Below are 209,345 nucleotides of genomic sequence, written 5' to 3'. Positions count from 1 at the left end.
ACGTGCAATTCCATTACCTATAACATATAGCAAACAATCACATAAAAGCTATAAGCCAAAAGCCAGATATGTGCAAGCCAACAACCTATCCATGAGACAGGTACAGTCAGCATACCTTACAATGGCATCCTTGTGCACTATGAGACATACAAAACCAGCTTTACATTTTAATTATAAAACTAGAAAACTTACAAAACAAACTATTTCATCAAAATTTACTCAAGGAGCACATTGCAACTGTTAATATTCCATAATGTAGCAGCTCCAGCACCTAAATGTTTTCTGTCACTTAAATAGAAAACATAAATCTCACTTAAAGCAAGTTTGATGCTTTCTTTTTATCAATCAAGTCTTTCCTAAACAACAAAATATTACAAACCTTCAACAATGCTTTTTTCAAGCAGTTCACCATAATACCGGCTTCTTACCTGTCTGTGGCACAGTACAAAGTCCATACATTACTAGTTTGTGATTCAAGAAGCCCAGATCACAAGTATGATTTAGCAAAACACCGACCCTCCTCCATAAGTTCTGTGCATACTTACAATTCCACTTTACGTGGAGAGAGGTTTCATCCATAACACAGTCACTTCTTGGACACCAGTCCTCTCCTGTGCTGATAGGCTCTTGTCGGTAGACAATCCTGCATTACCATCAAGGCTAAGTATTTTAAGCAGTTCGAGAGGTAAGCGCAATTAAACAACATCCAACATTCCAAAGACTTAGCTTCTGTATAATTTGAGACTGGACAGACTTGTTCCCTATTATTCAGATGTTGTATTATTTCTTTAGCATTATCCAAACAGTCTCTTTCACAATTCTCTAGGGAGTACTGTCGAATGATCTTCTCAATTAATACATATTGCCTTGGTGGGACAAGCAACACTGGTACTGTTAAAGGAATTTGTATCCATTGGCGTTTCTGGAACAAATGTCCTGCTGCATACTTTAGGAAAAAAGAGCAGGTATTCTCAGTTCTTTTAATCATCCTGAAGCACGGGGAAAAGAAATGCAGATACAAAATGTTCATAATATTAGGTATCCCTTTGCATCAGAACTTTTTTTGTTTATACATAGTCTACCTGCTGACTTTTTTTTTCGAGCTCCAAATAAACTGAAAGATTACTCTCTGAAGATATTTAAGACGCAGTTCACTTGGAGGGAAGACTACATTGAAGTATAGTAGAATTGGGATTATTATGGCTTTAATGATTATTATGGCTTTAATTTGCTTCCAAAACTCCCAACTTTTTTCTAGACTTTTGCTTTGACTTCCTCTCAACTCTTTTGACCGTTGTTATTGTCATCAAAAATTACTCCAAGTATTTTTATCTGCTCTTTTTGTATTTTTAGATACAGGATATACTTTTCTCCTATGGCAAAGCAATCACACTTCGTTTTATTACGACGAAAGGCAGAAGCTTGATAAAAGAATTCCGCAATTTGTACAGCTTTCCTCAATGCAGGTATTGTTATACACAAGATTGTGACATCATCCATGTAGGCACCTGTTCTAACAGTAAGTCCATTACCACCAGGTATAAAGACACCCTTGATTACCTTGTCTTTTCGTAGTAGCGAGAGTAGTGGCTCCAAAACCAAAACCTTGCTCAACTCCGGAAAACAAAGTAATTTTTCCAGACAGAAAACCATTAATAAGAATTTGGCTGAAGGATTCTTTGTAGAGAAATTATATCTTTTTTATTACAACATCTGGAAAGTTAATTTGCTTCAGCACCAACCACAGAAACTCATGTGACACTATGCCATATACTTTGAGAAAGTCCAAGGATAGTATGGCTAGATCTTGTTTTCTCTCATTCTGATACCAGATACAGTCTCTTATTATGTTGAGATTTTCCCATACTCCTCTACCTGGGACTGCACATACTTGATCTTGATGTATCACTTTGTCACTTTTTTAATCCGGTTCACAAGCAATTTGGCCATAACTTTGCAATCCGTATTTAGGAGTGTGATTGATCTCCAATTTTCTAATTGCTATTTGTCGCCTTTTTTGTATATTAATGTCACAATACCTTTCCTCCAAGATTCTGGCAACACCTCTGTATTTAAAGATTCCTTGAAGATAGCCATCAGGTCTCCTTTCAATACATTCCAGAATGTTTAATAATAGTCTACTGAAAGTCCATCAGACCCTGGCTTTTTTGCGAAAGCTTTAAAGACAGCATTCAATTCTTCTAGTGAGATATCCTTGCAGAGCATTTCTTGCTCCTCTCTCTCCAGTTTGTTTTCTAAAGAGTTTAAGGCATCTTTAACAAAGGCTTTATCTATTTGTTTATATTAAATAGTTCTTGATAGAATTGTTTGATTTTTTAAAGCATTTCTTCCTTCTTTGTTTCACCACTGATATTTTATATTACTGTTTTTTTGCCCAGTTGTTTTTTTGAAGAAGAATCTTATGCATTTTTCATTAGCTTCAAGCTGCTTCACTTTGGTATTAAATATTATTATTTAGCTTTTCTGATAAATTGCCTTTTTAATTTCCGCTTTTGTTTTCTCAATCAGGTCTGAGACATTGATGCCTCCATTTCTCATCTTCAGGTAAGGCCGCATGCACACAACCGTGGTGTGTTTTGCAGTTCGCAAATAGCGGATCCGCAAAACACGGATGGTGTCTGTGCACGCTCCGCAATCTGCGGAACGGCACGGACAGCCTTTACATATAACTGCCTATTATTGCCCTGCTCAGGTTATGTGCTGAGGTCTGCCAGGTTAGCAGCACGTGTGTAGTTTTTTGTTTTGGTCTTGGAATTGAGCTGTATCCACCTCCCTTCAGGTGCACTGGGTGGGGTCGTTTGTATGAGTTTAAATTACGCCCCTTTCCCATTGTCCTGTGCGGGTTATAGCTTCTATCTTGTTCAGTGGAAGGAAGGAAGGATTTTCTGTTTCTGCTCAGTAACAAGATAAGTTGGTTTTGTTTTTCTTGTTTTCTGTCTAGGCTGTTAGAGAGACGCCTGCCCCCTCCAGGTCCTGAGGAAGCAGGCTGTCTCTTTCCCCCTTTCACCATCTTAGGGATTTTAGGGAATCTTCAGCCTAGGCACGGGGTCATGTTTATTCCCACCTTTAGGGTCTGAACGTGGGCACATAAGTGTAGGGAGAGCTGGTAGGGATTAGTCAGGAGGTGACCTTGATGGTAGGGATTAGTCAGAAGGTGACCTTTATCCCCAGCTTCTTGCCTAGACACTTGTTTTGTGGTCTTCTGTGTATCTTGTATCCTGTCCAGCGTGTGACAAACGGATGCAGACAGCACCCATTGGAGTGAATGCGACCGCATCCGAGCCGCTAAAACGGCGGCTCGGATGAGGACCAAAACAACGGCTGTGTGCATGAGGCCTATGTCTGTAGTTTGGTATTAAGATTTTTGAACCACAGTTTTTTCTCTTTTGCTTTTTTTATTCCAATTTTGAGGAAAAATTCTTTAGTTTTGGTTTTTACATATTCCCACCATAGCAATATTGACGTGAACCTTTCTTTACAACAAGTCCATTCTTTGTAGTTTTGAACGAATACCTTCTTTACAGCTTAATCATTCAATAGATCCAGATTTAGCCTCCATACGCCTTTGCCTTTTCCACCTTCATTTACTTGAATTTGCGCTAGAAGATATTACCGTTCAGGGACATTGTCACAGGCTTCAGGACTTTTGAAATGAAAAAATAATCCAGTCTTGATTGAACTAAAGAGTTACTCCATGTGTATCCTGGGTCATTGTCCTTTACATTACTCCAAATGTCAATTAAATTAAAGGGGTTGTTCAAGTTATATTTATTGATGACCTATCCTTAGTATAGGTCATCAATATCAGATTGGCGGGAGTCCGACACCTGGCACCCCTGCCCTGCCTAAAGAGAAGGCGCGTGCCGTGCCAGCGCTGCCTCCTCTTCACTGTTTACCTTCTAGCCATTGCATCTGCAGCAGTGAGCAGGTGTAATTACACCCAAGCTGTCCCATTCATTTCAATGGTACGGATCGCTCCAATACAGCTCACAAACTAAAGAATCTTTTGAGATATTGTTTAACTTTGAAATCTGTCCGGAAGCTTATGAATAAAGCAGACTTATGGACCGGAAAGTATACATTTTTTGTCACCTTCAGGGAGGACCCTGGACGAATTTGAGGATTAAATCACCCCCCGTCAAACTTCCCAATTGGAAGAGACAAAGGGTACATTTATTGTCCAGGGATGCTGGAATTTTTTCAAAAGTGTCATCAATTTGGCCACGTACAAGCCAACTGTAAAGCGGAGGCAGGAATTTGCAGGAAGTGCAAACAGGCAGTGCATAAAAGCACCGATTGTCAGAATGTAATTATTTGCAACCTGTGTAGGATGGAAAGCCATGCCTTTAAAGACTGTCTAAAGCGTGGTAGAGCTCGGTCCTATGCAGATGTTGCCGTAGGCAAGGGACCTACAAAAGAACCGGAGGCCCCCAAAAAGGCTGAAACCCTGAGACTACAAGCGTACCTGGAACATCCAAAGTGCTGATGAAGAGTGCTCCTGGAAAATCTGCTTCTGCAAAGGTGGCAGGGGAACCTGCTACTGACGATGGAGTGAAGGGGACGATCGCAGGAGACAAAGCCATGTTCTCAGTGTCAAAAGAGCATCCCGTTAAAGTGCAGATGAGAGCCACAGTGGCTTAAGACCAAGCGTGACCTTATCTGATACCATGCACATTCTTCAGTTTGAGAGCTTAGCATCACCAGAGCTATTAGTTCCACTTATATCAAGTAGTTCATCTAATGAAATGACCTGATACGCAATGCTTTCCTACAAAATCATCTCACAGAAAGTGAGAAATTTTGAGAGAGCTCAACAAAGAGAGCTCCTTTTGTATGCAAAGAGACTTTTTATTATTTGAAGTTTTTCTTAATGGACAATGTTTGGTACACAAAAAATCTCCTCCCTTAACGTAAGGAACATTAAGAGAGCATCTAAAAGAGCTGCTGTTTTGGCTAATCTGGAGACATCAACTTTTTACAAGAATGTGGAATAGAATACTCCCCAAACTACGCAGATCTAAGGGAAAGTTGGACACAAGGCCATTCATTGTAGTGTGAGGACAACAATAACAAAGCTACTGGAGTTGGAATACTATTCAAAGGAAATAGTTGCCAAATTATTTCATACATGCAATTGATTTCAGGAAGAGCTTTATTAGTAAATATTAACTTTAATGGCAGAGACATCAAATTACTAAATGTTTATGCTTTACCTGAACTTCATGAAAGAGATGAGATGCTATAGGACATACAACCTTTCTTAGCTGGCCAATCACCAGTAATCATGGCTGGAGACTTTAATTGTATCTTAAAAGAGGAAGGACAGAACTGGTGAGCAAGTAAGAAAAAGAGACAAATAAAAGTGCAGCAACCTAAAAATATGATTTTGGACTTTTATTTAATTGACATTTGGAGTAATTTAAAGGAAAATGGCCCAGGATACACATAGAGTAACTCTTTAGTTCAATCAAGACTGGATTATTTCTTCATTTCAAAAGTCCTGAAGCCTGTGACGATGTCCCTGGAAGGTAATATCTTCTCTGATCATAAGTTGCTTCTAGCGCAAATTCAAATAACTGAAGATAGAAAAGGCAAAGGCGTATGGAGGCTAAATGTGGATCTATTGAATGATGAAGATATAAAGAAAGTTTTCGTTCAAAACGACAAGAAATGGACTTGTTGTAAAGAAAGGTTCACGTCAATATTGCTATGGTGGGAATATGTAAAAACCAAATCTAAAGAATTTTTCCTCAAATTTGGAATTGCAAAAGAGAGAAACAGTGGTTCAAAAATCTTAATACCAAACTACAGATTTACCTGAAGCTGAGAAATGGAGGCATCAATGTCTCAGACCTGATTGAGAAAACAAAAGCAGAAATTAAAAAGGCAATTTATCAGAAAAGCTAAATAATAATACTTAATACCAAAGTGAAGCAGCTTGAAGCTAATGAAAAATGCATAAGATTCTTCAAAAAAAAAACAACTGGGCAAAAAACAGTAATATAAAATATCAGTGGTGAAACAAAGAAGGAAGAAATGCTTAAAAAAGTCAAACAATTCTATCAAGAGGTCTTTAATAAAAAAAAAAAAATAGATAAATAGATAAAGCCTTTGTTGAAGATGTCTTAAAGTCTTTAGAAAACAAGCTGGAGAAATAGGAGCAAGAATGCTCTGCAAGGACATCTCGCTAGAAGAATTGCATGCTGTCTTTAAAGGTTTCGCAAAAACACAAAACGCCAGGGTCTGATGGTCTTCCAGTACAATTACTTAACATTCTGGAATGAATTGAAAGGAGACTTGATGGATATCTTCAAGAAAGCTTTAAATACAAAAGTTTTGCCAGAATCTTGGAGGAAAGGTATTGTGACATTAATATACAAAAAAGGCGACAAATCACAATTAGAAAATTGGAGACCAATCAAACTCCTAAATACGGATTACAAAGTTATGGCCAAGTTGCTTGTGAACCGGATTAAAAATAATTTGTAATTGGCAAAGAGATACATCAAGACCAACTAAGTGCAGTCCCAGGTAGAGGAGTATGGGAAAATCTCAACACAATAAGAGACTGTATCTGGTATCAGAATGAGAGAAAACAAGATCTAACCATACTATCCTTGGACTTTCTCAAAGCATATGACATAGTGTCACATGAGTTTCTGTGGTTGGTGCTGAAGCAAATGAACTTTCCAGATATTGTAATAAAACAGATATCATTTCTCTACGAAGAATCCTTCAGCCAAATTCTTATTAATGGTTTTCTGTCTGGCAAAGTCACTTTTGTTTTCCGGAGTTGAGCAAGGTTTACCCTTGTCGCCCATTCTGTTTATTTGTGTTTTGGAGCCACTACTCTCGCTACTACGAAAAGACAAGGTAATCAAGGGTGTCTTTATACCTGGTGGTAAAGGACTTACTGTTAGAACAGGTGTCTACATGGATGATGTCACAATCTTGTGTATAACAATACCTGCATTGAGAAAAGCTGTACAAATTGCGGAATTCTTTTACCAAGCTTCTGCCTTTCGTCGTAATAAAACGAAGTGTGATTGCTTTGCCATAGGAGACTGGAGAGAAGTATATCCTGTATCTAAAAATACAAAAAGAGCAGATAAAAATACTTGGAGCAAATTTTGATGACCATAACAACGGTCAAAAGAGTTGGGAGGAAGTCAAAGCAAAATGGAGTTTTGGAAGCTGTGAAAATTAACAATAGAAAGGAAAAATGTAATCATTAAAGCCCTAATAATCCCAATTCTACTGTACTTGAATGTAGTCTTCCCTCCAAGTTATCAGTGTCTGAAATATCTTCAGAGATTAATCTTTCAGTTTATTTGGAGCTCGAAAATTGAGAAAATCAACAGGTAGACAATGTATAAACAAAAAAGTTTGGAGGCAAAGGGATACCTAATATTAAGAAAATTCTGTACCTGCATTTCTTTTCCCTGTGCTTCAGGATGATTAAAAGAACTGAGAATACCTGGTCTTTTTTCCTAAAGTATGCAGCAGGACACTTGTTCTGGAAATGCCAATGGATACAAATTTCTTTAACAGTGGAAGTGTTGCTTGTCCCACCAAAGCAATATGTATTAATTGAGATATTATTTGACAGTACTCCCTAGAGAATTGTAAAAGAGACTGGATAATGCAAAAAAAAAAAAATACAACATATGAATAATAAGGAACGAGTCTGCGAGGTCTCAAATTATACATGAATCACGAACTGGTAATGTATTGACTTTGTACTGTGCCGCAGACAGGTAAGAAGCAGGTATTATGGACTATGATGAACTGCTTGAAAAATGCATTGTGGAAAGTTCGTAATATTTTGTTGTTTAGGAGAGACTTGATTGATGAAAAAGAATGCATCAAACTTGCTTTAAGTGAGATTTATATTTTCTATTTATGTGACAGAAAACGTTTAGGTGTTAGAGCTGCTACAAAATTGTTCTATAATTGAACTGGCTTTTTGCTCTTTTATTGAACAGCTCTATTGCATGCCAATGAGTCCTCATATTCATGAGCTCCAGTACTCTCCCCACCCACCTGTTCCTGATTCTAGTAGGAAAAAAGTGGTGGTGAAATCTGTGAGCTCGTGGGTATGATGATTGATTGATTTGCTGTTAGGACTTATTAGGACTAGGGATGAGCGAATCGTCTTCGGATGAAACAGTCGAAGTTGATTCGCATGAAACTCCGATGAGCCGAAGTTATTGCTTCGCAAAGTCTTGTGAAACTTCGCCCAATACCTTCATAAATTAATTTGTACTGTAAAAAAACATTTCCCGGACCCGAGTTTGGGAAATAGTCGATTTTTGGGGTGTAAAACACTTACTTTGCACTTGCGACACAGAAATACAATTGTTTGTCTGTTTGCCAATTTGTTGGTTGACTGTAAAAAAATGAGGAGAACATCAAATAGGGGACGTGGCCATGGTTGAGGTGCTGCCATTGTTGGTAGTGGTTGAGCTCCTGCTGTAGGGGGAGGATGTTGTCAATCTGTGCCAGACGACAGGACGTCCTGTGTCATTTCATAGGTCCAAATACCGCTTTACGAATGATGAGGCCAGAACAAGTAGAGGCAGTAGTAAATTGGATGTCTGACAGTGCCCCCAGTTCCTTCACATTGTCTCCCACCTGGTCCCCTTCTGAAAGCGCAGAGTTGGCACCGGCAGTCCAATGACATCTTTCACCTCAACCTCTTGCACATCAGCCAAGCAGTCTGAGCCCCAAGATCATGCAGCAGTCACTTATGCTTTTTGATGACTCTGATTGTGGGGTTCCTGTGGGCCATCCACCTAGAGAAGAGACTGATGTCCAACCACTTATGTTTGAGGATGAGGATGTGGGAGGACCGCCGCAGTGTGTCTGATCATGATGATGAAACACAGGTGTCAGCTGCTGCGGCTTTCTGCACTGTGCAGACCAGCAAGGAGGGCAGGGGTGAGGAGTGGGTGGAAGATGATGTGGAGGATGATGAGGTCCTTAGCTCACATAGCATCCAGGTCATCAGAGTGACATGTGCAGTTCGGAGGAAGAGCTTGGGGTCATGCAGCACCAGCCACACAGCAAAAGAGGGAGCAGGGTGCAAAAGCAGAGTGGCCGCCCCCTAGCCAGTACGTCTGCTACTGCCTAACATGCCGAGGGACAGAGCACACCTAAGCCAGCTAAAAGGAGTTCCCTGGAGTGGCAGTTCTTCAAGCAATGTGCTGATGACAAAACACAGGTGGTTTGTACGCTGTGCAGTCAGAGCCTGAAGTGAGGCATAAATGTTCTAAACCTGAGCACCACCTGCATGACCCGGCATCTAACTACAAAGCACGAGATGCAGTAGAGTAAAACACGAAAGATCTGAGACTCCTCCTGCTCCCTCTTATGCTGCGGTCTCACCCTCTTGCTTCCCCTCTGAAACGACAGGGCCACCTGTCACCTGTCAAAGTGAGGATGTGAAAGCAACACCACCACAACCACCAGTGTCACTGAGCATCTCCACATTGTACCACAGAAGCATTCGGCTGTCCATCCCCCAAACACTGTAAACAAAGAGGAAGTACCCTCCTACCCACCCACGAGCCCTGGCCCTATATGCCAGCATTTCAAAATTCCTGGCCTTTGAAATGCTGCCATTCCGTCTGATGGAGATGGACAGTTTTAAAAACTTACTGACGGTGGCCGTCCCATGGTACGTGGTTTCCAGCCACCACTACTTTGTGCTGGTGGGCCGTCCCTGCAGGAACAAATGCCTGAAAAAATCTGGTGTGCTCAGCGCAAAGCCATCAGTGGCAAGGTCCACATATCAGTGGTTATGTGGACCTTGCCATTAAGCATCGTCAGGAACGTTGTATCTCCCTAACTGTCCACTGGGTAAAAGTGGTGGCGGCTGGGCCTGAGGATTGCAGGACATTTCTCTGTGCCTCCTGTTGCCTCCGCCTCCGCTTCCTCCTCCTATTCCTCCTCACCACATCAGCGCAACACCACCAACTTCATCACAGCCAGAGGGGAACGACAGCAGGCTGTCCTGAAACTCATATGTTTGTGGGAAAAACCCTACACCACGCATGAGCTGTGGACGGGCATGGAAGAACAGACCGATGAGTGGTTGGTGGCGCTGAGCCTAAAACCCGGCCTGGTGGTGTGTAACAACTGGCGAAATCTCGTAGCAGCTATGAGCCTAGCCGATTTGATGCACATCCCCTGTCTGGCGCATTTGCAGAGTTTTGCGGTGCAGAGGTTCCTGGAAAAATTAACCGAATATGCAACAGCTGATGCAGAAAGTCTGGGCCATCTGTGGACACTTTTGGTGTTCTCACCCTGCTGCTTCTCGACCGTCCGTGCTGTAAGCGTAACTTCTGCCTTCCCGCTCAATTACTCATATGCAACATACCCACAAGATGGAACTCCACCTTGCACATGCTGGAGAGATTATGCGAACCGCAGCAGGCAATAGTGGAGTTTCAGCTCCAGCACGCACGGGTGAGTCGCTCTGCAGAACAGCACCACTTCACCACGAGTGAGTGGGCCACCATGCGGTCATGTCTGCCATGTTGCGCTGTTTCAAGTACTCAACCAACATGGCCAGCGGCGATGACGCCGTCCTCAGCATTCTATCCCACTTCTATGTCTCCTTGAAAATATGCTTCGGGCAATGATAGATGAGGATGTGGCACAGGAGGAAGAGGAGGAGGAACAGGGATCATTCCCACAGTTATCAGACCAGTCATCCACAGGTGGCTCGGAGGGTGGGTTCCTGCACCAACCGTGGCCAGGTACACAACTGTCCAGCCAGGACACCATTTTGGAGGATGAGGAAGATGAGGAGGATCTGCGTTACGCAAATCAGCTCATGGAGCTGACAGGCGTGATACAGAGGACACATACAATACATCTCCCATGAGAACCTGGCACACATGAGTGACTAGATGCTGCAGTGCCTGAGCAACAACCGCCGGGTTGCCCTCATTCTTACCAGTGCTGATTACTGGGTGGCCACCCTGCTGGATCCCTGCTACAAGGACAACATTCCACCCTTACTTCTGTCACTGGAGTGCTACTGATGGCATTCCCACCTGACCACGGGAGTCTAGTGGAAGCACAAGGCGGAGGAGGAAATCGCCAATGCAGCTGGGGCACCACTAGCACCTCTGAAGGGAGGGTTAGCATGGACGAAATGTGGAAAAGCTTTGTCAGCACGCCATAACATCCAGCACCACCATCTGATATTAACTGTTTCTGCAAGAGGCAGTGTTTCAGCACATATCTGCATGTACTGACTGATAGGTCTGCCTCATTTAACTTCTGGGTCTTTAAATTGGGCACATGGCCTGAACTTGTCCTTTACACCATGGAGCATTGGCTTGCCCTGCGGCAAGTGTATTGTTCGAATGTGTGTTTAGTCAGACCACACATGGAGCATTGTGCACAATTCTGGACTCCTGTGAACAAGACACCCAGCAGAGCTGGAGAGGGCTCAGAGGAGGGCTACTAAAGTAATAACTGGAATGGGTGGACCCCAGTACCCAGAAGGCTGAACTTGGACTGGATGGACTATTTTCAGTCTTATAAACTATGGAGAACATTTATTAAGACCGGCGTTTTAGACACCGGCCTTAACAAAGGCCTGCATTGATGGTGGATCCACCACAGTTATGTAGAGGAGCCGGCTTCTAAATGTAAAACAAGCTTCATAGCTGTCTTACATTTAGACCATTTTCTACACCTAAAACAGGCATAGAAAATGGTAAATGAGAAGAGCCTGCTGGCCTGTCCCCTTCCCGCCTACACCATGCCAACTTTTTTTAGTCCTGGCGTGAGCATATTTCTTTTTAATAAATAATCCCCAATGCTACTATGTTACTATTTGTGTAATAGCATATGCTGTGAAACTGTTGTTCAACATTGTTTGTTGAGGTTGAAGAGATTCATGCAATTGTAGGGTATATTGAATATTTATCAATTGTCACCAAAATGTATTGAGAATTAGGCAGCGGACCATAGATGTGTAAACTCCTACGTACTTCTTCTCTAACAGTTTTAGGTAAAGGAGACATTTGTAAAGGCTCAGGTCTCGTTGAAGGTTTAGTTATCTTAAAAGTGGAGCAATGTTTTATCATGTTCTCTACCAAATGATCCATGTTTGGAAACCATACTTTTTCCTGAAGATGTTTTTTTTTTTGTACCAACAATACCCAGATGACGTTCGTGAGCAATCTGTAGTACTGAGTTATACAAGGCTTTAGGAACAGCCAACTTAGTACCTTGGAGAATGAGGTGCTCCTGAATGACTGAGAGTTCTGCTCTTATACTTGAGAATTATTTGAGCTCTTTGAGGTTTATTTCAGGATCTGTACAGTTTACCATCTGACTCTCATAAAATAGATCTTAGCTCACTGGACTCACATCCACAATCAATTCATTGCGTAATGCTGGGTCAAAGTAAACAATTGTTGTTGTTTAGCATAGTTCATTTTTATTCATGTCAAATGAGGTTTGGCATCTGAAGACAACCTTGTTTTGCGAGTTTGTGCGCTAATTATTCAAAAACTTTAGATATATCTAGCACATTAACTGGACATCCCAAGAAACTAGCACACTTCACTGGCATTCTGAGGAATTTAGGTAGTTTTTATCACCTAAACCTTTTTTGGATCAGGCTGCACTCCCATTGCAGAAAAAATGTGACCATAAAACTCCTGAGAAGGTTTTTGTTAAATTCACATTTCTGCTTAAGGCTACTTTCACACTAGCGTTCTGCTGTCCGCTCGTGAGCTCCGTTTGAAGGAGCTCACGAGCGGAGCAGAAGGCTTCCGTCCAGCCCTGATGCAGTCTGAATGGATGCGGATCCGCTCAGACTGCATCAGTCTGGCTGCGTTCAGCCTCCGCTCCGCTCGCCTCCGCACGGCCAGGCGGACAGCTGAACGCTGCTTGCAGCGTTCAGCTGTCCGCCTGGCCGTGCAGAGGCGTGCGGATCCGTCCAGACTTACAATGTAAGTCAATGGGAACCGATCCGCTTGAAGATGACACCATATGGCTCAATCTTCAAGCGGATCCGTCCCTCATTGACTTTACATTGAAAGTCTGAACGGATCCGCTCAGGCTACTTTCGCACTTAGAAATTTTTCTAAGTTATTAATGCAGACGGATCCGTACTGAACGGAGCCTCCGTCTGCATTAATATGATCGGATCCGTTCAGAACGGATCCGATCAAGCACAAGTGTGAAAGTAGCCTTACATGAGTCCCTTAGATGCTAAGCACCCAAAAACTGCATATAATGCAGAACTGTGTTCATCTTGGGTTTTGCCAAAAACGAGAACATCATCACTGTAGTTGAAAACATTAGGAATAGAAAAAGAAGAAGAATAAGAAAATCCTTTTATTGTCCTTCAGTGGAGAAATTTGGGCATAACAGCAGCATTCACATTCACAACAGGAGCAAAATAAGAGTAATTAGAAATTAAAGCGTAAAATACAAGAAAAATATAACACAGAATTTACTTAAAAATTTCACTACTGGGTTTCTGGGAACAGTGGTGGTTTTAAATCTTAACCGTTGCTGGGAGGAAGGACCTCCGATAACGTTCCTTTGTGCACCTAGGATGCAGCAGTCTGTCACTGAAGGAGCTCTCCATCTCCACAACAGCTTCATGCATGGGATGGGAGACATTTTCTAACAATGATGTTAATTTTGCTAGAGGTCTTCTGTGACCCACCTCCTGCACTGAATCAAGGGGACAACCTAGTACAGAGCTGGCCTTCTTGATGAACTTATTTAATCTCTGTCTCTCAGCCACAGATAAGCTACTCCCCCAACAAACCACACATAGAAACATAGAATGTGTCGGCAGATAAGAACCATTTGGCCCATCTAGTCTGCCCAATATATCTGAATCCTATGAATAGTCCCTGGCCCTATCTTATATGAAGGATAGCCTTATGCCTATCCCATGCATGCTTAAACTCCTTCACTGTATTTGCAGCTACCACTTCTGAAGGAAGGCTATTCCATGCATCCACTACTCTCTCAGTAAAGTAATACTTCCTTATATTACTTTTAAACCTTTGCCCCTCTAATTTAAAACTGTGTCCTCTTGTGGTAGTTTTTCTTCTTTTAAATATGCTCTCCTTTACCGAATTGATTCCCTTTATGTATTTAAAAGTTTCTATCATATCCCCTCTGTCTCTTCTTTCTTCCAAGCTATACAGGTCCTTCTCAAAAAATTAGCATATTGTGATAAAGTTCATTATTTTCTGTAATGTACTGATAAACATTAGACTTTCATATATTTTAGATTCATTACACACCAACTGAAGTAGTTCAAGCCTTTTATTGTTTTAATATTGATGATTTTGGCATACAGCTCATGAAAACCCCAAATTCCTATCTCAAAAAATTAGCATATCATGAAAAGGTTCTCTAAACGAGCTATTAACCTAATCATCTGAATCAACTAATTAACTCTAAACACCTGCAAAAGATTCCTGAGGCTTTTAAAAACTCCCAGCCTGGTTCATTAGTCAAAACCGCAATCATGGGTAAGACTGCCGACCTGACTGCTGTCCAGAAGGCCATCATTGACACCCTCAAGCAAGAGGGTAAGACACAGAAAGAAATTTCTGAACGAATAGGCTGTTCCCAGAGTGCTTTTTTAAGGCACCTCAGTGGGAAGTCTGTGGGAAGGAAAAAGTGTGGCAGAAAACGCTGCACAACGAGAAGAGGTGACCGGACCCTGAGGAAGATTGTGGAGAAGGACCGATTCCAGACTTTGGGGGACCTGCGGAAGCAGTGGACTGAGTCTGGAGTAGAAACATCCAGAGCCACCGTGTACAGGCGTGTGCAGGAAATGGGCTACAGATGCCGCATTCCCCAGGTCAAGCCACTTTTGAACCAGAAACAGCGGCAGAAGCGCCTGACCTGGGCTACAGAGAAGCAGCACTGGACTGTTGCTCAGTGGTCCAAAGTACTTTTTTCGGATGAAAGCAAATTTTGCATGTCATTCGGAAATCAAGGTGCCAGAGTCTGAAGGAAGACTGGGGAGAGGGAAATGCCAAAATGCCTGAAGTCCAGTGTCAAGTACCCACAGTCAGTGATGGTCTGGGGTGCCAAGTCAGCTGCTGGTGTTGGTCCACTGTGTTTTATCAAGGGCAGGGTCAATGCAGCTAGCTATCAGGAGATTTTGGAGCACTTCATGCTTCCATCTGCTGAAAAGCTTTATGGAGATGAAGATTTCATTTTTCAGCACGACCTGGCACCTGCTCACAGTGCCAAAACCACTGGTAAATGGTTTACTGACCATGGTATTACTGTGCTCAATTGGCCTGCCAACTCTCCTGACCTGAACCCCATAGAGAATCTGTGGGATATTGGGAAGAGAAAGTTGAGAGACACAAGACCCAACACTCTGGATGAGCTTAAGGCCGCTATCGAAGCATCCTGGGCCTCCATAACACCTCAGCAGTGCCACAGGCTGATTGCCTCCATGCCACGCTGCATTGAAGCAGTCATTTCTGCAAAAGGATTCCCGACCAAGTATTGAGTGCATAACTGAACATAATTATTTGAAGGTTGACTTTTTTTGTATTAAAAACACTTTTCTTTTATTGGTCGGATGAAATATGCTAATTGCTTTAGATAGGAAATTTGGGTTTTCATGAGCTGTATGCCAAAATCATCAATATTAAAACAATAAAAGGCTTGAACTACTTCAGTTGGTGTGTAATGAATCTAAAATATATGAAAGTCTAATGTTTATCAGTATATTACAGAAAATAATGAACTTTATCACAATATGCTAATTTTTTGAGAAGGACCTGTACATATTAAGGTCTTTTAACCTTTCCTGGTAAGTTTTATCCTGCAATCCATGTATTAGTTTAGTAGCTCTTCTCTGAACTCTCTCTAGAGTATCTATATCCTTCTGGAGATATGGCCTCCAGTACTGCGCACAATACTCCAAGTGAGGTCTCACCAGTGTTCTGTACAGCGGCATAAGCACTTCACTCTTTCTACTGCTTATACCTCTCCCTATACATCCAAGCATTCTGCTGGCATTTCGTGCTGCTCTATTACATTGTCTTCCCACCTTTAAGTCTTCTGAAATAATTACTCCTAAATCCCTTTCCTCAGATACTGAGGTCAGGACTGTGTCAAATATTCTATATTCTGCCCTTGGGTTTTTACGCCCCAGGTGCATTATCATGCACTTATCCACATTAAATTTCAGTTGCCAGAGTTCTGACCATTCTTCTAGTTTTCCTAAATCCTTTTCCATTTGGCGTTTCCCTCCAGGAACATCAACCCTGTTACCTATCTTTGTGTCATCAGCAAAAAGACAAACCTTACCATCGAGGCCTTTTGCAATATCACTTATGAAGATATTAAACAAAATTGGTCCCAGTACAGATCCCTGTGGAACCCCACTGGTAACATGACCTTGTTTTGAATGTTCTCCATTGACTACAACACCATAGAATACGGCTGATGAGGTCTTTAGGAGCATCCCCTGCACTCCAAAGGACCTCAGTCTCCTCAACAGATAGAGTCTGCTCTGACCTTTTTTGAAAAGAGCATCAGTATTATGGCTCCAGTCCAGTTTGTTGTTCAAGTCAACACCCAGTTACTTATAAGAGTCCACCACCTCAATGTCTGTTCCCTGTATGTTCACCAGAACCAAAGCAGAGGGCCTTTGTCTGCGGAAATCCACCACCAGCTCCTGGGTTTTGTCCGCGTTGATCTGGAGCTGGTTCCCCTGACCCCAGTCTAGAAAATTCTGTGTCCCCTGTCTGTACTCTGAGTCGTCCTCACCTGTGATAAGGCCGACTATGGCAGAGTCATCAGAGAACTTCTGTAGGTGGCAGCCTAGGGAGTTGATGGAGAAGTCTTCAGTGTAGAGGGTGAAGAGGAACGGTACCAGCACAGTTCCCTGTGGTGCCCCCGTACTGTAGATCAGCTTGTCAGAGACACAACCCTGAGATTTAACAAACTGTTGGCTTCTGTGAGGTAGTCAAGTATCCAATGTGACATGTGGTGGTCCACTCCTGCCATCTCCAGCTTGTCCCTCAGAAGTCCAGGTTGGATGCTGTTAAAAGCACTGGAGAAATAAAAAAACATGATCCTCACAGTGCTTCTAGGCCTCTCCAGGTGAGTTAGAACTCGGTGTAGGAGGTAGATGATGGCATCATCTACCCAGATGCCAGGCTGGAAGGCAAACTGCAGTGGACCCAGTGAAGACCTCACCAGTGGGCGAAGATGGTTGAGAACCAGCCTCTCGGGGGTCTTCATCAAGTGTGAGGTCTGTGCTACCGGCCTGCAGCTGCAGTGCTGAGGTCTTTTGGGTGTGAGGTCTCTGGCACTGGTACCACACAGGAGGTTTTTGTCCAGCATAATATTTTTCCACGTAGGTAGTGGTATCTGAGATCCATATGGGAATATTTTCGTGTGGACAGTTTGCAGGACAGGCTGCATCTTCAATGTCTTATATGTATTATTGTCTATAATATTCACTGATGCTCCAGTATCAATTGTAAATGCAATGTCCGTATTGCATACAGTGATGGTAACACTTGGAGAATGTTCTGATTTAGTTGTAGAGGTAATGAACAAATAGTCATCAGTTGTGGATGTCTCCTCTACCTTCTGGTGCAAGATTTTTCCATTAGCCTGTTTTGATTGATTTAAAGGAGGTTTGGTGGTGATCTGCACAAGACTGCAAAATGGTTCTCGTTGCCACATTTTCTGCAAGTCAGTCCTAAAGATGGACATTTCTTGGTATGGGGAAAATCCTTCCCACCCTGGTAACATTTTGTTTCTAGGTTTGTTTATCTATTATGCTTGAGATTATGCACATGGAGATGGAATTCATCACTCTTTTCCATTGTAGCAGCCTAAATATCTGCTATTTCTATGGCATGAGCCGATTTGAGAAGGTCATGTAGGGAGTTATGTTGCTGCAGTACTTTGTGTCTTATGGTGGATGATATGCAAGATACAATTACATGTGTTAAAATGTCATCATCAACTCTGCATAAGCATATCCATATGCCAGTTCTCTTACGCGTGTTACATATGTAGCTGTCTGATTCTTCTGGAAGCTGCTTGGCAATCCCAAACTTGTATCTCTGATATCTGATGTTTTGTTCAGTGTTAAAATACTCTAGGGCTTTGGTGCAGCTACTGGTTGTGTCAGTGTCTGTGGCAGGTAGTGTGCTGTGTATGTCATACACTTCTGTGCCAGCATAATGCAGTAATAAAACCCCTTTTTCTTTTATTATCTTTAAAGACTATTGCTTCCAGAAAGTTAGCTAACCTATTCAGCCTTTTTCTCTAGGTATGAGACAGGTTATTGGTATCAGTTGTGTAAAATTTTGGGAACATATGCAGATAGTCATTTTTGCTCTGCTCAGCAATGTCGCAGGAGGTACAGTAATCGTGCTGTAGTGGTGGCATGCAGGTTTCTGAGGAATGTCCTTGTATATGGCTATGTTTATTGCACACACCTTGGTATATGATTCATATAGAATGGCAGTCAGCACTTACTGCAGCAGACGTCTTATTCTTTGCTTTGTTGCCATTTGTGATATCTTCATGACATACAGGCACTCGGGGATAAAATCCAACAGCAACTTCTTTTTATTAGAACTTATACATTCAGCACTGCATCCTACATATACCTTTCTTCCATCCCACAGCAAACCTTACTACTTCCTGTTTCCTGTCCCATGCACTCTTCCTTTTACACAATCCCGACCAATGGTGTATATGTATGGCGTTGTGGGAAGTGAGTTCCCGACCAGCAACGTAATAGTAGGCCGGAACAGGAGCTGTGCTTACCTAATTAGTGGAAGGGTCGTGTGGCTTGAAGCAAGCATATTTGTGCTGCTACGCAGTTATAATTTATATAGTTTAATTCATTGAACCATTCAAATATTCTATATTTGGTTATATGCTTCTATCTAGTGGCTGTTTTTGGTAATGCACTTGTTTTTCTGTTCATGATATCTGTGATCATTTCCTTGCTCCACCCCTTCTTCTGTGCACTTCACTTCTTGTATCTTCATACTGCTCCAGCATATGCACAGGTACACATGTATTCATATGTACGCTTACAAAAGCAGCATCTTTTGACCGCACAATACCGGAATCCATCTGTTCTGCTGTACTCTGTTATCTGGCTTACAGAAGAAAGCAACTTACACGGATAAACTCAGTGTTGGTGAGTTCAAGCTATCTGATAAGGATTGTCCGCAGTGATTATATCTGCTTATACAGGCCAGGCATAGAGGTCTCACTAGGGATAAATCGCTATTACAACAATCGGAGTCAGAATAGTCAAAAGATGCATAGAATTCCTACAGCCTGCTGTGTATATGTGTGTGCTAATCTGCAATCAAGCTCAGTGCCATCCGCCATCTTGTGAAATCACATGGTCGCACAAGTTTACTGCAATTGAAGTGAATGTTGAAACTGTTTCTCTACATTGCACTGTGTTACCTCACCTGTCTAAGCTGCTGTTTGTATTCTTAAAGAGACAGTACCATTTTTTGCAAAACCTTAAAAAATTTCTAGACAAGGCTCTGAACACTCCTTTATGGCTGAACCAATGCAGATACACCATGCCGCTAAACCCGCAGATGTACAGGGAGCAGATTCTGCCATATATTACCAAACAGAATGTAATACCCAAACGTACAATAAAACCAACACAGAAACTCAGAGAAAACTATCAAGCCACTAGAGATGAGTTCTCAGTAATCTGTCGGACCTCTGGGACAGAACCTCACACCGCATGTCAGTTTTGTCACACTCCAATGATCAACCAGATGAAATAAGAGACTCTATTTGCTTTGTATGTATGCTACCAGCAGCTGTCTGCAAAATACTCATCCTTCTTGCAGGACTCTAATATAGAGGATTCTTCAGCAGAACTGACCAGGACAGATGCACTGAACCAACAAAGGGATCTCACAGTGCAAAATGCTAAGTTTAAGGCAGAACCCCGCAATACTCAACTGCAGGAGACCAGATCTCACAGATCCACCACAACAAAGCGCACTGCACTTTCTTCAAGATCCTCTCATTCCAGAAGATCAACATTAAGCAACAAGTTAATAGAGGCCCGCGCTGATGCTGAATCAAAAAAGGCGCAAAGCTCCTTTACCAGAAAGCAATCAGAGATGGAAGCTCAAAGGACAGCTCAACAAGCAGCGATGGCAGCTCATCAAGCCAAGATGGAAGCTCAAAGCAAAGCTCTCCAAGCACAGGCAGATTCACAAATAAAGATTCTGCAAATGGAAGGGGAGGAAGCAGCCTCCCTAGCAAGGCTGAAAGTCCTTGAACAAGCAATGGGACAAGCTCCAAGATCTAAGTGACCTCCTCATGGAGCTAGAATTGGCAAAGACTGACCCACGTCTACTTGGACTAAGCTTCCTGGACACCACTCATGGTGTCAACCCAGTGGTGTCTAAACTGCCATACGGCCTAAAGAGAAATGGATACAAAAGAGACTATAATGTATCCTTTCCTCCATTCTCATACTTCTGCAGGTTCATTAGTGATCAAGCCTGGATGAGAAACTATCCCAGCTTCAGCTTCAGTGAACCCAACATGCCTGCTTCATCCTCACCATCATCAAGGTATTATAATACAGCAGATAAACGTAGAGACTTAAATAGAGTAATATCTGTTAAAAGGACAGACATCTCACCCTTCACAACCTCACCTATTGATCATGGCTTTGTGGATGACAGAGATAAAGACTCTAATCGTCAGTGTCCTATTCACAAGAAGCTTCACCCTCTTAAGAAATGTTGTGGGCTTAGGGAAAAGACTTTACAACAGCGCAGGGAGATTCTCCAGAAACTTGGCATATGCTACAAGTGCTGTGATTCTTATAGCCAAGTGCACAGAATGTGGTAGCGAGAGACATGTTACAGTCATGCATCCTACTCCATTTCCAGACAGCCCACAGCAGCTTCCTACCTTGACTCCCATCTCAAATCATGGCAGCGAGCAACAAGGTCCTGCTCCAACCAAAGGTAATGTCTCTTCTTCATGTACAGAAGTCTGTGAAGAAGGCAAGGACCACAAATGCTCTGCCAAGATATGCCTAGTAAAGATATACCCAAAGAGTCATCCTGAGAAAGATGCTAGGATGTATGCCATAATAGATGAACAGAGCAACAGATCCCTGGTTAAGCCTAAATTCTTTAAGATCTTTGGCATAGAGGGTCACACAACACCATATACTCTCAGAACCTGTTCTGGTCATGTAAATACCTTCAGAAGAAGGGTTGATGGGTTCATGGTCTCTCATATCAACGAGGGAGAGGGCATACCCCTAACAGCGTTAGTCGAGTGCGACCAGATACCAGACGAAAGGGAAGAGATTCCCACTCCAGAAGCTGCATATCAACATCCTCATTTAAGGCACCTTGTTGATGAGATTCCTGCATTGGACAAGAGTGCTGAAATCTTTGTCCTGTTAGGAAGGGACATTCTCAGAGTACATAAAGTACGTGATCAGTGCAATGGGCCTGACGACGTCCCTTATGCACAAAGACTTGACCTAGGCTTATTTATAGTGGGCAATATATGCTTTGACAGGATGTGTACGCCATCTGATATCCACTCCTTCAAGACTTACGTGTTGGGAAACGGACGTGCATCCCACTTCAAACTGTGCCCTCACCATTATGAAGTAAAGGAGAAGCTTCTTGACATCATCCAAGTACCTGATGTTACTCTTGTCCTTTGCGATGACAACCTAGGTACCATAGTGTTTTGTACAAGTGAGGACAACAAAATAGCCTTGTCAGTTGAAGACAGAGAATTAATCAAAATAATGGATAACAAATTCTTTCAGGATGAGTCTAATAGCTGGTTTGCACCATTACCTCTTCATGCTACAAGGGCCAAACTCCCAACCAATCATGAACAGGCTTTATCCAGATTCAACTCAGTTCAACGAACACTAAGGAACAGGCCTTAAATGAAGGACAATTTAATCGCTTTTATGAAAAGGATCTTTGACAATGATCACCCCGAACCAGCGCCACCACTTCAAAAACACGATGAGTGCTGGTATCTGCCTTTCTTCGGAGTGTATCATCCATGTAAGCCAAAACAAATCAGGATAGTATTTGACTCCAGTGCCAAGCATCAAAGTGTATCCCTAAACAATGTTCTTCTCACTGGCAGGAATCTAACCAACAACCTTGTAGGCATACTTATGAGATGTAGAAGAGAACCAGTTGCCATAACTGCTGATATTGAACAGATGTTTTACTGCTTCACTGTGCGCGAAGACCATAGGAACTTTCTAAGGTTTCTGTGGCACCGTGACATCGTGGACAATGATATTATTGAATTCCACATCAAAGTACATGTTTTCGGAAATAGTCATTGATGGAGAAAAGGAGTATGGCGCGTATGCTCGACACTTTGTTTAGAGAGACTTTTATGTTGATGATGGACTTAAGTTTTTACCTATAGATAAAGAAGCCATAGACCTCCTCCAAAGGACACAAGTTATGCTTTCTGAGGCTAACCTCAGACTACACAAAATTGCATCAAATAGTGTTATTGTTATGAAAGCTTTTCAACCTGGCGATCATGCCACAGGGTTTAAGGACTTGAATCTGGGAATGGACATGCCACCCATACAGAGAAGTCTGGGCCTACCGTGGGACTTATTAAAGGACACTTTCAGCTTTCAAGTCAGCTCTACAGACAAGCCATTTACCAAGCGTGGTGTTCTGTCAGTGGTGAACAGCCTATACGATCCAATGGGATTTGTGGCTCCCATCACCATACAAGGTAAAGCCTTACTTAGACAGCTCTCAGAGTCTATTAAAGATTGGGATGCTCCACTGCCATCTGACAAGCTTTCATTCCTGGAAGCAATCTCTACACGCCATCTTTTGACCGCACAATACCGGAATCCATCTGTTCTGCTGTACTCTGTTATCTGGCTTACAGAATAAAGCAACTTACACGGATAAACTCGGTGTTGGTGAGTACAAGCTATCTGATAAGGATTGTCTGTAGTAATTATATCGGCTTATACAGGCCAGGCATAGAGGTCTCACTAGGGATAAATCACTATTGCAACAATCAGAGTCAGAATAATATTGGAGGAGATTTATTAAAATCAATGGGGTGACTTATGAAAACCATCTAAAGAAAACCTGTATGTAACATAGTAACATAGTACATAAGGCCGAAAAAAGATATTTGACCATCTAGTTCAGCCTGTCATCCTGCAAGCTGATCCAGAGGAAGGCAAAAAAACAAACAAACTGTGAGGTAGAAGCCAATTTTCCTCACTTTAGCGGAATAAAAAATTCCTTTCCGACTCCAATCAGGCAATCAGAATAACTCCCTGGATCAACGACCCCTCTCTAGTAGCTATAGCCTGTAATATTATTACGCTCCAATAATACATCCAGGCCCGTCTTGAATTCCTTTATTGTAATCACCATCACCCCCTCTTCAGGCAGAGAGTTCCATAGTCTCACTGCTCTTACCGTAAAGAATCCTTTTCTATGTTTGTGTACAAACCTTCTTTCCTCCAGACGCAGTGGATGTCCCCTCATCACAGTCACAGTCCTGGGGATAAATAGATGATGGGATAGATCTCTGTACTGACCCCTGATATATTTATACATAGTAATTAGATCTCCCCTCAGTCGTCTTTTTTCTAAAGTGAATAACCCTAATTTGGATAATCTTTCAGGGTACTGTAGTTGCCCCGTTCCAGTTATTACTTTAGTTGCCCTCCTCTGGACCCTCTCCAGCTCTGCTATGTCTGCCTTGTTCACAGGAGCCCAGAACTGTACATAGTACTCCATGTGTGGTCTGACTAATGATTTGTAAAGTGGTAGGACTATGTTCTCATCATGGGCATCTATGCCCCTTTTGATGCAACCCATTATCTTATTGGCCTTGGCAGCAGCTGCCTGACACTATTTTTTGCAGCTTAGTTTGCTGTTTATTAAAATTCCTAGATCCTTTTCCGTGTCAGTGTTACCGAGTGTTTTACCATTAAGTATGTACGGGTGACTTGCATTATTCCTTCCATGTGCATAACTTTACATTTGTCAGTGTTAGGCCTCATGCACACGGACGTTTTTTTTCACGGTCCGCAAAACGGGGTTCCGTTGGTCCGTGATCCGTGACCGTTTTTCCGTCCGTGGGTCTTCCTTGATTTTTGGAGGATCCACGGACATGAAAAAAAATAGTCATTTTGGTGTCCGCCTGGCCGTGCGGAGTCAAACGGATCCGTCCTGAATTACAATGCAAGTCAATGGGGACGGATCCGTTTGACGTTGACACAATATGGTGCCATTTCAAACGGATCCGTCCCCATTGACTTTCAATGTAAAGTCTGGAGTTCTGTTATACCATCGGATTGGAGTTTTCTCCAATCCGATGGTATATTTTAACTTGTAGCGTCCCCATCACCATGGGAACGCCTCTATGTTAGAATATACTGTCGGATATGAGCTATATCGTGAAACTCATTTCCGACAGTATATTCTAACACAGAGGCGTTCCCATGGTGATGGAGACGCTTCAGGTTAGAATATACAAAAAAACTGTGTACATGACTGTCCCCTGCTGCCTGGCAGGTGCTGCCAGGCAGCAGGGGGCAGACCCCCCCCCCCCTGTTTTTAACTCATTGGTGGCCAGTGGGCCCCCCCTCCCCTGTTGTTAACTCGTTGGTGGCCAGTGTGCGCACCCCCCTCCCTCCCTCCCTCTATTGTAATAATAGCATTGGGGCCAGTGTGCGCGCCCCCCCAACCCCCCCCCCCCCCTCCCTCCCTCTATTGTAATAATAGCATTGGGGCCAGTGTGCGCGCCCCCCCAACCCCCCCCCTCCCTCCCTCTATTGTAATAATAGCATTGGGGCCAGTGTGCCCCCCCCCCCCCCCCGATCATCGGTGGCAGCGGAGTAGAAGATTCATACTTACCTGGCTGCTGGCTGCTGCGATCTCTATGTCCGGCCGGGAGCTCCTCCTACTGGTAAGTGACAGGTCTGTGCGGCGCATTGCTGTCACTTACCAGTAGGAGGAGCTCCCGGCCGGACGCAGACATCGCAGCAGCCAGCAGCCAGGTAAGTATGAAAATCTTCTACTCCGCTGCCACCGATGATGATTACAATAGAGGGAGGGAGGGGGGGGGGGTTGGGGGGGTGCGCACACTGGCCCCAATGTATTAAAACAATAGAGGGAGGGAGGGGGGGTTGGGGGGGCGCGCGCACACTGGCCCCAATGTATTAAAACAATAGAGGGAGGGAGGGAGGGGGGTGCGCACACTGGCCACCAACGAGTTAACAACAGGGGAGGGGGGGGGCCGCACAATGATATTCAAACTGGGGAGGGGGGGGTCTGCCCCCTGCTGCCTGGCAGCCCTGATCTCTTACAGGGGGATATGATGGGGTTAATTGTACTATCATATCCCCCTGTAAGAGATCGGGTGCTGCCAGGCAGCAGGGGGCAGTCTTGTACACAGTTTGTAGTGTATTCTAACTAGAAGCGTCCCATCACCATGGGAACGCCTCTGTGTTAGAATATACTGTCGGATCTGAGTTTTCACGAAGTGAAAACTCAGCTCTGAAAAAGCTTTTATGCAGACGGATCTTCGGATCCGTCTGTATGAAACTAAAACCTACGGCCACGGATCACGGACACGGATGCCAATCTTGTGTGCATCCGTGTTCTTTCACGGACCCATTGACTTGAATGGGCCCGTGAACCGTTGGCCGTGAAAAAAATAGGACAGGTCATATTTTTTTCACGGCCAGGAAACACGGCTCACGGATGCGGCTGCCAAACGGTGCATTTTCCGATTTTTCCACGGACCCATTGAAAGTCAATGGGTCCGCAAAAAAAAACGGAAAACGGCACAACGGCCACGGATGCACACAACGGTCGTGTGCATGAGGCCTTAACCTCATCTGCCACTTATCTGCCCAAGTCTCCAGTCTATCCAGATCACTCTGTAGTAGTATACTGTCCTCTTCAGTGTTAATTACTTTACTTTAGTGTCATCTGCGAAAATTGATATTTTCCTATGCAAGCCTTCTACAAGATCATAATTAAATACATTGAAGAGAATGGGGCCCAATACTGACCCCTGAGGTACCCCACTAGTGACAGTGACCCAATCTGAGTGTGTACCACTAATAACCACCCTCTGTTTTGAATCCCTCAGCCAATTACGAGCATTCTCATTTTATATACTAACCTTTCATGTGGTACAGTGTCCAATGCTTTGGAGAAGTCCAGATATACGATATCCATTGATTCCTCATAGAAACTGATTAAATTAGTTTCACATGACCGATCCCTCATGAAGCCATGCTTATATGGTGTAATTTGCTTATTTCCGTTGAGATGCTCTAACATAGCATCTCTCAGAAAACCTTCAAATGGTTTACCCACAACAGATGTTAAACTTACCGGCCTATAGTTTCCAGACTGTTTTTGACCCTTTTTGAATATTGGCACCACATTTGCCATGCGCCAAGCCTGTGGGACATTCCCTGTCAGTATAGAGTCTGCAAATATCAGAAATAAGGGTCTGGCTATGACATTACTTAATTCCCTTAGGATACGGGGTGTATGCCATCCGTGGCGATTTGTCTATTTTAATCTTTTTAAAGGGATTCTGTCACCAGGTTTCACCCCCTCCAGATAAAAATATGGTTATGTTCAGGGAGCTTTAACCATTCCTAATGTGGTCTTATAAATGTAATCTGTAGGCTCATATTGCTAAAAATACGCTATTACTAACCTGTCAGTCATAAAAATAAAGTGCCCAAGAGGATGTCAATAGCTCCAAGCTGCACCTCTCACCTGCTGCCGTTGGTGCCCAGCTCCGCCTCATAATCTTCTGTGACGCCTCCAGCTCCTCCCTCCTCCCTCTGTAACATGCTGTGAAAGCCCCCTGCTCGCTCTCTCTCCCTCCCCCCTCCTCCTGCTGCTGTAACATTGCGATGTTACAGAGGGAGGAGGGAGAGAGAGCGAGCAGGGGGCTTTCACAGCATGTTACAGAGGAAGAGCTGGAGGCGTCACAGAAGATTATGAGGCGGAGCTGGGCACCAACGGCAGCAGGTGAGAGGTGCAGCTTGGAGCTATTGACATCCTCTTGGGCACTTTATTTTTATGACTGACAGGTTAGTAATAGCGTATTTTTAGCAAAATGAGCCTACAGATTACATTTATAAGACCACATTAGGAATGGTTAAAGCTCCCTGAACATAACCATATTTTTATCTGGAGGGGGTGAAACCTGGTGACAGAATCCCTTTAAGTCGCTGTTGTATTTCTTCCTGGTTCAGACAGGACACTTTTAAAGGGGAATTTGTTTTTACATTCAGCATTTCATCTGACAGTTTATCCTCCTCAGTGAATACATTGGAGAAAAAAATATTTAACAAAATTTGCTTTCTCCTCGTCGCTCTCTTCGACTCCCCCCTAATTACTCTTTAAAGGGCACAACACAGTTTTCATTTCTTGTGGTGCGCTTGAAAAATGAAAATTGTGTTGTAATTTGTTGCTGTGGGCAATAAAGACAGGTTTTCTTTAGACAGGTTTCATAACTTACCCACTGTTTTTAACGTCCTGTCAACAGGACTTTCTTTTCTGTCCTACATAACGGAAACCAGACAGTTCCGTTATACTTGCCCATAGACTTCTATTATGACGGATCAAAACTGAATGCCTCTAAGGCCCCTTTCACACGAGCAAGTATTCTGCATGGGTGCAATGTGTGACGTGAACACATTGTGCCCGCACTGAATCCGCACCCATTCATTTTAATGGGGCTGTGTACGTGAGCATTGTTTTTCACGCATCACTTGTGCATTGAGTGAAAATCGCAGCATGTTCTATATTCTGCATTTTTAACGCAACGCTGGCCCCATAGAAGTGAATGGGGCTGCGTGAAAAACGCATTGCATCTGCAAGCAAGTGCGGATGCGATTTTTCACGGATGGTTGCTAAGAGATGTTGTTAGTAAACATTCAGTTTTTTATCGCAAGCGTGCAAAACGCATTAAAAAGCATTGCACTTGCGCTGAAAAAAATGAACAATGGAATGCAATCGCAGACAAAAACTCACTGAATGCTGACAGACTCCCTTTTAATAACAGTGGTATCTGTCCTGGTTTTACAGAATAAGGCTTCATGCGCACAACCATATTTTTCATCTGAATGCTATCCACATTTTTTGCAGATAGCGTGCTGACCCATTCATTTCTATGGGCCATGCACACATCAGTTTTTTTGTAAATCTGTTTTTCAGTTCCGCAAATGAATGCTCTATTCTTGTCTGCATTGCAGACAAGAATAAATAGCCCTTTCTATGGATGGGAGTGAGAAAACTATGGAATGCACAATGTGTATTTCGTGGAACCATTTTTTGTGGACCAAAATGCTCTGCATCCCTGGCATATGTTTCTCTAGGCGTTTATTTTGCATTATAGGAAATATTGACTGATATTCAATTATTGTCTGTGAATGTTCTCATTCATACAGGTCATGGTATATCAGTAGTAATAAAAGCAGCTGGACTTTTTTTGTTAATTCTCAATTAGAATAACTTGTACAAAGAATCTCTGGCTGAACCTAACAGAAGGTAAGACTTTCAATGCATTTGCATGACTGAGGCTTTGCAGTGTCATCAAGCTGCATTGGGAGAGGTGTTAGAACAGTACAGTAAGTGGCAAACAATAGCTGTCACACCACCTACGTCTCTGTTCAAACTTGGTTTCTCAATTTCATTATAAATAGCTTTTTTAACACTTCATTTGAGCCAATCCTCCTCTTTGTCTAAGATGCAAACCTCACTGTCATTAAATGAGTGTCCTCAGTGGTTTCTACACAGCATAGCATCCCAGCATTATGCCAGCAGATCATGGTATGTTAATCAACAGTATCTAATAGAGTCATGGGGGGAGATTTATCAAACTGGTGTAAAGTAGGACTGGCTTAGTTGCCCATAACAACCAATCAGAGTCTACCTTTTTATTTTCCAAAGGCGCTCTGAAAAAATAAAAGGTGGAATCTGACTGGTTTCTATGGGCAACTAAGCCAGTTTTCCTTTAGTCTAGTTTCGATCTCCCCCATGGTGTATACAAAGTTCCTGTAAAAGTAGCTACCTATTCATGTGGCGAGTTTGAGCCCTGGGACCCCACAGTTCTGACAGCAAACATATTGTGATAACGTAGCAATAGTAATAGTTTGGCTGCACTTCAAAGTGAGAGTGCTAAGTAATGAAATCAGGAAAAGTTTCATGTATACAATTAGCACCTAATAAAGTTGTGTAGCACCCAATAAAAGCACCTAATAAAGTTGTGTAGCACCCAATAAAAGCACCTAATAAAGTTGTGTATAAATATGAGTCATTCTGTACTGATAAATATTTGATAATTAAGGCTACTTTTACACTAGCGTTGTTAGAATCCTGCAGGCAGTTCCGGCAACCATATGCAAACGAATATCTTTTTTCCCCGGATCCGTTAGAGAGATCCGGTGAAATACCGGATCCGCCTCATCCGTTATTATCCGGTTTCAAACGGAATAACGGATCCGGTATTTAAAATTTTCAAAGATCAAAAGAACCAATTTCAGATGCAAATTGTACAGTGGCTATAAAAGACAACTGAAGGCCGCATACCCCTCAGATGCTGCCTCAGAAGATAGCAAACATGATGCCGGACCACATTCAGTTTGGATTTCAGGCTCTAATCCTTGTTTCCCGCTGGAGGAGACATCTTCGAGCCAGACGGCGCCGTCACTATTGGGTGCATCCGATCACTTCTGCCCAAATGAGAAGGGGTGCATTTGAAGTTCTTTTTCCCGTACTGCGGAATTATCCTGGGAAGTTTTTTAACTACCTACGGATGAGCGTCTCCAGTTTTGACGATCTGCTACAAAGGGTGTCTCATTGCATAGAAGGACAGGACACCGTCTTCCGTCGAAGTATTTCACCTGTAGAAAGGTTAATGCTTACCATAAGGTAATAATAATTTTTATTTTATTTTTACATTTTGCTAGTAACTATTATTTTTGTATACTTTTTTAACATAGCTTTTCCGGGTTCAAAGCTGAACCCAGAAATATAAACCCAGAGTGTGCTTGGCGTGCATGCTGTACCTGCGCTCCCTGGACTTTGTGTGGCTGTCATGGCCCATAACAGGTAGGAACTAGTGTTAGGGACCACTCATGAAGGCGACCTTGACGTGGTGAGTGGCTTATTACACTTTGGCCAAAATGTACACCAATGCCTTATTCAACATCCAGCATAAAGGCAGGGCAGAATGCTGGTTGCAGTGTGCGATTGCATTTTGTGTTTTTGCGATTATAGCTAAATGATAAAGTACATAGAAGATATACTATATTGGACTGTAGTATTCAGTTTAAATTGCAGTGTTGGCACTTTGTAATAAATAAGTGGGTTTTGGGTTGCAGTTTGGGCACTTGGTCTCCAAAAGGTTCGCCATCACTGCAAAAGTGTGTTTATTGATTTTAAAAACCTGTTTTGTAAAATTTGTTTCAGTTTATTAAACTTTTTTTATACCATATACTGAGTCTTTATGCATATATTGATCTCCCCACACTGGAGGAGCGACAAATACTACATAGCATCATAAATCAAAATAATGCTATGTCAATCCCGTCAGTGCTGGGAGGTCAGGCCGGGTGCTGCGATGTGGACTCGCTGCGGGAGGAACGCTCATCTGCAAGGGGCCATACCTGTTCTTTTTTTTTCAATACAGAGGGGGCACAGAGGACTTTATTACTTTGGAGGGGGCACAGAGGACTTTATTAGTAAGGAGGGGGCACAGAGGACTTTATTACTATGTAGGGGCACAGAGGACTTTATTAGTAAGGAGGGGGCACAGAGGTCTTTATAACTATGGAGGGGGCACAGATGACTTTATTACTATGGAGGGGGCACAGAGGTCTTTATTACTATGGAGGGGGCACAGAGGTCTTTATTATTATGGAAGGGGCACAGATGACTTTATTACTATGGAGGGGGCACAGAGAACTTTATTAGTAAGGATGGGGCACAGAGGTCTTTATTACTATGGAGGGTGTGAGACAGTGACAGGTCTCATGCAGCTTAGAGGAAAGGAAGGGGTGGATAGTGCGGTCCACACCCCTATTCCACCACAGGTGAGGCAAGCTGGAGATAATAAGGGCTGGCATAAAGCACCTCCCAGGGTGTCAGCAAGGGGGAAGTGTTGTCTTGGGACAGAGACTGTGACCGAGGCCTGGAGGCTCTGTGAGTGTGGTCTCAGCCAGGCAAGGCTGAGGGGCCACGAGGCTGGGTGGTAGCCTGGAGTTGGGGACGTAGCGACGCCTGGGAGGGTCGCAGGGCCATAGTCAGGCAGACTACTGAACCCAAATCCCCCACAAGAAACAGTTAACTGGAGACAGTGGGCATACTGTGCTCTGTACAGCCAGGAGGCTGTGGGACATTTGGCTGACAAAGCCGCATGAGTTCACAAGGTGTGAACTCTGACCTAAGTGAGTCAGGAAACTTTGTGTTTAGTTAGAGCCTGGACGGGCGAGTGTTTATTATTTTGTCATCTTGTTGTTGCTGGTGTTGCACAATAAATGCAATGTTTGGACATTATATACGTGTCTGGTGAAGTAACCTGTGAGAATGACCCCCAGAGAAGAGCTAAACCCCCACAATTGGTGTCGGATGCGGGCAGGTGTCCCTGCTGAGAAGTAAAAGTGCTGGAAGCCTGCTAGTTTGCAGGAGCAGCGGCTGCTGGAAAACTGCTGGTGTTAATCTGGACTTTTTTTTTCTGTGGTGCAAAGTTTGCAGGATTTAAAGGGCCAGAAGCCAGTGAGAGAGATTGACCTGTGGAAGTTTTTTTTTTTTTTATGGCGACCTGGATGAAAGATGGTCCGGTGTGGCGGAAAGTTCGCATAACGGAGGTGATGTCCTCTGGGGGAAGTGGACCGGTTTGGCGGAAAACCGAGGCCACTGAGAAAGTAATGAAGCAGCTGGTGCAGGAAACAAATGCCTTGTTGAGGAAGCCAAGTGCTGCACTTGGAGAAGCTGCTCTGAACTTGCTGGAGAATGGAGTGCGGGAAAAAAATAAGTATGCCGTTGCCAAGGGCAACCGACGGGAAGAAAGTGAGATGGAGAGCGGTGCGACTCTCAGGCGTTCCGGTATTCCCTGGCAGTGGGTACAGAGTCCTAAAGTGTGTGGCTGGAGTGACTGTCCGGAAGGAGACTGGAGTCAAGGTGTTTCCGATGGCAACGACTGCACCGAGGAGCCTGTGTGTGTTCAGGTGACCAGGAACCAAGGGTTGGAGGTTCCCAACATCCTGGATAAGGAAGATGACTGCTGTGGAGACATGCGTACTGCAGTTGGGAGCGCCAAACCCGTGACTGCTGTGGGTAAGAGCGTTCCAGTTGTTTCTTATGCAGCAATTAAAGTGACAGGCAGCAGGGATCTGGAGGTTGGGCATGTTGCTGACCAGTGCCCTAACACCTCAGAAGCCCTGTGCTGTGGTATGAGCTGGCAGCAGTTGCTATCTGCCGAGCCAGTGGGTGTAAAAACACCAGGACTAGAGACTGCTACACAAATGTGTGACCTTGTGGAGAAGGGCAGTCCAGTCCAGGCGTTGTTGGATGCAGAGAGCCAGGTGATCCTGGTACCTGCCAGCCAGGTGGCTGAGAACTATGTGCGGGACTTTCATGGAGTTAGCATGAACTGTCCGGTGGTTCTCCCTGAGTGTGAGACTATGGTGACAGAAGGGACTAAAGTGACACCTAGAACCAATGGTGCCAAGTTATCTGCATTGCCTAATGAAAATGTGAAGTTATGCAAATTAAGTGATAATGATAACACCCTTTTTTCCTTGCAGGCTGTGATCAGGAAAAGAGGTAACCCTGCTGGCTTAATTGTATATGTGGCAGGGATGTTGATTGAAAGTGAGGCAATGCTAGAAGGTGTTCCACATGTACTAGGTGCAGATAAGCCGTCTCCACAGTGTTCTATGGTTAGTGAGCCTGAGCAAGTGCAGGTGGTTCTCACTGAGGGGGTGTCTCCAGTAAGAACTAGGTTTTGTGGACCAGATGTTACAAATATGTTCATATATGATGCGATGTTGGGCTGGGACATTGTGTCGTTGTTATGGGGTAAGGTAGACACTTCTGCAGATAGTGAGGAAACTCCTGCAGAACCTGTACCTGTCCCTTTAAGTGAGAATCTAAGAGAGCTGCACTTTGACCTGCATGGGGAAAGAATATTGACCATTGGAAACAATGGTGCTGGTCAAGTGAAAAGTGATGGTGACAAAAGTGCGGAAATGCATAAGGAAAATATGTCATATGAAATATGTGGTGACAGTGATATACCTTTTCCGTTGCAGGTTGTGGTCAGGGGAGAAGCGCCCCCTGGTGGTAAAAATGTAAATGATGATGAAACTTTATTTTCTGCATCTGCTATGTTTCATGAAGCGCTATATGACTTAATCAAAAGGTTTGAAGACATGCATATAAGTAGTGTGGAGCAAAGCCCAGCTCCAGCCCAGTGTTTGAAAGTGCAGGAAAATGTGATGGGGTTGGAGGGTGTACCGCATGTACCAGAGGTGGAAGTGCAGTCTCCACAATGTTGGTTGGTTACTAGGGAAGTGTCCCAGGTGGGGATTAGCTCATCGGTGCCCCTAGAGGTCAGAATTAATAATGACACGAGCGGTATAGGTGACGTATGTGCTGTGACCGATGGCAACCCAGAGAGTGAAGCTACCATGTCAAGATCCTGCGAAACAAAGGTGGTTACTAGTAGCAACCAGACAGTTATATCTGACGAGATGGGAATTAAGTCGGGTGACGTCAGCCTAGTGTCTGAGGCCCATGTCCAGGCAGTTATAGATGACCTGACACGACAGTACAGCTGCAAACAGGAGAAGTTTGACTGGCTCCTAGCTGAAGTGAAATACATCTCGGCTCGATATGGTGAAAAACGTGACCAAACAGAGACTGATGCTTGGAAAAAGGAGACCAAGGCCCTCTCCTTGACTAGAGCCCTGGAAGAAGCGCTTGATGAGCGTGCTGAATTGGAGAGGCTGAACAAGCAACTCAGAGCAGAGACGGAAAATCTCATGAGCTTAAAAGATGAGTTGGAGAAATCGAAGGGTGCTCTCGAGCAGCAGGTGGAAGGTGAGAAACCTGAAGAGGAGAGTTCTCTGCAAGACGTCATGAAGCCAGATCCTGTTAAAAATGGGACTGGAGATGGTGGCACTGTGGTGCTGGCTGTGGCAGAGAAGATGGAAGATGCTTCTGCTGAACCAGTTGATGGGGCTGATGTGAATGCCGAAGACCACAGACCCGTGGTAGCGTGTAGCCCAGGCCTGGAAAACGTCCCCTCTGCCTACAAGGCCTTCCAAATAGCCAGCAGCCTGCTGGGGAAGAAGTACGAGGAGGTGAACGATCAGTTTTTGGATCCGGGCTATTACGATGGGCTGTATCTCCTGACTCCTCCCCAAAAGGAGAACAGTATCCTGGGTGAGCCTCTGGAGAAAATGACAGAAGACGAGGAGTCTGCTGAAGACCCTGGTGCCTCCTGCCTCGGTGAGAAAGAGGGGGAGGAATTAACAGGGCAAGTGTATGGTGCCATGTCCGAGAAGGGTGAGAAGGTGGTCAAAGAGACTGGAGACTTTGAGAAGACAAAGGCTGAAAAAGTTAAGGCCGATGTGTTGGTTGACGTGAAGTCCCCAGGTGCTGCAGAGACCAAAGTTAAACCAAAGGGAGCCGCTGCCAAAGTGGAAAAAGCCACTAAAGGAGCAGAGGTCTCTGAAACTGCCATCGTAGCTGGGGTAACTACTGCTGGAAAGAAGGAAGAAGTGACCCAGATGCACGTAAAAGAAGCGAGTAGGTGCAAGCATGCTCTGCTGAAGGAGCCCTGCAAAGCAAAGGAGAAAGTGTCGGGACATGACCATGACTGGGAACAGTTCAGTCAAGAGGTGCAGCAGTCCAAGAAAAGACATGAGGCGCATGTGCGGGAGCCAGAGGATCAAAAAAGAGAGAGGGATCAAAGAGTGCATCATTATCACACGGGAAAGAGGAAAAAGAGTATCTGGCCATGAGATGGGCACTTGAGGCCGTTAGGCAGATTAGATTGGGCAAGAGGCTAGTTTGGGTGATAAACCAAGCTCTGCTGGCGTGGGTCTGGCAGAACAAGGGGAAGGTACGTGTCAACGAGGTTCCTGGCCTCGGTGAAATAAGAACCGGTAATTTTCAGTGTCAGCAGCAGCTAGTGCTCGCTGACACTGGGTTACTTAGTGTGGCCTGTAAAGCCAATCTGGGCTGGTTCTTATTGGGAGCAGCCAAAGAGCAGGGTGGATGGCTGTTCCCCACGTCCAGGCCAGGTGGATGCCCTCTCACCAGCCTCCCTTGGTTATGCAGGTGGTCACCCTCACGGGCTTGAACAAAGGGAGGGGGTATGTGAGACAGTGACAGGTCTCACGCAGCTTAGAGGAAAGGAAGGGGTGGATAGTGCGGTCCACACCCCTATTCCACCACAGGTAAGGCAAGCTGGAGATAATAAGGGCTGGCATAAAGCACCTCCCAGGGTGTCAGCAAGGGGGAAGTGTTGTCTTGGGACAGAGACTGTGACCGAGGCCTGGAGGCTCTGTGAGTGTGGTCTCAGCCAGGCAAGGCTGAGGGGCCACGAGGCTGGGTGGTAGCCTGGAGTTGGGGACGTAGCGACGCCTGGGAGGGTCGCAGGGCCATAGTCAGGCAGACTACTGAACCCAAATCCCCCACAAGAAACAGTTAACTGGAGACAGTGGGCATACTGTGCTCTGTACAGCAAGGAGGCTGTGGGACATTTGGCTGACAAAGCCGCATGAGTTCACAAGGTGTGAACTCTGACCTAAGTGAGTCAGGAAACTTTGTGTTTAGTTAGAGCCTGGACGGGCGAGTGTTTATTATTTTGTTGTTGCTGGTGTTGCACAATAAATGCAATGTTTGGACATTATATACGTGTCTGGTGAAGTAACCTGTGAGAATGACCCCCAGAGAAGAGCTAAACCCCCACAAGGGGCACAGAGGTCTTTATTACTATGGGTGGGACACAGATGACTTTATTACTATGGGGGGCACAGAGGTCTTTATTACTATGGATGGGGTACAGAGGTCTTTATTACTATGGAGGGGCAAAGACGACTTTATTACTATGGAGGGGGCACAGAGGGCATTACTAATAGGAAGGGGGCACAATGGGCATTTCTACTATGGAGGGGGCACAGAGCCAGAGGGCATTACTACAATGAAGGGTGCACAGTGGGCATTATTACTGTGAAGGGGGCACAATTGGGATTTCTAATATGAAGGGGGCACAATGGGGATTATTACTATGAAGGGACACAATGGGAAAGCAGTCTATTTACTGTATTTTTGGGGGGAAAATGCCCCTGTGTCTTATGGGGCGAATACTAATGAGTACCGGAGGACCAGGAAGCACAGCCTGACAGCAGGAGAAAGAGGAGCGGCAGCGTCCAGGAGCAGGAGAGGTAAGTGTTTTTTTTATTTTGTGATCTGAGGCTGAATTATGGCCGGGGGCTGCTCACATATGGCTGGGGTCTAAGTACATATGGCTGGGTGCTGTGCACATATGGCTGGAGGCTGATTATATGACTGGTGGCTGATTATATGACGGGGCTGATCACATATGGCTGGGGGGCTGAGTACATATGGCTGGGGGGCTGAGTACATATGGCTGGGGGGCTGAGTACATATGGCTGGGGGCTGAGTACATATGGCTGGGGGCTGAGTACATATGGCTGGGGTCTGTGCACATATGGCTGGAGGCTGATTATATGACTGGTGGCTGATTATATGACTGGGCTGATCACATATGGCTGGGAGCTGATATGAGGCATGGGGGTCTCACCTGAAGGGATGATTATTGGCTTTTTACCCAAGGGTGGCCATGTTTCTGACACTGTGCTACCAGACATGTATCTAAAAATAACATATAGTGCTGCCCATAATTATTCATACCCCTGGCAAATTTTGACTTAAAGTTACTTTTATTCAACCAGCAAGTAATTTTTGGACGTGAAATGACATAGGTGTCTCCCAAAAGATAACAAGACGATGTACAAGAGGCATTATTGTGGGAAAAAAAAACATTTCTCAGCTTTTATTTACATTTGAGCAAAAAATACATGTTCCGCACTGTGGAAAATCTCAGAGGACGTGGTCGGAAGCCAAAAGTGACACCGGTACTGGCCAGGAGGATAGTTAGTGAGGTGAAAATGAATCCAAGGATCACCACCAAGGCCATCCTGGTGAATCTGGGCTCTGCTGGTGGCAATGTCTCAAGGCAGACAATCCAACGGACACTGCACACTGCTGGGTTCCACGGATGCAGACCAGGAACACAAAAGCTTCCTTGGCCTTTGCAAAAGCTCACCTGGACAAAGAAGAAGACTTCTGGTCTTCTGTGTTATGGTCAGATGAAACAAAAATTTAATTGTTTGGTCTCAATGATGTTTCCTTCATTTGGCATAAAAAGGAGAAGCCTTCAACCCAAACACCATCCCTACTGTCAAACATGGTGGTGGGAACCAAATGCTTTTTTTTTTTCAGCCAATAGACCAGGGAACCTAATCACAGTAAACGGCACCATGAAAAAAGAGCAATACATGAGGATTCTCTACGACAGGGGTGTCAAACTCAAATTCATCGGGGGCCGCATCAGCAGTTTGGTCACCCTCAAAGGGCCGTTTGTATCTGTAGGACTATGTGTCCACTCTTTATTATCATAAATTATTGTCACTGCATTCAATTATTACTGTTTTTTGTAATAATGTAAGTAATAACTAGCTCTGAAAGCTTGACCTGCAAGCGCTGACTGGGGTCACATAGCATTATACTGATTTATGATGCTATGTAACCCTTACAGTTCTGGAATGTGTTGGATAACACTGACATAATGCTGTCAGTGTTATCCAACACATTCCAGAACTGTAAGGGTTACCGTATTTTTCGCCCTATAAGACGCACCGGCCCATAAGACGCACCTAGGTTTTTGAGGAGGAAAATAAGAAAAAAAAATTTTGAACCAAAAGGTGTGCTTTTGGTGGGTTTTGAACTAATTGTGGTCTGTGGATGACACTGTTATGGGGGATCTGTGGATGGCACTGTTATGGGGGATCTGTGGATGGCACTGTTATGGGGGATCTGTGGATGGCACTGTTATGGGGGATCTGTGGGTGACGCACTGTTATGGGGGGATCTGTGGGTAACACTTATGGGGGATCTGTGGGTGACACTTATGGGGGATCTGTGGGTGACAGTTATGGGGGGGATCTGTGGGTGACAGTTATGGGGGGGATCTGTGGGTGACAGTTATGGGGGGGATCTGTGGATGACAGTTATGGGGGGGATCTGTGGATGACACATATATAGCATTTTATGCTATGTGTCATCCACAGATCCCCTCCATAAGTGTCCCTGTAGTAGTGAATGACCCTCAATACAGGGCTGGGGGCCGGCATCTGCTTTTATAATGACAGCGGGCCCCGTGCAGTGACTATTCTACTACACGGGCCCCGCTCACCGTATAATTGTATCTCTAATAGTAAATTGTTATGTACATAATCGCATAATGAGCGCTGTGTATTACCGGTACTTACAACTACAAGCGCTCGCCGAGAGGAGGCAGGAGGCAGGCTGGGAGGACAGGCGCTGGCAGCGTGAGTCATACGTCATGCGCCCACGCCGCCTGCTTCATTCATAAAGTGGGCGGTGCAGGCGCGTGACGTATGACTCACACTGCCAGCGCCCATCCTCCCAGCCTGCCTCCTCCCTCCTCTCGGCGAGCGCTTGTAGTTGTAAGTACCGGTAATACACAGCGCTCCTTATGCGATTTATTATCACTTCCTGCATGGGCCGCCTGCAGGAAGTGATAATAAAAGGTGAAGGCTGGCGGCCGGCGGCGGCTATGCGGGCCACATGACGAGGTCTGGCGGGCCGGATTCGGCCCGCGGGCCTTGTGTTTGACACCCGTGCTCTACGACAACATCAGGCAGTCTGCAGAGAAATGGCCTTGGGCACCAGTGGACATTTCAGCATGACAATGACACAAAACACAGCAAAAGTGGTGAAGAAATGGTTAGCAGACAACAACATTTTGGAGTGGCCCAGCCAGAGTACAGACTTAAATCCAATTGAGAATCTGTGGAGGGAGCTAAAGATCAGGGTGATGGCAAGAAGACCCTCCAACCTGAAAGATTTGGAGCGCATTGCTAAAGATGAATGGGCAAAAATACCTGTGGAGACATGCAAAAAGCTGGTCTGCAATTATAGGAAGCGTTTGATTGCTGTAATAGCCAATAAAGGCTTTTCTATTGATTATTAATAAGGGTATGGCTCATTTTGGACTGGACACTTTTGGCTTAAATGTAAATAAAAGCTGCAAAATTATTTTTTTTCCACAATAATGCCTCTTGTACATCGTCTTATTATCTTTTGGGAGACACCTATGTCATTTCCCGTCAAAAAATTACTTGCTGGCTGAATAAAAGTAACTTTAAGTCAAAATTTGCCAGGGGTATGAATAATTATGGGCAGCACTGTATTGCATATGCAAAGCATCTCTGCTAACAAAAATGGCTTCAATTTTAGTAGCAATATTGGAATTGGACCTATGCTGATTAGCAAAGGGTTGCCTTCTGAGTCACATTTTCTGCTTCATCAAACGGCTTCATAAAGGCAAGAAATATTAGAGAATAAACACCCTGCAACTATTGTTGAAAGAACACAAGCTAGAGGTGGCACCATTATAGTCTGGGGGATGTATTTGTGGCATTCTCTGGGCCCACTCATCCATGTAGAAGTCACTCTCAACTGGCTTGGGTATGAATCCTTTCCTTGCAGATCACACACACCCATACATGCGGATTGTCTTCCCTGGGGCGGATGGGGTCTTCCAGCAGGACAATTCCGCATGTCACACGGAAAGAAATGTCTGACATTGGATGGAAGAGCATGAGCAAGATTTCCTAGTACTACCCTGGACCCTTATTTCCCAGACCTGAACCCAATTGAGAGTCTGTGGGACCACCTCGATCTCCATGTTCACTCTATGGATCCTTGCACCCTCCAGCAGTTGTTGGGATGCACTGCAGTCAGCATGGATCCAGATACCTGTGACAACCTACCAGGACCTCACAGAGTCCCTCCCAATCCGTCTAGCTGCTATCTGAAATATGTCCATTGTTGTAAATAACAATGTACATATTTCTAAAGAAGATTTCCACCCAAATAAGGACATTGGCTGTATATATGAGGACTAGTGCTCCCACTGCCCTACTCACTACCTAGGGCTTCTTTCAGGGTAAGCCAGGGATGTGGCACGTGATCGCCATATGGGTTAACAGCCTGTCTAGGGATGTTAGGGCAGCCAGGTGCCAGTGCTAGGTGAGTTAGGGGTCACCACTCCTCCCTCTCCCTAGTAAAAGGGTACTCTCCTTCCCTCCCTCTGCGCTGCATGTCTGTTACCTGCCTTATAAGATGTTATAATAGTGTTCCTGTTGGCTTGAATTTAATGTATTGTAATATATGTGTTTTATGGTTCCTGTTCATGGTTATGAAACATCCTGAGGATCTCATCAATTTCTAAGTTTTGGAAAACTGCTCCCCCCTGCATTGCTGGCTGCTTCTTATTGTTCTCTCCCAGGATTCTTAACCCCTTCAGCTGCACAGACTCAGGGCTGAAGTGTTTACTGTGTAGCTGCATGAAGTGAGGAGACAAATGCTGGGCAAAGGAGCGGAAAGAGAAGTTCTGCAGAGCATTGCAGGTAGGGGGAAGATGCTGTGTGTATCAGCAGTGTCATTGTACAGATGGGACTTGTAGTCCTACATATACAATCCTGCTGAGTCTCCCAGCAGGCAGACATGTCACTCAAGGCAGCTCTTGTATCTACTCCCTTAGCAGTGTCATTATACAGCTGGGACTTGTAGTCCTACACATACAACATGCTGCAGAGTCTCCAAGCAGGCAGACATGTCACTCAGGGCAGCACTTGTATTCACTCCCTTAGCAGTGTCATTATACAGCTTGGACTTGTAGTCCTACACATACAACATGCTGCTGAGTCTCCCAGCAGGCAGACATGTCACTCAGGGCAGCTCTTGTATCTACTCCCTTAGCAGTGTCATTATACAGCTGGGACTTGTAGTCCTACACATACAACATGCTGCTGAGTCTCCCAGCAGGCAGACATGTCACTCAGGGCAGCTCTTGTATCTACTCCCTTAGCAGTGTCATTATACAGCTGGGACTTGTAGTCCTACACATACAATATGCTGCAGAGTCTCCCAGCACTCAGGGCAGCTCTTGTATCCACTCCCTTAGCAGTGTCATTATACAGCTGGGACTTGTAGTCCTACACATACAACATGCTGCTGAGTCTCCCAGCAGGCAGACATGTCACTCAGGGCAGCTCTTGTATTCACTCCCTTAGCAGTGTCATTATACAGCTGTGACTTGTAGTCCTACACATACAACATGCTGCTGAGTCTCCCAGCAGGCAGACATGTCACTCAGGGCAGCTCTTGTATTCACTCCCTTAGCAGTGTCATTATACAGCTGTGACTTGTAGTCCTACACATACAACATGCTGCTGAGTCTCCCAGCAGGCAGACATGTCACTCAAGGCAGCTCTTGTATCTACTCCCTTAGCAGTGTCATTATACAGCTGGGACTTGTAGTCCTACACATACAACATGCTGCAGAGTCTCCAAGCAGGCAGACATGTCACTCAGGGCAGCTCTTGTATCTACTCCCTTAGCAGTGTCATTATACAGCTGGGACTTGTAGTCCTACACATACAACATGCTGCTGAGTCTCCCAGCAGGCAGACATGTCACTCAGGGCAGCTCTTGTGTTCACTCCCTTAGCAGAGCAGGGGGAGGGGTAGAGATTGTTGTTTTTGCAAGTGAACAAAGGGCCAGAAAAGAACAAGGAAAATGAAGAAATAGATATTTTTTTGCCTAAAACTTGCTTAGCTTAGTTATATATCGCTGACCATCAGATTTACAGTGCTATATTTTTTTTCCCATAACTCAGACAACCCCTTTAAATAGCTATGTCAATTTGTATTCATAACAACTAGCATGGCAGCATTCCAATTTATAGACACTGATTAAATGCTAAAATTCAAAGAGTTATTATGAGAACGCTTCTAATGTCCTTTTGAGAGCAATAGGTTTCAAATCATTCTATGTACATTTGGAGTGTATGGGAATTTTACCAAAATATGTGCCAATTTTAGGGTTCTCCACTCTTCCCCAAATGAAGAATCTTGTATGCTCAATGAAGCACAGCGCCCAAAGTCTTTTCAACATGTCATAGCAGTCCCCACAGATCCCCTGAAAATGTCTACAGACCGTGTCACAAAAAGAAAATACGTTTCATTTCTCTTAAACTCTTTCGCTGTCGAGGATTTGTATAAAACATCATTGGGGTAATGTATCCAGCCATCGAGCCTGTACAGTGGTTTTCTGCCTTTAAAAGTCCCACATTTTTTCACATAACATTTTTGTGCAAAATGTGTAAATTTTTTGGATCTGTGACTACTGGATGGGAAAGTTGGTGTGGTTATCTAGCCGAGTAGTTGTAGGTTAGATTTATCAAATGTCACAAAAAAATGTAATATCTGTCCAGTAGGGGGTGTTATTTTCAAAGAGGTGTCACATTTGCAATGTGTGACATTTGATATATTTCGCAAAAATTACGGCAACACAGAAAAACTGGCTTTAAAAAATCCCTGAATGTTTATGCTGCTGGAATTAAATTTTATTTATTTATTAGGTTATTCCTAGCCGTCTGGGCAATCCCACAGTCATCCCCAACCACTCCTTGTACTTGTTCTGCTACTTGCAGGCTGCGCGGGCATGAGTTCAGAACTTCAGTCACTTCGGTCCGCAATTCTGTTCTGCGGCACGTGATCCCGCGAGACCCGCCACAGGAGGTCACAGGTCTCGTGGGATCATGCGCCGCAGAACAGAATTGCGGACCGAATTGCGCAGCCTGCAAGTAGCGGAACAAGTACAAGGGGTGGTTGATGGGTTCCAACTTCTGTGATTAGTTTATAGTTTGGGGGGTTTGCCTAATTTTAAATTAGGCTGACCATAGGTTAGGATGATCTGTGGGGTTGCCCAGACGGCTAGGCCCTTCACTGTAGTTATTAACCCCTTTCAGCAGTCCCCCATTCACTAAAGGGAGGACTGCTGAAAGGGGTTAATAACTTCTGTGAAGCCCCTCCCCCAGTGGTGATGAGGGCGTGGCTTCATGGGGTGGGGCGTGGCTTCACTTGGGCTCGTGCCCCGGATGTCTTCAGACCCTAGCAACGCCCCTGTTTATCTCCTCCAAAGACGTTACATGGATTTCATGGCTAAAATATAATGAGCAGAACTTAGATCATCAGCTTAGAGCCACAATCTTAGCTCTGATGCCAGGCTGTAGCTGCAGTATTCAGGGCACAGCACTCATTTGAAATTGGGGAACAGCATGAAAAGTTTTACTTCCACTGACATTGGGAGAAAAGACCACAGTCTGTTGAAGCGTGCCAGTGACCATAGGGTGCATAAACTTTTGTTCGTATAACCACCACCTCTTACCAATCAGCAAAGATATGTGTGAGCGGGATCTTTTTCTACTAAAGAGTAGAGAAGATGAGTAGTTACACATGAAACCTCCACTTGTCCTCTCCATGACTGATATTTATGGCATCTGTGTTGTGGAGATTATGGGATTCTTGCATGTTGATGACTTTGTGCATGTAGACATAGACTTACATAGTGAAATGTATGCACTTTTCCTGGAACCCATGGCAGTGAAATAGTTAAACGGTTCAATGTAAAGGTGAGTTCAGATGCAGATTTTGAACATATTTCATAATAAAGATCCACAACAAATCACCTAAATGTGGTCTCAACCATGGCAGAGTGCCATCCCCTCTACGACTTGTTATATGCATCCTAGGTAATTTTTATTTTCTTTTTATAGTTGCATAGATATAATTTGCAATAATAGAAAATCCCACCTTAAAGAGTATGCTCCACAAAATATTTTCTACATTTTTCAAACCAGCACCTGGATCTAAATAGTCTTGTAATGGCATTTAACTAAGATGTAGCATAACCACTGAGTTATTTGATAACATGTATCTGTCTAGCACCACCTGCTCTTTTCCTTATCTCTCTGTCCACTTTGCTGTGATGGACACACATGCTCAATTCCATCCTTCAACTGCCACCAGCTATATCCTCTGTTAGAACCTGTGAGAGTTTTAGGGAGAGGGCTGCAGCATACAGGACACACCCCCTAAGCTGTGACAGTTACAGGGAGAAAGCTGTAGCAGAAAAGATACACCGCCTGAACTGTAGCAGATACAGTGAGAGAGCTGTGGCAGAAAGGACATGCCCCCTGAGAAAGAACATGCCCCTGAGCTGTGATAGAGAGAGAGCTGTGGGAGAAAGGACATGCCCCCTGAGAAAGGACATGCCCCCTGAGAAAGGACATGCCTCTGAGCTGTGCTAGAGAGAGAGAGCTGTGGGAGAAAGGACATGCCCCCTGAGAAAGGACATGCCCCTGAGCTGTGCTAGAGAGAAAGCTGTGGGAGAAAGGACATGCCCCCTGAGATAGGACATGCCCCTGAGCTGTGATAGAGAGAGAGAGCTGTGGCCGAAAGGACATGCCCCCTGAGAAAGGACATGCCCCTGAGCTGTGAAAGAGAGAGAGCTGTGGGAGAAAGGACATGTTCCCTGAGAAAGGACATGCCCCTGAGCTGTGATAGAGAGAGAGCTGTGGCAGAAAGGACATGCCCCCTGAGAAAGGACATGCGCTTGAGCTGTGATAGAGAGAGAGAGCTGTGGGAGAAAGGACATGCCCCCTGAGAAAAGACATGCCCCCTGAGAAAGGACATGCCTCTGAGCTGTGCTAGAGAGAGAGCTGTGGGAGAAAGGACATGCCCCCTGAGATAGGACATGCCCGTGAGCTGTGCTAGAGAGAAAGCTGTGGGAGAAAGGACATGCCCCCTGAGATAGGACATGCCCGTGAGCTGTGCTAGAGAGAAAGCTGTGGGAGAAAGGACATGCCCCCTGAGATAGGACATGCCCCTGAGCTGTGCTAGAGAGAAAGCTGTGGGAGAAAGGACATGCCCCCTGAGATAGGACATGCCCGTGAGCTGTGCTAGAGAGAAAGCTGTGGGAGAAAGGACATGCCCCCTGAGATAGGACATGCCCGTGAGCTGTGCTAGAGAGAAAGCTGTGGGAGAAAGGACATGCCCCCTGAGATAGGACATGCCCGTGAGCTGTGCTAGAGAGAAAGCTGTGGGAGAAAGGACATGCCCCCTGAGATAGGACATGCCCGTGAGCTGTGCTAGAGAGAAAGCTGTGGGAGAAAGGACATGCCCCCTGAGCTGTGCTAGAGAGAGAGCTGTGGGAGAACAGACCCTCCCCTTGAGCTATCAGCTTGATATACATCTAGCAGATTTCGTGGCATAACCTCTTTAATATTTTAACAAAATCATACTGTAAAGCGAGCTTTACATCTATATATACCTTCACAAGATAGCAAACAGTTATGCAACTTTGTAAAATGATCTATCAATGCTTCAAATTAACGTAAGACCTCATGATCTCTAAACAGAGGCATACATGATATTTAATGCATAGAATTGTAAATGCAACATAGAGAGCAAAGTCATTGGGAGACAAGGTTGGATATGAGCTCAGAAGTGTCCGTTATTATCAAAGAGAAGATTTTCTATAATTATAGAAAGGAACCTGCAATAGGCTTTTCTGTACTATGTATCTAAACTATTTTTCGACAAGAGTGGGTTGGCTTCTCACTTCATAATTAGCCACTTTGCGGTAGCAATTAGTTCACTTAGAAGAATACATTGATTAAAATGAAACTAACATAGAATTCTATTCTCCTTGAGGAACAGACAGTGCTTGGCTTCTCGGGTCATCAAATCTATCATTTGTTGTTAGCTGCATAATCATGAAAATCCCATATGACAGGATCCACAAGAGGATAATAGAGGACACAAGTCCCATCCAGATTGCAGGAGTGAAGAAAGACGTGCAGTCACTCGCATACGAGAACACGTTGTTCTTGATGTTAAATCCTTGAATCTGCAAGATACATTGCATATATCAAATGAGTGTTATTATACCGTAGGATCATTTATAGGTTACGTAAGGTCTAATGAGGAAATCAGCATTAAAAACAGATACAGATATGCAACCACTAGAACTTCCTGAATACTAATGCCTGTCTTTATACTTGTGTTTGCCCCTTTTGGGTGCATTTTACCCCATTCCTATGTGAAGTGTGGACAACGTGCAGTCATACATTTGACGCAAAATATACGGTATGTCAATATATGGGGCCTACTTCTTTTTTGGTCATGTTTAGGGAAGTGCAAATAGTTAAAAAAAAAAATCAGCTGATTCACCTTATTATCAGGCTTTATGTTTTTTGGGTTTCCACATAAGAAAGACAATAAGGCTGGGTTCACATCACGTTTTTGCCCTACATCTAACATATATGTTTGGGGGGATAAGGATACAAAAGCGTAGTACACTATGCTTCCCCATCCTGCAGAGTCCAGTAAAAAGAAAAAAACATACGTGGAACTCTATGGTGGCGGATGCCTCTATATGGAATCTGTCAGAGGCGTCCATTTAACGTATACGCTCTTGTATACATTAAATGTAAGATATAAATGTGACGTGAACAAGGCCTAAGACTGCGTTTTTCACAGGGGTCTGACTCATTGGCCTCAGCAATGCACTGAAAAGACCAGTGATTGGCCGCAGAGGTCACACGTCAACGTGACATCACTGCTGCAACTGGGAAGACAGAGCCCCGCTGGGGTAACTGGCGCTGTGGCACAGAATGTGTCAGGTAAGTAGTCATCTATTCTTTATTACATGCCAATCCCCTGAATGTAATAACTAGTGATGAGCAAAGTATTCAAAAATTCAATTCGGCTGCTTTACAAAAAAAATCGGAAGCGCATTTCTTTTTAAGTAGTGGGTGCAATGACAGGGAGTGGTGCAATCCCAATTCCCGTCATTGTACCCCGCAGATGCCGCGTTCATACATGATAGCGTCATCTGATATTAATAATAGAGTGCACAATAAAAATAAAAAAAATAATACTTACCTGATCCATTTGCTTGTGACGGACCATCCGCCATGTTGCTTAAAGGTTTGGCATGAAATCTTGGGCGGCTTAAGATGACGTCATCATGCCGGCTTGTGCGGCGACGCCATACGTCATCACGCACGGGATTTCGGCCGAGATCTTCAAGGAAGATGGAGGCTGGTCCGTCACAAGCAAATGGATCAGGTATTATTATTATTTTTTTTACACTATTTCAGGTTAAATCGATATACTACCGCAAAGCACAAGGAAATCCCGCTTCGCTGCAAATCAAATTTATCCTGAAATTTGGATCAAAGTGCACTTCATGGACTTCAATTCTCTCATCATTAGTAATGACCACTTTAACAGGGACATGAACTGAGACAGACTGGGCCCTTATCACCATCGCTCTCAGATAAACAGGCTGCACACCTAAAGTTTCAGTGTCCTATAGCAGTGAACTGTCAGGATAGCGGTCCACAATTCTTAGTGTCCATCAGTGTGGGGGACCGCGGCCCATCTGACAATTCACTGCTATCAGGTGTCAAAGCTGACGAAACAGCAGAGGCTAAGAGGAAGCAACAACCAGCACCAAAGTCCCTGACGGGACCGCTGCAAACATACAGTTGTATTTCTCTGAGGATGAGGCAGGTCCTGTTTAGCTGTTATACTGTCTCATGTATTACATTTTAGCTGAATTAAATGGATTTGTGTCCTTGGAATACCTTAATGTGTTAGTTTGCTTTAAATGTTGTACCTTCTGCTAACCTTGTTCCAGTCTATACAGCAAAGCTTACTAGTGAGCAAAAGACTACAGAAGTCAAATTATCATGACAGCTGTAGTGGCAATTGTGAAAGTTGGAATGTTTCCCTTTCTATGTGTTTTAATATTTCAGCTCATTTTAGTTAATATTAAAGGGGTTTTGCAATCACAGACAATGGGAGCATATTGCTGGGATATGCCCCCATTGTCTGATAGGTGCGGGTCCCACCTCTGAGACCCACAGCTACAACGAGAACGCAGCAGGGAAAGATGATGGAGGGCACACTGCGCATGCGCAGCCATCCTCCATTCATTTCTATGGGGCCGCCGAAAATAGCTGAGCGCTGGCTTGGCTATTTCCGTCGGACCCATAGAAATGAATGGGAGCGGTGGCTGCACAATGCGATGCGTCTGTGATGCGAATACCCCTTTAAGGACTCATTTTGCAGAATGGGTGCAGTTCAAATGGGCCATAAAAGATGCGGACAGCACACTGATGCTCCTTTCCGTGACCCCCAAAATAGATAGAACATGTCCTATTCTTGTCCGCAGACAAGAATAGGCATTTCTATTATGGGTCGCCCGTTCCATTCTGCAAATTGCGGAATGCACACGGGCAGCATCCGTGTTTTGCGGATCCGCAATTTGTGGACCACAAAACACAGTGTGGTCGTGTGAATGAACCCTAAAAAAAAATACCTAAAGTAAATAAACTTTACAGAAACCGCCCGACTATTTGTGAACACCAGTTGTGTGAGTCAACAATAAGACTTTTTTGCCTCAAAGAATGTATAGTTGTAACCTACAAACAATCCCATAACATTGGAGACCCTGACGCACCATTTTGCTAAAAAATTGCAACCCAATACTTTTTATGCAATAATTAAAGGTGTTTTCTGGGATTAAAAAATAAGATTAACAACAGTAAATGTGATGAAATAAAATAAATTAACCACCGCTGACCTGTTAGATCCCCAAACACTACACTGCTGACGCCCCAGTGGTTCCCAGGAGTAATGGTTATTTAGCACATTTAGTCGCAGCCAATTTTTTTTTCTTCTTATGGAAAACCACTTTAAGCTTTATTAAAGGTAAAATATTAGCTTACACTAATCCAAAGCAAAAATGTGTTTCAAGTACATTTTGTGCAGTCCACATAATCTATTTTATTGTGAGCACAAATGATGCTAATACTTTGTGTATTATGTTATCTAAAGTTACACGAGGTCATGAGTAATGTGTTGTAATGGAGTCATTCGTTTTTTTCCATTTGTAACTTTTACTTATAGGGGCCGTGTCACTTCAGCAAGTGGCATTTATCATGTAGATAAAGTTAATACAAGGCACTTACTAATGTATTGTGATTGTCCATATTGCTTCCTTTGCTGGCTTAATTCATTTTCCCCTTACATTATACATAGTTGCCAGGGGTTTCGACCACTCTGCAATCTAGCAGCAGTGGCCGTGCATGTACACGTGCCTGTCCTGGCCATAACCATGGAAATCAGCAGTGTATAAAGTGATTGAAAAATTAATCTAGCCAACAAAGGAGGCAATATGGACAATCACAATACATAAGTATTAACTTTCTCTACATAATAAATGCCATTTGCTAAAGTGACAAAACCCCTTTAACTATTTTGCTTCCAAAATAAAGACACAATGGCTGTTACAGGTATGGTACAATACCGCCACATGGATTTGGAATGGTAACGAAAATCTTGTTTTGTTATATTTTAAATAGCATATTGCACTGTATCAATATCATAATACTATTTGACAGTTGTACCTAATGTAGCTTAAACGTCACACCAGTGGAACATAGAAGCATAGAATATGTCGGCAGATAAGAACCATTTGGCCCATCTAGTTTGCCCAATATACTGAATAATATGAATAGCCCCTGGCCCTATCTTATATGAAGGATGGCCTTATGCCTATCCCATGCATGCTTAAACTCCTTCACTGTATTTGCTGCTACCACTTCTGCAGGAAGGCTATTCCATGCATCCACTGCTCTCTCAGTAAAGTAATACTTCCTGATATCCTGATATCGCACAGTGGAAGAATTTCTTCCATTCTGCAAGAATCCTACTTTTATTGGAACATTCACAAATTTTCTTAAATGATAATTTAAGAGTCTATAATGGCATCTGAGAATATAGATTTAGTGGCTGTTACTGAGACATGGTTCAATGAGAGTAATGACTGGGCTATAACAATACCAGGGTTCTCTCTATATAGGAAAGACAGGGAAGGCAAGAAAGGGGGAGGAGTGGCCCTATATGTGAAAGATAGCATAAAATCGAATATAATATAAGTTAGTGAGACAAATTTAGAGTGAGTTTGGGTTACGTTGCAGCTTGATAATCATAAGGTAACTCGTGTAGGTGATATATAGACCACCTGGCCAAATGAAAGAATTAGATGATCTACTAGTTGAGGGGATAGCTAAAATGACATTGAAAGGGGAAGTTATCTTTATGGGAGACATTAATCTTCCTGATGTAAACTGGAAAACCAAAATAGCTAGTTCTGCCAGGAGTACAGATAGTCTAAGTTCCCTACTGGGATTATCTCTACAGCAAATAGTGGAGGAGCCAACCCGGAAGTAGGCCATTTTAGATTTAGTATTCACAAATGGGAATTTGGTATCTGATATTACTGTAAGGGAAATCTTGGGATCTAGTGATCACCAGTCAGTGTGGTTTACTATAAGTACAGTGACTGAGTCACACCACACAAAAACAAAAGTTTTAGATTTTAGAAAAACTGACTTTTCTAAAATTAAATTAGTGGTATACGAGTCCCTATCAGATTGGAACAGTTTCAATGGAGTCCAGGAGAAATGGGACTACTTAAAAGTGGCACTATTGAAGGCAACAGATATTTGCATTAGGCTTGTCAGTAAAAGCAAACAAATGAAGAGACCACGGTGATACTCACAGAAGTGGCCAAAATCATTAAAAACAATAAAAAAAATGAGGATGACAGGCACATTTACAAGTTTAGGCAGAAAGAGGCCAAACAAGTTATAAGAGCCTCTAAATCACAGGCAGAAGAGAAATTAGCTCAGTCAGTGAAAAAAGGCGATAAGACATTCTTCAGATACATAAATGAAAAAAGGAAACTAAAACAAGGAATTAACAAATTAAAAACAAAAGAAGGAAGGTATATGGAAGAAGATAAAGAACTAGCTGACTGCCTCAATGAATCCTTCTGTTCAGTTTTTACAAAGGAAAATGAAGGAGAAGGACCTCAGTTAGGAAGGAAGACTAATGAATCTTTTGATAGATGTGTCTTTACAGAGGAAGAGGTTCTAGGTCAGCTGTCTAAAATGAATACAAATAAGTCACAGGGGCCTGATGGGATACACCCAAAGCTATTAAAAGAGCTTAGCAGTGAACTAGCAAAACCATTAACAGATTTATTTAAAGGGTTTCTACCACCAGAAATACTGTTATGTAGCTGGATAACATTAGCGATGCTAATGTCAGCACTACATAACAGAATGTTTTTTTACATTTTTCCCTGCAGCCGTTCTGATAAAATAAGCACTTTTATAATATGCTAATGAGCCTCTAGGTGCTATGTGGGCGTAAAATCAGCACCTAGAGGCTCCGTCTACTCACCCTTTATCCTGCCCAGGTCCCCTGTTCTGCCCGCCCTGCTCCTCTTGATTGATGTCACGGTTCGCAGCATCGCTGAGGTGCAGTGAGTGAATGATGCGCTCCTGGTGCCGGACTTCTCACTGCGCCGACTACGTCACAGTAAGGAAGCCGGCATCAGGAGAGCGGCCATCACTCACTGCACCGAATACAGAAGTGAACGGCGCAGGCGCGGGATTTCGTCAGCAATGCTGCGAACCATGACATCAATCAAGAGGAGCGGGGCGGGCAGAACAGGGGACCTGGGATTGTGGAACATCTAAAATCTCATGGATTGAAAGATGAAAAACAGCATGGGTTCACTTCAGGGAGATCATGTCAAACTAATCTTATTGATTTTTTTTGATTGGGTGACTAAAATAATAGATGGTCGAGGTGCAGTAGACATCACTTATCTAGACTTTAGTAAGGCTTTTGATACTGTCCCACATAGAAGGTTTATCAATAAATTACAGTCTTTGTGCTTGGACTCCCATATTGTTGAATGGATTAGGCAGTGGCTGAGGGACAGACAACAGAGGGTTGTAGTCAATGAAGTATATTCAGACCAAGGTCTTGTTACCAGTGGGGTACCTCAGTGATCTGTTCTGGGACCCATATTTTTTAATATCTTTATCAGCAAAATTGCAGAAGGCCTCGATGGTAAGGTGTGTCTTTTTGCTGATGACATAAAGATTTGTAACAAGGTTGATGTTCCTGGAGGGATACACCAAATGGAAAAGGATTTAGGAAAACTAGAGGAATGGTCAAAAATTTGGCAACTAAAATTTAATGTTGATAAGTGCAAGATAATGCACCTGGGACGTAAAAACCCAAGAGCAGAATATAAAATCAGTGATACAGTCCTAACCTCAGTATCTGAGGAAAGGGATTTAGGGGTCATTATTTCAGAAGACTTAAAGGTAGGCAGACAATGTCATAGAGCAGCAGGAAATGCTAGCAGAATGCTTGGGTGTATAGGGAGAGGTATTAACAGTAGAAAGAGGGAGGTGCTCATGCCGCTATTGATACTTTGGAGAGAATTCAGAGAAGAGCTACTAAACTAGTGCATGGATTGCAGAACAAAACTATGAGACAGAGGAATATGAGACAGAGGAGATATGATAAAAACTTTTAAATACATAAAGGGAATCAACAAGGTACAAGAGGAGAGAATATTTAAAAGATGAAAAACCGCTACAAGAGGACATAGTTTTAAATTAGAGGGGCAAAGGTTTAAAAGTAATATCAGAAAGTATTACTTTACTGAGAGAGTAGTGGATGCATGGAATAGCCTTCCTGCAGAAGTGGTAGCTGCAAATACAGTGAAGGAGTTTAAGCATGCATGGGATAGGCATAAGGCCATCCTTCATATAAGATAGGGCCAGGGGCTATCCATAGTATTCAGTATATTGGGCAGACTAGATGGGCCAAATGGTTCTTATCTGCCAAAACATTCTATGTTTCTATGTAATTATTATTGAGGTACAGTATAAAGGTTGTATTTAAAAGACAACCATTTTGATATTGGCAAAATAAAAAAATGACATTATGAATAGTAAAATTTACTGCAGAATGTGTTAGTGTGATTTATGCATTTATTTCATTTTCTTTGGGAAAGCACATAAACTAATGCAGCACCCATGCTTTGCTAACATGGTTATTAATTCTCCCATACATATGTATAGTTTGTTCACTGCTTTCTTTAAAGGGCTTGTCCAACTTATTTACTTATTTTACTAAAGTACCAGGAGCAGGTCTAATAATAAAAAAGTTCCCATCCTCTGTTGGGCTCCAATACAATGGCACCACTCATCTTTCACGTGCTGCAGCCAGTGATGTATTGTTTGGTTGCAGGGGTGACTTCCATAAACCACTGCAGTCAATCAATGGCCTCAGCTATCTTTTTTTCATAAACCGCTGAGGCCAGTGATTGGCTGCAGCCGTACATGCAACCAAACAATACATTGCTTACAGGATGACAGGGTGGCAGTGCTCAGGAAGAAAGTATTTTTTATTATTTTATATGGTCTCCAACACTTATTAAGTGAAAAAAAAAAATTGGGAAACCCTTTAATTATTTCTTATTTGTCTGATTTTTTTCCTTATTAAATATTTAATAATGTGATTATACAGTCAGAATATATTTTTGTGATGAACAAGAATAAACATTAGTAAGTATAACACCAATGACAGATAAGTGGTACTGTGCTGGTAAAATATATTTTCATGTATATTACATTTGTACTTACCTGAAACTCAGAAATGAATATTTCCCATGTTTTTGCCGCATCATTGGTAGGAACTAGTGTCTCCCCATACAAAGAACTTGTCCCTACTTGCTGGCAATGATAAGAGTACTCTGCAGGTGTTGAGGCATAAGTTGTCCTAAATGAAGCATTTCTCAGAATATCTTGATTGGGAATTAACATCACAGACTCTAACTTGAACCAGTTCCTGGCAGAGCCAGCGTAGAACATATTCGTCATGTAAAATCTAAAAAAGAAAGAAAAAATTATTATGTAGCCTGGACTTGTGAGGCACTTCTTGCTGTGTGTTTTGGGTCATTGTCATGCTGAAATGTCCACTGGTGCCCAAGGCCAGGTTTCTCTGCAGACTGCCTGATGTTGTCGTTGAGAATCCTCATGTATTGCTCTTTTTTCATGGTGCCGTTTACTGTGATTAGGTTCCCTGGTCCATTGGCTGAAAAACACCCCCAAAGCATTTGGTTCCCACCACTATGTTTCACAGTGGGGATGGTGTTCTTTGGGTTGAAGGCTTCTTCTTTTTTTACGCCAAATGAAAGAAACATCATTGTGACCAAACAATTCAATTTTTGTTTCATTTAACCATAACACAGAAGACCAGAAGTCGTCTTCTTTGTCCAGATGAGCTTTTGCAAAGGCCAAGCGAGCTTTTGTGTGCTTGGTCTGCATCCGTGGAACCCAGCAGTGGGCAGTGTCTGTTGGATTGTCTGCCTTGAGACATTGCCACCAGCAGAGCCCAGATTCACCAGATGGTGATCCTTGGATTCTTTTTCCCCTCTCTAACTATCCTCCTGGCCAGCACAGGTGTCACTTTTGGCTTCCGACCACGTCCTCTGAGATTTTCCACAGTGCGGAACATCTTGTATTTTTTTGCTCAAATGTAAATAAAAGCTGAGAAATGTTTTTTTCCCACAATAATGCCTCTTGTACATCGTTTTATTATCTTTTGGGAGACACCTCTGTCATTTACCGTTGCTGGTTGAATAAAAGTAACTTTAAGTAAAAATTTGCCAGGGGTATGAATAATTATGGGCAGCACTGTATGTTTTCTTAGAATTTTACACACATGTATAAGGCTACTTTCACACATGCGTTTGATGCGGATTCGTCTTGTATCTGCACTGATAATGCAAACGCTTGTATCCGTTCAGAATGGATCCGTTTACATTATTCTTTTTTTTAAAAGTCTAAGTCAAAACGGATCAGTCCCCATTGACTTACATTGTAAGTGAAGACGGGTTTGTTTGGCTCCGCATTGTCAGGCGGACACCAAAACGCTAAGCAAGGAAAATTAATAAACGAGAATGTTGATTTTCTCAACAGAAATGTAACTCATTATACAGTATATAAGGCTGTGAATTTGATCCTATGTATTACATTAACACTATTGTTAATTACCCTACAGTGTTAATTCAGTCTATGGAAATGCATAAGTAAAGCGCTCTGTTATGGCCAATCCAAAAAATTTATCATAAAGTTTTTTTGTTTTTTTTTTACTTTTTCTCATTTCAACCCCAGACTGCTGTACTTGTAGAAAAAAAAAACATGCTCACCTGCTCCCTGCTGCTCCATTCTGTTCCCATCAGTGGTCCTTAAGTCCCCATATGTAAACTGATGGACAGGGTCATATGCACCGCTTCAGCAAATGACTGGTCTCAGCAGTGACATGTGCCAAAGTGGAATGTCACTATTGGATCATGTGCCTTTGGGGAGATGTCACCGCTGAGGCCAGTAATTGGCTGCAGTGGTGCACATGATCCTGTCTATTCAGAAGTTTACAGACTGGGACCAGAACAAGAGATAGGGAGCCAAAATGGAGTGGCAAGAAGCAAGTGAGTATGTTTTTTTTTTTCCACAGGTCTAGCAAGCTTATGATAAAAAAAATTGGACAATCCCTTTAAGGCTTGAATTACGCATGCAGTTTTTTTTTTTTTGCCAAAGTCAGCAATGGGTCGAGTAGGAAGGACAAGTATTTCCCTGTCCTCTGGAATCAACTCCTGGCTTTGGTTCGCAAAACTTGACCATTTCCTGACACAGATTTTGTGTGGCAGGTACTACATTGTAAAGGGTGGATTTGAATATCTCTAGCATGTTTAATCCAGGCTGAATTTTTCTGCTACATGTGAATAGGCTTTCAAAAACCTCATTCACTTATATTGTACTGTACTATGTTCCAGATTTTTGATGTAGAACATCTATAACAAATCCTCTACATCCGGATATGTCCCAAAGTGGATGCCTAGACTTTTCATTTAAGAATTATGTTATTAAATGGAGTAAAAAATGTGGTGGAACAGAGCTTCTAACATTGAAGTCGTAAGATAATATAGAAAGGTGAAATATTCCTTTACAATTTAGGTCCTGGCTTACCTTACTTCTAAGGTGCGGAGTTCTTCAGTCATCAATGAATATACTATTGACAGGCTAAAATTACAATATAATGTTATTTCAAAAAATGTTCAGCAATAAAGCTGCATGTAGCATATAACAGAGAGAATATGGAACACGTTTATTATGCTGCTGTGCCATGTAGAATGACTTAATGGTTTTGACCTTTTTGGTACATTTTCCCTTTTTCTCTGTATGATTATAATAAAAAATGTACCACTGCAAATAAAATGTTATGCTTATGTCCTTAGGTCAAAGAATACCTAGTGTGCAACTTCAGTTATTTATATATATATATATATATATATATATATATACACACACACAGTGGCAAGAAAAAGTATGTGAACCCTTTGGAATGATATGGATTTCTGCACAAATTGGTCATAAAATGTGATCTGATATTCATCTAGGTCACAACAATAGACAATCAGTCTGCTTAAACTAATAGCACACAAAGAATTAAATGTTACCAAGTTTTTATTGAACAGACCATGTAAACATTCACAGAGCAGGTGGAAAAAGTATGTGAACCCTTAGACTAATGAAATCTCCAAGAGCTAATTGGAGTGAGGTGTCAGCCAACTGGAGTCCAATCAATGAGATGAGATTGGAGGTGTTGGTTACAGCTGCCCTGCCCTATAAAAAACACACACCAGTTCTGGGTTTGCTTTTCACAAGAAGCATTGCCTGATGTGAATGATGCCTCGCACAAAAGAGCTCTCAGAAGACCTACGATTAAGAATTGTTGACTTGTATAAAGCTGGAAAGGGTTATAAAAGTATCTCCAAAAGCCTTGCTGTTCATCAGTCCACAGTAAGACAAATTGTCTATAAATGGAGAAAGTTCTTCACTGCTGCTACTCTCCCTAGGAGTGGTCGTCCTGTAAAGATGACTGCAAGAGCACAGTGCAGACTGCTCAATGAGGTGAACAGCTAAAGACTTACAAAAGTCTCTGGCATATGCTAACAAATCTATGGTACGCAAAACACTAAACAAGAATGGATTTCATGGGAAGATACCACAGAGGAAGCCACTGCTGTCCAAAAAAAACATTGCTGTTCCACAGCAGTACTGGCAAAATATTCTGTGGCACAGCACACCCAACATCAAAACCTCATCCCAACTGTGAAGTATGGTGGTGGGGGCATCATGGTTTGGGGCTGCTTTGCTGCGTCAGGGCCTGGATGGATTGCTATGATTGAAGGAAAAATGAATTCCCAAGTTTATCAAGACATTTTGCAGGAGAACTTAAGGCCATCTGTCCACCAGCTGAAGCTCAACAGAAGATGGGTGTTGCAACAGGACAACGACCCAAAGCATAGAAATAAACAACAGAATGGCTTAACCCCTTAAGGACATAGGACGTACCGGTACGCCCTATTTCCCGAGTCCTTAAGGACCAAGGACGTACCGGTACGTCCTGACTTTAAAATCGGCATTCCGGCGCCGCAGGGGTTAATTTGAACAGGATGCCGGCTGAAATCATTCAGCCGGCATCCTGTTAAAACGCCAGGGGGGGTCATGTGACCCCCCCGTGTCGGCGATCGCAGCAAACCGCAGGTCAATTCAGACCTGCGGTTTGCTGCGCTTTTTGCAGTTTCTGATCCCCGCGGTCCCTGACCGCGGGGATCAGAAACTTTAGAGTGTCTAAAATCAATATAGTACACCCCCCCCTGCACCCCTGCATGATTTGATGGCGGCGGGTGGTGCAGGGGGGGTGTCGCAGGCGGTGGGGGCGTTGCGGGAGGCCGGCGGTGCGGCAGGCGGGATCGCGATCCCCCGCCCGCCTCCCATTGAATAATCGTTGGTGTACAGTGGGTATACCAGGGTGCCAGCACATTGCTGGCACCCTGGTATAAACGGCTGACATTGTTGATGCGATGTCAGCCGTTTAACCCTTTCCATACAGCGGTCCGTACGGACCGCTGTATGGAAAAGGTTACAGTAAAAGGGAGCTCCCTCCCTCTCCGATCGGGGGGCTGCTGTGCCTTTGCAGCCCCCCGATGGGAGAGGGAGAGAGCCCCCAGACAGCCCCCCCAGAGCCCCGTCCTTACCCTTCCCCGTCTGCGCAGTTCTGACCATAACTGAGCAGACGGGGAAGGTTCCCATGGCAACAGGACGCCTCTCAGGCGTCCTGCTGTCCATGGTGCTGAACAGATCTATGCTGAAAGCATAGATCTGTTCAGTGTAAGTAAAATACCGTACAGATACCTATATAGGTTCTGTACTGTATTTTACAGACATCAGACCCACTGGATCTTCAAGAACCAAGTGGGTCTGGGTCAAAAAAAATATAAAATAAGTGAAAAAAGTTAAGATAAAAAAAAAAACATTTATCACTGAATAAAAATTAAAAAAAATAAAATAAACTATACATATTAGGTATCGCCGCATCCGTAACGACCTGATCTATAAAACGGTCATGTTACTTTCCCCGCACAGTGAACGCCATAAAAAAAAAAAAAAAAAACTATGAGAAAATTGAAATTTTGCCCACCTTACTTCCCAAAAAAGGTAATAAAAGTGATCAAAAAAGTCGCATGTACGCCAAAATAGTACCAATCAAACCGTCATCTCATCCCGCAAAAAATTAGACCCTACTCAAGATAATCGCCCAAAAACTGAAAAAACTATGGCTCTTAGACTATGGAAACACTAAAACATCATTTTTTTTGTTTCAAAAATAAAATCATTGTGTAAAACCTACATAAATAAAAATAAAGTATACATATTAGGTATTGCCGCGTCCGTATCGACCGGCTCTATATAAATATCACATGACCTAACCCCTCAGGTGACCACCATAAAAAATAAAAATAATAAATTGTGCAAAAAAAGCAATTTTTTGCCATCTTACGTCACAAAAAGTGTAATAGCAAGCGATCAAAAAGTCATATGCACCCCAAAATAGTGCCAATCAAACTGTCATCTCATCCCGCAAAAAATTAGACCCTACTCAAGATAATCGCCCAAAAACTGAAAAAACTATGGCTCTCAGACTATGGAGACACTAAACAATTTTTTGGTTTTAAAAATGAAGTTATTGTATAAAACTTACATAAATAAATAAAAATTGTATACATATTAGGTATCGCTGCGTCCGTGACAACCTGCTCTATAAAATTACCACGTGATCTAACCTGTCAGATGAATGTTGTAAATAACAAAAAAAAACGTGCCAAAAAAGCTATTTCTTGTTACCTTGCCGCACAAAAAGTGTAATATAGAGCAACCAAAAATCATATCTACCCTGAACTAGTACCAACAATACTGCCACCCTATTCCGTACTTTCTAAAATGGGGTCACTTTTTTGGAGTTTCTACTCTAGGGGTGCATCAGGGGGGCTTCAAATAGGACATGGTGTCAAAAAAACCAGTCCAGCAAAATCTGCCTTCCAAAAACCGTATGGCATTCCTTTCCTTCTGCGCCCTGCCGTGTGCCTGAACAGCAGTTTACGACCACATATGAGGTGTTTCTGTAAACTACAGAATCAGGGCCATAAATAATGAGTTTTGTTTGGCTGTTAACCCTTGCTTTGTAACTGGAAAAAAAATATTAAAATGGAAAATCTGCCAAAAAAGTGAAATTTTGAAATTGTATCTCTATTTTCCATTAAATCTTGTGCAACACCTAAAGGGTTAACAAAGTTTGTAAAATCAGTTTGAATACCTTGAGGGGTGTAGTTTCTTAGATTGGGTAACTTTTATGGAGTTTCTACTCTAGGGGTGCATCAGGGGGGCTTCAAATGGGACATGGTGTCAAAAAACCAGTCCAGCAAAATCTGCCTTCCAAAAACCGTATGGCATTCCTTTCCTTCTGCGCCCTGTTGTGTGCCCATACAGCGGTCTACAGCCACATATGAGGTGTTTCTGTAAACTACAGAATCAGGGCCATAAATAATGAGTTTTGTTTGGCTGTTAACCCTTGCTTTGTAACTGGAAAAAAAATATTAAAATGGAAAATCTGCCAAAAAAGTGAAATTTTGAAATTGTATCTCTATTTTCCATTAAATCTTGTGCAACACCTAAAGGGTTAACAAAGTTTGTAAAATCAGTTTGAATACCTTGAGGGGTGTAGTTTCTTAGATGGGGTCACTTTTATGGAGTTTCTACTCTAGGGGTGCATCAGGGGGCTTCAAATGGGACATGGTGTCAAAAAAACTGTCCAGCAAAATCTGGCTTCCAAAAACCATACGGCGCACCTTTCACTCTACGCCCCGCTGTGTGGCCGTACAGTAGTTTACGGCCACATATGGGGTGTTTCTGTAAACAGCAGAGTCAGGGCAATAAAGATACAGTCTTGTTTTGCTGTTAACCCTTGCTTTGTTAGTACAAAAAATGGGTTAAAATTGAAAATTAGGCAAAAAAATGAAATTCTCAAATTTCATCCCCATTTGCCAATAACTCTTGTGCAACACCTAAAGGGTTAACGGAGTTTGTAAAATCAGTTTTGAATACCTTGAGGGGTGTAGTTTATAGAATGGGGTCATTTTTGGGCGTTTTCTATTATGTAAGCCTTGCAAAGTGACTTCAGACCTGTAGTGGTCCCTAAAAATTGGGTTTTTGTAAATTTCTGAAAAATTTCAAGATTTGCTTCTAAACTTCTAAGCCTTGTAACATCCCCAAAAAATAAAATATCATTCCCAAAATAATTCAAACATGAAGTAGACATATGGGGAATGTTAAGTCATCACAATTTTTGGGGGTATTACTATGTATTACAGAAGTAGAGAAACTGAAACTTTGAAATTTGCTAATTTTTCCAAATTTTTGGTAAATTAGGTATTTTATTATGCAAAAAAATTAATTTTTTTGACTTTATTTTACCAGTGTCATGAAGTACAATATGTGACGAAAAAACAATCTCAGAATGGCCTGTATAAGTAAAAGCGTTTTAAAGTTATCAGCACTTAAAGTGACACTGGTCAGATTTGCAAAAAATGGCCTGGTCCTTAAGGTGAAAATGAGCCTGGTCCTTAAGGGGTTAAACAAAAGAAAATACGCCTTCTGAGTGGCCCAGACAGAGTCCTGACCTTAACTCGATTGAGATGCTGTGGCATGACCTCAAGATAGCGATTCACACCAGACATCCCAAGAATATTGCTGAACTGAAACAGTGTTGTAAAGAGGAATGGTCAAGAATTACTCCTGACCGTTGTGCACATCTGATCTGCAACTAAAGGAAACGTTTGGTTGAAGTTATTGCTGCCAAAGGAGGTTCAACCAGTTATTAAATCCAAGGGTTCACATACTTTTTCCACCTGCTCTGTGAATGTTTACATGGTATGTTCAATAAAAACATGGTAACATTTAATTCTTTGTGTGTTATTAGTTTAAGCAGACTGTGATTGTCTATTGTTGTGACTTAGATGAAGATCAGATCACATTTTATGACCAATTTGTGCAGAAATCCATATCATTCCAAATTCAAATACTTTTTCTTGCAACTGTGTGTGTGTGTGTGTGTGTGTGTATGTGTGTGTGTATATATATATATATATATATATATATATATATATATATATATATAATGTAAAAACTACTGGCAGCACCACCTTGGAAGCAAATGAAGGCGGGTGCAAAGTCCAAGTACGGTAACTGGATCTTACCCACTTGTAGACAATGGAAAAAAATTGGACAGCACTCCAGACGGTTTCTTCAGTAAAACAACAGGTATTGTTTATTCACCCATGTGGTGGCAGCAAAAAAGCTTTTTGCTGCCACCACATGGGTGAATAAACACTACCTGTTGTTTTACTGAAGAAACCGTCTGGAGTGCTATCCGATTTTTTTTTTTTCCATTATATATATATAACACTATCTGTCCTCTGCTAGATTTTGACAAGTTTCATAGATTATATTTGCTAATATGCTAACATAAAATCACAGTGTACAATATTAACAAGAATATTAGAGTATTCTGCCTGTCATATTCAAAGTATTGTTTCTTTTCTGCTGCCTTTCTTTTCTTGATCCATGGCTCCGTTGCCAAGATATCTCCTTTTTTATAACATGCAAATTAGGCCTTTGGTGTAATGAGGGCATCTCCCTTGTTGCTTTGGTTGACATGGACAGGCAGTTTCAATGTAATCTCACCTGCCCCTATCTTCCCAATCATTCACATATTGGCTCCTGTGCAGTGCAGCCTGGTGCAGTACAGTCCAATATGTGAACGATCGGCATATAGACAGGGATTATGTCATTACTGCCTGGCCCTGTCATTCAAAGCAGCAAGGGAGGCACCACCAAAAAGAATTGGTGGGTGCAACGAAAACAACGGTGACGCCCTTGCTGCATCAAATGTATAATTTGCATAACGAGATAAAAGGTGATATCTCAGAAACAAAGCCACATGATAAGCCATGATGATAAAAAATAAAATAAAGCAGAATTATAGTTTGGTGAACTTCAGCTATCTGTCAAAGGCCTTGATTTCATAGAGAAGTCGCTCCTGATAGACCCCCTTTATGTTGGTGTCAAATTGCAAGTCACTATTCTAGTTTAATACAGAACAGAGTAAAATATTTCATGTGTCACTGCTTAACGTTTCCAGGCATCCATTTAGTTTTTTAGGCCTGTTTCACACTAACGGTAAAAGAGATCGGGCAGGCTGTTCCAGTTGGGAACAGCCTGTCTGATCCGTCCTACCCGGGCACAGCCGGCAATCCGGCCCTATTGACTATGATGGGGTATGGGGGAGATCAAGCCTCAACCCGGCAAATACGCTCAGGAGCAGCTGTACAAAAACTGCCATGTGCAGCGGTATTTGTCTGGTGGCTTCTTGGCATATTTGTGAAACAGCCCTTATCGTTGTTGTAACGTAAATGAATAAGTTTATCTGTGCCATAAATAGGTAGTCTAAAATGCTTATACTTACGTGGTATTTGTATCAGAGCATTCCGATGAACCGGTGTCTGCCGAGGGTTCTTCAAATGTAACATTTGTCAAATCAAGTTGCAGGGAATTGTTAACTGTGATGACAAATTTATTTGCATAAAGCAAGATACAAGTGACGTCTGACCCATTTGTCACATTTAGTGGAGAATAAGAAATTGAGGTATCCGTTGCCAGAAGCTCTCGTCCCTTTTTATAAACTGTGTCGAAAGTTTTAACATCCTATGATAAAATAATACACATTTTCAATCAGTTCTTCAAATCACTGGCATAAACATTTTTGCTTTACTTTTGAGCTCAGTGTATCCAAAAAGTACTGTTATTTATCAAAAGGGTTTAATAATAAATGTAATAAATAATAAATTTTAATAAGGCAAGGAGATGAGGAGACAGTATGTTGTGGAGAGATTTGGAGAAATCCTCTGGATAGGCCATCACTATCAGAATGGCAGACAAGGCTGTAAAACCCCTGTAATAGCAGGAAGAAATGAGCATTATTAAAGGCACACTACTATTACATTTTTTTATCACATATTAAAGGGGCTATCCAGGAAATGATATTGATTAATTATCCTCTGGACTGGTCATCAATATCACATTGGTGGGGGTCCAACTCCCGGCACCTCTGCCAATCAGCTGTTTCGGAAAGCACTGTACATTACATAGAGGCTATACTTGGTATTTCAGCTCCACCCCATAGACTTGAATAGTGCTGAGCTACAACTAGGCCATGTTACCAATGTACATTAATGTCACAAGGCCTAGAAAGAGGTCGTGGCACTCACGGAGCGCCAGGCCTCTTTTAACAGCTAATGGATATTGATGACCTATTCTGAGGACAGGTCATCAATATCTTTTCCCAGATAACTTTAACAGTCTATATGTGAATATTCAATGTCATTTTTCCATTCACTCAGACCAGAGAGGGAAGGGGGATGAATGACTCAAATAGAGCATCACACTCATACGTGCAAGTCCCTTATCAAGAGAACAATACAGCTGTCATACTATCTTCTTAATTCTACACATACTATTATCATTAAATCAAACTACAGCTGCAGCCCAGCAAATTAGAGTTTTATGCAATGTTGCAGAGTGCAGTAAAAAATTAAGAGAGGGGAAGTATATAGGAAACTTCTAATTATTTTTTATCCATTCCTTGCAGTCGACATTCAAATGTAATAAAATGGCCCATGTAGCCTGACAGGTTAAAACTGCTGAGGAAAATCTGAAAGATTTGGATGCTGATTGCTATTTCATAACTGCTCACTGAACTGCAATGATTTAAATAATTTATAACATTTCATTGTAGGACACAATAACATTAGGAATTTTCTGAATCAAAGTTATGTTTTAAATTAGATATAAAACGTTAATAAATATCTAACTAAAATTGGAAAACTATCATCTCAGATGACATTATTTCTTAAATACAGGGCCTAAGACAACAACCACAAAAACAGTAAAGAGGTATCAAGAGGTAGGTTAATCAAATAGGGCAGGGGGAAGAAGGAGAATACTTTCCCTGATACCGAAGACTAATACCTGTTCATGGAGTAGCAACTTGATGGTGGATGTGACCTGCATCTGCCATCATATACATCGTATCACAGGGCAATACAATATTACTATTGCAAGCAAAATGGGTAAGTACAGTGTCCAGTTCAATTATATCACAGATCCCACTATATTAAGACTTAACTTTTAATAGACAATTAAAAACATCTCAAAACAAACAATCCATTGGGGGATACTAACTCAGATTGCCAACCATGTAGACCAAAAATGATGGTAGGGCCTAAGTGGAATATAGGAAAGGGGGGAAGGGGAGGCAAAGGTCAGAAAATATGGCCAACCTCTCCCTACAATATCACCTAGACCCCTATTTTTCTGACTTACGCCTCCCCCCTTTCCTATACCCTACTTGTGCCCTATCATATTTTTCCTCCCATTATCTGCATGGTGTGTTATCTGAGTTAATATTCCCCAATGAATTGTTTGTTTTGAAAATAATTTAATTGTCTATTAATCTCTTCACGACATCTGACGTATACAGTACAGACCAAAAGTTTGGACACACCTTCTCATTCAAAGAGTTTTCTTTATTTTGATGACTATGAAAATTGTAGATTCACACTGAATGCATCAAAACTATGAATTGACACATTAGGAATTATATACATAACAAAAAAGTGTGAAACAACTGAAAATATGTCATATTCTAGGTTCTTCAAAGTAGCCACCTTTTGCTTTGATTACTGCTTTGCACACTCTAGGCATTCTCTTGATGAGCTTCAAGAGGTAGTCACCTGAAATGGTTTTCACTTCACAGGTGTGCCCTGTCAGGTTTATTAAGTGGGATTTCTTGCCTTATAAATGGGGTTGGGACCATCAGTTGCGTTGTGGAGAAGTCAGGTGGATACACAGCTGATAGTCCTACTGAATAGACTGTTCGAATTTGTATTATGGCAAGAAAAAAGCAGCTAAGTAAAGAAAAACGAGTGGCCATCATTACTTTAAGAAATGAAGGTCAGTCAGTCCGAAAAATTGGGAAAACTTTGAAAGCGTCCCCAAGTGCAGTCACAAAAACCATCAAGCGCTACAAAGAAACTGGCTCACATGCGGACTGCCCCAGGAAAGGAAGACCAAGAGTCAACTCTGCTGCGGAGGATAAGTTCAATCGAGTCACCAGCCTCAGAAATCGCAGGTTAACAGCAGCTCAGATTAGAGACCAGGTCAATACCACACAGAGTTCTAGCAGCAGACACATCTCTAGAACAACTGTTAAGAGGAGACTGTGTGAATCAGGTCTTCATGGTAGAATATCTGCTAGGAAACCACTGCTAAGGACAGGCAACAAGCAGAAGAGACTTGTTTGGGCTAAAGAACACAAGGAATGGACATTAGACCACTGGAAATCTGTGCTTTGGTCTGATGAGTCCAAATTTGAGATCTTTGGTTCCAACCACCGTGTCTTTGTGCGACACAGAAAAGGTGAACGGATGGACTCTACATGCCTGGATCCCACCGTGAAGCATGGAGGAGGAGGTATGATGGTGTGGGGGTGCTTTCCTGGTGACACTGTTGGGGATTTATTCAAAATTGAAGGCATACTGAACCAGCATGACTACCACAGCATCTTGCAGTGGCATGCTATTCCATCCAGTTTGCGTTTAGTTGGACCATCATTTATTTTTCAACAGGACAATGACCCCAAACACACCTCCAGGCTGTGTAAGGGCTATTTGACCATGAAGGAGAGTGATGGGGTGCTGCGCCAGATGACCTAGCCTCCACAGTCACCGGACCTGAACCCAATCGAGATGGTTTGGGGTGAGCTGAACCGCAGAGTGAAGGCAAAAGGGCCAACAAGTGCTAAGCATCTCTGGGAACTCCTTCAAGACTGTTGGAAGACCATTTTAGGTGACTACCTCTTGAAGCTCATCAAGAGAATGCCAAGAGTGTGCAAAGCAGTAATCAAAGCAAAAGGTGGCTACTTTGAAGAACCTAGAATATGACATATTTCCAGTTGTTTCACACTTTTTTGGTATGTATATAATTCCACATGTGTTAATTCATAGTTTTGATGCCTTCAGTGTGAATCTACAATTTTCATAGTCATGAAAATAAAAAAAACTCTTTGAATGAGAAGGTGTGTCCAAACTTTACTGTATGTACGTCGGATGTCAGGTCTTTAAAGATGGCGTCTGCTCCGGAGCGGCTAATGTCGACTATTGGCTATAATGCCAATTACTGATGTTGAACCCCTCTGATGCTGTGGTCACATATGACCACAGCATCTGAGAATCCGGAAGCAAGCGCTTAATGGGCAGGAACGCCTCTCCATGACTTAGATCAGGGAAGGCATTTCTTTAAAGGAATGAGTCTGAGCCTGTACTAGGCTTCCAGGCTCATTACTTGTATGTTAAAATTCAGGCCTGCAGGAGGCAGCACTGAATTATAATATAGCTATTTCTGTATAGGATAATGGCGAAATGACCCTATTGCAATCTGATGATTGCATGCTGTGGTCCATTTGAAAACCTAAAAAAAGTTAGAAAAAAAGAAAAGGATTGAAAATAAAAAAATATATAAAACTTCAAATCACTTCCCTTTTCCCCAAAATAAAAATACTTAAACAATGAAAAAATCAACATCATTGGCATAGCCCCATGCAAAAATGGCTGTACAATTAAAATATAAAAATATCATCCCATACAGTGAAAGGCATAGCTCCCTAAAAAAGTAATAAATAATGATCAAATACACCCCCCAAAATGGTATAAAAAAACAACAGATTTTCCAGCAAAAAATAAGCCCTCACATCATTCTATAGACATAACTATACAACAGTCATGGGGGTCAGAATATGATGATGAAAAGAAAAAAACATTTTTTTCAAAAGTTTTTATTTTTTTCAGTATTAAAACATAAGAAAAAGTATACATATGTGAAGTCAGTTTTACTGCATGTTGACAGCCATAAAATCAAAACCAATTCCACCCCATTTGGATTTTTTTTTAACAGCTTCCCACTACAGTCTATGCAATATTAAATAGTGCCATTAGAAAGTACCACATGTCCTGCAAAAAACAAGCCCTCATATGGCTATGTAAACAGAAAAATAAAAAAGTTATGGCTCTGGGAGGGCAGGAAGAGAAAAATGAAAATGCAAAAATGGAAAATCGCTGCGTCAGCAAGAGGTTAAAAGTTGTCTTAATTACAGTGGGATCTGTGATATCATCATATATATGGGGTTGTGGACTGAGTGAGTGGCTCTATAATCACATTATCTCATTGCTATTTCTCTTATATTAGCCCCCTGATGAACCCAATACATTTGCACAAACCTGAAGTACCAGCTTCATACATCTATGAGTAACTGTACATTTTTAGGTTTAACTTTGCAGTGTAGGGTATACTCGATGATTACGGGTAGGTTTGAGTGCGGAGTACATTCACCATGAAGTTTTATAATTCCATTCTCAGTTATATGGATTCCGGTATTAACTGGAATATTGTTATCTAATCATCAATTTCGTCTCAGTGATTGATGTTTTACGATAGCAATAATACATTTTAGTTCTGGGCAACTCTTCTTGGGCAACTCTTTTGTGGCATATACCAAGATTCAAAAGTCTAAAGATAACGATATTTTCACTGATATGCTGGCAAATATTGATTTACCTGAGTGAACTAAAAGGATTGCAATAAAAAGCTTCTAAATGGCATATATGACACATCAAACTATTTAAGAGCAATGTTGCACAGCGTTGCCTGTATGATAAAACAATTATGAGAAAGTATGTGACGCCAGTATTGAGTCTTCAGTCTCCTGCAATAGTGAGCGAGTATATTTTACATAGAGTACGGTACATCTTATTCAAAAATTCTGATCTGGTAGAGCAAAGGTAACCTAAGAGAAACACCTTTATAATAAATAATTAGCCAAGCACATTACCACATTGCTCCGCGAGCACAGCGTACAGTCCATGAGTACATGAGTACAGTCCATGAGTACATGAGTTATTGGTTAGTGTTGCCCATTTCTGATAAAGCTTTTTCGAACCCATTTTCTGTCACAAAATACAGTGTATTTGTTAGATCTATAAGTATGCCTTAAATTCCAGTACATTAAAAAGATTACATTCTAATAGATTAAAGATTAGATTCCAGTAGATTAAAAATATGCACCTTATAGCGAATTCACAGGGCTCCAATCAGTTGCCACGACAGCTTGTGAAGCTGCCTGAAAATCCATGCTTGATGCACAGCTCAGCAGGCAGCATGTCAGAATCCCATAGGCTACTATATTCTATTGCAGTTTATGGGACAAGTGATCAGAAGATTGCATCTTTAAGTCCCCTAAGGGGACTAAAAAGTACAATATAGAAAAACAGGTTTAAAAAAACTAAAATGTAAAATTGATTGTGAGAAAATGGGGCACGGCAACCTGCCCCACTCTGTTGGAATGGAAGAATTTTATGACTAGAATACGGGAATATGAAGCCATCTGTTATAAGGGTGGGAAGTGGGGGCGGCTCTGGGAGTTGACCTGGGGTGGCTGGTAGGGAAGGTTATCCTCTCTCCTGTCCCGCCCTTCCTACTGGAGGGTGGGGGATTGCTCGGACTTCGGTGCACTACTCGGTGACAGCCTGGGGTTGGGAGGGAATGGGGCGAGGGTATTAATTAAAGACGTTTGTGTTTTAAATGTGGTATATTTTTACTATATGATGTATTACAATGTAAACATGTTTGTATGAATTTCCAAAATGACAAAAAAAAAAAAATACATTTAAATAACCTTCCTTTAAATAATACATATAAAAATAAACAAGAAAATAATCATAAGGCTACTTTCAAACTGGGGTTTTAAATTCCATTTGTGAGATCCATTTCAGGGATCTCACAAACGGTTCAAAATGGATCAGTTCAGCCCCAATGCATTCTGAATGGATAAGGATCCGCTCAGAATGCATCAGTTTGGCTCCATTCCGCCTCCATTCCACTCTGGATGCAGACACCAAAAAGCTGCTTGCAGCGGAGCCAAACGGATCCGTCCTGACTTACAATGTAAGTCAATGGGGACAGATCCGTTTTCACTGACACAATATGGTGCAATTGAAAACAGATCCGCCCCCCATTGACTTTCAATGTAAGTCAGGATGGATCCGTTTTGACAGACTTTTTTTGACAGAGTAATGCAAATGGATACGTTCTGAACGGATACAAGTGTTTGCATTATAGGTGCGGATCCGCAGGTGTGAAAGTAGCCTAACAGGCATTGCCATTTCAACAAATGTCTGACCTTCTAAATCAACAAAATATTTTTCCTGCGAGGTGAATGGCATAACAGAAAAAAAATTTAACTGCACGATTTTTTGTTTACCTTGTCCCGCTAAAAAAAAGTCATATACACCACAAAATGGTACCAATAAAAATAAGCTTGCCTTGCAACAAATGTGTTCAACTCTGTAAACGGAAATGTAGAAAAAAGCTAATACACAATTTGTATCGCCATGCTGACCCGCAGAAGGAGAATGTCACGTCATTTTTAGTAAATGAAGTGGTTATTAAAAATATCTCACGAAAAATAAGCCCTCATATGGCTAGGTGAACAAAAAAATGTCAATGTTATGACCTTTTTGGAATGTAGAGACAAAAAACAAACAAACGCATAAACAAAAATTGGCCTAGTCCTTAACAGGTTTAAAAAAAAGAAGAAAAAAGAATGGTACGAATGAATGTGCCAGTCGTGGTGCATAGTTGTTTACTATTAACATTATGCAAAAGTACATGCCGTTCTAAAAGTTTATGTTTACTTTCAGAGGTTGAACTTTGACACTGCAAAACAACTAGGGAAAAATTCTTAACTATGTCTGGGCAATGATTTCCAAACCCATAGTATTTCATTCTATGTATGCTGCCAGACAATTAAAAGTTTTATCATTGCCTTGCTGTTAATGAAAATCTATGAATGATCTATTTTATAGAGGTATTAGGGCATGTTATGTAATAATAATGATATACTGTGACTTCATGTGCTTCCTACGTGGAGATACACATGAATGTGCTCATATGTGCACCACCCGCAATTATGAATAAACCCAGAACTGACACTGTGGCAGGTCTTCCGTTTTTCACTGTGTGTGTGCCACTGCAGTTTCATTGACAGGACCAGGCGCGATCATGTTTACACTTCCTGGGCCTGTCAATCAAAGTGCAGAGGGTGCGGCAGTTGCAGAGAGAGCAGAGCCTCTAGGTGTAACGGCAATGTCCTCTTTACTCCTAGCGGCTCATTTGCATATACTAAAACATAATTTTTCTCAGTAACACAGATGCTTTAAGCTGCCAAGCGCACATGTAACAGGTCAGCCAGTTTCATAGGTACAAATCTGCTGAGAAATGCCCTTTAATAGCAAAGAAAAGTCAACAGAAATAAAATAATTCACTGATGAACTATAACTTATGAGTTAGAATTCCTGAAATAATATGGCAAACTTTGAGTAACTATTCCTAGATATCCTGGAAGGGCAGCTTTAAAGAGGGTCCAGACATTATAAAATAAGAATCTAATAGCGCTTACTATTTTTCCTGGGCGCCGCTCCGTTCGCCCGCTGTGCCCCTGTTAAATTATCCAGCCTGGCATGCTAATTAATAGAATCGGAACAGGGAGGAGGAGATGCCAGGGTTTCTCAACGGGCGTCTCCTTCTCCCTGGCTGTAGCGCAGTCCAATCACAAGGGAGAACGTCACGGCCAGGGAGAAGGGAATTTTTTGTCTCCCTGGCTGTGACGCTCTCCTTTGTGATTGGATCGCGGCACAACCAGGGAGAAATAGACACCCATTAAGAAACCCTACCCTAGAATCTCCTCTTCCCTGTTCCGATACTATTAATTAGCATACCAGGCGGGAGAATTCCACAGGGGCACAGCGGACGAACAGAGGCGCGCCCAGGAAAAATAGTAAGCACTCTTAGATCCCTGCTCTATGCCCAACATAACGTGCTACTTATTTCATAATGTCTGGACCCATGAAAGGTCCTCTTTAAGAACACTTTTCTTCACAAGCTGTAGACTGTTTAACAATCATTATATGAGAGACAGTGCTAATAAATGACTTCACTGTAAACCGGTTAATTGTTATACAAATGGTGGAGAAAATTAGTCCATGTGTTCAGCTTCAGTTATTTAGGATTTTGGAACACTGTAACCCTAACAATCTTTCACACACACACACACACAGTAGCCATTGAGTGGCTGGTTAGAACCAGATTGATGCAGCCAACCACCCTTACAGATCACTAGTTTTCACTTAGTACAAAGTTTTCCACATTTTTCTTTGAGGTAGGGTACATAACTTAGAATGTTTCTTTAGGTATAGACACAGCATCAATGCTCTAGAAACCTAGGAATGGCAGAGGAACCACAATTAATTCCTTAATAATCAATCAGCCTGGGGAACCAGGTACTTGGTAAAGCTCCTAAGATTAGAGCAGAAGACTGAGTTAGACTATAATGTTCCCTAAGTAGGGCTACTAAAATGGACTAGAGGTCGTCCCATGAATAAAGTTATGGCATATAAATTTCATTGGTGGGACCCCATGATGCCAAGAGCAGGATGCCTTATACTCAACAAAGGTGGGGTCCCAGCAGTCAAATCTCCACAGATTTTTATGGCAATTCAAATAGATGTACATATTCATATCACTCACTGCTGTACTCTTCTTTACCAGCATTACTGACACATTTTACTGAATTAGTCAAGGGCTAGTATATAAAAGAGAAATGGAATGCACGTGGGAATTCACCCATAAAGTCATGGCTACGGTCATCTGCCTGCAGAATTTGTTGTGTTCGATCCTAAGTAGAGTTGTAATGCCTGTCTGTGTAAGGGTTTCTGCATCAAGTTTTGGAAGCTAAAAGCAGGAGTAAATTAAAAGGGTTTTCTGAAACTTTATAACGACCTATCCTGTGGATATCAGTAGGTCATCAGTATCTGGTCGGTGAGGTCTAACACCCAGGACCTCCGCCAATGAGCTGTTTGAGAAGGCACCGGTGCTCCTGTGAGTACTGTGGCCTTTTCACAGCTTACCAAGCATAGTGCCCTACATTTGATAGTGTCTGTGCTTGGTATCGCAGCTTAGCCCCATTAACTTCTATGGGGCTGAGCTGTTTCTAGGCCACATGACCAATGAACGTGTCCTCACTGGCCTAGGAAGAGCTGTGAGAAGGCCATGGTGCTACTGTACTGGTGTCAGACCCCCACAATCAGACACTGATGACCTATCCTGAGGATAGGTCAAGTACTTGACAAGGCTACTGCGTAGCCGAAACGTCGTACTTTGTTTGTGTGTGCACTCAAGGCTTCAAATAAATGACACACTGGATATGCTGCTGTGACCACCATTCTTCATTGCCTATCCTGAGGATAGGTCATCAGTTCTAAATTATCGGAAAAAGAATACATCCTGTTTCTTCTTTATACTTTTCTCCTTTTGTAATCCTCTCCTGATTTTAGCTTCCAAAACTGTATGCAGAAACCCTAAGGCTCCTTGCAGACGAGCATGACTAGATTAGGTCCGTATGCGTTGCGAATGCGTTCAGTGAAAAATGCGCGATTTCGCAGGCAAAGTCATTAAGTTTTGCCTGCGATCGTGTTCATTTGTTCAGTTTTTATAGCGTGGGTGCAATGCGTTTTGATGCGTTTTGCACATGCGTGATAAAAAACGGAATGTATACAAACAACATCTCTTAGCAACCATCCTTGAAAAACGCATTGCATCCGCACTTGCTCGCGGATGCGATGCGATTCTGACGCATCTCCATTCACTTCTAAGGGGCCAGCGTTGAGTGAAAATTGCAGAATATAGAACATGCTGCGATTTTCATGCAACGCACAAGTGATGCGCGAAAACAAATGCACATGTACACAGCCCCATTGAAATGAATTGGTCCGGATTCCATGCGGGCGCAATGCGTTCACATCACGCATTCCACCCGCGCGGAATACTTGCTTGTGTGAAAGGGGCCTAGGGCTACAGGGAAAGAGCATCGGTCTGGACATTTTACACTCTGTTTGCATGGAATCCCAATTTTTGAGCAAGAGACCTGTACTGACTAAAAATAAATAATTGAACCTACAGAATTATTTATTTTACAAAACCGATTCTTTCATATTATGCACCAAAGAAAGTAATGCATGTCTAAGCTTTGCACGCTCTAGTGTCTATAGCAACATTCATCGGAAAAGATTAAATTTGTTCTCTATATAGTACTATATACACACCTATTTGTCATTGTGTAAATATCTTCAAATTTGTCATTGTGTAAATATCCTCAAATTTTATATTGGAGTAGTTTCCACATGCCATGTATAAAATCTCATTTTTCTATTGTAAATCAAAGGTGTACTCCTCTCAAACTGTTATTGAATAATTTGTACTGAGCTGTCACATGTCCCAGCACAATTTGGAACAGGAATGATATATCAAGTCATCCTCTCACAAATCCTGGACCATCAATTTATTAGCTATATATATCGGCAAGGATGATATTGGAATATGCAGCCAACCAATGGTATTCATCATGTTCTTATTATCTGCTCTGGACATTTCAGAGATGACATGCTAATGCCATCTTCCACGGAAAATGCAACACTGTTGAATTGTAATATGTCTGCAATATTGTTTTAGCTGTTAACTGGTAAGCTGTTGAATATAAATAGAGTTAGCAAAATATACAAAAAAATTTTGCAAATGTGAATATCTGATACAATATCTACTTTGAATATATATATATATATATATATATATATTCAAGAAGGACCCGGCTTCGCTCGAGTATATTTCATCTATTTAATTTAATGTTTGTGTGTGTTGTTAAAAGATATCAACAGTATCCACAATAACAGTGACATCTACAGCACCCCGCCCCCAAAACAGTGACTCCCATAGCCCCCACCCCTTAACACTGACCCCCCACAATGCCCGTCTCTTAAAATTGGACCTCCACAGCAGCCCACCCCTTAACTTTGACCTTTACAGCAGCCTTCCCCTTTAACAGTGACTTTCACAGCATACCACCCCCTTGACAGTGACCTCCACAGGGACCCGCCCCCTTAACAGTGGCCTTTATTGGATCAGGGGCGTGTCTTTTTGAACAGCTCACTCTAAGACAGCAGCACTGTGCTGTTTCAGTGTGAGCTGCAGGGAGAAAGTCACCGTCCCTCTCAACTCTGCAGCTGACAGAAGTAGATTTTTACCTTAATTTTTTCAATCCCTATAGGCTAAGGAGTGGAGTGGTGTGGCCTAACCAGATCGGGGCATGACTTAACGGGACCTAGAAGTTTATTTTTAACTTAATTTTTTCAATCTCACTCGGCTGAGGAGTGGGAAGAGAGTGGCCTAACTGGATCAAGGGCATGTCTTTTTGAACAGCTCACTGTGAGAGAGCAGCACTGTGCTGCCTGAGTGTAAGCTGCAGGGAGAAAGTCACCCTCCCTCCCACCTCTGCAGCTGACAGAAGTTAATTTTTACCTTCATTTTTTCAATTCCAGTCGACTCAGGAGTGGGAGAAATACAGGCAGATACTTAGCCACCATGCAATACCATCAGGCTGGTATGTGATGGGCTCTAAATTTATTTTGCAGCAGAACGACCCCAAACATACAGCCAGCGTCATCAAGCACTATATTCAGAAGAACATGGAGTCCTGGAAACGATGAGGTGGCTCCACAGAGCCCTCATCTTCAAGTCTCTTGAATTATATGAAGAGACAGAAGCATATGAGCAAGGCTACATGCACAGAAGATCTCTGGATAGTTCTCAAAGATGTTTGGAACTACCTCCCTGCCAGGTTCCATCAAAAACTGTGTGCAAGTGTACCTACAATTTACCTAGATAAAAATAAACTATTAACACTATTTTTGAAAGCATTATTATTTTGAAGCAGTTCTCCATACCTAGCTAAAAACTTGGCATACTACCTGTCACGGCTGTAAGTGAGCAACAAGAACCTACACAGTGAAAAGCAACTGACCGGACCCAAACTAGGGAGGATAAAGGGTGACCCCTGTCATACCCTAAAAGCTCTCCCTAAGCTGCTCAGCCTATGCGAACACCCCAATGGTGGATGATAGCATATCCTCATACCTCGACTATATAACACCTGAACACTCTACAATAGTGAGGGGACACGACCACCGGCTCCCTACACTAGACACGGAGGGAGTCAGGGTCACCTGGGATCCAGCAAACAGAAAATCACAAATGAATGTACACTTAACTGAAGGAGCTGCGGCTGCAGTGAAAACAGATCCAAAGTCAGCAGACAATATCCGAAGTACTTGCTTCAGCAGAACACAGATCCAGTGAAAAGATATCACACAGGTGAAGATACTCAAGCGAGAGATACAGCTCAAATGAAAAGTATAATCCGCACCTCTACAAAGGAGGAGGGGTGATTTAAAGGCAACGAAATCAAACACAGGAGTGACAGCTGGGAGGAAGGAAACAGAAAGTATAGACCTCATCACAGGGGAAGAGAAACAGGGCAGAGGGAACTCCTCCAAGCTCTAGTAGTGACATCATCACAGGGGTAGAGAAACAGAGCTGTGAGAACGTCTCAAAGCTCTGGTAGTGACACTACCATATATATATATATATATATATACATACACTGTCCATTTAAAAATATATATTTTATTGGACCACCTTTAGCTTTGATTACGGCATGCATTCGCTGTTGCATTTTCGATAAGGTTCTGCAATGTCACAAGATTTATTTCCATCCAGTGTTGCATACATTTTTCACCAAGATCTTGCATTGTTGACGGTAGAGTCTGACTGCTGTGCAAAGCCTTCTCCAGCACATCCCAAAGATTCTCAATGGGGTTAAGGTCTCGACACTGTGGTGGCCAGTCCATGTGTGAAAATTATGTCTCATGCTCCCTGAACCACTCTTTCACAATTTGAGCCCGATAAATCCTGGCATTGTCGTCTTGGGATATGCCCGTGCCATCAGGGAAGAAAAAATCCATTGATGGAATAACCTGATCATTCAGTATGTTCAGGTAGTCAGCTGACCTAATTCTTGGAGCACATACTGTTGCTGAACCTAGACCTGACCAACTGCAGCAACCCCAGATCATAGCACTGCCCCCACAGGCTTGTACAGTAGGCACTAGGCATGATGAGTGCATCACTTCATCTGCCTCTCTTCTTACCCTGATGTGCCCATCACTCTGGAACAGGGTAAATCTAGACTCATCAGACCCCAGGACCTTCTTCCATTGCTCCAGAGTCCAATATTTATGCTCCCTAGCACATTGAAGCCTACTTTTTTTCTGGTTTGCCTCACTGATTAGTGGTTTTCTTACAGCTACACAGCTGCTCAGTCCCAATCCCTTGAGTTCCCTTTGCATTGTGCATGTGGAAATGCTCTTACTTTCACTATTTAACATAGCCCTGAGTTCTACTGTTGTTTTTCTTCGATTTGATTTCACCAAACATGTAAGTGATCCACGACCACGATATGTGTCTATCGGCATGGTTGTTTAAGAAATGAGAAGCAACTCATTGCACCTGTTGGGGTTAATTAACTTGTTGCTGGCTGAAAGATAATCTCCCATGTAATAATTATCCAATAGTAGGCTCATAACTATTTGCTCAGTGAAATCCAGGTGGCAACTTTCTTTTGGGACAGGCAGTGTATATATACACTACTCACATAAGTTTTGAGATATGACCTAAACCTAAAATGCACTCTTACTTAATGTCACTTAATGTGACCTCTAAACTTTTGAATACCGATGTGTAACTGTTCAATGTTTCAGTATTTTTTTTTTTTTGCTATTCTCTAACAAGGAGCTTAATGGTAAAATTCACAACAGATCTTTGACCCATGAATCGCCCAATAAATTTCCTGGTCAAATTAGAATTGGTATGTAAACAGTCCTCCTCATCATGCTGTTCACATTTTGACATCATGAGACCAAGATGATACCTAACAATTGATCAACAGTACCTCGCCATTTCGAGGCTTCAAGCAGGATGTTCTCAGATGAAAGTGGACACTGAGCTTAGAGTGCCACAGAGTGTCATCAGCATGTTGCAAAAGAGATACAGAGAGACTGGAGGAGTCACAGAAAGGCATAGAACTAGATGACCTTTGGCTATATTCCACACTGATGACCGCTTCATTGTGAACAATGGCCTGTGGAACCAGATGATGAATGCTACACAACTCCAGGCACATTTAAGGGAGGTGAGAAGCACCCAAGTGTCATGTCAGACCATTCTGTGTGCTAGACTATCTACAAGGTGACCTAGTGACAACAAATCATCTTGCATGGGCCAGGTAGCATCTACGCTGGATGAAAGAAACAGTGGGCCTCAGTGCTGTTTAATGAAGAAAGTCAATTCATGCTAAGTAAAAATGATGGCTGCCAACAATGTTGGAGACTTCAAGGAGTGCACTATGCATCATCCACTGTTTGTCCGTGGTGGTGGTGTTACAGTGTGGTCAGGTGTGTCTAGTCAATACAGAACTGCCCTACACTTTGTGAATGGTACAGTGACAAGCTCATACTACTTGAATAGCATCATTAAACCAGTCATTGTGCCTCTTCATGAATAACACAGGCCTAATTTCATCTTGATGGACAAGGTCGCATCATTAGGGAACGGCTGCTGGAGACTAGGGCACCAAACCCAAATCCGGAAAGGAGACTTCAGAAAGTAAGCAGCACTGAATATGAGCTCCTGATCCCATACAACTTATACCTTGTAATGAGTAAATTGAAGGACATCACAAAAGCAAGAAACATACAGACAGAATGAATGAAGAACTAAAGACATGGACTAAAGAATTTTAAACAAGGACATCCAGAAAAAATAAAATAAAAAAGCTTATGGAATAACAACAAGCAGACTGCTGCTGAAGAGACCCCTGCCCTCAGACAGACAACCTCCAGAAATCCAGAGGAACAGAACACAAGCCCTTCCCAAGGTAAGGGCTCTCTGCTATAAAACTGCATAAGCTGCATAAACTTGCTGATACACTATAATACAAAGATAAACATATGAACTAAGAAAAGTACTGTGACATTGGAAACGCAAAAGGAGAGCAGCACAGACAGGACTGAAGCCTCCAAGACAAAAGGTAGAGTCAGCAGGAGGTCAAGCACTTTAAATCCATATCCAAGGGAAGCTAATGAGGGTCAGAGGAAAGCTTTAAAAAAAAGCTACACTGAAAGGCAATCCAGAGAATCTGCAGATTATAAAGAACAAGGGAGCAAAACAAATTAAATATTCTTTACAGAGGACATATTAGCCTGGCACATGGCATTTTGTGGACATTACAATTAAGGACATGAACCCGGACTTGGGCAACCATATCAGAATTAGAGATGAAGAGGACTCCCAGCAGACAGTATTCACCATCAATGTTTATCACAGTGGCACCATCTTGATTCAAGGCACCGAATGCAGACTAGAGCAATTTGAGAAGCTCTTCCCCCCCATATCAGAGAGAAAGCAGGAAACTATAAAAATATAAATAACCTCACTACACAAATATGCGAGGACCAAACTCCAAAACAGGCAAAACAGCCCCCCCCCCCCCCCCAGAGACTCTCAGACAGCCCCCTGACACCCCTCCCTGGAGACCCTCATAGACTGTCTGTCCAAACTAGAAAGGGACTTCACTCTTTTCAGGGAAGAGACTCAAAGAAGCCAAGGTGTGAAAAATGAAAAATGCAAAGGACCAAGAGAAGGACTAGCCAGGCTGAAATCCGAGCACACTGCAGCCCTGTGTGATATTAAAGTATCTCTTTTAAAAAATTACAAGAGGAGAATTCACAACTTAAGGAGGAGATCAGGAAAATAAAAATATTAAATCAGCCAAAAAAAGAGGTGACAACAAAAGACACAAAAGCCCTGTCTTGCGCTGATCAAAGATAGCACTGGACACAACACCCAAGACACCAATGACAGCTACAGCCAGCCAGACCCCTCCCTCAATGCTGCCAACACAGCCTCATACAACACCCCAGAGCCCAAGCCCAAACACCAAACAAATGGCTCTTATAAACCCCCCAGTCCTGACATTGTGCTGATTATAGACTCCAATGGGAAATACCTGGACACAAAGAGACTCTTTCCAGGGAGGCATGTCATTAAGATCTACTGCTCAACTATTGTACAAACAGCAGGGGTCATTAATAAACCTTATTTCACTGACCCAAAACACCTCATCCTGCACACTGGCACCAATGACCTCAAACAAGACCAAGAAACCATCACAGACAAATTGTCACAAATGGTTAAAAGGACACAGCTAAAATTCCCCAGCACAATGATTATCCTATCTTCTCTGCTCCCAAGAAAAGACATTCCTCACCAAACAATTCAACAGATTAATGCAGAGCTGGCCTCCAATCTCAGATCATCAACAGACATACAACTGACACAGCACCTTACAATTACAGCCCACCATCTGTATAACAACAAGCACCTTAACAAACAAGGAGTCAGCCACCTTGCAAAGGAGCTTAAGGACATGGTACTTAATAGACCCCAGGGACCACAAGAAAGCCCTAACCCAACACACAGATGGCAAACTCCAATAAACTGTTACCAAAGAGAGTGCCCACAAGCATGGCAAATGTGGAGGAAACCTCTTGCCCCATAATGGCAACATGGAGCAAGGGAGTGCAGGAACATGGTGAAGATCAGAACTTTATGTAGCAATTTATATAACATACTGATGCCACATTCACAATGGCCCCCTCCCCCCAATAATACTGAGTCCTATGACAATCTCTGCTCAGGTAGACCGACTCAAAATGAAATCACTAGTCATCAGTAGCTGGAACATCCAAGGGTTGAATGCCTCAGCTTTTGGATCCAAAACAAATCATCCAGACTTTAAAAAGAGACTTGAAAACATTGATATTCAAATCCTCCTGGAGATATGGACCCAGGCAGAGGATGAATCCTTTGCATTCATGGAATACAGGGAACTTTCCATATCTTGGAAGATATAACAGAAAAGGCGGATCTCCACTGGTTTTCTGGAAATAGGTGCTCTTGCCCAATATGACTCACCCTCGTCACCTCCAGGTGCCCCTGGTTGATGGACGACGGGGGGTCTCTGTTTGCTATCAGCACCTCCGTCTTCCCTTGACTAGGGGTCCCCCATATAACCACATATTCTCCAGAGGTCCCTACTCTTTTAATATATTTTTAATATATATTCCATTTGGAGAATATATTTTTATCATCATACATTTGATTTATATATCATGTATACCTCTCTAATATATTTTACAAATATGTTATATTTTTATATATATACATATATATATATATATATATATATATATATTTCTATAAAATACTTATAAACAACTGTATTTGAAAGCAGCATAAAATTATTTATAAACAACTGTATTGGAAAGCAGCATAAAAGATAATGAAATAAAAAATAATGAAATTATTTAATATAGAGAATTGGGAGGCTATGAATAAGAATTGAACATAGAAAGATCTCCCAGAAACACAAAGAGACAATCCCGGATTGCACTCCGGTTTTTCTGATAGACCTGGACAGAATAAAAAGAGGACATGACATGAAGTATGCTTGACCACTGAGGAAGGAGCGAGTTTGCGCTCCGAAACATGTTTGGGTGAACAAGCATACTAAAATTGAAGATTATACTGCTGGAGCGCTCCAACTCATGGTAAATTGACCTATTCTTTAAAAAAGTGGAACACCGGCAGCTGAAACAAAGAAGTTAAAAGGCGAACCGAATATTGGAGGGAAGGAACTAGAACTAAACAGAGACGCCTCTATAACATGAGGGGCGCCGACTTTTGAATACAAGCTGTGATCAGAGTTTCCTAAAGATAAAGGTCAGTTTGTTCTCAGAATTGGTGCGGGACGCCGCACCAGGAGACAGCCGAACCGTGAGTAACAAGCTATCCATTGTACATAACGGAGGATTTCTTATATAAAAACGAGACTGTATTTGAAGGTGCGATCATCTGCACCGCATAAGAAAAAAGGAGATATCAAGCTATTATTCTCAGTTACTTCTAATAGCTAAATTCCCACAGTTGTTGCAATTAAGAACATTGTTGCTATATCATTACTGATACATTGTTGCCATTAAGAACATTGTTGCTATATCATTACTGATACATCGTTGCCATTAAGAACATTGTTGCTACGATATAATGATACATCGTTACCGATACATTGCATTCTCACCGTAAGGATGAACTATTGCTAACAAACCAATTATAGAGGTGACTTTTGGTGCTACCTATTGTTTTTAACAGCTGCTACCTATTGCTTTCAAATGCTGCTAATATTGTTGCTATTTATTAACTGCTATTTATTAACTGCTGTTAGATATTGCTGCTAAAATATTAACACTGTGTTTTATTTTAGCCCATAGCCACTAATTGTTATAGTATTGTTATCTATTATTTTATGTTCATATATTTTGAATCAAATAAAAACCTGCTTTCTCATGAACCCATAATTTGAGTGCCTGCCCGCCGTTATTCTATTTCTTAACTTTCCATATCTTCCCAGAAAAACAAGAACATTAAACAGGGTTGCCGTTCAGGAGGCATACTAATCTGGTACAAGGAGGAGCTTACAGAGCACATCAAAGCAATTAAACAAGGAGACAGCTACATCTGGATCAAAATAAACAGCTCCATCCTCACCTGTCAGTCTGACATGTACCTGTGTGCGGCATACATCCCCCCAACAGAGTCCCCTTACTACAAACCTGACATCTATGAGGTCCTACAAAGAGAAGCCAGCCACTTCCAGTCTCAGGGCAGAGTGCTCATCTATGGAGACCTCAACGCCAGAACAGGCACAGAAAAGGACTATCTGACCTCTGAGGGGAACACATACATACTTGGAGGAGAGAGCAATTACCAAGAACCAATGCAGACAGCAAAAAACAGCTACGACAAGACAGTAAACAAAAGTGGGAAAACCTTGTTGAACCTGTGCTGGAGCCTTGGCCTATACATAATGAATGGGCGAACAAGGGGTGACTCCCTTAGGAGATTTACTATGAACTCTCATGTAGGCAGCAGTGTGGTAGACTATGCCATCACAGACCCCATAAACATCAATGCTCTCATAGTCACCCCTGAAACACACCTGTCAGACCACAACCAAATATTGCTATACCTGAAATCCACTGATAAGCCAACCACACAGCAACCTCACCAGACCGGTCTCTACTAACTGCCACCGTCCTTCAAATGGCGCAAACAGTCTGCCACCGAAGACACCAACATGACCAACACTGCCAAAATTCAAGAACTGCTGACAAATTTTCATACCAACCCATATGAACTAAACCAACAAGGTGTCAGCCATGCAGCGAAGTACTTCAGCAATATCTTACATACCATGGCAGTACTGGCAAGATGTCCAAACCCTGGAGCAGAAACAAATAGCTGCAAAACTGAAGGACATGGAGGAGATAATCAAGGACTTTCAAAAGCCTCTGAATACACCAATCACGGTGCAGGAAATAAGAGAAAGAATAAAGCTGATAAAATGTAAGAAGGCCAGCGGTACTGATGGCATCTTACCAGAAATGATCAAATACAACCCCTCAGATATACATGAGGCACTATTCAACCTCATCCTGAGGACGGCTCCTTTCCCCAGGCCTGGAGCGAAGGCCTCATAACACCCATCTACAAGAATGGGGACCGATATGACCCAGCAAACTACAGAGGAATCTGTGTCAGAAGCACACTGGGGAAACTGTTTAACAGCATCATCAATAAAAAGATCCTCTCCTTCCTCACACAGCAGGACGTACTCAACGAAAGCCAAGCTGGGTTCATGCCAAACCACCGCACCACCAACCACATCTACACACTGCACAGTCTCATCAAGACCCATGTCCACAGCTCACATGGCAAAATACATGCTTGCTTTGTGGATTTTAAAAAGGCGTTTGAATCGGTGTGGCGCCCAGGCCTTTTCCTAAAACTCCTAGAGAGCGGAATAGGAGGAAGAACCTATGATGTCATCAAGAGTGCATATACCGGGAACCAATGCAGTGGGAAAGTGGATGTGAAGAGAAGCGCGTTCTTCAAACAGGGTCGAGGAGTCAGGCAGAGCTGCAGTCTGTTTAAATTATTTTTTTTATTAAGTCTGAGCCCAACACTCTTTAACATATAAATTAACCAACTGGATGTAGCCCTGGAATCCTCCTCAGCACCAGGCCTCCTCCTGCATTACCACGAGGAGTAGTTCCTGCTGTATGTAGATGACCTCCTGCTGCTCTCCCCAACAGAGATGGGACTACAGGATAGCCTGGCAGTACTGGAGAGTTTCTGCACCACAGGGGCACTGCCCATCAACCCAAAGAAGACAAAAGTGATGGTGTTCCAGAGAAAGAATCTAAATAAAACCTCCACCTCCCCATTTATTGATACTAAATGGCTCCACACTGGCGACCACCAACAGTTACACCTACGTGGGACTGGAGATTAACCAGTCAGGGAGCTTTAAGCAGCAGCAGAGGCCCGCAAAAAAAAAATCTGCAGAACCTTTTATGCCATCAGAAGGCAATTTTACCACCTAAAACCACCGGTGAGAGTCTGAGCAAAAATATTCGACAGCATCATCACCCCAATTCTGCTCTATAGCAGTTAGGTATGGGGCCCGATAACCTACCCTGACCAATCAAAGTGGTACTCCAGCCCAACAGAAGTCTTCCATCTAGAGTTCTGCAAGTATTTTCTCCAAGTCCATAGCAGCAACTCAAACTCAGCATGCTGGGCAGAGCTAGGCAGATTTCCACTATGGCTGACTATCCAGCAGAGGGAGCTCTCATACTGGGTGCACATACAGAACAGCAACCCCAGCACTTAGCACCATAAAGCCTCACTGAGCCAGGGAGCCGAGGCCATACCATGCACTCTGAAGCAAAGCGCCAGCAGCCAGCCCAGCCAAGACCACCAACACAGCCTGACAAAGCCCAAATAAAAGAGACCATAGAAATATGCAAGGAACGATACCTAGAGGAATGGAGGAGTGAAATAAAGAACTCCCAGAAACTCAACGTCTACCAAGCACTGCAGAGGGAGTACACAATGGCCCCTTATCTGGAGAGGCTACACCACCACAAAGACAGACAGACCCTAAGCCTGTACCGTCTGAGTGCCCACAGCCTGAAGATAGAGACAGGGTGGCACAGACAGACATGGAAGCCCCGGGAGGAGAGACTGTGTAGACATTCCTGCTACACTGCAGCAAATACGCACCATTGAGAACTGCCCACTTCCAGAGACTCTCCGCCCACATCCCGGATTTCATCTCCACAGATGAGGAAAGGAAACTCTACATCCTACTGGGGGAAGAGGAAACAACCGTGCAAATAGCACGATACGTCACTACCTGCCACCAATAGAGAAGACCATGATACCCCATGGACTGTATACCCCTTATACTGTCTCCTATACCCCCTCCCCTATGGACTGTATATCCTAGCCCCCCATATTGTCCCTAATATCCTCCACACTCTTATGCACTGTAATACCCTAACCCTCGATACCCTTCCCTTATTCCCACAACCGATCCCACCCCACCCCTTGTTAATGCTTTGTTTTGCTTTGGCAATGCTAAATGTATTTGGTCCTGCCAATAAAGCTCTTGGATTTGGTGTTGGACTGGGGTACCTCAAATGGAGTGGCCTGCACTTTCTCTAGACCTGAATCCCATTGAAAACCTATAGGACCAGCTGAGTTGCCATTTAGAGGCTCGTCACTCTGTACCCCAGAACCTCAAAGACCTGAGGGCCGCCTTTCAAGAAGAATGGGATGCCATGCCTCAGCAGACAATAAGTTGACTTGTGAACAGCATGAGACATCAAGCTGTAATTGATTCTCAAGGCCACAAGTTTTTTAGACATTGACAGTTTTTGTGGGTGTATACCCACCACTGTTGTTGGCTTTTGTTTCAATAAATTGTTTGAGATGAGGAAATCACCATTGCATGCTTCTACTTATATGCCCTACTTTCATGATATAATATCACAGTAGCGTAAAATTTCACCCGAAAGCCAAATATCCCTAACTTTTTGTGAGTAGTAAATATATATATATATATATATATATATATAAAAAGATGAAAAACAGACAGCACTCCAAGTAAAAAATAGTGGTGTTTATTCACCCATGTAGATGGCAACGTTTCAGCTCCTACAAGAGCCTTTTTCAAGCCTGAAACGTTGCCATCTACATGGGTGAATAAACACCACTATTTTTTACTTGGAGTGCTGTCCGTTTTTCATCTTTATTTGACGGGGTAAGCTGCTACATCCCTGGACCTAGCACCCTCCTTGTGTCTTTTCCGGTGCCGCCATCATTTTTCCTTCTCCATATATATATATATATATATATATATATATACTAGGAAAAATGAGCGGCACTCCAAGAATAAAAGCAGTGAACCCTTTATTCACACCGGTGGTGCAATAAAGGGTTCACTGCTTTTATTCTTGGAGTGCCGCTCATTTTTCCTAGAATATTCATCAGGGAAACCAGTCCATTCCCTTTGGGACGTGCACCCGCCTTCTCCCTCGGGAGCCAGTGCCGCCATTTTTCTTTATATATATATATATATATATATATATATATATATATATATTAATGTGCTTCAGGTTTAAGTTTACCATTATGAAAATGCTTTTAAGGGATATAAACATTTAATTTACTTTTAATGGCTTCATTCCTGTGTAAATTGCAGTAAACTGGAATCCTCTGTGCTTCAGTTCCTGTGTGATCCTCCAAATGTGTTTATCTGTGAATATAAAAAAAAATATTAGAGATTATGTGTCAGTTCTGAACAGAAATAAATATCCATTACATTTCTTTGTGAATTTAATAAATAATTAGTAGCAATATAATTAAAGGGGTTTTCTGAGAGAGTATTATTGATGGCCTATCCTCAGGATAGGTCATCAATATCTGATTGATTGGGGTCTGACTTCCGGCACCCCCGATGATCAGCTGTATGAAGAAGTCTTGGCATAATACCAGTTAGCACTGCAGCCTCTTTCTAGGCCAGTGACTTCACATTCATATACTTATTATATTAATATGAAATACAATAATAATGTTATTAGTCTTATCCACACACAGCTAATATACAAAAAAACACAATGTAAGTTGACTTGTGCTGTGGGTTTCCAATCCAGAGTGTGTCAATTTATTCTACTTGCCTTTCTAATGCAAAAGGTTAAAAGCAGAAGACCCTATGCTATTGCTGCAGCAATGCCGCTGCCCTTTTAGGCTGGCTTTTGTGGCTGCAGATTTCAGTTGGGTTCGCTGCATATTTTCCACTGCTGGGACCAACTACATGTGACCATTCCCTTAACGTTAGAGGAAAATACTTTTTATGTTACAAAATTTGGAGAACAGTCTACACTGATTTATATAACATCGATTGACTGACTATAATCAGTAGCCTCAGAATTTAGTTGTCAGACTGTCCAATCAGAATCAAAGCTACTATCAGCAGAACACAGGTATTAGTTATGCCAGTATGCATTTTGTGACTTTATTGCTGCCATTGTGGTCCATTCATAGTATACAGGTTTTTGTAAACTACTAATGGCACACACAGGGAAGCTGCCAGGAAAGGCTTGTATTTTTTCATATTAACAACATTGTATTAGCAACCTAGCTGTAATGCAGTGTCCTAATCTTTCAAAAACTCCAAACTGGACCTTCATTTTTTATATAATATAATAATAAACTTTGACTGATTCAAGCACTACAGCCTTCAAGTGGATTGGCAACAAAACAGTAGTTAAACTCTAAAAACATATTTTGAATTATAATGAAAATTTCATAATTATAAAAATGGACTGAAGACTATTACATTTGGAATGTCATTAAGCTACGAGTTAACTGCACATTTTAATAATTCATGTTGTTACATTTTGATTAAAGAGGACCTGTCACCATGAAATGCAGTGCAAACTGGCAGCATGTTATAAAGCAGGAGGAGATGAGCACATTGATATATAGTTTTAACTTGTCAATTTATACATTTACATTTAAGTTGTTTCTGACTTAAGTTGTACACTGGTGAGGTGTTATCATATCAGTGATTGATAGCACTCTCTATGTAATTGTGTATACATAGATAGCTGTCAGTCACTGATAGTTGTTCACAGGGGAGGTGTTATCAGTGATTGGTAGTATTCTCTGTGTAAGTGTGTATACATAGATAGCTGTCAGTCACTGATAGTTGTACACAGGGGAGCGTTATCAGTGATTGATAGCATTCTCTGTGTAAGTGTATATACATAGATAGCTGTCAGTCACTGATAGTTGTACACAGGGGAGGTGTTCTCAGTAATTGATAGCATTCTCTGTGTAACTGTGTATACATAGATAGCTGTCAGTCACTGATAGTTGTTCACAGGGGAGGTGTTATCAGTGATTGGTAGTATTCTCTGTGTAAGTGTGTATACATAGATATCTGTCAGTCAATGATAGTTGTTCACAGGGGAGGTGTTATCAGTGATTGATAGCATTCCCCGTGTAAGTGGGAATAAATATATAGATGTCAGTCACTGATAGTTGTTCACAGGGGAGGTGTTATCAGTGATTGTATTCCCTGTGTAAGTGTGTATACATAGATAGCTGTCAGTCACTGATAGTTGTACACAGGGGAGTGTTATCAGTGATTGATAGTATTCCCCGTGTAAGTGGGAATAAATATATAGATGTCAGTCACTGATAATTGTACACAGGGGAGGTGTTATCAGTGAATGATTGCACTTTCTATGTAATGTGCATACATAAATAGCTGTCAGTCACTGATAGTTATACATGGGGGAGGTGTTATCAGTGAATGATTGCACTTTCTATGTAATGTGCATACATAAATAGCTGTCAGTCACTGATAGTTATACATGGGGGAGGTGTTATCAGTGATTGATATCATTCTCTATGTAAGTGTGTATACATATATAGCTGTCGTCACTGATAGTTGTACAAAGGGGAGGTGTTATCAGTGATTGTATTCTCTGTGTAAGTGTGTATACATAGATACCCTGTCAGTCACTGATAGTTGCATATGGAGGAGGTGTTATCAGTGATTGATAGCGTTATCTGTGTAAGTGTGTATACAGAGATAGCTGTCAGTCACTGATAGTTGTACACGGGGAGGTGTTATCAGTGATTGATAGCATTATCTGTGTAAGTGTGTATACATAGATAGCTGTCACTAACCTTTAAAGGGAACCTGTCACCTGGATATAGAGCTGAGGACATGGGTTGCTAGATCGCCGCCAGCACATCCACAATACGCAATACCCAGTCCCCATAGCTCTGTAAACATATTCAAATTAACCTGCGATGAGTCCTGTCCCTGAGATGAGTCACGTACAGGACTCATCTCAGGTTAATTTGCATATGTATCAAATCGATTTTTTAACACAATAAAAGCACACAGAGCTATGGGGACTGGGTATTGCGGATGTGCTAGCTGCCATCTAGCAACCCATGTCCTCAGCTCTATACTGAAAATCCCGGTGACAGGTTCCCTTTAATCATACATAATAAAACCAATAGAAAAAAAATATATATATAACCCCCAAATAAATATTATACATATAGATAATATATGTGCCCACAAAAAGAAATGTGGCTAGATATATTGAAACAGATAATTGGGCATATCCTGGGCAATTATACATAGACAATACCATGTGAAAACAGTGTGGGCTATTTTGTGAATTTAATCGCGGTTCCTGTGATTTTGGAATTACACCCACGAGAGTTTGTCATTATAGGCAGTGTTGTCGGGAGATGAACTGTCCCTGGGTGTCTCTTTTGGCTATCCCTGCCTAAAAGCGGAGCACCTGTCCCGAAAGGGGCGACCCCACTTATCGGTGGCTAAACTCTAAAAAATGCCCTAGAAAGCCCTAAAAAAGCTTGTCAAAATGATTGTAGACGCATTTCCCCATTGAAGATGGTAATGTTTTGTCAGGGGACAAATAAAGTGAAGATGCTGGTAACCAAGATGATGTGGGCGCAATAAAGTGTCCAAAATCTCCCCTATTTATACCTAAAACGGTAGATGTGTTTAAAAAAGGCACTCCCACTCTCAGGGACATGATTAGCCGGAAGAGGATATAGCTCCGCCTTTCTTACGGTATAATGGAATGCAAATGCGTTCCAACATTAAAATATTGGCGCTCCAGGAGACATATTAAATATATTTGGTCATAAGCCAATACAATGTGCCCCTATTGTGCTAATACACAGACCCACTAGTTCAAAGTAGACACACAAGTAAGCTGAGGTGCCGGAATAAGCGCTCTCATGGAGAAGGAGCGACTTCCGGTAGGTGGAACACACTTCTGGTGGGTGGTAAGCACTCCGCGGACGCATCGTTTGAACCCAAGCTCACAGGCCAGATAATGATATCGTGCCTCTTGTGTTCCACCTGCTTTCACAAATGGACATGTGATATATAATACAAATAGGGGAGAGAGAGGAGCACAATTCAAGGTGCACCTATATTAAGAAAGGTTGGCCACAAAAATTAAGGATACTTGAAGTGAGGAAAGGGGATGATAAAGAAAACCCAAGAATAAAAAAAGGAGTTATACCTTTAGAGCGGGTCCCCCTATGACTATAAATGTACACATATGACCCTTCTTGGTCAGATAAAGAGACAGGTTAACAAGCGTACATAAATAAATAAGAAAAGGGACCATACATATTAACAGAAAGGGGGAACATGAGAAAGGGAGATTTAAAGAAAACAAGCAAAAGATATCTGTTCATTGAGGCCCCGCAGGCACATCGTTTTGAGACGGTGTATCCACTGGGCCTCTTTACAGAGAATCCTTTTGTACCAGTCACCACCTATAGGGGATCTACGGATTTTGTCAATTACTTGGAATTTTAGGGTCCTATAGTCTCTGTTATGATATTCCAAAACATGATGTGCTGTTTGGTAGTGACTATGTACCAGTCTATCTCTGATTGATATGCCTCTTCTATAGGTAACTAATGGTTGTGGAGGATGAGGTCACTGATGTCAGGATCAGATAAAAGGATTCCCCAATATCTCCTCAGGACACTTAGGACTCTTGAATTCTGTTTGTCAAATGTACCAACTATTCTCATAGTCTTGTTCTCCTCTTTAGAGTGAGAACTATAAGTAAGGAGGGCATGTCTATATTTTTGTAGGAAGTTTTTAAATGCATCTTTTAGGATCTCAGGAGGGTATCCTCTTTTATCTGTAGTGAACTTCATGCACGAATGCAAAATAGGTACATTCTTGTGAGCTGAGTTCTGGCCAACATAAGGCCGGGTCAAAGATAAAACAGGGTGACTTCTGTGGCAAAAAAACATATTCTTTTAGATGAGAGTAATAAAAAAAAAAAGATAAAAAATTGCACATTTGAGATATTTCCACCCCAATAGTAGCAAAAATTGGCAAAAATAAGAAATATAATTTGTCTAATATCTTCTTTTAAAGTTTGTTGGAAAGTTTGTGTATGTTACCTTATGATATATCGCATGGGACACAACTGCAAAATTACAGCCTGATCGGACATACATGTCAGGAGCAGTGGCCAGTCAAAGTAGACACTTAACGGTCATTCGTCAATTTTTTGGCCTATTTTGATGGCATGTACAAATTGAGTCAAGCCTTCTTAAGGCACCAAACTTTGCAAGGAGACTAAGCCCAAGGAGTTTCACTAGCTTGCAATTTCAGCCTCCTAGCTTAACTACTTAAGATACTATGCCTTCAAAAATTTGCCACTTTGGGTTACACCGCAAGCAGCGCATTACAGCTGGTCCATCATCAGCTGCCTGAAACTCTGGAACCAAAAGAGGCACAGATGAAAAAAAAAAAAAAGATTTCATGTAGGACCCTAGGGAACATCTGTGCAAAATGTTATTCAATTTGGAGAGGGTTGGATTTCTAGGTTGGTCCACTTGACATGGAATGACTCTGTTGTTCCTAGAGGGTGATTTGCATCCTTCTTAGCAATGCGGGCACATAGGAACATGGGACCAACACAGATGTCTTCAACTGCCAGGAGCACATGAAACAAGTCATCCAGTGTCATAGGTAAATGCAACCAACAGAGGCCCAGATGAAAAATTTTGTAAGAACAGTGATTGATAGCATTCTCTGTGTAAGTGTGTATACATAGATAGCTGTCAGTCACTAATAGTTGTACATGGGGAGGTGTTAGCAGGTATTGATAGCATTCTCTGTTTTAAGTGTCTATACATAGATAGCTGTTTGTCACTGATAGTTGCACACAGGGAGGTATTATCAGTGATTGAGAGTGTTCTCTGTGTAAGTGTGTATACATAGCTGTCTGTCACTGATAGTTGCACACAGGGAGGTTAAATCAGTGATTAATAGCACTCTCTGTGTAAGTGTGTATATATAGATAGCTGTCAGTCACTGATAGTTGTACAAGTGGGAGGTATTATCAGTGATTGATAGCATTCTCTGTGTAAGTGTGCTACAGAGATAGTTGTCAATCACTGATAGTTATACACAGGGGAGGTGTTATCAATGATTGATAGCATTCTCTGTGTAATTGTGTATACAGAGATAGTTGTTAGTCAGTAATAGTTGTGCATGGGGGAGATTGTAAGTTTAGAAAATAAGAAGTTTAAATGTATAAATTACAAATTTTGCTAAATATTTTGCCACAAAACTACATATCAATCTGCTCAGCTTCACCTGCTCTATAACATGTTGACTGCAGATTGCACTGTATTTCGTGGTGGCAGGTCCTCTTTAAAAGGGTAACAGTTTGTACAACCCGTTTCAATCTCAATGCAGAGATTGCTTAATGCCAGCTATTGTATTTTCTGCCTGTTTCCTGTGTTTACTATACCTCTGCACATTTGGAATCCTCTCTTCTTGATAACTCTAGCGATACATTATTTTGCATTCCATGGAAAAAAGTGACAACTGTAGCTATAGCTACCGATAATGTCACTGACCTTTGTTTTTCAGCAAAGAACAATCTCAATTTTATCTTAATCCAGCCTCACATTATCATTTTTATGCAGCTAAAGGCAACAACATTTCATCCTACCTTAATTTGTTAAATAACTTGACATTTTTCTTACACAATATAAGGTTGGTTTAAGAAATAAAATGCAGCCTATATATATAATTTTGAAGATAAATATTAGCTCGGAAACCTATTCGAGTATATCACTCTGTATGATACATTTTTCTTTGTGTCTTCTAAGGAGACTTTAATAATAAATTCCCCAGTGAGCATTTTTGAGCCATGTTATTTGCTAAGCGGTGTCTTGTTAGGGCATCTGCTTAGCAACAGAGAAGAGTGCACTAAAAGTGCAACAGTCCTTTCAGGTAACATTTCAGATTAAGGCCGAATGCACACGGCCGTGGAACACGGCAGTGAGCGGTCCGTGGTATCCCGGCCTAGCATTCTGCTGAGAGCAGGAGCGCAAGGCGTCATTGGCTGCTTAGACACCGTGCGCTCCGGCTCTCAGCAGGATGGCAGGCCAGGATACCACGGACTGCTCACGGCCGTGTGCATTCAGCCTGAGGCTGTCGCGTGTGTATGTGAGGAATAACAGTAGACTTGTATCTGGTATTTTTAACTGTTTTCCCCTCTGCAATATATCTGTAATGCTATGTTTTCTCTGGGCGTGGAGACTAGCTGGTATTATATCTTTCAATTCTAAGTCTCTGTAGCACACTCTCAGAAGCAGCAGCAGTAATGGTGGACAACTGGACATTATACAGCAGAAATAAGCAGTGTAGGTCTGAATCCACTAGTGACGTTAAACAGAAATTACAGTAACTCACAAACTGTAACAATCTCTGCTCCAGAGGACAGACAAAGAATGACAAAATTGCCTGTTCTTGATTCTTACATGAAGCAGGAAGGCAGAAAGGGGCTTGCCTCGAAAGACAGTGAGATCTGTGCTCTACTTAAAGGAGTTGTGCATGTTTGTGGGGTTGTGGGGAAGTGGGGGAATTTTGGCAAACTCCCCCTCCTGGGTAGACCTGCAAAGGGAACCATACTTACCTGTTTCACTACGCTGGCTTCCGGCTCCTGTGCTCTCCAGCCTCCGCTGCTCCGCTTGGTTTCCTGGATTAAAACTTCTGGTTTGACGTTGTGCAGCCAATCGCTGACCGAAGCAGTGACCTGCTCCCCTTGCATCATGTGACAATTTGTCATGATGGAAGGATAGCAGGCCACCACAGGTAAGTATGGTTCCCTTTGCAGGTCTGCCCAGGAGGTGGGGGGGGGGGGGGGGGGGGGGTTCATCAAAGCTCCTCCTCCCAGAGAAAAAAAAAGGGGCACAACCCTTTTCAATCCTACTGCTGAGATTGTCTAATACCATTTATTGTATTTTCTGCCTGGTTCCTGTGTGTACTATACCTCTGCACATTTTCTGAGTCTTTTTTTTTTATTTTTTACCTGGTTTGATTAATCAATAACTATTTGCCTGCTTCTTGTATGCTACTGTGTTTACACTTAGACTGTTTAGTGACCATTATCCTGCCTTTGTGTTTCTGTACCTTTATCTCTCTTGGTTCTGACTGAGCTTGTTTCTGTTGTTACTGTTGGATACGGTTTTAGCTTTGACTTTTGACTGTTTTTGACCCTGCCTAATATGACTACTCGTTCTGTCTGTTCCACCTGCTCGCAGCTACCCAGTGAATACAAGAGAGGATTCCATATGACTTACAAAGACCGCTGAAAGTTAACTAGTTAGGTTGCTGAGCTGGATTGTCCCTATCTAGGTGACAGTTTTTTTGTAGGCAGGGCCTAGTTATAGGGTTGTTACAGGACAAGTTCACCTGCTCTTGCTGAATCAGGTAGCTAGCACCAAGTCCTGCAGTGGATGTGCAGTTTACTGGATAGGTTAGGCTACTTTCACACTAGCCATTTGGCTGGATCCGACAGGGTTCAGCAAAAACGTTTCCGTTACTTAAAATACAATCATCTGTATCTGTTATGAACGGATCCGGTTGGATTTTCTTTAACATACTCAAGATGGATCCGTCATGAACTCCAATGAAAGTCAATGGGGGACGGATCAGTTTTCTATTATGTCAGATTGTGACAGAGAAAACAGATCCGTCCCTATTGACTTGCATTGTGGGTCATGACGAATCCGTCTTGCTCCGCATCCCAGGACGGAAAGCAAACCACAGCATGCTGCGGTTTGCTCTCCGGAATGAGAACGGAACGGAATGCATTTTGGAGCATTCCGTTCAGTTGCGTTTTGTCCCCATTGACAATGAATAGGGACAAAACAGAAGTGTTTTTTTCCGGTATTGAGACCCTATGACAGATTTCAATACCTGAAAATATTGACACTAGTGTGAAAGTAGCCTTACCTGTATCTCTTCAGTTTCATCACGCTTACATCCAAGTTCATCACACAAGCCAGCAGCAATCTCTGTGTCAACCTCTCTGCCTCTTACTGTCTCCAGCAAACCTTCCATTCTCCTCCCTCTTTTTCTCTCTAAAAAATTCTATGCAAACGGGCCCTTCAGTGAGCACATAGCCATCTTCACTAAAGAGATTTCTGAGCAGTTAATTGCAAATTAAAGCCCTTTTGCATGGGTTAACTGATTAGGCAATTATTGGGAGCATATTGTTCATTCTTGGCCATTGCCTGATTTCAGTGGAGGTATAAAATGCATTTGCGTGCAGCAATCATCTCCTGTGAATGGAGATCAGCACTCACTACCAAGCTTCGTTATCTTCATAGAGAATCAGTGTTTCTGCGCTGCAAATCACTGTTTATACAGAAAGATCTGCTGCCTAGAAAAAATGATAGTGGTGTCAGCATCAATAATGCTTTCCTCTGATGATGTTTACTTGTCCATAGGGTAATTGGTGGCACCTCTACACAGAGCAGTTATTGGAAATCAGCATTCTTAAGACCACCTTTTCCTGACAATTACTCTGTTTGTCAGCCAGTGTAAAGGGGTTCTTAGTTAAGAGAGAGGAAACAGGGAATAGTCAGATAGGCATAGCAATAAGCATTTTTCTCATCTCCGATAACATATATTACAAAGTTTCTTATATTCGCCCCTTACTAATCATTTACAAGGAAAATAATGAAACAACAGTTACTCTTGTCACTCACATTGTGAGCGCACTCTCAGTCTTGGATGATAAATTACTCTGTTTAATTTACTAAAGTTTAAAATGTTGCCATGTACATCCGCCTATTTTTTTATCATATCGTGCAGGATGTTTTTTTTTCTTTTTCTGTGATGTTTTTTGTCTGTAGCATATACGTGAAAGTGTAGCTACCTCCATGTCTGAATGCATTCTTTTTATTCAACCTAAGTGTCTGTCCCAGTGCCTTTCTATTATCCCATCTATTGCACAGGCGACTTTGATTAGGTGGTACATATGGCTCTTCCTTTCATTGGTTGCTTGAATGCACACAGAAGTAACAAGAAGCAGCACACTATATGTGCAGGGTCTGCTCTCCTGAATGTAGATGCCCAATGGCATAGAGACAGGTATTTTATAGACTAGGTTCCTGTCTGAATGAGAGCGCAAACCCTGCTCCCTGCCATTGAAACCACTACTTAAAAGGAAATGTGGTTTGTCACAAAGCAAATTTTTTTGTAAAATTCGGCAAAGCAGCTCAAATTTTTGGAAAACTTCACTCTTCACTAGTTAGGATTATCATACAAAATGGCAGAAATATTGAAATCCAGTGCTACGTCTCCAACATGTGAAGATTACTTGTTTCATTCATTGATACTGTCTGGGACTACTTTAGCAAAAGGTTATTTTTATGAGTGCCTCCTTGGATTTGTCTTACTTACCATTTTCTGCAAAGACCATAGCAGCAGAAATTTTATTCGACCTACAGAAAGGAGAAAACATATATATCTTATATATATAATATCTTATTTCATTATCACAATCATACATGCTATCAATAATGAATAAATAAAAGGCAAAACAATATATTCGTTTGGTAATAATTTATGTAGAAAGAACATATTCCAAAAAACAAAAATCACACTGGGAGTACAGCTGTGCAGTGGCCACAGTGCGGCTTGATCTACGTGGCCTAGCAAGCCGGTTACAGTGTGGCCATTAACAATGAAGGGTGAAAAACAATAGGACGCATTTATTAACGATTTACACGCTGGTCTTAATAAAGCCCTGCACTGGCGGTGGATCCGCCGAAGTTATGAAGAGGCATCGGTCTCTACATACCGCCGCTTCTAAATGTAAGATAGCTTCCCAGCCATCTTACATTTAGACCATTTTCTATGCCTAAAACAGGTGTAAAAAATGGTAAATGAGACGGGCCTCCTGGGCCTTCTCCGCCCACGTCACAACTTTTTTTTAGACCTAGTGTGAGCGGGGAAAAGTTGCAGATTGTGGTGCAAAGGAGTATTGCAGCAGCTTGTAAAGCGTATATTACACTGCCTGATTTTTCGGCAGATAATCGTAGTGTAATACTACCGCCGATTGCTCGATCTATGGGCAATCCAAATCTTTTGACATGTTAAAAAATTATTGTTTGCAGGCAGCAGATCAAAGTGTCTAATTCTGTTTCTGGCAAACCACTATACAGCATGGGGACTAGCAGTAGGATTATAGAAATTCTGACTTGAGCAGACCCCTGAACATTTAATATACAATGATTCAGAAGTCTTCAGACTTTTGTTTTTTGAAATTTTCTTGAAAATTTGAAAAATTGCTTCTAACATTCTAAGCCTTCTAACAGCAAACTGGGTTTGGAATCGCAGCATCATACACTGATAAAATGTATTGCCCCCGATGAGGCTTTGTTAATATGGCCGCCAGTAATGCGAGACTTGATTAGTCTCGTGCATGCGTTGTCACTATAAGTTGCGGCACATGCATTAATGTTTCAACTCGGATTTGTTAATAATCGTAGCGCACATCACAAACCCGAGTTCTAAATCGTAATTTGAAACATTAATGCATGCACCACGATAGTAATAGCGCATGCATGAGACTAATCAAGTCTTGCATTACTGGCGGCCATATTAACAAAGCCTCATTGAAGGCAATACATTTTATCACTGTACAGAATTGCACATTATCAGTTATGGTTTGAAACGAACATCCTAAAAAAATTAAATTACATTTACAAAATAATGCCAACATAAAGTAGACACATGGTAAATATCAATTATCTGTCTTGAAAGCAAAGAAATTGAAATTTAGAAAATAAAATTTTCTCTAAATTCTGTAAAACATATTGACGCAATTTAAAAGCAACATGAGGAACGATGTGTCATGAGAAAACGATCTCAGAATCAATTAGATGAGTAAAATCATTATAAAGTTATTACCATATAAAGTGACACATGTCAGATTTGCAAAATTAGTCTCTGTCAGAAGGGTGAAAAATGACAGAATGTCAGGAGGGGGTTAATATTATTTGACTCTTCGTGACTAATAATGGCCAAAAATAGGATAGTGATTTGTAATGTGATGGCATGTGAATACTTTGCTGTACAAGGACCTGTACCTATGAAAGGAAACATGAATAATGCAGTCTCAGAAAACCTTTAGGAAAAATGCCAAGACAATGATGCAAAATACAAAAGCAAGTCTACTAGCTAAAGTGAAACACTTTGAAGTAAGCAATAGCAGCAGGCATCAGGATGTTGTTAAGTACTGGCTCAGTGATTAGCACTGTGTGGGGTCCTGGGTTTAAATCTATTCCAGGTGCTCTACTTTCCTCCCACACTCCAAAAACATACAGACAGGTTAAAGAGTTTGTCCCATAAAAAAAATTTCTACAGTTTTCACACCAGCACCTGGATCTGAATTCAGTTGTAATTGCATGTAATTAAAAATTTAGCATAGCATCTGAGTTATTCAATAAAATGTATCTGTATAGCGCCTCCTGCTGTTTGTATTTTCTTCTTTCTTTGACCTTCTCACTGAGAAGGCCGCACATGCTCAGTTCCATCCTTCAACTGCCTCCTGAGCTGTGATAGGGAGAGCTGAGACACGCCCCCTTAGCTGCAGCAGTAAAGACCCTCCCCTTGATTTGTCAGCTTGATATAAATCTAGCAGAGCAATGAATGGGGAGATCTCCAGATCCATGTGAGGTACATGGCTGGTTCTAGCTTTGCTGTATCATGTACTGTATCATGTCTGATTTACATTAGTGATGGGATAACCCCTTTATTTTAGAATTTGTGAGTCCTAAATGGAGGCAGGGACTGATGCAAGTGATAGCAATCTTGCAACGCTGTGGAATTTGTACCATATTTTTCGCCCCATATCCCTACATCTTATGGGGTGAATAGTAATGAGTGCTTCCATTATGGAAGCACTCATTAGTACCGGAGGACCGGGAAGCAGTGAAGGCTCTGTACTCACCGCTTCCTGGTCCTCTGCTGTCGCCTGTGACCTTACGCTGTGTGCGCCAGGTCACAGCACAGCTGACGGCAGGAAGAAGAGAGAGCTGGCGGTGAGGCGCAGCGGCATCTGAAGCAGGAGAGGTAAGTGGATTTTTTTATTTTATCTTATCTGAGGCTGGGGGCTGATCAAATGAGGCATAGGGTCTGATTGAATGAGGCATGGGAACTGATATGAGACTGGGGGCTGATCAAATGAGGCATGGGGGCTGATATGAGTCTCAGAGCTGATCAAATGAAGCATGGGGGCTGATATGAGGCTGGGGGACAATCAAATGAGGCATGGGGCTGATATGAGGCTTTGGCTGATCAAATGAGGCATGGGGGGCTAATTTGAGGCGGGGTAGGTATGGGGGTGATATTAGGTGTGGGGGTCTAATCTGAGGCATATGGGTCTGATTTGAGACAAGGAGGTCTGATCTGAGGTATGGGGAGTCTGATATGAGGTATGGGGGTCTAATCTAAGTTCTGAATCGGGGGTCTTATTTATATTGTGGCTCTTATCTGAGGTTTGATTGGGGGTCATTCACATTAATGAATAAAATAAATATTTACCAGCATGTTGAAAAGGTGTTAAAATATTCTTGTTATTTCTTTACATCTATATGATATATAAGACACTGTACATAATAGGAAGTGATACAATCAGGCAGTGGAAGAAATAAGGTATCCATTTGCAGGGGACCACTGGGAACTTAAAAAAAAACTAAAAGTGGCCACATGTTGTAGGCAGGTCCAAATTGACCGAAGGCAAGCAAATACAAATAGGCAGGGCCAACAGGAATAGGTAGGGCCCACAATACCATAGTATACTGCCCTAGCAGAACCAAATACCACAGTACAGCAGAAAACATTACCTCAGCAGAACCAAGTACCACAGTGCAGTACAATATACTGCCTCAGTAGTAGCATACAGTGTAGTGCCACCAGTCAGGTCAGGTGCATAAGTACCTGATGCATAGGGGTGTAGCTAAAAGCTCATGGGCCCTGGTGCAAGAGTTCAGCTTGGGCCCCCGTCCCTCAGTGCTTGTTGGCAAGGGGCAGGGGAGCACGTAGCCTTCCTGCTGCCTGAGGCAAACATTGAAAGGGCACCCCCTCATGCTAAATATTTAACCTAACCCCTTCCCTCCAGCCAGAGGTGTAAATTGAGCAGTATGCACTTTCTATAATGCCAGTGTCTTATGTGGCACAAGGGTCTTTGGGCCCCTCAGGCTCCTGTGCCCGGTAGCGACTGGTACCTCTGCACCCACTATAGCTACGCCCCTGCTGATGCTCCTAAATTAGTTAATTTTGAGAGCATCAAATCTTCATTGCAGTCTGCTTTGGAGGTGTGGCTGACGCCATTGGTCAAGTACTCCTGATTAACCTGTCCGTCCCATAGGCTGATTTTAAGAGTGTAAGTATATACTGTATATAGCTGTAGCTGCTCTCCCTGTATTTATTGAAGGCCATTTGGCCTCAGGAGAGGTAGAATACAGAGTGGGCTCAGCATACATGTGGAACCTGCATTCCCTAAATTTAATGGAGGCCATTGTGGCACCACAAGAGGTACAATATGGCGTGGGCTCAGCATGAATGAATTTACTGTAGGCTTGTACGGCACCAGTGGATGTACTATTTAGTGTTAGGTTCCTGTCCTAAAGAGATCGCCTTGACGCTGCTGGACAGGCAAAATAATTTTGTACAAAATGGATCTGCCAAGAATCTCACATTTATAACGTAGCATTAGTACATTTTCTATAGTGAGTATGGCACTATTGTATTTACTTTATTATTTGTGTTGTGCTATTACATAGTTTTTTGCAAGTACCACAGTGCAGTACACTACACTGCCCCGGCATAACTAAATACTGTAGTGCCACCAGTAAGGTGCATAAGTACCTGATGTTCCTAAATTATTTAATGCTGAGAGCATCAAATCATTAGATACCCTACTGGCAGCCATGAGGATGGCTTGGGCCGCCCCCTAGGCATTAGCCCACTGGGAATTTTCCCTGTAAGGTCTATTGCCAGTCTGCTCATGTCCATTTGTGGTCCTTATCTTCAGCACCATGTTATATACTGTATTACTTTAGATGTGTCTTTTATGATTCCGACATATTGAACTTGTAGGTTTGGTGCGTTTATATACAGACATCTCCTTTCTTCTGCACTGATATGCCTCCACACAAATTACATTAATATTACAGTGAAATATTTACTGTACCTGGGTATAGACTGTAGCCTTATTATAATCAGGTTTGGTTTATTGTTATCTATATGCAAAGAGGATTCATTGAAATTGTCCACATTGACTATATTCCAGTCATCTTGCTGTTTCAGGTAATCTGGCAAGTTATTTACTGTCTCCTTCTCTACCGAGGGCAGAATTAAGGATGCCGGTGATGAATCCAAAATGTCCTGTAATAGATGCAAATAGTATATTACCGCCCCAGCAAGTGTATGATTACATGTATCAACACTGAAAGATTTATGTAGCACATGACAAGCAGCCAAAGTAATGTTCCATGGTCTAGGATTTATGCCTAGCCAATAACTTTCCATAAGGGTCAGCTGTCAGGCAGAGGCACAGCAAAGAGCATGAGATGGGAATGATGCATGTTACAGAAATACACCGAGAGTGACTGTACGCAATATAAATATAAGCAGAGTGGAATTAATAATCGCATGATCTAGATAATCAGTTAAAGGAGACAGAACTTACCTGGCAACTAAATGCTGTTTACCCAGGTTCTTATGTCCTGCCTCAGACAATAGACACAATAGCAAATGGATCTGTCCCCCATTGACGTTCAATGGTGTCCATGACGGATCCGATAATAGAAGATAATACAACCGGATCCGTTCATAACGGATAGAGACTTTTGTATTATCATGATGGAAGTGTTTTTGCTGATCCATGACAGATCCAGCAAAAACGCTGGTGTGAAAGTAGCCTTACCACGTCTTGTACCATTGGTGTTGTAGTAGACAATGTTTGTAAATGAACTATTTTGCCCCCACAATATCCCAGGTATATAATATAACACAAAAGCTAAACTAAAATGCTATTAGAAGGAAACATAAAATGAACATATTCCTATTTTTTACTGACTGTATATGCAAAACAAATCTTTGCATGCACCATCTGGTCTGTGTGTCACTAAGCACTCCTTTTAATGCAAGCAGGGTGAAAGTTCCAAAAAGTTATAAATGTGTATGCTCGTTGAAAGGTGGCCCCCTAAATTTCCAAATGTTTGCCCCTGCGTTCATAGAATAGAATAGACCAAGCCAGGGGTATAGCTATAGAGGGTGCAGAGGTAGCATTCATAGCATATATGGGTGCCCAAACACTGGCACCAGGGTTATAAATGGCACATGGTAGGTAAGGGGTCCTGTTATAGATTTTGCAGTAGGTCTCAGCAACTTGAAGGTCTGCCTCTACTATCTCAGCACACAGGCGAGGCCACCTTCCCTGAGAGACATTATAATCCTAGTGGTCATTTACATTAATTAGATAGATGAGATAGTGATGTAAAAGGATTATGGCAGTAGCAGAAGAAAGTCAGGGAGGGACGCTGGGTGAGACTGCAGAGGTAGAAACAAGACTTGAATGAGACCAATATATCTACTAATTTTAACCCCTTGGGTACCGGAGTTTATTTTTTTTTTTGCGTTTTTATTTTTCCTCCCTATGTTCCTTGAGCCATAACTTTTTTATTTTTTCGGTCACCTATCCATCTAAGGGCTTATTTTTTGCAGGACAAGTTGTATTTTATAATGCCACCATTTAATATGCCATACAATGTAGTGGAAAGCGGGGGAAAAAAATCAAAATGGGGTGGAATTGGAAAAAAAAAACGCAAATCTGTGGGGGGGAAATTTTTTGCAGGAGAATCTGTAGTTTTTATTGATACCATTTTGGAGTGTGAGTGACTTTTTGATCACAATTTTTTGGGGTAAGAGAATTGATAAAAAAAATGGGGAATCGGCCATTTTGACTTTTTTCCGTTACGCCATTTGCCTTATTGGAAAAATATTTTCATATTTTAATACTACGGGCATTTTCGGATGCGGTGCTGCCCATGATGTTTCTATTTTTTTGTATTTATCTATTTATTTTTTTATTCTACAGAAATTTAAATTTTTATATATTTTTTATTTTTTACAACTTTTTTTTATGGTTTTGTACCTCATGTTTGAGGCTACAAGACTCACAATTTTTTTTTTATTCTGTACCATTATGTTTCATATAGATCCATAATGGTACTAGAATTGCTTATTTCTTATGTTGGCCTGCTGGCCAAAATAAGAATTGCACCTCTTCAGAGAGACCCAGTGTATTGAAACCAATTGCCGGCACACTCTTTGGCCGCAGAGGATGTCGATAAGAAGCCTTTTTTTAGCTTTAAGATGTTGTGATCACACTTAATCATGGGATCTAAAGGCTTTAATGACCGCAATCGGCATTATTGCTGGTCGCGGTCATTAGCCACGGGTCTCTGCTGTTTGAAACAGCGGAGACCCGCCAGCCATGGCACCCACTGCATCCGTGAGTAGGCACCATGTTTACCCATCGCTCCAGTACTGGTCGCGAAAGGATTAAGGGTACTTTTTTTTCCAGCATTAAAACGCAAGAAAAACATACGTGGTATTGTTGTAATCGTACTGACCTAGAGAATGAAGTTAACAGGTCACGTCCCATAAAAATGAATGGGAAGCCCACCGCGCAAACGCTTCATTAACTTCTAGGGGACTGACGGAAATAGCAAAGCCAGCGCTCGACTATTTTTGCAAATCCCATAGAAATAAATGGAGGGTGGCCATGCATGCATAGTCTGCTCTCGGCCTCTTTTTGGGCTCTGTTTTAGCGATTTGGCCCCAATGTGTGAGATGACACAACCCCTTTAAGGGCAGATAGAATTTTTCCTATTTTTTTCTTTTAATCACCATATTCTGACCCCTTTAACTTTTTTGTGGTTATGTGTACAGAGCTATATGAGGTCTCTTTTTTTAAGTGATACCATTTTGAAGTGTGTGGGACTTTTTGATCACTTTTCATAATTTTTTGGGGGCAGGTGAAGTAACAAAAAATGGCAAATTCAGCGTATGGGATAAATATACTACAGGTATTTTGGGATCCAGTGATGCCTATAATGTTTTTTTTGTTGTTTATTTTGATTTTGGGGAAAGGGGGGTGATGTGATCTTTTATATTTTTTTTATAAATTTTTTTAGATTTTTAAAATCTTTTAAGGTGACTATAACTGGATTAGATTGCCATGTGTGGGTATATATCCTTCACAGAACAGGCCATTCACTGTTTTCCAACATAGTGCTGCCACCTGCTAACCTGTATTGGAATATTCCAGTGATAGGTATCAGAGCCTGCTTGAGGCTCCAGGCTATCACTGCAACATAACAGCTTCCGCCATCTCAGCGCCAGGGAACGCTGTTAGGGAAACCCCGTGGCTATGGCACCCACTGTACACGCAAAAGGGTGCCATCTTTAGACCTCTTTCACACGGGCATTCCGGATTTGCTCCGGATGCGTTGCGTATGCTTTGCGGGAAAACCGCGCGAGTAGGTATGCAATTGCAGTCAGTTTTTGTTTTTTTCGCGCGAGTACAATGTGTTTTGCACGCGCGTGAGAAAAAACTCAATGTGGTACCAAGACCCGAACCCGGACTTCTTCACTGAAGTTCGGGTTTGGGTTAGGTGTTCTATTCATTTTATTATTTTCCCTTACAACATGGTTATAAAGGAAAATAATAGCATTCTTAATACAGAATGCTTACTAAAATGTGGATTGAGGGGTTAAAAAATAAAAACTATTAACTCACCTCATCCACTTGATCGCGCAGCCAGCATCGTCTTCTTGCTTCTTCTTTCAGGACCTGCAAAAGGACCTTTGATGACGTAATCGCGCTCACCACGTGGTGAGCGTGGTGACGTCAGCGCAGGGCCTGCTGAATGAAGATAGAAGATCCTGAAAGAAGAAGAAAGAAGACGATGCCGGCTGCGCGATCAAGTGGATGAGGTGAGTAAAAAAATTTATTATTTAACCCCTCAAGCCACATTTTAGTAAGCATTCTGTATTAAGAATGCTATTATTTTACCTTATAACCATGTTATAAGGGAAAATAATAAAATGAATACACTTTAATGGGGTCCGGGGTTGCTTTCATCCCTATCATCTCCTAGCAACCATGCGTGAAAATCGCAGCATATCCACATTTGCTTGCGGATGCTTGCGATTTTCACGCAGACCCATTCATTTCTATGGGGCCTGCGTTGCGTGAAAAATGCAGAATATAGAACATGCTGCAATTTTCACGCAACGCACAAGTGATGTGTGAGTTCTGTCACAGGAGCTCAATACCGGAAAAGAACTGATCGGTTTTATCCTAATGCATTCTGAATGGAGACCAATCCGTTCAGGAGGCATCAGGATGTCTTCATTTCAGTCCCTTTATGGTATGTGGCCGGAGAAAATACCACAGCATGCTGGGGTATTTTCTCCGGCCAAAATTCCAGAACACTTGCGGGAATGCCGGATCCGGCATTAATTCCAATTGAGGTGTATTAATGACGGATCCGGTACCAAGGTTTCCCGGATCCGCATCTGGACCCGTCTGACAAATGCCATCAGTTTCCGTCCGGATTGCCGGATCCGGCAGGCAGTTCCGGCGACGGAACTGCCTGCCAGAATACTCTGCCGCAAGTGCGAAAGTACCCTTACTGCTGTCAGCCATGGCTTATGTGACAATGGACAGAGGTAAAAGATAGGACTACCAGTATTGTCATATACAGAGACCCTATAGACACTTACCTGAACATTATTCAGTGGGTTTTCATTACCATATGACGTGCTGTAGTATGTGAAGTCATCAATGCTCAGCTAAAAATGGGAAAAAAACATGAAACTGAGAAAACAAAAACAAGTGCATACGGTATAGATAAACTTGTAATTATATCTGTGCTTAAGGGCTCATGCACATGACTGTGTGTGCCCAGTGCCTGCACTGAGGCCCACATACAGGGGGTCCGCAATATACGGGCACCGGCCCTGTGCACTCTATATCACAGATGCGGACCAATTACCTTGAATGGGTCCACAATCCTCGAGATATAAAACGGTGCGGAGCGGACGCACAGATCCGGACATATTGCAACACTGTATGCAGGGCATGGTGGGGCAGTGCATAACAAAGTGTATACATTTTGCATAGACTGCTCCTTTATTGAAGTTACTTACGGTGTCCTGGAGAAACATGACAATGAGCCTTGCTGTTCTACCATCTTGCTGCAATAATTGATAAAATTCCTGCCTCGTAGTAATATGTCCAGCATTTACAGTTGGCGCTGTACTCCATGAAGAGCTGAAATAAGAAAATTCCTTGAGTTTAATATTAACTATAAAAAAAAAAATGATTGGCCCATTATATTTGTTTGTTGTGTTTTTTTTTTTTTTTTTTATAAGGTTGACTTCTGTATCTGTGTACAGGTAAGTACCTGGCATGGTTACAGGTACATTTTACAGTTTTGCTGCTTATACCCTTAGAACAAATCTACATCATTTTACTATCTTTCCTGATTTGATTCTGCCTAAAATACCGCTAACTGAAATGAATTACGTAGATTCCACAGCAGCAGCTATACACAGTGGCGTAACTACCGGGGAAGCAGCTGCTTCGGGGCCCGGCGCCCCAGCAGTGTGTGTGACAGTTTATTTTCAAGTTAGTTAAATATCGTGTTCAGGGCCCCTTCACAGCAGCCGCTTGTGTGATCTAATCTTACTGTCTGCTAAAGTCTCCTGGTCTGGGATTCGAACCCACAACCTCCAATCTATCAGTGAATCAGTGGCAAAGCATTTACCCTCACAGCCATAAAGGCTGCATTACAACTGATTGGGGGAAAAAAAAAAAAAAAAAAAAATACATCTATACACATGACAGCTGCCCAAACACACCTAGCACTGCTATATCTGTATATGACAGCTGTCCCTGCACACTCAGCTCTGCTATATCTCTATATATGACAGCTGCCACAGCAAACCCAGCTCTACTACATCTATACACATGACAGCTGCTGAAACACAGTCAGCCCTGCTACATCTATACACATGACAGCTGCCCCCAACACACCCAGCACTGCTATATCTCTATATGACAGCTGTCCCAGCACACTCAGCTCTGCTATATCTCTATATATGACAGCTGCCCCAGCAAACCCAGCTCTACTACATCTATACACATGACAGCTGCTGAAACACAGCCAGCTCTGCTACATCTATACACATGACAGCTGCCCCCAACACACCAGCACTGCTATATCTCTATATGACAGCTGTCCCAGCACACTCAGCTCTGCTATATCTCTATATATGACAGCTGCCCCAGCAAACCCAGCTCTACTACATCTATACACATGACAGATGCCTAAACACACCCAGCTCTGCTACATCTATACACATGACAGCTGCACCAGCACACTCAGCTCTGCTATATCTCTATATATGACAGCTGCCCCAGCAAACCCAGCTCTACTACACCTATACATGACAGATGCCCAAACACACCCAGCTCTGCTACATCTATACACATGACAGCTGCACCAGCACACTCAGCTCTACTATATCTCTATATATGACAACTGCCCCAGCAAACCCAGCTCTACTACATCTATACACATGACAGCTGCCGAAACACAGCCAGCTCTGCTACATCTATACACATGACAGCTGCCCCAGCACACTCAGCTCTGCTATATCTCTATATATCTATCTACTGTATAGCAATACTTAGAGATATATAGATGTAGCAGAGCTGGGTGTGCTGGAGCAGCTATCATATCTAAAGATATAGCAGAGCTAAGTGTGCTGGGACAGCTGTCATATAGAGATATAGCAGTGCTGGGTGTGTTTGGGCAGCTGTCATATGCATAGATGTAGCAGAGCTGGGTTTGCTGGGGCAGCTATCATATATAGAGATATAGCAGAGCTGAGTGTGCTGGAACAGCTGTCATATAGAGATATATCTGAGATACTGCTATATCTGTATATGACAGCTGTCTCAGCACATTCAGCTCTGCTATATCTCTATATATGAGCAGCTGTCATGTGTAAAGATGTACACTTAGCCAGCTATAACAGTAGAAGTCTCATATTTTTTCTGTCAGCCACAAGGCAGCTGGTATGGTCTAGTGGTTAGCTGCTTTGCCTCTGAAGCAGAAGGTCGTGGGTTCGAATCCCAGCAGAAGCTTTTCTCAAATACAAGCACTGACTCCATATAAGGACATACAGGGCGGGACACAGGAAGAGGCTGCATCGCATCGCTGACATGGAGGTAAGTAGAAGTGTTTATTATTATTTTTTTAATACCCGACTGTTACTGCCATGGGGGAGCGGGAGGCACCTGATACTGGCAGTGGCACCTGATACTGGCACATGGGGGAGGGGGGTTGGCACCTGATACTGGCACCTGGGGGGGAGGGGGGTTGGCACCTGATACTGGCACATTGGGGGGGGGGAAGAGGCACCTGATACTGGCACATGGGGGGGAGAGGGGTTGGCACCTGATACTGGCATATGGGGGGGGAGGGAGAGTGGCACCTGATACTGGCATATGGGGGGTTGAGTGGCACCTGATACTGGCACCTGGGGGGGAGGGGGGGTTGGCACCTGATACTGGCACATGGGGGGGGGAGAGGGTTTGGCACCTGATACTGGCATATGGGGTGGGGGGGGAGGGAGAGAGGCACTTGATACTGGCACTTTTTTTGTGTGGGGGGGGGGAGATGGCACTATGATACTGGGACATGGGGGGGGGGGAGGCACCTGATACTGGCACCTGGAGGGGAGAGGGGGGGTTGGCACTTGATACTGGCACATGGGGGGGGGGGAAGAGAGGAACCTGATACTGGCACATGGGGAGGGAGAGAGGCACTTGATATTGGCACTTTTTTTGTGGGGGGGGGAGATGGCACTATGATACTGGGACATGGGGGGGGAGGAGAGAGGCACTTGATACTGGCATGTGGGGGGGGGGGTTGGCACTATGATACTGGCACATGGGGGGGAGAGGCACTTAATACTGGCACTTTTTTGGGGGGGAGATGGCACTATGATAATGGGACATGGGGGGGAAGAGAGAGGCACTTGATACTGGCACATGGGGGGGTTTGGCACTATGATACTGGCACATGGGGGGTGGGAAGGAGAGAGGCACTTGATACTGGCACATGGGGGGAGATGGCACTATAATACTGGGACATGTGGGGGGGGAGGCACTTGATACTGGCACATGATGGGGGGGCATCTATGGGGACACTTACTAGCACATTATTGGGGGGCATTATGGGGGACACTAGGCCGGCAGCCTATCAGAGGCCGGACACTGAGGGGCATCTACTGGGGCACTATATATGGGGCATTTTATACTGGTACATTATGGGGGGCACTAGCAGGAAGGGGGAGAGGAGCACTATGGGGGAATTTACTGGGGGCACTATATAGGGGTATTTTATACTGGCACATTATGGGGGCACTATGGGGACATTAGCTCAACTGGGGGCATTACAAGGGGGTATTATAAGGAGAATTATTACAACTGGGTGGGCATTATGGTGGGCTTTATTACTCCCCCATGGTATGACCCCCTAGTAGCAGCACCAGCCTCTCCCTGCTCTGTGACCCCTCTGCCCCTTCTCCAAATCCTTATTATGAAATCTTTCTCATTAGGATAAAACACAACATCAGCTCCGCCGAGCCCCCGGCCAAAGTGTGGAAGTGGTGTCCGAGATCCCCAAGGGCCAAGCCAAGAAATTGTAAGTGTTCATATGAAATATGTTTATGTTATACACATATAGCCTACACTGTGCCCCACAATGTACAGTATACCTCTATATTGTGCCCCACAATGTACAGTATACTGCTACACTGTGCCCCACAATATACAGTATACCGCTACACTGTGCCACACAATATACAGTATACCTCTACACTGTGCCCCACAATATACAGTATACCGCTACACTGTGCCTCACAATATACCTCTACACTGTGCCACACAATATACAGTATACCTCTACACTATGCCTCACAATATACAGTATACCTCTACACTGTGCCTCACAATATACCTCTACACTGTGCCACACAATATACCGCTACACAATATACAGTATACCGCTACACTGTGCCAAAGGAGTGGGGTTTACACAGGAGGAGGGAGATGCGAAGCGTGCTGAGGGGGCCCTTACAAATATTTGCTGTGGGGCCCAGTCACTTCTAGTTACGCCCCTGGCTATACAGACATGCTCTGTAGCCCTTTCTTAAAGGAGTAACCCCAGGATCAATGTAGCAGGGTGCCGAAGGCCCACTCGGTCTCCCATCAGCCGCAGACCTGCTGCTTAGCTTCGGGAGCGGGGATCTGTGTTTGGCCTCGTTCCCAGGGCAGCTTTCCTAGCTGGGAGGCTCCCTGCTCCTAGGTCTGCCTTGAGCGCCGAGCTGATTACTCGGTGCTCAACTTGTCTGTCTGTCGGTCATGTGATGCTGGCCACTCCCCACTATAAATACAGGCGGCCTGCTGGCTACAGGTTGCCTGTGATTTTCATCCTATAGGCTGTGTACTTTATTGTTATTAAGCTACCTCTGGAATTGAACCTTGATCCGCCTCTTGACACCTCTCCTGCCTGCTCCCTGTACCTTGACGCTACCTCTTGGATTTTGACCTCGGCTTGTTTACGGATTTGTCTTTGCCTCTTCCCTTGTTCTGACGTGACCTCCTGGACTGACCTCGGCTAGTTGACCCGCCTCGCCTTCCGTTTTTGTTCTACCTCTTGTCCGCTTATTGTAACTTCTAAGTGGCTGTCCTCTTCCCTGCTGTCTCTTTCTCTCTGCTTGCACTTAGTAGGTTAGGGACTGTCGCCCAGTTGCGCTCCGTCACCTAGGGCGGGTGGTGCAAGTAGGCAGGGACAGGGGACCGGGTGGTAGCTCAGGGGGTGCACCTCCACTCTATCTTGATTCCCGTGACTCTACCCGTGACAATTAATGTGCCTCACATAGATCCAGAGATATCCCCAGTCATTGCTCCAGTTGCTCTGCTAGTTTTATTTCAGACTGGCAGCTCAGGAGGTGTGTCCTTTCTACTGTATCTCTCCCTGTCACAGATCGGAAGTGCCTTTCTATTGTATCTCTCCCTGTCCGTTCTGCTGCACATATCTCCCTATCACAGCTCAAGGGAGGTGCCCTTTCTGCTGCAGCTCTCTCCCTATCACAGCTCAGGGCATGTGCTCTTTCTGCTGCATATATCTCCCTATCACAGCTCAGGGGATGTGCCCTTTCTGCTGCACATATCTCCCTATCACAGCACAGGGGAAGTGCCCTTTCTGCTGCAGCTCTCTCCCCATCACAGCTCAGGGGAAGTGCCCTTTCTGCTGCAGCTCTCTCCCCATCACAGCTCAGGGGATGTCCCCTTTCTGCTACAGCTCTTTCCCTATCACAGCTCAGGGGAAGTGCCCTTTCTTCTGCAGCTCTCTCCCTATCACAGCTCAGGGGAAGTGCCCTTTCTGCTGCAGCTCTCTCCCTATCACAGCTCAGGGGATATGTCCTTTCGCTCCTGCTCTCTCCCTATCACCGTCACCTGTACATAATTTAGGCAGGTGAACCACCAGCGCACGAAGGACAAAGACCAGCATTTAAATCACCGGTCTTCATAAGTGTCCCCCATTTTTTTGGTGACACTTGGTCTTTCTATATTGCTGGATCTCCTGGTGATCTTCTGCACTCAATGCAAAAGTGCAAGATACAGTATAGAGATAATTAGTTGTACTAGAAATACTGTTAGCCCATAGCGCCACTCGAAATACGTAAAATGCAGCTTCCAGTCGTCTAGTCTGAGTACACTAGCTGAAGCAAATGTCATTACAAACGGCAGAAATAACAGCCTTCGTGTCGACAGAAGACAAACTGGCATTTGTACAATACTGGTTCATATTGCCATGGTTTACTATGACATTTACTGTGCAGCTGGGAATAAATAGTAAGGTTAATAAGACTATTCTCTAATGAATTCTTCTATTAACATGCGGATCTTGGCGTTGCTGTCACAGTAATTACATTAAAACAACTTTCTTCTCAACAATCTTTCAGGGCTTACTAGCCAGTGCTCATGATTACAAGGGTGATGTGGAATGATGGCAGGTCCATTATTTTAATAGTGGGTGTTTTATAATATTTAGTGCTGTAGAAATCAATATATAGAGTTTATCTGTGAAAGGGTTTCTCCTTATAACTGCCTGCAACCTCACTGGTCACACCGCCTCCCCGCTCTCTGCCTTGGCCTGCTCATCACAGTGTATAGTAAGGGCACCGGCCTCATTATACTTAATGCACATGCGCAGCTCCTCTGGTATCTTCACTGTGGGAGCGCTGCAGCCTCACAGTGAAGATATCAGCGGCGCTGCGCATGTACAGCACGTATAGTGAGGCCGGTGCCCTTACTATACACTGTGATGAGCAGGCCAAGGCAGAGAGCGGGGAGGCGGTGTGACCAGTAAAGGTGGGAGGGCATCGGTGACATCACAGGCAGTTAGGAGCACATGGGGGGAGGTAACGAGCTCTGTGATTGGGCAGGCTTAGGCTCACTGAATATTCTGGCTCGGGCTCTTAGGGTCCATTCACACGTCCACAAAATGGGTCCGCATCCTTTCTGCAATTTTGCGGAACAGGTACGGACCCATTAATTTTCAATGGGTCCGGAATGTGCTGTCCGCATCCGCACTTCCGTTCGCCAAAAAATAGAACATGTCCTATTCTTGTCCGCAATTGCGGACAAGGAAAGGCATTTTCTATGAGAGTGCCGGCCATGTGCGGTCCGCAAAATGCATAATGCACATTGCCGGTGTCCGTGTTTTGCGGATCCGCAGTTTGCTGATCCGCAAAACACATACAGACGTGTAAATGGACCCTTAGAAGGCTTAGAAAAGCTCTGTTGGGCACTTTGCACCCTAAGGTGTAGATAGAATAAACATTGTTTTCTGGATATAGAAAATCAGCATGGTATGTTTTAAACCACGTCTGACTGCAGCATGGTAACATTGGCATAAAGTGAATCTGTCACTAGTGACCTCCGTGTTCAGCTGTTTCCATAGACCCATGGCTGTGGTTCACCTGATTAAAAAGCCATTTCTCTTTTGTTGATCCAAGGCTGAGTTCCCAAGTTCTAATACTTTTTCTTAATATGCACATTAGATCTTTGGTGCAATGAGGGCATCACCATTGCTCTTGTTACCCACCAAGCTCCACTTATTTCTTTGGCAAACCCCTCCCTCTCTGCTTTGATTGACAGGGCCAGGCAGTGGCAAAGCAGCCAGGGAGGGACTGGCCACAGAAATGAGTGGAGCTTGGGTGTAACAAGAGCAATGGTGACACCCTTGTTGCACCAAAGGAAAAATGATCATAACTTGGGAATGGGGCATCGGACCAACAAAAGAAGAACAGCGTTTTGATCAGGTGAACCACAGCTATGTGTCTATGCAAACAGTTTTATAGGGTGGTTACTAGTGACAGAACTCCTTTAATGCTGGATTCAAATACATAGCTTTTCAAATGTGTTTTCTTCTCGTTCAAAAAGGCTCCAGCCAGATGTGACTTTAAAGTCTATAGTAAAATACTGTAAAGCCTACATGCACAGCATTATATTTTATTTTTTCGTGTTTTGTAGCACGTGGCATTTTTTCCTTAAAATGCATGCTCTAGGCATGCTGTTTTTTTCTGGCTCTTTTACCTATAGGCATCTCTGTAGGGTTTCAAATGTAGCCCAAATGTTAAAAAAAAAAATCCTCCAATATGCTTGCAAAATGCAATGGGATTTAGTTTTGCCTGCAATCAACAATGCTGAAAAAAAGTGTGTGAATGGTTGAAACACAACACAATATATCAGGAGAAAAATGGACTGAGTTGTGAAATGTAGGTTGAGGTCACTGGAGGTGACACTGAAGAGTCTTACAGTTTCTCTAGGACAGAGAAAGCAGTCATACACTCTTAGGGAAAACTACACTCAAAAAGCCTGTGGGCAGTGCAAGCGCCAGAGGATGATAACATATCTATTGGCGCTCATTTGCACCAGCCTCACTACCAGGGGTGGGATTCAAATTTTTAACAACAGGTTCCCTACTCAGCGGCGGACACGCAGCGCCATGACACACGTTCACATATACATACATAAATACACCATATACAGGGTACACAGTGGCTCAGCTATCAGGGAAGCAGGGGAAGCGACTGCTTCGGAGGCCGAGCTCAGAAGGGGCCCCAGAGCAGTACTGAATGTTTTCATTAGACCTAGGGCTACTCACAACTGCTGCACTTTATAGAAGCAGCCCTGGAGCTCCTCCCACTGAAGGTCCTTACTCGGTGAGGAGCAGATACATCTTCTCCTCCTCCTATGGCCGTTCTCATACAAACTCCATGCAAATATTGTCCTTGGTCAGATTCGATTCCAGGACCCCAGCGCTGCAAGGCACCAGTGCTAATCACTGAGCCACCATAATGTATAAATAGTTATAATGTCTTTTTTACAAAAATTATCAATGGCTATTTTATTGATACAAGAGAAAATAAGAATTTTATGCAATAAATATAATTATGCTGACTCACAGAAAGCACCTTGTGAGCATTACCCCACATCCTTAAACCTAAACGAAAAGGTGACAATTGTAGACCATATGAGGTGGTTTTGAAGTAGAGAAGGCTGAAGCATATTGGATATCTTTCTGAATCCTTATGCACACGAACATATTTTCTTTCCGTGTCCATTCCATTTTTTTGGCGGACCGTATATGGAACTATTCATTTCAATGGGTCCGCCAAAAATACTGAAGTCACTCCGTGTGCATTCCGCTTCCGTATGTCAGTATTTCCGTTCCGCAAAAAAATAGAACATGTCCTATTATTGTCCGCATTATGGACAAGGATGGGACTGTTCAATTAGGGGCCAGGTGTTCCGTTCCACAAAATACAGAATGCACACGGATGTCATCCGTATTTTTTGCGGATCCGTTTTTTGTGGACCGCAAAATACATACTGTCGTGTGCATGAGGCCATGTACTGTAAATAAGCTGGCATATACTTTCTACTGACAACGCAGCATGCTCTCGCACTGTGCCAAACAATGTGCTTGTTTCTGAGGGCACCACTTGTCTTAAAATCAATAAGATTTCTGAATGTCCAGACAATTTATGTCATCAGATGTATTTTTGGAACATTTTTCCCTAGGAAGTAAAATGTGATCACTGACATGCCGACTGGTAACACATTTAAAAACGGAATGATTGTCACCTTTTAGCTATACTACATTCTTCAAACATACATTTAAACTGTTAAATATGTTGTAAAATATCTGTCTTCTCTGTACCACTTATTGCCCAGTGCTGGACAGTGTGAGGGATGTGTAATATTCAGATACATTCCTCTGGCTAGACAAGTGTTCTACCTACTTGTTACGGTAGGGACTATTGACATCTTGAGCTACCTCAACCATTGTCCCTACCTACTTGCACAATCCATCCTAGATGATGGCCCACAACTGGTCGACAATCCCTCCTATACAGGAAGGGAGAGATGGAAACACTAGTGACAGATTGGCCCAAGCTGACTAGTACCAAATCAGAAACAGAAAAGCCGGGTCAGACCAGGAGAGACCAAAACGCATAGTCATGAAATGCAAATCAGTAACCAAATTGCGCCATAGTCCATACCAGTAGCAACAGACAAGACAAAATCAGAGAATAATAACCCGAAACAATATCAAGCCAGGGGTTGATACCAGGAAGTCACGTTAGGACGGCCTTGTTGCCCCAGTAACAGGATGCTGGTGGCGCTGCCTGAGAAGGAGCTCACCTGCTGGTCCCAGTTTAACATTATTATTCTAATGAGATCACTTTGGAGATAATCTCTTCCCTGTACAATAGTACTGTAAACTGAGAAACTATCTTTTTGCCTCTGGCTGTTATCTCTCTATGATCACTGCTAGAGAAAACTCTGTGCTTCATCTTTCTTCAGTACAGAGCAGAGAGTAGTGGCTTAACTGGGTAAGAGGCCTAAGTCGAGATTTGGTGGGTACTATCTCTCCTTGGGGAGACAACGCCTTAGTCGGTGTGAGGAGACTTATAGGCCATACATGCTCCTCTGAAATTCTGGGAAGAGCGGATGCAAATTAGCTCTTAAAGAGGACCTTTCACTTGTAAAAACAATGTGAACTAAGTATGCTGACATGTAGAGCGGCGCCCAGGGATCTCACTGCACTTACTATTATCCCCGGGCGCCGCTCCGTTCTCCCGTTATGCCCTCCGGTATCTTCGCTCTGTAAGTTATAGTAGGCGGAGTCTGCCCCTGTCCTGTGGGCATCTGCTTCTCCTAGGCTGCAGCGCTGGCCAATCGCAGCGCACAGCTCACAGCCTGGGAGAAAAAAAACTCCCAGGCTGTGAGCTGTGCGCTGCGATTGGCCAGCACTACAGCCTAGGAGGAGGAGACGCCCACAGGAGAAGGGCAGACTCCGCCTACTATAACTTAGAGAGTGAACATACCGGAGGGTATAACGGGAGAACGGAGCGGCGCCCGGGGATAATAGTAAGTGCAGTGAGATCCTCGGGCTCAGCTCTACATGTCAGCATATTTAGTTCACATTGTTTTTACAGGTGAAAGGTCCTCTTTAACAAGCTCTGCATCTAATGCCACTAGATGTGAGGCAGCTATCCTATAAGTCAATGTTCCACCCTTTAAATAGGCCTTGAGACATGACTTGGATAATAAATAAGCCAGCATCTCATCTGCAGACAGCTGTTTTGTGGTGATTACCCCTCATCATTGCAGAACAGAGAGTACCTGGACAACTTAAAGCATCATAAAAAAAGAGAAACTAAAACTAATTGAAAGTTACAGGTCATCTAACTGGACTTTTGTACAATTTTGTCGATTATAAAATGATCACTACTGAAGTTATTCACAAGTTAATGCAGTTGAATAGCAACAATATTGCAGCAGCTGACTCAGCTGATGACCTGAGAAGTGTACTTGTCAAGGCTTTCCACTGTTACGTTGCCAGCGCTGGTCTGGACCATGAACTTTCCATGTGTACACTAGTTACACAGCTCCAGCTCTTCCGTTGACATGTAAACACTGACAAGTCAAAAGCTGAATAAACTGCCTGGAATGAGTTCTCGGGTAGCGTTCACTGCACCAGGTGGAGAACTCAACCACCTTTATCTTCAAGAGGGTTTGCTTTCCATAAATACAACTTATTTATGGAGAAACAAAATGAAAAGGGACGTTCTGGTACAAGGTTATATTAGCAGGCAGTGAATGCACAGAGTATACTACATTTATCAAAGGCGCACTTCAAAAAATGCAAATCATCAAATGATAAAAGGATTATTTATTATAAAAATGATCCTTAAGTTATTAAACTATATTTCTAGCACAATCAAATTCAAAATAATTCCTAATAGGACTACTTTTTATATGTAGCACTAATACGCGGTGAATGCATAGCATAAAACATATAGGGGCACCTACTAAAGTGTTTGTGCTTTTAATAGTAAAAAAAAAAAATCCACTTTTAGAGAGTCTTGTTTTTTTAGCCACATTTACTACTGAAATTGCGCCTGTTTTGGAGGCCTTTGCTCCTCGTTAGCCTATTTTGCTTTGTAAGACTAAGGCGACATGCACACGACCGTATGTGTTTTGCGGTCCGCAAATTTTTGCGGATCCATTGTAACAATGCCTAAAACGGACAAGAATACGACATGTTCTATTTTTTTTGCTGGGCTACGGAACGGACATACTGATGTGGACAGCACACGGTGTGCTGTCCGCATTTTTTTTTCTGACCTATTGAAATAAATGGGTCTGCATCCTATCCGCAAAAAAAAAAAACTGAATGGACACGGAAACAAACAACGTTCGTGTGCATGTAGCCTAATTCAGTCATTTTCTAACTTTTCCAAACTATTTTGCCCAGTGCATAAACAGTCAAATTCCGACTCCACTCCAGGGCTGGCATACTTTTCTTCATCTGTGTTCAGTGGTGAAGTTGCAATTTCCGGGAGACATGTGACTTTTCTCCACAACGATGCAGCTTTTTTCATGCACAAATAAATTAGACCAGTCTAAGGCTTCAGTCACACATACGTTGACCACGGTCCGTGAAAACGTGGCCTGCCGTCATTGGTTGCCATGACACCGTGCGCTTCGTGCCACCGCCGCTGTACAGTAATATACTCATATAGATCATATGAGTGACGCCGTGCGCTCATGCACTCGGCAGGACTGGTTTTCACGGACCGTGGTCCACGTATGTGTGAATGAGGCCTAAGTAAATGTGAACCTGTCTAACTGAAACCCAACCACCAGAGGTCGGACTAATAACAATACACCTAATCTAATTCATCCACTGCTGTATGACTTTTAATAAATACAAAGCAAAAATGAAAAACACTTTTGCAATTTTACACCTAAAACTAGGCAAGCTTGATAAATGTGCCCCATAGACACAACAGTCAAATGAACAAATACGGTAAATGACAAAAGAGACCAATACGGAAGGACAGGAGGACTACTCCTAAGCGTTTACAATCTAGAAGTTTGTACAATAGCTTTAGTAGTCTAGACATCCATTTTATGCTGATTCTTAGATTCCGAGGCTGTTAATCAGTGGTTTAATAGCATTTGTAATGAATAAATCCACTTTAACTAATGAAAGCGAATAAGTTAGGAATGAGATTAATGAGTAAACAGTCTAGCATTAGACATGATGAATTTTATAAGTCAAAGGGAGGTGTAAAGCTGGCATAGACCTAGCTGTGAGGCCTCTTGCACACGACCGGTATGTATTTGCATGTGCATTCCCTATTTTGCGGAATGGAACAGCTGGCCCCTAAAACAAAAGTACTGTCCTTGTCCGAAAGTCCTCTTCCGTTTCCGTTCGGTTTTTGCGGATTCTGTCTGCAGTCCGTATGCAAAACCATTCATTTGAATGGTTCCGCCAAAAAAACAGAATGTGATCCGTATGCATTCCGTTTCCGTATTTTCGTTCCGCTGAAAGATAGAACTTGTCCTATTATTGCCCGCAAATAACGATCCGTGGCTCCATTCAAGTCAATAGTTCCACAAAAAAAACCACAATGCATACGGAATGCATCCGTATGTCTTCCGTATCCATTCCGTTTTATGCGGAACCATCTATTGAAAATGTTATGCCCAGCCCAATTCTTTTTATGTACTTACTGTTTAAACATTATTGTATGCTTCCATTTCCGTTAAACGGATCACAAACGGAAACCAAACGGAAAAACGGAATGGCGGAGCGGAAATACTTCTGAAACAAAAAAAAACTAAAGAAACTGATCCGTAAAACAGACCGCAAAACCATACAGTCGTGTGGCCTAATGCGGACAAGAATAGGACATAGGACACACGGAACGGAAATACAGAAACAGAATGCACACGGATTAAGGCCTCCTACACACGACCGTAGGTGTCCCGTTGCCGTATTGCGGACCGCATATGCGGATCCGCAATACACAGGCACTGTTCCGTGTGCATTCCGTTTGACTTGAATGGGTACGCAAATCCGGAAATGCGGAACGGAAGCACGGAACACTACAGAAGCACTACGGAGTGCTTCTGTGGGGTTCCGTTCCGTACTTCCTTTCCTCAAAATGATAGAACTTTCTCTATCTTTTTACGGAACTGACGGATGCCGACCCATTCAAGTTGAATGGGTCTGGAGGATCCATCCCGGCGGCTGCACGGAGGTTGCCCATGCATTGGGGACCGCAATTTGCTGTCCCCAATGCACGGAATGAAACAAAAACATTTGTGTGCAGGAGGCCTAACTTCCGTGGTTTTTTTTTGTGGACCCATTGAAATAAATGATTCCGTATATGGTCTGCAAAAAAAAACCGGAATGGGCACGGAAAGAAAATACGTTTGTGTGCAAGAGGCCTAAATTACTTACTAGCCTTACTAGCTTACCGACAACCTCCAAATGTAAGGAATATTCTGATCAGATCAAGTTCAAGGCCAGGTACCACAGAAAAAGGAACCCATCCCTGTAATATAAGAAGATGCAAAACCTGTTCCCATATAATGACAACAGATAAGATCTGGATACCCAACACACAGCAGGACTATAAGATCCCTGGGACATTCACATGTTCTACATCTAATGTTGTTTATCTGATTCTCTGCACTAAATGTCTTGTTGGAGGCCTCTACATTGGAGATACAGGACAGAAACTCCATGCAAGGATGAGGTCCCACCGCCACACAATTAAAGAGAAGAAGCTACACTTTCATGTGGCTAAGTATTTCTGTAGCCCAGGACACAATGAAGAACACATGAAAGTTCTCATATTAAAAGGTAACTTCAAATCCTAAAGAGCTAGAAGAATTTGGGAATACAAACTACACACTACAAGATCTAAAGAGTCTTCTATAGACATAGTCGGGGCACCAGGTCTCTGAGATAACATCAATTTAGAGACCATAAAACTTTCACACCCCTTATCTGATATAAAATAAGGACTCATTCTCAAGATCTTTGATATGCTGTTCTGTTGTTTTTCAAATGTCTATTCATTCCCCCCCCCCCCCCCCATGTCTCTGTTCTTATTGTATATATATTGCTGTCCCTTCATATATTCTTGTAGTACACCTGATGATGTCTGGAAAGCTCGCTATGTAACAGCATTACTTCTATTAGCCATTAAAAGACATCAAAGCTGCAATACTCTTATTTTGTTTCTCTTAATAAGAGCACTGAACTAGAGGCCTAAATGAAATGCTGATAGCTAGTGATGGCCAGTTCGCAGTGTTCCCCGACGAACACATGCGATCTGCCATCTTTATTCCCAAGCCCGGCGATGCAGAGGTAAGTCCTTACCTGTGCCTGCACCGCGAGTCGCTCTGAAACACATGCGGTCACCGGGAGCAGGCAGTTCCGAGATCAGCCGCCGGGGGGCCTTCATCGGGCTGTTCTCCGAACTGCCTGCTCCCGGTGACCGCATGTGTTTCAGAGCGACTCGCGGTGCAGGCACAGGTAAGGACTTACCTCTGCATCGCCGGGCTTGGGAATAAAGATGGCAGATCGCATGTGGTCGTCAGCGAACACTGCGAACTGGCCATCACTGCTGATAGCTGTATGACCTTACTCCTCCTTAAATATGCATGCTCCGATCAAGTTGTTTACTGACATTGGGAAAGAGGAAAAGCCACTGGCAGACAACTATGACAGCATTTATCTCATGTGGAGACAGAGGATTGAGCACAATGAAATCAAACATACATGCCCAATTCTTAAAGCAGACATCTGGGGACAATAGGAATGTTCGAGCAAAATGATTTAACGTGTGTACTTTAGCTTAATGCCATTTTTATTTAGCTTAATACTTAGGCTACTTTCACACTCGCGTTTTGGCTTTCCGTTTGTGAGATCTGTTCAGGGCCAATGAATTCTGAATGGAAAAGGATCAGCTCAGAATGCATCATTTTGCTTCCGATCAGTCTCCATTCTTCTCTGGAGGAAGACACCAAAACGCTGCTTGCAGCTGAGCCAAACGGATCCGTTTAGATAATACAAATGTCTGCATCCGTTCAGAACGGATCCGTTTGTATTATCTTTAACATAGCCAAGACGGATCTGTCTTGAACACCATTGAAAGTCAATGGATCCGTCTTGAACACCATTGAAAGTCAATGTAGGACGGATCCGTTTTCTATTGTGCCAGATTGCGTCATGGAAAACGGATCCGTCCCCATTGACTTACATTGTGTGTCAGAACGGATCCCTTTTCTATGATACAATCTGGCACAATAGAAAACGGATCCGTCCTCCATTGACTTTCAATGGTGTTCAAGACGGATCCGTCTTGGCTATGTTCAAGATTATACAAACGGATCCGTTCTGAACTAATACAGACATTTGTATCAGTGCACTGTTATCTCAGGCTGCTGCCAAGTCCTCTCCCCCGCCTTCTCCCCCGTCTTATGCTAGTGCATGTGAGGCAAGAAGTTTAGGAGAAGGAGGCTGGGTGTAGTCTGGATTACTCTTATTTACACACACAGGAGCACATTTATCAAGCTCGTCTTTTTTGGTCATAAAATTAGACAGGCGTATTTCATTCATCTGTATTTCTTTTGCCGAACATTTGTTGAAAGTCACACAGCCGTTGATGAATTAGACTAGGTGTATTTTTATTAGGCTACATGCACACGACTGTTGTGTGTTTTGCGGTCTGCAAAACACGGATGGCGTCTGTGTGTGTTCCGCAATTTGCGGAACGGCACGGACAGCCATTGATATAACTGCCTATTCTTGTCTGTTTTGCGGACAAGAATAGGACAGGTTATATTTTTTATGCGGCCCACAGAACGGTGAATGGGTTCGCACCCAAGCCGCAAAAACTGCAGCTCGGATGCGGACCAAAACAAAGGTTGTGTGCATGAGGCCTTCGTCTGACCTCTGGTATTTGTTTTTCAGTTAGACAGGTTCATATTCACTTAGACTGGTCTAATTTATTTGCGCATGAAAAAAGTTGAAAAGTCACATGTCTCCCGAGAAAAATGTGAATTCAAATGCAAAAAAAGTCACACCACCACTGAAAACAGACAAAAAAGTATAGCAGCCCTGGAGGGGAGTAGAAATTAGAATGTTTTTGTGACAAATTCAGGAGCAAAAAAGGCGCACCTACTAAATAGATCGGGAAAAAGTCACAAAAGTTTGAAATCTTCGGAATTAGTCAAAAAAATCTAAACAGTCAAACGAGGCACAAAATCCTCCATGCCTAGTAAATGCAACTAACAAAATAAGACTGTCTGAAACTGCATTTTTTAGACTAAAAACAGGAGCAAATACTATTGTTAATGTGCCCCACTGAGTGGCCATTTTGTTCGAAAGAATTTCCTAGTTAGGCCTCTTTCACATGACCGTGTGTCCCACGTGGCCGTATTGTGGGGCACCAGCCGTGTGCATTCAGCATCACGGATGCGGACCTATTCACTTGAATGGGTTAGTAAATCGGAAGATGTGGTGCGGAATGGAACAGAACCACGGAACGTGGGGTTCCTTTCCATTCTTCCATTCCGCAAAATGATAGAACTTGTTCTATCTTTTTGCAGAATGGAGGGATCGCGGAACCCATTCAAGTGAATGGGGTCGCGATCTGCATGCGGCTGGCCCGTGGGCGGTGCCTATGCATTGTCGACCACAATTTACGGTTCGCAGCACGGCCACAGGGGACACACGTTCGTGTCAAAGAGGCCTTAGTAATAGTACAAAATAGATTTGGTTACAACCATGTAATAGAATACAGAACACTAAATCTTCCTCCTCACTCAAATACAGTGTATACAAATATTACAAAGGTTTGTAGCGACAAGGAAAAAATTCCTGTTCTGATAGAAACTTTCCCTAGGGGCTCATGCACGCGACCATATGTATTTTGTGGTCCGCAAAATACAAATCCGCAGAAAATACGGATGACATCTGTATGCATTCCGTATTTTGCGGGACAGAACAGCTAGCCCCTAATAGAACAGTACTATCCTTGTCCGTAAGACTGACAATAATAGGACATGTTCTATTCTTTTGTGGAACGGACATACAGAAACGGAATGTACATGGAGTAACTTTCGTGTTTTTTTGCGGACCCGTTGAAATGAATGGTTCCGCATACGGTCCGTAAAAAAAAAATGGAACGGACATTGAAAGAAAATACGTTTGTGCGCATGAGCCCTAACTGTCAGAAATCTATCAGAGCTTCCTCTCTAGTGGAAGTCGCTATTAGGGTGTGTTCATGTTACTTTTTTCCCATCCGTTTAACGTATACAAAAAACGTATACGTTAATGAAGGATTTCTCAGCTCCAGTCCTCAGGGCCCACCTGCCAGTCATGTTTTTAGAATTTCCTTAGTATTGAGCAGGTGATATAATTTGTGTCCATGCATCAGGACCTACCACAGGTATTCATTCTGTGGTATATTCTCAAATCCTGACAGGTAGGTGGGTCCCGAGGATCGGAGTTGAGAAACCCTGCGTTAATGGATACCTCTGACAGATCCCATAGAGTGGCTTCCGTCTCCATAGAGTTCCATCGTTAAAAAAAAAATATAAACAAACATATAAGTTAACGGATGCCACATACATAGGCATCTGTTCACCAGAGTTCCATTGTAAAAAAAAAAACATATGTTAACATATACGTTTTTTTTTACCAGACACTACAAGATAAAAAGCATGGTGTGCCAGTCTACGCGTTTCGGGCAGAAGGCAATTTTAGCCCTTACTCATGACTCATAGTCATGAGTAAGGGCTAAAATTGCTTTCTGCCTGAAACGCGTAGACTTTGCATTTCTGTACCTGGATGTTTTTATATTGATCATTGAATAAAGAGCCTTTGGATTACCATCTAGACAAGCTGGACAAAATTTTCTTTTCACATACTGCTGTATTTGCTCCTAATCCGGGTGAAGGAGCTATTCCGTGCTTCAACATTGGAATCCTTGGCAGGTGAGAGCTGCTCAAACCATTTACTGCTTTGAACATTAGTTACATTGTTAATACGGTTTAAAAAAGACCATGAAGTTCAACCAAGGTATAGGCGGAGAAGCGAATCCCAGAAGGAACTTATATGTTAAATGGATGGCAAAAACAGAATGTGAGCCGACTTTTTCTCAAGCATGTAAGGCTCGGTTCACACTGAGTATTTTGGACATGGATTCCGAAAATCCGTTCCAAAAAGGCATTCAGAGCTTCCTCGTTGTTTCCAAAGGGAATCCACATGTTAAACCATTTGGAGTTCTATTTCCCTCTTGCAGTTTTAAAACCCACACTGGAAAAAAGAAGGGTCCTGTCCATTCTTGCACAGATTCTCAGTTTAGAATTTCCACTGAGAAAGAGCATGAAAAAATAGTGATGAGGATTCATCATTCATCATTCTGCATCAGGTTTTTTTAATGCTGAAAATTCTCCATGTGAACCTACCGTAAGGTAGTTATTATGACATTATAGGGAGAGGGATATAAAAGGAGAGAACTACAACTCCCAAGATGCCCAGGCTGTTATTATGGGCATCAGTGGACATTATATGCAGAGGCAGGGCTGTCTTTACCAAGGGGCAAAAGGGGCAGCTGCCCCGGGCCCAGTTGCTCCTGGGGGGCCCAAGGCAGCTGCCTCTTGAGCCCTGCTAGCCACTGCCCTGGGTGTCAGGCTGTCAGCTCTACCAGGAGTCCAGGCATCATGATCGTACTGTGTTAATGTTGTGATTTAGGACCTTAATGACATCATCACCATGTGACCAGTAACCTAGCAATTACTGGTCACATGGCTATGAGGTCATCACAGGTCCTATCAGGAGTGTTGCAGAAGTTAACTGTGGAGCTTTTTTGTGTGAAGATTACATCAGAAAAAGGTGACACTCAGGGGCTGTTATGTTAATATACTATAAACTACTGTATAGTGGGGTGCTGTATACTGTGGGGGGCTGTATACTGTGTGGGACTGTATACTGTGGGGGGATGTATACTGTGTGGGACTGTATACTGTGTGGGGGCTGTATACTGTGTGGGGCTGTATACTGTGGGGGGCTGTATACTGTGGGGGGCTGTATACTGTGTGGGGGCTGTATACTGTGTGGTGGGCTGTATACTGTGTGGTGGGTGGGCTGTATACTGTGGTGGGCTGTATACTGTGGGGTCTGTATACTGTGTGGGGCTGTATACTGTGTGGGACTGTATACTGTGTGGGGGCTGTATACTGTGTGGTGGGCTGTATACTGTGTGGTGGGCTGTATACTGTGGTGGGCTGTATACTGTGTGGGCTGTATACTGTGGTGGGCTGTATACTCTGGGGGGCTGTATACTGTGTGGGACTGTATACTGTGTGGGGGCTGTATACCTTGTGGTGGGCTGTATACTGTGGTGGGCTGTATACTGTGTGGTGGGCTGTCTACTGTGGGGGGCTGTATACTGTGTGGGACTGTATACTGTCTGGGGGCTGTATACTGTGTGGTGGGCTGTATACTGTGTGGTGGGCTGTATACTGTGGGGGGCTGTATAGTGTGGGGGGGCCTGTATAGTGGGGGGGCTATACTGCTGTACTGTATACTGAGGGGTCTGTATAATGTATACTGAGGGTGCGGTATAGTGTGGAGTGCTATACTGCTGTACTGTATAGTGTGGGGGCTGTATCGTGTATTGTTTGGGGTGCTGTATACTGTGAGGTGTTGTATACTGTGGGGTGCTGTATACTGTGGGCTGCTATACCGCTCTACTATATACTGTGGGGTACTGTATAGTGTGGGGTTCTATACTGCATACTGTGTGGTGCTGTATACTATAGGGTGCTATACTGCATACTGTGGGGTGCTGGGGTGCACTGTAACACTAGGGTGAGCCGAGCCCTGGTCTCCTTCCTGCAGAGCGGTGCCCACTTCCAGCCCAGAGCACTGATCCTGAGCCCCTGGAGTCTTCAGAACTGGAAGTATTTACAGTCATTCACTGGACTCTACCAGGGGTGTGGATTTTTTTTGTGTGTGTTGTGGTGGAGGGCGTGATTGCCTGCTAAGGTGTGGGAAGGCGGGATCCAGGGGGCCCAAGTAAATTTTTGCCCAGGGTCCAATCAATATTAAAGACGGCCCTGGCAGAGGGGTATAAGAGGAGAGAACTACAACTTTCATCATGTTTATGGGCTGCAAAACGGATCCTCCCCTGCATAACAGAAACGGGACAGATCCGTTTTGCAGCCCATAGACTTCTAAAGGCATTACGTTATGCATTCTGTCATAGAATTGCGTTATGGTCCGTGGTAACAAAATCCATAACACAATTCACCTTTTACCACCAAACGAAGCGTAAACGAATTTCATGAGCGGAAATTCGCTCATCTCTAGATATAAGAGGAGATATCTGCAGAGTATCTGTTTAACTGCTTTTTGCAGCTGCTTGCAGATGTGCATGAAGACTGGACCACGGACAAACCTTCCAGAGCAGGTCATGCTTGATTTTTCTTGTATTTCAACTTGGTTAGCAGCCCTTTAATGTCTCTGTACTCTAGGCCTTTTTGGCTTCTCAGTGTGACCATATGTTACGCAAAATCTCTAATCCAGGAACAGATCATAAAAGAAAGACGGAGGCGCAGATTTATCAAGACTGGTGTGTGCTACGCCGGACTTCATGACCCTTCACTGCTGGAGGAGGCATTTCATTTATGCAAAAATTAAATGCCTCCTCCGGCAGTCTGTGCGCCAGATTAAAATCTACTGAAGCCTGTAGGGGCCGTAGATTTCAGTCATCATTTAGGCCAGTTTCACTCTCCGCCTTCACCACCCCCTTATTTTGGAAATGCATCATAAAAACATCATGTAAGGGACTCTGCGGTTTTGGTTCCCTTGCGGGCAGATACGGTGGGGCGTCCGCATGGGCGCTGGATGGGAGGGCCGCAGGGATCTCTGAGGCAGAATTGCCGGGCTGATGGCAATACGTTGCGGCCGGTCCTGCCTCCGGTGTCTCTTGCGGGTTCCGTTCCTGCGTCCATGCTGGCACAATCCCGGGCTGTGCCGAGTCTGTTGGGCGTCCGCGTGCACCCCTGAGGGGTTATTTGCAAAGGAATGCGCGTCCGAGTGTGCGTGCATCTTATGAGCTACGTCGGCCACTGGCAGGTAAAGAATCTGTGCACAAATTCAAAGTTGATTAGGGATTTGCTGCAGAGGTGCTAATGAGTAGGATCATCGCATGACCTATGAGGGTCTGACAAGCAGCACTCTGTAATTGGCCAACAGGTGTTTAAAAGGTGATCTCCCTGGCTGACCAGTGCTCACTGTTGTCTCTACAACCTGGGAGTATGCTGGTTCATATTCACTAAGTTTGTTCCATGCATGAACGCTGTGTGTCTCCATCTAGTGCAGGGGTAGGCAACCTCCGTCTCCCAGCTGTTGTGAAACTACAACTCCCAGTATGCATACTTGCTCTGCTCTTCTAAGAACTCTCATAGAAATGAATGGAGCATGCTGGGAATTGTAGTTTCACAACAGCTGGGAGCCAGAGGTTGCCTACCCCTGATCTAGTGAATGCCTCTGGAAACCTCGTCTCTGCTCTACAGTTGCACCGCTTGCGGCCTCGGATCGGACCTTGGATACTTCACTGTCTCATCCTTAGGTATTTGGTTTCACGGACTCTTCTGTATGAACTTTAGCGTGGTCTGGCTTTTCTCTGACGTTTTCCCACAGAGGTTATTATTTGGTCTACGTTATTTCTGTATGATTTCTGGCTTGGACTTTACTGCTGTTTTTTCAATAAATCCATGTTTGTTCAGATCTTTGCTTGGGGTTCTGCAGCATTACACGCCACTTGCAGCCAGATCTAGGTGCAATGGTGTTTAGAAAGTTGCAAAACCTGATTCTCCCCCTGACTCGTTTATTTTTTTTATTTACTCACTGCTTTGGCTCAAATAACTGCATCAATAAACCAGAACATGGAAGACCGGGTTCACATAGCTAAAACAATGCCCCTACACCTCATGTTGTCATGATCATAATGTCTTTTTCTGTGATTAGCAACACCGTGCTGAACATACATAAATGCAATTCTAATCGGATTACATTGCATCACGTAATGACTGTCATTGTGTTTATCTTCAAGATAAATACTGCAGTGCAAAGCAATAAAACCCATCTCAGATAGGCATGTTACTGTTTTTATGACATTTCCATTACACAAGATTAGGGTTCTTAAAGCATGATGAAGGCGTACTTATAATGTAATGACATAAAAAATTCTGAAATGTTTGTTAGTCTGGTTTCAGATTTTTTAAATTCTTAATCGTAAATTAGATACTTACTTTATCAAGCATGTTAAAGGCGTTATCCAGCTTTGTAAAATTGTTGGCCTACCCTTAGGATCAATATTATGTTTGTTGAGGTCTGACTTTTAGAATCAGAGGTTTAAAAAAAAAAAGATTCTAGAGTAACATTTCTGGACAAAAAAGTGTTAGGTTTAAAGATGCAGCAAATTTAACAAATAACAATCAATGTTTGATAAATTTATCGCAGAGTACGCCAATGCAGACTCAAGAAAATCTGACTTCAAATATTAACCTAATGATAAATTTCACAAAATACTGATTAAGGGGTTTGATATACCAGCTTCCACCAAATACTGATTGAGGCATGCGGTATATCTGCTTCCACAAATACTGCTCTTCTCTAGGTACTTTGGCACAGGGTCATTTTGAAAATCACAGGAAGAGGAAGAGGCAGGCTGTTCCGTAGGGGTGGTAGGAGTCGGGCAGGTGCACCAGGCCGGAGCCTAAGTGGGAAGTTGGCGAAGGTGCTTGTGATTACATCAAAGGACACACCAGAGTTGGTTGAGTGGCTCTAGAGGCCTTTAGAAAATTTGTGGCCATTGGCACACCGCAATGGAAATTTCCTGGAAGGAAATATTTCTCCCAGAAGGGCATCCCAGAGCTATATGGCCACAGTCAGCGGCAATTGAATATATCTCTGGCACACCGTGTCGGTGCCAAGATATATCTGATTACAGACACGTGGTCTAGCAAACACGGGCAGGGAAGGTACATAACTTTGTTCACCCAGTAATTCTGACAGCCGTCAAGCATGTAACCCGTGGCACCTGTGTGGATTTGGTGTTAGCGCCACAGATTGCATGCAGGCCTGCCTCTTCTTTTCCTCCTCCTACTCCATCCTCCATCTCCTCCTCGGCTCACTCCTTTTCCACTGCTACCGCCTCTTCCGCTGCGCCCACCAAGCTCCCCAGGACCTATTCGATGTGCCAGGTGAGACGTTGCCATGCTGTGCTGCGGCTGTTGTGCCTGGAAGACAAGAGCCACACCGGTCCTGCACTCCTTTCAGCTCTGCGGTCACAGGCCGATCAGTGGCTAACCCCCCTCAATTTGACAGTTGGTAAAGTGGTGTGCGACCACGGTGCCAATTTGCTCAGCGCACTGAAACAGGGCCAAATGACACACGTGCTGAACCTAGTCGTGCAGCGATTCGTTGCCAAATACCCCGGGTCCAGGATGTCTTGCGGCAGGCCAGGAAAATCTCTGAAATTTCAGAAGATCTTACACGGCCATGGCTCGCATCAACTATTGATTTGATTTAGATTTCTCTTCATTCCCTTTGCAGTTTGTTGTTAATTGATAAAAATATACTAATTACACTTCCATGTTTGAAAGCATTCTTACTTTGCAGAATTTTTCCACACCTGCACAAATCTTTTTTCATGGCACTATATATATACTCTTTTCCTTATTTACTTACTCTGGCTTCGATGTGCCAACCTGACCTTTTGTGGAATCTCATTAACAGTGAGTAAACACCCTAAGGGGGGGTGACTCCCACTGATCATATCAAATATTTATACTGTCATTGTAACATGCTTTTTTTCTTTCTATAAAATCAATCGTCTTAGCAATTTAACATTCAACATGAGCATTGCTTGGTAATGACGGAGACAATGCAGACTGGAACCAGCAGAGGCTGAAGACTATTACATAAACGGACAATTTCCCATTTACGAAACCTCTTTGTTTTTGAACAAAGGATCATGTCATAACGAAGTGAGATTTTTAATAAATGCTCTGGCACAATATCAATATTAAGCAAGACATGGATTAATAATAAACGGATTAAAGGACTTTAGCATACAGACTGTTCTACAGCCTCCCGGTTTAAGCACTTCTCCAAATTTCAAATCTGCAAATCCATTTATACAAAATAAATAAAATGTTCCTACATAAAATGCAATGCAGTTGCTCTGGTGACAAATGTTGAGCTTTGAAGTGAAATTCCACTTTGCTGAAGTTACTAGAAAGTATTGCTTTGAATATCCATTCCAGTCATATGCATTCATTTATTGAAATTTAGTTTTAGGCCATTTTGCCCGTAAGATCATATCCGTTTTACGGTCCGCAAATTGCAGATCTGCAAAACACAGTTGCCAGCCATGTGCGCCCTGCATTTTACTGTTCTGCACATCCCACCCTATGTTAAAAATGTAAAAAAATAGACAAGAATGGACATGTTCTGTCTTTTTTACAGATGTATGGATGCGCACAGCACATGATGTGCTGTGCGCATTTTTTCCGGCCTCATTAAAATGAATAGGTCCGCATGCAATCCCCATTTTTTGCACCAAAAATACGGTCGTGTGCATGGGGTCTAAATTGCACCTGAAATCTAGTCAGAAAACTCCCTTTGAGGCCTCATGCAGCCCACAAACAGCGGGTCCACAATATGCAGGCACCGGCCGTGTGCTCACTGCTGCGGTGCGGAACGGAGGCACGGAACCCCACGGAAGCCTCTGTGCCTCTGCACAGCAAAAAATAGAACTTGTTCTATTTTTTTTTACGGTGCGGACGGATCACGGACCCATTGAAATTGAATGGGTCTGGATCTGTCGCAGCTGCCGCATGGATGGGGCCCCGTGCATTGGGGACTACAACGGCCGTGTGCATAAGGCCTAAAGATGATCTGTCACTTCTCCTGACATGTCTGTTTTAGTAAGTACTTGCATTCCTCATGTAATAACAATTCTGGAACATCCTTTCTCATAACTGTATGTTGTGATGTACCTTGTTTTATTCCTACTATAAATTCATTAATAAATTGACAATTGAACATTACAATTCCCTTTGTCAAAGGGGCGTGTCTTTGCTCATCTGCCACTGGACAATGTCAGAGTGTGCAGGGACACACCTCCAACTGGTAACACCCAGTTGTCAATTTCTTTATAAATTTCTAGTAGGAATGATAGAGGAGTGGCACAAGATAGAGTGATATAGTACAAAAGATAATCCAGAATCCTTTTAACTGGAACACCACTACACGCCATCCGTGTTTTGCGGATCCATGATTTGCGGAACTGTCATACTTATAGTGCTTAATGCTTACACATATTCTTTGAATCCCTGAACTGAGAGTCTTTGGTTTATCACTCTGGAAGATTGCTACTTTCCTAGGCCGAGATGTCAGCATTGTTCAATGTTGCTGTCCCAATGGTTGGGAGAACAATGATGAACTTGAATGACAGTGAAAGGTGCACAGAGGTGAACCACTGCATGGACGGATCATTTGATTAGAAGGATGGTGCATAGTGATGCATTCTGTACTGCAAGACATCACATTCCAAGCCTAGGGTGGCAAACGGTGTCTACACAAACCATCAAAAAGCGTTTGCATGACATTGGGCTACAAGCCAGACATCCAGCTACAGGTGTTCCAGTAACTTCATGCCACTGATCTCAAAGGCTATTATGTTGCATAGCAAGACAACAATGGAGGCTGGAATGGAGAGCATTCCTCTTCAGCAGTAAGTCCTGCTTTTGTCTTGAAAGCAATTATATCCATAGATTGGTCTGAAGACCATGTGGGCAACGTCATAAAAAGGTCTTAACAAGGGAACATCCAAGTGGTCCTACTTCCGGGATTATGGAGTGGAATGGCATAATGTACGGTTTCTGGACCTTCTAGTCTTCAATTCAGCTACATCAACAGCTCAGCATTACATTTTGGTCATGAAACCAGTGGTATGGCCATTTCTTCTAAGTGTCCCAGAAGCCTGTTTTCGACAGGATAACACAGGCCACATGTTGCTTGTGCTACTGTGAGCAGCCTGCAAGGTCTAAACGTGCTGCTATGGCCTGGAGCGTCTCCAAACTTGTCTCTCATTGAGCACATCTGGGATGCTATTGTTTGGCAATTGCAAAGGATCTTGATCATTTCTGTGCCCAAGTGGATTCAGCATGGCAGGACATTTCTCACGCACCATCGATAACCTTACTAATAGTATGCCAAGGCATATAAATGTGCAAGTGCGTGTATTTCTGCATGTGGAGCTCGATACTGAATACATTTTAGAATATTTTTTTCCATCTTTTTATTATTTGCATATCGTTACTGTGATTTCCTTAATCCCATGACTGTTTTTTGTTGATGTTGCAATTTCATTGTTGAGGAAGTGTACAGTAGTTTCTTCGGAATACCTAAGTGCAAAGCTTCACAATGTACTGGCATGTGTTCCAGCTAGTCACCAGATATCATGTACTGAGATATGTTTTTGTGATTGCCGTTTTTTTCCCATTTGCATATGGCATGCATTAAAATGGTATGAATAAGGCCTCATGCATACGACCGTTGTTGTGTTCCGTTTTGAAAAACGGGGTTGTTCCGTGATCTGTTTTTGTTTCCGTGTGTCTTCCTTTATTTTTGGAGGACCACCAGACATAAAGGAATGTAAAAAAAAGTCGAACAGGTTTGCCATGCAAATGATAGGAATGAAACGGATGCGGACGCACGGACGAGGATGACAATCTTGCGTGCTTCCGTGTTTTTTAGCAGTCCCATTGACTTGAATGGGTCCGTGAACCGTTTTCCGCAGAAATAATAGAACAGGTTACATTTTTTTGACGGACTGGAACCACGGATCACGGACGCGGATGGCAAACGGTGCATTAGCCGAGTTTTCAATTGACCTATTAAAAATCAATGGGGCCACAGAAAATCACGAAAAACGGCGCAACGGACGCGGAATAAAACAACAGTTGTGCACATGAGGCCTAAAAGTGATGTTTTATCATAGAGGATTGTGTTCTATGATATGATTTTTGACCCTGTGATTGTTGGCTTGTCTTTGAAACAGTGAAAGCTATGGTATTAGTTGGGTAAGTACATGGTTCGCTTAAAGACCACAAATTTAGGACATACAAAATATTAAAGCCACTAATCTTATTATTAGACCACTAGTAACCCTGAAGTTGTATACAGAATTATTTATGACATTTTTGGCTTGTCTATATTTTTATGGAATTGGAGTAAACATTGCTGAAGCTCACCCGTCCTAGTCCTTCAGCTGCATTGGCTATGTTATAATAGTCATATTATGTTATTGTTAGTTATTAATCATTTTACTGCGGTTAACAACAAATCAGGTAAACTCGATATTGAAGAACTCCCATCACACAGTCTAAGATTTTTTTTTTCACAGTAAGTGAGCTTCTATAGAATAAATTCAAGTAAAGTTTGGGTTTCCTTTCAGTACAGAAAGCTTATGAAAAATTCATCTGAATGAGATGCTGTGTCATACATTTTTCATAAGTCTCCTCCACAATCAGCAGAAAAGACCCGGACACATAACCAGATGGTCCCTTCAACTGGGAGTAATATGTTTCATACTGGACACCTTGCTGTTCTGTAGCTGACAAGAGAGAATTTTAATTTGTTTTGAGCTTCAGTAGTCTATTATCCTTAATGATGGCAAGAAGCCGGCCGCTTTGTGAGAAACATCTGGATAGAATGATTACTGACAGTAGAAATACATATTTAATCACGGTGTTACAATCAATTCTTTCACAAACATTTCAAATTGACACACGTTACACAAGACCACAGAATCGTGTGAGTACTCTGCAGTAGACCTGATGTCGGGCAGGAACTCACAGCATCATAAATCACCACAATGTAGTGACTTTGGGTCAGACAAACAGAAGTTGGTCCAGGAAATGTGGCCATGTGAAAGCAGAGGAGTGGTGTACAGAGAAGAGGGGATGTCACTGACGAGCAAGGTTTGGTTAGGAGCAGAGGGCCTAGATATCAGCACTAGATACCACCACTGGGCACTTGGCACCTCATTTTCATCTCACTTCAAACTTTGTTTTCTGGGGTACAAAAGCACAGCAACGGTAAACATAGAAATGTTTTACATGTTGTTTTTGTTGATAACAGTCCGATGGCAGTACTTATATAAGCTAAAATGAGGTGACGGACTCCCTTTAAGGCCTATTCACTTTAATGCAATCCACAAAAACCAGCACCGTTCTTAAAAGCTGGTTTGATCCTTTATTCTTGAGTACAGCAAGCACATACAACTAATCATGGCACCCCGACTATAAACACGTTTCGGACAAACTACACGTCCTTAATCATTGGTAATGATGACAGGCTGCCGGAGGTCCCACTCCATCCCTCTAAGGCCTCTTTCATCCAGCAGGTGTTCTGGCCAGCAGGTCTGGAAGACAATGCAGGGAATTGGCCAGACAAAACCAGGGTAGAGCCTGGATCTCTGCAGGACCCCATTGTAGTCAATGGGATCCGGGGAAAAGGTGGTAGTATCGGACAAGGCAGAATCTGCCGGCGTTCCCTGCCATAAGTGTGAAACTAGCTTAAAGGGAACCTGTCACCAGTTTTTTGGTGTCCTAACTAAGGGCAACATAAATAAGTGACTGATTCTCTTAGCAAAATGTTGGGTCACTTTCTTTAATTGACCCAGTCAATCTGCCAACCTCTTGTATTGAAAAGCTCCAGGTGATAATGATGAGTTATGAATATTCATGATCTCCTGACTCTCCCCGCCTACCTGCTGCTGAGTGACAGTTTGTTTCCATATGAATCAGCAGCAGGTGGGCAGGGGAGTGGCTATAGCTCTGAATTAAAAAAAACGCTGGACTCAATGACATCACACTGGACTCCAATCAGCTCAATAGCATGTGGCATGCGGCATCTTTGTGTGTATATTATGAGGCAACCATCTGTCACACCAGTAAGTGAATACATCTAAGGTACTTTTTAGTAGTTAAGGATTGTATATAATTAGTTAAATTATAATCAAATATCCACATGACAGGTTCCCTTTAAGCCCAGTTTTGAAAAGTGGAGAGAAATATGAAATCGCCAATTATGCTGCCAATATGGCGTGTGCCATAATTTGCAACTTTTTTTTGCCAGTAATAAAATCATTGATATGCCCTTGTGTTTTCCAGTCTTTTTTTTTTTTTTTTTTTTTAACCAAGTCTAGTTCAGACTCATCTGAAGGACTTCACTGACTATTCTGTAATATAATGACTCATAAGCATTATATCTGCACAACACGTTTCATTTCATTAGCTGAGTTTATGAAGAATGCACATTTAAATGATTATTAGTGATCAGAGTTCACCTCTTAAAAAACAAGACCCCCTTCTGGTATAAAATGTTCTGCTTTTGAATAAGAACCCTCATTCACCACGGCACATACCAGGCAGTGTGGAATTAAACAAGTGATGTAAGGTGAATTTCTAATCTGGTACTTGCAATAATACATTACATGGGGATGTAGGAGTATGTACAATGAAGAGCTTTTACAGAAAAGCCTGAAAAATCTTTGTGCGCAAAAAGAAATTTGGGATTTATCCATTAGTCTACCTTTTGCAGACTTCCTTCTTTAAACATATCTAAGAAATTACATCATATCTTGGCATGCAGTAAGACATACAGAACAATATCTTGATTAAGAAATCCGTGGAACCTCACATGGTATAATGAAAAATATGAAAGATGACAAGCATGAATCTCCTGACCATCCAGCAGCCCCATGACCATCCCCTGACCATCCCCTGACCATGCAATGGTATCTGGCAAAACCAATCTTGTTAGATGTGTCCATACCCTTGATGGTCCTTGTATTAACACTACTGGGACTGGAATATCTGAAATTTGATCATATTTAGATCATTTTACACCACTCATACATTAATGTACTCTTTGAATTACTCACCTTTCAGTTGACCATAGGAGGACAGGTACGTGGCTTAAAGAGTTCACCCCTGAAGCACAGAGGCACAACAGGAGCAAAAGGCCAGAAAGAAGCTGCATGTCTGCAAGCAGAGGTGAACTAAGAATGATCCTACACTGCTAAGTAAGCCATACAAAAGAAGAAAACCAGTTCTGGCCACAACTTCTGGTTAGTACCAAGCCAGGGTGCCTGCTGTTTTGGGTAAACAAGAGGCAGCGTGTACAGTATATACAGTGAATAGACCAGCCCCTTTTTATTTTACTCATTTATATAGCAGGTAATCCTACAAACTTAAGCACTGATAAATTTGCTTTAGTTGTGCAACCCAATCAGAAATGATACAAAACATCAAAAAACTACAACCTGTCATTGGGTACTTTTACACATATGTTTTTACTCATGTTGTTCTGCACTTTAGTTCTGCACCAGCCACAGAATATATTAAGCAACCATAAGAAATATAACATCTAGAACACATAGAGGGGCATTTATTAATGTTTTTACTCCACTTTTGTGACATTAAAAAGTCCCTGACTATGGAGCATGCCATATTTGCTGCATAAATTACAACTTTTAACTTCTCAACTCTTAGCGAAAAGGTTGGAGCCTATCACTGCCCGCTGGGTTTACTATAACTTAGACCAGAAACTGGCATAAGTTATAGCTTACGTCTATGCCAGTAGATTTTAATGTCTGGTACATGGTGCAATAGATGTGTCTAATTTATTAGGAGGCATCTTACTCCTGTGAATAGACGATCGAGACTGGCATAAAGGAATGTAATGAACCAATAACACGGCCACACCTTAATGAACGTTTTGCCCTTGCATTATTTTCCATGGGAATGAATCAGCTTTTTTTCTGCAAAAGGGGGAATTCCTCTGGGAAGAAGCAAACGGCAAAACATATGTTAGGCTGTCTTGTTGGTGTATATCCACACTAAGGGGGAATTTATTAAGATTAGCATTTCTGATGCCAGTCTTAATAGGAGAGCTGGTTAACGTAGATATTCCAAAATGATTATGAGGCACATGCCTATTAATTTTGCCACATCCTCAAGAGTTCTATGTGGCACAAAAAGAATTCTACACCTGCAAGGGACTGGTGTACATTTCAGGTCTAATGTACACCAGAAACCGCCTCTCTCTCAATATATATATATTCACAGTCACGTCCATAAATATTGGTACATCGACACAATTCTAACATTTTTGGCTCTATACACCACCACAATGGATTTGAAATGAAACTAACAAAATGTGCTTTAACTGAAGACTGTCAGCTTTAATTTGAGGGTATTTACATCCAAATCAGGTGAATGGTGTAGGAATTACAACAGTTTGCATATGTGCCTCCCACTTGTTAAGGGACCAAAAGTAATGGGACAGAATAATAATCATAAATACAATTTTCACTTTTTAATACTTGGTTGCAAATCCTTTGCAGTCAATTACAGCCTGAAGTCTGGAACGCATAGACAGCACCAGACGCTGGGTTTCATCCCTGGTGATGTTCTGCCAGGCCTCTACTGCAACTGTCTTCAGTTCCTGCTTGTTCTTGGGGCATTTTCCCTTCAGTTATGTCTTCAGCAAGTGAAATGCATGCTCAATCAGATTCAGGTCAGGTGATTGACTTGGCCATTGCATAACATACCACTTCTTTCCCTTAAAAAACTCTTTGGTTGCTTTTGCAGTATGCTTTGGGTCATTGTCCATCTGCACTGTGTAGCGCCGTCCAATGAGTTCTGAAGCATTAGGCTGAATATGAGCAGATAATATTGCCCAAATTCACGCTGCTGCTTTTGACAGCAGTCACATCATCAATAAATACAAGGGAACCAGTTCCACTGGCAGCCATGCATGCCCACGCCATGACACTACCACCACCATGCTTCACTGATGAGGTGGTATGCTTAGGATTATGAGCAGTTCCTTTCCTTCTCCATACTCTTCTCTTCCCATCACTCTGGTACAAGTTGATTTTGGTCTCATCTCTCCATAGCATATTGTTCCAGAACTGTGAAGGCTTTTTTAGATGTCGTTTGGCAAACTCTAATCTGGCCTTCCTGATTTTGAGGCTCACCAATGGTTTACATCTTGTGGTGAACCCTCTGTATTCACTCTGGTGAAGTCTTCTCTTGATTGTTGACTTTGACACACATACACCTACCTTCTGGAGAGTGTTCTTGATCTGGCCAACGGTTGTAAAGGGTGTTTTATTCACCAGGGAAAGAATTCTTCGGTCATCCACCACAGTTGTTTTCCGTGGTCTTCCGGGTCTTTTGATGTTACTGAGCTCACTGGTGTGGTTCCTTCTTTTTAAGAATGCTCCAAACAGTTGTTTTGGCCACGCCTAATGTTTTTGATATCAGCCTGTTTTGTTTTTTCAGCATAATGATGGCTTGCTTCACTGACAGCTCTTTGGATCTCATCTTGAGAGTTGACAGCAACAGATTTCAAATGCAAAGAGCACACTTGAAATGAACTCTGGACCTTTTATCTGCTCATTGTAATTGGAATAATGAGGGAATAACACACACCTGGCCATGGAACAGCTGAGAAGCCAATTGTCCCATTACTTTTGGCCCCTTAACAAGTGGGAGGCACATGTGCAAACTGTTGTAATCCCTACATCGTTCACCTGATTTGGATGTAAATACCCTCAAATTAAAGCTGACAGTCTGCAGTTGAAGCACAGCTTGTTTGTTTCATTTCAAATCCATTGTGGTGATGTATAGAGACAAAAATCTTAGAATTGTGTCGATGTACCAATATTTATGGACCTGACTGTATATATATCTATCTATACACACACCTATATCCTCTTCCCGACATTTGCCTTAATAGTATGGTGGATGTGAGGTCTTTAAAGATAGCAACCGGCACAGCAGACGGTAATGACGATCATGGACATTTAACCCCTCAGATGCTGTGGGCAAATATGAACACTGCATCTGAGAGGCCTAAAACTCCGAAACGTGCGCTTGCAGGAATGTCTCCCCCGGGGGGAGATGGAGAAAGGCGTTCCATCAAAGTAATGAGCCAGAGCCTTATATTGCAATTCAGGCCAGCATAGTTCCATGCCCCGCCGCCGATCACCGCCATAGGCTTCAGGCCTAGTAGGCCCGAGGCCTATGTGGTAGTGAAATCCCAGCGCAGGCGTGTGTGATGACATCATCAGGCGCGCCTGTGTCGGGACGCAGCACAGTGAAGTCTGCGCTCCTGATATTGCGTGCCTGGACATAGGTGAGTATTTATTTTTTAGTTTTTTTTTATTGTGTTTTTTTTTTTATGTGCCAATTTTGGGGGACATGGGGGGGACACATAGGAGGACATGTGAACAGACAGAACATTAGGAGAAATTGCAGAATGGGGGGAAATTACTATGTGGGGGAAAAATATTATGGTGGGATTACTGTGTGGGGCAAATTATTATGGGAGGGATTACTATGTGGGGGCAAATTATTATGGGAGGGATTACTATGGGGGGGCAAATTAATCTATGGGACAATGTAGGGCAAACTACTGTGTGGGGGAAATTACTGTGTGGGGGCAGTGTGGCGGAAATTACTATGTGGGGGCAGTGTGGGGGAACTACTGTATGAGGGCAGTGTGGTGGAAATTACTGCGTGGGGCAAATTACTATGTTGTGGAAATTACTGTGGGGGGGGCAAATTAATATGGGGTGATTACTATGTGGGGGCAGTGTGGGAAAAATTACTTTATGGGGGCGTTGCTATTGGAGAAGTAATGTAGGGGCAATTCTATTATTTCTGGGGACACTATACAGGGATTATTGCCTGGAGCACAATATAGGGTGTTATTATTACTGGGGGCACTCTAGGGGACATTAAAGCTGCTGTGGACACTATAGGGACATTTGGGGTAATTTATCAAACTGGTGTAAACTAGAACTGGTTTAGTTACCCATAGCAGCCAATCAAATTCCACCTTTCATTTTTGACAGCTCTTTTGGAAATCCAGTTCTACATTACACCAGTTTGATAAATGACCCCAGTTATGTCTACTGGGGTCACTATTTTTTCAGCAGTATAGTTCCTGGGGCTTTGGGGAGCACAACGGGCACAGTATTGGGAGTGGCAGCAGGATGACACTGTGGGGACACCAGGATGGGGAGGTTGATGGAAAAATTTAGAAATCTAACATGTCTGTGTTACAAACTCTGTGGAGACGGGATGTGGCTGAAAGAATTTGTCATGGTGATCTAACAGAGGAGAAGAGGAAAGAGAAGGTCTACATGACAGGAGATGTCCCTGGATGTAAGAGGTATGTAGTGCTGTATTCTCCTCCAAGTTTTTTATATTATAATAATATGTACAGTATTTTAAATTTGGTGACCACATTTTTCAGTTTAGGAGCCAATGTGGGGTAATTTGGGGTATTTTTTTTTTAGTCTGGAGATATTATATGGCCTAGGAAGAGACTGTGGTTCTCACGAAGCGCCGCAGCCTCTTCATGCAACAAAAAAACGAAACTAAAAGGGAGGGAGGGGCCCAAGTTGGTTAGGCAGCCGGGGGCCTATCATGCACTTAATCCACCCCTGGGAAAGGTAATCACTGCTGCTCAACCCCCCCCCCCCCCCCCCCACCCTCCTCCTCCTTGATTGATAGGGTTGAGGAGGAGCTCCAAAAAGCAGTGGAAGAGCAAAGGATCAATTGCTGCTGCCTGAGCAGCACAGATGCTGACTATACATGCCCCGCTACACTTCGGTGTATGAGCAATGAGCATGACATAAGCAATGCAATGCAGCCCCTATACAGCTCCATAGACGGAAATAAAAAAGTAACGTGATTCAGAATTTAATAGGCACTTTGTCGCCTGGAGCTGCACATGTAGCAAGTTTTGTTAGTATATAACGTACCTTTAATGAATTAAAATATATAACACTTAAAATTAAAAATATATATTAAAATACATAAAAATATATATTAAAAAAGGGAAGCGTGAAAAAAGAGTAAAACTCCACAATTGTAAAACTTCTTCACAGTCCTAGGAATTCATCCAAAAAGCTGAGTACATCCTGATAGTTCATAAAAGTAATTTGACAATCAAAGAGGCATGATTCAACATTTAGCAGACATGATTTTTCCTTTTACAATTGAAGCCTAGTCATGATTTTTCACTGTCCATTCAAAGATGATATATCATAATATGACGGTGATTCTTAGTTATTGTTGAATATTAGATATTAGTTGATTTCAGTTCATTAGTAGTTAATTATAGGAAGATGAAACCCAAATACAGGTATATAAGTTTTGGAAACAGCTATGTCGCTGGTACGGAGAATTATAATAGATTTGTTTGTGTGTCTCCAAGCAGATGCCAAGTTGTTAGTATATGTCCCAGATAAATAAATAATAGTTGGCGATTTCCAGGTGATGAGCTGTCGCTGAAGCACACGTGTTTTACTCACCGAAGCTTGCTCTTGTGTGTATAGTAGTCTGCCAGTGATCTGCTGCACAGCGTGTCATGTGTTTTTTCGGCATCTCACGTGGCGTACCACGTGTTAGATGCTTGTGCAGGGCTTCTATTACATTGCGCTTTACGGACTTCAATTCGAGTGCGCTTCACCTGGATGTCTTTGTTATATATTATATTGTTGCTCCTGTCGTTATGTTAGTACCATACGTATTTCAGAGCACCCTGCTCCTTCATTAGTGGCTGGCTATCATTATATTTCTTGTTCGCGCTTTTATATACCCCAGGAAGGGGTGGAGCAACATGTAATTAGAATAAAAAAGTGGATAAAAAGTGGGTAAAAAAAGGTGGAATGGATCTTCTTTTAATCATACTTTACATAGAGATCCAGATAGTCAAATTATCGTCATTTATATATCTTTTCATTGATATTCTTACCTATATAATGTATAAAATATAGAGTAACATATAACAGGAGCATTAGAATAATGGTACGTATAATAATAACAGTAATGATACATTTAAATATCTCTTATAATATCTTTTCATCTTGTTTTACATCAAATCTGGAATATTATAGAAAAATATTCAAGTGTAAATGAAGCTGCAGGCACAAATGGAGAAAATGAATAAGAAGATGGAAAAAAAACACAATTACGTTTCAGCTGCATTTTTAATTCTTTTTTTTTCACTTTTCATGCATTTTTCACATAACTATATCCTCCATGGTTTGTTGAGCTCATATCAGTCTTTCTACATTGAGTCCAATCAAATTTAGGGAAGTTGTAGTGTTGTTCCAGACATGAAATCAGTTAGAGGTATATTATATCTTGTTATAAGCAAGATGTTGAGATTTCTTTGACCTAGATTTTTATTTCATTTTGTTTCTTTTAAAAAAAATAAAATAAATTGTTTTGTTTCTTAAGGTGTAAACTATTGGGAAGGAGCTGTTAAGAGGGAGCTCTCCTTTGCCCTCTACTGGCAGGATTTTCTATTGCAGGATCATTGACTGTCCTACAGTGGATTATTTTTTACTCTTTTTTTTATGCTTCCATTTTTTCATATATATTTTTATGTATTTTGATATATATTTTTTATTTTAAGTGTTATATATTTTAATTTATTAAAGGTACATTATATACTAACAAAACTTGCTTCATGTGCAGCTCCAGGTGACAGAGTGCCTGTTAAATTCTGAATCACATTACTTCTAAATACGGTAGGACCTTGGGTAGTCCAATAACAGGAGCACCTGGGTCCAGTTGATGAGGGGGTGAGACACTATTTTCTTTATTATCGAAATATAAAAAAGTTATGGGTGGTAGAATTTGGCATTATTTTTTATTTTCTTAAGTATTAAAACATAAAAATGATATAAATTTGGTATCTCTGTAATTGTTTTGAATAGAGGTAACATTTCTTTTAGTGTGTAATAGATACCGTAAAAACCAAAGCTTAGTGAAAAAAAGGAAACTGTTTATGAAACCCAGTTGCCATAAGCTGCCCAAGCTTCCATCTTATCCAAATCCATATGTACCAGTGTACTGTACTCTTTCCTGTTAATTACTTTACACAGTTTAGTGTTGTCTGAAAAAAATTATATTTTTTGTGCAACCCTCTACAACATCATCAATAATAAACCACCCTCTGTTTTCTATCACTGAGCCAGTTACCCACATACAGCTATTTTCCCCCAGTCCAAGCATTCTCATTTTATATACTAACCTTTTATGTGGTACAGTGTCAAATGCTTTGGAGAAGTCAAGATATATGACGTCCATTGACTCACCCAGTCAAGTCTAGAACTTACCTCCTCATAGAAACTGATTAAATCAGATTGACAGGACTGATCCCCTATAAAGCCTACTGATAAAAAGTTTTCCATTTATTTTCATTGAGATACAATAGAATTTCTTTAAAAAATAACTTCAAAAATGTTATACACAGTGGAGGTTAATCTTACAGGCAGATAGTTTCTGGGTTTATGGCCTGCCCCCATTTTGAATATTGGCACTACATTTGCTATGCTTATTGGCAATGTTTTTTGTTTTGTTTTTCTGTAAAATTTCTCCACTTATGTCCTATGTCATCAAAGTCATGCTGAGGTGAAACACCTAAAATAAAGCGCTTTTTTCTTTTTTCAATGATAAGAAACACTTGAGATTATGGTTTTGATGCTGGAAAACTCTTGGATGGTGTCATGTAGTATTAATATTGCAAATAGAAAAAAATGCATCCATATGCCCTTGCACAAAGTAACAAACCATAATAGACTTCGACTGCTCCATCATATAAAGGTATGCATTTAATGAATTGAGAGCCAGAATTAGGCCTATTTATGAAAACTCTAAATACAGAAAAAGGTAGTTACAGATTATGCATATTTATAACTATAATCCTTGATTGATTATTTATTAATCTTCCTCCTTGTTATATCTTCTTTTCCTCATGTAGAGTTCTAAAGTCCAGGCACATGAGCTCCAGTTACAGTAAAGTCATTTTTTACTCAACTTTGTTCAGATTGTATTCACCATTCAAAACATAATGATAATTTGATGTTGACAACTTCAGAAGTTATGAGACAGCTGTGGCAAATTTTAAAATGTAACTCTAAGTAAATACCTTATTTGCACCACTGATCAATGTTTTAAATTAATCACTGTTACTATTTTCTTTTTTTAACCCACCAATATACATTCATGCTACAGATGAAGGAATCGGTTCTGCATGAATCAGATTCATTATGAAGTTCCCAAAAGCTTTGGATTTCAGTGAATGTGAAACTTTCAGAATTCATCCTTCACGAATTGTTCAAATAGTGGCCATCATTTTACAGATCAGAAGACTGAGAAGATGAAAAAGGATTACCCTTTTTAACACATGTATGGAGGATAGCAACCTGTCATTTCTTTGATTTATCCCAGGTACCTCGCTTTGCAAGGTTAGATCCCCTTACACAGGGTCAATTCTCTTCCTTGCGTGCTATACATATATTTTTTCAGTTTCTTTGGGGACCACTCACTTGATGGACCAATATTTCTGTTTCCCCAGGCAACCAAGGTGAATATTCATGTACCATATTAGTTCTGTTTTTATCCCTTTTATTTTCCAAACTGTTATTTTTCATTTTATGTATATGTCTGTATATTTTATGTTGTGTTTTCTATGATAACCCCATTGTTTGTATGCACTTATATTAACACTTCCCTTTAAAAAGAGCCTTCTTGTGTTCTAACGATTCCATGATGTTAGAAGAAGAGTTACCTAGACTGATTTATTAACCTGTGAATGCTAGCAGTTGCAGAGTATACTTGGGCGTCATTTAAGGCAAGGTGTCTCATCAGCCTGATATGACGAGTGGTGGCAGCTAAGATTGATTAGTTTTGGATGACCGAGAGCTGACAGAGGGAGGTCCAGCATGACCCTGCAGGCTCCTATCCTGAATCTAAGTCTGTGCTCCTGACACTGTTTTATCCATGTTAAGCTTTAGAAGGTGAGAGAAGAAGAAGGAGGCTATAGAGAATAGGCATTTTGGGATTCTGGAGGGTGTTGATAGCTAGACCAGAGAGGTAAATTTGCATGTCATCAGCATAGAAGTGATAACTAAAGCCAAGGGACGCGATGAGCTGTCCTAGGCCAAAGGTGTAGATTGAGAAGACCAAGAGTCCTAGGAAAGGGCCTTGAGGGACACCAACAAAGAGGGGATGAGGTGTTGTGTTAGTGGGAAACACTAAATGTCCGGTCTGTAAATGATGATATGATCCAGGAGAGGCCAAGTCCGTGACGCCAAGAGATGAGAGAGTTTGTAGCAGAAGGGAGTGGTTAACTGTGTCAAAGGCAGAGGATGGGTCAAGGTGGAGGAGGGCAGAGTAATGGCGTTTGGCTTTGGCCTCAGATGGTGGTCCAGCAGACTTCCCCATAATGCCTTGCAGGTATCCCTTTCTCTAGTACAATAATGAGAGACTATAGAGTGAATGAGTTATAGACACTGTAAAAAAGCCCAACCAAGAGGGGACAAAGATAAGAGAGAGAGGACATCAGACAGAGAATGAGAGACGGTAGTACAGATAGTGGATTCTTGCCAGTAGTGTGTTTGATAAAAAGGTGAAGAGAAGTAGCTAGATTCACAATAAATTGATATAAAGCGATATGGAGTGAGATAAGAGTCAGGCAATACGTAGAAAAAAGTCCAGCTTACTCAATCAACCTGGATCACCCGCGTGCACCGAACAGGCATGTGAGCCTCGATAGCATAAGTTATAAAACAAAGTTCCAGCACTCACGTTTTCTTTGGTAGCTAAAATCCTCATCTTTATTCAGGCAGTAGAAACAATGTACAGGACATGCACCCACTAGTGTAGCAACATTGACGCGTTTCGAATGAAGTTCCTATGTTTAACTCAGTTAACAATAAGAACTTCGTTCGAAACACGTCAATGTTGCTACACTACAGACATATACATTAAATAAAGATGAGGATTTTAGCCACCAAAGAAAACGTGAGTGCTGGAACTTTGTTTTATAACTTATGAGATAAGAGTCAGAATCTATCAGTGTGTTAGGAAGGAGCAACAATCTCAAACCACTAAACAAACTTCATTATAAGGTATACGTTCAAAGTATAAACATTAAATCTCAGCCTGATAGAACGTTAAAAACAAAATAATACATTTTATTGTTAATACTTGTCTAAATATAATTAAACAGCCCCTCCTGCTTACGTCAGACCAACAGGATACCATACATGTATAGAAGCTGTGGTATATGCCATATACATGCCTTGCAGCCTGATAAAAAAACCTGTGGTGCACAAACTTAAAGTAAACCCACTCATTATCACGTTTTGGTTTCACAATAAGTGCTTGTCACCCCCAGGTGTATTGCGACAGTCAATAAGGGCAGGACTAATATGATGGCGCTAGTCACCCTATTGATTCATTCTACCAGTCTTCCAATCGGATAAAACCTGGACACACTGGAGCCGTGACCTGACACCATAAAACAGTGTGCTACAATGTATCAGCACAACTGTCCACTGCCCTACCTAATGTACTACAAAGTAGAGATGTAGAACATTCACTCAGATATAAAACATTCGCTCAACGCGTTTCCACGTGGAGATGCGCTACCATGCTTCTTCAGGAGTGATTAATAAAGATGCTGCCTATTGTTACATTGTGCGTGACCACAATATAACGGGTGCGGGTTCGGCACTGTGATTGCCCCGGCCAGCTAGACGCTGAGCTGATATAATATAGGCCCCTCCACCCGAAGCTGTGTGCCATCGCCTCTAGCTTATCGGGATATCAGCCACATCAGCTGACACTCCCCCCCCCCCGATACAGCGTAGTGAAAGATGTGGCTTTACAGTTCGGGGGGTGAGCGCACGCGCACTTAATAGGTGAAAGGAGAATCCTAAGCTCCGCTCTGTATTGTCCAATGCAGAGTGTCAATACTATAAGATGAGAGTAGCATAAGTGGGGGATACAGAAAATTTTTAAGTAGCCAAAAACAATAAATGAGTTAGTATATGAATGCCAAAGCTGGAGTGATGATTACCAGCTAACTAATTACCGCATCAGAGTCAGAATTTAAGTTATAACATATACCTGGTGCGAGGTCAATAAGGGAGAACCTATATTTAGGGTATCTATAAATTGAGACCTGGGAATAATAATACAAAAAAGTATTATGATGTCACAGACCAAGCTAGGTGAGAGCTTGAAGCTTAGATAAAGCACGCATATGATATCACCTTATTAAGTCCTTATAACGGTCCATAATTTGAAGATCCATTGGGTTTCCTTGCAGAGTAACATTGTATCAATGTCACCTTTGCGTACAGATCACCGTAAGTACGCTCGTATTACCTCCATGGTGATCACAAACATAGCGTGCTACCGATGTCTCCCAATTGTTCCTTATGTCTAGTAGGTGCTCTCCCACTTGTCTCTGCAATTCGCGCCTCGTCTTACCCACGTACTGTAGTCCACACTGACAGGTGAGCAGGTAAATGACCCCCACAGACACACAGTTGATGAAAGATCTAATGTAGTACCTCTTATTAGTGACTGAGCTGGTAAAAAAGATGCACCCTTCCGTATATTACTACAGATTACACAGGAGCCACATGGGAACGTACCCCTTACAGTATTTCTAAGCCATGTCCCCGATGTGGGATGCTGATACAGACTGTGACCTCGACGGTCACGTAGATTAAAGCTATTGCGATAAGTAACAAACGGGTACAATATCAGGTCACCTATATCTGGGTCGGACTGCAGAATCGACCAATGTGTCTGTAAGATCTCACGTATCTGTCTGTGCGCTTTGTCATAAGTGCCTATGATCCTTGAACCAGGTTGATCTTGTTCCTTAATTTTCAGACTAAGGAGTTGTTCTCGGTTGGCACTCATGGACTGGTGGAATGCCTGTATAATGATTTCCTGTAGGTATCACCGGTTAGTAAATCGAGTCTTAAGATCACAGGCAGCTATCCTGAAGTCACTTAATTCTGAACAATTCCTTCTTGTCATCAGGTATTGTCCTTTGGGCATTTCTTTCTTGAGGGCAAGAGGATGCCCACTGTCCCAGCGCAACAAACTGTTTGTTGCTGTCTTCTTTCTGAACAGATTCGTAACAATCTTGCCCTCTCTCCCCAAGGAAATGGAGAGGTCCAGGAATGTGATCTCACGTTCGTTAATGTCAGATGTAAAAAACAGGCCCAACTGGTTCACATTCAGTTCTAAAACAAATTGGGCAAACAACTCCTTAGTACCTTTCCATAATAAAAATACATTGTCGAGATCTCTAATCCAGATCAATATCGACGATGTATAATGGTCCATTGTTTCATTAAACACTGGACAAAAAACCTTCAGATTTTACCTGTTGTGGAACAAAAAGTAACCGTTAGTTCTCTAATAGATGAACTACAGGTTATTAATTTATCACAGCACACTCTATTCCCACCGGAGATGGAAGTCCTAAAAAAAGGTCTATCCTTTGTCCCCTCTACAAAAATTTAATCTGTTCAACTGGGTTAAAGACCTTAACCTTTTTGCGTGGAAGTTAAATCGAGGAAATTTTTGCCTCACTCATGATAAATGCAAATGTGAGGAATTAGGAATTGAATTGGGGGATTTCCAGGACGTCAAACTCTTGGCTGTTCTGTACACTGAGGGACAAAGAAACATTGGCGATGTCCCTTTTACTGATCTTAGAACCCCCTCTAAAAAATTTCCCCCACTCAGTGACACCACACTGATAGACACCTATGTATCAGTGGTCACAGAGGAGCTTCATAAGTTGGAAGGTAAACAATTCGGTCCAGATAATCTGAGCAGGGATCAAAAAGATGCTCTAAGGAATTTGGAAAGCGACTTGACAGTCATAATCAAACCCTCAGGCAAGGGGGGCAACATTGTTATAATGGATCATATCCAGTACTGGGAAATGTGTCTCCAGATACTGGATGATGAGACCACTTATAGATGCCTCTCTAATGATCCAACTCCCCTTTTCAGGGACCAATTGTCTACATTGCTCAATCAGGTCCATCAAGATAAGCTTATTAGCAGGACAGAATTAGAGTATCTACTACCAAGATTCCCAGTACTTGCCGCCTTTTATAGTTTACCCAAACTTCATAAGGTGGGGGTACCAATCAAGGGGAGACCCATTGTTTCTGGCATGGGCAGCTTAACGCCTAATATCAGTACCTATGTTATACTAAGACCTTTTGTGGTAGGCCTGCCATGAGACACCATGGACGTCCTGCAAAGATTGGATGGCATCTAGTGTGATGGGGATACATGGCTGGCAAGCTTGGATGTTGACACCTTGTATAGTTCTATCCGTCATGACACTGGTTGCCGTGCAATTATGGCCTTCCTCCAACAAAGGGGTGAGCATTGTAATCGACATAACGCCTTCGTGATGGACCTTATGGAATGCATCCTGGTGCATCATTTTTTTTTGTTTGACTGGCAGATTTTCCACCAGCTCAGGGGAGTTGCGATGGGCAGCCCATGGGCCCCGACCTATGCAAATCTCTACCTGGGCTGGTGGGAAAAAGAGATCGTGTTTAATGAAACAATGGACCATTATACATCGTCGATAATGATCTGGATTAGACATATCAACAATGTATTTTTATTATGGAAGGGTACTAAGGAGTTGTTTGCCCAATTTGTGTTAGAACTGAATGTGAACCAGTTGGACCTCTCCATTTCCTTGGGGAGAGAGGGCAAGATTGTTACAAATCTGTTCAGAAATCTAGTTTGTTGCGCTAGGACAGTGGGCATCCTCTTGCACTACAGAAAAGAATGCCCAAAGGACAATACCTGAGGGTAAGAAGGAATTGTTCAGAATTAAGTGACTTCAGGATAGCTGCTCGTGATTTTAAGACCCGATTTACTAACCAGTGAAACCCACAGGAAATCATTATACAGGCATCCCATCAATCCATGAGTGCCACCCGAGAACAACTCCTTAGTCTGAAAATTAAGGAACAAGATCAACCTGGTTCAAGGATCATAGGCACTTATGACAAAGTGCACAGACAGATACATGAGATCTTACAGACACACTGGTCAATACTGCAGTTTGACCCAGATATAGGTGACCTGATATCCGAGCTCCCATTTGTTACTTATCGCCGTAGCTTTAATCTACTTGACCATCTGATTCACAGTCTGTATCAGTATCCCACATGGGGGACGTGGCTTAGAAATACTGTAAAGAGTATGTTCCCATCTGACTCCTGTGTAATCTGTAGTAATATATGGAAGGTTGCATCCTTTACCAGCTCAGTCACTATTGAGAGGTGCTACATTAGATCTTTCATCAACTGTGTTGGTGGGTGTCATTTACCTGCTCACCTGTCAGTGTGGACTACAGTACGTGGGTAAGACAAGGCGTGAATTGCAAAGACAAGTGGGAGAGCACCTACTAGACATAAGGAACAATTGGGAGACATCGGTAGCACGCCATGTTTGTGATCACCATGGAGGTAATACGAGCGCACTTACGTTCCAGGGGATTGAACATATTAAAAGACCTGTACGCGGTGGTGACATTTATACAATATTACTCAGCAAGGAAACCCAATGGATCTTCAAATTATGGACCGTTAGCTCTAAAGGACTTAATGAGGTGATCTCATATGCGTGCTTTATCTAAGCTTCAAGCTCTTGCCTAGCTTGGTCTGTGACATCATATCGGGCTAATACTTTTTGGGAATATTATGCCCAGGTCTCAATTTATAGATGCCTTAAATATAGGTATATGACCAGGTATATGTTATGACTTAAATTCTCACTCTGATGCGGTAATTAGTTAGCTGGTAATCATCACTCCAGCTTTGGCGATCCGTTGACCTATAAAATACATGGGTTCATAAACTCATTTATTGCTTTTGACTACTTTAACATTTTCTGTATCCCCCGCTTATGCTACTCTCATCTTATACTATTGAAACTCTGCATTGGACAATACAGAGCCGCGCTTAGGATTCTCCCCTTCCCCTATTGCGCTCGCCTCCCGGACTGTAAAGCCACTTCTTTTGTCACACTGTGTCGGGGGGCATGTCAGCTGATGCGCCCCATATCCCAGTAGGCTAGAGGCGACGGCACACACCTCCGGGGGATGGCCTATATTATATCAGTTTGGCGTCTAGATGGCCGTTATAGTGCAGTCACACACATTGTAACAATAGGAAGCATCTTTATTAATCACTCCTGAGGAAGCATGGCAGCGCATCTCCACTTGGAAACGCGTTGAGCGAATGTTTTACATCCATACCTTGTAGTACATTAGGTAGGGCAGTGGACAGTTGTGCTGATACACACATTTTAGCACACAGTTTTATGTGTGAGGTCACGGCTCCAGTGTGTCCAGGTTTATCCGATTGAAACACTGGTAGGCTGAATCAATAGGGTGACTAGTGACACCGTATAGTCCTGCCCTTATTGGCTGTCGCAATACACCTGGGGGGTGACAAGTACTCACCGGAGCTAGAATCTGCCAAAATGATTTTCAGATTTTTTTAAACTCAGTTTATAAATAAAAACAGTTAATCCCAAATTCAAGTGATTCCACATGTCATAATAATAGGCTTGTAGAGCATATTTTACTTGTATAGGAATAATTGAGGATTTCTGATTTAACCCCATGTATCACAAAAACTTCTGAACATTTTTAATAAAAACCCGATGAAAAAAAGATTTTTAGCCCATAATGAATAATATACAATAAAAAAAAAAATTGCCCCAAAGGTGTCCATAACCTTTAAGTATTGTTGCTGACAGAATACTGTTGCTTGCTGATACAGATTTCACAGACATCACGTAACCAAATTTTACATATTGTTCTGCGCCAGACTCAGTCAAACTTATCAATAACATCAACAATACAATGGACTTTAAGGAGATAGACTGAGTGACTTCCAAATTTTTTTTCTTTATATCAATAGGCCTTGTGGTCAAAATAATCAATGGTGCCTCATTTACAAAAAAAAGCGGCGTATATCAAGCTATTTATAAGATATTTTAACTTGGTGGAGCACCTCCCTTCTCCACTATGTATAAGGCGCTCTGACTATATGATTCACCCCATTCATATATATATATATTATAAAACTGATTTCTAACTGTAGACAGGCACACTTCATTTGGAGGAATCCAGAGAGATTTTATACATATTATTCAAATATTTCATTTTATAATTGGTCACACATATAAAATAATATAACATATAAAAAAATATAGAAAAATATACACAAATAAAATATAAAAACAAATTGCTGTGTAAAATATATGAATTGCAATTCATTAATTGTATAGATTGTATTACGCATAAAAGGTTACTTATTTCTCTTCACTTCCCTCTGTATGCCAAGTTACTAAAGGGAATAGCTGAAGGAAATAGGTAGAAACAACCTTGAGTATTTGTATTTTTGTTATACAGGTGTTTCTCATTGGTTATTTCTGTATCAGCTTAATATCTTTGTATATTATTCCGAAGTACTCAGCTCCTGTATCAATTCCTGATTAAACAAACAGTTCTCATAGATGAGAATCGATCGGTTTATAATAACACGTTGCAATAGTGGCACTTAGTAGTCTTTACTCACTGTTAGCCGATCATTAGGCTGTCAGTTTTTCAAACCTCCACATGATGATGGACAGTGTGGAGGTACATAAACAGGTATCATTACCTTCAGGTACACGCGGTACAGTGGTGAGGCGGTGGGCGGTAAAATGGTAATCCCCTTAGAGGTGGCAGCCGCTGTTATCACTGATGTCAACAATCCATCTCCATAGGAGCCACCGAAACACAGCGTTCCACGTGGCACGATGGTAAGGTGGTAAGCGGTGAAATAACGGTCCTCTCAGAGGTGGCAGCTGCCGTTATCGCTGCCGTGAACAATCAGCCTTTACAGAAGCAGCCAAAACTCAAAAACTCAGTGTTCCACATGTTGGTGGAATCTCAACAGTGCATGTAGTGGGATATAATGGATTCCCAGGATAGTTCTCATATGAAGCGCTCCAAAATTAGATCTATTTTTGTCCTTCAATTCATTGTGTTCTTCTTGGTGGGTTCTGGGTTCTGTGTATCTTTTGTACCAAACGCGTTTCGGAGTTCTATGGACTCCTTCTTCAGTGGCCATGAATACATTGGGAACCTTCCCACTTTTACAGATACAAAGATGATGTCATTTTTTTTATGGCAAAAAAAACAGAATTGGAATTATTTCTGAAAGGTATTAATGATAATCAGAACAGTTTACGTTTTACGTCAAATATAAGTAAAAGCCAGATAGAATTCTTGGATTTATCAATTAGAGTCCAGGACCATAGATTTATATGTAGCACATTTCAGAAATCAGTGGCTAAAAACAGCTACATATTGTACAAGTTGCCACTTACCAAGATGGCTGTTGAATATACCTACGGGCCAGTTTTGCAGTTTAAAACATAATTGTACAGAAGGGGAGAAATTCGAGAAAGAGGCCAAAGAAATGAGAGAACAATTTTTGTCTAAAGAATATCCACCCAAGGTGGTTGACGCAGCATTAATGAAAGTAAGGGATATGGACAGAAGTTCTTTTTTCACAACAAACACAGGAAACATAAAAATTAACAGTATGACAATGAGATTATATGGATTATCTTACCCTTCAATGCACAATACAAAAAAGTGGAAACAATTATAAAAAAAACACTGGCATTATGTTTTGAAGGATAAAATAATTAGCCCTCTATTAACAATGTCACCTCAAATAACCTATAGTAAAGCCCCAAATTTGGGACTAAAAATAGCACCATCAGTAAAAAACAAAAAAGAAAGGAGATAATTCTTTACATAACTGGCTGAATGTAAAAAAAAAATTAAATGTGGGAAATGTAATAACTGTAAAAATACCAATTTCAGAAAAAAACACTTCAAATCGAAATTCATAGGTAGAACTAAAAGAATAAAAAAAAAAGAATATCTGAACATATTACGAATATCAAAAATGTTTTTGAGAAACATTCCCTATCTAAACACTTCAAAGAGCACAACAACAAAGACCCGGCGGGCCTAATTTTTGTAGCATTTGAGAAAATAGAAAAACATTGTAGAGGAGGTAACCATATCTCAAGAATGTCCCGTTCAGAATCCAGGAGAATTTTTGATTTCGATACATTGATACCCGGGGGACTCAATGCAGAATTAGAATTGTTTGGTTTCCTATGAAGAGACAGATGGGTCTCCCTCACTGATGAGACATGGGAGTCTGTCTGTTTTTACCAGCATTCCGATCTCTCCTTGGGGGGGGACCCCATATCTACACATCTCTACACATAAGACTATAAGAAATATAGGGGACCTGTATTATAATACTACAATATATCATCTCAGTATATTATATTCCTTAATAATTCCGCAATAAATAGGAACTATTATAGAAAAGGAAGACGTATACTATGAGAGATAGGGATATAATGTCATTATATTAAGTACCTACCACCTTCATTAGATTGTTGATGAATTTCACTAATGAATCTCAATATTTAATGTTATTATGTCTATAGTACATTGTACTTACTGTATTTACACTACTTATCCAATTTCATTATTTACTCATTCTTTATTTAATTTTAGTTTTCGTTTTTTTAATATATTTATAATATATTTTATTATTATATCCTTTATATACAATTTTTCTATATAGCAATATATTAGAAAGAATAAACAAATAAAAAAGCATCTATTCTAAAAATAAAAAAAAAGGACATTTGGAGAAAAAACACATTGAAATCATCAAGATTAATCATTGAGGCTGGGAATAGGATTGGAGAAAGTCTATTCTTTGAAATTTCCTCCTAAACACAGGGATATTATACCACACATGACAAAGTGGAAATCCAGTTAGGGTTTTGGTGGGAACTGGAAAAGTGGGTATAAAAGTGGGAAGGTTCCCAATGTATTCATGGCCACTGAAGAAGGAGTCCATAGAACTCCGAAACACGTTTGGTACAAAAGATACACGGAACCCAGAACCCACCAAGAAGAACCCAATGGATTTAAGGACAAAAATAGATCTAATTTTGGAGCTCTTCATATGTGAGAACTATCATGGGAATCCATTATATCCCACTACGTGCAGTGTTGAGATTCCACCAATAGTAATGGCCTTGCGGATTGCCCGGCAGTCGGTTTGCGGCGAACTTTGCTCGTTCGCGATTCGCTGAACATGCGAACATATGGCAATATTCGCGCCCGCCATATTCTTCTACATTGTGATGAACTTTGACCCACGACACATCCATCAGGTGGCACAGGACAGCCAATCGAGACATTTCAGCACACAGACATACCCCCTACCTTATAAATAGACCCGATCTGGCCGCCATTTTACATTCAGTCTTTTGTCAGTGTAGGGAGAGGTTGCTGTGTGGAGCAGGGACAGACTGTTAGGGACACCAAACGCTAGCTAATAGGGCCACAAAAGTATTTTTAAGGACTGGTATAGGTGTGCTATCGATAGGTGTGATACACAGAGGCGTGCGATATACTTATAATATACTTTCTAACATAGAAAGCATATTATAGTGGATTTGTATTGTGCAGCAGTGGTGAGCAGTTCTGCAGCTACACAGAGTGACAAACACAATTAGAAAAAATAATTATAACTGGTGTGATATACCAGTCGCCCTCCCAAAAAACTGATAGAAGCAGGGGTGTTATATACCAAAAATATACTTTCTATATAGTAAATTTGGGTAGTGCAGCATTTGTTTGCAGTTTTGCTGCGTTCCCTCTGCTACACAGTGACAAACGGTATTGGAAAAAATAATTTTAGCTGGTGTGCGCATGCACGTACGCGAAAATTATATTGCCGATATTTTGCATTGAAAAAAATAATCGCAAATTCGAATAATACATCTGGTATGTCACTGTCCATGTTGTGGGACTATTTGTGCACTTCTAGTAATTATTTCTTGGCTGCAAATATGAGCTGAAGGTTTTTCAGGTTCGTCTGCCATTAAAATGAATGGGACCTGTCGCGAACTTGCGGTTCACGAACATATGATTGCGTTTGCGAACCATCCCGCAGATGGTCGGCCATCACTATCCACCAACTCGTGGAACGCTGAGTTTTGGTGGCTTCTCTAAAGGCTGATTGTTCACGGCAGCGATAACGGCAGCTGCCACTTCTGAGGGGATCGTTATTTCACCGCTCACCACCTTACCATCGTGCCACGTGTACCTGAAGGTAACGCTACCTGTTTGTGTACCTCAACACTGTCCATCATCATGTGGAGGTTCGAAAAAACTGACAGCCTAATAAATGGCTAACAGTTAAGACTACTAAGTGCCACTATTGCAACGTGTTATTATAAACAGATCGATTCTCATCTATGAGAACTGTTTGTTTAACCAGGAATTGATACAGGAGTTGAGTACTTCGGAATAATATACAAAGATATTAAGCTGATACAGAAATAACCAATGGGAAACACCTGTACAACAAAAATACACATACTCAAGGTTGTTTCTACCTATTTCCTTCAGCTATTCCCTTTAGTAACTTGGCATACAGAGAGAAGTGAAGAGAAATAAGTAGCCTTTTTTGCATAATACAATCTATACATATACACAATAATTTGTTTTTAGATATTATTTGTGTATATTTTTCTATATTTTTCTTTTTTCCATTTTATATTATTTCATATGTGTGACCAATTAATAAATGAAATATTTGAATAATATGGATAAGATCTCTCTGGATTCCTCCAAATGAAGTGTGCCTTGTCTAAAGTTAGAAATCAAGCTATTTATGTCACCATTGTGGAGTTAATCGCAAATAATAAGACAGACATAGACTGACATAGATTTCATTTTCTAGAGCACAGAGGGGCACAGATGCATCTAATTTATTGAGACATCTGCCTCTTAATAAATTAGGCAACTCTCACTCCAGCACACAGAGGATCAAGATTTGGGAACACCAATCTTGATAAATCTCCCCCAAATTGTTTGGTAAAAGACAGAGTGGAAATGGAGGCTTAATTTAAGATTAAACACCCATGTCATGTCATCCGCCACTTAGAGCATGGGTGGCCATAGAGCAAATAGCAGCAGTGCAGCACTATCAATACTAGCTGTCCAGCCAGTAGTAGTAGGTCACGGTTATTTAGGAACTATAGGTCTCCTTCAGCGCGGGAAGTGGCATCACATGATCACATTGTAAAATTGAACTGGCCAGCAATGTGAGCAAGACCATTCTCCTCCTTCCCATTGTTATTCTAGTAGTTCAAGTGGATGTTTCACATTCATTTTTCTATCACATTATACACTGCTCATATTCAGGGGTTACGGCCACCCTGCAATCCTGCAGCTGTGGTCGTGCTTGTACACTATAGGGAAAAGCGCCGGCCTGTGTGAGCTCCTATATTCCTGGCCACCAGAGCGGCCAGTGCTTTTTCCTATAGTGTGCAAGCACGACCACCGATGATGGGTTGCAGGGTGGCCGTAACCATGGAAACAAGCAGTGTTTAATGTCATGGGGAAATGAACCAAGCCAGCAAAGGAGGCAATATGGACAATCACAATACATTAGTAAGTGGCTTGTATTTCCGTTCTCTAAATGATAAAAGCCACATCTACAGTTACAGCCTTTATAAAGCTGTATCTTCAAAAAGAACATGATTGTCTCAAAAGAGTAATTTTTGTATTGCTTATTAGAAAGCCATAGCTTCTTCCATACCACTGTGTGTATAAACACTGGCAGGCATCTACCCCCAAAAGGGGATCATTTTTAAATGGTGTGTCATCAGGGAGTAATTTAACAAAGGGTATTATGACAGAAATTGGCATAAAAATGTTTTGTGACTTTTTTAAAATCTGTGTGCCTAAATTTAGGCTCAGTCAGGGGCTGGAGTAAATTTCAGTCTGGGCACACGGGCTGGCAGATGATGCACTTAATTTATGAAAAGGTGTGTAGATCCTCCGGCAGTGCAGAAGGTCATTGATAAATGACCTTACAATACCATTGTGTAAATCATTTGTGCACCATTTATTTTATTTTATAAGCATAAATGTTCCAACAGTGCAGTGTGTTGGTAAACAGGCTGCTTGTGACCAGCCTCTACCATCCATTTACCCATAGCCATATATCCATATGTCTTACTAATGTCTTACTAATGTCTTACCATTAAAGAGCTTAAAAGGAGTTAGACCCAGTCGTAGGAGAACCTAAAGTATCATAATAGGGTGGCTTTTAAAATAGATATTTTTATTTATTACTTTTATGCCAGTTTTAATACTGACATTGTCGGTATTTTGATACTACTATGCTATTGTACAGCTTAGTAGCAGTTTCGATTAGAGAACATAGGGGGTCATTTATCAAACTGGTGTAAAGTAGAACTGGCTTAGTTGCCTATAGCAACCAATCAGATTCCTCCTTTGATTTTCCAAAGGAGTTGTCCAAAATTAAAGGAGGAATCTGAATGGTTGCCATGGGCAACTAAGCCAGTTCTACTTTACACCAGTTTGACAAATGACCCCCATATTGCACACACCACCTGGCAGACGCCATGTTCTCATCAGCGGACCTGGGGAAAGCAAAGCAGCCAAGAAGGCTTCAGAGGTGAGAGCCTGGGGAAAGCGCTGAGAGAATGATAAGACCCTATTCATGCAAAATGGAATGAAGGGGATGCATGGTACCATAATTCCCTCCATTATATTTTGCTTTAATTTAATATAATGGTTATAATTACTGATCTTACCTGGTAATACAGTCAGGTCCATAAATATTGGGATATCGACACAATTCTAACATTTTCGGCTCTATACACCACCACAATGGATTTGAAATGAAACGAACAAGATGTGCTTTAACTGCTGACTGTCAGCTTTAATTTGAGGGTATTTACATCCAAATCAGGTGAACGGTGTAGGAATTACAACAGTTTGCATATGTGCCTCCCACTTGTTAAGGAACCAAAGGTAATGGGACAGAATAATAATCATAAATCAAACTTTCACTTTTTAATACTTGGTTGCAAATCCTTTGCAGTCAATTACAGCCTGAAGTCTGGAACGCATAGACATCACCAGACGCTGGGTTTCATCCCTGGTGATGCTCTGCCAGGCCTCTACTGCAACTGTCTTCAGTTCCTGCTTGTTCTTGGGGCATTTTCCCTTCAGTTTTGTCTTCAGCAAGTGAAATTCATGCTCAGTCGGATTCAGGTCAGGTGATCGACTTGGCCATTGCATAACATTCCACTTCTTTCCCTTAAAAAACTCTTTGGTTGCTTTTACAGTATGCTTTGGGTCATTGTCATCTGCCCTGTGAAGGGCCGTCCAATGAGTTCTGAAGCATTTGGCTGAATATGAGCAGATAATATTGCCCGAAACACTTCAGAATTCATCTTGCTGCTTTTGTCAGCAGTCACATCATCAATAAATACAAGAGAACCAGTTCCATTGGCAGCCATACATGCCCACGCCATGACACTACCACCACCATGCTTCACTGATGAGGTGGTATGCTTAGGATCATGAGCAGTTCCTTTCCTTCTCCATACTCTTCTCTTCCCATCACTCTGGTACAAGTTGATCTTGGTCTCATCTGTCCATAGGATGTTGTTCCAGAACTGTGAAGGCTTTTTTAGATGTTGTTTGGCAAACTCTAAACTGGCCTTCCTGTTTTTGAGGCTCACCAATGGTTTACTTGTGGTGAACCCTCTGTATTCACTCTGGTGAAGTCTTCTCTTGATTGTTGACTTTGACACACATACACCTACCTCCTGGAGAGTGTTCTTGATCTGGCCAACTGTTGTGAAGGGTGTTTTCTTCACCAGGGAAAGAATTCTTCGGTCATCCACCACGGTTGTTTTCCGTGGTCTTCTCGTCTTTTGTTGTTGCTGAGCTCACCGGTGCGTTCCTTCTTTTTAAGAATGTTCCAGTTGTTTTGGCCACGCCTAATGTTTTTGCTATCTCTCTGATGGGTTTGTTTTGTTTTTTCACCCTAATGATGGCTTGCTTCACTGATAGTGACAGCTCTTTGGATCTCATCTTGAGAGTTGACAGCAACAGATTCCAAATGCAAATAGCACACTTGAAATGAACTCTGGACCTTTTATCTGCTCATTGTAATTGGGATAATGAGGAAATAACACACACCTGGACATGGAACAACTGAGAAGTCAATTGTCCCATTACTTTTGGTCCCTTAAAAAGTGGGAGGCACATATGCAAACTGTTGTAATTTCTACACCATTCACCTGATTTGGATGTAAATACCCTCAAATTAAAGCTGACAGTCTGCAGTTAAAGCACATCTTGTTTGTTTCATTTCAAATCCATTGTGGTGGTGTAAAGAGCCAGAATTTTTAGAATTGTGTCAATGTCCCAATATTTATGGACCTGACTGTAGGTGTTCATTCGTCAGCTGAATCCCTCTGCTTGCCACGAGTTGAAGATGAAGTCTGTAAGCTGATGGTCGTCAGCCTAAAGGCTGTCTGATGTTACCTATAAGAATTGAGTGGACGTATTTGGGTAAATTGATTAATTTGGGACTTATTTATTATATTTATTATGGTTTAATTAACTAATTATGTAACATGATATGCATCGCGGCCTTTAATTAATCCAATAACAAATAAATATAAATTTATTTCACAATTCTTGTCTGTTGTTATTAATTCTTTACTAACATTTTTGAATCTATGCCAACATGGAGCTGTCTTATGTCTGCAGCGCCTCCTCTCTCTTGCTTGCCACTTGCTGCACTCGGAAATGGGAGCAAGGAAGTTTGCATGGTGCTCAGAGGGGAAGAACGATGAAGGGGATTTGTTTCAGCACAGTAGGACGGTGGTACGGCTCTCTGATCTGCAGCATCTGGCAAATAGTGACCGGTGCCAGGAGAGTCCTACTGGGGGCACCACATTCTTGTGTAGGTCTATGTGGGATGTGTGGCTACAGCCTAGGTACAGATGTCACTGACAAGTGTAAAAGAGAATATAAGGTATAATTTATTGATAAATACATAGTCATTAAACTTCTATTCATGTAAAGGTCTAAAGGTCTTACATGCCAAAACTAGGGTCAGGTTTGGGGTTGTAGAAAACATTTGGGTAGACTTAGGCCCGATTCACACATTAGTGTTTGGTCAGTAATTTCTATCATTGACCCAGGTGAGGGTAAAAAATCTAGATTAGGTAAACATGTTTCCATTATACTTTCTCTCTTGAGTAGGATCCACTTCTGGTTTTGGTTCACAATCACTGATGGAAATCACTTACCAAACACTGACCAAAACACTGACGTGTGAATAAAGAATTACTAAACTCGTAGATGACATAAACATAGGCAGGCTTAGACATGCATCACATTTTTTCACAGTGGCTCATTCTGGATGATAAATGTGGTGCTGTGATGGCTAGACACTTGGATTTTGATAAAACTACATGTGCCAAACTGCCCTAGAAATGCGTCAAATTTTGGTGCAGTTTGCGACAATGTCTAAGTGCATTCACATTAGTAAAATGCTTTGTCTTCATTCCCCCAAAAATTTTCAATGAGAAAAAAGACTGTTAAGATATTGTAATTTATCTAAAAAAAAGTTGCAGTCTTTGGAAGTATTGTACCTTTTACTACTCTTTTTGAGTGTTTTAGTCCTGAATTTGGTTTAAAAAAAGCATGCATGTAAAACTACACTAATTAATGAAAGTCTTACGTCATTTTTTAACAAATCTGCTCAGTACTTCTTCTTTTACAATATTCATTAACTACAACCTTAAGTGTACAACACATTAACTTGAAATGTCTTACTACACTGCAATCTCTCTCTCTCTCTCTCTCTCTCTATATATATATATAATATATGGTTTATATTGACACACACACACACACTTTACTGTTGTGTAAATATACAAGGCACTTCAAACATAGCCAACAGAAATTTAGAAAATGACAGGGATGAAGATGAATTGAGCACATAGAAACCCTATGTTACTGTTTCAATGCTGAAACAACAAATCTTTAAAGAAAAACACATACTCCCCTGTTGTTGTTTATAACAATGTCTTATTCCCTCATGAAGATGTGTAAAAAATCAAGAAAAAACTGAATAGATAAAGCTGTATTTTCTGTTTTGTAATTTTGCAACAATAGATAAATGTATGGCTGCATCTAGAAGCTGGAGGTTAGGCAAGGTTCACATCACCGCCATTTTTTCCTTTGTTCTCCTCCGTTGGAGAAGCAGGACAATGGAAATCACGGAAGTGCTGGATAGGGCACATAACTGACTACAATGTAGTTAAGTTTCCGTTGGGAATTTGTTTTTTTACCGGACAGGACTTTTTCAATCGATCTTTTTAACAGAATGTGCAACGGAGGCCCCCAAATGGATCAAAAATGTTGCATTTGAACATTTCTAAACCTTTGTTATTTGTCAGAATATGAGAAACATCAAGAATGTAAAAGAAAAGAAAAAAGCACATTATTACAGTATGTATAGCTATGTAAAACTGTGCAGTCTATGGAAGTTGTACATAAACTACAAACTGGCTTAAATGTTTGGCATCCACTTGGCAAATGAGATTCAATGTCAATAAATATAAAATTATGCATCTGGGTACTAATAGTAACACTGGCAGAATCACTTGTTGAAAAGGATTGGTTGTAATTGTAGATCATAGACTAAATAACAGAATACAATGTCGGCCAGCTGCTTCTAAAGCTAGCAAGAAACTGTCATGTATTGAAAAAGACATGGACTAATGGGACGGGGGACATAATATTTCCACTTTACAAAGCTTTGGTGCGGCCTCATCTGGAATATGCAGTTCAGTTCTGGGCACCAGTTTATATAAAGGATGCCCTGGAGCTACAAAGAGTTCCAAGAATTTACTAAACTGATAAGGGTCATGGAGAAAAGATTATAAGAATTACATTTATTTAGTCTTGAAAAGAGACATCTAAGTGGGGGGGGGGGGGGGGGGATTAACCTATACAAATATAAAAATGGCACATATAAATGGTGAAACGCTGTTCTGTGTAAAATCACCCAAAAAAAGGGGGAACTACCTCCATCTGGACATGTCTCCAGATGTTACAAGGCTTCTTAACTATAATAACTGTAAATCTGTGGAATAGTCTATTCCTGGTCACAGCAGTAATTGCAGGCAGTTTAAAAAAGAAATAGATGATTTCTTAGGACAACTTAAGTAACTTTAACGCCTATAAAAATTTGTCGAATTTTGGCTTTCCACACTCCGTCCCTTCATCCTCATCCTCTTCCATTCCTTGGTTGAACTCTATGGACACAATGTATGTATTTTTGCAACCATACTTTGTAACTGTTATTTTGCATATGATCATGTTTACATCAAATGCATTCTAAGAAATATGCAGGAGCTACTTATGGTAAAAGAGCCAGAAATGCTGAACACAAACATTTAACCTGTTCCAGATAGAGAAAGTTTTCACCTTCCTAAATCTAATTTGGCAAATCTGACATGTCACTTTATGTGTTAACAAAAGAGCCAGTGGAGATAATATATCCAAAATCGTATCAACTTTATTATATATTAAAATATGTAGAAAAAAAAGGCAGGACAGAGGAAAGTATACAGAGAAGCGAAGGGCATACACTCTACTGGACTGCCATGTATCCCCACAAGGCTAAAAATGCACTTACCGGGTACCAGGTCAAATGCTGTGTCTCACAAACTTCCATTAATGTACTACAAGGATAATACAGAGTATACAGCACCCCAGTAAGAGGTAATGTAATGTGATATAATTATATTAGGGAGTGCTCCCAGGATGTTTGTGAGGTCCACAGCCTACGTCCTTGGTAATAATATATCCACAGCCTAGTCTATAGCACAACCCAGATGGTAAAAATACGGCCTGATCAATAACGTAGTAGGATAAACCAAAAAGAAGGAAAAACTGGAACTGCAAATAGTATTTGCTTTTGGGCGCTGTTCGGCTGGATATATAACGCAAGAGGTGAATTAAAAAAAAAAAGTTATTTATTTGTCTACGCGTTTCGAGGGAATTGGACCCTCTTCCTCAGGACAATCAATGCTACAGTAAAGGACAGTATGCATTTATTTATACACTTGTTTTTGGCGCCCAAACTCGATTTAGGGGGCGGGGCTATGGGTGGAGTTAATATACACATATAAGCATATAGACAAACATAAGTAAAAAAGATCAGTCTAATATAGATAAAAACAAACTTAAAACCACTTCATATGGGCATACGGTAGTCACTGGAGTGAAAAATATGCACCAGTGGTGAATATAAATAGAGAGAAACAGGGGGAGGTAATGCTTAAGGACGGGACGCTAAGCCACGCCCACTTTTGTGACGTCACACTCGAGGGGAGGTTTTTGCTAAGTAATAGAGGAAATAGAAGCGCTAAGGGGGCGGGGCTACGGGCGGGGTTGATATACATATAAATAAATAAACAGGAGGTGCAGTAATCGGTACTATACGAATGAAGAAACTTAGAGACAATCAGTACAAACGTCCAGTGGTCACTGGAGTGAGGGATATGCACAAGTAGTGGATGTAAATAAAGAGCGGCAGGGGGAGGCGATGCTACAGGACGGGTCATTATGCCACGCCCCCACTTATGACGTAATGCTAAGGGGGAAAGTTGAGTGTTGCTAGGTAACAGAAGCGCTGGGAAGCACTATACTATGCGAAGTGGTGGGACATGCCCCCACTATTTTGGCACGTGGGCTGACGGGGCGGGTCCTTGGAGATGCCGTTCGGTCTGGTATGCTAGTGGATGGAACGCTATACAAGACGTTATGGGGAAGGGGAATGGATGATATAGATGAAATAGATGTTTGTCTATATGCTTATATGTGTATATTAACTCCGCCCATAGCCCCGCCCCCTAAATCGAGTTTGGGCGCCAAAAACAAGTGTATAAATAAATGCATACTGTCCTTTACTGTAGCATTGATTGTCCTGAGGAAGAGGGTCCAATTCCCTCGAAACGCGTAGACAAATAAATAACTTTTTTCTTTTTATTCACCTCTTGCGTTATATATCCAGCCGAACAGCGCCCAAAAGCAAATACTATTTGCAGTTCCAGTTTTTCCTTCTTTTTGGTTTATCCTACTTCGTTTTCGCATTTAATTCTTAAATGCGCCCTGGAACTTAGGCTGCAGCAAGGCACCCTTGGCCGCTGGTCCATTTACCAGCCAGGCTCGTCAAAGGCGTTGTGACTCTTCACAACAGAATCTGGTAAGCGCATTACTTTTTCATTACTGTTATTATCATTATATACTGTACTACACAATTGGCGCTGCCTTTCTCTTCTCTCCTTCGCTTTACCTGATCAATAACGTAGGCCTAATATGGATGTTGTATATAACAGTGTCTTAATAGACACACCTGACCTGGGACGTACCTGAAGACATGATCAAGCCCAGAAGAGATATAATGGCCCTCAGCGCAAGACCTCGACGCGCGTTTCACCTCAGCGGCTTCGTCAGGAGGTATAAAGATATGAGAGAGCAGGGTATATATACAGGTGACATAAGTGGGTAAAGTACCTGGATTGCGGACACGTGTGCTCCAACTGAGAGGCACGACACCACCATGATGCACGGCGCCATCTCCCAGCGCGTCCACGCCACGGCACTGTGCATGCACAGCGCGTGGTGATGTCATGGAGCACGTCGAGATGGAGCTGGGCAGCACATGCGTGGAGTCACGACCCAGTGGAACGTATGTGAACTGCAAGCTCCTGGCCATTGGAGGAACAACTCATATTGGCGTAGCAGCTATAGCTAAATCTCGGGGGTTACTAACACGGCATAATCAATGCCCCTATATAACAATGATCCATATTAGGCCCACAATTAACAATAGTAAATAAGGCCAACTAGCCGGAACGTACTAAAATCCAAATTACCATATCTATCAGTATATGAGGGAATAGCAATAACAGCACTTATTATGCAATTTATCCATCTGAAAAGTTATCTAGAAGTGACAGTGCATATATCGACATGATTACTATATCTAATCAAAACATCACAAGTGGATTAAAAAAATTAATTATTACACAGTCATTACATGATTTAGTTGTACAATTATATTGCATAATTTTGCACCTGAAATACAATAGTCATAGTGCGACTCATAGTGAGAGTCAATAAAAAAATATAACGAGATTTAAAAGTGTAATCCATATTGAGAGGCATTACATAATTCATGATATGCTGGGTCAACACACAGACCCAAACTAGTGAACTCAGTGCATAATAATATAAAGTGCATACAGTGTCAATTGTGGGACACCAGTGCCAGAGGTGAGCTCAATGCATAATAATATAAAATGCATATCATGTCAATTGTGGGACACCAGTGCCAGAGGTGAGCTCAATGCATAATAATATAAAATGCATATCATGTCAATTGTGGTACACGAGTGCCAGAGGTGATCCTGCATGTGTCTAGACATCCCTTTAAACAGTTGAGGTAGTAGCTGGTCCCTAATAGGGACTAGGACAGAACCACGACCAAATATTTACTCATGCAGTCATCTGTGGCACTCATGATCCATCCCCCCTAAAGGTCATAAATGACCCACAAGTCACCATCCATCATGTCTATATGACGATGACCTACTAATATATATAGGTATGTCTCCCCCTAAATAATTCTATGTCAGAGGGTAAAACTACAGTCCCTCAAAGAAAAGAACAGAAGAGACCCATCCCATATGGACAATCATTAATGCAATATGTCCACATATATGTGTGTTCTTATCAATTCCAAATCTTCTTTGATTTGTTCAAGGGTCATCTTCCCATGGCCATTTATTGAATCCGTTCCCACCTTGTCCCAAATGAAGAAGTAGAATGAGAATCTCAAAAAAAGAGAAGAAATAAAGTAATTAGTAAAAATAATATATCTTAAAATGCTATACCCTGCAATTAAAATTTGCGCTATTCTTATAGAGGAGCAGCTGTTGGATTAATTGAGACCACACAGGGCTACGGTGTCCAGGATAACTATCCATCTAGTTTCTTTACGAAGCAGGGCTTGTTTAACATTCCCGCCCCTAGAACCCAGGCTAATTTTGTCTATGCCTCTAACTTTCAAACGCTGTGGGTCCGACGCATGATACCTATAGAAATGCCGTGGAACTGCTTGCAATGTATCCAGATCTTTCTCAGGTACCTCAGAGGCTGCATAGATCTTACTTATGTGTTCTAACACACGGACCTTAAGGGCCCTAGTGGTCATCCCAATATAAATAAGGTTACACAGGCATGTAATCAGGTATACCACTGCCTCTGTGTTACATGTAATATTATGGACAATTTTAAAGTTTTTTTCTCCCTGAGGAGTCACAGAAAGCAGTGGAACGAACCATATATTTGCATGCCACACATGATCCGCATGAGAATGATCCCCATCTAGGACCCCTACTATCAAAAATGTTTCCTGATGTTTGTGCTACTTAATGACTACTAGTCAGGTGATCACGTAAATTACACAATCTTCTCCATGTAATCTGGGGGTAAGGGGTCAAGCAAGCTTCCAGATCCCCATCCGTTTGGAGGACCGGCCAATGCTTGTGTATGATGTGAATGAATCGCCATTTATTACTAAATGGAGTGATGAATCTCACCCCTTAATCTCTACTGTCTTCCCTTCTAACTTTGCTTACCAACAAGGAGTCTCTCGTGGTATTTTTTGCTCTTTCATAACGCTGCCGAATCATATTTGGTTGGTAACCTCTCTCCAGAAATCGTTGTGTCAGGAGGGACGCCTGTTGTTAAAAGTGCTTATCATTGGAGCAGATCCTACGCGTTCTCAAGAATTGCCTCGTTGGTATCGCTTGTATAGTTTTCGAATGATGCGAAGATGAATCGTGGAGAAGGGAATTGACAGCCGTTGTTTTCCTGAAAATATTAGTGGATATAAATCCATCAGATCCCTTCATAATCATAATATCCAAGAACTCAACTTTAGTCTGGCTATATTTCTAAGTCAGTTTGATGTTGCGGTCATTGACATTCAATCTCGCCAGGAAGTCCTCTAGGGCAGGCTCAGAGTCCTGCCACAAGAAGAATACATCTTCTATATACCTAAACCATAGGAGTGCGGCATCATACCCTGGAGTGTTATGGAGTATCTTTCTTTCCCACAGCCCAAGTAACAAATTAGCATATGAGGGCGCACAGGACGCCCCCATTGCTGTTCCCTGGAGCTGTAGGAAGAGGCGGTCCTTAAAAAGAAAATAATTGCGAGTTAATATAAATTCTAACAGGGCCAGGGTAAATTCGACCAGATCATTATCATAGTCGGTCATAGATAGAAAAAACCTAGATGCTCGCACTCCCTTGTCATGGTATATAGACTTGTACAATGATTCCACATCAAAAGTGATGAGGAATGCATCCTTCTCTGCGTGAATGTCATTAAGTCGTCTCAGCATATCTGTGGTATCCTTCACAAATGATGGAAGGATCTCAACACTTTTTTAATAAAAACTTTCACTTTATGTGGTCAAAACTTTGAAATGCTTTTGCTTACCGTAGGGATTCTGAGATTGTTTTATTCAAGACATATCATATTTCATATTAATGGTAAATTATGTTATGTTTTACTCCCAAAAAGTGACCTCATTTTGGAAACTACACCCCTCTAAGAATATTTCAAGGAGCATAGTAAGCATTTAGCTTACACAGTCATTTCATAGAATTCAGAAACACTTGGACGTGAAAATGAAAAATGACATTTTATGCAATAAAATGCTGCTTTAGCCCCAAATATTTTATTTTCACAAAGAGTAACAGGAAAAAGGGCACCCTAAAATTTCTTACCTACTTTCCTCTGAATATGGTTATACTCCATATGTGGTCATAAACTGCTATATGGGCTCATCGCAGGGCTCAGAAGAGATGGAGCACCATTTGGCTTTTGGAGGGCAGATTTTGCTGGAATGATTTTCAGGTGCATTTGAAGAGACATTGACGTACTCCTACAGTGGAAATCCCCAAAAAGTGACCATTTTGGAAAGAACACCCATCACAGAATTTATTGAGGGGTGGAGTAAGCATTTTGACCCCACAGATGTTTCCCAGAAATGTGTCTCCAGGAATGTGTGTATGGTGAAAAGTGAATATGTAAGCTGTGCGGAGTATATCAGAGTGTAATAAGGTGGTAAAACTACAGGGTATATAAAGGATAGCATTAATAACCCTTGGATGAGTGGTACACTTGAAAGCAATCCTCTATGTAGAGGTCAGGTATTTCAAGGCACCTTTCACAGTGAACACATTCTTTTTTTTTTAATAGCATTTATTTAACACTTTTGCATTAAGTACAACAATCCCAAAGGGAAAAAAACCAATTTCTCATAGCACAGTCACTCACATAAGCAAGCTCGGTCAAGTCAATCATTATCATATTTCTTGACAGTAAGAGACATAAGCGCGATTTTAAATACAGATCATCACTGTCATCACTAAATTAAATCCAGAACTCACTCATTCCACATTCACACTCACATACACACGCTTGGGTAGTACAGTTCCAACCACCACCAATCCTTCAAGCCGTGCCCTCAGCTTGCACCCATAGGCCCCAAATTTTGTCAAATCGATCAGGCACTCCCCTTGCTTCATATGTCAATTTGTACATCTAAAGATCTTTATTTATAAGGTGCACCCACTGGTCCACTGTAGGACACTTGGGCGGTTTCCAGTTCAAAGGTATGTTCTTCCTCCCATAAAACATTAACAGTCGTAACAATGCTCTACTGTACTTGGATGGAGTCGCTTCAGAAACTAGCCCCAGTACACATACCACAGGATCACAAATCCCCGGAAGCCCCAACTTAACGTTAATGAAGTTGCACACCCCCTTCCAATATACCTGCATTACCGGGCACAGCCAAACCATATGAAAAAAGGAGCCCCTGGCCTCCCCACATCTGTCACACCCAGGGTTTGGTATTTGCCGCATCTGATAAAGACGCATCGGGGTCAAGTATACTCTATGCTTCCATTTGACCTGAATGAGCTGATCCCGAGCACTTATAAAAGACGTCTTCCACCCCAGACGCCATTCCTCCAAATGAGAGTCTTCCAACTCAGGGATATCCGCTGACCATCTGACAAAGGATCGCCGAATAGGGGACTCTTGCATCTTAATAATTTCAACATAAAAGGAAGAAATTGGTTTGTAAGGTTGCTCCCTCCTGGCCACTGATTCCAGTGGACCACACAAGTTCAGGGTCAAGGATTTAAACTGCTTTTCACAAGCGTGTCTCAACTGGAGGAAGCGGTAGAAGCTCGTCTGAGGCAGCAGGAAGTCCGCTCGCAGACTCTCAAAGGAGCGAAAAAAAACCTCATGGAACAGCTGTGTTAAATACTTAAGACCCTTCCGAGGCCAGAACTCAAAATCTGAAAGGTGTAAGAGCTCGGGAAGGTGCGTATTACGCCACAGTGGGATGTATGGGGACCAGGTTTCTCCTGTTTGATTATCCATATGTGTGTCCACAAACCTTACCCAAGCCTCAATGACCGTCACCATAGCTTCGGAATACCTCCTAGGACCTAGAGCACCCCCTCCCCTATACACCAGATTCGTCAGAGCTTCGTAGGACCCAACCAGCGCCGCCTCCAACACCACCGCTGGGTTATTGGCATCCGCTCTAATCCACCAAGATGCGTACATCAAGCGAAAAGACAAGGGATCGTTTAAGTTTGTCATTGAGGCCCCTGACATTCCAGGAGACAAACCGACAGACCGTCATCATGGCGGCATGGCAGAACTATATCTCAAGAGGATACCGCACCACCAAAGCCATACACTCACACATTCATACCAACTCTTCAAAAATAAAGCGAAAACATCCCAATATGCCCAGAACAGCAGGCAATACCCCCCTCCCTGCCCAGATGGCCCCAACATATCCGAGCCTAGATACCCACCCCCCATTCGTCTCACTAGTAGATAGAAGGATGGGGAAACCCGTTCTAAACCCACCACTCTAGGTTAACCACTGAACTGAACCTAGGTAGCAGGACACCCTAACCATAGCACACTCAGCTCCACTCTATATCACAATCATCTTTAAACATAGGCTGAGACCCCCGACCCACAAGTCTCACTATACTCAGCCCCTGCGGTCGAGCCAGTCAGATGCCTCTTCAGGGGTAGAGAAAAATTTCACCAGCTCTCCATCCTGCACTCTGAGCCGTGCTGGATACATCATGGCGTAGGCAAGTCCTTTCTCCCGCAGCCGGGCCCTCACCGCCGTGAATTGCCTACGCTGTTTCTGGACCTCTGTAGAAAAGTCCGGGTAGAAGAAGATCCGGGCGTTGTCAAAATGAATGTCCTTCAGGCGACGGGCCGCCACTAGCACAGCATCGCGGTCCCTGTAATTTAGGACTTTGAAAATGAAAGGATGTGGCGGTGCCCCAGATGGCAGAGGCCGGGTGGGGATCTTGTGGGCTTGCTCCACTACAAAGGTCACCGAGAGACTGATAGGGTCGAGGACCTGTTTTATAAGGCGCTCCGCGAACTCTTCAGGAGAAGGGCCCTCCGCCTTCTCAGGTAATCCCATAATGCGGATATTATTCCTTCTATTACGGTTCTTGGCGTCCTCCACTTTTGCCATCAGGGTTTTAACTTGATTTTGCAGAGCGTGGACCGCAGAATCTTCACGTTGAGCCCTATCCTTCACCTCTCCCAGCCTCCTCTCCACCTCAGTCGTTCTTTCCCGTATCTTGTCGATATCATGCCTGAGGAGAGTAAGGTCTGCCTAGACATGGTCAATTTTGACCGTAAGCGCCGTCTGACAATTAGTGATGGCCGCCATGACCTTTGCGAGATCCACCTCCGGCCGTTCAGAGGAGGCCCCAACCTCCCGATTCTCTGTTTGACTCATATTGTCCAGCATTAGCTTAGGCGGGATAGAAGGCCCTGGGGTGCCTGTTTTGCGGCCCATAAAGCAATCCCCCGTTCACTAGCAATAAAGGCAGCGGCCCTCCAGCAATCACCCTTTCCTGGGGTTAAAAGGACACTAGCAGCACCACTTATGGCCTGTTACTTGAGTGAGTCCTCTCCCCGGAGCAAGGGACGGTATCACAGCGCCCCAGCACAGCGTCACTCCACACCAGATATGTCCCACTTGTAAGTCAGGAGAAAGGAGGCAGGAGGATAAACTGGCGTCTTTACCTTCAGCGCTGGTATCCGAAAGAGGAGGTAGCTGCCTCCAGCGCCGCGGCTAAGATGGCGCCCGTGCTGTCTTACACGTGAGGGGACTCTAACCAGCAGTCCGTCCGCCAGATAACCAGGGGGTCACACCGACCTGCAGCACCAGGCTCCGCTCGATCTCCGATGCCGGTAAGGGTAACGGCAGTACACCACTCTCCCCTTGCTCTCACCGAGAGGTCCGCAGTCCGGAGCGCCGCTTAGCATGCGGGCCTCGCTCAAAGAATCACACAGGCAGCGACCGCAGAGTAGACAGTTAGGCAGCCGTCGGTCAAGCCGGTTACTAGGAGCCTCGGAGGGTCTCTAGCTAGCAAAAACAGGATCCAAAGATGCAGATGATCAGGATAAATCCAGGATACTGCCGGAGCTGAAGCAACCTGCGACCTCACGCCATGACAGTCAGGCTACGCCCCCAGTGAACACATTCTGCTTCTTTTTTGAGTCCTTTCCTTAATTGCTGTTTCGGGGACTTCACTAAGGAAAATGTTGCTCTGGTACAATATGGGCACCAGCACTTCCCAAAGTACTGGGGCCATCCTCAGCCCAAAATTAGGGCCTTGATCACCACCTCTTGAGGCGGCTGACTCAGCTGTTGTCCTTGGGTCTCTTCTTTCAAACTTATCATAGCTCCTTCACATGTATAAGCACTACCTACTGTATGTAGTGCCCTGGAGCAGGGGTACTTTGAAGTCTGGACATTTGCCTATTTCCCCTATGCAAAGTTATAGACTTCTCAGTTTATTTCACTTTAAAGGGTTAACTTGCATTTTACATGTTGTGATATATATCATGTTCATTTACACTGTATTTGTATGGCACTGTGGAAAGGGTTAATGAATACTGAGAGACTTTTGGGACTTTGAATGAGGAGCAAGTAATTTTCCACAGCTACCATAGGGTTTAAAGAAGAGCATGTTTTGGAGGGAAAAAGCCAGACTTTGTTTACCACTAGAACCAGGCAGACTGACCTTTTGAATGTCTAGTTTAGCTATGTTGTTATGTCTGAAAACAGTTTTTCGTCTATGTCATTGCCATTGAGTATTAATTGAAGCTGTAATGTAAGTCTATGACAGACGGGAGTTGTAACAATGTATATGTTTGTGCTGAGTTTCTCCACTCCACTCCTCTCACTAGAAGGTTCCAGTCTAGCTAGAAATGGTATATAAGTAGAGCAGTCAGAGCCCCTATTTTTCAGCAGTTAGGGACCCGGTGCTAGGAGGGGGAAACTCTGCCAGTCTGCATAAGTGACCATAAGAAGACGCTGAGATGCCACAGACCATGGGTCACCAAACCTGTGACCAAGGAGCCACTTGGACTACTAAGCAACATACCGTGTTACTCTAGGCTTGGTCCAGGACACCAGCCTTCTGAGAGAAAGAGGGACAGCTAGCTGAGGCCTTTCCTCAGCATCAAACTCTTCTTCTGCTAGGGCGGAGACTGGATAAGCCCTATGGCTCACCTGTATTGTTTTGCACCTGAATTCCCTTACTAAAGAAGCACACTGATTATGTGGCTGGAGGTATACTCGACGGTCAGTGGATAACAATTTTAGTGTAGGCCAGTGGAGTACAGGCCCCAAAAATTATGCATTCACTGGACAGAGAAGAACAAGTGATTATGTGGCTGGAGGTATATTAGACGGTCAGTGGATAACAATTTTACTGCAGGCCAATGGAGTACAGGCCCAAGACATTAGGCATTCACCGGACAGAAAAGAACAAGTGATTATGTGGCTGGAGGTATATTAGACGGTCAGTGGATAACAATTTCACTGCAGGCCAGTGGAGTACAGGCCCCAAACATTAGGCATTTACCTGACAGAAAAGGCCTTTTATGCCGCTGTATATACATAAGACAAGGACCATTCTTTGTTCTGAGTGGTGGCGGATATGTGTGGGCTGGCATGAGGAAATTCAATTACACGTGATCGTCACAGGTGTTGAATTCCTCTGAGATCCATGCCTCATTCATTTTTAGAAATGTGAGGTAGTTGTCGTGAGCTAGGCGGGTGTGCTTATCAGTCACGATCCCCCCTGCTGCGATGAACGTCCTTTCGGACAGGACACTCGACGAGAGATAAGCCAAGAGTCCATGGAAAATTGTGCCAGGTCTGGCCACAGGTTAAGCCTGCACACCCAGTAGTCTAGGGGTTCCTCGCTTCTCAGAGCATCCACATCAGCCGTTAACCCGATGTTGTCGTGTAGTCAGACACCTGTTGGTCTAGGCGTTCCCTGAGGCTGGATCCGAAAAGTGGCTGTGGATGGTTTGGCTGCAAGAATTATCTCATATCTGAAGTGATGAACACATCTTCAACCTGCCTTCTTCTTGCAGGGCGCGGTAGGATTGGTACCCGTGCCTGTTTCGGTGTGGGTGGAAATTCCTCTGCCAGCGCCAGCAACAGCAGAATGCAGTATCTCTTGCAGCAAGGCCTGAAAATGCTGCATTCTACCCGCCTTCTGTGATGCTGGTAACATCCGCCAATTTGTGTTTGTACTGGGGGTCTAAGTACGTTGCCACCCAGTATTGGTCCTTGCCATTTATGCTTTTTATACGTGGGGATCCATCTTCAAACACTGAAGCATGAAGGCCCCCATTTGCATTAAATTGGAAGAGGTGGAGCGCCCTGGCTCCTGCTCATCGCCCAGGAGAATGTCGTCCTCGGTCTCATCTCCCCAGCCACGGACAACACCAGGGATCCCCGAAAAGTTTAAATTCCCCCTCAAAGCCTGCTCTTTGTCTGTGGTCAGAAGTATCTTGGCACCGACACTGTGTGCTATAGATATATTCAATTGCTGCTGAACGTGGTCATATAGCTCTGGGATGCCGTTCTGGGAGAAATATTTCCTTGCAGGGACCTTCCATTGCGGTGTACCAATGGCAAAAATGTTTCTAAAGGCCTCCGAGTCCACCAGTTTATATGGCAATAGTTAGTGGGCTAGCAGTTCTGACAAGCCAGAGGTCAGCCGTTGGGCAATAGGGTTATCCGGCATCATCAACTTTTTACGCTCAAACATTTGGGCCACGGAAGCCTGCCTTCTGCCAGATGAACGTGACGACGGCATGGTGGAAAGTGGAGTTGAGGACGAATGGGAGGAGAAAGGAGAAGGAGAAGAGGCAGGACGTGGAGCGCCAGGAGTGTGGCTTTGAGGGTTCTGACGGCGTTGCTCCCACTGGGCTTGGTGATGGGAGGCCAGGTGCCTTTTTAAGGCAGTCATCCCTAGGTGAGTGTTGGGCTTACCGCGACTTATGCGTTAACAGCACAGGCTGCAGATGGCAACACTATTGTCAGCAGCTGACACGTTAAAAAAAGCCCACACTGCGGAGCCATGTGCTGGCATCCTGGGAGTGCAGGATGTGACCGTGCATGGTGGATGGCTCACTCCAGATACATTTGCAGCCTACTTTTTGCCTCATGTGCACTGTAAGTTCTGCCTGCTTCTCCTCCTTCTACTCCCTATCTGCTGTTCTATCTCTCCCTCTGAACTCCCCTCCTCTTCCTCTCTTGTGGGCACCCACGTGACGTCCATCGACACGTCATCATCATCACCTTCCCCACCACTGACATTAGAGATCTCGGAGTAAGCAGCAACAGCGGTGACCACCCTCCTTGTGCTGATCTGGGTACTGTCATCAGACCGCTGGGTGGAGGCTGTTGCAACCTCCTCTTCCTCATCCGATGCCAAGAATGGCTGGGCATCGGTAAGGTCTGGATGGGAAAATAATTCCTCTAACTCAAGTGGAGGGGCTATGGTGGTGATAGTGGTGGTGTCTTTGGGGGTGCACACAGCAGAGAGTAAAGAGGGTGCAGATACAGAGGATGAGGAGGGTGCAGAAGCGGAAGGCTGAGTGAGCCACTCAACCAACTTTGGTGCCTCCTTTGACATAATCGCAGGCACCTTCTCCAACTTCCCACTTAGGCTCCGGCCTGGTGCACCTGCCCGACCCCTACCACCCCTGCGGAATGGCCTGCCTCTTCCTCTGCCTATCATTTTCACAATGACCCTGTGCCAAAGTCTCTAGAGAAGAGCAGTATTTGTGGAAGCAGGTATAACGCAGGCCTCAATCAGTATTTAGTGGAAGCTGGTATATTGCACCCATCAATCAGTATTTTGTGGAAGCAGATATATAGAACCCTTTTAATCAGTATTTTGTAGAAGCAGGTATATCGCACCCCTCAATCAGTATTTTGTGGAAACAGGTATATAGAACACCTGAATCAATATTTGGTGGAAGCAGGTATATCGCACCCCTTAATCAGTATTTTGTGGAAGCAGGTATATCAAACCCCTTAATCAGTATTTTGTGGAAGCAGGTATATCGCACCCCTCAATCAGTAGTTTGTGGAAACAGGTATATATATCCCCTTAATCAGTATTTTGTAGAAGCAGGGCTATCACACCCCTCAATATGTATTTTGTGGAAACAGGTATATAGAACACCTGAATCAATATTTGGTGGAAGCAGGTATATTGCACCCCTTAATCAGTATTTTGTGAAAGCAGGTATATCAAACCTCTTAATCAGTATTTTGTGGAAGCAGGTATATCGCACCCCTCAATCAGTATTTTGTGGAAGCAGATGTATCGCAGGTCTCAATCAATATTTGGTGGAAGCAGGTATATCGCACCCCTCAATCAGTATTTTGTGGAAGCAGGTATATAGAACCCCTTGATCAATATTTGGTGGAAGCAGGTATATTGCACCCCTCAATCTGTATTTTGTGGAAGCAGGTATATCGCACCCCTCAATCAGTTTTTTGGGGGGAAACAACCCATTGCAAATAGTTCAAATAACGCTTGTCCCTCTATATACCTGCGGTGACGCAGCAGAACCGCACACAACTGCTACACAAAAAAAATGCACTATAATACACTTTCTATGGTAGAAAGTATATTATGGGTATATCACACCCCTCAATCAGTTTTTTTGGGGACAACAGGTATATCACATCAGTTGCAATTAGTTATTCCAATGGTGTTTTTCCCTCTATATAGCAGAATCACACACAACTGCTGCACAATACAAATGCACTATAATATACTTTCTATGTTACAGTACAAAAGCAGTGGTCATCATCTCCCATCACCTCCCGTCAGACCGACATGTTTCAAACCAAGCGGTTTTTAATCATGATCTGTGGATGGCCGGAACTCGGACGAACTTGTAAAACACATCCTCCAATCAGATGCGGGAGGGGGGGGGGGGGAGAAAGAAAATAAAAAAATAAAAATTTGTTTAAAAAATAAATTAAAAAAATGTAATTAAAAAAAAAAATAATAACCCGCAAACGCAGGTGATTAGAGGCATGCAACAAGGTAGTACAAGTCCGGACAATTCTTTTTCCCTTTATAAGACGCACTTTTTTCCCCCAAAAGTGGGGGGGAAATGGCCGTGCGTCTTATAAAGCAAATACTTTGCTGGCCGCTATGCTGCACAGCGCGGCCAGCGAAGTATCAATGTGGAGGGAGGAGGCGGGGACACTCATGGCGGGGCCTGTGACTCTACTCTAATGCACCAGGCCCTGCAACTGTTAAATACATTCAATCTGATCTTTATCTAATTGTATATGCTCTGTACGGTACTTACTGTAGTACCGTAGGTATAGCATTACGACTGCGCAGACCGGCATCTCCCTCGGTCATGCGCCGCCTGCTGCAGCTCCCTCCTCATGCACCGCCTGCCCCAGCTCCCTCTGTCATGCGCCGCCTGCCTGTTTATCTCACTTTATGAACAGGCAGCCGGCGCATGACAGAGGGAGCTGGGGCAGGCGGCGCATGAGGAGGGAGCTGCGGCAGGCGGCGCATGACCGAAGGAGATGCCGGTCTTCACCGCCTTAATGCTATACTGACTACAGTAAGTACCGTACGGAGCATATACAATGATATAGATCAGATTGAATGTTTAACAGTTGCGGGGCCTGGTGTATTAGAGTAGAGTCACTGCACCGGGCCCCGCCATGAGTGTCCCCGCCTCCTCCCTCCACACTGATGCATCTGATGGGGGATCTGTAGATGACACTTATGGGGATCTGTGGATGACACTTATGGGGATCTGTGGATGACATAAGTGTCATCCACAGATCCCCCATCAGTGTAATGCACAGATCCCCTATCAGTGTAATCCACAGATCCCCCCTCAGTGTAATTCACAGATCCCCCATCAGTGTCATCCACAGATCCCCATAACAGTGCGTCAGCCACAGATCCCCCATAACAGTGCGTCATCCACAGGTCCCCATAACAGTGCGTCATCCACAGATCCCCATAACAGTGCATCATCCACAGATCCCCATAACAGTGCGTCATCCACAGATCCCCATAACAGTGCGTCATCCACAGATCCCAATAACAGTGCATCATCCACAGATCCCCATAACAGTGCATCATCCACAGATCCCCATAACAGTGCGTCATCCACAGACCATTAGTTCAAAACCTACTAAAAGCACACCTTTTGGTTCAAAATATTTTTTTCTTATTTTCCTCCTCAAAAACCTAGGTGCGTCTTATCATCAGGTGCGTCTTATAAAGCAAAAAATACGGTAATAAAATCCCACCCAAACATGTGTAAATATATATATAAATGTGTAAAAACTAGAATATATAAAAGGGGGGGGGAATTGGTGCACCTGGAAAATTGGAGTAAATGAGAAAACGTAGGTAACGTTAGACTCAAGTAAACCACCATAATTCCAACAATAAACCAGACATGGGAAAATAATATAACCAAAAACACTCATGTTAGAAAAATTTATAAAAATGCATAATTTCCTTTTTGAGGGTGAGACCATGTGGGACTCTAGTTTGGAGTCGAAAAATCTAGTACGCTTCCCGTAATAAAATCTTCTTTTTGATGTCACCTCCTCTCACTGGAGATTTGACCTTTTCTATACCGTAGGTGCACAGACTGTCGATATTCCGATTATGGGATCTGATAAAGTGTTGAGCTACATTAGATATATTAACAGCCTGGGGACTTGAGATGTAATTGAGATGTTCTCTAAATCTTATTTTAAATTGACGACTAGTACTTCCCACATACAACAAGTCACATATAGTGCACTTGATAATGTAGATAACACCTGAGGTATTACAATTAATATAATCTTTAATAGAAAATGTATCAGTATGTGAGGAGTTATCAAACTCCGTAATTTTACGGGAAAATCCACAAGTTTTGCAGGGGTGACCCCCACATTTAGTGAACCCAACAAATTTGAGCCATGTATCACTAGATGTTATGGGGGTGCGGGAAAAGAAAGATGGTGATAAAATGTCAGCTAAAATTCTGGGCATCCTAGATACAATGTGACATCCATGCTTAAGATAATCAAAGAGAATTTTATCGTCATAGATTATAGGAAGACATTTTTTAATTGTTGCTGTAATTTGGAAAATTGGAAACTAAACGTAAGTACCAAGGTGGGTATATCTTTCTTGTTAGTCTCAGTTGTTATACACCTGATATTTTAGCTTTTACTTTTTCTGGCATTAATGGATTTTGGCCAATCGACTTGGATATTTTCTGTCTTTTTTGAAAAGTAAATCCTCCCTATTTTTGGTGACAGCAATATTATAGGCCCTATGTAACATCCACTTAGGATAACCCCTACTACCCAGGCGGTCCCTGATGGTATCGCACTCTGAAGCAAAAGCCGCAGGAGTACTGCAATTGCAACGGGCACGAATAAATTCACCAACGGGGATCGCCCTGATAGTATGGGGAGGGTGGTAACTAGAAGCCTTGAGAATGGTATTACCTGACATAGGTTTGTGTCAAAGTTTTAGTATTTATAGCTAAACCTGGAATACCTGTTAGGTTGAGGTCTAGAAAGGAAATGGTGTGTGGATCAGTATGGTAAGTGAACCTTAAATTATAAGGGTTGTCATTGACATAGTTTACGAAGTCTGGTATGGCAGACACATCTGCAGACCATACAAGTAGCAGGTCATCGATGTATCTGCCATACCAGAACACACACTCCAAAAATGGATTATCAGAGGAAAAAATATAATGCTCCTCCCAATAAGCCATAAGAAGGTTTGCTAGAGAAGGGGAGTATTTAGCCCCCATTGACACACCTCTTATTTGTAATTTTCCTGTCAAACAAAAAATAATTATGATTCATAAGAAAAATGGTAACTTCAGAAACGTAATCAACATATTCTGTTGTATACCCAGTGTATCTATGGAGGTGATACTCCAAGGACCATATTGCCACCCTATGGGGGATATAGGGATATAATGAGACCACGTTAAGTATGAGCCACAAATGGCCATTGCACCTTTCCTTGTAAAAAGCTTGCAATACGTCCGTAGTATCTTTAATAAAACCCAGGAGTCTCCTAACCAAAGGCTGGAGGAGCGAATCAAGCCACTCCCCCAGACGTTCAGTAAGAGAACCAATGCCGGCAACTATCGGACGTAATGGAGGCGGGTTTAGGTTTTTGTGTGTTTTGGGGAACGCATGTATAGTAGGGGTAATGGGTGACTCTACACACAAAAAATCATATTCCCTTGCATTGAAAAAGCCAGAATCTCTACCCTTATTAATAATGGACATGTACTCCTGTTTAAATTGACACAAAGGGTTTTCTGGGAGTTTTCGGTATGTAGAGTCATCAGACAGCATAGAATTAATTTGCTCACAATGCAAATCCTTGCTCATAACAACCACAGAACCCCCCTTGTCAGACATTTTAATGACATGGTCGGATCTGTGGTTAAGCTGTATCAGAGCGTTGCGTTGTCTATGACTAAGATTGGAATGTACATGTTTAACTGAACCAGTTCCCCTTTTAATGCTATCATGGATGTTGGTAAGCTCCTTCTCCAAAGTTTCTTGGAACACATCCATACTGCGGGTGCGCGAATGCACAGGATAATAATTGGGATTTCTAAATTCGAATTCAATCTGAGTTCGGATCAGGTGACTGAAGATCTATTAAGCTCACCAGGGAAACCTGTTCCCGGAATGTAAGGTCAGCAAATTCATTCACTACACTGGAGGGCTCTGTATATGCGCAGAAATCGTATCAGAAAAATGTAGTTTCAGGGTGAGATTCCTGACAAACTTATTGACATTCAAAATAGTACCAAACAAATCTAAATTATTGGTGGGAGCAAAATTCAAACCAAGTGACAAAATCTTTAACTCTTCATTAGAAAGTACAACATCTGTCAGATTAATAACATCTAGAGTTTTGTCAGGTAAAGTGGAAGCATTCAGTGAACTCTGGTAGTCATAGGATGATGTTTTTTTCTTATGTTTGCGTCCAGCTTGTCTTGGTCGTTTTTTGAAGCATCATTATTCTTTTTTTTTGTTCTTATTGGTATTTTTATTTTTGGGTTTTCTGAAATATGACAGATTAGTGTGTGAAATCTCCTGGGAATCAACAGGTAATTTATCCGCCGATTCATGTGAGTCACTGGTCATTCTTGAGTCATCGAAACCAGTAGAAGTAAAACTAACCCTTCGTGTGGCTCTCGATTTGGAATATCTCCTTTGTGATCCACCTGTGCGATTTTTAAGAATGGATTTCGGCGTGCGGTGAGGATTCTCCCACCTGCCCCACTCATAGACCTGATTATTGGAATAGTCAAACAAATCTTGCTGGAACTTTCTGTGTTTAGAGTCCATGATATTCTCTTCTATGGTCTTTATTGTTGTTAACATGTTCTCCTCCAACATCTTGTATTCTGGCATATTATCATACTTTGCAAGAATTTTTTTATTTTCATCAAGAGCTTTCTGGATCTGCATATGCTTGGTTTGTTCATGGTCTATGATCAGTGTCATGAGTTGCAAAGAACAGTGTGATATAATTTCATTCCATTTCACCACAAAATCATCTGAGAAAACAGTAGTAGGTATCTTTTTTATTCTAAGACCTCTGGGGATCATAGATATTTTAACATATTTGACCAAAATGGTATGGTCCCACCAAGTTTGTGTAATAATAATTGCTTCTGGTGTTGCAAACTGATCACAGACTTGCTGATCCTGCATGGAAAACACTTTATCTGCTTTCAATCTGCGATCTGCAGCTGCTGTGGATGCCATTATGTGTCAGGTTGGAAGTGCTACAGGAGGGGGGAAGAGAGATTAATACTCCAGTACTGCTGTGACTGAACGATGTAGTTTGCACCTTAAATGAATAATGTGGTAGGTGAGACACGGGCAACCTTAATAAATGCACAATAGAAAGAGTAAAAGTCCAGCTCACCAATAATCCACAGTGCACGGACAAGCCAAGGCTGGCTCAGTATGAACACTTGAAACAGAAGAAACGTCCAGCATGTAGTATGTTAAAGCGCTGCATCATCTTTATTCTATCGTGGATTCAGTCAATGTACAAAAGCAGTGGTCACCATCTCCCATCACCTCCCGTTAGACTGACATGTTTCAAACCAAATGGTTCTTAATCATGATCTGTGGCTGGCTGGAACTCAGACAAACTTGTAAAACACATCCTCCAATCAGATGCGGGGGGGGGGGGGCCCTAAAAATGGAAGATGGGTTACTGCAGGTTCTGGAAGACTTAGAGTTGTTGATAGAATACATGTTCCACAGTCTGTGGCTCTCCATAATTCATTTGCAGCACTTTCAGAGTGCAAGAGCAACATGGAGGATGGATCAGGCACAGTGGGTGAGGAACAATCATCTCCTATGCCTGAAGTATGCAAGACTGCAGCCAAAGACAAAAAGGATAAGGTGAGGACTGATCGTAAGCAGCTGTTGGTGGGCAATTCTATCATAAGAGGTGTGAAGTTTGAGGAAAATGGTGTTGTGAGATGTCTCCCTGGTGCTACCGCTAGCAGGGACAGACGACGTATCCTTAATATGGTTAAGGCTACTTTCACACTAGCGTTGTTTTAATCCGGCGTTCAATTCCGACACTGGAACTGCCCGCCGGATCCGGAAAAACGTGTGAAAACGGATTACATTTGAATCCTGATCAGGCTTTCGATCACAATGGAAAAATGCATTGGAAAAAACGGATCCGCCATTTATGGACTTTAACTTTTTTTTCACATTTTTCGGGTTTAACATGCAAAAGCCGGATCCGTTTTGACTGAACACACGGGGCCGGATCCGGCGTTAATGCAAGTCAATGGGAAAAAAGCCTGATCAGGCGTTCAGTCAAAGTGTTCAGGCTTTTTGGCCGGAGGTAAAAATACTGCATGCTACGTTTTTCTGAAAAGCCTGATCAGTCAAAAAGACTGAACTGAAGACATCCTGATGCATCCTGAAGGACTGACTCTCCATTCAGAATGCATTAGGATAAAACTGATCAGTTCTTTTCCGGATTTGAGCCCCTAGGACGGAACTCAGCGCCGGAAAAGAAAAACGCTAGTGTGAAAGTACCCTAAGCAAGCAAAGCAGGAAAGGGAGGTGGATGTTATTGTCCATCTTGGGACAAATAATCTGGCTTGCAATGAGGTTTCAAAGGTGAAGGAAGATTTTCACACACTTGGTAATGATATACAGGAGGTTGCATCAACTGTTTCATTCTCTGCAGTTTTGCCTGTGCATAACCTTCAGCATGACAGGCAGATGCGCACTAAGGAATTCAATGTGTGGCTTGGTGAATGGTCTCTGAACCAAGGGTTTGGCTTTGTGTCTCATGTTAGCTCTAGTTGGAATGGAAAAGAACTGTGCAAGAAAGATAGTTTGCATCTTTCTCTCAAGGGAACAAATGTCCTCATTGAACAGTTCAAAGTATTTGCTAAGGACTGGAGCATTTAAACTAGGAAAGGGGGGCAAAAGAGTGATAATCCAGCAGTCCGACTGCCCCCCCAGAACCATGCCAGAAGATGCCAGTAGCACATAGGTTAAGAAATGACAAGCTCAGAGTCTTGTCTACAAATACTCGCAGTTTAGGGAATAAGATCAATGAACTTGAGTCTATAATGGCATCTGAGAATATAGATTTAGTGGCTGTTACTGAGACATGGTTCAATGAGAGTAATGACTGGGATATAACAATACCAGGGTTCTCTCTATATAGGAAAGAGAAGGCAAGAAAGGGGGAGGGGTGGTCCTGTATGTGAAAGATAGCATAAAATCTAATCTAATACAAGTTAGCGAGACCAATTCAGAGTCAGTTTGGGTTATGTTGCAGCTTTACAATCATAAGGTAACTCGTGTAGGTGTGATATATAGACCACCTTGCCAAGTCAAAGAATTAGAAGATCTACTTGTTGAGGGAATACCTAAAATGACATTGAAAGGGGAAGTTATCTTTATGGGAGACTTTAATCTTCCTGATGTAAACTGGAAAACCAAAATAGCTAGTTCTGTCAGGAGTACAGATATTCTAAATTCCCTACTGTGATTATCTCTACAGCAAGTAGTTGAGGAGCCAACCCAGAAGAAGGCCATTTTATATTTAGTATTCACAAATGGGAATTTGGTATCTGATATTACTGTAGGGGAAAGCTTGGGCTCTAGTGATCACCAGTCAGTGTGGTTTACGATAAGTACAGTGACTGAGTCACACCACACAAAAACAAAAGTTTTAGATTTTAGAAAAACTGACTTTTCTAAAATTAGATTAGTGGTATATGAGTCCCTATCAGACAGGAACAGATTTTGCATTAGGCTTGTCAGTAAAATCAAAAAAAGGAAGAGACCACTGTGGTACTCAGCAGAAGTGGCCAAAATCATTAAAAACAAAAAGATAGCATTTAGTAATTAAAAAAAAAAAAAAGGAGGATGACAGGGAAATTTATAAGATTAGGCAGAGAGAGGCCAAGCAAGTTATAAGAGCCTCTAAAGCACAGGCAGAAGAGAAATTAGCTCAGTCAGTGAAAAAAGGTGATAAGACATTATTCAGATACATAAATGAAAAAAGGAAATTAAAACAAGGAATTACCAAATAAAAAACAAAAGAAGGAAGGTATATGGAAGAAGATAAAGAACTAGCTGACTGCCTCAATGAATACTTCTGTTCAGTTTTTACAAAGGAAAATGAAGGAAAGGGACTTCAGTTAGGGAGAAAGACTAATGAATCGTTTGATACATGTGTCGTTACAGAGGAAGAGGTTCTAAGTCAGCTGTCTAAAATGAATACAAATAAGTCACAGGGGCCTGATGGGATACATCCAAAGCTATTAAAAGAGCTTAGCGGTGTACTAGCAAAACCATTAACAGATTTATTTAACCAATTACTGATAACAGGAGTCGTCCCAGAAGATTGGAAATTAGCAAATGTTGTGCCTATTCACAAGAAAGTTAAAAGGGAGGAATGGGGCAATTACAGCCCAGTAAGGCTGACATCAATAGTGGGGAAATTAATGGAAACCATACTTAAGGAGAGGATTGTGGAACATCTAAAATCCCATGGATTGAAAGATGAAAAACAGCATGGGTTTACTTCAGGGAGATCATGTCAAACTAATCTTATAGATTTTTTTGATTGGGTGACTAAAATAATAGATGGCGGAGGTGCAGTAAACATTGCTTATCTAGACTTTAGTAAGGCTTTTGATACTGTCCCACATAGAAGGCTTATCAGTAAATTGCAGTCTTTGAGCTTGGACTCCGATATTGTTGAATGGATTAGGCAGTGGCTGAAGGACAGACAACAGAGGGTTGTAGTCAATGGAGTATATTCAGACCATGGTCTTGTTACCAGTGGGGTACCTCAGGGATCTGTTCTGGGACCCATATTATTTAATATCTTTATCAGCAAAATTGCAGAAGGCCTCGATGGTAAGGTGTGTCTTTTTGCTGATGACACAAAGATTTGTAACAGGGTTGATGTTCCTGGAGGGATACACCAAATGGAAAAGGATTTAGGAAAACTAGAGGAATGGTCAAACATCGGGCAACTAAAATTTAATGTTGATAAGTGCAAGATAATGCACCTGGGGCGTAAAAACCCAAGAGCAGAATATACAATCAGTGATACAGTCCTAACCTCAGTATCTGAGGAAATTTAGGGGTCATTATGATACAGTCCTAACCTCAAGGGTTGAGCGAGTTCGTACCGAACTTTAAGATTTTTGGACCCCAGACTCGAACCCGAACATTTCAGTAAAAGTTTGGGTTCGAGTTCAGTGTTTTCGGTGCTTTCTTGGCGCTTTTTGAAAGGCTGCAGAGCAACCAATCAACAAGCGTTTAACTGTCTGACCTTAGAAGCCATCACAGCCATGCCTACTAATGGCATGGCTGTGATTGGCCAGTGTAGCATGTGACCCAGCCTCTATATAAGCTGGAGTCACGTAGCACTGCACGTCACTCTGCTGTGCTTAGTGTAGGGAGAGGATGCTGCTGGTGACTTCAGGGAGAGAATAGGACTGAATCTTTGCTCAAAATCTGAATCTAACTCAGCGATCTACATACATTGTGTTTTTTGGGTACAGGGCACCATTTTTTTATCCTGCCCTGAGCCCAGTGACCGAAAAAAAAAAATTTTATAATTCAGTTATCCAGTTAGGTGGGCGGCAGTGGTGGCCATTTTATGCAAGCTCAGTGCACTAGCACTGCATCTGAGCTTTTGGGACATTGAAAATCTCAATTATTTTGGCAATTTACAACATCTGGTGCATTTGCAGGCTTAGTCAGTGTGCAATTTAAGCTAGAAATACAGCCATCATTTTCTGGGTATTTAAAAACACACTTTTTTGCCAAAAAACACTATTTTCCAGATCTACAAGTGTTAAATTCAAGTTTAACCAGCTCAGCTCCCCTAGCTTAAACCTCCTTAATGACCAGACCACTTTTTACAATTCTGCACTACACTTCTTTCACGGTTTATTGCTCGGTCATACAACTTACCACCCAAATGAATTTTACCTCCTTTTCTTCTCACTAATAGAGCTTTCATTTGGTGGTATTTCATTGCTGCTGACATTTTTACTTCTTTTGATATTAATCAAAATTGACCGAATTTTTTTTTTTTTAAATGACATTTTTCACTCTCTGTTGTAAAATTTTTCAATTAAAACTACATTTCTATATACATTTTTCTCAAAATGTATTGTTCTACATGTCTTTGATAAAAAAAATGCAATAAGTGTATATTTATCGGTTTGGGTAAAAGTTATAGCGTTTACAAACTATGGTGCAAAAATGTGAATTTACGCACTTTGACTTTCTGAGCACCTGTCATGTTTCCTGAGGTTCTACAATGCTCAGACAGTAGAAACACCCCACAAATGATCCTATTTCGGAAAGAAGACACCCCAAGGTATTCGCTGATGGGCATAGTGAGTTCATGGAAGTTTTTATTTTTTGTCACAAGTTAGCGGAAAATGATTTTTTTTTCTTACAAAGTCTCATATTCCACTAACTTGTGACAAAAAATAAAATTTTACATGAACTCACCATACCCCTCACGGAACACCTTGGGGTGTCTTATTTCCAAAATGGGGTCAGTTGTGGGGTATTTATACTGCCCTGGCATTTTAGGGGACCAAAGTAGTTTGGAATCTAAATGCGTAAAAAATGCCCTGTGAAATCGTAAAGATGCTCATTGGAATTTGGGCCCCTTTGCGCACCTAGGCTGCAAAAAAGTGTCACACATGTGGTATCGCCGTACTCAGAAGTAGGGCAATGTGTTTTGGGGTGTATTTTTACATATACCCATACTGTGTGAGATAAATATCTCTGTAAAAGACAACTTTTCCCATTTTTTTATACAAAGTTGTCATTTTACAGAGATATTTCTCTCACCCAGCATGGGTATATGTAAAAATACACCCCAAAACACATTGCCCTACTTCTCCTGAGTACGGCGATACCACATGTGTGACACTTTTTTGCAGCCAAGATGCGCAAAGGGGCCCAAATTCCAATGAGTACCTTTTAGGAGGGCATTTTTAGACATTTGGATTCCAGACTTCTCACGCTTTAGGGACCCTCAAATGCCAGGGCAGTATAAATACCCCACATGTGACCCCATTTTGGAAAGAAGACACCCCAAGGTATCCCGTGAGGGGCATGGCGAGTTCATAGAAGTTTTTTTTTCTTTTTGGCACAAGTTAGCGGAAATTTATTTTTTCGTTTTTTTTCTCACAAAGTCTCCCTTTCTGCTAACTTGTGACAAAAATTTCAATCTTTCACGAACTCACTATGCCCCTCAGTGAATACCTTGGGTGTCTACTTTCCGAAATGGGTTCATTTGTGGGGTGTGTTTACTGTTCTGGCATTTTGGGCGGGGCTAAATTGTGAGCTACCCTGTAAAGCCTAAAGGTACTCGTTGAACTTTCGCCCCTTTACGCACCTAGGCTGCAAAAAAGTGTCACACACGTGGTATCGCCGTACTCAGGAGAAGTAGGGCAATGTCTTTTGGGGTGTATTTTTACATATACCCATGCTGTGTGAGAGAAATATCGCTGTAAATTTACAACTTTGTATAAAAAATAAAAAAAAAGTTGTCATACACATCTCACACACAGTATCGGTATATGTAAATATACACCCCAAAACACATTGCCCTACTTCTTCTGAGTACGGCGATACCACATGTGTGACACTTTTTTGCAGCCTATGTGCGCAAAGGGGCCCAAATTCCAATGAGTACCTTTTAGGAGGGCATTTTTACGCATTTGGATTCCAAACTACTTCTCACGCTTTAGGGGCCCTAAAGCGTGAGAAGTAGTTTGGAATCCAAATGCGTTTTTTGGAAAGAAGACACCCCAAGGTATTCCGTGAGGGGCATGGCGAGTTCCTAGAATAATTTTTTTGGGCACGAGCTAGCGAAAAATGATTTTTTATTTTTTTTCTCTTACATTCCATATTCCAAGTCTCATATTCCACGAACTTGTGACAAAAAATAAAATTTTACATGAACTCGCCATGCCCCTCACAAAATACCTTGGGGCGTCTTCTTTCCAAAATGGGGTCACTTGTGGGGTATTTATACTGCCCTGACATTTTAGGGGACCTAAAGCGTGAGAAGAAGTCTGGCATATAAATGTCTAAAAATGTTTATACATTTGGATTCCATGAGGGGTATTCCTGAGGCTTTTAAAAACTCCCAGCCTGGTTCATTATTCAAAACCGCAATCATGGGTAAGACTGCCGACCTGACTGCTGTCCAGAAGGCCATCATTGACACCCTCAAGCAAGAGGGTAAGACACAGAAATAAATTTCTGAACGAATAGGCTGTTCCCAGAGTGCTGTATCAAGGCACCTCAGTGGGAAGTCTGTGGGAAGGAAAAAGTGTGGCAGAAAACGCTGCACAACGAGAAGAGGTGACCGGACCCTGAGGAAGATTGTGGAGAAGGACCGATTCCAGACCTTGGGGGACCTGCGGAAGCAGTGGACTGAGTCTGGAGTAGAAATATCGGGAGCCACCGTTTACAGGCGTTTGCAGGAAATGGGCTACAGGTGCCGCATTCCCCAGGTCAAGCCACTTTTGAACCAGAAACAGCAGCAGAAGCGCCTGACCTGGGATACAGAGAAGCAGCACTGGACTGTTGCTCAGTGGTCCAAAGTACTTTTTTCGGATGAAAGCAAATTTTGCATGTCATTCGGAAATCAAGGTGCCAGAGTCTGGAGGAAGACTGGGGAGAGGGAAATGCCAAAATGCCTGAAGTCCAGTGTCAAGTACCCACAGTCAGTGATGGTCTGGGGTGCCATGTCAGCTGCTGGTGTTGGTCCACTGTGTTTTATCAAGGGCAGGGTCAATGCAGCTAGCTATCAGGAGATTTTGGAGCACTTCATGCTTCCATCTGCTGAAAAGCTTTATGGAGATGAAGATTTCATTTTTCAGCACGACTTGGCACCTGCTCACAGTGCCAAAACCACTGGTAAATGGTTTACTGACCATGGTATTACTGTGCTCAATTGGCCTGCCAACTCTCCTGACCTGAACCCCATAGAGAATCTGTGGGATATTGGGAAGAGAAAGTTGAGAGACGCAAGACCCAACACTCTGGATGAGCTTAAGGCCGCTATCGAAGCATCCTGGGCCTCCATAACACCTCAGCAGTGCCACAGGCTGATTGCCTCCATGCCACGCCGCATTGAAGCAGTCATTTCTGCAAAAGGATTCCCGACCAAGTATTGAGTGCATAACTGAACATAATTATTTGAAGGTTGACTTTTTTTGTATTAAAAACACTTTTCTTTTATTGGTCGGATGAAATATGCTAATTTTTTTAGATAGGAAATTTGGGGTTTTCATGAGCTGTATGCCAAAATCATCAATATTAAAACAATAAAAGCCTTGAACTACTTCAGTTGTGTGTAATGAATCTAAAATATATGAAAGTCTAATGTTTATCAGTACATTACAGAAAATAATGAACTTTATCACAATATGCTAATTTTTTTAGAAGGACCTGTGTACTGCTGTCAAATTCAGTTATTAAACAAACACCCGTTTGGGGGGAAAAAAAAACAGTTGGCAGCCTTTGCTGCAGATGTGATTAGGAGATACCGCCTTTACATACTGTCTTTTTATTCAGTTATTTGAAATAAAGCCATTTTGGGCACAATTCTTTGATCGCGTCCTAGTGTGGATCAGGGCGTGTGAGATACACCCTTTAAATACAGGGGTTCTATTGAGGTACTTCAAATACAGCCATTTTGGGCCAACAAATTTAATTGCGGCCTAGTGTGGATCAGTGCATGTGAGATACACCCTGTATATACAGGGGTTATATTCATATATTTGAAATACCACCATTTGGTACACAAATCTTTAATTGAGGCCTAGTGTCGGTCAGGCCGTGTGAGATACACCCTGTATATACAGGGCTTATATTCTTCTATTAATAAAACATCTTTTTTGGGGCAAAATGCACAATATTTCAGGCATTACAGCATCTTGACGTTTGAAATTCCAGGGTTATATACTGCTGCCATATTCAGTTATTAAACAAACACCCGTTTGGGCAAAAAAAGTTTATTTGGCAGCCTTTGCTGCATATGTCATTGTGAGATACACTCTTTATACATTTGGGTTATATTCCTATATTTGAAATACCGTCATTTGGTGCACAAATCTTTAATTGAGGCCTAGTGTGGATCAGGCCGTGTGAGATACACCCTTTAAATACAGGGGTTTGATTCATGTATTTAAAATACAGCCATTTTGGGCAAACAAATCTTTAATTGAGGCCTAGTCTGGTTCAGGCCATGTGAGATACACCCTTTAAATACAGGGGTTTGATTCAAGTATTTAAAATACAGCCATTTTGGCAAACAAATTTAATTGAGGCCTAGTCTGGTTCAGGCCGTGTGAGATATACCCTTTAAATACAGGGGTTTGATTCAGGTATTTGAAATACAGCCATTTTGGGAAAACAAATCTTTAATTAAGGCCTAGTCTGGTTCAGGCCGTGTGAGATACACCCTTTAAATACAGGGGTTTGAATCAGGTATTTGAAATACAGCCATTTTGGGCAAACAAATCTTTAATTGAGGCCTAGTCTGGTTCGGGCCATATGAGATACACCCTTTAAATACAGGGGTTTGATTCAAGTATTTAAAATACAGCCATTTTGGCAAACAAATTTAATTGAGGCCTAGTCTGGTTCAGGCCGTGTGAGATATACCCTTTAAATACAGGGGTTTGATTCAGGTATTTGAAATACAGCCATTTTGGGAAAACAAATCTTTAATTAAGGCCTAGTCTGGTTCAGGCCGTGTGAGATACACCCTTTAAATACAGGGGTTTGATTCAGGTATTTGAAATACAGCCATTTTGGCCAAACAAATCTTTAATTGAGGTCTAGTCTGGTTCCGGCCCTGTGAGATACACCCTTTACATACTGTTGTTCTATTCTACTATTAATTAAACACCCATTTAGGGCAAGATCCTAAATTCGAGAAATATGAAGAGAGCGTCAAATAAGGGACGTGGCCCAGGTCGTGGTGCTCCTGTTGCAGGGAGAGGACGTGGCCGATCTGTGCCAGCTACATGCAAAAGTGAAAACCTTTCCTTTAGGTGCAAGTAGGCGACAGAACCTGCGGCGGTATTTGGTTGGGCCTAATGCGGCTCTGCGAATGGTGAGGCCTGAACAAGTACAGGCGATAGTAGATTGGGTTGCTGATGGCAGTGGATCCAGGTCCTTCACATTGTCTCCCATCCAGTCTCCTGCTGAAAGACCACAGTTGGGACCTGCAGCCCATGTCCATCAGTATTTCACCTCACCCCCTTGCAAATCAGCCAAGCAGTCTGAGCCCCAAGTCATGCAGCAGTGTCTTCTGCTTTTTGATGACTCTATTAGCAGGGTTTCCCAGGGCCATCCACCTAGCCCTGCCCCAGAAGTGGAAAAGATTGAGTGCACCGATGCCTAACCACTTATCTTTCAAGATGAGTACATGGGAGGACCATCGCAGAACTTCTCGGATGATGATGAAACACAGGTGCCAACTGCTGGGGCTTTCGAAAGTGTGCAGACCAACAAGTAAGGCAGGGGTGAAGACTGGGTGAAAGATGATGTGGAGGACGATGAGGTCCTCGACCCCACATGGAATCAAGGTCATGCAAGTGACCTATGTAGTTCGGAGGAAGAGGCGGTGGTCAAAACAGAGCCACCAGCACAGCAGAAGAGGGAGCAGGGTGCAAAAGCGGAGCGGCCGTCCTCTAGACAGTACGCCTGCTACTGCCCACCGCAGTAGGGACCGAGCACACCAAAGCCAGCTCCAAGGAGTTCTCTGGTGGGGCAGTTCTTCACACAATGTGCTGACAACAAGACACGAGTGGTTTGCACGCTGTGCAATCAGAGACTGAAGCGAGGCATAAACGTTCTCAACCTGAGCACAACCTGCATGACCAGGCATTTAAGTGCAAAGCACGAGCTGCAGTGGAGTAGACACCTCAAAAGCCAAGAAAGGTCTCTGGCTCCTCCTGCTTCCTCTTCTGCTGCAGTCTCGGCCTCTTCATCCACCTCTGGAGTGACAGTGCCACCTGCCACCCTGCAAACAGAGGATCTGCCAGCAACACCAACACCTGGGTCACCAAGCATCTCCACAATGTCCCACGGAAGCATTCAGCTCTCTATCTCCCAAACGCTGGAGAGGAAGAGGAAGTACTTCCCTAGCCACCCACGATCCCTAGCCCTGAATGCCAGCATTTCTAAATTACTGGCATTTGAAATGCTGTCATTCTGTCTGGTGGAGCCGGATAGTTTTAAAGGCCTTATGGTGGTGGCTGTTCCACAGTACATTTCCAGGCGTGCCATCCCTTCCCTGCACAACCAAGTGGGGGACAAAATCAGGTGTGCATTGCGCAACACCATATGTGGCAAGGTGCACCTCACTACGGATATGTGGACCAGTAAGCACGGTCAGGGACGTTATATCTCCATAACAGCACACTGGGTAAATGCGGTGGCTGGGGCTGAGGCGGATAGCAGTTTGGCGCATGTCCTTCCACCGAGGATTGCAGGGCGCTTCAGTTTGCCTCCTGTTGCTTCCTCCTCCTACTCTGCTTCCTCATCCTCTACCAGCTCCTCATCCAGTCAGCGTAACACCTTCACCACCAACTTCAGCACAGCCGGGGGTAAACGACAGCAGGCAGTTTTAAAACGTATCTGTTGGGGGGACAAACCCCACACCGCGCAGGAGCTGTGGATGGGCCTTGAACAACAGAACGATGAGTGGTTTGTGCCAGTCAGCCTCAAGCCCGGCCTGGTGGTGTGCGATAATGGGCAAAATATCATAGCAGCTCTAGGACTAGCCGGTTTGACGCACATCCCTTGCCTGGCGCATGTGCTGAATTTGGTGGTGCAGAGATTCCTTAAAAATTATCCTGATATGTGAGAGCTGCTGCAGGACGTCTGTGAGCGCTTTCAACTTTCTCACCCTGCTGCTGCTCGCCTGTCAGTTCTGCAGCTTAACTTCGGCCTTCCTACTCACCGCCTCATATGCGACGTGCCCACAAGGTGGAATTCCACCTTGCACATGCTGGCCAGACTCTGCGAGCAGCAGCAGGCGATAGTGGAGTTTCAGCTGCAGCACGCACCGGTGAGTCGCTCGGCGGAACAGCACCACTTCACCACCAATGACTGGGCCTCCATGCGAGACCTGTGTTCCTTGTTGCGCTGTTTCGAGTACTCCACCAACATGGCCAGTACCGATAAGGCTGTTATCAGCGTAACTATCCCACTTCTATGCCTCCCTGAAAAAACGCTGCTGGCGATGATAGAAGAGGATGTGGCACAGGAGGAGGAGGAAGAGGGATCATTTCGTAGGGTTTCCGGCCAGTCTTTTACAAGTGGCTCCGAGGGTGGGTTCCTGAACCCACAAACCCAAGGTACATAATTGTCAAGCCAGGGCACAGTTCTGGAGGATGACGAGGTGGAGGATGAGGAGGAGGAGATGGATGAGGAGGAACCATGTTCACAGCAGGGTGGCACCCAGACTAGCTCATGGCCATCACTGGTGCATGGCTGGGGGGATACAGAGGACACAGACGATACACCTCCCACAGAGGACAGCTTGTCGTTGCCTCTGGGCAGCCTGGCACACATGAGCGATTACATGCTGCAGTGTCTCTGCAACAACCGCCGAGGTGCCCACATTCTAACTTGTGCTGATTACTGGGTAGCCACGCTGCTGGATCCCCATTACAAGGACAACGTACCGTCCTTAATTCCGTCACTGGAGCGTGATCGTAAGATGCACGAGTACAAGCGCGCGCTGGTAGACGCGTTGCTGATGGCATTCCCACCTGTATGTGCGCACACGCCTACACGTACTGAATGAGGGGTCTGCCCCCTTCAACTTCTGGGTCTCCAAATTGGGCACATGGCCTGAGCTTGCCCTTTACGCCTTGGAGGTGCTGGCCTACCCTGCGGCCAGTGTATTATCTGAACGTGTGTTTAGCATGGCAGGGGGCATCATCACAGACAAGCGCAGCCGCCTGTCCACAGCCAATGTGGACAAGCTCTCGTTCATTAAAATGAACCAGGCATGGATCCCCAAATCATTGAGCAGGCACCTCGGCTAAATGCGTGACCCCCGCCCATACCCCCCCCCCCCCGTGTCAATTCAGACCTGCGGTTTGAAGCTTTTACATGGTGCGGCGGCGGTGCCCCGATGGCATGGAAGGCAGCGCGATGCCTTCCTGAAGGGATCTGCGCTGCCTTTCGGTGAAGAGCGTGTGAGATCCAGCTCCCTGGATCTCACAGGCCCCGGAAGCTGTATGAGTAATACACACAGTATTACTCATACAGCCAATGCAATCCAATACAGAAGTATTGGAATGCATTGTAAAGGAATATACCCCCAAAAGTTAAAGTCCCAGTGGGACAAAAAATAAAGTGAAAAAAAAAGTTGAAAGTTCCCCCCCCTGCATCCGTATCAACCGGCTCTATAAACATATCATATGACCTAACACCGTAAAAAATAAAAAATAAAAACTGTGCTAAATAAACAATTTTTTGTCACCTTACATCACAAAAAGTGTAATAGCAAACGATCAAAAAGTCACACGCACCCCAAAATAGTGCCAATAAAACAGTCATCTCATCCCGCAAAAATCATACCATACCCAAGGTAATCGCCCCAAAACTGATAAAAATATGGCTCTCAGACTATTGAAACACTAAAACATGATTTTTTTGCTTCAAAAATGAAATCATTGTGTTTAAAACTTACATAAATAAAAAAAAGTATACATATTAGGTACCGCCGAGTCCGTATCGACCGGCTCTATAAAAATATCACATGACCTAACCCCTCAGATGAACACCGTAAAAAATATAAAATAAAAACTGTGCTAAATAAAACATTTTTTATCACCCTACATCACAAAAAGTGTAATAGCAAGCGATCAAAAAGTCACACGCACCCCAAAATAATTCCAATTAAACCGTCATCTCATCCCGCAAAAATCATACCCTACCCAAGGTAATCGCCTAAAAAATGAAAAAATTATGTCTCTCAGATTATGGAAACACTATAACATGTTTTTTTTTGCTTCAAAAATGAAATCATTGTGTAAAACTTACATAAATAAAAAAAAGTATACATATTGGGTATCGCCGCATCCGTGACAACCTGGTCTATAAAAAATATCACATGATCTAACATGAATGTTGTAAATAACAAAAATAAAAACGGTGCCAAAACAACTATTTCTTGTTATTTTGCCTCACAAAAAGTGTAATATAGAGCAACCCCAAAAATCATATCTACCGTAAACTAGTACCAACAATACTGCCACCCTATCCTGTAGTTTCTAAAATGGGGCCACTTTTTTGGAGTTTCTACTCTAGGGGTGCATCAGGGGGGCTTCAAATGGGACATGGTGTCAAAAAAACAGTCCAGCAAAATCTGCCTTCCAAAAACCGTATGGCATTCCTTTCCTTCTGCACCCTGCCGTGTGCTCGTAAAGCGGTTTGCGACCACATATGGGGTGTTTCCTGTAAACTACAGAATCAGGGCCATAAATATTTTTGTTTGGCTGTTAACCCTTGCTTTGTTACTGGGAAAAATGGATCAAAATGGAAAATTTGCCCAAAATGGAACACCTAAAGGGTTAACGACGTTTGTAAAATCTGTTTTGAATACCTTGAGGGGTGTAGTTTCTTAGATGGGATCACTTTTATGGAGTTTCTACTCTAGGGGTGCATCAGGGGCAAGGCCGGTTCTAGGTGAAATGGGGCCCTGGGGCGAAAAACAATAAGGCCCCCCCATGCACATTTCTCCAGACTCCAAACAGAACCAGGGCCGCAGGGCGGGCTAGTACACTGGCACCGGCACGGGTGAGATGGTGCCTGGGATGGATCCCGATCCAGTTTAATCAACCAACCTACCAGACTGGTAGCAAAGAAAAAGGGGGTCAGTCAGCACATCCCAAAGCGCAGGGTCACGTTGCTATGGCTGAGAACAAGACTCAGAAGATCCCAACTGGATGCCCAGATATGTAGGATCCCGTCCAGAAGTGGTTCTCAGAATCAATGGTATCCCCTTTGTCGCCTTATTGGATACGAGATCACAAGTTACAACTATTCAACAAACTGCATTTGAAAAATACTGGGATCAAAACCAGCTTACACAACCCCCAGAATCCTGGCTGCGTCTCATAGCCAGTAACGGCAAACCAGTGCCAGTACATGGTTATTGGGAGCCTACTATCCAAGTAGGAGGAACTACACTATCCCAACAAGGTATCATCGTTGTGCAAGTCAGAGAAGATAATAACCCTTAGGTAGAGTTAAGCGGACACCTGGATGTTCAGGTTCGATGGGTTCGGCCGAACTTCACAAAAAAGTTTAAATTCGGGACGCGAACTTGACTCTAAACCCGAACCCCATTGAAGTCAATGGGGACCCGAACTTTGGAGCACTAAAATGGCTCTAAAAAAGTCATGGAAAGGGTTAGAGGGCTGCAAAGGGCAGCAGAATGTGGTTAAGAGCATGACAAGTGCTCTGCAAACAAATGTGGATAGGGAAATGACTTCAAATAACATAAAATAAGTAAAAATAAAAAATAATAATCTTGATCTAGGAGGAGAAAGTCCATATGGAGTAGGAGGTTGAGGAGGCGGTGGACATAGCGGTGTAGGTGGAAGCGGCAGTGGAGGAGGAGGAGGTGGTAGCCAACACTGGTTTTTGTTTTTAATTTTTAATATTTTTTGTTTAAATTAGCGTACACCCCAAAACATTGGGAAATATAAAAAATACAACAATGAGAAAGTGCGCTGGAGTATAACAATGGCTGGGTGAGGCCGGTATACATGTCTATTCTGCACAAGGTACGGATAAGTCTTGTGGGATCCATGCCTGGTTCATTTTAATGAACGTGAGCTTGTCCACATTGGCTGTGGACAGGCGGCTGCGCTTGTCTGTGATAACGCACCCTGCCATGCTAAACACACGTTCAGACAATACACCTCTAAGGCGTAAAGGGCAAGCTCAGGCCATGTGCCCAATTTGGAGACCCAGAAGTTGAAGGGGGCAGACCCATCAGTCAGTACCTGTAGGCGTGTGCACACATACTGCTCCACCATGTTGCTGAAATGCTGCCTCCTGTTAAGACGTTCCATATCAACTGGTGGTGCTGGTTGTTATGGCATGCTGACAAAGTTTTCCACATTTTGGCCATGCTAACCCTGCTTTCTGAGGTGCTGGCAGTGTCCCAGCTGTGTTGGCATCCTCTTCCTCCTCCTCTGCCTTCGCCTTGTGCTTCCACTGTGTCCCCGCTGTCAGGTGGGAATGGCATCAGCAACGCGTCTACCAGCGTGCGTTTGTACTCACGCATCTTACGATCACGCTCCAGTGACGGAATTAAGGACGGTACGTTGTCCTTGTAATGGGGATCCAGCAGCGTGGCCACCCAGTAATCAGCACAAGTTAGAATGTGGCCAACTCGGTGGTCGTTGCAGAGACACTGCAGCATGTAATCTCTCATGTGTGCCAGGCTGCCCAGAGGCAACGACAAGCTGTCCTCTGTGGGAGGTGTTTCGTCTGTGTCCTCTGTATCCCCCCAGCCACACACCAGTGATGGCCATGTGCTGGTTTGGGTGCCACCCTGCTGTGAACACGGTTCCTCCGCATCCATCTCCTCATCCTCCACCTCGTCATCCTCCAGAACTGTGCCCTGGCTGGACAATTGTGTACCTGGCATATGTTGGTGCAGGAACCCACCCTCGGAGCCACTTGTGAATGACTGGCCTGAAACCCTTGTAAATGATCTCTCTTCCTCCTCCTCCTGTGCCTCATCCTCATGCATCATCGCCCAAAGCGTTTTTCAAGGAGGCATAGAAGTGGGATAGTAATGCTAAGAACGGCGTCATCGCCACTGGCCATGTTGGTGGAGTACTCGAAACAACGCAACAAGGCACACAGGTTTCGCATGGAGGCCCACTCATTGGTGGAGAAGTGGTGTTGTTCCGCAGAGCGACTCACCCGTGCGTGAGTTGTGCAGGGAAGGGATGGCTCGCCTGGAAAAGTAGTGGCGGCTGGGAACGACATCCTGTGGGACAGCCACTATCGCCTGCTGCTACTCGCACAGTCGGGCCATAATATGCAAGGTGGAGTTCCACCTTGTGGGCACGTCGCATATGAGGCGGAGAGTGGGAAGGCCGAAGTTACGCTGCAGTGCTGACAGGCGAGCAGCAGCAGGGTGAGAATGCCGAAAGTGCGCACAGACGGCCCACACTTTCTGCAGCAGCTCTGACATATTGGGGTCATTTTTCACCACCAAATTCAGCACATGTGCCAGGCAAGGGATGTGCTTGAAACCGGCTAGGCCCAGAGCTGCTACGAGATTTCACCCATTATCGCACACCACCAGGCCGGGCCTGAGGCTCACTGGCACCAACTACTCATCAGTCTGTTGTTCTATGCCCATCCACAGCTCCTGCGCGGTGTGGGTTTTGTCCCCCAAACAGATAAAATACAGATTAAAATTGCCTGCTGTCGTTTACCCCTGGCTGTGCTGAAGTTGGTGGTGAAGGTGTTACGCTGACCGGATGAGGAGGCGGTAGAGGATGAGGAAGCGGAGTAGGAGGAGGAAGCAAAGAGAAACGCTCTGCAATCCTCGTGGTGGAAAGACATGTGCCAAACTGCTATCCGCCTCAGGCCCAGCCACTACTGCATTTACCCAGTGTGCTGTTAGGGAGATATAACGTTGCTACAGATGGCGTTGCGCAGTGCACACCTGATTTTGTCCCCCACTTGGTTGTGAAGGGAAGGGATGGCTCGCCTGGAAAAGTAGTGGTGGCTGGGAATGACATACTGTGGGACAGCCACCGCCATAAGGCTTTTAAAACTCTCCGTCTCCACCAGACGGAATGACAGCATTTCAAAGGCCAGTAATTTAGAAATGCTGGTATTCAGGGCCAGGGATTGCGGGTGGGTAGGGGGATACTTCTTTCGCTCCAGTGTTTGGGAGATAGACAGCTGAACGCTTCCATGGGACATTGTGGAGATGCTTAGTGACCTAGGTGGTGGCGTTGCTGGCACGTCCTCTGTTTGCAGGGTGGCAGGTGCCACTGTCACTCCAGAGGGGGATGAAGAGGCTGAGACTGCAACAGAAGAGGAAGCAGGAGGAGCCAGAGACCTTTCTTGGTTTTTGAGGTGTCTACTCCATTGCAGCTCGTGCTTTGCACTTAGATGCCTAGTCATGCAGGTTGTGCTCAGGTTTAGTGCGTTTATGCCTCGCTTCAGGCTCTGATTGCAAACCACTCATGTCTTGTCGTCAGCACATTGTCTGAAGAACCGCCATGCCAGGGAACTCCTTGAAGCATGCTTTGGTGTGCTCAGTCCCTTGGTGCAGTGGGTAGTAGCAGGTGTACTGTCTAGGGGACTGTCATTCCGCTTTCGCACCCTGCTCCCTCTTCTGCTGTGCTGGTGGCTCTGTGCGACCACCGCCTCTTCCTCCGAACTAGACAGGTCACTCGCATGACCTTGATTCCATGTGGGGTTGAGGACCTCATCGTCCTCCACATCATCTTCCACCCAATCTTCACCCCTGCCCTCCTTGTTGGTCTGCACACTGCAGAAAGCCAAAGCAGTTGGCACCTGTGTTTCGTCATCATCCGAGATGTCTTGCGGTGGTCCTCCCATGTACTTATCCTGAAACATAAGTGGTTGGGCATTGGTGCACTCAATCTTTTCCACTTCTGGGGCAGGGCTAGGTGCATGGCCCAGGGAAACCCTGCTAACAGAGTCATCAAAAAGCAGAAGAGATTGCTGCATGACTTGGGGCTCTGCTTGGCTGATTTGGAAGGGGGTGAGGTGAAAGACTGATGGCCATGAACTGCAGGTGCTAACTCAGCCACTGTCAGCCACCCAATCTACTATCGCCTGTACTTGTTCTGGCCTCACCATTCGTAGAGCCGCATTCGGCCCTACCAAATAACGCTGAAGCTTCTATCGCCTACTCGCACCTGAGGAAGATGTTTCACTTGTGCGTATAGCTGGCACAGATCGACCACGTCCTCTCCCTGCAACAGGAGCTTCAACAGCAGCACCACGGCAGGGGCCACGTCCCTTATTTGACGCTCTCCTCATTCTTTGCATTCACCAACCAAACTAACAGATGGTTTATGTCAGGCGACAATGTAACCGCCAATAGTCAACAATTAAGTTCACTGACAGTAAGGCAGTGTCGGTGTCATAAAGAGTAAAAATTTCTTGAGGTCACACAACAGTGTGACAGGCGAATTTAATACAATTACTTCATGGTCATAAAAAAATTGAATTTGTCAACCAACAATGTAACTGCAGTATTAACTGGTTGTATCGGACTGTCACAAATGCAGCAAAGGCCCCAAATGTAGTATCTTGTACAAAATGGGTGTTTTTTTTAAAACCAGAATATAACAGCAGTATCTAACGCTTGTATTGGACTGTCACAAATGCAGCAAAGGCCGCAAATGTAGTATCTTGCACAAAATGGGTGTTTTTTTTTCAAAACCAGAATATAACAGCAGTATTTAACGCTTGTATTGGACTGTCACAAATGCAGCAAAGGCCATAAATGTAGTATTTTGCACAAGATGGGTGTTTTTTTAATACCAGAATATAACAGCAGTATTTAACGCTTGTATTGGACTGTCACAAATGCAGCAAAGGCCATAAATGTAGTCTTTTGCACAAGATGGGTGTTTTTTTTAAAACCAGAATATAACAGCAGTATTTAACGCTTGTATTGGACTGTCACAAATGCAGCAAAGGCCGCAAATGTAATGTCTTGCACAAAATGGGTGTTTTTTTTAAACCAGAATATACAGCAGTATTTAACACTTGTATTGGGCTTTCACAAATGCAGCAAAGGCCGCAAATGTAGTATCTTGCACAAAATTTTATTTATTTTTTTAAACCAGAATATAACAGCAGTATTTAACGCTTGTATTGGACTGTCACAAATGCAGCAAAGGCCACAAAAGTAATATCTTGCACAAAATGGGTGTTTTTTTTAAAACCAGAACATAACAGCAGTATTTAACGCTTGTATTGGACTGTCACAAATGCAGCAAAGGCCGCAAATGTAGTGTCTTGCACAAAATGGGTGTTTTTTTAATACCAGAATATAACAGCAGTATTTAACTCTTGTATTGGACTGTCACAAATGCAGCAAAGGCCGCAAATGTAGTGTCTTGCACAAAATGGGTGTTTTTTTAATACCAGAATATAACATATAACAGCAGTATTTAACTCTTGTATTGGACTGTCACAAATGCAGCAAAGGCCATAAATGTAGTATCTTGCACAAAATGGGTGTTTTTTTTTTAAACCAGAATATAACAGCGGTATCTAACACTTGTATTGGACTTTCACAAATGCAGCAAAGGCCGCAAATATAGTGTCTTGCACAAAATGGGTGTTTTTTTTTAAACCAGAATATACAGCAGTATTTAACACTTGTATTGGGCTTTCACAAATGCAGCAAAGGCCGCAAATGTAGTATCTTGCACAAAATGTTATTTATTTTTTTAAACCAGAATATAACAGCAGTATTTAACGCTTGTATTTGACTGTCACAAATGCAGCAAAGGCCGCAAATATAATATCTTGCACAAAATGGGTGTTTTTTTAAAACCAGAATATAAACAGCAGTATTTAACGCTTGTATTGGACTGTCACAAATGCAGCAAAGGCCGCAAATATAGTGTCTTGCACAAAATGGGTGTTTTTATAAAACCAGATATAACAGCAGTATTTAACGCTTGTATTGGACTATCACAAATGCAGTGCAGGGCGCAAATGTACTTTTTTGCAAAAAAAATAAATAATTTGTCCCAACAGAATCTAACAGATTGATTTACTTGGATTGTACAGAAAAAAAATTTAATATGTCACCCCCTGGGTCCCTGAACTCACAGACAGATTCCCTATATTATTTTCCCTTCCCCTGGCACATATGCAGTGCCGATGCCCACCTAACTAACTGACGGAAAAAAAGTATTTTTCTGTGTCACTGGGCTCAGGGCAGGGTACAAAAATGTTGCACTGCACCCACAAAAAAAAAAATCAAAGTAGATCGCAGAGTTAATAACAAGTTGTGATATCAGATAGATTCTTCCCTATTCTCTCCCTCACAGCCAGTGGCGTAGCGTGGGTTGCCAGCACCCGGGCAAGCCAAAAATTGCGCCCCCCCCCCCGCGCCTACCCCAGGCACGCCACTTTTAACAGATACTGTAGTAGATCACTAGCAGTCCTATGTAACACCTCAGATAACACAGAGATAACTCTCTTAGTACAGATAATGTAGTAGATGGGTGTGAGCCCCCAGAATTCAGAACACACACAGTGTGACCTGAAGTCTTGGGCCAGAATGCGGCAGTATGGGCCAAATTCTCAATCTTCTCCCCCAACCCTACCATGAAACAGATATGTGGATGGACATTATTATTACAGTAGAATACCGCACCATACCTGTTACATCCAGTGACGTCTCCTGTGATGTAGACTCTCCTCGATGTCTTCATTCAGAGATAAGACCACCATGAGAACTTCTTTCAGCCGCTTCTCGTCTCTGCAGAGTTTCACCGAAAAAAATTTAGGTTCCTCACTTTACTATCATGCTCTCCTTCCTGGTGTCTCAACACTGTCATCCTGCTGCCCCCCAATACTGAGCTAGAGCCAGACAGATAGCTTTCATTCCCCATAATATTATTCCCCCTGTATATTATAATGGCCCCCTCTTTATTATTAATGTACTGGCCCCTTCTTTAATAACAAAGAGGGGGCCATTATATTAGCAAAGAGGGGGCCAGTACATTAATAATAAAGAGGGGGCCATTACATTAATAATAAAGAGGGGGTCATTACATTAATAATAAAGAGGGGACCATTACATTAATAACAAAGAGGGGGTCATTATATTAATAATAAAGAGGGGGTCATTATATTAATAATAAAGAGGGGCCATTATATTAATAATAAAGAGGGGGCCATTATATTAATAATAAAGAGGGGCCATTACATTAATAATAAAGAGGGGCCATTACATTAATAATAAAGAGGGGGTCATTACATTAATAACAAAGAGGGGGTCATTACATTAATAACAAAGAGGGGGTCATTATATTAATAATAAAGAGGGGGTCATTACATTAATAATGAAGAGGGGGTCATTACATTAATAATAATAATGTACTGGCCCCCTCTTTATTATTAATATAATGGCCCCCTTTTTATTAATAATGTACTGGCCCCCTCTTTGCTAATGTAATGTCCCCCTCTTTGTTATTAATGTACTGGCCCCCTCTTTGCTAATATAATGTCCCCCTCTTTGTTATTAATGTACTGACCCCCTCTTTGCTAATATAATGTCCCCCTCTTTGTTATTAATGTCCTGGCCCCCTCTTTGCTAATATAATCACCCCCTCTTATTACTGTGCCAATGCCATTGAATAGGATAGCCTTTCTGCTCCAGTCCTCTCCCACCCCCCATACTGCCCCCAGAGCCTCTGCAATTAGGTAAGGTAACATAAAAAAAAATACTTACCTATCTCCATCCCCGCTTGTTCCCACCGCAGGCGGTCACGAACGCCTCACTGTGCCTTCCTGCGCCGCGTCATCGCGTCATCTCGCGAGACCTGACGCAGGAGGTCACAGTGAGGTTATCGTGACCGAGTCCTGCATCGCTCTACTGCCTTATAGGCTTCAGACCACTAGGCCTGAAGCCTATGGGGCATAACAGAGGGGACGGGAGCCATAGGCTCCCGTAGCCCTCATTGAAATTTCGGCTGCCTGGCGCCCCCTGCAATTTGGCGCCTGGGGCAGCGGCCCCTCCGGCCCCCCCCACGCTACGCCCCTGCTCACAGCAGCAGCATCCTCTCCCTACACTAGTAAGAGCAGAGTGACGTGCGGCGCTACGTGACTCCAACTTATATAAAGGCTGGTTCACATGCTGCACTGGCCAATCACAACCATGCCATTAGTAGGCATGGCTGTGATGGCTTCTAAGCCTTACAAAAAGCGCCATTAACTTGCCGAACACCGAACTCAAATTTTTAATGAAAAGTTAGGGTTCGGGTCCGGGTTCCAAAAATCCTAAAGTTCGGTATGAACCCGAACTTTACAGTTCGGGTTCGCTCAACCCTACCCTCCGGTAGTCCTAGGAATGAATGTGCTTAGGAACTGTTATACTGAAATGCTTGAAGCTTTACACCAATCTATGCCTAATGCTTCACCTGCTTCTAAAAAGGTGATACAACAGACTATCCGTGTGTTAAGTGCTCAACAAAAATTTGCCAATGAGAAAGGAGAAATTTGTTGTGCCCGCATCAGTAGTAACCAACCAGTGATCCTTAAACCAAATACTGAAACACTCCTGTGGTGCCGAGCCGTTCTTGGAATCCAAGACTACCAAGCTCTGGTAGAATCCATCCCGCTGGAAAATCATCCGCTAGTCCAAGCTGCAAGAAGCCTAGTGACTGTATCCCAAGGTATATATACACTGTATATTTATTTCGAAAAGTCTTCAGACCCTTTCACTTTTTTCCCCATTTTGTATGTTGGAGTCTTGTGCTAAGATGAAAAAGAATTCCCCCATTAATCTGCACTCAATTTTCCTTAATAATTTATTTATTTTTTATTAAAAATGAAAAACTAAAATTTTGCATGGACATAATTATTCAGACACTTTACTATGAGACTTGAAATTTAGCTTTGGGGGCCTCCCATTTCTCTTGATCATCTATGAAATGTTTTGACACCTTTATTGGAGTCAACCTGTGGTAAGTTCAGTTGATTGTACACGATTTGGAAATACAGATCACTGTCTATATAAGGTCTCACAGCTGACGATGCTCATCAGAGAAAAAGCCATGATGAGGAAAGAACTGGATATAGAGCTCAGAGACATGATTTTGGGGAGGTACAGATCTGGAGAAGGGTACAAAAAATGTCTGATGCCCTGAACTTTCCCAAGAGCTCCGTGGCCTCCATAATCCTTAAATAGAAGACATTTGAAGCAACCAGAATCTTCTTAAAGCTGTCCATCCCAACAAACTAAGCAACTGGGAGAGAAGGACCTTGCATTGGTAAAAAAAAGGTGACCAAGAAACCAATGCTCACTGGCAGAGCTCCAAAGATCCTGTGTGCAGATGGAAGAAACTTCTAGAAAGTCAACCATTACTGCAACATTTCACTAATATGGGCTTTATGGCAACCAGAAAGAAGCCTTTCTTCAGTAAAAGATAAATGAAAGGTTGCAAAAAAAGGGAACTAAAGAACTCGCAGACTGTGAGAAACAAGATTCTCTGGTGTGATGAAACCAAGATTGAACTTTCTGACCTCAATTTTAATCATCATTTTTGTAGGGAATAAGGCACTGCGCATCACCTGCCCAATACCATTTCTACAGTGAAGCATGGTGGTGGTAGTCACAGTTGAGGGAAAGCTGAATGGACCAAAGTACAGAGATATGCTTAATAAAAACCTGCTCCAGAGTGCTCTGGACCTCCGACTAGGCCAATGGTTCAATAATTTGAAAAAAAAGAGAGGTTTCAGCACTCACTTTTAAGATGTGTCTTTTTTTGTTCTTTATTGTTGCTTCAATACATCAGACAAGGACAATCCATCCACCATATGACCATTGTTTACACTTTTCAAACAACCGTTCTTAATCGTAACGGGCCAACAGTTCACCTTCGACTAGAAAATCACGCTAAGCACACAGCCAAGATAACGCAGGAGTAACATAGGGACTAGGGAAGAGCGAACTTGTATTTCAAGTTCGACGTACAAGGTTCGGGTTATCTAAGAATTCCGTTATGTATTCCGTAACCATGGACACAAGTTTGCTCATCCCTAATAGGGACAACTCTGTCAATGTCTAGTGACCAAGCTTGTTTGGGCCTTAAAGAGGACCTTTCACTAGTTTAAAAACTAACTATATCAGTGGGCAGAGCGGCGCCCAGGGGTCCCCCTGCACTTACTAGTATGTCTGGACGCCGCTCCGTTCGCCCGGTATAGGCTCCGGTGTCTGCAGCTCCCTCTGTTGTACTGGATGGATTTTTTGTATTAGGCGTGTCCCTTGCTGCAGCGCTGGCCAATCGCAGCGCACACAGCTCATAGCCTTGGCGCCCAGACATACTAGTAAGTGCAGGGGGACCCCTGGGCGCCGCTCTGCCCACTGATATAGTTCGTTTTTAAACTAGTGAAAGGTCCTCTTTAATGACCATGCCAAATTTTGGAAATCTGACATGTGTCATTTTAGCTTAGAATAACTTTGTAACGGTTTTGCACATCAAAGTAATTCTGACATTATTTTCTAGTCACATATTGTACTTTACATAGGTGGTAAAATTCTACCGATATAGTATGCGTATCTTTATTAAAAAAGGGAAAATTTATGAAAATTTTAAAAAATTGGCACATTTTCCTATTTTCAACTGCAATATTTCACATATATAAATACTATTCAATATTTTTTATCAGGAATATATTTCCACATCTTTACTTTATTTTGACTGCACTTACAAAAAAATTGTACTTTTTAATTTTTATTTAGGAGACTTGACATTTTAACATAAATTTTAAAATTTTTAAGTACATATTTTTTCCCGCAACAAGCCAAGTTTGCAGAGGCTTATAAGTGTCAGAATAATAGAACCCCCCAAAAGTGAACCCATTTTAAAAACTAGGCCCCTTAACGTATTTATCTGGGTGTAATGAGTTTTTTGACCCACTAATTTTTTTAAAGAAATTAATGCTAAGAAGGTAAAAAAAAAAAATTTCATTTTTTTACACAAAAGAATTAATTTAAAGACATATTTTTCCTACAGAGCACATTATTATTGGTCCCTGATGGTTACTGTGCTGAAGGCAAATCTTCAGCACAGTAACCAGTGGGCATGTCTGCGCCATTTTTTTAAATTTGATGTGGGGGGGCGCCCTAATAACTTTACTTAACACATCTGGGAGCCATATTGCCCCGATCGGGGTATAACTGGAACTTCTCTCTCCTCTCCTGAGGAGAGAGACCTTACTGAGAGCGGCGGTGGCCGGCTTTCAGTCTGCGCATGCGCCGGGCCGTCATCTTTCTTAAAGGGGTTGTCCAGGTTCAGAGCTGAACCTGGACATCCCTCCATTTTCACCCAGGCAGCCCCCCTGACATGAGCATCGGAGCAGTTCATGCTCCGATGCTCTCCTTTGCCCTGCGCTAAATCGCGCAGGGCAAAGGCATTTTTCTGAGTTCCGGTGACGTACCGGGCTCTCTATGGGGCTGACAGGAACCCCGGTGACGTCACCGGCACTGATGGGCGGGATTTGGCTCTGCCCTAGCCAGTAAAACGGCTAGGGCAGAGCTAAAGCCCGCCCCTCAGAGCCGGTGACGTCACCGAACACACTGCTGGGCGGAAGTTACCGCCCGGCAGTGTGTTATTGTAAACACAAGAGCCTGTGCCCTGCGCGATCTAGCGCAGGGCACGGGAGCGCATCGGAGCATGAGATGCTCCGATGCCAGGCTCAGGAGGGCTGCCG

The 209,345-nt window shown here is 42.6% G+C and overlaps 1 protein-coding gene and 1 long non-coding RNA gene across 2 annotated transcripts; one reads left to right on the top strand and one right to left on the bottom strand.

The window, feature by feature from the left end:
• Positions 1-573: 573 nt before the first annotated feature.
• LOC122927930 lies at positions 574-47,973 on the top strand. The gene is made up of 3 exons (XR_006387829.1): positions 574-685; positions 46,838-46,980; positions 47,461-47,973. It is a non-coding gene; the product is annotated as an uncharacterized LOC122927930 (long non-coding RNA).
• LOC122927929 (V-type proton ATPase subunit S1-like) lies at positions 45,706-136,902 on the bottom strand. The gene is made up of 10 exons (XM_044280272.1): positions 136,763-136,902; positions 106,415-106,538; positions 105,989-106,057; positions 101,385-101,578; positions 96,587-96,627; positions 86,457-86,542; positions 63,170-63,408; positions 56,272-56,325; positions 53,887-54,130; positions 45,706-46,205 (listed from the first exon to the last, which is right to left on the bottom strand). The coding sequence occupies exons 1-10, from the start codon at positions 136,858-136,860 to the stop codon at positions 45,996-45,998; spliced, it is 1,359 nt and encodes a 452-aa protein (XP_044136207.1). The 5' UTR covers positions 136,861-136,902; the 3' UTR covers positions 45,706-45,995.
• Between the last annotated feature and the right edge of the window lie 72,443 nt (positions 136,903-209,345).

Source organism: Bufo gargarizans, chromosome 2, assembly GCF_014858855.1.
Source record: "Bufo gargarizans isolate SCDJY-AF-19 chromosome 2, ASM1485885v1, whole genome shotgun sequence".
Lineage (NCBI taxonomy): Eukaryota > Metazoa > Chordata > Amphibia > Anura > Bufonidae > Bufo > Bufo gargarizans.
This window is presented reverse-complemented; position numbering and strand designations above follow the sequence as displayed.

Excerpts from the sequence above, each read along its gene's own strand:
- LOC122927929 (XM_044280272.1), bottom strand. The coding sequence starts at position 136,860 with ATGCAGCTTCTTTCTGGCCTTTTGCTCCTGTTGTGCCTCTGTGCTTCA. Across the intron at positions 106,058-106,414 it reads TCATGTTTCTCCAGGACACC|CTGAGCATTGATGACTTCAC; the intron begins GTAAGTAACTTC and ends TCCCATTTTTAG. Across the intron at positions 86,543-96,586 it reads TATGGTCTTTGCAGAAAATG|ATAAACACATTTGGAGGATC; the intron begins GTAAGTAAGACA and ends TTATATTCACAG.